We start from the raw sequence: 288,358 nt of genomic DNA on the forward strand, positions 1-288,358 counted from the left end.
GGACTTGCATAGCAGCCAGCTGGACAAAGTTCTGTTGCATGCTTGCTATGGGGGTCTGAGTGTATACACAATCGTCGTTCAGGAGTAGCACAAAACTTTCTAAACAACGGAAAGTGACTCTTTTCACACTGATAAAAACAAACAAACAAACCAGAAGAAAGTGAACCTTCCGGCAGGTGGAGGGGGGGGTCCGACCCTATCGCCCTCCCCCCCCCCCAGCTACTGGCCTGTATAATGATGCAAATATGAGGATTTAAGAACGATGCTATAGCGTTCAACAGAATGTTTGGACGAAATATAGTAAATTATTTGCCAAGAAGGTTTTGAGAATTTTCCAATGTTACTAAGAATAAGGTCCTTGGGTGAAGGAGTAGGTTTGCATTTGTTAAGAAAACGAACTCAATGGCACCTTTATTGTGATGTCGGAGTTTTACCTGACTGTTCCTATTTCCAGATGGTTTTATCTGGCTGAGGGATTTAAAGGAGACTACATTTATCCTCAGGATTTCAAAAAGTCACTCTTAAGCTCAACAATTAAATTAGGAGATATGAAAAAATACATCAGCATGAAGAGGCTAGTTCTTTTAATCCAAGGACGTACTGTACAGACACTTCCATAAGGGGAGCTACACCTTCCATGTCTTGGGACTTGATTCGCTAACTTCATGAGGTGATTGTTGCACTCTGAGCAAAATTTACTGCATCAACAAAGGATGAATTCTCAGCACATACAAAGCAACAATTACATACGTCTGTACATGTGAATTATTAGGGAGACCTTTTTCACCCAAATGACCATCAGTATGAGTAGCCCTGTAACTGCTGTGCAGGTATATTGGACCGATGTTAATGTATCATTTTTTATTCGAAATCCTCTCAAGAATCACTTCCTAAAGTTAACATCTCAAGTCCCAGGACACCCTGAGTCTGCATGCACAGTACTTAGACCTATGTAGGGATGGTATAGGTGCCAAAGACATCACCTACTGTACTGTACATACTGCAAAGCATAGGTGTCCACGGACTAAAATGCTTGTGAAGCCCAATTTAATGGAAATGACATAGAAGACCTTTTATATTTAATCAGGAAGCCACTTCCAACGTCCGACGTTCCTTCTTACAATTATCTTTTTTGTTCATTTTTTTTCTTCATTAGTCATAACTCCAAAAAACAAAAGGCGTGAAGAAGTGAACTGTATTAGGCACCAAATTGCTTCGTTTCATCTGGTAATGTTTTCTACATATTTAGAGCAGCATTCCCACTACAGTAAGGAAGTTAGAACATCAACCATTCTATAGCACTCAGACGTCTTTTTAGATGTGTAAAACTCCACAGAGTCGTGTTATCCCATACCACGCCAGACCAGTTGAGAGAAAACAGATGCACTGTGGGATATTAGTCAATGATTGAAAACAAGCCCATGGGGATAAAAAAGAGGACCATAGGAAATATTGATACATGTAAAAAAACAGACCCTTGGGAAAAATGGGTCCACAGGAGAAAATACGTTTATGAGGGAAGAAGGTATATCTGGGGGGGAGGATGTTTTGTGGGGGTAAAATAGATCCAGGGCGGAAATTATTATGTCTGTGAGGCAAAATATGTTCATGGAGAAAATAGATTCATGGGAAATATAGGTATAAGGGAGAAAATTTGTCAAGGCAGGAATATATCCCTGGGGGTAAACATGTAGGTTGAGGCTGGCACATAGGGTGTGTAGCAGGAGAAGGCTTATGTGCGGTTGGTAAATGTTACGTATTTGGAAATGGAAAACAAAACATTTACATAAAAAAAATTAAAGTGATAACATATTGCGATTAAAAAAGTACAGAAATATAAGATGTAACAAGTAGAGAAACAAAAGATATAAATAGAGGGCCCCCAAGGGGAGAATCACACCAGCCGCGAACAGATACATATCTAGCGCGGCTCAGAGTATGACCTTGACCTACTTTCACCCATTTCGAACACACCTTGTAAAATTTTTTGATGATGTCTACAATAGTTGTGAAGTTATAATGGTGACGCAGTGCCGGATTTGCATGAGGGGGGCCTGGGACCCGTTTTGGTGGGGGGCCCATCGCAAGCATCAAATTAGCTTTGTGCTAAATGAAAATACATTTTTAACCCTTTTACTGTTGCAACGATATGCTTGCTCGCACGATACAATTTGCTCCCGATGACCTATGATAATGTATTAAGAAATTGATGTCATAGAACATCAGTTAAAAGTGATACTTTCTGAAAAATCTCCACATTAATTAGCCCTGAATAAAAAAAAACAAAAAAAAAAACAGAGCAGTCCTGAAATGCACTGAATACTTCCTAGCATATCACACAAAACAGAATAATCATGAAGCGAGAGAAAAAAAAACTCACGTGCACTCACCACTCAACACTTGTATAGACTGTTCATTAAACAAACAGTTTCTAGAAATCATGATTAGTCCAGGTGCTTTCCCCAATTTTCTAATGGAAAAATCTCGTATTAAATCATCAAACTCCAATGAGCGTAAGATGTCTGACTCAGTGCTCATGACTGTTAAATTCACGAGTGACTCCTGTGTCCTGCATGTTCATAGGTGATTCTTAATCAATTTCAGCTTGAAAAAACAAAAAACAAAAAAACACGCTCAGCACTGCAGTTGCTCACCATTACAGTCAGGTACATTCTTAGGGCTACCTCCACATTGGGGACAATATCTAGCATATGCTTTTCGTGGATAAGTTTGTAGAGAAATAGCTCAGCAGTAACGTCGTTTGGCTCTTCGTCAGCATAATATTTGCAAAAGCAGCAAACTGGATGAGCTCTTCAGGAAATGAAGTCTCCAGATCGTTGGGATAGACATCCAGTAATTTCTTAGCTGCTCTAGACAGCTCTTCAGAGGATAGCTTTGTCAGTCGTCCCAAGCAGCCAAAGCGACCTGACATCAGTTCATACGCATGCAGCCGTTGGTTAAGAGAAGGTATGAACTGATCGATGACATAAATGAAACCCTCTGACAGTGACAACAAGTGATCAAATATAAACAATTGTTGGCGGCTGCCACTGGCTCCAGGGCTGCCAGATTTCAACATGGGTGTATAACCAAATTCTTCAATTTTCATTCTCAGATTCAGTTTTTCATTAATAATATTAATAATAATAATAATAATAATAATAATAGCAATAATAATAATAATCTTTTTTTGTGTGTGTTTCTCAAAAGCACCAGTTCTTCCATAGGGAATTCACAAACACTCGACAGACATATAAAAATTTTTTTACACTTACAAGAATTGTGACACCTCTCATATACAATACATACTTCATCAGTAAAAAAAAAAAAAATGAAACTGGCAATAATTAAACCCTATAATCATCCATCATAGTACCTCTCTCCAGGTCATAGCATTTTGAAACAAAGAATGGCTTTCAGCTGTCTCTTAAAGGATTCAACAGTAGAGAGTTGTCTTATGGACAATGGCAATCTGTTATAAAATCTAGGGGCTCTATACACAAAAGAACGATCAGAGAAAGATGACTGGTGAATGGCTCCAGGCTCGTCAAGACGCAAGGAATCATCTTCACTACGTAACATCACACCTAGGCGTGCCGATGGGAGTTTTAGCAATTCAGCAAGATGCTTCAGTTCAAACTTTAGAACCTTGAGTGTAATAAGACAGTTTAAATTCAGTTCTAGCCTTTACTGGTAACCAATGCAGCTCAATTAGGAACGGGGTAGTCGAGGTTCTCGAGGGGAGACCAAAGATAGGCCGTGCTGCCCTGTTCATCACAGACTGAACTTGTTAGTATATTATTTGCAATGCCAATCTACAGTGAATTACAATAATCAACACGAGACAAGACCACTGCATGGACCAATATTACGAGGCAACGTCTGTTCAGGAATTTTCTCACAGAGAACAGATTTCTGATATGCAAGTTGCACCCTCTGACAACTTGATTGATATGTTCCTTGTTTTTTAACTTTGAATTAAAATAAACACCCAGATTTCGAACATAACTGACTGGATGAAGCTGTGACACACCAATGTTCAGAGCTGGGGCATTATCGGGGTCATTAACAAATTTCTTAAAAAAAAGATTATTCATGTATTTACTCCTTGCCAATATAGGTACATGCATAAGGGAAAAAAATATTCATTTGAAATTAATGGCATATGTTCTGTATTTTCATGTTCTAAAAGCTAACAAATTAATTGAGTACATCATCCAATCAAGTTCATTACCATCTCCAAATCCAATACCAAATCATGCTTATTCATTATCTGACGGATATTTCATTACCAATTAGGTCCTGCTTTGTTAATGAAAAATACCAAATGTCAAGTTGCCCAACGTTTGGTGCGAGGCCTCTTCTAGTGGGAGGCCCGGGGCCCAGGTCTCGTGGGCCCACCCCTGAGTCCGGGCCTGGGTGATAGACACACAGACCTTGACCTACTTTCACTAATTTCGAACTCGTAGGAGACTTTCATCCCTGTTACACACCTGTAAAATGTTGTGATGACATCTTACGAGGTTGCGAAGTTATCGTGGTAACAGACAGACAGACACACAGATACACAAACTGAAAATACTTGGAGGAGATCTTCATCCCTACTACACCACTGTAAATTTTTGTGACGATATCTTGAGTTATTATACACACACACACACACACACACACACACACACACACACACACAATCTGAAAACAATACCAGCTTCGCTATCGCGGCTGGTAAAAATAAGAGAAACGTTTGTGACGGGGGAAGATTCATGGTCATACACCCATCACTACATTGCACAAGCTACACACGTTTTGTGTTGAGTGGAATGTAGTGGCTGGTATATATCTCTGAATCTCCTCCCATCCCATATGTTGTTCTGTGTTTTACGTTTCTTGTCTTTACTGTTCTCATCCTTATATATTAACATTATCTATATTATAATGATCTGATTTCTGTATGTTTGTTGGTTTTGTTTGTTACCGTAACACAGGAAAAACGGCGGAAAGTAGCACATTTTTTGTTACAGCAGGGTACCATTAAAATACTCTCACTTGAAGAATGAAATAGTTTCCATTCCAATCGGGCCACCGGTTCCCGAGTTATGACTCATTTCTGGCCTTTTGACATCAAGAAGAGGCCACTGAAGGCGGCCTTTAAGCGAGTATAGATAGACAGATATTTCCATAAGGAAAAGGAAATTATGGGTAACCAAGTGATATATATATATATATATATATATATATATATATATATATATATATATATATATATATATATATATATATATATATTGCCACTAGCATAGTTACCCCAGTAGTGAATGGGTGAAATAGAATATGAGAAGATAATGTAGGGAGATATAGGTAAGCCGATAGTAGCCGTAAAATGGTTGGTGTGGCTTTTTTGCCCTTATTAGTGGTTTGATTGTGCTGCATTTGGGTGAATAACACTGATGGACCCTCTATGTGACTTTTCTGACTTCCTTGTGATCCACCAAGAAGGAAATTATGGGATATTAAGGTGAAGACAGCAAGCTGGTCTGCGAGTGAGCATCGTCTGGATTGCTAGAGGCGTTTCATTTATTTTACACGTGTTGTTTAGCTCCTGATAATTGCATTCTAACTATAATATACAGTGCACAAGACTTGAAAAAAATGGAAGAATGAGGAGTGCGGGAATTGTTCGAAAGAGTAATAAATGGGCTTCAATGTAATGGATGCCAAAAATGGTACCATGCTGGACGCCAGAAAGTAAACAAAGGGCTCTACACCATAACAGAAAAGCGTAAGAAGCAAACCAAAAATAAGAAGTAATATGAAGAAAATATGCGACATGGAGAGGTAGAATGATGAGCTGATGGAGAAATTAAACTAACTGAACATACTTGACCTCTTCCTTACAAATAATCCTTCTCCTTACACTGTTAACCTTTTCTTTCTGTTGGGATCCTCCGATCAAAACCTGCTTACCTTAACCTGTCCTATCCTGCTAGTATGGCCTGTGGACCCTCCAAGGAAATGTCGACTGTGGCACTTTGGAGCTGCAGATTGGGAGGCCCTCAGCCAGTACTTCTTCGATTATCCCTGGAATGATTATTGCTTCCATAGCCAGGGGCCATCTGAGTGTGCCTTGCGCATTACGGAGGTTATTCTCTCAGGAATGGAAGCATACACTCCTTTTTCATATCCATTGACTAATGCAAGAAAGCCTTGGTTTAATCACGCTTGTTCTAATGCTAACAAGTAGGCCTATAAAAGATACCAGAGCCAATCCACCCCTGAATCGCATATTTTTTATGTTTCTGCCCAGAATCGTTCTAAATCTGTTCTTCGCTCTGCTAAAAATAATTTCATCCGTAATAAAAGCTCTCAACTCTCCAACCCGAATTCTTTCTGCTTTTTCTGGCACCTTGCCAAAAACATTTGTAACAACTTTACCTCATCATCCTTCCCTACTCTTTTCTACTCAGATGGCTCTGTAGCTATTTCTTCTACTGATCAAGCAGATCTCTTTGCTCAGACTTTCTCCTCCAATTCCACCTTATACGATTCCGCTGTTGTTCCTCCATCACTTCCCCCCTCTGACTTCCACATGGCTGACATTAAAATCTCTTCAGCTGTTGAATCTTCTGCCATCACTGGCCTCAATACTAATAAGGCATACAGGCCTGATGGCGTCCCACATGTTCTCCTCAAGAACTGTACTTCTGTGCTTACACCCTGACTTAGTAAACCATTTTGCCTTTGTCTTTTATCTTGTACCTTTCCTTCTTGCTGGAAGTTTGCTCTCATTCAGCCAGTCCCAAGGAAGGGTAACCATTCCCAACCCTCTAACTATCGTCCAATTGCTCTAACATCCTGTGTCTCAAAAATTTTTGAGCCTATTCTTAACAGAAAAATTTTAAAGCATCTTTCCTATCACAACCTTCTTTCTTATTGTCAGTATGGGTTCCGTCAGGGACGCTCCACTGGCGATCTCCTCACCTTCCTTTCAGACTCGTGGTCATCCTCCTTTCGGGACTTTGGTGAAAGCTTTGTCGTTGCACTTGACATCTCAAAGGCTTTCGATCGAGTCTGGCATAAATCTTTAATTTCCAAACTATCTTCCTACTGTTTCTATCTTTCTATCTGTGCCTTCATCTATACCTTCCTTTCTGGGCGTTCTATAGCTGCTGTTGTAGACGGCCATCGTTCTTCTAGATCTATCAACAGTGGTGTTTCTCAGGGCTCTATCCTATCACCAACTCTCTTTCTTTTATTCATCGATGATCTCCTAAGATGCACATCTAACCCTATCCACTCATATGCTGATGATTCCACCCTTCACCTTTCCGTTTGGTTTCCACAACGTCCATCTCTGCAGTTGCTTCAACGCACCTAATGTCTGACTTGGCTCGTATCTCTGACTGGGGTAAAAATAATCTAGTTGTTTTTAATGCATCAAAGACTCAGTTTTTACACATATCAACCCGTCAAAATCTTCCACAGGAACACCCACTAAAATTTAATAATAACCAGCTGAATCCTGCATCATCCTTGAACATGCTTGGGGTTTCATTCACTCAGGACTTATCTTGGAAAGATCATATTGCATCTCTTGTAAAATCTGCTTTCAAGAGATTAGGTGTGCTAAGCCGACTCGATACCTTCTTTACCCTTGCACAGTTGTTGATTTCATACACGGGTTTTATTTGCTCCTGTTTAGAGTACAACTCTCATGTGTGGGGAGGCTCCCCACACACATCTCTTCTCAATAGGGTGGTGTGAAAGGCTTTTCATCTCATCAACGCTTCTCCTCTTACTGGCTCCCTTCATCCTCTGTCTCTTAACCGCACTGATGCATCTTTATATCTTTTCTATCGCTATTTCAATGGTCACTGCTCTTCCAAACTGTCTGCTTGCATCCCTCCACCTCTACGACGAGTGTGTAGCACCCGTCTAGCAACAAACTCTCATCCCTTTTCTGTCCAACTCTCTAATCGAAGAGTTAACCGTTACTCCCAGTCCTTCATTCATGCAACAGGTCAACTCTGGAACTGTCTCCCTTTGTCTGTATTTCCTACTTCCATAGCATGATCTCCAGTCTTTCAAACGCAGTGTGTCCAGGCATCTCGAAATGAACGGATCTTGAATTTGGCTCTCTTTTGTATTTTTATTGTTTTTTTCTTGGAAGGAACTGTTTTGCTGGCTCGGCCTTTGGTTCCTTCTTCCTCGTAAAAAAAATGAAGCTGGATAACATCAAGGCAGAAATTACGAGAGAAGTAACTCAATAGTTTAGAAAGAACAAGCCGGTAAGTGAAGATGATATTGCTGAGAAGGTAAGAGAAAGAGTATTAGAACATATGCAAGGAGAAGAAGACAAAGCTAGGAGAAAACAATATAGTGATGTATAACATCCCAGTCAGAAAATGAAAATTATATTGAGCGAGTGAAGACACAGCCATTTGTTGTGATATATTTGACAACTCTCTAGGATTAGATAAGGAAGAGTTTACTATCACTAAGGTCATAAGGCTACAAAAGCCCAGTTCTTGTGCAACTAGCAGATGTGAGTGAGAAATGGGCAATATTAAAGAGGGAAAAAAGCTGAATGATGAAAGTGATTCGGCAAAAGAAAAGAATAGGAATCTCACTTGATGTGACTGAGAAAGAAAGGCAGGTTGAAAAAAGTCTGAGGCAAGAGTTAAATGAAAGAAAAGCTAATGGAGAAACAGGATCATATATAAAAAGGGGAAGACTGTGTAAAGTAAGAGAGGACAGAGGATGAAAAAAAATAGAACCATACATTGAGAGGGTACAGAAGGATGAAATAAGAAAAAAAGAAAAAAAGATATGGAGTAACATTTAAGTTAATTGATATACAAGGGTTAAGTAGACATAAGGTAGTAGAGGTACAGCAACTATTAGCAGAGAGTCAAGATATAGTCTGTCTGACTGAAACACAGCAAAAAATACAACAAAATTGAACTAAATAATAACATAATGAAGCATGAAAGCAAAAGAGATATAAGAGACAAAAAAGGAGGAGGTATAATGGTTCTGTATAAACAAAACAGTGACATTAATAAAAGAAACTTTGAAAAATAAAGATGTTCTTGTACGAAAGGGAAAAATATTAGACCCAAGCATAAGAATAATTATAGTACACTTCTCTGTAACTAGGACTGAAGAAGACAAAATTACAAATTTATCAATTAAACAAAAGATAGAGAAAAATATGGATGAGGTAGAGGATGAGGCTCTAATAATCATGGGAGACTTCAGCAGGCATACAGGTATGTTAGGTCATCAGCAACTTGATATTAGTGGAAAAAAAATCTTGGAATGGATAAATGAGTACAAATTAATCTTGCTAATCTGCAACAATAACTGTACAGGTATTTACACATGGTCTAGAGATAATCAGTGTAGTGTAACTGATTACATACTCGTCAACGAGAAGATGTACAACTACTTCCAGAGCATGAATATAGACAAGAAACTATAGATATCACTGACCATAATATGGTCAATGCAAGATTTACAATATAAAGAGAAAGGCAAAACTTTAATAAACAAGGAAAGTGGGCAAAAGTGGAGTATTATAAGACAGATGAGATATCACTACAACAGTATGCAAAAAGAGTGGAAGAAAAACGTAATGAAGCCAGAGTTACCAATATAACACAGATGAATACACTAATAGAAGAATCTGCCAACGAAACGCTAAAAACAAGCTATAGAAGAAAAGTAATTGAAAGGGAAAATAAAATAAGAGAGCCTGTTTGGATGAACGATGAAATAAGAAAGGAAATAAAAGAGAGAAAAAAAGATTGAATAGGCAAAAAAGAAACACACAAAATCAGGATGAAAGGGACAGAATATATGAGCTCTATAGGGAACAGAAACTGAAGGTGCAAACCCTCATTAAGATGTTGAAGCATGAACAAAAGCTCACAAACGAAATAAATGAAAGCAATGAAATGGGTGAAAAAATTGTGGGAAGCTGTTAATAAAGTAAGAGGTATAGACAAAAAATTTGACAAGTTAGTAATACACAACAAAGAAGGTAAAAAGCTAAATGATATACAGACTGGTGAGGAAATAATAAAATTTCGGGATAAAATCTATAAAAAGCATGAAAACAACATAAATGAAACATGGGATAGTGAGAGAAGGCAATAATATATAAACAATCTGGACTTTGAAAGCAATCTGAATGTCATGAATATAGATATACCAGCAGCACACGATAGAGAGATAACATATAGATAACCTCCAAGTATAAGAAAACATATGGACATGTGCTGCAAAGTACAAAGCAAAATAAAACCAATGGAAGATCTACACATTACACAAGATCAAGTAAAACAGTGCATACACACACACACAAAAAAAAAAAAAAAAAAAAGCCCGAGGACCAGATAACAAGAAGCCCGAACTCTACAAGTTCTGATAAAAAGTGAGCGATGCACAAAAAGTCTTACAAACTGCTTTCAGCATGTAATAGATGATGAGACAGAAATTAGGGAATGGGTATGGTCAAATACGAGAAAACAACTAAACGTACATCTGAGCAACTCAGACCAATAGCGCTGACCAATATTTCATCCAAAATATGTATGTTATTGATAGGAAAATTTGTAGATAACCATATAACCATGAATAACGAGGCTAAAGAAACACAAACAGGCTTCAGAAAGGGAGCTAGAATAGAAGACAACTTATTAACCTTACAGTATTGTACAGAGGATAGCTACCAAAAAGGAAAACCTATCATGATAATATTCATTGATTACTCAAAGGCACTTGACTCTATTAAAAGAGAGAAAATAGTACAGGCACTAATGCGATACAAGGTACACCCAAACATAATAGATACCATGGTTAATATATATAAAGAAGATTAAACAAAAATGAAAGTAGGTGATTCGGAAATAGAAATGGACATAACAAGCGGGATTAGACAAGGCTGCACAGGCTCGACAATACTATTCAAATTAATAACCAACCTAATAATAGAAAAAAATGGAAGGACAAAATATTGGATTCCTTAATGAGAAACTGAAAATAGGAGTATTATTCGTTGCTGATGATGGACTCCTAATGGTACATTCAATGGAGGATGCAAAGGACGGCCTAAAAACAGTAATAGAATTTAATAAAAAATGTGGACTGAGGATTAGTGCCCCTCCCCGTAAAACAATTAACTCTAAGCCCTTGGCCACCCCGTCTGGGATACATGGCGTCTGGCAATGAATGAATGAATGAATGGACTGTGCATAAATAGTACAAAAAAGTAATATCATCATCCATAATATGAAAACTCAACCAGATGAAATAGAAGGGATATAAGTAACTGATATCATAAAATACCTTGGAATACATATAGACAACAAAAGAAACTACTTCAAAACACAGAAAAAAATGATGGTACAGAAAGCACAAAAGATGGCCAATACTACATACTCGGTAATAGCATGGAGCTGTAATTAAAGTCATAATATATGTAGGTAAATCCTACTGGAAAAACGTAGCCGTACCTACGATACTTCATGGATCAAATGTCATAAATTTCACGGAAACAGAAGTTGAAAAGCTACAAAGGACAGAGAACGGGGTATACAGACAAATATTAGGTGTACCCAGGTATGCAGCAAATTGGACACTAAGAGGAGAGATAGGAACATCATTAGTTAAACGAAGAACAATCACAGGTAGATTAGAGTACACCAGAGGTATTTTTCAATGCAAAAATGAATTAGTAAAAACTATACTAGAAATGATGAATATACAAAATATGAACTGGTGAAGGAAACAAACAAGTACAAGGAATAGCTGACAAGTAGGAATAGCTGACAGAGAATTAATGATTATGACAAAGAAACAGCCTAAAAGAGAAGACAATGAATTGTGACACACAGAAATTGTAGGAATTATCTAGGAAAACAAGTCTGATGATATATATAGAATGGAAGGAGAATATCAGAGAAGAACAAGTATATGATAACAGACTAGCATCAATGATCATCTGTAGAGCGAGAACAACTGCCTGCCATTATTCGATAGAAAGAGACATGAAAATGGAATTATAGAGTGCAGATTACAGTATGTGGTGCAGAAAAAGAAGATATGGAGCATTTTATGCTCGAGTGCACAGTGTTCAATGAACAGAGACTGAATGCTGTGGAGCTACAAAAACCCTATATTGAAAATAAAGAATTGGAATTTTTTTTAGTGACGCAAACACTGAGCAGAAAAAAGGTATCCTATATAAACTCTGGGAATTAAGAAAAAAAAAAAAAGGAAGTTAAGCACAACATAGTGAACGCAGGAAAAAGGACTAGAGTTCAGGAGGTGCCATTGAAAAGGCATTACCTCCGACAATCATCTGATCTGATCTGAAGAACGTAACTCTTTTATGCTGATCAATTTTGCTGCCTGTTAAGGGTAGAATTCGAGACTTCACTATCTTCCCTCTGTTTACTCAGAGGTCAGTTTTTCTGCTTTTGGGCGGATAAGAATAATTTTTTTTTTTTCCATAACTACGTAGAGACCTTTGTCCTTGACCATAAGTGACATATAGTGTGGGAGGAACAAAGTAAGAGTGTTTTCCCCAGCAGCAGTCTAAAAATGTTTTCTTGATGGCTCGTTATTGACTATGTATGAGATATGTAAACTCGCAACTGGTAGCAGGTGCCTCCATTGTTTGTGTAGGGCTGTAGATTACACTTAAGACAACCTAGTGGCTAGGTAGCCAGGAGAGGTGGAGGACCTAGCGAGAGAGTAACTTTGTCAAGTCTGTCACACATTTTGTTACATTTTGTTACACATTTTGCTGTATTTTCAACATATTTTCACACATTACTAAACGAGTCATATTGATTTCAAGACACATTTTTTGTGCACAATTTCTCACTTTTGGTTCACATCTCCATATAACACTAATATGTGGATTATATCTGGATTATATCATCGACGAGTTCTCATAGTTCTTCAAGCTCTGCGAGTACGTAGCCACCACTGATTGTAATCTGGTTAAGTAAGAGAAATAACTCGTTTTATATTTGTTTCCCCCCCCCCCCTGTGGCGGGGGGGACTCAACCTGGCCGCACTATGGGGTGGTACTACTACTCTGTGGCCAGGTTGTGTTAGGAAGAATACTGCCACCGTATTCCCTGCGTGTCGTAAAAGGCGACTAAAAGGGGCGGGGTGAGCGGACTAGGGACCCCCTCCTTTGTTTTTTAGTTCCTAAAAAGAGACAGGCCAGAGAAAGGGATGGGGGATGGAGTTATCCCCGTACCCTGAAGATTGGGTCTATGAATGTGCGTGGATGTAGTACGATTGAGGCAAAAAGGGAGGAGATTGGGAGAATGTTTGTGAGAAGAAAGTTGGATGTGTTAGCTTTGAGCGAAACGAAGATGAAAGGGAAGGGGGAATCTATGTTTGGATGTGTGAATGGAAGATTGTCAGGTGTTGATAGAGGAAGGGCAAGAGAAGGTGTGGCCTTGTTAGTGAGTCCGGAAGTACAGCAATGTGTGATTGAATGGAAAGAGGTATCATCGAGACTGATGTGGGTGAAAGCGAAATTTGAACATGAGTTGTGGGTGTTTGTGAGTGCATATGGGACTGGTAGTGAAAGGGATGAACAAGAGAGGGAGTCTTTCTGGAATGATGTTGATGAGTGTCTGCAGAGTTTTGGAGCGAATGTGAATGTGGTAATTATGGGAGATCTGAATGCTAGAGTGGGAAATGTAGCAGTTGAAGGCGTAGTTGGTATGCATGGTGTGCCTGGAAGACATGAAAATGGGGAACGAATGATAGCGATGTGTGTTGAGCGAGAGATAATGATTGGGAATACGCAGTTTGAGAAGAAAGATATTTATAAGTATACATGGGTGAGACAGGAGGGTGGAAGGGTTGTTGATAGAGCTTTGATGGACTATGTGGTTGTCTAGGAATGGAATAGGAAGATTGTTGGATGTGAGAGTTCTGAGAGGGGAGGGTGGAGGTATGTCTGACCACTGCCTGGTGGAGGGAAAGTTAAGAGTAGGTAAGAGATGGGTGAGAGCTAGGAGGGTTAGGTGTGGCAGGGAGGTTTTGAAAGTAAGTGAGTTGGATAAAAGAGAGAAAAAGATAGAGTACCAGGAGAAATTGGATGAGTGGAACGCAGTGAAAGATCGAGAAAATGGCAGCGTGGAGGAGGAATGGCAGTTGTTTAAGAGTGCTGTGGTGGGGCATGCAGAAGAGGTGTGTGGTGTGAGACGTGTGGGTGGTGGTGTAAGAAAAGGAAGTGACTGGTGGTGCGAGGAAGTAAGTATGGCTGTGGCTGAGAAGAGACGTGCATATGAAGTGTGGCTACAGAGGAAGGATGAGATGTCATATGAAAGGTATAAGGAAAAGAGGAATAGAGCGAGAAGGGCTGTGCGTGATGCTAAAGTGGCAGCAGATGAAAGGTGGAGTAGGCGGCTGACAGAGAATTTTCAACAGAATAAGAAAATGTTTTGGAAGGAGGTGAAAAGGGTGCGAAAGGGAGAGTCTGGGAAGGAAGAACGAGTAAAAGCAGAGGATGGAAGGATGTTACTTGAGATGGATGCAGTAAGGAAGAGATGGGCAGAGTATTTTGAAAGATTGTTAAATGTAGAGGAGGAAAGGGTGGCTGAGATTGTGGCGGATGGAAGGGTGCAAGGAATAAATGTGTTGGGAGAGTTGAATGATTCTTTGATCACGAAGGAGGAAGTGGAGAAGGCAGTAAAGGAGATGAAAACAGGGAAAGCTGCAGGTATGGATGGGTGTGCTATGGAATGCCTGAAGGGTGGTGGAGTGACTATTGTTGACTGGTTAGTAAGATTGTTGAATGTGTGCTTTGAGAAAGGTATGGTGCCAATTTACTGGGCAAGTGCTTGTGTGGTCCCGTTGTATAAAGGCAAGGGTGATAAGTATGAATGTACTAGCTTTAGGGGTATGAGTCTGTTGAGTGTTGTAGGTAAGGTGTATGGTACAGTGTTAATTATGAGAGTTAGAGAGGGTCCAGAGGGAGTGATTGGTGATGAGCAGTGTGGCTTTAGGAGAGGGAGGGGATGCGTGGATCAGGTGTTTGCTGTGAGACAAGTGTGTGAAAAGTATTTAGCGAAAGGCAAGGATGTGTTTTGGGCATTTATGGATTTAGAGAAAGCGTATGATAGAATTGATAGGGAGGCTTTGTGGACTGTTTTAAGATTGTATGGACTTGATGGTAGGTTACTAAAAGGGGTGAAAAGTTTTTATGTAAATAGTAGAGCGTGTGTAAGAGTGGGAAATGCTGTGAGTGATTGGTTTCCCGTGAGAGTGGGGCTGTGACAGGGATGTGTGATGTCGCCTTGGTTGTTTAATATTTACATGGATGGTGTTGTAAGGGAGGTGAATGCAAGAGTTTTAGGTGGTCTGAATCTGGTAAATGTTGATGGTGGAGAGTGGAATCTGAAGCAGCTGTTGTTTGCAAATGATACTGCACTGGTGACTGATTCAGAAGAGAGATTGAGACAGTTGGTAGAGGAGTTTGGAAGGGTGTGTGAAAGGAGGAAATTGAAAATAAATGAGAATAAGAGTAAAGTGATGAAGTGCACGAGGTTGATAGATGGTAGGGGGATGAATATAGTTTTGAATGGTGAGTTGCTTGAGGAGGTAGATTGTTTTAATTATCTAGGGTCACATGTTGCTATGGATGGAAGAATAGATGCAGAAGTGAAGTTTAGAATAAATGAAGTAGGAAAGGTGATGGGAGGAATGAAAAAAGTTTTTAAATGTCATTCGCTTAGAATGGATGTAAAGAGAAGGCTGTATGAGGGTGTTGTGGTACCGACTGCATTATATGGGGCTGAAACATGGAATATGGGTGTAGCAGAGAGGAAAAGTTTGAATGTAATGGAGATGAGGTGTCTGAGGAGTATGTGTGGAGTGACGCGTATGGATCGGGTGCGAAATGATGAAGTGCGAAGGAGAACTGGAGTTGTTCGGGAGATGGCTGTTAGAGTTGAGCAGAGGGTGTTGCGATGGTTTGGGCATATGGAGAGAATGGATAATGAGCGATTGGTGAAAAAGATAACTAGATCTGATGTGAGAGATGTAAGGCTGAGAGGAAGACCACGAATAGGATGGATGGACAGTGTGAAGAGAGCGCTGGATGCGAGAGGGATGTCTGTTGAGCAAGGAAGAGTGGCTGTGCGTGACAGAAATAAATGGAGAGAAATTGTGAATGAATAAGTGGTGACGCAGCCCTGAGGGGATATTCTCCCGCATTTGGTCTGATCAAATAGTCAGGTCAGGTGCGGGTAAGGGGATGGGTCTGTTATGATGTGGCAGGGGTAAACCAGTTCTGCTGTCGGGCCCTGCTGCGGATGTCACTGATTGCATTGCACAGTTGACCCTTGTGCGGTGTGGTGCAGTGAGAATCTGTCCGTTCTCCCCTTTGGGGCTAAGATGCGAATGAATGTGTTTGAATGGATGAGTAAATGGGGAGTGTGTCGTCCTGTCTCGGCTACCTCCCTTTCCTTGGGGAAAGCAGTCTAGGTATATAGATGGATAGATATTTGTATTGTGTGGCCTATGTGAATTCCCCTTTGTAAAACGAATCTTAGTTTCTTCTTTGGTGTGGGTTTCCTACAATCCTAGTTTCTTCTTTGGTGTGTGTTTCTTACAGTGTATAGTTAAGTAAGTTATTTTTATGTGATCTTTACCTTACCCCTTTTGGTGATTAAGGGTTAGGAGTAATCCGTAATATATACCCTTATAACTATATATACAGTATATATATAGATACTGTAGATAGATAGATAGATCAATAGATAGATAGATATAGATAGATAAAGATAGATAGATAGATATAGATAGAAGATAGAGACACTGGGTGCTTGGGAACTTTTCTCATGGTTGAATATCATTAACAGAAGGAATGAAGCATAAAAACCTGAACAGACGGTGTCATCAATCGTTCTGGGAAAGAGGTAGATTCCTGTAACAGCAGCAGCAGCAACAACACGGTTGTATGCATGGAATGATAATGTAGGATTGAAGTGCATAGATGGGGCCTTAATTAGCCCCTGTAGAACTAGATGTTTGTCCTAAGTTGTAGAAAATTTGAAAACATTCGTTAAACTTTAATCATGTCACTACCAGACCATTTCAGAGGAAAGCCTGGGGGTCAAGAATGTATTCCAAGGCTGTATTTAATTAAACTTCTCCAGTTCGAAAAGTCTTTCCATGACTGATTCAGATCGTACCGTGGTACCAATAACAGAATATACAGCATATTACATCATTAGAGTGAACTGTTGAAGGACGAAAATTCCCGAAAAACTGTAGCTGACGTGTAGAAAATCAAAGCCTTAACTATGGAACACTCAAGTTTCGAACCTGCTTTGTTTTTACCATGTGTTCTCAAACTGGGGTTCACGAACCCCCATTGGATTCGCAGGAGGGCTTCCCAGGGATACTTAATTGGCTGACTAATGTGTATTCAAATCTACTGAGAGAGAGAGAGAGAGAGAGAGAGAGAGAGAGAGAGAGAGAGAGAGAGAGAGAGAGAGAGAGAACGACGATTTTAAATGCGTACATTCAAAAGAAAAAGTATCGTTACCCCCAGGACTGCTCGATGCTAAACGAACGTTAGCTGGGCTGTTTGGGCGTGTCCTTGCTTTTCGTCCCTCCCCTATCTAGTGTTGTCATATCACAATCCCATGATAAGACTTGGAATAAAGAGCAATAATGAGCCACCTGGCGGGGAAATGTATAGGAAGTGTTTGCGTTACCTTGAGCACCCCGCCGGGGATTACTAATGAAACTCGGCAGGTTTATTATTTTCCTAGTATTCAACACTTACTCTCTATAGAATACAACAGATAAATTATTTTGAATGATAATAAATTTATAGGCATCGACTGTGTGTGTGTGTGTGTGTGTGTGTGTGTTTAATGATAGTCTAGCATGGGTGCACGAGTTCATTTGTTTGCTTTAGATGGGTGGTTAAATACTTCAGATGGATGCTCCAGACGTCTAGAGGCTGTTTTCGAAGCAGGGGGTGGGTATACAAAATATTAAAGCAATGAGACTGAACATGTATTATTATTTTCCTTCTACTCAACATTTATTATATGTAGAAAGCAATACATATCATTATTATACTGAAATGTACTAAGTTGGCTTGTATCGGCTGAATTACTATCATACGTCTGGCATGGATGCACATACTCATTGCCCGTCTACATGTGTGTTGCCGAGTTCTGACCATTCTGTTATATTTTTATTTAATGACTTCGGTGCCGGATAAGAAAAACGTATTGTCTTTATGGACAGAGGCCAAACGATCTATTTAGCTTTTTTTTTTTTTTACCTCTAGCACAAATTCTAATAACTGTGACTCACATATCCGACATTGACGGGTTTGAGGTACAAACTTTCCTGTCCCGTCATTCCACAACACTTCGTCGTTGTGTCATAATGCATGGCTCTGAAGGGTAACGATAGTTTTTCTTATGACTGTCATCAGGTTGGTTCACGTTCAGACAGCAGCCCTAAGTGAGAATGTGGGGTACTGTCTCATTAGAGTCAACTAGCGGTAACTGATGCATGTTCTGGTTGCCGCACTGTCACTAGAAGTTTTTGTTTATCTAAATGAGTTACATTGAGAACATACGATGATATGTATCCTAGTGATTTTACTTACAATGTGTTAACAGTTATCATTACTTCATGATGTTATAGCAATTTGGAAACTCGTGTTTATGACTGTGTTCGTGGGCATGGCAACTTAGTACTGGTATTTATGGAGGTAAGCATTCCGAGTGCTCTCTTCTTATGTTCTGCTCTGTTGAGATTGGTGGTAATAATTATGACAGCCTGAAGTTGTTTCTAACATGTGATCTTACACCGTTGGTGGTAAGACTGCCTGATGGTCTTTTTATTGTTTGATCTTTCGTTGTTCTGACTGCCTAACACTTTCTACAGCGTGATGAATGCCTGAAGTTATTTGTCCTGTGTGAACTCACGGCGGTATTAACACTTTGACTCTGATAATGCTTTCCATGTTTCATCGTTTTGTTATTATGACTGAATGAAGGTTTTTCTACTGTGTAATCGTGCCGACGGTCATGAAAACACAAACGTCTGATGGTGGTTTTGTTGTGTAATCTTATGATCTTGGCAATATTGCAACTGCGTGTCAGTGTCATTGATACAATGTATGACTTTGGCTAAACAGTATATTTTTTTTTTATTACATTTTACGAGAATGTTATGACCTCTTCAACGAAGAAACAACAGTATGATGGAAGCTACATGTAGTATGGATTCACTACTATTGTCAAAAATGGTTGTGAATTTCCTGTTATAAGCCACACTATCACTCGAGTGCACAAAGCCAAATTTTCTCAAGACAAATCTAAACAGTTGTCATCTGATCCTGAAAAATAAAAATTCTGCCTTCTTCAAGCAAAAGTAACCAAAGTGGGTACCATCTGATTGTATGGGAGAGGTCAATCAACAAAATAAATTTGGGTCACATGCAACATATATGGTATAACTGAGAACTGTACAAAAATACCTGACAACATCGCAGAAGTTAATTGTTCTTATGCTGTTAACCCTTCCGTCGCCATAGGTCCGGACTTTTACGTGTGTCCCTGGCCGAGGCGACGCCAAGGCCATTTTCTGAAGCTTCGAAAATTGATTTTTTTTTTTTCATTGCTTCATTGAAGAAGTTCAGACGCAACTAATAGTGCAAATCCCAGCTTCCTAGACCCATTCTGTGGTTTGCAATGGAGCACATAATTTGAAGAAATATCGGCAAGAGATATCTGCCGCAGTTTTGTATTGCCGCGTTGCAACATCGCACATATTATCTTTTTTTCTACTCCCCAAAACAATGTGAATGGTGCTGAAATGTTGTGCATATATTGGATATGATGACATCGAATGATTTCAGTACATAATACGTTATGATTTGCTTGAAAAAAAAAAATGAATATTTGTTCACAATTTTTTTTAAAATATGTTTATGCTGGTTTCGAGTTACTTTGTATGTTAGCAGTATGAGTATGGTTGGAAGAGGTAGCGAAAGGGATGAATATTCCTCCTGTCTTCCCCTTCGTCTCAACCACTTTCTTTGCTTCTCTACCTTGGCCATCATTAAGTGATGGTCCGAGACTCCATTCCCCCACCCTCTCCACACTCTTGCATCAAACACTTGTCTTCTCATTCGCTCATCCACACACACGTAATTTGTCATTGCCTTTCGTTCAACAAGTTCACCATCCATCCTCCTCATTACTCTCCATGTATACCGGTGGATCATCTTATGGCGAAAGTAGGTTCTAGCTACTGCCAACCTCTTACAAGCACAGATGTCCACCAAAGCACTACCATTCCCATCTACTTCAGCTGGCACACCCCACTAACCAACCACTCCATCCACTCGTACATTCCCAACTTTGCCATTCATGTCTCCAATCATTAAAAATATTATTACTATTATTATTAATAATAACAATAATAATAATACTGTTTTTTTTTGTGGATTCTCAATAGCGCCAGTTCTTCCATAGGGAATTCTGAAGCACTCGACAGACATATACATTTTTTTTTACAGTTACAAGAATTGTGACGCCTCTCATATACAATACATACTTCATCAGTAAAAAAAAAAAAAAAAATGAAAGTGGAAATAATTAAACCCTATAATCATCCGTTATAGCACCTCTCTCCAGGTCATAGCATTTTTAAAAAAGAAAGGCTTTCAGCTGTCTCTTAAAGGATTCAGCAGTAGAGAGTTGTCTTATGGACAACGGCGATCTGTTATATAATCTAGGGGCTCTATACACAAAAGAACGATCAGAGAAAGATGACTGGTGAATGGCTCCAGGCTCGTCAAGACGCAAGGAATCATCTTCACTACGTAATATCACACCTGGGCGTGCCGATGGAAGTTTTAGCAATTCAGCAAGATGCTTCGGTTCACCAAACTTAAGAACCTTGAGTGTAATGAGACAGTTTAAATTCAGTTCTAGCCTTTACTGGTAACCAATGCAGCTCAATTAGGAACGGGGTAGTCGAGGTTCTCGAGGGGAGACCAAAGATAGGCCATGCTGCCCTGTTCAACACAGACTGAACTTGTTAGCATATTATTTGCAAGGCCAATCCACAGTGAATTACAATAATCAACACGAGACAAGACCACTGCATGGACCAATATTACGAGGCAACGTCTGTTCAGGAATTTTCTCACAGAGTACAGATGTCTGATATGCAAGTTGCACCCTCTGACAACTTAATATGTTCCTTGTTTTTTAGCTTTGAATTAAAATAAACACCCAGATTTCGAACAGAACAGACTGGATGAAGCTGTGACACACCAATGTTCAGAGCTAGGGCATTATCAGTGTCATTTAACAAATTTTTAAAAGAAAGATTATTCATGTGTTTACCTCTTGCCAATATAGGTACATGTACAGTACAAGGGAAAAAAATATTCATTTGAAAATTAATGGCATATGTTCTGTATTTTCATATTCTAAAAGCTAACAAATTAATTGAGTACATCATCCAATCAAGTTCATTAACATCTCCAAATCCAACAGCAAATCATGCTTATTCATTATCTGACGGATGTTTCATTACGAAATCGGTCCTGCTTTGTTAATGAAAAATACCAAATGTCAAGTTGCCCAACGTTTGGTGGGAGGCCCCTTCCAGTGGGAGGCCCGGGGCCCAGGCCTCGTGGGCCCAGCCTTGAGTCCGGCCCTGGGTGATAGACACACATACCTTGACCTACTTTCACCAATTTTGACTTTCAGCCCTACTACACCTGTAAAATGTTGTGATGACATCTTACGAGGTCGCGAAGATATCGTGGTAACAGACAGACAGATACACAGATACACAAACTGAAAATACTTGGAGGAGATTTTCATCCCTACTACACCCCTGTAAATTTTTGTGACGATATCTTGAGTTGTTAAACACACACACACACACACACACACACACACACACACACACACACACACACACACTCTCTCTCTCTCTGAAAACAATACCAGCTTCGCTACCGCGGCTGGTAAAAATAAGAGAAACGTTTGTGACGGGGGAAGCTTCATAGTCATACACCCATCACTACATTCCACAAGCTACACGAGACATGAGAGGCACCCAGTTTCTTGCTGCAGCCTCCACAAACCCACAACATCCACTACAGTTCATAGCAGCACATCCACCCACACCAAGGAACATCAAAACAACACCCGGCACACGATACCATACACAAATACTGCCATCTCTCCCCCCTCGCCCACCTCAGACCAGCTTCCAGAAGCATATCCACACTCAGATCACTCGCCGCTCCATTCAGTCACTTAAAGACAACACACAGCTGCATGCACGGCCTCCTGACATCCACCCTTCTGAATCCTATCTTCCTCGTGAGGACAGGGTCCACCTGGCAAGGCTGAGATGTGGACACCATCCAGCCCTCTTAAGCTACCAGAAGAGGCTGGATGACTCGATCGCTGATGCCTGTCCAGGATGCAACACAGCACCCCATACTATTAAGCACATTATGGAAGACTGCATTGCACACAATCACCTACGCCAACAACACAACATACACTCTTTGAGAGCTCTGTGGGAAAGCCCGGTCTCAGCCATGGCCTTCCTAAGGGACTCGGGGCTGTTCGGCCAGACTGCCTATGGAACAACTACTACTACTACTACAAGCTACACACGTTTTGTGTTGAGCGGAATGTAGTGGCTGGTATATAACTCTTAATCTCCTCCCATCCCATATGTTGTTCTGAGTTTTACGTTTCTTGTCTGTACTGTTCTCATCCTTATATATTAACATTATCTATATTATAATGATCTGATTTCTGTATGTTTGTTGGTTTTGTTTGTTACCGTAACACAGGAAAAACGGCGGAAAGTAGGAAATTTTTTGTTACAGCAGGATACCATTAAAATACTCTCACTTGAAGAATGAAATAGTTTCCATTCCAATCGGGCCACCGGTTCCCGAGTTATGACTCATTTCTGGCCTTTTGACATCAAGCATAGGCCACTGAAGGCGGCCTTTAACCAATGCGCGGCCATGGATAGCCGACCCCCCCCTCCCGGGTGGCGGCGTTCGATCGCGGTCTGAGTACCTGTAGGAAAATATTAGCCAAAAATCAGAGATTAACCCTAGAACATTATACTTGGTATGGCAGATAGTACTTACATTCTGCTTTCTCCAGAGACAGGTGTTGAGGCTTCATGGGCTACCCAAGGACTTGTGGAGACTTGCAAAGTTGGGTAACAAAATCTTCACTTTCCCACCTCCAGCAACCCGGTTTCCCCTCTACCACAGCCTCATTCTGTCACAGTAAACTTTGTACTATAACGTACAGGTAGTTTGGAATCCGTATTTGTACAATAAGCACTGAAAATAAGGCTAAAATCAATGAAGCGTACGGCCGACATGCAGCGCGGCAGCGGTCTTCCTGTCACCCAACAAACATTTCCATTTTCACAGTTAAAAACACGTATACTACATTATTTTCATTCACATTACTTCCCAAAAGATCACCGCAGCGTGCATTTTGTTCTGCCTTACGCCCGTCACTTTATTCTCGTTCCTGTCGGCCACTCGCACTGACTCGGAAGAGCTAGAACTCGCCATAATGTCACTTTGAAAGCCTGCAGTAAACTGACACTAAACAGGGGCAAACCGTGCGAAAAAAAGCTAGTGTTACAACTGGGGAAACAAGCGTTTCCTATTAGCATAAACTGCTTGTGAGAGGAGAGCGCAGATTTACAGTTCTGAGCAGTCAGAGCGATGCCATGTATCACAGCCAGGCTGGCCAGGCCGTGGTTGGGGGGGAGGGGGGAAAAACGCGATACTTGGCAACAATGGAGGTCAATAGTACAAAGGTAAAGTATGATAATTGTAGCTAAAGGGTGGTGGTACTGATAGACAATACCAGCTGGAACATCCTTGCCCGCGTTTATTCAAAATTAACTTGAATCGCAAACGCGACGGTCCGCTGTTGTCTTTTTCGGCGAGCGTCGCAAACGCGACGCCCTGCGTTTTAGGGATTAAGCAAGTATAGATAGACAGATAGACAGATATTTCCATACGTAAAAGGAAATTATGGATAACCAAGTGATATATATATATTGCCACTGGCATCGTTATTCCAGTAGTGAATGGGTGAAATAGAAAATGAGAAGATAATGTAGGGAGATATTATAGGGGAGCCGTTAGTAGCCGTAAAATGGTTGGTGTGGCTTTTTTGTGCTTATTAGTGGTTTGATTGTGCTGCATTTGGGTGAATAACACTGATGGACCCTCTATGTGACTTTTCTTACTTCCTTGTGATCCACCAAGAAGGAAATTATGGGATATTAAGGTGAAGACAGCAAGCTGGTCTGTGAGTGAGCATCGTCTTGATTGCTAGAGGCGTTTCATTTATTTTACACGTGTTATTTAGCTCCTGATAAATTGCATGCTACCTATAATATATTGTGCACAAGACTTGAAAAAATAGAAGAAAAAACAGAGGAGTGCGGGAATTGATCGAGAAATGGGCTTCAGTGTAATGGACGCCAAAAATGGTACCATGCTGGATGTCAGAAATTAAACAAAGAGCTCTACACCATAACAGAAAAGCATAAGGAGCAAACTAAAAATAAGAAGTAATATGAAGAAAATATGCAACATGGAGAGGTAGAATGATGAACTGATGGAGAAATTAAACTAACTGAACATACTTGACCTCTTCCTTACAACTAATCCTTCTGCTTACACTGTTAGCCTTTTCTCTCTGTTGGGCTCCTCCGATCAAAACCTGCTTACCTTAACCTGTCCTTTCCTTCTGGTATGGCCTGTGGACCCTCCAAGGAAACATCGACTGTGGCACTTTGGAGCTGCGGATTGGGGGGCCCTCAGCCAGTACTTCTTCGATTTTCCCTGGAATGATTATTGCTTCTATAGCCAGGGGCCATCTGAGTGTGCCTTCCGCATTACGGAGGTTATTCTCTCAGGAATGGAAGCATACACTCCTTTTTCATATCCTTTGACTAATGCAAGAAAACCTTGGTTTAATCACGCTTGTTCTAATGCTGTCCGCAACAAGGAGAAGGCCTATAAAATATACCAGAGCCAACCCACCCCTGAATCACATATTTTTCATGTTTCTGCCCAGAATCATCGTGAGTCTGTTCTTCGCTCTGCTAAAAATAATTTCATCCGTACTAAAAGCTCACAACTCTCCAACCCGAATTCTTTCTCCTCTTTCTGGCACCTTGCCAAAAACCTTTGTAACAGCTTTACCTCATCATCCTTCCCTACTATGGCTGAAGAGTCACACTATCGTGACCATGAAATAGGATACAAAAACCCACAGCAGCTTCTCAGCATTTGTATGTACCACTCTTGGTCTGTAGATCCACTGAAGAGGGCGACAGCTGTCGCCGAAACTGTTTGGAATACATCTTTTTTCGTCTGCCAGTGTGGGTTTTTGTATCCTATCCTTCCCTACTCTTTTCTACTCAGATGGCTCTGTAGTTATTTCTTCTACTGATCAAACAGATCTCTTTGCTCAGAGTTTCTCCTCCAATTCCACCTTATACGATTCCGCTGTTGTTCCTCCATCACTTCCCCCCTCTGACTTCCACATGGCTGACATTATAATCTCTTCAGCTGATGAATCTTCTGCCATCACTAGCCTCAATACTAATAAGGCATACAGGCATGATGGCATCCCTCCTGTTGTCCTCAAGAACTGTGCTTCTGTGCTTATACCCTAACTTGGTAAACCATTTTGCCTTTGTCTTTCAACTTGTACCTATCCTTCTTGCTGGAAGTTTACTCTCATTCACCCATTCCCAAGGAAGGGTGACCATTCCCAACCCTCTAACTATCGTCCAATTGCTTTAACATCCTGTGTCTCAAACATTTTTGAGCCTATTCTTAACAGAAAAATTTTAAAGCATCTTTCCTATCACAACCTTCTTTCTTATCGTCAGTATGGGTTCCGTTAGGGACGCTCCACTGGCGATTTCCTCACCTTCCTTTCAGACTCGTGGTCATCCTCCTTTCGGGACTTAGGTGAAAGCTTTGTCATTGCACTTGACATCTCAAAGGCTTTCGATCGAGTCTGGCATAAATCTTTAATTTCCAAACTGTCTTCTTTCTGTTTCTATCTTTCTATTTGCGCCTTCATCTGTACCTTCCTTTCTGGACGTTCTATAGCTGCTGTTGTAGACGACCATCTTTCTTCTACATCTATCAACAGTGGTGTTTCTCAGGGCTCTATCCTATCACCAACTCTCTTTTATTCATCGATGATATCCTAAGCTGCACATCTAACCCTATCCACTCATATGCTGATGATTCCACCCTTCACCTTTCGATTTGGTTTCCACAACGTCCATCTCTGCAGTTGCTTCAACACACCTAATGTCTGACTTAGCTCGTATCTCTGACTGGGGTAAAAATAATCTAGTTCTTTATAATGCATCAAAGACTCAGTTTTACACATAGCAACCCGTCAAAATCTTCCACAGGAACACCCACTAAAGTTTAATAATAACCAGCTTAATCCTGCGTCATCCTTGAACATGCTTTGGGTTTCATTCACTCAGGACTTATCTTGGAAAGATCATATTGCATCTCTTGTAAAATCAGCTTCCAAGAGATTAGCTGTGCTAAGCCGACTCCGTACCTTCTTAACCCCTGCACAGTTGTTGATTTTATACACGGGTTTTATTTTAGAGTACAACTCTCATGTGTGGGGAGGCTTCCCACATACAGCTCTTCTCAATTGGGTGAAGTGATAGGCTTTTCATCTCATCAACGCTTCTCCTCTTACTGGCTCCCTTCAACTTCTGTCTCTTAACCGCACTGTTGCATCTTTATCTCTTTTCTATCGCTACTTCAATGGTCGCTGCTCTTCCGAACTGTCTGCTTGCATCCCTCCACCTCTACGACGAGCGTGTAGCACCCGTCTAGCAACAAACTCTCATATCTTTTCTGTCCAACTCTCTAGTGGAAGAGTTAGCCGTTACTCCCAGTCCTTCATTTATGCAACAGGTCAACTCTGGAACTGTCTCCCTTTGTCTGTATTTCCTACTTCTTATGATCTCCAGTCTTTCAGACGCAGTGTGTCCAGGCATCTCGAAATGAACGGATCTTGAATTTGGTTCTCTTTTTTTTTTTTTTTTTTTTTTTCTTGGAAGGAACTGTTTTGCTGGTTTGGCCTTTGGTTCCTTCTTCCTCATAAAAACAAAACTGAAGCTGGATAACATCAAGGCAGAAATTACGAGAGAAGTAACTCAACAGTTTAGAAACAACATGCCGGTAAGTGAAGATGATATTGCTGAGAAGGTAAGAGAAAGAGTATTAGAACATATGAAAGGATATGAAGACAAAACTACAAGGAGAAAACAACATAGTGATGTATAACATCCCAGAGCCAGAAAATGAAAATTATATTGAGTGAATGAAGACACAACCATTTGTTGTGATATATCTGACAACTCTCTAGGATTAGATAAGGAAAAGTTTACTATCACTAAGGTCATAAGGCTAGGAAAGACCAGTTCTGGTGCAACTAGCAGATATGAGAGAGAAATGGGCAATATTAAAGAGGGAAAAAAGCTGAAAGGTGAAAGTGATCCAACAAAGAAAAGAATAGGAATCTCACTTGATCTGACTGAGAAAGAAAGGCAGGTTGAAAAAAGTCTGAGACAAGAGTTAAATGAAAGGATTATGTATAAAAAGGGGAAGACTGTGTAAAGTAAGAGAGGACAGAGGATGAAAAAAATAAAACCATACATTGAGAGGGTACAGAAGGATGAAATAAGAAAAAAAGGAAAAAAGATATGGAGTAACATTTAAGTTAATTGATATACAAGGGTTAAGTAGACATAAGGTAGTAGAGGTACAGCGACTCTTAGCAGAGAGTCAAGATATAGTCTGTCTGACTGAAACACAGCAAAAAATACAACAAAATTGAACTAGATAATAACATAATGAAGCATGAAAGCAAAAGAGATATAAGAGACAAAAAAGGAGGAGGTATAATGGTTCTGTATAAACAAAACAGTGACATTAATAAAATAAACTTTGAAAAATAAAGATGTCCTTGTACTAAAGGGAAAAATATTAGACCCAAGCATAAGAATAATTATAGTACACTTCTCTGTAACTAGGACAGAAGAAGACAAAATTACAAATTTATCTATCAAACAAGAGATAGAGAAAAATATGGATGAGGTAGAGGATGAGGCTCTAATAGTCATGGGAGACTTCAGTAGGCATTCAGGTATGTTAGGTCATCAGCAACTTGATATGAATGGAAAAATAATCTTCGAATGGATAAATGAGTACAAATTAATCTTGCTAAACTGCAACAATAACTGCACAGGTATTTACACATGGTCTAGAGATAATCAGTGTAGTGTAACTGATTACATACTCGTCAATGAGAAAATGTACAACTACTTCCAGAGCATGAATATAGACAAGAAACTATAGATATCACTGACCATAATATGATCAATGCAAGATTTACAATATAAAGAGAAAGGTATATAAAACTTTAATAAACAAGGAAAGTGGGCAAAAGATGAGTATTATAAGACAGATGAGAAATCACTACAAAAGTATGCAAAAAGAGTGGAAGAAAACGTAATGAAGCCAGAGTTACCAATATAACACAGATGAATTCACTAATAGAAGAAGCTGTCAACGAAAAAGCTAAAAACAAGCTATAGAAAAAAAGTAATTGAAAGGGAAAATAAAATAAGAGAGCCTGTTTGGATGAACGATGAAATAAGAAAGGAAATAAAAGAGAGAAAAAAGACTGAATAGGCAAAAAAGAAACACACAAAATCTGGATGAAAGGAACAGAATATATGAGCTCTGTAGGGAACAGAAACTGAAGGTGCAAACCCTCATTAAGATGTTGAAGCATGAACAAAAGCTCACAAACGAAATAAATGAAAGCAATGAAATGGGTGAAAAAATTGTGGGAAGCTGTTAATAAACTAAGGGGTATAGACAAAAAATTAGACAAGTTAGCAAAATACAACAAAGAAGGTAAGAAGCTAAATAATAGACTGGTGAGGAAATAATAAAATTTTGGGATAAAATCTATAAAAAGCATGAAAACAACATAAATGAAACATGGGATAGTGAGAGAAGGCAAGAATATATAAACAATCTGGACTTTGAAAGCAATCTGAATGTCATGAATATAGATATACCTAGTAGCACACGATAGAGAGAGAACATATGGATAACCTCCAAGTATTAGAAAACATATGGACATGTGCTGCAAAGTACAAAGCAAAATAAAACCCTTGGAAGATCCACACATTACACAAGATCAAGTAAAACAGTGCATACAAAAAAAAAAAAAAAAAAAAAAAGCCCGAGGACCAGATAACAAGAAGCCCGAACTCTACAAATTCCTGATAAAAAGTGAACGATGCACAGAAAGTCTTACAAACTGCTTTCAGCATGTAATAGATGATGGAACAGAAATTAGGGAATGGGTATGGTCAAATACGAGAAAACAACTAAACGTACATCTGAGCAACTCAGACCAATAGCGCTGACCAATATTTCATCCAAAATATGTATGTCATTGATAGGAAAATTTGTTGATAACCATATCACCATGAATAACGAGGCTAAAGAAACACAAGCAGGCTTCACAAAGGGAGCTAGAATAGAAGACAACTTATTAACCTTACAGTATTGTACAGAGGATAGCTACCAGAAAGGAAAACCTATTATAATAATATTCATTGATTACTCAAAGGCACTTGATTCTATTAAAAGAGAGAAAATAGTACAGGCACTAATGCGATACAAGGTACACCCAAACATAATAGATACCATGGTTAATATATATAAAGAAGATTAAACAAAAATAAAAGTAGGTGATTCGGAAATAGAAATGGACATAACAAGCGGGATTAGACAAGGCTACACAGGCTCGACAATATTATTCAAATTAATAACAACCTAATAATAGAAAAAAATGGAAGGACAAAATATTGGATTCCTTAACCCGTCACGTCCCGAGGTTTTCCGCACCTCCGACATCCCCCAGTCCCGAGGTATTTTCGATTTTTTTTTTTTTTGGCTAAAACCTTCGCTTTTGGTGAGAAACATCGAAAATTCATAGAGAAATCGCTCACCTGAGGTTTAAAGTACCCAATCCAGGTAGGAGTTCCTCCTTACCTGACTGGGTTTTCTAACATGCTGGCACCAAAGAAAACGAGTTCTATGGGAGGGTAACTATTTTATCCACCCATAAACGGTATTTATTTATTTCCTTGGTACGAATGTATATGTAGTATGAGAGTATATTGGTTTTCAAGCAGTAAAAAAGGCATTATAAGCATTGTTTCACTCACTAACTAATCACCATACCTGACCTTTTTTTGCCACATTACCTGATCATTATTTCTGGCTGTTTCTTCTTCTAATGCTATGTAAACATTGTCCTCCACATTGTCATCGATTGGGGAATCACTCTGGTCCTGAATATCTTTCCTAGCCAGGTCACTGGTAACAGGTGAATTGCCGAGACAATGGCGTGAGGGGGGGAGGGGGGAGGTTATGCGGTATAAGGCATTGTCCCTGCTTGGCATCTTGTAGAGGAATAAAGGCAGGTGTCCTGTGTATACATACGAAAAATCACGCGCGAAAATTGAAAATTGTGCAAATTAGGGACCTTGCAATTGCACGACGTACTGGTACGTCGCCGGGACTGGCAAAGGCAAATCGTTGCAACGTACCCATACGTCGACGGGACGGGGCGGGTTAATGAGAAACTGAAAATAAGAGTATTATTTGTTGCTGATGATGGACTCCTAATGGTACATTCAATGGAGGATGCAAAGGACAGCCTAAAAACGGTAATAGAATTTAATCAAGAATGTGGACTGTCCATAAATAGTACAGAAAAGTAATATCATCATCCATAATATGAAAACTCAACCAGATGAAATAGAAGGGATATAAGTAACTGATATCATAAAATACCTTGGAATACATATAGACAACAAAAGAAACTACTTCAAAACACAGAAAAAAATGATGGTACAGAAAGCACAAAAGATGGCCAATACTACATACTCGGTAATAGCATGGAGCTGTAATTAAAGTCATAATATATGTAGGTAAATCCTACTGGAAAAACGTAGCCGTACCTACAATACTTCATGGATCAAATGTCATAAATTTCACGGAAACAGAAATTGAATAGGTACAAAGGACAGAAAACGGGGTATACAGACAAATATTAGGTATATCCAGGTATGCAGCAAATTGCACCCTACGAGGAGAGATAGGAACATCATTAGTTAAACGAAGAATAATCACAGGTAGATTAGAGTACACCAGAGGTATTTTTCAATGCAATAATGAATTAGTAAAAACTATACTAGAAATGATGAATATACAAAATATGAACTGGTGAAGGAAACAAACAAGTACAAGGAATAGCTGACAAGTAGGAATAGCTGACAGAGAATTAATGATTATGACAAAGAAACAGTCTAAAAGAGAAGACAATGAATTGTGACACACAGAAATTGTAGGAATTATCTAGGAAAACAAGTCTGAAGATATATATAGAATGGAAGGAGAATATCAGAGAAGAACAAGTATATGATAACAGACTAGCATCAATGATCATCTGTAGAGCAAGAACAACTGCCTGCCATTATTCGATAGAAAGAGACATGAAAATGGAATTATAGAGTGCAGATTACATTATGTGGTGCAGAAAAAGAAGATCTGGAGCATTTTACGCTCGAGTGCACAGTGTTCAATGAACAGAGACTGAATGCTGTGGAGCTACAAAAACCCTATATTGAAAATAAAGAATTGGAATTTTTTTTAGTGACGCAAACATTGAGCAGTAAAAAGGTATCCTATATAAACTCTGGGAATTAAGAAAAAAAAAAAAAAAAAAAAAGGAAGTTAAGCACAAAATAGTGAACGCAGGAAAAAGGACTAGAGTTCAGGAGGTGCCATTGAAAAGGCATTACCTCCGACAATCATCTGATCTGATCTGAAGAACGTAACTCTTTTATGCTGATCAATTTTGCTGCCTGTTAAGGGTAGAATTCGAAACCTCACTATCTTCCCTCTGTTTACTCAGAGGTCAGTTTTTCTGCTTTTGGGCTGATAAGAATTTTTTTTTTTTTTTTTCCAGAACTACGTAGAGACCTTTGTCCTTGACCATAAGTGACATATAGTGTGGGAGGAACAAAGTAAGAGTGTTTTCCCCAGCAGCAGTCTAAAAACGTTTTCTTGATGGCTCGTTATTGACTATGTATGAGATATGTAAACTCGCAACTGGTAGCAGGTGCCTCCATTGTTTGTGTAGGGCTGTAGATTACACTTAAGACAACCTAGTGGCTAGGTAGCCAGGAGAGGTGGAGGACCTAGCGAGAGAGTAACTTTGTCAAGTCTGTCACACATTTTTGTTCCATTTTGTTACACATTTTGCTGTATTTTCAACATATTTTCACACATTACTAAACGAGTCATATTGATTACAAGACACACTTTTTGTGCACCACTTCTCACTTTTGGTTCACATCTCCATATAACACTAATATGTGGATTATATCTGGATTATATCATCGACGAGTTCTCATAGTTCAATAAGCTCTGCGAGTACGTAGCTTCCACTGATTGTAATCTGGTTAAGTAAGGGAAATAACTCGTTTTATATTTGTATTGTGTGGCCTATGTGATTTCCCCTTTGTAAAATGAATCCTAGCTTCTTCTTTGGTGTGTGTTTCTTACAATCCTAGTTTCTTCTTTGGTGTGTGTTTCTTACAATCCTAGTTTCTTCTTTGGTGTGTGTTTCTTACAATCCTAGTTTCTTCTTTGGTGTGTGTTTCTTACAATCCTAGTTTCTTCTTTGGTGTGTGTTTCTTACAATCCTAGTTTCTTCTTTGGTGTGTTTCTTACAGTATATAGCTAATTAAGTTAGTTTTACTGTGATCTTTACCTTACCCCTTTTGGTGATTAATTAAGGGTTAGGAGTAATCCGTAATATATACCCCTATAACTATATATACAATATATATAGATATAGATAGATAGATAGATAGATATAGATAGAAGATAGAGGCACTGGGTGCTTGGGAACTCTTCCCACATACTTTTTGAATATCATTAACAGAAGGAATAAAGCATAAAAACCTGAACAGACGGTGTCATCAATCGTTCTGGGAAAGAGGTAGATTCCTGTAACAGCAGCAGCAGTAGCAGCAGCAGCAGCACGGTTGTATGCATGGAATGATAATGTAGGATTGAAGTGCATAGATGGGGCCTTAATTAGCCCCTGTAGAACTAGATGTTTGCCCTAAGTTGTAGAAAATTTGAAGACATTCGTTAAACTTTAATCATGTCACTACCAGAGCATTTCAGAGGAAAGCCTGGAGGCCAAGAATGTATTCCAAGGCTGCATTTAACTTCTCCAGTCCGAAAAGTCTTTCCATGACTGATTCAGATCGTACCGTGGTACCAATAACAGAATATACAGCATATTACATCATTAGAGTGAACTGTTGAAGGACGAAAATTCCCGAAAAACTGTAGCTGAGGTGTAGAAAATCAAAGCCTTAACTATGGAACACTCAAGTTTCGAACCTGCTTTGTTTTTACCATGTGTTCTCAAACTGGGGTTCACGAACTCCCATTGGGTTCGCAGGAGGGCTTCCCAGGGATACTTAATTGGCTGACTAATGTGTATTCAAATCTACTGAGAGAGAGAGAGAGAGAGAGGGAGAGAGAACGACGATTTTAAATGCGTACATTCAAAAGAAAAAGTATCGTTACCCCCAGGACTTCTCGATGCTAAACGAACGTTAGCTGGGCTGTGTGGGCGTGTCCTTGCTTTTCGTCCCTCCACTATCTAGTGTTGTCATATCACAATCCCATGATAAGACTTGGAATAAAGAGCAATAATGAGCCACCTGGCGGGGAAATATATAGGAAGTGTTTGCGTTACCTTGAGCGCCCCGCCAGGGATTACTAATGAAACTCGGCAGGTTTATTATTTTTCTACTATTCAACACTTACTATCTATAGAATACAACAGGTAAATTATTTTGAATGGTATTAAATTTATAGACATCGACTGTGTGTGTGTGTGTGTGTGTGTGTGTGTGTGTGTGTGTGTGTGTGTTTAATGATAGTCTAGCAGGGGTGCACGAGTTCATTTGTTTGCTTTAGATGGGTGGTTAAATGCTTCAGATGGATGCTTCAGACGTCTAGAGGCTGTTTTCGAAGCAGGGGGTGGGTATACAAAATATTAAAGCAATGAGACTGAACATGTATTATTATTTTCCTTCAACTTAAATAAATAAAAGCTATTGATTATCGAGTAAAGAAGATGTGCTTAAAGCATGTCACGTGTCCCCCTGTACCTAATTAATCTAAGCAGTTCGAACTCCTGTCACTTTCCTTGATTCGTCCACTTCTATACCTCGCTGCCTTGCTCAAATTATGGTGCATTGGTTCTAAGATAATGAGCATCACTAAATCTTCTCAGATCAGGTTATAGCTAAATGTATTCAGACTGGCGAACGAGTTGGCCAGCACCTAATTGATTCAGTTCCTGTATTATCAAAAGTTGCTAATTACATGCAATCACGATTTGGTATTCAGATTGTATGAGTGGCCCAGTTTCGTTAGGTGAAAATAAATTGACTTCAGTATGCCATATCGATTCATAATCTTTTATGTACTATCAGCATATGCTGTGTTTACAGGAGTATGATGCAAGTGTGGAAACTTCCGCTGAGGACATTACCGTCCAGTGCAACGGGCAAGCAGACTCAGTAAACATAGAGAAGGACGAGAGCAAAGATGGTCATGTTAATGGTGAGTTAAGCAAAATGTAAAGGCAAATAAGTACGTTTATTTATCCACAATGTTATATTAATGGTCGAAAAAGGGAGAGTGTGGTGGTAAGTTAGAGCTTTTTAAGCATACTTGGATTAACGAGAGAAAACTGAAGACAGTGTGTAGGAATTGTGCAGCTTTATAATTAAAGGCAGAGGAAAAATATGGAAATGATTGTGTAACAATTAATAGACTTTACAACCACCATACCACACAACCACCAAACCATGCAACCACAGAGATATAGTACCACCAAACCTTACAACCACAAAACCATAAAACCACCAAACATACAACCACCAAACCATAAAAACACCAAACCATACAACCACCAAACCATATACAACCACCATACATAACAGCCACCAAACTTCACAGCAGCCAAATCTTACAATCACCAAACCTTCCAATCACCGTACATTGCAATCACCAGAACATATGACCACGAAACCTTAAAAGTTTGACAACAACTACCAGGACATACAACCACAAGTTCTTACAACCATTCCCATCATAACCACTAGACATTGCAACCACCAGACCTTACAATCACCAAATCTTATAACCACCAGGCATTAAAACCACTAGATCTTACAGCCACTAGACCTTATTACATAGACGACTTGGCAGTCAAGTGTAGGGCCAGAAAAGCGGTAAGAGAATACAGAGAAAAATCTGAGTCTTAGAGACTTTAGCTGCATAACCTAAATAGTACTGAGAGGAAGAATATGGTATTTAACATGGCAAATCGGACGAGGAGAGGAAACCGTTATAGTCTTAGAGACGGTTCCAACCAAGATCTAAAGACTAACAGGTCAACTCAGTTCCTCCCAGTACGCAGGTCAGTGACGTCACGCGGCTGTCCAGAGATGGAAAGGGGGTTACCATACAAGGAAAACAGCAGTAAAAATGAGGAACTATACAAATTACCTCTCTCTCTCTCTCCCTCTCTCTTATATATTTGTACATTTTCATGTTACTAGCTGTCTGTGATTCCACACACACACACACACACACACACACACAGACCAGTATATATATATATATATATATATATATATATATATATATATATATATATATATACATATATATATATTTATATATATATATATATATATATATATATATATATATATATATATATATATATATATATATATATATATATATATATATATATATATATATATATATATATATATATATATATATATATATATATATATATATATAATTTATATATATTTATATATATATATATTACATATATTATATATATATATATATATATATATATATATATATATATATATATTATATATATATATATTATATATATATATATATATATATATATATATATATATATATATATATTATATATATATATATATATATATATATATATATATATATATATATATATATATATATATATATATATATATATATATATTATATATATATATATATATATATATTTATATATATATATATATATATATATTTATATATATATATTTATATATATATATATATATATATATATATATATATATATATTTATATATATATATATATATATATATATATATATATATATATATATATATATATATATATATATATATATATATATATATATATATATATATTTATATATATATATATATTTATATATATATATATATATATATATATATATATATATATATATATATATATATATATATATATATATATATATATATATATATATATATATATATATATATATATATCATTTCCTGTGACACCCTACTGGATGCATAGGGCCTCAATGAACTCTCTCCACCAATATTTGTCTCTTGCCATCTCCTTCAGGTCCCACCAACACTCCTCTCCTGCTTCTTTTTTCACTGTCCTCAACCAGGTTTCCCTCGGCCTACCTCTACCTCTTCTTCCTCTAGCAGTCCACTCTAGCACATCCTGTATTAAACTACCTTCTTTTCTGTATGTGTGTCCCAGCCACTTCCAGCGAGACAGTCTCACATTCATTAACTGTTCCACTCTCGTAATATCCCTTACTCTTGCATTTGTAACTCTGTCTTGCCACTTTACCCCAAGAATCCTTCTCAGTATTTTATTCTCAAATCCTAATACTTTCTGATCTGTTGCAATTGTACTGTACCATGACTCATGCCCGTAAATTAAAATTGGTCTAACCATGGACTTGTAAATTTTCACTTTAGTATGTACCGAAAGCATATTATTATTCCAAACAGATTTCAACATTCCAACGCTCGCCAAGCCTGTCTAATCCTCTCCTGAATTTCATTGTTTAATGATCCATTAGATGATACAATCGTTCCTAGATATTTAAAGTTTTGTACATTCTTCACCACATTATTCCCAATTACACAATCGATTTGGTTCTCCACGTTCATATTAATAATTTCAGTCTTTCCACAATTTATTACCAATCCCACTTTTTCTCCTTCCTCCACCAGACATTCAAGCACCCTCTGCATCTCGTAAATACTTCCGCAAATCAGTACAATATCATCAGCATAGTCCAAATCCATTAGCTTCTTATTTTCTTTCCAGTTAATTCCTGCACCTGTTCTTCTTACAACCTTTTTCATAACATAATCCATAACCAAAACAAACAACAATGGGGAAAGAACTCCTCCTTGAATCACTCCTGATCTAACTTGAAATGGATCACTCGAAGAACCACCCACCATTACCTTACAAAAAGTACCTTCATGCAGGCTTCTAATAATATATACAAACTTTTCTGGTATACCATAGAATCTCATAATTTTCAACATAGCTCCACGTGAAACACTATCAAACGCCTTTTCAAAATCCACAAAACGCATACTAAGTGGCATTTTCATCTCATTAGCTTGCTGCATTAGATGCCTTACAATAAAACTCTGATCATATATATATATATATATATATATATATATATATATATATATATATATATATGTATATATATAATATATAAGGAAAAGGCAGATTGAGTAGTTCATACTTGAAGTGTCTCTTGCATGCAGTAGGTTGAAAATGGAGACTGCAGACCCGCGCATTTTTTACATTAGTAGGGACCGTAAGTTTTCACAGATGGATCCATTTGCATCTTAATTATTCATTTGCAGGCAACCGATGAATTTTATACCATGATCCTTCTTTCTCTGGCTAGAACTGTATCCTCTAACGTCACAAGCAGCCATATTATCTCAGAAAATAAATATAGGTAGAATGACTCCCCCAAAACGGGAGGTAATGTGGAGCTCCTTGCTCCTTGGTTTGTTACTCAGGGAGATCTTGACACGGGGAAGGTCAGGATACGACTGAGTCCGTCTGTCCAGGTGAACCGAGCGGGAAGCAGCCCCTGACGTCATGAGCAAGTTGTCTCGTTTTGAGGCAGAAGTGATCTGACCTGTCAGTCTTTAGATCTTGGTTCCAACATACCTGGCCTTATTCTTACAACCAATCCTTCTGCTTATGCAGTTAATCTTTTCCCTCTGTTTGGCTCCATTTATTGCATCCTTATCACCGTAATCTGTCCTAACGCTCCTTTAAGGCCAGTAGACCCCCCTCAAGAAGTGACAGTTGTGGCACTTTGGAGCTGCTGATTGGGAGGCCCCCAGGCACTACTTCTTTGATTTTCCCTAGGATGATTGTTGCTTCCATGGCCGAGAGCTATCTGAGTGTGACTTGTGAATTATGGAGGTTATTCTTTCGGTCATGGAAGCATACCTTCCTTTCTAACATCCTATGACTAATGCAAAAAAAATGGTTTCATTACGCTTGTTCTGACACTGTCCACATCAGGGAAAATGCCTACAAAAGGTACTAGAGCCAACCCACCCCTGAAAATCATCTCTCTTATATTTCTGCCTGCAACAGTGCTAGGTCTGTTCTTCGGTCTGCTAAAAATAATTTCACTTGTATTAAGTGCTCTGAACTCTGCAACTCAAATTCTTCCTGCTCTTTCTGACACCTTGCCAAAAAAAAATTCTAATCACTTTATCTTATCCTTCCCTACTCTTTTCCACTCTGATGTCTCTGTAGCTATTTCTTCGACTGATAAAGCTGAATTCTTCATTCAGACTTTCTTCTCCAATGTCACATTGGACAATTCCGGTGCTGCTCCTCCAACACTTCCCCTCTCTGACTTCCTCATTGCTGACACTGAAATTTCTTCAATTGATGTTTTTTTCTGCTATCATCGGATTCAGTACTAACAAGGCATATGGGCCTGATGGGTTCCCCTCTGCTGTCCTGAAGAACTGTGTTGCTGTGCTTATGACTTACCTATGTAAATTCTTTCACCTTTGTTTATCAACTTGCACCTTTCTTCCTGCTGGAAGTTTATTCAGCCTGTCCCCGAAAATGGGTGACCATTCCCGCACCTCTAACTATCGCCCAATTGGTTCAGCATCCTGTGTTTCAAAGGTTTTGAAGTATATTAAAAAAAAAATCCTATTACAATTTACTTTCTGATCATCAGTATGAGTTCCGCCCAGGACGCTCCACTGGCGATCTTCTCACCTACCTCCGGGACTTTGCCAAAAGCCTTGCCAGTGCCCTTGAAATCTAAAAGGCTTTCAGTCGAGTGTGGCATAAGTCTTTAATTTCCAAGCTGCCCTCTTATGGTTTCAATCCTTCCATCAGTGCCTTAATTTTTATCTTTCATTCTGGTCATTCTACAGCTGTTATTGTAGATGGCCACCGTTGTTTTCCTAGAGCTATTATTCCTAGTGTTCGTTAGGGCTCTGTCCTATCATCAACTATCTTTCTTTTATTCCTCAGTGACATTCTTTGATGTACATCTAACCCAATCTATTCATACACTGATGACTCCATCCTTCACCTTTACATTCTCTTCTCACAGCATCCATCCCAGCAGGTACATCAACAAACAAGTGATGAGGCTATGCCACACCTAATGTTTGATTTCGATTATATCCCTGATTGGGGTAAAAGTAATCTTGTTCTGTTTAATGAATCAAAAAATCAGTTCATACTGTACATCTATCAACCTGAAAAAATCTTCCGTAAGAGTAGGCTACCCTCTGATCTTTAACAATATCCAATTCAATCCTGCATCATCTTTGAACATTTTGGGGGTTTCATTCTCTCAAGGGTATCTTGAAAAGAGCATATTTGCTCTCTTGTAAAACATTTCTCCAAGAGATTTGATGTGCTCAGCCAACTCCATGCCTTCTTTACCCCTGTACAGTCGTTGCCTTTGTACACGGGTTTTATTCACTCCTGAGAAGAGTAGTATGTTGGGAGGCTCCCCACATACTGCTCATCTTAACCTCTCCATGGCTGCTGGCGTCGAATGACATTTAGCCGATAAATGGCCGCAGGCGTCTTTTGAGTGTGGCCTATAAAAAACGGCGAACATTTTTGGAATGTGAACGAACGTTCTGAACGTCTTGAGACTGAGCTACACTACACTCCCATACACCTTATCATGCAGTTCAGAGCCTGCTGATGTGATGAGTGGATTTTCGATTTTTTTGCTCATGTCCATGCCAAAACAAGCAAAACTACACCCATTATCTCGACCCAGACAGATAATAAAATCTTTGTCCTCTCTTGCAAAATACACACAACCACCCTGTTTACGATTATGAATAAATACAAGCACAGACAAAAAAGACATGATAAGAGAAAAATACATTTTTGTCTTGGCATCTTTACCTATTTGCTCAGGTTTGTTGCACTGGTCTGGATCACTCGATGCAGTGCTACTTGTAGAAAACTCTGAAAACTTTCAGGAAGTGAACGAACATCCGGGACATGAGACATCTTCACTTCACGCTTTCACACCTCATCTGTTAGTTCACCACCTGCAGCCATGACGAGTGGATGTTTGATTTTTTCGCTTGTGGCCATGCCTAAACACACACAGTTACACCCATTATCTCGACCCAGACAGAAAATATCATCTTTCTCCTCCCATGCAAAACACACACTACCACCCTGTTTACCTATTCCTATATACCTAGGCTGCTTCCCCCAAGGAAAGGGAGGTAGCCGAGACAGGACGACACACTCCCCATTTACTCATCCATTCAAACACATTCATTCGCATCTTAGCCCCAAGGGGAGAACAGACAGATCCTCACCGCACCACACCGCACAAGGGTCAACTGCGCAATGCAATCAGTGACATCCACAGCAGGGCCCAACAGCAGAGCTGGTTTACCCTTGCCACATCATAACAGACCCCTCCCCTTACCCGCACCTGACCTGACTAGCTGATCAGACCAAATGCGGGAGAATATCCCCTCAGGGCTGCGTCATCACTTATTCATTCACAATTTCTCTCCATTTATTTCTGTCACGCACAGCCACTCTTCCTTGCTCAACAGACATCCCTCTCGCATCAAGTGCTCTCTTCACACTGTCCATCCATCCTATTCGTGGTCTTCCTTTCAGCCTTACACCTCTCACATCAGATATAGTTATCTTTTTCACCAATCGCTCATTATCCATTCTCTCCATATACCCAAACAATCGCAACACCCTTTGCTCAACTCTACCAACCATCTCCCGAATAACTCCAGTTCTCCTTCGCACTTCATCATTTCCCACTCGATCCATGCGCGTCACTCCACATATACTCCTCAGACACCTCATCTCCATTACATTCAAACTTTTCCTCTCTGCTACACCCATATTCCATGTTTCAGCCCCATATAACACAGTCGGTACCACAACACCCTCATACAATCTTCTCTTTACATCCATTCTAAGCAAATGACATCTAAACACTTTTTTAATTCCTCCCAGCACCTTTCGTACTTCATTTATTCTAAACTTCACTTCTGCATCTATTCTTCCATCATCAGCAACATGTGACCCTAGATATTTAAAACACTCTACCTCCTCAAGCAACTCGCCATTCAAAGCTATATTCATCCCCCTACCATCTACCAACCTCGTACACTTCATCACTTTACTCTTATTCTCATTTACTTTCAATTTCCTCCTTTCACACACCCTTCCAAACTCCTCTACCAACTGTCTCAATCTCTCCTCTGAATCAGCCACCAGTGCAGTATCATCTGCAAACAGCAGCTGCTTAAGATTCCACTCTCCACCATCAACATTCACCAGACTCAGACCTCCACCTAAAACACTTGCATTCACTTCCCTTACAACACCATCCATGTAAATATTAAACAACCAAGGCGACATCACATATCCCTGTTGCAGCCCCACTCTCACAGGAAACCAGTCACTCACAGCATTTCCCACTCTTACACACGCCCTACTATTTACATAAAAACTTTTCACCCCTTTTAGTAACCTACCATCAAGTCCATACAATCCTAAAACAGTCCACAAAGCCTCCCTATCAATTCTATCATACGCTTTCTCTAAATCCATGAATGCCCAAAACACATCCTTGCATTTCGTTAAATACTTTTCACACTCTTATCTCACATCAAACACCTGATCCACGCAACCCCTCCCTCTCCTAAAGCCACACTGCTCTTCACCAATCACTCCCTCTGTACCCTCTCTAACTCTCATAATTAACACTCTACCATACACCTTACCTACAACACTCAACAGACTTATACCCCTAAAGCTAGTACATTCATACTTATCACCCTTGCTTTTATACAATGGGACCACACAAGCACTTGCTCAGTCAATTGGCACCATACCTTTCACAAAGCACACATTCAACAATCTTACTAACCAGTCAACAATGGTCACTCCACCACCTTTCAGGCATTCCACAGCACACCCATCCATACCTGCAGCTTTCCCTGTTTTCATCTCCTTTACTGCCTTCTCCACTTCCTCCTTCGTGATCAAAGATTACGATTATAAGTAAACACAGGCATAAACAAAAAAGACAAAAAAAAAAAAAAAATTGTTCGGTATCCTTACATTGTTGTTGCTATTGATTATATCCACCTGAATATCAGAGTGGAAACGGGCAAGTGAAGCCTGTCATTGTAGCGTATGGGTATCTTTACCTATTTGCTCAGGTTTGTTGCACTGTTTTGAATAATTTTACTTATTCTTTGCCTTTTACAAGGATAACAAGAAAGTTTTCTATGTTCTTGGGATGCTTTCGTGGGTGAAAAAGCCTCCTTTCCCTTCCTGCCAATCATCTTGTGCGAGGTGCGAATGTTAGGTCGTCTCACATTTCAACCCTCACTGTCCAGCCTGTGCACTAAAGGGATGACGTTTATCTTATTTAGGTCTGAAAACAAACACTCTCGTCTCTCTTTTCCAACCAACTCCACCACCCAGACTACAAAATTAGGTTGATACTAACATAAACACAATAAACACCAATGCAAAATAAATTCATAATATAACTTTTTACACTCAAACCTCGTATATTATGTACTAAAAAAAAATTCAAAATACACATATATAGTTATTTCACTCCTTTTCAGCACCACTGACAATATTTTTTTTGGCTGAAATAAGTGCGATGTTGGGTCACTGCAATACCACGTGTGACTACAATCAGCTGCCTAAATTTACGCAACTTCCACGTTCAGTTGCACGCTAATTTGCATTGGCAGGTGGATCGGAAGTTGGTCTTAAATATGGCAAGGAAAAAAATAAATTTTCGAAACTTCAGAAAATGCCATGGCGTGGCGCACATAAAATTCCAGCCCCACGGCCATGGAGGAGTTAACGAGGTGGGTCAGAATCTTTTTCCTCTTATTAATTTTCCTCCTTATATTGGCGCCTTTCAACTTCTGTCTCGTCACTACTTCAATGGGCACTTCTCTCTAACCTGTCTGCTTGCACCCCTCACCCACTGCGGTGGGTGCATAACACCCGTCTGGCAGCAACTCTCATCCGTTTTCTGTCCAGCCCTCTAATGCAAGAGTTAACTGTTACTTCCACCTCATGTATGCAACAGGTTAACTTTGGAACTGTTTTCCTTTGTAGTTTTTACTGACTATCACAACTAGTCTTTTAAATGCAATATATTCAGACTTTTTTAAATGATCGATTCTTTAATTTGGCTCTCTTTCATCTTTCATCTTTTCTTGGAGGGAACAATCTTGTGGGTTTCTGGTCTTTGGTTTCTTCTTCCTCACATAAAAATGACTTAACAGGTTTTAAAACCATACACTACAACCAATCTTAAATAATTTTTTTATGTTGTTGATTTCTAGATGGGCATGGAAAATGTCTGAAACACTCCCTGTAACTCTTCCAAGTCCTACTAACACTCGTCAATGTCCATGAGTCTAGGAAAGAGGAAGCATGTTCATGTCTGCTGGCACCACTACGTCATTATATTGCTTTATACGTTTTGTAGAAGAGAATGACATGTGAGAAATGAGTAAAGCAAACATACTTACAGAGGCATTGACAATATTATGACTGTGTTATGTCCTTTTTAAAGAAGACTAACCATTCAAAGTCTTTGCTGTAATTAGAGAATGCATGACATTTACGTATAATAAAATGGTTTACAGTTTTTACATGTGTCACTATTGGTAAGTGGTGGCCACCATAATCCACATACCTAATATAGTGCTGCATACTTCCTTCCTCTTTCTCCTTTTGTCTTTTTGTCTACCCACATCTCTTCTTAATTCTCCCTTTCCTTCTAGTCACCCTTCATTCCATTTCAGGTCGCTTTACACTAAGTGACAAGGCTACTGGTTTCCTGTAACCCAGGAAATAATTTATATCGCTGGATCTTAACCATATAATTAAAATAGGGATTGAAGTAAGCCTGCTATAGTGCCCCCATAAACTGGGTGGAGAGTTGGAAATGCGTCGTCCATCCAGAAACCAAACCTCTACCCTCTTCCCCATGCCTCACTGTGTCGAGCCACTGTCATTCTCAAGGGAACATCTGCCCACTGCAAGTGACAACCCTGCAGGGGCGCTTGCTTGCCTACGGGTGATGGGTCTGTTCGGCCAAAACAGACTGGGGCTGATCAACAACAATGTGTGTCACATGAATGACGTCCACTTGAAAATAATAAGTTAATGGTGCTTCTGTGATTCTTAGACAAATATTACACAGCAACAACGGTTAAATAATGACATTTCTATAAGTTGCTAACTAAACTTACTCTGAATCTGGTCAGCATGATTCATTTGCCAGGTAAATACCTGTAGAAGGTAAGTAGGTACATGGCCATTATGATGTATTTCACAATCCCAGAGGGTGAAAATTATGGCGTGTAGGCGCTGTTTACTGAATCTTTCCATGCATGTAAAAGTAGGTTAGCCGTGTCCTTCACCATAGTGTAGGAGATAAATCCAGGAGACCATACAATCACCATACTTTACAATCGTCAGACATTTCAGCCAACAGAACTTAAAACTACCATGCTTAAAACCATATCAATAGGTCATTGATGCTTACTTTGCCTTTACACACCAGGAACTGGCCCAATCACTGGATCAGCAGCATCCTCACGTCCTACAGCCCTACAGGTGCGTTGCTTGTTCATACTCTGTTTGCACAGCAGTGTACAGTGAGGATGTTCACATCCCCTCATTGCTCCTAAGCTGAGAGGGTCTTGTTGTGTCTCCCTGCTCATAGATTAAATTATTTTGAAAAACATGCCCTAAATGGGAGGTATATACAGTGGAACAGATGGGGAACGGTTGTTCCTAACTGAGGAGACAAAACGATAGGTAAATGAAAATGATATACCTATAAAAAGATTAGGTGAGTGAAAAATGGTCGCCCTCATAATTTGCCCGTTAGGCCATCAGCCTGTATTTTCATAATGGATGAGAAATTAATCCAACATAATACAACAGTTATCATTATCAGGTACCCTGAGGGTAACCTCCTAACGTTTGGCACACTTTTCCAGGGACATAATGCAAAAGAACAGCACTCACTATTTTCCTTATATTTGTATTTTTTAGAAGGGAAGATTACTTGCTATTTCGCGATCAGTTTAATCTTTTAGCTAAAATGAGCTTTCTGTTAGTTGAATAACTCTCAGTCACAATATTAATAAGTATTGTTTCTATCATTCTCAGCTTCCTATATTTCTCGTGAGCATAGAAAAACCTTCTGACGTTAGCTGGCTTACAGTGCAACGTATATGAGTGAGGGTGGTGTGAGATACATAGAGTGTGACACTGGAGGTGATTCGTTTATGGCCACGTCCTTCGGGAATAAGGAGTCTGGTTATAAAGAAATAGTTATAATGAAGTTCTAGGATAAGAATGAAAGATCACTATGGAGTAAAACCTTCTGACACGATGCAAAGGGCCGTACAGTGAGAATAATCGAAGGTTTCGTAACGTCCTTTTTTCAATATCCTCTTGTATGCCATCGATACAAAGTATTTCGATATAAGAATGATAAATTACAAATAATATAGAGAAAGTCTCCTGTGCCAGTAAGAGTAGGACTGTCTTCAAAGCAGAACATTCCTTACTTGGCCTATGCACTTTGTCTAAAAGCTCTGATAATCATACTGGGGAGTGCAGACCACCTGTCATTTGCCCTGGATCTAACTTGCATCTACTAAACTCTCTCTGGACTTTGTCACTTATTCTTAGTCAAATAAGTAGACAAGATTAGGTTACTACATTTGTCAATACCGTGAGCTGGCTAATGGTGGCAGTATTAATAACCTTAGCAGAATATAATCTCCTGGGGCAATTGCGGAAATGAGTTCCTACACCCCTGTTGTGAGCTATCTCTCAAACTGGCAACGTTGCAGTAGTCCCCTGACTGTCTATGAACGAATGAATGGTGTTGTTGGTGTAAAGAGACGAATGTAATTTGTGAAGACGATTGCTGTAGGTCATAAAAGTTGTGTTCTTTATAGACAAGTGTTCGAACGTTGCATAAGCAATAAATAATAAACTATGATGTCAGTAGAAAAGAATATCTATCTATCTATCGATATACCGAGGCTGCTTCCCCCATGAAAAGGGAGGTAGCAGAGACAGGACGACACACTCCCCATTTACTCATCCATTCAAACACAGTCATTCGCATCTTAGCCCCAAAGGGGAGAAGGGACAGATCCTCACCGCACCACACCACACATGGGTAAACTGCGCAGTGCAATCAGTGACATCCGCAGCAGGGCCCGACAGCAGAGCTGGTTTACCCCTGCCACATCATAATAGACCCATTCCCTTACTCGCACCTGACCTGACTAGCTAATCAGACCCTATGCGGGAGAATATCCTCTCAGGGCTGCATCATCATTTATTCATTCACAATTTCTCTCCATTTATTTCTGTCACGCACAGCCACTCTTCCTTGCTCAACAGACATCCCTCTCGCATCCAGCGCTCTCTTCACACTGTCCATCCATCCTATTCATGGTCTCCCTCTCAGCCTTACACCTCTCACATCAGATCTAGTTATCTTTTTCACCAATCGCTCATTATCCATTCTCTCCATATGCCCAAACCTTCGCAACACCCTCTGCTCAACTCTACCAGCCATCTCCCGAAAAACTGCAGTTCTCCTTCGCACCTCATCATTTCACACTTGATCCATACGCGTCACTCCACACATACTCCTCAGACACCTCATCTCCATTACATTCAAACTTTTCCTCTCTGCTACACCCATATTCCATGTTTCAGCCCCATATAATGCAGTCGGTACCACAACACCCTCATACAGCCTTTTCTTTAGATCCATTCTAAGTGAAAGACATCTAAACACTTTTTTCGTTCCTCCCAGCAACTTTCCTACTTCATTTATTCTAAACTTCACTTCTGCATCTATTCTTCCATCCATAGCAACATGCGACCCTAAATATTCAAAACACCACCTCCTCAAGCAACTCACCATTCAAAACTATATTCATCCCCCTACCATCTACCAACCTTGTACATTTCATCACTTTACTCTTATTCTCATTTACTTTCAATTTCCTCCGTTCAGACACCCTTCCAAACTCCTCTACCAACTGTCTCAATCTCTCCTCTGAATCAACCACCAGTGCAGTATCATCTGCAAACAGCAGCTGCTTAAGATTCCACTCTCCACCATCTACATTCACCAGACTCACACCTCCACCTAAAACACTTGCATTCCCCTCTCTTACAACACCATCCATATAAATATTAAACAACGAAGGCAACATCACACATCCCTGTCGCAGCCCCACTCTCATGGGAAACCAATCACTCACAGCATTTCCCACTCTTACACACGCTCTACTATTTAGATAAAAATTTTCACCCCTTTTAGTAACCTACCATCAAGTCTATACAATCTTAAAACAGTCCACAAAGCCTCCCTAACAGTTCTGTCATACACTTTCTCTAAATCCATGAATGCCCAAAACACATCCTTGCCTTTCGCTAAATACTTTTCACACACTTGTCTCACAGCAAACACCTGATCCACGCATCCCCTCCCTCTCCTAAAGCCACACTGCTCATCACCAATTACTCCCTCTGTACCCTCTCTAACTCTCATAATTAACACTCTACCATACACCTTACCTACAACACTCAACAGACTTATACCCCTAAAGCTAGTACATTCATACTTATCACCCTTCCCTTTATACAACGGGACCACACAAGCACTTGCCCAATCAATTGGCACCATACCTTTCACAAAGCACACATTCAACAATCTTACTAACCAGTCAACAATAGTCTCCACCACCCTTAAGGCATTCAACAGCACACCCATCCATACCTGCAGCTTTCCCTGTTTTCATCTCCTTTACTGCCTTCTCCACTTCCTCCTTCGTGATCAAAGAATCATTCAACTCTCCCAACACATTTATTCCTTGCATCCTTCCATCTGCCACAATCTCAGCTACCCTTTCCTCCTCTTCATTTAACAATCTTTCAAAATACTCTGCCCATCTCTTTCTTACTGCATCAGTCTCATTTAACATCCTTCCATCCTCTGCTTTTATTCGTTCTTCCTTCCCCGACTCTCCCTTTCACACCCTTTTCACCTCCTTCCAAAACATTTTCTTATTCTGTTGAAAATTCTCTGTCAGCCGCCTACCCCACCTCTCATCTGCTGCCACTTTAGCATCACGCACAGCTCTTCTCGCCCTATTCCTCCTTTCCTTATACCTCTCATATGACACCTCATCCTTCCTCTGCAGCCACACTTCATATGCATGTCTCTTCTCTGCCACAGCCATACTTACTTCCTCGCACCACCATTCACTTCCTTTTTTCTTACACCACCACCCACACGTCTCACACCACACACCTCTTCTGCAAGCCCCACCACAGCACTCTTAAACAACTGCCATTTCTCCTCCACACTGCCATTTTCCTGATCTTTCACTGCGTTCCACTCATCTTTCAATTTCTCCTGATACTCTATCATTTTCTCTCTTTTATCCAACTCACTCACTTTCAAAACCTCCCTGCCACACCTAACCCTCCTAGCTCTCACCCATCTCATACCTACACTTAACTTTCCCTCCACCAGGCAGTGGTCAGACATACCTCCACCCTCCCCTCTCAGAACTCTCACATCCAACAATCTTCCTATTACATTCCTAGACACAACCACATAATCCATCAAAGCTCTATCAACAACCCTTCCACCCTCCTGTCTCACCCATGTATACTTATAAATATCTTTCTTCTCAAACAGCTTATTTCCAATCACCATCTCTCGCTCAACACACATCCCTTTCATTCGTTCCCCATTTTCATTTCTTCCAGGCACACCATGCATACCAACTACCTTCAACTTCTACATTTCCCACTCTAGCATTCAGATCTCCCATCATTACCACGTTCACATTCGCTCCAAAACTCTGCAGACACTCATCAACATCATTCCAGAAAGACCCTCACTTCTTCACCCCTTTCACAACACTCATTAAAGGGCATAGATTTATTCTACAACGTCCGTTCCTCCTCTGATTGTCACACATCAGGCATCCACGTGTGCATACTGGCTGTAGACCTGTAGTTGGTTTAATACAAGGGTGGAAGAAAACATGAACTCTTCAAACCATCAACGTGAACGTGATCAAATATTTGCTGTCACTTACCCAAAGCCGCGTCATAAAAAGAAAATGTAGAAAGTCAGAAGTAAGGCATCTATACCTAATACTGCATGGAATATGTAAGATGCAGCTTCACAGGAGTGGTGATTCGACTCTGTATATGAATTTACCAGAACTATGTGAAACCAACGTGGCAGAAGTTGTCAGACACCACTGCAAAGGTAAAGCTGACAATTACAGTACTGTAATGACGAATATCTATTTCATAAAATATACAGATCTATATTTGTATGTATGTTATATATGTACGTTTTCGTTATTTAGTCCAGTCCTCTGATGATGAATCATCTACAGTGTCCAGGGCATATTGAGAGTAATAGTTAACATCAGATTATTCAAACCCGTGAGAAATGCTTAATACATGTGAAAAGAATTCAAACGACTGGTTATGCATTGACAAGTAGACGGTGGGGAGGGAGGCCAAGAGGTGGTGGGTGCTGGTGGGGGAGGGGATGCTTGTATAGGGCTGACAACGGAGGGGTGGAGGGGTGGCAAATTTGTAATTGGTTATTCTGTAGATGATTGTTAAGGTTTGTGGGTATTTGGTGGTGTGTTTTGAAACCTTGGTGATGTCACATCCACCATGACTGAGTGGATCGTTGCCAAGGATGGTGGTGGAAAGGTGAGACAGATATCGCTCTACTCGTAGCGGACATACATTGCCACACCTCTGGGTCAAGCATGAATTCTCAGGAAGACAAAGTTTGCCGACGAGGGATGACAGTGGGTCTGAGACAGGCCGACATATCCACTGCCGGCATGGCAAAAGAGCTAACAACATTAAGAAAACTCTGAGTCTGCTGCCGAAGGTAGGACAAGCCTGAAAATCTGAAGGACAAACCACGTTGTTGCAGACCCAGGAAGACCACTTTGGAGGAGGATAGACGAATTATGGAGGTTAACAGCCAGTCTCCCATGAGAAATGCAGTTGCTATAAGGGAGCAATTGCAACTGCAGGTTTGTGCAAGAACAGTGCGAAACAGGCCGCACAAGTCAGGAATTCATCATAGAACCACAGCAACAAAGGAACAGCTAGAAGATTAACATCGGGAAGCAAGATTGGAATTTGCCCACCACTTCAAGAACAATCTGGACTACTGGGGTCGTGTGATCTTCAGCGAAGGAAAAATCTTCGCATCAAAAACCCATGGTCGACTCCACTGCTGGCTACATGACAACACGAGATACATATCCCGAAACATACGAGGAGGCCAGAAGCAGGCAGGTCACCTGTCTGATGGGGGTGGATCCACCATTATGGAGTGGGTAAGTTGATGGACATACATTGACGTTTCACCGCTGATCAGTATCCTGAGATCTTGGAGGAGGTCATGGTGCCCTTTGTACACGCCTTTGCACACCCCTATCCTGAGCGGAAAAAAAAATTATGCAGGTATGAATATTATGGTATCGCTGTACATCAGGGGTTCCCAACCTTGTTAAGCTGACAAGCACACGGCTGTTTTCGGGATAATAATGAGAGTACCATCATAATTTTGGAAATCATGAAGCAGTCCAATTAGTAATGCCTATTTAAAAGTCAGAAAATCTTTAAATTACTTGCACCTAAGATGCACAAATAAAAATTATATAACTTGGATATTTATTAGGAAGTTATTAACATTTACCAGTCTTGGATATTATACATATAAGTATATAATGGCATACACAACAATAGTTTGCCTCTTAAGATAATATTACCAAACGCATTGAATGTGTTTTAATACTGAATAACAAATTAAAAATAATTAATCCATGTATGGAAACATTTCCAAATAAATTTCAAAATTTTGCAAGAGACCTGTTATACTACCTGTAAGAAAATACTGGAAAGTAAAATACTCTGCAGTTAGTAAGACCTATTATAAAGACAACAAAATCTTTTAATTACTTGCACAGAAGCTTCACAAATCTTGTACAACTCGGATATTTATACGGAAGTTATCAATATTTACCAGACTTGCACATTACACATACTGGTATATAACTGCATACACAGCAATAGTTTCCCTCTTAGGATTACATTACTTAATAAGCTGCAATTGTACATTAATCATCCACAGTCCTGATGATCCAGTGTAAATGAAGACTGCCCTGGGAAATTCATCAATGTTACATATGCTGCACCTTATATAGGTTATGCAATTTACTCACATTACCGTAATTTTAAAATGTAACAGAAAATAATGATTATAACCAACCGCAATGGAACACTGGCATCAGTGTTTGCTTATGCATTTATAATCAGCAGGTTTGCTCGATACCTGATAAGTCTTACATCGTGACCATCAACTCTTTGTCAGACTTTGGTCTACAAAGAGCTGGTGCTCGCGAGCACGATTTTAACCACTGCGAAAGAACACTGCAAGCCATGAGAGAGCACAGCGGTGCTCTGAGTACTAGGTTGGGAATCCCTGCTGTACATCGTTGTTACATCAGAACCATTCATAAGTCATATCCATAATGTAGCTTAATGTATAAATTCACAAACCATGTATTTCCTTCGTTTTGTAACTGTAAATGTGGTGGGCTAGTCTAGCTTATGATATTAATGCAACTGAAGCACTGTCATGCGAAAATTTGTATACATTACAATGGACTTGTGTAGATTATCTATTACTGTAATGGAAGTACTTCACACGAGAAAATGTGTGATATAATCTCTCACTGTGTTCCTGAAGGGGACTTAACTAGTGTGTGTGTGTGTGTGTGTGTGTGTGTGTGTGTGTGTGTGTGTGTGTTCTTACCTTACCCAATTGTTCTTACCTAATTGTATCTTTACAGGAATGAGTCAAGTTCGTACTGTCCCGTGTCTTAAACCATATTTATCGTACATATCCTTAAATTGTGAATTGTTTTGGCATACACTATTTCATTCGGTAGTGCATTCTACTGATCAATTGCTCTGTTTGGGAAACTGAATTTCCTCACGTCTTTATCACCTCTCTCCTTATGCTTTTTTTTTTTTTTTTGCAGTGTCCTCTTGCTGATGCTTCCCCATATGTTAAGTAATCATTTATGTCTATTTTCTCCTTCCAATATGCATTTATATAGCATTATCATGTCACCTATTTTCCTTTTTCCCTGTAGTGTTGGTAGATTCAGTTTATTTAGTCTTTCTTCGTAGCTTAGATCCCTTAAGCTTGGTATCCATCTTGTAGCGGCCCTTTGAACTTTTTCAATCTTGTCTATGTGTTTTTTGAGATGAGGACTCCAGACTACTGATGCATACTCCAGGGTTGGTCTGATGAATGATGTTATTATCCTTCTTAGCATGTCTTCATTTATGTATGTGAATGCTATTCTCATATTTGCAAGCAGTGTATACATGTTCCGTACCTTCTCACTGATGTGGTCAGCCGGAGATAGTCTGCTGCTGATAATCGCACCTAGGTCCTTCTCTCTTTCTGATGTGTGTAGGGTTTTATTTCCTAACGTATAATCCCAATCAGGTCTTTTTCCACTTTTACCAAACTTGATTACATGACACTTGTCCACATTGAATTCCATTTGCCATGTATTACTCCATTCATGAAGTTTATTTAATTCTTAGTCTGTGTTAGTAATTCTCCTTTGTATTTTTGCATCATCTGCAAACATATTTAGATAGCTTTCATTTCCAGTGTTACTGTCTATATCATTTATTTACACTAATAACATGATTGGTGCCAGCATTGAGCCCTGTGGTACTCCACTAGTCACTTCTTTCCATGATGAGTAGTTTCCCCTTAGTACTGTACTCATTTCTCTTTTTATGAGAAAATCTTGCATCTAACAAAACAGTTTGCCTTGAATTCCTCCTTGATGGTACAGTTTCCATAAAAGTCTTTGGTGTGGTACTGTGTCAAATGCTTTCTTGAAATCTAAATAGATACTGTCCACCCATCCTTCTCTTTCCAGTATTGTGTCTGTTACTCTGTCATAGTAGCTCAACAGATTAGTAATACATGATTTTCATTTCTGAAACCAAACTGTCTTCCTGTTATCATATTGTGTTCTTCTAGATGATTTACCCAAGCTTTTCTTATAAGCTTTTCTAATACCTTGTTTACAACACTGGTCAGTGATACTGGTCGGTAGCTGAGTGGATTTTGTCTATTTCCTTTCTTGAATAAGGGGACAAAATTTGCTTTCTTCCAAATATCATGTAGTTTACCTTGAGTCAAGGATTTCTTGAAAATTAAAAATAATGGTTTACTTAACTCCTTTGCACATTCTCGTAGCACCCAACATGAAATTTCATCAGGACCATTTGCTTTTCCTCTGTCTAATTTACTTAACTCCTCCTGTATTACTTTTTCTGCTATTTGTATATCTGATAGTATGTGTGGGCATGCATGTTCCGCATAGTCCCTCTCAAAATTTTTTTCTTCTGTAAAAACTAATTGGAATTTCTTATTTAGTGCTTCACAAATATCTTTCTCTGGTGTATAGGTGATTCCCTCGTCCGTAATGGATTGTATTATATCTTTTACTTTGGTTTTGCTTCTGATGTAGCTGTAAAATAGCTTCGGTTGATCACTACTTTTATTTATGATATCCTCCTCAAACTGTTTTGGAGCTTCCCTCCTTATTCTTGAATAATCGTTTCGTGCCTGTTTGTAATTATTATATGCGCTTTCACTATTGTGTCTTCTGTATCTATTCCATAACAAATCTCTTCCTTCTTTTGATTTTTTTCATTCTGTATTGAACCATTTGTGTATACTTCTTTGTGCTGTGGGATGTATTCATAAAATTCACATAATTTTTTATATACAGCATTTAAATCTTGTCCTCTAAGCTCATTTTTCCAATCAACTTCAAAGAAATACTTCTTTAGGTCATGATAATTTCCCTTTTTATAGTTTAGGCTCTTTTTATAACTTTCATTGCTGTTATCTGTGTCATATGTAATCCTGAAGTTGCAATTTAGTACTGCATGGTCGCTTTTGCCGAGTGGAGGGTGATATATTAAACTGTCAATATCATTTTCTTGCCTAGTAGATATGAGATCTAGTGTCATAAAAAGACTTTGTAGTTACTTGTAGAGAAGTTATATATATATTAGACTTGTGGACGAGCGGTTGTTATACTTGAGTTGTTTGTACGTTGATAATCTTGGTTCCCTTTTGTCATGCAATGACAGGAGAGGTAAAGAATAGTATGGGACTATTTTTATTTGTCTTGGAAATATTAACAAAGTCTCTCACACACGAGTGAAGTTAAGTCGAGTCCCGCCTGCTACCTCTCTGTCTGTCTGTCTGTCTCTGTCTCTGTCTCTCTCTCTGTCTCTCTCTCGCTCTCTCTATCTCTCCATGTTGCTAGGCTCCTTCTCCCTACTACCTGCCTGTTCTATGGCCTGTCTCCTTCTGAGCTCTCTTTCCTAAATTCTGGTGAAACAGGAGTCGTGTCACGTGTGTTCACTGTGGTTGGAAAGTTCTAGAAGCCTGTGTGTGAGTATGTGTGTATGTGTGTGTATGGTCAACTAGGCTTGTTCTCCTGCTGTATCGCTGACAAACTAACTGCATCATCTACTGACTGGCTACTTCGTAATCTGTCGTCAGCTTTTCCTCAGTGTAACTTACAAGATCATTTCCCATTCCCAGGCTCGCATAGAGCTGTCTATCTGTCTATTTATCTATCTATCTATTATGATTTGTAATTATAATATGGAGTCCTAACATATGCTCGGGACACGCAGCTGGAGGTCCTCCGACAGCAATTATCATTGACATATGCTAATCTATTAGTATATAATATTGATTATAATATTGTATACATATAACATTCATAGTAAATTGCAATGATTCAATAATATTACACTTTAAACAAGTTGTATACATATTTGAATAAATGCAATGATTGTTGTATAACATGGTAATACTGCTAGGTTATACATTACATATTGAGTTATCCCTTTAGTAATGTCTAATATCTCACCTAACTTGTATGATGATACTGGTAATACAGAATTGTGGTATAGTTGTATGACTTATAACATTGTAGTAGCATTGTGGTAATACATAATTGTAACATTTTATGAATTGTTACAAAATATTGTGGTAAAGCATAATTGTGTTGGCCTTATAATTGTAGTTACATTTTGTTAATGCAACTGTTACATAAGTGTCTTGGCCTTATAATTGTAGTTAAAGTTACATAAAAGTTACATCTTGTTAATGCAACTGTTACATAATTGGCAAAGTGCAAGGCATGGTGGACTAGTTTGGGAGAGTGTGTAAGAAACGGAATCTAAAGGTGAATGTAGGGAAGAGTAAAGTGATGGTCTTTGAGAGAGGTGAAGTTAGTGAATGTACAGCGAGGTTGGATGGTGAGGAATTGGAAAATGTGAGTACGTTTAAGTACTTGAGTAGTGTGATGAATAAGGATGGAGGTTTGGAGGGTGAAGTGCTTGAAAGGGTACAGCAGGGAAGAAAGGTTGCTGGTTCTTTGAAAGCAGTGATAAGAAACAGGGAAGTGAGCATGGAAGTGAAAAAGTTACTACATGACAGTATTGTGATACCAACTCTAACGTACGGAAGTGAAGCTTGGACATTGTTGGAAGGACACAAGTCAAGATTGAGAGCAGTGGAAATAAATTATTTAAGAGGAGCCTGTGGAGTCACGTGGAGAAACAGGCTGACGAATGAGGATATAAAGGAGCGTTGTGGTGTGGATGTGGATGTGATAGGAAGCGTTATGAGGAACACACTGAGGTGGTTTGGCCATGTGGAGAGGATGGAGGGTGAAAGACTGACGAAGAGAGTGTATGTGAGTGAGGTGGAGGGGGGAAGAGGGAGGGGGAGGCCGTGGATGAGATGGAGGGATGGGGTGGAGAGGTATATGAGAGAGGGGTGTGTGAGTTGGAAGCAGGGCAGTGAAATGGCGGGGGACAGGGCGACTTGGAGGCGATTTGTTTGTGGCCACCCCAAACGGGATTGAGGCGTCTGGCAATAGATAGATAGATAGATAGTAACATAATGCAATCGTTTGTCGTTACATAATTGTTACATATCGCGTGTAGTTACATAATTGTAGTTAAAGTTACATAAAAGTTACATGTTATTAATGCAACTGTTACAAAAATGGTACATATTGTTTGTAGTTACATAATTGTAGCAAGTGTAACATAATGCAATCGTTTGTCGTTACATAATTGTTACATATCATTTGTAGTTACATAATTGTAGCAAGTGTAACATAATGCAATCGTTTGTCGTTACATAATTGTAATAATTGCAGTCCTGACATATGAATCCGGCCATGCTGCGGTCGATGATAGTGATGATGTGCCATGTCACTTGCTTGTGGAGACAACAATTTGCTTTTTTGTATGTAGTTTATGTGGTATTTTGGCATATGTAGTAACACTTACACTTATTTTCATTTGTTTGTTATGTGATCTTACTCTATTTTTCTCTTTTTTCTTTCTTACTTTTTCATTCTTTCTTTCTTTTTTTTTTTTTTTTTTTGTATGTATTGATTTTCTATAGTTTGCTTTTCTTCGCTTGTGTACTCTTTTTCTATGTTGTTCATGGTTGCATAATTACTGGCTAATTTCCTTGGGATACTTTTTTAAAGTTTAGTTTATATTGCACAGGTATTACTGAAAATGATATTATATAGCCCCATATTTTGTTATTATATATAAAAAATATATATACACTATATACAGTATTAACTATATACACTGACTTGTTGTTCACTTGTACCTATCGTGGGCAATATATGTGTCAGCACTGTGTGGAAATCATTGTCTTCACGATTGTGTTGAAGATGTTCACTCTTGCTAACGTCATTTGTGTTGGCCATTTTTTTTTTCTCTAGTTTACCTTGTAACTTAATTCATATGTTTCCACTAGGTAGCTTTAATTAATAAATGTTTAATACAGTTCTTTTAATCGCTCACTGAGTAACTGTGATGGTATATTTTTTTATCACTTTGTAGATATAATAATGTATAGCTGTATGTATGAAACACGTATTTTATGTAGGGATTAACACTCGTTGGTAGTAAATAAATGTTATAATAAATGAATAAATATATACAGTGTAGAATATTTATTGTTGGTGATTATTTAGTGTTTGAGTTATGCAGATAACTGAAGTAAGTATGTGTATTTAAGCTGTAACTATACAGCACGTTTTATATGTTTGTGCAGAAGCTTATTGTCTATCACTGTGTATTGTATAAATGAAGTAACTATGGAACTTACTAATTTTTACCGTGGTGGGAATGGTGTTAGTGATGGTGCAGGTGGTGAGATAACTGACGTGGCGTCTTTTCAGCAAGCACGCATGATGACGTCGACTTCCCACACTGGTAGCTGTGGTGAGTAAATGAGTAGCGATGAGTAACTTGAGTGAAGATGAGTGAGTAAGATGAGTTGTGAATATGGACTTGGTATTTGCTTCATCGTCTTGATCTCTTCACTCCTGCATCAGCGGTGGAGGTTGGGTGGATGTAGCAGAGAGAGGAGGGTGAGGACTGGTGGTTATGAGTTATGAGTCGTGTCTCACTCTTCGTTTGTTTCTTTTGTATTTTCTTACTTGATGTATTCTTGGTCCTTTTTTCTTGTGATTTACTCGTTGTAGGATGAAGACTGCCGCTACTTGTAGGTGCGTGTAGAAGATTATACAGACGACTCGTAGAGTTGTTACTTGTACTTGATTATAGATGGTTGTAGTTCGTTCACTGTAGAACTGAAGTTAATCTTGTAGAGTGTCGCCTGCTTTTGTAGAAATTCACTGTTGATTCAAAGACGAGGTGCGTTCTTTTCGCTGCCACCAAATGTCATAAAAAGACCTTGTAGTTACTTGTAGAGAAGTTATATATATTAGACTTGTGGACGAGCGGTTGTTATACTTGAGTTGTTTGTACGTTGATAATCTTGGTTCCCTTTTGTCATGCAATGACAGGAGAGGTAAAGAATAGTATGGGACTATTTTTATTTGTCTTGGAAATATTAACAAAGTCTCTCACACACGAGTGAAGTTAAGTCGAGTCCCGCCTGCTACCTCTCTGTCTCGCTCTCTCTCTCTCTCTCTCTCTCTCTCTCTCTCTCTCTCTCTCTCTCTCTCCATGTTGCTAGGCTCCTTCTCCCTACTGCCTGCCTGTTCTATGGCCTGTCTCCTTCTGAGCTCTCTTTCCTAAATTCTGGTGAAACAGGAGTCGCGTCACGTGTGTTCACTGTGGTTGGAAAGTTCTAGAAGCCTGTGTGTGAGTATGTGTGTATGTGTGTGTATGGTCAACTAGGCTTGTTCTCCTGCTGTATCGCTGACAAACTAACTGCATCATCTCCTGACTGACTACTTCGTAATCTGTCGTCAGCTTTTCCTCAGTGAACCTTGCAAGATCATTTCCCATTCCCAGGCTCGCATAGAGCTGTCTATCTGTCTATTTATCTATCTATCTATTATGATTTGTAATTATAATATGGAGTCCTAACACTAGCATTGAATGTACATCGAGTCCTATTTTTCTGGTGGTTTCCCTCACATGTTGCATTAGGAAAAACTCTTGCACGAGATCCAGGAGCTTTTGGTCCCAACAGCTTTCTTGGCTTATTATATCTAGAGTATTGCAATTATTATTTGTATTAAAATCTCCAGTTAGTATAATTCTTTCCGATTTCTCTTCCACTTTATGTAGTAATACTCTTAAACTCTGAATTGTACTCTCTGCCAGGTCCTCATATTCGTCTCTTTCCCATGTGTTTGATCTGGGTGGCATGTACAAATTGGCTACAATTACTTTCCCTTCAGATGTGTTGATCTCTACTGCAATCAGTTCTACTTGTGAGGGTAGATCTAGTTTTATTTCATTGACTTTTAGATTTTTCTTAGTTAATATTATAATTCCTCCTCCTTTTTTTAAGTTTCTGTCTCTTCTCCATATATTATATTCCTCTAAGTTTAGTATGTCATTTGATATCCTTGGTGTTAATTTTGTTTCAGTTAGGCATATTATATGTCGTTCATTTTCTCTGAATAATCATTCATCTCTAATAATTTAGATACCATTCCATCCACATTTGAGTACATCAACTTTTATCATCTTGTTTATATACTTGTCATGACTTGGTTCTACTACCTTCCTCCTTTTTATTCCCTCCTGTTTATGTACCACTTTCGTACCTGCAATCCTATTACTTTGTAAAAAAATGTGTTCTTCTCCTCTTCTGATCTTCCCTCATTTTTGGTTTTTGCTTCCTCCCTCTTCTCTTTCAGTAATTCCAGTTCCTCTTGTGTTAGGCATCTTTTTATCCATACTTTTTGAACTCCTCTTTTTCCATAAGATTCTTTGTATCTCCTCCATGGTGTTTACACTCTGGAAAGTTACGTTTAGGGGTCTTGACTTGCTTTTCTCGTATTTCCCTAACCTTTTGTGTTCCTCTATGTCTTCACAACAGATTTCCTCTGATACTTCGTTCATTAAGCTCATTACATTTGCCATCTCCTTTTTGTATATTGAGATCTTGTTTTTTACTTCTTCCTCTTCCATACCAATGATTACTATAGATTTGTTGATATCTACTGAATCTCTGACTAACTTTGGATTGTTTTGGATTATTCTTTGCACTTCCTTTTTAATCCTTTTTTCCCACCCTTGATTCTAAGTCTTTCTTTACTTTCACCATTTCAGCATACGTGGTTTCCACATCATTTTTATAGCTTTGCACAGCTTCATTCACCCGTGTTATCTTCTCCTCAATATCACTGCTCTGGTCTATCAGACTGCTTACTTGCCTAATTGTCTCTGTATCATTTTTGAACACTTCCATAATACTCTCGTGGTTGACTACTGTACTTGTCATTTCACTCATTTTCCTCCTAAGTGTACTCAGTTCCACTGTTAGTTCACATATGGTTGTGTCTTTCTTGTTGACACACAGTGTGTATGTGTGTGTGTGAGCGGAGGGGTGGGTGGGGAGGGGGAAGGGCATGAGGGCATAACACAGCCCTTACCTGTTGTCGTCACACTACATGACCTGTGCTCTCTAGACAGATCCCTGACCCCTCCTTCCCCTGAACATTTCTTCCATACTTTCCTTTCTTATCTCTTCACGACGTAGGTATCCTCCTATATGATTTAGACTACTTAATCCTACTGAAAATATGTTTGCGATCAATATATTGCTGGGTATTCAACTCATTCTGCATTTCTGTCTTTCATTTGTCGCTCCACTACTCATCGGTATTGTGACCCTGTCTGTTCAGTAAGCCTGCAGAAGATGCAGCTCTCAATAACAGTCATTGGAACTGTCATTATTTTAAATTAGTCTCTCTCCCTCCAGTGCCATACTTCACAGTCGTGTGTCAACACAGAAATGTTATATTTGTAATGTTTTGCATGACCTAAAGATAATTACATTTACCCTAAACTACATTTCACAATTTATCAACTGCCATTCTCCCTTCCATTAAATATCACATTCCATTATTTAGCTGGTGCTGCAAGTACTGTCAATAAACTTTCACAGGATAACTGTTCCATCTATACTGCTTGGGGAGTCCGACAATGGTTTTCTGAGCAGCGCAATATTGAACTCCTGCACTGGCCGAGCGAAGGATGCGACCTCAACCCCATTGAAAACACCTGGGGGAATATCCTAAACTCCTGGGAACAGGACCAGGAACGAAGCCGACAATGCCTCCTCCAGCACACCATGGCAGAGTGGAAACTGTTCTATTGCAACCACCATAATGTTTACAACCATGTCTCATCGATGTCCAGCAGATTGCATGATGTAATAGCGAACAGTGGTGGCTGGACAAAGTATTAATTAATGGGCATTAGACCATGACTGCGTTTATATAAAAAAAAAAAAAATGGTCATCATAAATAATAAAATAATACGTCATTGCAACATAATGTTTAATTCTGTGTGTTTCCATACCATATACAACCAAAATATTGACGTAATACCTACTTTTATTGCCATTAATTTCGATGCAGATATTTAGAGACATCTGCAATTATACGTGGAAATATCATTATACACTTCACATGCCAATACACATAAATGCTCACTTGGGCAGGTCAACTACATTGATATCGTTCACACAATGTCAAGGTATTTCTAGAAATTCTTTTATCATACTGATGTCCTGTGCAATGTTATGATGTCAAAGTAACCACTGATATTTGGAAGGAAAAGCGCCGTTAAGCTGCGTTAACCACACGCCAAAACTTAAGCAAAGGTCAAAGGTTCCATATTGAGTTTATAAATTATGCTGCCTCTTTGGTGCATTCTCTGGGCAGTGCATGTTTTCCATTGCTGGTGTATGTTATGTGTGCATACTGTAATATGCCGGGCGCCCAGAGCGAAGTTTTTTGTCAAAGTGTGATTGCTCATTAAATATAGCACAAGTTTTTCAATTGTGATGAGACCAAGTTTTTTCACATCAGCGAATTCTTTGCTATTTTTGTGCCAATTTTGGTACGATTTGAATGTGTAGTTTCGGCTGCCCAAAATACACACACACACACACACACACACACACACACACACACACACACACACACACGGCTAGTGCTATAGTGTATTAGAAGATGGATATATCTGTTCAGTTTGTTTATCTAAGTAAGTATCCCATGTAGTCTCTTGTTATCCAATTCTATCGACACCTGTTGATCAGTATACATTTTTATTTGTATACTTATCATCATAACTGTATCCTACTGTATTCCTTAACTTTACCTATACTTTGGTGGCTGATAACTTGTTCCGCCTTGGCTTCACATCGTTCTGGAAGATTCAAATACGGAGTTCAACTACCACCGCTGCGAAGCAGCACCTTACATATTCCACGCAGTATTAGGAAGATGTTGTACTCCTGATTTTTTTTTTTTTTTTTTTTGACGAGGATTTGGGTAATTAACAGCAAACATTTGATCACGTTCACGTTGAAGGTCTGAAGAGTTCATCCTTTCTTGCATCCTTGTATTAAAGCTACAACGGCCAGTATGCACACGTGGGTGGCTGATGAGTGATAATCAGAAGAGGAACGGACGTTGTAGAATAATTACTATACCATTTGTGGAGTTTTTATTATTCTGTACTGATGTCATAGTTTAATATTTATTGCTGAGTCATGCAACATTCAAACACTTAGATATAACGGATACAACTTGTATGACCTACAGCAAACGTCTCCACCAACTGCTTTCGTCTGTACACCACCACCATTCATTCATTGACATTCAAGATACTACTGAGATGTTGCCAGTTTGAGAGACAACTTACCACAAAAGGTGTAGGAACTCACTTCCGCAACTGTACTTGTTGGAGTTGAGTACAATAGTAGTCTCAGCTATGATGGGGCTTAGGGGAGATTAGTAACTATATAGGACTGTTAGGACTTGCAGTCAGTCAAATCATATTCATTCGTATTAACTGTAGTGGAATACTTCAGTTATAGCGGTCATTTTACATTTTTCATTCTCGTCTTTGTATAAGACCATTTCAGTCAATCCTGGAGACTATGAACTGGAGAGATAAACTTAGCTTTTATCAGCATTTTCACTCATAATATCTCACTTGAAGTTAATAAAATGGAATAGATAGTACATCAGTAGACTAAAGGTGTAAACCCTTTCATTGTCTGGCTGGAACTGAGAATGCATCAAACGAGCCTGCAAAAAGTAATGCTGTCACCATCAACACTTTCATGGAGAGAAAGACTCGATCAGCATATTATTTTCATTGAACATCAGGTGATATATACATGAAAGGGCAACATTGGACCCCCAAGAGAGTATATTTTCTTTTGTTCACTGTCCGCAGGTGCTAATAATCGTTTTGGGAAGTATGGGCCATCTTTCACTAGGCATGGCCCTAACTTGGCCCAACACCCTGGCCTCCCATCTCATGACTGACAACACCACTCTGCTAGGCTCGCACCTTAACGTCTCCAACACTCAGCTCGACTGGATGGGTGAGTGGTGAGGTGAACGTACATACACTCGCCAGCCACAGTTTCTGTTTGCCTTCAGTCCCCACCCCAGGATGAAAGGAAAGCATTACCAGGAGTTTCACGCCAAGAAAATGACCAGTTGTTAGTGGTCAGAATCTTTTCTAGGCTGCACGAGTAAGAGTCACCAGGAACTCTTTCAGCACTGGTTCGAACTACCTCCTTTACATTAGAAATCAGATCTTCATCGGGCCTGAACTGTTGGCTATGAACACCTATGTCAGAAATCTATTGAAAATCTTGGCTGCAGTGATGATTGTGAGAAAGTCAATTTAATATTTTCCACGCAGTCAAGGCACAAAAAAATAAATTCCATCATGCTTTTTTGACAGTTCTTCATGCACGATCCTCTAAGTGTCACTAAATAATAAAACTAGTAATCTCATTGCTCTGATTGCAAAATCGTCTACGCCGTTAAAATGCTAGAATACTTCCGTCAGCTCAGTAAATTTGCCAGACATTAAGTACACTAAAAAAGGGTACTCTGGATAATGATGCTTTCACCCACAGGCAGCGTCTTCTACATCACAATGACGTTCTCCATACTGCTTGCTGGGGTGATGGTGGCTCGAATTGGTCGTCGTCTGTCACTCCTTGGTAGCTGCCTGCCTCTTGGCTTTGGATGGCTGCTCTTTGCATTTGCCTTCAACCCCGAGATGATCCTTGCTGGGAGGTCAGTTCTGTTCACCTGTCTGTCACTTTTCGCCTTAACTATATAGAGGCTGGTCAGAGATGTGTAGCCTCCATACCATCATCTCCTCGACCATCAGCTTGTCCTCCCTCCAATTCGCCACCTTTGTAGTTGTTCCTGATTATTCCAAGAGCTTCAATATTATCCCCGATGTAACACGTAAGAAACTCAAGGTCCCACAAATTTCCAAGAACCTTTGCAGATAGCCTTCTGAGATAAAGCCTATTGTCAGGCAATTTGTTTAAAAATTCTTAGTTCTTTAACATTCCATATAAAATAAACACATCCTTGTATCCATGAAGAAAGATCCAAATGCTGAAAGCTTCCAAAAATTGCTTTCTAAAGGCAAAAATAAATAAAAAGAAGCGATATCAATAAAACTCGGCTCCTTTTAAAATGACTGGCCACGTCATACTAAAAGTCTGCACATACTCATATGCTAGGCTTTAAATGAAGACCGATATTATTGGTAAATTAACCATTGTTCGTCCACAAGCAGTGTTTATGAACATGAGTTTGGTGACTGATAAATCAGAGGTGAGTCTCTTTTTCAGTTATGTGAGTTCAAAGCCAGTACCTTAACTATTTTACTGGCTACAAAAGTCTCCTCGCCTCTCCTGCTTTATTTCTCCATGGCCTTAGAAAATCAAGCTGGCATACCTGCAGTAACTGACATTGATGACTTCATTTGATCAGAGACAGACAGACAGACAGACAGAGCAAGCGACAGTCAGATGAAATGTTATCAATGTGGCTTGTTTCGGATTCAAGAGGTTTACTATAGAGTCACACCAGTGTCTTTATTATCTGTTAAGACTGGTTTCAGTCCATGGGATTATCTTTCAAAATCCAATGGAGATGAAAGCAGAATTGATGAAAGAACTTTTTTTTTTTTTTTTTTTTGGTAATACAAGCTTGAATGTACTTGTGTCCCGCAGGTGTGTGGTGGGAGTAGGAACATCACTGCTTGTGATTGGTGGACGGGCCTACATGTCCGAGATCGCTACCACCAGTATCCGTGGTCTGGCCATCGCCTTTTTGGATTTGATGAAAGGCCTTGGATACATGATGACGGCTGGTCTGGGAGTGGTTCTTCCTTGGTATCACATCAGCTTTGTCAACATCTGCGTCTTGTCCTTGTTCTCCGCCGGACTCCTGTTAATTTTTCCGGAGAGCCCAAACTACCTTGCTCTCCATGGAAAGGAAGCTGAGGCTTTGTCCGTCCTGTGGCGTCTGAGATCTTCCAATGAAGACGTGCAGGAAGAACTGAGGCAGCTGAAACATTTAAATCAGTGCAAGAATGATAGTTCAGGATGGACAGCGCTACTGACGTATGACAACATTAAGAGACAGGCAATCGTTTGTGGGTTACTGTTCATAGCAGCATTTACAGGCTGCGAAGTAATAAAAGTGAATGTGGCAAGGATGATGCAAAGCTCAGGGGTGATGTTGGATGCCAATCTCAGTTCTTTGATTGTGATGTCAGTGGTTCTATGTGCTAGTCTGGCCATGACTGGGCTGGTGGACCGTCTTGGACGCCGGAGGTGCCTCATTATTTCCCTTGCAGTTATGGCAGTGGCTTACTCTGTGCTGGGGGCCATAACATACTTGATTCCACCTCCAGTCCTTACACATCTTGATACTGTTATACCACCAGTTAACATCTCACACACCGTCTATGAAGCCAGCATCAAGTAAGTTGAGTTTTCTCATGTAAACTATCATTATGCAGGCACATTATACCTGTTATTTTTAATAATTCGCCCTGCATCCACTGGTTTTTGCATTAAAAAGAAAAAAAGATGTTGCTGGTCAAAGTATAACGTAACATACTCTAGAATCAGGGATGAAACTTTGCATGTTATCTCTTCTACTTTCACTTTACTTTGCGCTAGGGAGGCTTGAGATGAGTCTCTCCTCATAGATAATTCTTGTGTCGGAGAGAAAAGAGAAGGACATCTCAGTACATCATGTTGTCTTATTAAAACACTAGGCTTACTTCCCTCCCTTACTACACCCATTGTCCATGTCCTGCTGGTTAGGACATGAATTTATGTACAGCTCTTTTTCATAGCCTATATAATGATAACTTATAAGATTTCAGCCCACGGGATATCAATACATAGTTTCCTTATCACTTAGCAATGTACAGTCTGAGTTTTAAGTTCCTGGACTCAGCTTAGTACGATTTTCAGCCACAGGTGACGCCTTAATCGTTTCTTGGGAAGGAGGGTGGAGTCAGTAAGTAGGACACGCGTCAATGAGGAGGTGATGGGAGTTCGTGGGTGAACCTCTAGGTCTCAAGTTCATTGCATCGGGAATGTGTGTGTGCCAACTTCAACGCAACGAATGACGCGAAGACATATGATAGAGAACTAATTAACTGAGATGATGTCACTTAATAATGAACAATCTTTATATTCAGATCTTATGTCAGCACGCATATATGTCTATTATTCTACTTGATAAGAACTTTTAGTTTTTCACTGTGAATCTCTTGTACGATACACACTCTATCTCAACCCAGTCTAGTTAAGCTTGGATCTCTCTATCTCTCTCTCGCTCTCTTTCTCTCTCTCTCTCTCGCTCTCTTTCTCTCTCTCTCTCTCGCTCTCTTTCTCTCTCTCTCTCTCTCTCTCTCTCTCTCTTGGTGGGGAGGAAAGAGCAAAAAAGCAGCCCGCTGTCCGTTTGGCAGTCGGACAGCTTTTTACGCTGAAGTGTGTGTGTGTGAAGTTGGTGGAAGAACTGAAGGTTAAGGACCAAGGAACCGTTAGGTTTTTAAATAATATATCAGAAGTCAGGGTTATACGGCTTGCTCAAACTTCACCTGATAAAACATCGTAAATAGATTTTACGCAATTTGGACAAAATTCAATGCAAATGTTAGGGGTAAGACAAGATTGAAGTGATTCAGTTTTGACAACAGGCAAGGTCACAGGGTAATGTCAGAGTTCGATCCGTTTATGTAAAATAGCTAAAGAAGTTTGAATCGGTTTTAACCAATCATAACAGAAGAATTTAGGACCGCCCAAGGAGTAAACTTATTGCTTTCAGAATAATAGGTCAAAGGACAGCGTCAGAAGGAATGACTAACTGATACTTTTTATCCATTTTAGACAGAACACTGCAGAATGGCTAAGGATCAAGCAAGAATAAAAGGATTCGATTCTAAGAACAATCAGTCAAAGGCTGAGATCACAGGGACAGGCCAAAATCCAAGGTCAAAGGCCAAGGTCAACTGAAAGTTGGTGAAAGTGGTAAGAGTGAGACAAGAAGGAATGGATTCAGTATTAAGAACACTTAGTCACGGGTCAAGGTCATTTGGCAATGTCAAAGGCTAACTCATGTGTCTGTGTGTGAATAACTTACTAAACCAGGTTTATTCTGAGTTGGATCAAACTTAGTGGTTGGGCTGAGACGATTACACAAGAGGTTGATGTATTGTTTTTGAGTGCAGTGGGTCAAACCACTGGAACATGGCAAGGGCAACTTAACTATTTTTTAAAATCAATGTAGACTAAACTTTGTAACAAGGATATAATTACGCAGGTATATATATGGGTAAAGAGATTCGATTTTGAGAAAAAATAGTCGGAGGTTGAGGTCAGAGGGACAGGCCAAACATAAAGGTGGTTTTGGCAACGGCACCTCAAACAGTTTCGATCTTATTTTAACCAAGGAGTTGGCAATGGTTAAGTGTTAGGCAAGACTGAAGTAATCTGATTTTGAAACTAGTCCGTTGAAGGTCAAGGTCACGCAACAAGCCAAATATTCGGACCTTAGACCACTGGTTGGCGCAGGTGTTGCACTGTACAGTATGAGTGTTTCTTCTTTTAGTCACGAAATACCTAATTTATTAAGAGGGTCAATTAAGGATATATTTAACATTTCCACTGCAAAATATTTTTGATAATTTATATAAAATAATATGTTAAGAGAAAGCGGTTGTCGCTTGATAAAAATTCCTTTCTTACTATATTATTTATCTTAAGTTTACCATGTTTCCTTACGTTATTTGTCACGCTGAATCTAAAAGTTAAATTCTTTCAATCTCAGATGTTAAATCACAATTGATATCATTTCACATCTCACTGTATCAAATGTTCCCTAAGAAATATTAACAATGATTTCACTTGTCAATGTTTATATTTGAAATCACTTTATCAAATGAGTTACTTAAGAGGAGCGTGTGGAGTGACATGGAGGGACAGGTTGACAAACGAAGAAGTGAAGGAACGTTGTGGGATGGATGTGGATGTGGTTGAGAAGATTAGGAGAAATACACTGAGGTGGTTTGGACATGTGGAGAGAATGGAGAATGAAAGACTGACTAAGAGGATGTATGTAGGTGAGGTGGAGGGAGGGAGAGGGAGGGGTAGACCGAGGATGAGGTGGAGGGAGGGAGAGGGAGGGGTAGACCGAGGATGAGGTGGAGGGATGGAGTTGAGAGGTATATGAGGGAGGGGGGGTTGAGTTGGGGGGAGGGTAGTCAAATGGTGGGTGACAGAGCGACTTGGAGGCGTTTTGTCTGCGGCCATCCTTTGCGGGAGTAGGGCTTCGGGCTATAGATAGACTTTATCAATGTATTCTGTAACTAGAAAATGAGTACTCTATCATAATTAACATGAGAATTATAGATTTTATAAGTTCATTTATGGCACCAGTTTCATCAGATATAAACTTCAAAGTTTACTTTTTATGTGACCATCTGAAGTGTTTCGCACTGTGATGATTGTAATCTTCACAACCCATACACCAGAAATAGTCATCCATTATGTGCTTCTTTATATTTCTATTGATATTTCTTGTGAAAAATTTCCCCATTGAGAGATCCTGTGTGTAAGCAGCATAATGCGTACCTCTAGGAAGTAAATGCCATAATTTAGAAACAAAGGACAGGACAGAATGTAGGTATTCATAAACCCTGGAAGCCTATTGTTTTTCACCAAAATCAGTCAAAGGCCCTGGGCTCAGTAGGGGGTTGAAACTCCTCAGTGGCCGTCGGTCCGGAAATCGTCAGGACCTAGCTGCTCGCCTATGCACCATTTTTTTTTTTTTTTTTTTTCGAAAATCGATTTTTTCTTACCAAATGGAAGAGAAACGTTTGGCACACTTGGCAATGCAATTTTTAGCGTTCTAAACCCATCCTGTGCATCGCAATGCAGTGTGAAAAATTTCCCTGAATGATTGCCTACACGCCCGTGAAAACTAAGCAGACACAATAGGATCCATCCGGCAAGCATTCTACTGCCCACGCCAGTGAAAACTACGCAGACGAGTTAGAAGAGGGAAGGGGGGGGGAAGAGAAAGAGAGTGGGAAGAGGGGGAGGAGGGGGGATCCATCCAGTAAGAGCTCTCCCTATGGCAGTTTCATCTGTTTGTCTGCTAGCAGGGTTACGGAAAAAGTCATGACCGGATTTTGCTGAAATTGTTTGGAGCAGTTAGGTTATGGTCCAGGGAAACATCCAGTAGATTTTGATGGTGATCTATGATCTATGTCATCATCCGGATTCAGGAATTTTTGTTTTTCCACACTATATCTCCAAAAGTTTTCAATGAATTTCAACAAAATTTTGTGGAAGACTATGCCATGGCCAACAAAAAATTGATTAAATTTTGGCGCGAATCCGAATCCTGCAATGCCATTACCGGAGGTATGTATTCTTTGATGCTTCCTAGTTAAATCTTAAACAACACATATTTTATTATTTTACTGATTCCTTTTAGGAGGTCCATCGACTATGGAGCAAAATGCATAGAGCAAAATGTATACAGTTTTTTTTCCAGATGTAATTTTTTCTCCACCAATCACAGAGATGCTAGTATTCACCTAACAAGTGGGCCAACAGATGTGACACCATTGAGTTTTATATTAGATAGGTTCAGGAATAATCATTTTTGTGTGGTTGAAATCATCACCCTCAGTGATTACATTTCGGACAGTCTGGTTCATTGTTTGATGTTAATCGAGAATGCCAGGGACTAACTCGTTTCAGCAATGCTGTTTTCTTCTTTCATAGAGTTTACCGTCTCATATCCACATGAGGCAAAAATACTTGTAACCATTTTGCAGTCCACGCAGAGATTCGAAGACCTGGAAGTGTCCTCACACATTCCAACTGTGTCATGCATGGTCGGTTGTGTCATAGAAGTACTGCAGCATTTTATTCTTTCCTTCCACTATTTGATCTTTATCACCACTTATTTTTTTAAGTGAATGGAATGTGAATAAAATTAAATGTTGCAAATTAATTAGATATAAAAAAATATGTTGCAAGTATTTTCTGAAAGGTTGACATTAGCAAAAAACAGGACATCATACTCAAATAAATAAGAAACACACAAAAAAGTAAATAGCAAAATTGTTGCACTATGTAATATGAAAAATACCTCCAAGAACTGAAGGAGATAGTGTCCTCTTTTACCTACACACAACTTTGGAAAACATTGTCTCTTAATGACAGCAAGATATGTATCTCAAAGGCTTTGACCAAGCATAATAAGTAATAATTTTTATTTCAGTGGCAAATATAGAAAATTAAGTTACCACTCGAAAGGCCTACTATTTTCATTCATATAACTGCTTCTGGCCCTAATTTTCCGTCATTGGATGGTGTACAGGGGAGAGTGGGAACCATGTGCTTGAATTCATCTGAAATTTCCGACAGATTCACTCGAGGCTTAAAACTCGGTAATGATTCCAAATCAACACCTTCCTCCAAAACTGCATGGGGGCATGGAGAATATCCGTACCTTTTCCGATTACCTAAAATATCTAAAATTTACCAAAATCTATGGTGGATACTTTATAAATAGTTTCATTTATTTTTTTCCTTCTTCGGCACAGTCCCAAAGCTTTATCCTCTTGTCTAGGTGGACGTGGCTTCATCTCTCCGGTTTCACGTGCATGCCGCATCTGAATAAGATAACTCGTTTTAGCCATAACGAATTAGATTAACGTTTTTTCCTTATTCCACGAACTCAGTATCAATTTAATGGCAGTCGGGCAGTCAGTAGCTATTACTATAGTCCTTCCAATCTTTCTAATTTTTTTTCCACACAGTCCCAACTCTCCTTCTTCTGCATGGATGTGGGTTCTGCTGGCCTGTTTTATGATGGTGGCATTCTGTTTAAACTTCGGGCCAGGCACAGTGTCCCTCTTGATTGCAGTAGAGTACTTCCCCACCAGCATCAGGGCACAGGTACGTACTGCCCATCAGAAATGCATTTGGATTTTTCCACTTTGGAGTGATGGGTTTGATGTTGATATGCTGTAAACTGTTAGGAGAGGCAGAGTAACTTACTCCGAGATAGTTTGCTCATGTTGAACGATGGGGAATGAGAGTGACTACGAGGGTGTATCTAAGTGAGGAGGAGAAGGGGAGAGGGATCGACCGACGATAAAGGGCGGAAAAATACGAATACATGAATGAAGGATGCGAAACAAAATGACGTGAATGCGATTTTATTTTTTTTGCACTTATTTCTTTACTTATTTATTCATTTATCATTAGAGAGTGGTGACCATCATCTACTTACATGCTGCCTACTTTCTCCATCATCTTTATCATTCCTCTTTGTCAGTCCCTCCTCTTTTCCAATTTCTTCCATCTTTCCTAAATCTTGTTATTTTTCTTTTTTCCTTTTTCGGTGGTTTTACATTGAGTGGCAAGCCTAATGGTTTGCTGTAAGCCAGGAAACCATTTGCAACACTGGGGGGCATATAACCGACCCACATGAGTTCCCTAAGTGTCAGCAATTGGGTTGGCGGAGGATCAGTGCCCCTCCCTGTAAAACAGCTAAAGACAAACGGGCACCCTTATGAGATTACGTCATCCTGCTATAGGTAGATAGAATAGATTTATTATTATTATTATTATTACTATTATTATTATTATTATTACTATTTTTATTGTTACTACTATTACTACTATTATTAATGTATTCTGGTTGGTGGGGGCACTCACCATCTACCATCCACTTACTCGATGCAGTGCTGCCCTTTCCCTTCTTCCTTCTTTCCATCCTTCCTCATCTGTCTTTCTTTCCTTCATTCTTTCCAGGTCTCTCTGTCTGTGGGTGACTTTAGACAGTGTCAGGTCAAATGATTTCCTATACACCAAAAAACCATTTACCACACGGAGTGGTAGCCATACAACCAAATTATGGCGCCTGGTGGTTTAGTGGGCATTTTAGGCACTCCAGTCCTGTTGAGCCGGCGCAGGATTATATCCAAGGGAAGGCTGGGGTTTATTACTCATGTGATGCCACTAAAGGATGAATGAGGCTGGTCACTCCCACCTTAAATGTCAGGACAAACTTGCTTAGCCCAGGGGTCCTATGCTTCTCATGGGGAAACACTTGATTAGGAGATGAATGAATGAATTATTATTATTATTATTATTGTTATTATTATTATTATTGTTATTATTATTATTATTATTATTATCATCTGAGGGGCCAAAGGTTATGTGTCCTGACATGTGCCATTGCTGACAGGAAGAAAATTTCAAACCCTTTATGTGCACCCAAAGGGCACGGCAGAAAGAGTCACGTCAGTATTATGAGTCAACGAGATAAGTTGGTCGAGTGTGCTGGAGATTTCAGTGCGATCTGACAAGGAATCTACAGGGTGAACTTGGACCAATTTTCACTAAATTACTACAGAATGTATCCTACCATGACCTATGAACGTGACTGATCCTGTTCATGTCCTAGTGACCGTTAGTCACAGACCTCCATCCAGAACAGTAGGTGGAAACTAGTGACTGTGTGCAAGACGGTTTCAGATTTAGTCTGCACCTATTACATAGGTGATGACTATTATTTTCTCTGGTATTATTATTACTCTAGGGTTTGCCATACGTCCGGAAATTCCCGGACATGTCCTGCATTTAGGTGTCACAATCTTCGTCCAGGAGGAATTTTAAAAATTCTGCAAAGGTCGGGAATTTCAGCTTCCATCACTTTTTCTCGAAAAATTTAATATACCATTAAAAAACCCTGAAATGGAGAGAGAGAGAGAGAGAGAGAGAGAGAGAGAGAGAGAGAGAGAGAGAGAGAGAGAGAGAGACAGACAGACAGACAGACAGACAGAGAGTGGGGGGGGGGGTAATTTACTGTAGTCTTACGACAATCTGTTCTCCATATCAGTGGTTTATTTTCAAGCGTAATTTTGCTTCATCCTAGTTTCCGTGTTACTATTGAGTTTAATTTGGCAGTAAGTGATATGTTACATTTATTCATATTGTAAATATAGGAGAAGTGCAATTTCTTCCACTGGGTTCAGAGAAAACATGGGAACTTCATTACCAGTTCTGTGATATGTATACCGATTTCCTTGGAATCTGTGTGCTATCTTTCCATTTTTTAAACGTTAAAATGTCCTGCCTTTTCCCGTAGTTCAGACAACAGTTTTTTTTTTCTTTTTTCATACTTCGTGCTCTTAGAGCGATAAAATAAATGGTAACCTAATTATTGCACACAATTAATGGCTTAGTTTTCATATTTACATTGAAGCATTTGTTATTCTTATGATCTTATCTTGCATCTAAGTGCGCGTCCATATGCGTGCTCGAACAAGTGCTGGCAACATGTAAGCAACACAACAACGAACATGCTGCAAACATGTTGGGAACAGCAGCGTCCAGATCATGTTGGCAACAACATGATGAAGTCTCAGCTGCCTGGTATGGACACACTTATCCCATCGTCTCTGCTGCCAGTGTTCGAAGCTGCACTGAAATATGTTTCCATACATCTGTCCAAATACTGCTGCAAACATGTACCCAAAAATGTTGCCAGCTGTGTTGTCAACATATGTTCGAGGGCACGCGTGGACTCGCCCTAAGACGCTTTAGCATTTTGCTGTCATAAACTAGCCAATTCTCTACTTTGCCTGTTATCCATTACGTTGTAAAAAATTAAAGAGTGTGGTACAGTACAGCAGTACTGGTGTGTGTGTGTGTGTGTGTGTGTGTGTGTGTGTGTGTGTGTGTGTGTGTGTGTGTGTGTGTGTGTGTGTGTGTGTATCACCATCATCATCATCAGCCATAACTAGTCCACTGCTGAACAAAGGCCTCCCCCAACCTTTTCCACGAATTCCTTGACTGAGCCAATCTTTGCCACATTTTCCCTGCAAATTTCTCTGTCTCATCTCTCCATCTCCTGTCTGGCCTTTTTGTGCTACGCTTACATTCTCTTGGTGTCCAGTCAGTAAGCCTCTTGCTCCATCGGTTATCCCTTATTCTTGCTATATGGCCTGCCCACCTCCATTTCTGTTCCTTTATGACCCTCACAATATCCTTGGCTTTAGTCTGCTCTCTCACCTAAGTTGATCTTTTCCTGTCTCTTAAAGATATTCCCAACATTGACCTTTCCATTGCTCTCTGAGAACGGATAAATTTATTTTCCATTGATTTTGTCAGTTTCCAGGTCTCACAACCATACGTCGTACCTGGAATTATGCGTTCGTTATATATTTTTCGTTTCAAACAAACTGGCAAGCTACTTTTCATAATGTCTCTATGTTTACCGAAAGCTTTCCATCCAACTGTAATGCGTCTTTTTATTTCGCTATCATGATTTTTCGTTAATTTTAGTACTTATCCCAAGCTGTTGTACTCAATTTCTTCAAGAATTTCATCGCCTGTTCTGATGACGCTGTTTGGTGCTTGTGGATTAAACATTACTTTAGTTTTACTTCGGTTCATTTACAGTCCTACTTTCAGACTTTCTCTGTTCAGGTCATTTAACATTTCTTGCAATGCCTCCGCTGTTTCTGAGATTAGGACAATGTCAGCTGCAAATATTAAATGGTTTAGCTTTTCTCCATCAATGTTCACTCCTTTTTTTTCCCAGTCTAGATTTCAGAAAATACTTTCTAGAAATGCTGTAAATAACTTTGGTGAAATTGAATCTCCCTGAAGCACGCCCTTCTCAGTCTTAATTTTTTCTGAGTCCTTATGTAATTTTACTGTAGCAGTTCCCTCTTTATATATGTTTTCGAGATGGTTTACAATGTTCTCATTCACTCCTTGTTCTCGCAATGAATTTATAATTGCTATGTTCTCCACTGAGTCGAAAGCCTTTTCGTAATCAACAAAACCTAAGCACAGTGGTTTATTATATTCTATAGTTTTCTCAATTAGCTGATTCATTGTATGTAGATGATCAATGGTCGAATACCCGCTTCGGAATCCTGCCTGTTCACGAGGTTGGTTTTCTTCCAAAGTTGTTGTTACTCTGTTCGTAAGGACTTTAGTGAAGAGTTTGTAAATGACTGATAATAAGCTAATGGGTCGATAGTTAGATCTTTTGAGTCACCTTTTTTTTTTTATAGTAAAATAACTATTGCATTACACCATGTTTTGGGAATTTTCTTCTGTTTTATGCAGTGGGTAAATAAGTGAGCAAGCCTATTTTTGTACTTCTACTACGGCATCCAAAAGTAAATCTGTTACTATTCCATCTTTCCCAGAGCCTTCCCTCTTTTCATATTTTTAAGACAAATATTTACTTCGTCTGGTGTTACCTCAGGTATTTCACTTGTGTCAACTGAAAAGTTAGCTATTGGTACTACTGTCTTTGATGCATACAGTTCTTTGTAAAATTCTTCAACTCTCTTCACCATCTTATCTCTGCATTTAATGATTTCACCGTTTTTTTTCTTTCAGTGATGTCATTTGTTGCTTTCCTAGTGCCATTTTACTTCGGACCTGTTTCAGACTTTTTCCATTTTTGATGGTTTCTTTGATTTGATCCATGTTTCTCTTTCTTTCTTATTTTCTTTGTCTTTTGTTGAAAAGCTTATTTAATTCTTTTTTTTTTTTTTTTTTTTTTTTTATGTGTCCGACTCTGGGCATAGGCTTCACAGCCTGCTATCAAGGCCCAGCAGTCCTCCTACATACCATACACCTCTACTGCTCGTTCTATTTCGTCTTTCTTTGTCATTACATTCATTTCCTTTCGTTTTTCCATAACCTCGAGTGTCTTTTCTGAATACTTCTTGGCTTTGGTTGTATTAGGTTTTCCTACTACCTCCGCTGATTCTCTTAGCACTTTTATTAGTCTGTCATTCAGCTCATCAATGTCACATTCAGCATTACTTAGAGACTGAATTCTGTTCCTTATTTCCAACTGAAAGGCTGTTTTGGTTTCATTGACTTTTACTGGGCATATCTTTTTATCTTTAATCATCTTCTTTCTTTCATTTCTGAAATTGAATCTGGCTGTGCATCCCACCATTCTATGATCACTTCCTATATTTACTTTGTTGATAACTGTGACATTTGTGATCGTGTTATTCTTATCTGCTATAATGAAGTCGATTTCGTTATTTGTTTCTCCATTTGGGCTTCTCCAGGTCCACTTTCTTCCTGTTCTTTTGTGAAAGAATGTGTTCATTATTCTCATGTTAAACATTTCAGCAAAATTTACCACCAATTCTCCTCTTTCATTCCTTTCTCCCCCTCCAAATTTTCCCATACATGCTTCTCCATTTTTCGACTTCCCAACTTTTGCATTGAAGTCCCCCATGAGTATAGTACTGTATATGTTGTCTTTTCTTCTTCCATAATCTGGGAGATGTCATCATAGAATGTTTCTATTTCTTCACCTGGGCTTTGAGAAGTTGGTGCATATACTTGTATAACATTCATGGCATATTTCTTGCATAGTCTAATGACAACAAATGCTGCTCTGTCAGATACACTGCTGAATTTAACAATGTTGTCTGCAAGATTTCTGTTAATTAGAAAACCTACACCACTAACTCTTCCATTTTCCTTTCCTCTGTAGTAAAATAGGTGTTTGCTGTCTTCGAGCTGAATTATTTTTTCTTCTTTTCTCCGGATCTCACTCAAACCTACGATATCCCAACTAATGTTTTCCAGTTCTGTCATCAGGTTATCAAGTTTGTAATCTTCTGTGAGGCTTCTTACATTGTATGCATAGATCTTCATCGATTTCAGTTTGTTTAACATCCAAGAGTTTAATTGTCAAACACAGTGCCTACTCACTTTCGGTGGCACACTGTCTGTAAGCACAGGAGGCAGCACGGTTGGACCATTAGTAGACGATGATCCAACAGGAACGCCCGTGAAATCATTTGCAGTAGAACTCATGTTTAGTTGGGAGGATTGTGGCAAATAATCTCACCTCCCTGCCACATAGTTTCTGGAGATATGTAATTTTTGTGCCAACTTATTCATTATATTTGATGGAGCCCTATATAACTATACGGGGTCCCATGGTCAGCACCTTCTAAGACGGCACCTAGTATATCTACAAGGCCTTCCCCTATACGCCACCTGGGGACGTGCCAGGTAGCAGTGGGATCCTGCTCCTGGTATATATATATATATATATATATATATATATATATATATATATATATATATATATATATATATATATATATATATATATATATATATATATATACACACACACACACACACACACCAAGGTTTCATAATGCCAAAGGCCCAAAGTCTGTGACGAGGGAGGGAGAGGAGGGTGAAAGAGCAGGGGTTTCAGTGGAGGTGTCCTGTATTTTAACTGTTCAGATATGGCAGCCTTAATTACTCCCACTTCAGAGTCTCGTGACATTTCCAGGAGAACTAGAGACTGCACTAGGAGTCTGAATGGGCCCATGTTATGTGTCATGACATATGCCATTGTTGATAGAAAAAAAGTTCCAAATCCTTTATGCACAGTGGAAGGACATGAGAGAAAGAGCCATGTCAGTATTCAATGAGATAAGTTGGTCAAAACTACTAGAGATTCAATGGAACCCACACATGGCAGCTGAACAGCCCAAGCTGTGTCCTGGTACTGGCCACTGCTGATAGAAAAAGAAATTCTAAATCTCCCTAATGGACTAAATGACATGTTAGAAACAATAGTTAAGACTATTGACAGTCCGCAGGACAGTTACAGAGTTCTAGTTATTATTATTACTATTATTATTAAATTTTAGGCAAACGTACTAAATGCATCTGGTGGGATTAACATCTCTTAATCCTTGACTCAGGTGACCAATCGACCTGCCCCTCTCAGCAGGAAATCATTTTCTTAATCACATAAACTATACTGTACTGTATAGAAAAGATTTTTCCATTAAGGAAAAAAGAAATGGCGTAAAGCTATTCATCCTGAAAATTTTCACCTAGAAAAGTGGGGGGAGACAAAAGACACTGTCCCCCAAGCTCCAAAAAATGGGGGGACACGTCCCCCGGTCTCCCACTCAAACGAGGCCCCTGCTCACTGGCAGAGTTAGGGAAATAACAGGGGAATTAGATGGAAAGGAACAGAGAGGTTTAAGGAAGGAAGATTTGTGTAAACCACATATTCATTATAAGGTTTTTTGTAGAAAAGCTTCTACAGAAAGGAAAGAAGTAAGTGGCCTTTATGGATTTTGAGAAGGCATATAAAGGAGTGGATAGACAAGGAATGTGGAAAATATATGGAATATATGGAGTAAATAGGAAGCTGTTGAATGCCATGAAGAATACATGTGAGGGTGCTGGGGTTCCAGTGTGTGTGATGGAGAACTGAGTGAATTTTCCTATCTGAATGTTGGATTGAAACAGGGATATCATGTCTCCATGATTACTCAGTCTGTGTACGTATAGAGTTATAAAAAATGTACAAGGTAGGAGTGTGGATGTTGGAGCGGCCCTAATGAGAGGGGGCAGCATGTGGAAACTACAAGATCAGTTGTTTGTAAATTATAGTGTATTGATAAAAGAAGATGAAGGGGAACTGCAAGGCTTGGTGAATGAGTCTTAGAGAGTGTGTAAGGAATGGAATCTAAATGTGAATGTTGGAATGAGTAAAGACGTTGTCTTCGAGAGCAATGAAGTCACTGAATGCATAGTAAGGCTAGATGGTGAGGAAATGGAAAATGTGAGTCCATTTAACCCTCCGCATGCCAGTGCCATTTTAAAACGGTCTGACATAACTGCGCGGCCAGTGCCAGTGCTGTTTTAAAAAGGTCTAAAATAAAAAACTTCACTGTGACTATATTTTTCAAGATTCGCAGGTAAAAATTGGCAGGCATGTAAGGTAACTGCTCCTCTACCATCCCCCAGGCTGTCAAGGCCATACACTCACTTGCTCCCTCTCTCATGCTCGCTCTGCCTCACTCTGCTTGTGTGCCTCACCCAGTGCTGTACATAGTGAAGGCATTTTGTAAATATTTTCATGTAAGTGTAAGTTGTAAATATTTTCTTGTAAGTGTAAGGACTATCTAGTGAAGTCAAGTTGTAAATACCTTCTTGTAATGGCCAGGACTGTACATAATGAAGTCAGGATGTACCTATCTTCAAGTAAGTGTAAGATAATGTATTCACAGTGAGAAAGACATGCAAATTGTGATAGACGCTGAAGTAATAAGTAATCAGAAAAGTGTACTGAACATTGCTATACCTTCGCACCATAAATACCTGAGAATACCTTACATAGAAAACGGCTTTCTCTCACGTACGTAGTGAGTGTGAGAGAGTGACTATACCTGCACACGAGTATACCGGACTGAATAAAACCCATTGCCGAGCCTCGATCAGGATTTTAAAGGCGAAATTCGTTGTTTCCACATCATAATCTATCATTTTAGCCTCCAAAAAAAGGTCAAAAATGGCCGGCACTAGGGTGACCCACAGGGCTAAAAATAGCCGGCACGTGGCGGGTTAAGTACTTGGATTGTACAGTGACTGAGGGTATAGTCGAGAGGAAGCAGTACTTGAAAGAGTACAACAGGAGAGAAACGTTGCTGTTTTTTTGAAAGCAGTAAAACAGGGAAGTGAACATGGAAGTAAAAAAGTTGCTGCATGATTGTCTTCTGATACCAACTCTAACGTATGGAAGTGAAGCTTGGACCTTGTTGGATGGACACAAGACAATTGTGAGAGCCGTGGAAATGAGTCATCTGAGAGGAGCATGAGGAGTTACATGGAGAGACAGACTGGCAAATAAGGAAGTGAAGGAAGGTTGTGGAAGAGATGTGGATATGATAGAATGGGTTGGGTGAAATACGCTAAGGTGGTCTGGTCATGTGGATAGGATAGAGAGTGAGAACCTAACAGGAAGAGTGTATATGAATGAAGTGAGGGAGGGGGTAAAGGGAGGAGGAGACCTAGGATGAGGTGAAGGGTTTGAGTGAACAGGTATATGGAAAAGGGGTGTGTAACTTGAGTTTAGGGTACCGTAATGGCTGGGACAGTGATATGGAGGCGTCTTGTTTGTGGTCACTCCTTGATGAATTAAGGTGTCTGGCTCTATATATATAGACAGAAAGATAAACAGAGATATAATTGATGCAAAAGTATCAAGAGAAAATTTGGAACAGTTGATGACGAGTTTGAATATAAATCTACACTAAATTTCACAAGTAGTTATTAATGATGTTTTTATCGATGCCAGTAGATTACTAGTGGAGAAAGGAGAAAAAGTGAGCAGATGAAGAGAACACTTTAAGGAACTGCTGAACATAGAGAATGAAAGTAATTCTAGTATCAGTGGCTGGGGAATGGCTGGGAGAAGGAGGGATGTGAGAAGAGAGGAAGAAATCAGTAGGATGAAGCTGTGGAAGCAATGAAGAAAGTCAAAATGGGGAAAGCCCCAGGAATTGATGGACTGTGTGGTGAAATGCTGAAGCATGGGGGAGAGATAGTATGGTAGTAGAAATTATGTGGAAGATGTGCAGATTGGCCTGGGAGGAAGGTAGAGTCCCGGAGGATTGAAAGTTAGGTATAATTATGCTCCTGTACAAAGAAAGAGAAAGAAGTGTGTGGTAATCATAGGGGCATTTGTCTTCTTAGTGAAAATAAGAAAAAATATATGGTAGGATACTTATTGACAGAGCTGGAGAAATAATAGAGGAATTAGCTGGAGAACAGGGGGGTCTTTGGAAGAGAAGGGGTTGTGTTGATCAGATATTCATTCTCAGATCTTTAATGGAAAAATTTCTAGAGAAGGGAAAGAAGTCGAGTACGGCCATCATGGATTTGGAGAAAGCATATGACAGGGTGGATAGACAAGGATTGTGGAAAGTATTAAGACTATATGGAGTAGATGGGAAGCTGTTGAAGGCCGTGAAGAGTATGTATGAGGGTGGTAAGGCTGCAGTGTGCGTGGATAGTGAACTGAGTAAATTTTTTCTATTTGAAGGTTGAACTGAAACAAGTCTCCATGGTTGTTCAGTCTGTATAAGGATGGGGTTATACAAGAGATTCAAGCTAGGGCAATGGATGTTGGAGTGGCCCTAGTGAGAGAGGGTAGTGTTTGGAAACTCCCTGTACTGTTGTTTGCAGATGATACTATGTTGTTAAGTGAAGACGAAGGGGAGCTTCAAGGCTTGGTGTATGAGTTTGGGAGAGCGTGTAAAAAACAGAATCTAAAAGTGAATGTAGGGAAGAGTAAAGTTATGGTCTTCGAGAGAAGTGAAGTCAGTAAATGTAGAGTGAGGTTGGACGAAGAGGAAATGGAAAATGTGAATGTGTTTGAGTACTTGAGTAGTGTGATGAGTAAGGATGGAAGTTTAGAGGGTAAAAAGCTTGAAAGGGTACAACAGTGAAGAAAGGTTGCTGGTTCCTTGAAAGCATTAATAAGAAGGGAAGTGAGCATGGAAGTGAAAAAGCTACTACATGACAGTATTGTAATACCAACTCTAATGTATGGAAGTGAAGCTTGGACCTTGGAGGGACAGAAGTCAAGAGTGAGAGCAGTGGAAATGAGTTATATAAAAGGAGCATGTGGAGTCACATGGAGAGACAGACTGACAAATGAGGAAATGAAGAAGCATTGTGGTGTGGATGTGGATGTGATAGGAAGCATTGGGAGAAACACACTCAGGTGGTTTGGTCATGTGGAGAGGATGAAGAGTGAGAGACTGACGAGGAGAGTGTATGTGAGTGAGGTGAAGGGGGGGACAGGGAGAGGGAGGCCAAAGATGAGAATGAGGGATGGAGTGGAGAGGTATAAGAGAGAGGGGTGTGTGAGCTGGAAGCAGGGCAATAAAATGGCAGGGAACAGGACGACATGAAGGCGATCTGTATGTGGCCATCTCTTATGGGATTGGGGAGTCTGGCAATAGATAGACAGATAGATAGATAGAATGAGGGAATTCTATACACTATATAAATATGCTATCTTTTGCAAAATATTTACTTTAGGACAAAACATGATTTCAGAAAACATCGATCACCTATTAGTTGAAATGTATTTATATGCAACCCGATTTCTCTACTGGTACAAAGATTAGCAGGGATTTTCAAAGAGTGTTGCACTGAACCCCTTGCGCAAGGATAAGTTTTATGTTTTGCGACACATGATTTTATTCCACCCCACTCCCCGCCAGCCCTCCCTCATCCCACTTAAAACACGTATTCTCACCTTCTTTTTGCCACCCAAACTTCTTTATATTGCTATGAAACCTACATCATCTTATTTGCCGATGTTTTTTCTAGCCAATAAGAGAAAAAAAAAAACAGAAAAATATGAATAAAAGTACATTAGGCCGGCATGAATAAACATTTTGGAACGTCACTCTCTTTCCCCAACATCCTAGTTCGAATGTTTTCCATCATGCAGAAAAATGTTATTAGAAGTTTTGATAGAGAATTTCATTAGCTTTCTATTGAGAAAGTCTGATTCTGATACAATCTGTAGTTTTCGAGAAAACAGCAAATAACTGAAAACCATTTTCTGAAAAAAAAAAAAATGATTTTTGTTCAGGGAGCTCTACCGCAGAAATTTTCCCTCACACGTTCTGTTTTTATTTCATAATCTTGTGTAAAATTTCATGAGCTTTCTCATGGTACCCGCCGATTTTTGATACACCTCATAGTTTCCGAGTAAATCGCAAAAAAACTACTGGGTACTCATGGCTGTGCTGCACTTTCATCATCCTTGCACAATAACTGCTATATTCCCGCCTTCGTAACAACGACTTTTCATCAGAGATATTAAATTGTTATGTCCTATGCATACGTAGAATTCACTGATCTTTATCATGGTTCTTACAAGAAATCGATACGTCCAATAGTTTTCGAGTAAATGGACGACAAACATACAATACTCCTCCTCGCCCACAAGCAGATAATAACACTCTTTCCTTGCCGCACCCACATCTACATATTTTCGCTCGTTAGGCTTTATTGTTTTCTTTTTTTAATCAAAGTATATACGTAAAATATTATAAGCTTTTTGATAGTGCTCTCAGAAACTCGACATGACCACTAGTCTTTTTGCCAGGTATTGATACAGAAGCTGAACTTTCTTCCATCTCATATGTGTATATGTAAGAAAACAATACTTATTTGTGTAATAAATATAGAACTATTGAAGTAGGTCAATATACAAATCAACAAAATTTGGATAACTCACTTCCTCCAGAGATGTTGAGATGCTGGGAGGACCTTGAAGGGTATGAAGATGAGGAGTTATGAAGTGTGTGTGTGTGTGTGTGTGTGTGTGGCATATTTTGTTCTCTCCACCTTGCACTACATTTGCCTAACACAAGCAATGCACACAATAGATTTTTCCACGAACATTCGCTGCACGACATACATATACATATATGGCTGTGGCGTATTTCTTGTCTCTGATCCTTGCGCTAGGTTTTTGTCAAGTCAGTCAATTCACGCAATACTTCTTGATGAACATTTGCTGCACTACTTTATACATATGTTTCACACTAAACTATACACAATATAGCACTGTCTGAGATTGGTACAATACCTTTTCACTGAAGTCCATGACTGTGTGGGTTATTTTGTTGTCTCTGATACTTGTGCCAGGTTTGCACTAAGTCAGTCAATGCATGTAATATTTCTCGATGAACACTCGCTGCACTATTTTATACATATATTTCACACTTAACCATATGCAAAATAAAACACTATCACATGACTCCATCCCAACCTCCACTATTATTCCCTTCCTGACTCTATGGCGCATGTGACCGCCTGTTCCCTTAGTGACTATGGCATAGCTCTGTGGCGTACATAATGCCTGCTATGGTATGTCAGTTATTTCACTAATGCAGGCACTATACAGTTCACAAATATAAGTATTGGCTTCACTATAAAGGTAAAATACTCACATCATTTACAGGCAGGGTGAAGCAGAGTGGAAGCCCAGCTGTAAGAAACCAGACTCCTGCTTCTAGGCCTAACAGCTGATAATGGGGCGCAATGCTTTACAAACAATATATCTATGTTCCATAGACACAATCACTTCACATTATAGTAAAAAACACTGTACAATCACAATATTTCAATAATGGCTTCTGCCTCGGGAGGAAGGGGGAAAATGGTGGATTGAAAGGGATGACTGACAGCAGCACTACCCTTCAGCCCGGTTGGTTGTGAGATACTGAGGTTTTTCTGCTGCACATTGTCTCATCAGAGAAGTCACAGTGTTGCCAAGTGTTTACCTCGGAAGAGAGATGCACCCACTAGAATGCATCAAATTTTTACGCAAATCAGCTGAAAACTTTATTTTTGGCAAATTTTTTTTCTGCTTAACATGACTTTATGTGCCAGACCACAAAGAACGCGATTCGTGTCAATGTGTGCAAGAGGGTTAAATTGCGAGGATCTTGTAGCCCGTATGCTTAAAGCTGGGCTTCGTGTACATCTTGGTGCACGTTCCTATGCCTTATGTATGGGATGCTATTTTGAAACTACAGGAGGCGCTGAGTGGAATAACCTCTCATGCACCAAAAAAAAAAAAAAAAAAAAAAAATCTGTTAAAGTTTGTTTACTTTCAAAATGCCATATCTTTTCAACTGATAAAGATATTCTGGTGATTATTATTTTTTTTTCAAATGTAGCTGAAAACCTCTGCTTGAATGTTTGAGTGCGTAAATCATGGCATTTTGAAAGAGCACTACATTAATACCATCTTTCTCCTCTTGCTTGACAACAGTGAACTACATTTTCCCAAAAATGTGTTATTGGAAGCCATCCTTACGATGTATGCATGTAATTTCACAATATCCATTAATTTATCACAAAACCAGCAAAAAAATAAAATAAAATATAGCTAAGAAAATCTGCCCGTACCATACTGCTGCCCATACCATACTGTTAACCTTGAACACTCATAGTTATGTTTTTCTCCCACAATATTGTTATTCTAAAACCATAATAAAAATTAATGAACAATGTTATAAGAGTAATATCACTTTCGTCCTCAAAAATTGTACTCAAGAAGATCGTTGTGTGATTGGCCAGCAACTCAGTGCTTGGTGGCCTGTGGCGCTCGAGTGGTTATTAATAGCATTCTGGGACTTCCCCCTCATGGAGCTGACAATAGATGCGTGTCTTAACGTGAATACATAGGAAAAATCGACCTTAGTACCAGTGGAATAACTGAGCCTGATGTTGGTTTCCAAGGTTCAGGACCTGAGGAAGACAATGCTAAGCCACAACGATTTTCTGACTGGATTATTCAGGCAAAAATGGACCTATTGTCCACCTAGCAGAGTATAAACACCTTTTTTGTGCAGCTTGGTCAGTCAGTACCCTCTATATGATAGGATTTTCACCCTTATCGGGGATATTTTTTCACGTGATTTGTTATTGTACTAGTAGAAGAGGATTTGGGGATTACGTTGGTGTACTTAACTCCAAAATGGCTGCTGTGGTGGACAAGAGGTTAATCCACTCAGTGCCTCTATGTGACAAAACTTTGTTGTATATTTTCTGTGCATACATTATTTTACACTTTTTAATCAAGGAAGGAAAAAACAATGTCCAGAAGTCTGCAACATTGATTCCTCCAAGAAAAGATAAAAACAAGATAACAGGCAGCCAAAATCATGATCTGTTCATTCCGAGATACCTGGATGCACTGCGTTGATAAGACTGAAGGTCATAGGTAGTAGAAAATACAGACAGAAGAAGACTGTTCCAGAGATGACCCGTTGCATAAGTGAAGGGCTGTGACTTACAGCTAACTCTTGAATTAGAGAGTTGGAGAGAAAAGGGATTAGAGTTTGCTGCTAGAAGAGTACTACGCTCCTGCCGTGTTGGTGGAGGGATGCAAGCAGACAGTTCAGAGGACCAGTGACCATTTAAGTAACGATAGAAAAAAGATAAAGAGGCAACAGTGCGGTGAAGAGACAGAGGTTGGAGTGAGCCACTAATAGGAGGGGAGATAACTCCTAAAGTACGCAATCTGCTCAGCAGGTTTGTCCCTCCAGCCGCAAAACAGGGTTGATTTTTCTGCTTTCACCAAGGTAAAAAATTTTCTTCCACATTTCAAGAAACTGAATATACACACCTGATAATGTATGTTTCAGCCAGATTGATCAAATAGTTATCACATAATCGCCCATCACAGATGCAAAAAAAGTTACCAATCCCCCATGGGCAAAAATAGAAAATGCACTAAAAATGCATTTTTAACAGTAAATAATTATATATACATAACTGATGTCAATGTGAAGTGTTCCCTAGGCATGAAATGTCAGTGTGGCATACGCCCATAGCAACAAAACAAGCCAGGCAAAAAGTGGAAGTGGTGTGTGTATGGCTGGAGTGGGGAGGAGGAGGGAAGTATAGGGGAGGAGGGAGAGGGGAGAAGGGTTGCTCTGCACACACACCACTGTAGGGGTTATGTTGGGGTATGATTGGTTGGGAGGGGACAATGTGGAGATGATGCAAAGGGGCTGAGGAAGGTAAAGTGACGGTGGTGGTGGGAGGGTTCCTTCTCACCCACCCTAGGGGGCTAATCACGCCATACCACCCCAGACACTCTAGCTCTTATTGAACTGATCCCATATACATCACCAAAGGAGTGGAGCTACCCTTCCCCAGTTTTTTGTGTCTCTTTAGTGATCATACAGGATAGGCTGCCGTGTCAAATTTCACAAAAGCACGATTGTACGGCATCGATCTTGAGGGGATAATTAGATGAAAAGTCTTTCACTCCACACTGTTTAGAAGATTTGTATGTGTGGAGCCTCCCCTCACATGAGAACTGTAGTCTGACAGGGTCAAATAAAACCCGTGTATAAAGTCAACAGTTGCGAAGAGCTAAACCATGCCCGCAGTGGGCGTAGCACAAATAATCTCTCGGAAACAGATTTTACAAGAGGAATCCCGAGAGAATGAAACCCAAGTAGGCTCATATATGATGCATATTTGAGTTGGATATTGTATTAAAGGATACTCTCCTGCAGTGGATTATGATGGGTTGAAAGATGAAATATCTGAGTTTTTGATGCATTAAAATCAATATTATTTTTATGCCAGTCAGAAATATGAATCAAATCTGACATTAAGTTTGCCACACAGTGTGAGCCAAGTCAGACATTAAGTGTGCCATAGCCTCATCCTTTGTTTGTTGAAGTAACTGCTGATATGGATGCTGAGACAAGTGGATGGAAAAGTGAAGAATGGAGTTTATCAACCTATGAATGGATAGGGTTAGAGGGGGAGGCGGTGGCTGAATCGGTAGAGAGGCTGCCTGCAGTCCTAATGGATCTAGGATCGAATCCCTGCCGGGGCAGGGAACAGTTTAAGAATTTGAATTTCCTAGAAGCAGACTTTCCTGATCTACCAGACGACCCGCCGACATGTCATAAAAATACCCTTGCTAATACCAATACAACACTCCTGTATAAGACAGCCCTAGCATGTATTAAATATGGATGGTGGGTGTTAGTGCTGAAGTGGTGACATGTGGAGGTGCTGGAGGACTTCTGGGCCTTGGGATAGGTCACTGCCCCCGAGAAATAGGCCCTGAATCCTTTGCCCAGAGTCGGACACGTAAAAAAAAAAAAAAAAAAAAGCTTAGGTCATTGATTGATAAATAGAAAGAAGAGAGTTGGTGATATGACAGAGCCCTGAGGAACACCACTATTGATGGCTCTAGTAGAAAAATGGAGGCAGTCTACGATAGCAGTTATACAGAACGAACAGAATGTACGCTAGAAATGAAGGAAGAGTTAGTAGGACAGAAATCATAGGGGGACAGTTTAGAAATAAACGATTTTTTGCCAAACTCGATCGAAAGCCTGAGTGATGTTAAGTCCATTGGTAAAAGCTTTCATTGAAGTCCCAAAAGGAGGATGACCTTGAGTCTTAAAGGTAGGTGAGAAAATCACCGGTGAAGCATCCGTGGTGGAACCCATACTGACGACTGAAAAGAGGGGTGTGATATGAAAGGTCCTTTGTTTTGTTTTCTTGTTAAGAATAGATTCATAGACTCTTGATATAACAGTATTTTATATGCTGCAGTGGCTGAGCAGTTACCTTCTCTGACATGGAAGCTGACGCCTGATAGTACCAGGGCTCGATTCCTGGTGCATTCAATTGGTGTCACTTGACTCAAGTATGGTAGCTAGGGCAACTCCTACTGGACGTAACTGTGGTAACTTGGATGGCCCTCTGTCCTTAAATTCCAGGACTTTGAGTGTAGCACTAGTCGAGCAGGGCAGTACTCCCAAGGTGGATGGAAAGCTGATGACAAGGAGACCTACAGCTCCCATTTCATCAGCCCTTGGGAATAGTTCCTGACCATCCCCCTTTGCTGAACTTTTTCAGTGTTTCTGTAACATAGAGAGTAGGCCAGCATGCACTCCAGTACAAGTTTCTCTAACTGTCAACACCAAACTACATACATACCACACAATACACTTCCTTTTCAAAATTTTAGAAAAATGGCATCGAATAACGTAGTCTCAGAGTTCCCCGGGGGGGGGGGACCACAAATGCCCCCAACATCCACCCCTCTCCCTGTGACGACTCAACGAGTTGCCTGGAACCACAGTATGAGTCACTTCTTCATTTCTGCAACATTCGTGGTCTTTTCTCTAATTTCTCTCTGTTGAGCACCACCTCTCCTCCTCTAAACATCACTTTCTCTTCTTAACTGAGACTCAGCTATCTTTGGCAACTGATAGCAAACCCGTTTCTATATCACACTACTTTCTCTATACTCATTTACAGGCCAAAGATGGCTGTTGTGTATATGTAGGGAATGACTTATCTTTCTCTCGTATTCCTGGACTTAAGTCTTCTGAAATCTCTACTCTCTGGCTTCGGCTTTCCAATCATTCTCTGACTAAATATATCTGTGCTGTTTACTTATCCCCTAATTCTACTGACTGTGTAAAATTCTTCGACTGTCTTACTTCTATGACTGAATACATTAAATCTATTCTTCTTTTCTCTAAAATCTCTATTCCAGGAGATTTCAGTGTTTACCACCACCTTTGGCTCTCCTCTCCTTTCATTGATCCACCATGTGAACAAATCCACATTTTTTCTATCGTTAATGACCAAGAGCAGCTTGTACAGCATTCAACCCATATCCTTGACAACCTTGAAGAGGGTTCCAACATACTTGACCTCATCCATACAATTAATCCTTCTGCTTTCACTGTTAATCTTTCCACTTGTTGGGTTCCTCCGATCATAACCTTATTACCTTAATCTGTTTTATCACTCCAGTACAGCCTGTGGACCCTCCAAAGAAACGTCGGTTATGGCACTTTGGAGCTGCTGATTCGGAGGCACTCAGGCTGTACTTCTCTACTTTTCCCTGGAATGATCATTGTGTCCATAGCCGGCACCCATCTGAGTGTGCCTCACTCATTAAGGAGCTTATTCTCCCGGGCATGGAAGCTTACATTCCTTTCTCATATCCTTTGACTACTGCATGAAAACCTTGGCTTAATCACACTTGTTCTAATGCTGTCCACAACAAGAAGAGGACCTATAAAAGATACCGGAGAATACCCACCCAAGAATCACATTTTTTTTATGTTTCAGCCCAGAATCATGCTAGGTCTGTTCTTTGCTCTGCCAAAAAATAATTACATCCATGCTAAATGCCTCAACTCTCCAAATGGGATTCTTTTCACTCCTTCTGGCACCTTGCCAAAAACCTTTCTAACAACTTTACTTCATTATCCTTCAATCCTCTTTTCTACTCTGATGGTTTTATAGCTATTTCTTCTGCTGATAAAGCAGATCTCTTCACTCAGAATTTCTCCTCCAATTCCACCTTAGACGATTCCGATGTTGTTCCTCCATCACTTCCCCCTCTGACTTCCTCATGAGTGACATCAAAATTTCTTCAGCTGATGTATTTTCTGCCATCACTGGCCACAATACTAACAAGGCATATGGACCTGATGGGGTCTCTCCCGTTGTCCTCAAGAACTGTGCATTTGTGCATACACCCTGCCTAGGTAAACTCTTTTGCCTTTGTCTGTCAACTTGTACCTTTCCTTCTTGCTGGAAGTTTGCTCTCATTCAGCCGGTCCCAAAGAATAGTGACCATTCCCAACCCTTTAGCTACTGCCCAGTTACTTTAACAGCCTTTGTCTGAAAAGTTTTTGAGGTTATTCTTAACAGAAATATTTTATGGCATCTTTCCTATCGCAACCCTCTTTCTGATCATCAGTATGGGTTCCGTCAGGGATGCTCCAATGGCGATCTTCTCATCTACTATTCAGACTCGAGGTCATCATCCTTTCTAGACTCTGGCGAAATCTTTGCCGTTGCACTTGACATCTCAAAGGCTTTCGATCGAGTCTGGCATTAATCTTTATTTTCCAAACTGCTCTCTTACAATTTCTATCCTTCTATCTGTGCCTTCATTTATAGCTTACTTTCTGGTCGTTCTATAGTCGCTGTTTTAGACGACCATCGTTCTTCTCCTAGATCTATCAACAGTGGTGTTCCTCAGGACTCTGTCCTATCACCAACTCTCTTCCTTTTATTCATCAATTACCTTCTAAGCTGCACATGCAACCTTATCCACGCATATCCTGATGATTCTGCCCTTCACCTTTCTATTCGGTTCCCTCACCGTCCATCGCAGCAGTAACTTCAACAATCAAGGGATGAGGCTATGGCACATCTAATGTCTGACTTGGCTCATATATCTGACTGGGGTAAAAATAATCTTGTTTTTAATGCATCAAAGACTCAGTTTTTACACCTATCTGCTTGATAAAATCTTCCATCGGAGTACAGACTAATGTTTAATAATATCCAGCTCAATCCTGCATCACCCCTGAACATGCTTAGGGTTTCATTCTATCGAGACTTATCTTGGAAAGATCATATTGCATCTCTTGTAAAATCTGCTTCCAAGAGTTTAGATGTGCTAAGCAAACTCCGTACCTTATTTTGCCCATTCACAGTTGCTGACTTTATACATGGGTATTATCCTTCCCTATGTAGAGTACAACTCTCATGTGTGGGGAGGCTTCCCACATACAGATCTTCTCAATAGGGTGGAGTCAAAGCCTTTTCGTCTCATTAACTCTCCTTCTCTTACCATCTCTCTTCAACCTCTGTATCTTCTCTGCACTGCTGCATCATTGTCTCTTTTCTGTCATTACTTCAATGGTCTCTGCTCCTCTGAACTGTCTGCTTGGATCCCTTCACCTCTATAACTGGCGTGTATCACCTATCTTGCAACAAACTCTCATCCCTTTTCTGCCAAAGTCTCTAATGCAAGAATTGACCATTACTGCCAGTCCTTCATTTATGGAACATGTCAACTCTGGGACTGTTCCCCTCTGTTTGTATTTCTTACTTCCTATGATCTCCAATCTTTCAAATGGAGTGTGTCCAGGCATTTCAAAATGAACGGATCTTGAATTTGGTTCGCTTTTGTGTTGTTTTTCTTTTTTTTTATGGAACGGTTTGTGGGCCTTAGCCATTGGTTCCTTCGTTCTTGCATAAAAAAAAAAAAATGTCGACACACTACCTTAAGCTAGAAATAGGATAGCCGTGGCTGAGAGCCACGTAATGTTTGTCCCGAGCTTTACCTTAGCGTTATGCTATGCTGTACGTACATAGTAAACATTCTGAGGGCAATATTAAGAGAAGTGTGCGTGGAAAGGGTTAAGAGGTTTTCATGACAATTTCTGAAGTATGTGATGGTGATAGAGCATGACTGGTCTTTGTGTATTGTTGATAAGCACACTTCGTAATACTGTATTTGATCCTGGCTGATCACATGGAGTATTTATGGGTGTTAAGTAAATGTCATGATAATAGATCATATGTGGTCTTTCTATCATACTATCAAGAATCAGGGTCTTGCTTACAACATTGCACCCTATTTTGATTAATACTGACAAATGCCTCTTTCTCCTTCAAATAGATAGTTGTAGTTTCAGTTAAAGAAAAATTTATCAGACTGAAGTACCGTAGTTACTTTAAGACTCTTAAGGAAGATGGTATATGAAACTACATAGCACCTTTTCTCTTGCAATTAAATTTCAGAATTGCATATCAGTAATTTCATTTATGATCAGTGTTCTCATTTAAGTCATTTTTTAAGTTTTACTGTTGACAGAATGTACAAGAGAATAAAGATCTTTAATGTGCAGGTTAAATCACTAATGAAGAGGTGCTATAAAATCTCCCTAGCCCGTTAGACTACGGTGATTAAGTCATGTTTTTCTTCTTGTAACAGGCCACGAGTGTATGCTTCATGGCGTCCACTGCCATGCAGTTCCTGAGCATACAGTTGTACTCAGCGATGGTGGAGGGGCTGACGCTGGCCGGATTATACTGGTGCTTCGCTGCCGTCAGTGTCATAGGAATGGTGTACGTCTGGTGCATCCTTCACGAAACCAGCTGCCAGTATGTGGGATGACGGGACTTCATACTCGTATTACCCCTGCTGCACCCACACCATTTTAATTTCCTGACGAAGGTTCTCTAGTCGTCAATGCAGTAATGAAGGCAATATCTTACCTGTGCCATCCAAAACGCCTGTCCTAATTATAATAAAATCCTCAATAATAGTCGAAAATACATATAGAACTCTGGTTACTCTGAGATACCATCTTCTTGTACTGTGGTGCCGTCAGTGCCTCAGAGTCCCTGGGAAATCATTCAGGACACCAGACAGCAGTCCACGGGATGAGGAGCACCATCATCAGTGTATGGCAATGACTGAATTTATCTCCTTCCCCCATTATCTTCCGCCAGGGTGGCACGGTCGACTTTATCTGTAAATGCAAAAGTCATATTCACAGCAGGCCAGACTGTATTAAGTTGCCGAAAATTGAGTGAATGCAAGCGTTGATGGCGTCTGTTGATATTTATTGTCATACATGATACTAAATTACCATCGTGTAAAAATTTAATACTTTTCTGGTACTTCCAGCACCACATTAAGCTGACCGACTACTGCATTGCAAAACAACCTCCTTGCTTATTATGGAGTGGCATGTTAAAGGAGCCTGATTCATATATACCGGTAAATATACCAGAAATATGTTAACCTTCCCAAAAATTTAATTCACTGGCTCCTAAGAGCCTCAGTTTTATAAATGTACCAAAACATAATAGTGGGATGGAATGTGAATGTATCCACATTAAAAGTGAGGAACGGAGGGGGAATTAATACAGTACTGAATAAGGTCATACAAAAATACATAAATAATCTTAGCAAGTATATTATCTTTTCTGGTTGTCAGCTAGAAGGAAAACTTCAAACATGGTGCAATAATCATCAGCATCAATGAGCATCAGAACAGGCATTGGAAATCACAAAACCTCCACATAAAAAATGGCAGATTGTTTTGGTAACGAATTAAGAATGATAAAAATAATAATGAACTCAGTAAATACAGGGTACATTTACCTGTAAGATTCGGTGACACTGGTCCGGCAAGGTTGAAAACATTGTCTGAGGTAGTTTGGCCATAAAACTAAATTTTCATAGCTCTCAAATGGCCAGGTTGATCTAGAAAAAAAAAAAAATCCAAACTTGATTACCGTGGTCTCTCACCGTCACTGTACTCAGTTCAAATCACCTTGGCCTAAATTTTCCATCTCTCCATCTTAATTAAATGCTGAATTTCAGCCAGATATTAACACAAGAACATGGCCCTGCTCACGAAGGAATGTCATGAAAGGATGTGGGGACGTACTATTGTCTTATTCTACCATCGAGCTACGGGAAATAGGCGGCACAAAGACGAAAATATAGATCAGGTTAAGCTGAAAGATTTATAACCCTCCACTCCTTACAACCTCTCCTTCACCCCATACAAATATATTACCTAATTCTCTACAGATAGAACAACCAGGGAGTACATAAAGGACTCTTGTAACACTGATAATGATGTAAAAATGTTCTACTGTACAGTACTAATAAAAACTGGCATGTGTACTTTTTAAAAAAATCTTTTAAAGACTATGAGCTAGAAATCCAGAAGAAATGGACAGATAAACAGACAGATGGAGAGAGAGAGAGAGAGAGAGAGAGAGAGAGAGAGAGAGAGAGAGTGAAAGTAAGGTTTAGGGCAGTGGTTTTCAAACCCAGTGCTGTGACCCAAATTAGGATTCCACAAATGTTTATGAGTATGGCTGGAAGGTGTTTGGAATATATCAAAGATTCTTCCAAGAATATTACAGGAATAAATGAACCAGAATAAAAAATCGACAGATTTTTACCGATTAAATATCAAGAGCAACTGACGGATCTTCGGAAAAGTCAGGTTCATAAAACTGTCTTGAAAGTGTGCCATACTTCCGTAAACAAAGAATTTCAGGTTTCATGAACATCGAGGTTATAGCAGTGAACAGCTGGATTCTCATTATGACCTATGTTGTGCCGTCTGTCGAAAAACCAACACCGAAAGAGTTCACCCACTGACTAAATATTTTGTGTGTGTGTGTGTGTGTGTGTGTGTGTGTGTGTGTGTGTGTGTGTGTGTGTGTGTGTGTGTGTGTGTGTGTGTGTGTGTGTTTATACAAGAAAGAAGGAACCAAAGGTCAAGAGTTTCCAAACCGTTCCTACCAAGAAAAAAACAAACAAACACAATACAAAAAAGAGCCAAATTCAAGATCCGTTCATTTCGAGATGCCTGGACACACTGCTTTTGAAAGACTAGAGATCATAGGAAGTAGCAAATACAAACAGAGGGAGATAGTTCCAGAGTTGACCTGTTGCATAAATGAAGGACTGGGAGTAACAGTTAAAGCTTGCATTAGATAGTTGGACAGAAAAGGGACGAGAGTTTATTGCTAGACTGGTGCTACTCACCCGTCGTAGAGGTGGAGGGATGCAAGCAGACAGTTCAGAGGAGCAGTGACCATTGAAGTAGCGATAGAAAAGAGAAAAAGATGCAATAGTGTGGCAAAGAGACAAAGGATGAAGAAAGCCAGTAAAAGGAGAAGAGTTAATGAGACGAAAAGCCTTTGACTCCACCCTATTGAGAAGAGCTGTATGTGGGGAGAGTCCCCACACATGAGAGTTGTACTCCACACAGGAGCGAATAAAACCGGTGCATAAAGTCTACAACTGTAAAAAAGGTATATAGTCGGCTTAGCACGCCCAATCTCTTTCTAGCAGATTTTACGAGATGCAATATGATCTTTCCAAAATAAGTCCCGGGTGAATGAAACTCAAAGCATGTTCAAGGATGATGCAGGATTGAGCTGGATATTATTAAACATTAGTGGGTATTCCTGTGGAAGATTGTGTCAGGATGATAGGTGTAAAAACGGAGTCCTTGATGCATTAAAAACAAGATTATTTTTATCCATTCAGAGATATCAGCCAAGTCAGACATTAGGTGTACCATAGGCCCATCCCTTGTTTTTTGAAGTAACTGCTGAGGTGGACGTTGCGACAACCGAATGGAAAGGTGAAAGATGGAATCATCAGCGTACTAGTCTATCTATCTATCTATTACCAGACGCCTCAATCCCGTTTGGGGTGGCCACAAACAAATCGCCTCCAAGTCGCCCTCTCCCCTGCCATTTCACTGCCCTGCTCCCAACTCACCCCCCCCTCTCTTATATACCTCTCCACCCCATCCCTCCATCTCATCCTCGGCCTCCCCCTCCCTCTTCCCCCCTCCAACTCACTCACATACACTCTCTTCGTCAGTCTTTCACCCACCATCCTCTCCACATGGCCAAACCACCTCAGTGTGTTCCTCATAACGCTTCCTATCAGATCCACATTGATGAATAAGGAGAAGAGAGTTGGTGATAGGACAGAGCCCTGAGGAACACCACTGTTGATTGATCTAGGAGAAGAATGATGGCCGTCTACAACAGCGGCTGTAGAACGACCTGAAAGGAAGCTAGAGATGAAGGCACAGATAGAAGGATAGAAACCGTAAGAGGGCAGTTTGGAAATTAATGATTTATGCCAGACTCGATCGAAAGCCTTTGAGATGTCAAGTGCAATGGCAAACCTTTCGCCAAAGTCCCGATAGGAGGATGACCAGGAGTCTGAAAGGTATGATTGCCAGTGGAGCATTCCTGACGGAACCCATACTGACGATCAGAAAGACGGTTGTGAGAGGAAAGATGCTTAAAAATTTTTCTGTTAAGAAATGACTCAAATACTTTTGAGACAGGATGTTAAAGCAATTGGACGATACCTAGAGGATTGAGAATGGTCACCCTTCTTTGGGACGGCTGAATGAGAGCAAACTTCCAACAAGAAGGAAAGGTACAAGCTGAAAGACAAAGACGAATGAGTTTACCTAGGCAGGGTGTAAGCACTGAATCACAGTTCTTGAAGACAACAGGAGAGACTCCATCAGGCCCAAATGCCTTGTTAGTATTAAGGCCAGTGATGACAGAAAATACATCAGTGGAAGAAATTTTAATGTCAGCCATGAGGAAGTCAGAATGGGGAAGTGATGGAGGAACAGCACCGGAATCATCTAAGGTGGAATTGGAGGAGAAAGTCTGAACAAAGAGATTTGCTTTATCAATAGAAGAAATAGCTACAGAGCATTCAGAGTAGGAAAGAGGAGGGAAGGATGATGAGGTAAAGTTGTTAAAAAGGTTTTTGGCAAGGTGCCAGAAGGAGCGGGAAGAATTCGAGTTGGAGAGTTGAGAGCATTCAGTACAGATGAAATTATTTTTAGCAGAGTGAAGAACAGACTTAACACGATTCTGGGCAGAAACATAAACAAGATGTGATAAAAGGGGAGGTTGGCTCTGATACCTTTATAGGCCCTCTTCTTGTTGCAGACAACAATAGAAGAAACGTGATTAAAATTAAACCAAGGTTTTCTTGCAATAGTCAAAGGATATGAGAAGGGAATGTACCCTTCCATGCATGAAAGAATAACCTCCGTAATGCGGAAAGCACACTCAGATGGCTCCCGGCCATGGAAGCATTAATCACTCATGGGAAAATCAAAGAAGTAGTGCCTGATAGCCTTCCAATCTGCAGCTCCAAAGTGTCACAGTCGACGTTTCTTTGGTGGGTCCACAGGTCATACCGGAGTGATAGGACAGGTCAAGGTAATAAGGTTGTGATCAGAGGAGCTCAACGAAGAGGAAAGATTAACAGCATGAGCAGAAGGATTAGTTGTAAGGAAGAGGTCAAGTATGTATAGGGGTACGGGTAGGGTGCTGTACAAGCTGCTCTAGGTCATTAAGGATAGAAAAGATGTAGGCTTGTTCACCAGGTGGATCAGTGAAAGGTGAAGAATCCAAAGGTGGTGGTGAACATTGAAATCTCCTAGAATGGAGATTTCAGAGAAAGGAGAAGTGGATAGAATGTGTTCCATTGTAGAAGTAAGATCGTTGAAAAATATTTCATAGTCAGTAGAATTAGGAGATTAGTAAACAGCACAGATATATTTAGTCAGAGAATGACAGGAAAGCCGAGGCCAGAGAGTAGAGAATTCAGAAGAACTAAGTTCAGGAACACGAGAGCAAGATTTGTCGTTGCGTACATTCGTTGTGTACATGGGAAGGCAGCGGCTCAATTGGTAGAGAGGTGGCCTGTGGTCCTACTGGACCCAGGTTCAAATCCCCACTGGGGCAGGGAATAGTATAAGGATTTGAATTTCATGTAAGGCAGACTTTGCCGATCTACCAGAAGACCCGTTGACATGTCGTAAAACTATCCCCTCTAATACCAATACACCAGTCCTGTATGAGACAGCCCTATTCAATGTGGACGGTGGATTTTAGTGCGGAAGTGGTGACATATAGATGTGAATATGTAGGAGGACTACTGGGCCTTGGAAGCAGGCTGTGAACGCCTATGCCCAGAGTCGAGCACATAAAAAATAATATATATATATATATATAAGAGTTACCTTTTGCTTTGAAATGAGTATAGAGAAAGTAGGAGGAAACAGAGAAGGGTTTGCTGTCAATTGCCTCAGACAGCTGAATCTCTGTCAGGGAGAGAAGGTGAGGTTTAGAGGAGGAGAGGTAGTGTTCGATAGAGAGAAAGTTAGAAGAAAGGTTGCGAATGTTGCAGAAATGAAGAAGAAGTGAGTCAGACAGTGGTTCTAGGCATCTCGCTGAGTCGTCACTGGGAAAGGGGCGGATGGGGGCATTTATGATCCCCCCCCAGGGGACTCCGAGGCCTGGTTATTGTGTGCCATTTTTTTTTTCTAATTTTGAAAAGGAATTGTAGTGTGTACTGTGCATGTAGATCGGTGTTGACAGAGAAACTTGTATTGGACAGCATGCTGGCCTACTTTCTGTGTTACTGAATCACTGAAAAAGTTCATTGTGTGTATGTGTGTGCACCTTCGAAGTATGTAATGAACATTGTCATAATAAAGAAGACGGTCCACTCGGAGTATGCAACACCCTCACCCATCAATTGGTCTAAGGGCCGAATTTACTGACCTTGACCTTCTACATATTACTCTCAGAATCTTATTACCTCATTCCCATCATCCCGTAAAGAACTGCAACAAACAAATTGCCCCACGTCTTGTCCTAAGTCATTTGCTGCCCTCCTTCTACATTACAACCCCCTTTCCTCTCATATACCTCTCCACTTCATCCCTTCACCTCATCCTTGATCTGCCTCTCCCCCCTCTCCTGCTCCACCTCATTCATATACACTCTGCTAGTCAGGCTCATCTTCAGCTCCCTCCACGTGGCCAAACCATCTCAGAGTATTTCTCTTATATTCTGTCACATCAGAAGTAATACCACAATGGTCCTTTTCTTCTTCATTTATCTGTCTGTTCATGTAACTGGACATGTTCTTTTCAAATAACTCATTTCCACTGCTCTCTCATCCTTGATTTATGTTGTTCCATCAGGGTACAAATTTCTCTTCCAAAAGTTAGAATGGGACTCAAATTGCTGTCATGATCAGTTTCCCATTCCGTGTCACTGCTTTCAGTGAATTAACAATTTTTCTTTCCTGTTGCACCCTCTCGAACCCTTAATCTTCTACACTTCTATCCTTACTCATCATATTATCCAAGCACTTGAATGTACTCACAGTCCCCATTCTCTTAGTCTCTGGCGACATTGTGAATTTTATGACCATTTCTAACACTATAACTTTAACCTTCCGTTGCCTACTGATACTTCCAGAGTCTTTCACTAATCTTGTCTTTGCAACACAGTACCGTCAGCAAACAACAGTACAAAAAGTTCCCAAACCCTATGCTCTCTCATTAGACATTCCAACACAAACTGCTATACCTTGAATCTCTTAAAACTCCAGCCGTATATAAACTGAACAATCATCAGGACATGACACATCCCTTTATAAGTTTAATATTTTTGTCGAACAACTCACTTAGTTCACTGTCTACATGCACTGCAGCCCTAGCATCCTTTTCCATACTCTTCACAGGATTCAACAACTTCCTATCTACTCCATTTAATAGCTTGATCATTCATTGCTTATTAGATCTGTCATATGCTTTCCCCAGACCGATGAAAATAACATGCAACTTCCTTCCCCTCTCTAGATACTTTGCCAACAAAAAAAAAATCTTAAAACCAGCATCTGGTCTACGGAGCCTCCTTTGTTTATTTCCAACAAATCCTCGGTTGTTTTCCTCTCCTGATCAGTATCCAAATGTAGGCTATATTTTTCTTATTACACTGAGTAGACAAATACCTCTATGACTATCACAGGCTTCACTTTCCCAATTTTTTTAAAAATACACACCTCCTCCCCTGCCGAACCAACCACCCCGCCACCCCCCACCCCACTCCCGAGCCGCAGCCCCACCACCACCCCAGGAGGACACCACGGTGGGCCAGGTCAGTGTGAGACTGACCCAGAGCAAGAAGGGCACCGGGGCGCCCCTACCTTGAGTCCCTCGTCCTCTCAACCGACCCAACAACAACAACGCAGAAATGAGAGACGACCTTATGAACGGAGCAGCCCTCACCAGGTTCGGGGTGGGACTGCTCCAGGTACAGTCCCAAGCAACACCGCGGTAACAGTCACTGTACGTACTGGGGAGGGAGTGGCCACCATACGCCCCTCAGTTGTTTCCTCCTGTAGCACCGCCACAACGGCCATCGTCAATGTGGGGGAGGGAGCGGCCACTGTAAGCCCCTCAGCTACAGCCACATCTGGAGATAGCCTCGGCGTTCTAGCTATTGAGCACACACCGACAGGCAAAGGCAGGAGGAATGGAACCGCGACAATGGCTACCATACGTGTCGGGGAGGGAACAGCCACCATATGTCCCTCATCCACCTCTTCTGCCTTCGAGAGCAGCACTGCCACAACGGCCACCGTCCATGTGGGGGATGAAACGGCCACCGTATGTCCTTCTGCTGCTACCCTCAGAGACTGTGGAACTGCCACAACGGCCACCGTACGTGTGGGGGAAGGAACTGCCACCGTACGCCTTTCATCTGCAGTCTCTAGGGTTCTCCCGGAGGAGAAGGTCCCTTGCACGGCTGGCTCACTACCACTCGACTGCATGGGACGCCCTTTACTCTCTCCCTCCAGATGTGGTTCCCTGGAGGTGCTGCCATTACCGGAGTTGTGGTGAGGTCCTATCCCTCCCCTGCAGCTGACCCCTGGATGACGCCGGCCCTTATGGACGCCCAAGAGGAGAGGTGCCACAGTCTACTCCTGACTGCGGCCCACTCTGTAGGCAACCGCAGCATCCGGCCTCCCAGGGCCAGCCAGCAGGCCCCAAAACGGGACTGCTCAGGCCACACTCCCCACAGGCCCTCTGCCCAGAGTAAAAGGCAGCAGGTCTGCCTCCTGAAGTTGTTTGGCCCCAGCCCCGATGGCCACCTACCAGGTCGAGGCCCCCAGACGGTAGGGCCTCCCTGCACCCCAGCTACGAAGCAGGCCCGGACAGTGACGCCCCCGAGAGCCGTATATTGTCTCCTGCAGGAGAGCTCTCCAGAGAGGCCCCCTCCCATGCCCGGGCACCACCTCCACTGATCCCAGTGACAAGTGGTGTAGTGCTGACGGCCCTACTCCTCCAGTCATATCAGAGACTAAGTGAATGGACAGAAGTGAAAGTGATTAGAGAACAGTGACAATGTAATATAAAGTGACAATCAGTGAGTACAAGCACAAAGGGGAAGCTCTAGTAGAACAGTGACAATATAGTATAAAGTGACCATCCATGAATATAAACAACAGGGGAGAGAACAAGGGTCAGTAAACACGAATACCAAGGGGACTGTGATATACCATGTGTGAACCCGTGGCGCCCTGATATAAACTGAGACCAGCCAGTAAAGACAGAACTAGTAAAACCGTGTCACCGCGGCTAAGTGGCATTCCTGAGTACCGCGGCCCTTGCCCTGCAATGTGTATAGTAGTGTCAGTCAATCTAACTCTTCATTCCACCCACATATAGTATATCCAGTCGAGCATATTAAAAGACAACTGTGCCTTAGTTCTAGCCACTGCACTGAGCCCTGTGTGACTTGTAATATCCATGTATGTTGTAATAATTGCATTTGCCCTTAACTACTTTACTGTGTTGTGTACACTTTATAGTAACTCTGTCACCCTGCCCATTCTGTATCCAGTGTCCCTTTGTTCTGTATTGTAAGGAGTTAGAACTAAGACAATAAATGTGCTAAGATATACTGATGAGTATTTATGCCCTGTTCCTTTGTGAGTGCTTACTTCCAGTCCGGAAAGAGGACCCTGCTCACTCGCGTGCGTTTTTAGGACGAGAGGTCGGACTAAAAACACCCCGCATAAAAATTTTAAAGGGATGAACACCTATACCAAACTTACAATCCTCTGGGACTCTGCCTTCCTCCCAGACCAATCTACACGTCTTTCCTGTCCTTTTTATCACTACTTTACCCCATATTTCAGCATTTCACCACACACCCCATGAAATCCCTGTGTGTTTTTTTTTCCCTTTTCTCTTTCTTCATTGTTTAAGATACTTTCATGTTACTGATATTCCTCCTCAGTATTTGCCTGTTTTTTCCTGGCCATTCTCTAACCATTTCTACTTGCACTCATGTTATTCTTTCTATTCAACAGTCCCTTAAAGTGTTCTCTCCAGATGCTTAACTCCTCTCCCTTATTCACCATCATTCTGCCATTCTTATCTTTCACTGGTATATTGCTTCCTTTCTCAGCCAGTTAGCCTGTTTTACTTTCTTGACTTCTCTCTAAAACAGTTTCTTACATTCTCCCTACTTTTTATTCACATTTCTTTCAATCTCTTCATCCGCTCATCTTTTATTCTCCCCCTCCCTTTCCCTGCCACCATACTGTATATCTAATTTCTGACATGTTTTTGGGCAAATAGTCACTTGGGAGTATGGGCTGACCCATTCTCAAGACAGAAAGGTACAAAACCAGGATGAGTGAAACACCTTTTGGACGAGTGTAGAGGTATAACTAGTAATGAGCTTCTTAGTATTTTATGTATCTTCATGATAACCACGATCATGTTTGTCTTACATGTGTCCTCACCAGATAGGGGACGGTGGTCCGTCTGTCTTGTGTTTGTATCAGACAGCCTCAGACATCACTACACTAGAGACCGATGTTTCCCTAAGTGTACACGTGGTTATAACCTGTCTCTTACCCCTCACCAGTGATGTAAGTTAAAGCAATGTTAACACATGCAAAGCCGATAAAGAAACTGAGTAAAGGTAATTTAGTGGCTTGAAGACTATCAGTCCTTTCTGTATTCTATCATCGTCATCATCATTAACATCATCGTAATCATCTTTGTAACTGAAGGCTCCCCAAGATGGGAATCACACCAGCCGGGAACAGAAGCATATCGATCGCGGCGCGGAATATGACCTTGACCTTGACCTAATTTCACCAATTTCGAACTCGTAGGCTTTCATCCCTACTATACAACTGTAAAACATTGTGATGATGTCTTGAATGGTTGCGAAGTTATCGTGGTAACAGACATACAGACCTTGACCTAGTTTCACCAATTTCGAACTTGTTATCGATTTTTTCACTATTATAGACTTCAAAAATTTTGTGATGGTACTTTGAGCGGTTGCGAAGTTATCGTGCAAAAATAAACATAGACAGACAGAAGGACAAACAGACAGATAGACAAACTGAAATTAATACCAACTTCGCTATCGCGGCTGGTAAATATCATCTAATTCCTTCTGAATGTATGAGGCAATGGATTACCTTTCAAAATATTTATGTTTATGGTAGCTGGTGTCAGTTTAAGTTTATGAAAGGAATTGGTTGGAACTGCTCGGCCACTCAGCTCCAAGAATGTGCTTCATCACGTCCTGACGATCCTGAGGCACAGTAATGTCTTTTTCTGAATAACCTCTTTTGTGTCTCTCTTGAGTCCACTTTATCAACTAAAACTTAAGGTCTTCGAAACGATATTATGCCAGAAACTATTTCCGTGTGACTGATGCTGTGATTAAGAAAATGAAAGTGGAATATATGAGTGACTGAGTGAGTGGCGATAGTGATGCAGAATTTCAGTTAATTAAAATGATAATGAATGTGAAATCAGTAGGTGATTAAGTGGTATGATAGTTCTGGAGTGATTTCATGAGTCGTAGTGACAGTGGAATAAAAGAGTGACTGAGCGATTGTTATGAGAGTGATGGAGTGATTCAATGAGATGTTGTATAACCCAAATTTGTTTGATCAAGAAGAGATTCTCTGATTCAGTAATTACAAGTGACGAAGAAATCCGCCACTCAACTCTGGCTCTCATTCGTGGGTTAGTGCGCAGCATGAGTACTTAGCGTAGCACTCAGCAGAGGTAATTGTGGTAACCAGACTGAAGCAGTGGCTTCTTATTGCAGGACAATATGTGGATTGCCCAATTGAGTCTCAAGCCTAAATTAGGAAGAGAGGCGCAGACAATAAGTAACTCATGGCGTCTGTCCCTGTACACACACGGCAGTAAATTTCTGATGTGGGGTGTGTCAGTTTTTTCGCCTGACAGAGGGGAGCACAATTGAACATCTTTGAGCCTCAGTAAGGACGAGTCTTGTGAAGCAGTTGAGTGGTTGTAACTAGAGTTCACCTCATCACTGGCTCACACAGTTGCCTACACTAATTTTATCCAATGATTTCCTCCATCCAAGGGTGAGGAAAGAGGCATAAATGATGATGATGATGATGATCATGATGAAGATCGTGTATATACTGCATAAATTTTGTGTTTTGTGTGTGCGTTGATAGACGTAGCCGAGTTGTTAATTAGATTGAGGGATGTTATAGGTATATCGCAGATGTATCGAAGGTCGCAACAGTCACCAGTATTGATAGTGCTCCACTTGTAGATAATCGTAGCTCAGGAAGTGGAGATTTATGTGGGCAGCTATTGATAAAATCGTGAGGCGTTGGAAAGTTCGTTGGGGGGTAGGTGACACTCTGTCTTACTGGCCTCTCTGTCTACCTTGAAAAGTTGGTGTGATGAGTTACAGGCATTCTAGGGTTACGGAGTTTATTGTATACAGTTATATCGAAATGTGATTGACAGCGTAACTTAACGTGACGGCAAACCTTCTACCCGACCCTGTCTCCTGCCTTCTGCCCTCACTCGCCTCTCAGGCTCTTTGACTATGCCCTCCGAAATCTGAGAATATATACGGCCCAGTGGTAATGTAGTCTGATAGGTTTCCATGGGTAGTTTCCATGATGTCTGATAGCAGGCTCAAGCTGGTTAACTTGTTCGTATCATGAAATTTTGTATCGTCTGAACAAAAAAGAGATTGTTTGAGATAAATTATGTGTTAAGACATTTTTGATGGTCTGGGGCAACAGGATTGTTAATATACATCATGTGGACTGACATTCCTAGTGAGAAGCTGTGTATGCCTCGAGCAGACACTACATACTGCACATGGTGATATGAGATATTTATTGGTGCCAATAATCACTACATATCTATAACTATTACATAAGTATTGCTTGGTCACACCAAATTGTCGTACCTACGACCTATTTGTTATTACATTTTATACAGTATATAGAAATATGTTACACAGCTGTTTCTACTCTGGATAAACAATTCATCTTTAAGTAAATACATGGTATTTGTTATATTATGAAATTGAATATAACACAATTGTGGAAATATAGTAACAAAACTGTAACATAAAATAAATGTACTTGTATAATGGATAAAATAATGCAAATATTTATAGAGTAGCGATATAACAGTGGTACAATGACTGCAGATTAGGAGGGCCTCAGGCAATACTTCTTTGATTTTCCCGGGGTTATTGCTTCCTTGACCGAGAGCCATCAGAGTGTGCTTTGCACATTATGGAGGTCATTTTCTCGAGCCGGGAAGCATACATTCCATTCTCATATCATGTAAGAGACCCTTGGTTTAATCATGCTTGTTCTAATGCTGTCCGCAACAAGGAGAGGGCCAGTAAAGTTACCAGAGCCAACCCACCCCTGAATTACATCTTGTTTACGTTTCTGCTCGGAATCGTGCTAGGTCTGCTCTTCGCTCTCCTAAAAATAATTTCATCCGTACTAAATACTCTGAACTCTCCAACTCGAATTCTTCCCGCTCCTTCTGGCACCTTGCCAAAAACCTTTCTTACAACTGTACCTCATCATCCTTCCCTCCTTTTTTCTACTCTGATGGCTCTGTAGCTATTTCTTCTACTGATACAGCAAATCTATTCGCTGAAACTTTCTCCTCCAATTCCACCTCAGACGATTTCGGTGCTGTTCCTCCATCACTTCCCCCTCTGACTTCCTCATGGCTGACATTAAAATTTCTTCAGCTGATGTATTTTCTGCTATCACTGGCCTTAATACTAACAAGGCATATGGGTCTGATAGAGTCCCTTCTGTTGTCCTCAGGAACTGTGATTCTGTGCTTAGGCTACACCGTACTTAGGTAAACTTTTCTGCCATTGTCTTTCAACTTGTTCCTTTCCTTCTTGTTGGAAGTTTGCTCTCATTCAGCCAGTCCCAAAGAAGGGTGACCATTCCCAACCCTCTAACTATCGTCCAATTGCTTTAACATCCTGTGTCTCAACAGCTTTTGAGTCACTTCTTAAACTTCTCATATGTTGTTGCTCGCAAGAGTTTGTCAGTTCTGAGCACACTGCCAGCTGGGCAACGCTCCGGATTTATTGTGGCTGAGAAAACAGCTATCTTTTCCTTCTCATCTGCGATGTTTCTCCAAACGAAACATTGTTGACATTCATCTATCACTGTCTGAATATCGATTCTGAAATCTTTCTCAGTACCTGAAAATTTTGTGGGATATTTATCTTAATGTTGCACATATACTGGCACTGGATTAGTACAGACATTTTGTGGAGAGGGTACTACACTGCTGCATGTTCCATACTGTATTTTGTTAGCCATCTTTACTGGATTTTCATTGCAATTGTCATTATTAGGTACTTTACATGTTTTTCCTGACCTGAGTACTCTATAATTTATGTTCTCAAAATTATAATAAGTGTGTGGTAAATTTCTATAAATTTCATTGTCTACATCTGAAAACAATGACCATTAATCGTCATTACTGACTTAAGTGTAAATTACATCTGTTTGCTGTTCTTTATCTTCACTATCTGTTTTTTTTTTTCGAGTTTGGTTTTCTGCTTGTCCTTGTGTCTTTGATTGTGTTTGGGTATTTGTGTTTTGGCAATCGTTTTTTAGTACTTATGTAAGGCTATTTGGCACTGCTAATGCTGTTTCTTCTCTTTAATTTTGTTGGGCTTGAAAACATAACTTATTCTACTCACAATATCAACTGTATATCTATCTATCTATCTATCTATCAATCTATCTTTCTGTCTATCTATCTATCTATCTATCTATCTATCTATCTATCTATATATATATATATATATATATATATTTATATATACATACATATATATATAGAATAGATAGATAGATATAGATATAAATATATATATACATATATATATATATATATATATATATATATATATATATATATATATATATATATATATATATATATATATATATATATATATATATATATATATATATATACAGTGTATATATGTTACAGTCAATATCTTAATCCAGACAATTTGTAAAGTGAGTTAATTTTTCAGGCAATATGTGAATTGCCTGGTTCACCCAGTCAGTTTAGAAATCAGCTAAAAATTGCAGACAATTTACAAAGTGACTAAAATTCTGATAGATTTTCTTGGCATATTGACTAATATGGGGTAATATACTGACATAGACAAACAAACAGTATTCTTGAGTAAAATTTTATTTTCTAAAACCTACGTGACGATAGAATGTGATAATAAAACCTGCGTGACAGTATAATGTCATAATAAAACAATGAAAGAATAAAATAGGACAATAAATTAAGACATTAAATCAGTTTTTATCTTACAGGTCAGACTAGAGTGGCACCGACTATTGCACTTGTGACCTTCTTTATAACATTTACAGCGATTTGTTTGACATTGTTTCTTACTCACAGTACAATTGCACTTAGCATAACCTTAACCACCAAACCCAGATGACTGCTGTACTGCCTGACGAAGTCCTATTCCTTGTCTGCACTCACGTCACCAAGGCTATATAGTTGCTGGGTACAAATATCAAACTGACTTCTACTGTAGCGTCCCTTAAGTATTCCTTCTCTCACGGCTATTCGATACATGTCATTTTCATTAATCTCTAAGATAACACCTATAACATTTCGGGGATCATCTTTACCTCGATCAACCAACAGGATGGGAATTGTCACATTATCTCCGGGATTACCAGGGGCATGATCTAAACGACTACGTTTCACCATGCGTTCAGCTTGGGCTAACTGACCAGCAGCTGCTCTTGACCGTTGAGGTGCTGTTTTCTTGGGGCACATGAAGTCTTCCTGTAGGATACTGGTCACAGGGTGAATTGTCTGGATAGGCAGAACCCTCGGATAAACCATCTCAATGAACAAAAAAAGAATAAAAGCAATGGATTTTTAGCTTTATAACAGAGATAAGTATTTAATTAATGGTGATAGACTTTACATGTGGTTATGAGCTTAATGAGATCAGTTATCAGTTACATTTTTTTAATATTTTTTTTTTCTGTGTGTGAGCGTCACTACCTGGATGAGCGAAGTCCTCACGGTGAGTAGAACCCTCAGGTGAATCATCTTGATAAGTAGAGCCCTTCGATGAATCAACTGGATGAGTAGAGCACTCGGGTGAATCATTTGGATGAGCAGAGCACTCAAGTGGATCATCTGGATGAGCAGAGCACTCAGGTGAAACATCTGGATGAGCAGAGCACTCAGGTGGATCAACTGGACGAGCAGAGCACTCAGGTGAATCATCTGGATGAGCAGAGTCCGAGGGGAAAGTGTAAGCTCCAAGTAAATCATCTTCAGTAACCATTGTCTTCAAAACTTCCTCTGGAAGTGCAGTTGAGCGTAGACCTACTCTGGCCTCAACACCGAAGAGTGCTTTGTATGGGGATTGTTTGATCCCAGAATGGTAACTGGTGTTCTTTTGAAACTGCACAAACTTGAGTCCCATGGGCCAGTCACTTGTATCATTATCACCTAACCATGAAACTAGCATGTCTTTTATATCACAGTTAAGGCGTTCAACTGATCCCTGACTCTGCAGATGCCTTGGTTTACCATGAACCATTAACAAGTCTGGCCAAAGAAGTTTGAGTTCCGAAATGACTAATGCTGTAAATTCACTACCATTATCGCTTTGAAGAATTTGAGGTGCTCCAAACATTAAAAATATGTCCATTAGTTGGAATGCAACCTCAGCGGCCCTTTTTGAAGTTAAGGGACGCAATATGCAATACTTTGTTAGGTGATCTTGATACACCATTATCCACTTATACTTTCCTTTGCCACAAGACTACATGTCAACAAGATCCACCTGAGCTCGTGAGCCAAAATCCTTTGACAAAATCGGTTTAACAGTAACACCCTTGGTTGTACATCTTTTCCGTTTCTTTTGACACTGAACACACAAAGATTTGAACAGTTCTACAGTATCTCTAGTAACGTTTGCATAGCTTGACAAAGCTTTGACCATTTTGACTCTGCAGCCATGTCCCTTAGTAATGTGAGCACGTTTTATTGTGTCAAACATATCCTCAATGTGCACAAAATGAACAGGTTCTTGAGTTCTATCATTCCGTTTTTTGATCAACTTTTCAACGTCACCACACTGAAGAACTTCGTAACGTCCAAGGATGTAATACTGCCGATTTGATTTATTTTTTGCAGATGCTGCTACTCTGAGTTCCTCTATCAGATTGTAGTACTCAATTTTAGTCAGTAGTAATGACTTTGAATCCGATTTTTTCTTCAACATCACTTTCTCGTAAAAAAGTGCTTCCTTAGAACACGCCATATGTTCTACAAACGAACTACACCTCACGGAAGGACACAAGAGTAAATGCCAGGGACAAGACCAACACACAACTGCACTGGCTAGCTACCCAGACGTCTGTACCGGTCACACCCACCCACCCACCCACCCACACACACACACAAACACACACACACACACACTGATAAATTACCCAGACATCATCACACAAACTGCCAATAGGCAAACTGACCGATTACCCATACCAGGATTCAAACTCTAGTTTGACCTGTAAGAATAAAAACTGATTTAATGTCTTACTTTATTGCCATATTTTATTCTTTCATTGTTTTATTATCACATTCTATCGTCACGTAGGTTTTAGAAAATAAAATTTTACTCAAGAATACTGTTTCTTTATCTATGTCAATATATTACCCCGTATATGTCAATATGCCAAGAAAATCTATCAGAATTTTAGTCACTTTGTAAATTGTCTACAATTTTTTGCTGATTTCTAAATTGACTGGGTGAACCAGGCAATACACATATTGCCTGAAAAGTTCAGTCACTTTACAAATTGTCTGGATTTAGATATTGACTGTAACATATATACACTGTATATATATATATATATATATATATATATATATATATATATATATATATATATATATATATATATATATATATATATATATATATATATATATATATATATATATATATATATATATATATAAAATCTTTGCAGCGTCCTCTTGCTGATGCTTCCCCATACTTTAAGTAATCATTTATGTCTATTTTCTCCTTCCCTGATATGCATTTACAGTATATAGCATAATCATGTCACCTATTTTCCTTCTCTCCTCTAGTGTTGGTACATTCAGTTTATTTAGTCTTTCTTCGTAGCTTAGATCCCTTAAGCTTGGTACCCATCTTGTAGCGGCCCTTTGAACTTTTTCAATCTTGTCTATGTGATTTTTGAGATGAGGACTCCAGACTACTGATGCATACTCCAGGGTTGGTCTGATGAATGATGTTATTATCTTTCTTAACATGTCTTCATTTATGTATGTAAGGGCTATTCTCATATTGGCAAGCAGTGTATACATGTTCCGTACCTTCTCACTGATGTGGTCAGCCGGAGATAGTCTGTTATTGACATTCACACTTAGGTCCTTCTCTCTTTCTGATGTGTGTAGGGTTTTATTTCCTAACGTATAATCCCAATCAGGTCTTTTTCCACTTTTACCAAACTTGATTACATGACACTTGTCCACATTGACTTCCATTTGCTATGTATTACTCCATTCATGAAGTTTATTTAATTCTTCTTGTAGCTCTTTTTAAGAGTCTGTGTTAGTAATTCTCCGTAGCCTTCATTGCTGTTATATATGTCATATGCGATCCTGAAATTGCAATTTAGTACTGCATGGTCGCTTTTGCCGAATGGAGGGTGTTATATTAAATTGTCAACATTGTTTTCTTGCCTAGTAAAGATGAGATCTAGCATTGAGGGCACATCGAGTCCTCTGTTTCTGGTGCTTTCCCTTACATGTTGCGTTAGCAAAGACTCTTGCACAAGATCCAGGAGCTTTTGGTCCCATCAGCTTTCTTGGCTTATGATATCTAGAGTATTCCAATTTATACTTGTATTAAAATCTCCAGTTAGCATAATTCTTTTCGATTTCTCTTCCACTTTATGTAGTAATGCTCTAAACTATGAATTGTACTCTCCGCCAGGTCCTCATATTCGTCTCTTTCCCATGTGTGTGATCTGGGTGGCATGTACAAATTGGCTACAATTACTTTCCCTTCAGATGTATTTATCTCTACTGCAATCAGTTCTACTTGTGAGGGTATATCTAATTCTATTTCTTTGACTTTTAAATTTTTCTTAGTTAATATTATAATTCCTCCTCCTTTTTTAAGTTCCTATCTCTTCTCCATATATTATATTCCTCTAAGTTTAGGATGTCATTCGATATCCTTGGTGTTAATTTTGTTTCAGTTAGGCATATTATATGTGGTTCATTTTCTCTGACATAATCATTCGTCTCTAATAATTTAGATACCATTACATCCACATTTGAGTACATCAACTTAATCATCTTGTTTATATACTTATCATGATTTTGTTCTACTATCTTCCTTCTTTTTATTCCCTCCTGTTTATGTACCACATCCGTACCTGCAATGAAAATGTATTCTTCTCCTCCCATGATCTTCCCTCATTTTTTGTTTTTGCTTCCTCCTTCTTTTCTTTCAGTAATTCTAGTTCCTCTTGTGTTAGGCATCTTTTTTATCCATACATTTTTTAACTCCTCTTTTTCCATAAGATTCTTTGCATTTTTTAGTATCTCCTCCACGGTGTTTACACTCTGGAAGGTTACTTTTAGGGGTCTTGACTTGCTTTTCTCGTATTTCCCTAACTTTTTTTGTTCCTCTATGTCTTTACTACAGATTTCCTCTGATACTTCTTTCAATATGCCCATTACATTTGCCGTCTCCTTTTTTGTCTCTTGAGATCTTGTTTTTTACTTCTTCCTCTTCTATACCAGTGATTACTATAGATTTGTTGATATCTACTGAATCTCTGACCAACTTAGGATTGTTTTGGATTATTCTTTTCACTTCCTTTTTAATGCTTTTTTTTTTTCCACCCTTGTTTCCAAGTCTTTCTTTACTTTCACCATTTCAGCATAAGTGGTTTCCACATCCTTTTTGTAGCTTTGCACAGCTTCATTCACCTGTGTTATCTTCTCTTCAATATCACTGCTCTGGTCTATCAGACTGCTTACTTGCCTAATTGTCTCTGTATCATTTTCGAACTCTTCCATAATACTCTCGTGGTTGACTACTGTACTTGCCATTTCACTAATTTTCATCATAAGTGTACCCACTTCAACTGTTAGCTCATTTATGGTTGTGTCTTTCTTGTTGATTTCCTTTCCTAATTTTTCTGTTTCTTCCATTTGCAAGTTCATCTGTTTCTTAATTTCATCAATCTCATTTTGAAAAGCTGTCTCTAACCTATGTACTCGTTCAACCAGTTTGTTGTGAGTCTCCATTTCAAGCAGTTTTTGGTAGAAGTCATCATCCTGCTTTCCACCTTTATCCCTCTTCTTTTCCAAATTTGCTTTACTAAAGTATGTGGTCATTTTGCAGTACTAAAAGCGCATATAGTACTTACATTCCCTTGGGCAGATTGTAGACTAAACAACGATCAGCTGATTGTGTGCATTCTTGCGCTGCTTGTTTACTTTTCTGTTTGACCAAGTCTTACTTAAAACTTCTTCTTTTTTTTTTCTTATATTAGAACACCATTTAGTCTAACCTTGTACAGAGCTTGACTCATATAAAGATGTTTATTTAGGTAATGCCGCTGGCCAAGTTGGCCAGGTATAGAGCGGTGTCGACGTGTGTCTGTTCTCTCTCGGTGCCTCAGTGTGTGTGTGTGTGTGTGTGTGTGTGTGTGTGTGTGTGTGTGTGTGTGTGTGTGTGTTTAAACAAAATAACTAAAACTGTCTTCAGCTAATTATACCCACACTGAGGGTAAGAGTTGAGGTTCGACGAATGTGTTGAGCTATTAAATCCGAGACCAATATGCCAATGGCCAAGATCACAGGGCTTCAAAGTCTGACCCACCAAAAGCAACCTAAGCAGTTTTCATTCAGTTCAAACCAAACTTACTGGAATTTGATTAAAGGAAAAACCACGAGATTTGAGGCTGATATCAATTAGTAAAAGGTCAAGGGTCCAAGCCAAGACCAAAATACGACACATGTGATTCTGTGTGAGAACAAAACAGCTAAAGCAGTTTTGATATGATGTGGAGCAAGCTTGATGGAAGGGTTGACGAAAAGGAAAAGGACCTGATCTATATATATTTTTTGTTATAATAGGCCAAATGTCAAGTTACATGACAAGGTCATTTTAATGTTCGTATCCTCTAGTTGCTGAATGTCTTCAGGGTTAGGAATGTGTAAAAGGGTCCGATTTTCATCAGTCAAAGGTCGAGGTCACAGTCCTAGATGAAAGGTTATGATCACATGGCAGGGACAATGTGAACGGATTAGATCCTATATGAACGAAAATTAGTAGAAGATAAGAATGAAATTCTGTTTCGAAATAAATTGGAAATAGGCTAAGGTCATAGGACAAAGATGTTCTGCACTGCCACCAGTTACAGGCTGTTGGTGTTCGAACGTACGGTAGAAGCGATGTGTGTTGAAGGAAGCTCATATATCTACCTGCCTGTTTGCTCCATTTCCTTAAAGGAGTGACTTGTTTTTGCCTAAACTGCATAGACTGACAATAACAGGTGTAAAAATATCAGTGTAAATCGATAACTGAGAGAATGTATGTTTGTACGTCTGTCTGTTCCTCGCGTGAGGGGCCTGTTCACATTTCACTTTCACTAAACCAACTGGTGGTTGAAAAAAAAAAATCACAGTGCACATCTCTCCTGCCTTTCCGTCTAACTGCTTATCTGTCTTGTAAATCTTTCTTATGGGGATGATGTATATTTACTGAAGCAGAAAATGGTGCTGCGGTAGCAGAAATAAATACAAATCATTCTTTTTATTGTAACAAGAGTTTTCTCACATTGGCTGATTAGTATCATCTTGTAATAGCAGCAATAAAATAGCAGTCACTCTGAACTGATTATGTAGATACTGTTTGTCTGTCGTCCTGTCCATCTGTCTGTGACTGTGTTTGTCTCCTCTTTACTGGTCGTGATTTCAACTCATGAAGAGAATTATATGATGGTAACAAAAATAAAACAAGCCACATTAGTGGATAAATAACAGTATTTTTTTTTTCTGTTATTACCTGTTTGCCTTTGTGTGTGTGTGTGTGTGTGTGTGTGTGTGTGTGTGTGTGTAAACGAGCGTTCGTTTCTCGCTAAAGCAGAATAGTATCATTTATAGCTAAACAAATAAATTCACTTATTTTAGGGTTTCTTTCACCGGTAGCCATGAGTCATAACGCAATAGGAAGAGCAAAATCCTTAACTACTTAATTTGTAACTGTTGAGCAGGTCATTTGGTTCCAGTGTTAGGCATCAATGGTTACCTTCTCTTCCAAGCGCACGTCCCTGTAGCTGGAAGGTAAGCACAGACGATGAAGACTGTCACACATGTAGAACAGAATGAAAGTGTAGACGTTGGAAGGCTGGGCACGCAGGTTACAGTTACAGGAAGGAGTTACATATACCCATGTAAGAACAGTAGTCAAACCCACCACAAGTGCTATGTATACAATTCACATGTTCTGTTCTTTTATTTTATGAGATTTGTTTATTTATTATTTGTGTGTGCGAAAACTAGATAACGATGCTTTCCTTCTTTTTCTAAGCAAACGTCTGTACTATGTGGAAAATTATCAGTAGCAACCAGACAAATCTGTAGGAGGCAAAGGCAGAATCGGTACAAGTGGCCTGCAGTCGTAATGGACACAGTTTCGGATCACGGCTGGGGCTGGGAGCAATTAAAGGATTTGATTTTTATATTTGAAGACCAGCCGAGATTTCGTAAAAATACCCACGCTAATACCAATACATCAGTCCTGCATGAGACAGCCCTAGCATGTATTCAGTATGGACGGTGGGTGTCAGCGCCGAACTGGTGGCATGAGGAGGTGAGTGTTACGTAGGAGGACTGGCTCTGAAGTCTAAGTAAAGAGATGGACACATAATAAAAGTACCTGAACCATCATATTACGATATGGTGTGATGGTGAACTATGTTGCTTGATCGTATATGGTGACGGAGGATTGCTGATGCTGTATTTTGTTATTGTCCTAAGAGTGACTTCAGTCCGACTATATTATTATACTTTACTGAAGTTTTAATGAGTTTGACCATTGATAAACTGGTACTACAACTTTAACAATTGGCATTAATATATAGGTAACTTCGTTTTGTATAATCACTCTTGTCATGTCACTATACATTCAGACTGGTTTGAATTTGTTACGTAAGAAGGACGAGAAGAGGAAACCAGAGGAAAGTGACAAGAAGAAAAGGTGAAAAATTGGTGGCCTTTTGTTTAGGACTGTTGTTACTGGCCTCTGCCTGGCCACTAATCTGAGGTAACCATGAGAAGTTGTGTTCTGGGTAACCACCTTGTGAATGTTAATCTTAGCGGCAACTTATCTCGCCTGACCCCTGTATTGACCCAGAATGGAGCGTGACACAATTACCAGTGATGATAAGGGCCAACGCACATTGAGTTATACGGGGAGGAAGGAGGTGGTATCGAACTCATGTGATGAGAACCATCCCCACAGAATGCAGCAGTCAACCCCAGCTGCATAATCTGGCGTGGCCACTCTCTCGAGGAGATTAGATGGTGGAAAGCGATGTTATCCTGCTGTTAGACATGGTCAGTGGAAGAAGAAGAGACATGGCTACTGGGATATCAAGAGGGGGTAGAGTTGGAAGAGGCTATTTTCTCTCACCTCTAGCCCCCTCCTAACCCCTCTCTAGTTTAGTAATATAGTGTAAAATATACCCCAGGACATCGAGTGGTATGTTAAGAATCTAAATTCCTCTTAACTTAAAGCAGCCTTGTAGTGTAACTGTTCCCATTTAGTACTCTGTTAACTGACGTGTCTGATGTATCTTGGTTGACTAAGTTTGTAAATAAATCTTATTATCTTATAAATATCTAGCAGCACAACCGTGTATCATATAAAATAGTGTGGAGAAATTTCACTGAACCTCATTCCGAGACATATACAAAGTTTTATTGCATTTTTGATACATTGGACCCTACTAATGAAAATAAAAAAAATGGACCCAGTTGGCACACTTGAGCATTTTGTTATATGGGCCGAAATCCAAAATGGCCGCTCTAAAAAATGAAAAATTACAATATTTGATTACTTTTGTCACTAGTTTTAATATTACATCACATTTAATTGTAGAATTATTTCAAGAAATTCTAGGCATAACGAAGCATATTATATATTTATAAATTGTGAAAATAAAATTTACTTGGTTACTTATACTTGCTTAAAAAAAACACTAAATGTGATTACCGTACCCTATCAGACTATCACCAGGTATTAGCACTATATTTCATTTTCTTAACAAACTATACAAGGAAAGGATGGACAATTAGGTCTTTCCGTCAGTAAACATTTTTAAATATTAAACATGTCTATTCCAACAAACATATTTCAATTATAATCTTTTTCACAACTAAAATGTTCATATCCCTTATATCAGAATGTTAGACCAATTACGCCCTTTAAAATTGATCAAAATGCTTTAAATAAAAAATATATGTTGTTTATAAATATAAAAACACTGATAAACTAAAGACATTTACAATTAATATATTAAGTGTCTGTCATTTCCATGACCATACTTTCCTCCATACTTTCCTCATCTCCAACTGATAATCTTGATCACAACTGCAACAGGCAGTTGAACATGGGGTGCGGGATTGACAACCACACTTGATTAGTTTTAGAATATTAAGTGGTGCAGGAGAAGCATCAGGTGGCAAGCCAATTGGAACCAACATGTTTGAATCAGGATTCTTGGTCCACCCATAATGAAGAGGGTTCATTTCTGGTGGCTCTGGATCAAGGAAGCTTCTCCAAATTGTTGCCTGTAAATGGGCTCTGTAAACATGTTCTTCAAATGCTTCAGTTGTTGGTGGCAAAGCTTTTGGCTCTGATGTTGTGGTGAGCCGAAGATTGCCCATCTTTGATTGCCACACAATATATCTTAAAGATGTCATTTTGTTTTCATTTGGGAAGCCATAACATGTTGCAATGAATTTTGTGGCTTCAGCAGTAACATCAGTCGGCTCTTCTTGTTGCCACCCTAATCTAGTAAGTGTCTTCCCACTCTTTATTGCCTTTAACATTGCTCCTTTACCAATACCCCTTAAATATGAAACACTGTCAAATCCTGTAAGAACATGAACAGGTAACAGACTATTGAGAACATCTTGATTTTGCTAAACTGTTGCTTTAATATCAGCACTTGATCGTGAAGGGCTTGTTCCAACCATTACCATATTGCAAGCAAGATTTTCTTGCTTGTAGAAGTGGCATAGCAGGACAAATATGGCTGTGTCATCAACAACAATTCTAATGTTGTGTCTTGCTGACCTTGCCAAATGAACAGCTTGCTGCACTACAGTAACATCAGCTTCCTCATGTGTAGTGCGCAAGTCAGGCCTGCTACTTCTGATTCCATTACAAAGCTATACTGGTACTGGTTCCTTACCTGTAATCACAAGGTGTTTGTCATTGTGTGGCAGTAGATCAGTGTGCTCATACAGATGCTCACAAATGAGATTAATCACAGGGGATTTATTGTGTGTAAGTGATAAGCAGACCTTTTGTGGTGGCAGAGGTGTTGTCAATGACAGTCTGTGGCATCTACTTGCTTCCTTCCCAGCTCTAACTGCTCATGTTGCCTCTTTTATGCTTCCACTGTGATATCTGTCAAAGACCAGATGTGTGTTTGCTGCCAAAAGACAATGACGTATGTACTGCACAAACTTCAGTATATAATCTTCTGTGACACCTTTGCTTGGCAATTTGACAACCCAGAGCGTTGCACATCCATCAAGTATTATAGCATCAGCTGGGACCCTTCTGCGATCAGATACTTCCATTTGGATTCTGGCTTTCAGGGTGGCTTTAGAAGGTGACAGCCTCATATCACGTGTCTTTTCCTGGAATATTGAGGGTGGAAATGCAACCAACTCATAACATCTCTCACGTTGATGTTCCTAGAGGTTTGAAGACAAAGCACTCTTGACTAGATCAAAGTGGTATCATACACAGATATATTGTCCACTGTAGTTTTTTTTTCTTGAAGTTAACATGAGCACAACTGGTCTTGTGAGTGGCTTGTGAAAACTCTGTGGCCACCCTTCCTCACATGTTTTCATCATAGCTGCTCCCAATTCAACAGCCCTGTCAACATTGACATGCTCTGCATATACCTACCTGTAACCACGTTAATAAGTCCAGGTGGATGGCACTCTCCATTCAGTGGATCTATGCAGCTTTGAAGCTTCTCCCGAATTTTTTCTCTGTCTGCTTCATCACTTTGTATCCTTGGAGGACCTTCTTCCTTATGGGCCATGACTGGATTATGCATTTCCATCAAGCATGAATACAACATCTTTTTTCAGTTTAGCGCAGATATGTAATCCAAAAGCCCACCTTTTCATTGACGCTAGATAAATGGCGCTTTATGTGATACTTGGATGTATAAAAGGAAGAACATTTGATATGACAAATATCTAGTTTCACTGTCATGACTAAGTTTTTCATGCAGACTGTCACCTCTCTGCATGCTAGCTACTCGAAGTCCTTCTACTCCTACATTAAGAAAAACACCACCACCACTATCGCTACAGTTCATAAGTCTTTAAGAAAGCAGGTGTCTTCCATCATGACCTCTTTTCATAAAAACCTGAAACAAAAGAGCTTCTGTTAGATAAAATCTACTCAACATTACTCTGTAATAGAACCTTGGGTAAAGGAAAACGCAAGCTTCTCTGAAATTTAAATAAAGCAATATGTGTAATTTGATACAGAAGTTTGCTCACTCAAACTGTAATTAAGATATGTCCATAAAATATAAGCAGCATTAAATAAGGAAATAGCACTCAAATGATAACTTTATTGTTTTATTGACTTTGATGATAGCAATTTATTAACATTCAAAATTTTTTCTATCGGCACCTGAAAATGATCATAACAACTTAAAAATCGTTTAAATATAATGTTACAATCTGTAGTTTACAGGTGATCATTTTGTTTAGTGCATGTACTGATAGGAAAAGTTAATATTATTATTGTATGAAGAAAATTAAAAACTAAAAAAGATAGCTAAACATGTTTTATTAGCATCATCATTCATGCAGGCGACCATATTGGATTTCGGCCCCCATTTTGGAACTCTCAAGTGTGCCAACTGGGTGCACGTTTTTATTTTGATGGTTACATCCCGAAGTATCAGAAAATGTATATGTCTCGGGACGAGGTTCACCCGAGAATAACCATTCTGCCACCAGACTAAAAGAACATAATTCTGCAATGTGGTGTGTAGAGATGTAAGTAATGTAGACTTTATTTAAGTGTCATTGCTTTTCATTTAAACCCTCAGAGACACATCTCTGCTACGGTCCAAACACTGTACATAACTAATTCCTCTAATATCACTGTGATATGTTTTGTTAGCTGAATGTATAGAGCGAATGTTCCTGATTGTACTTAATTAATTACTCTGATATCAACATGGCATGTTTAGAAGCTGGAATTATGAAGATCAAGTATAATGATCTTAAACACTCAAAGTGCTGTGTGGTTCAGTGGTAGAGCGCTTGACTTGAGACTGAGGGGTCTAGAGTTTGCGCAACGCCCTGGTACCGTGCCTTGCTGGGAGGGATAGCGCTCTCCCGTGACCCTAGCAGGGCTGTATGATCTAACTAGGTCTACTCCTGGGGATTAATCGCTATTTAGTTCGTTTTTAACGCTCAGTATGTTCGTAAGAGTAAAAAACCAGGCACTATAATATTCCCTCCAATGTCTTTGTGCTGCGTTCGGCAGCTGTATGAATTAAGAACAAAAACAACCAACCACCATACATAAAACTTTACGTAAATTGGAGTCGTAAATATGACACCAGATACTTTAACCCTCACTTTAGTTTACTTGTGAAATTCCGTAGTTGTTTGATTGAAGGCAAAAAAACAAACAAACTGCGGTATACATAAATTAAGCACAGTAAAGGTAGTACATACCTAAGTTTTAATGTTTACATATTTACTCTCAGTAAATCCCCTCACTCACAGAGGGTCATAGAAATTTCTAGCTGATATTGGACGGTTTCATATAGTTTAATGAGTCCCTTCTCAGTAAAAAGGTTGATAAGAGATTTGTTTGACTCCCCCACTTCTAAATCTCTCTCATAAGGTGAATAAAAGATTATTTATGTGTTTTTTTTCTTCAGTAACACAGTTACCAAACACACCTCAGTTAAAAAGGGATGCACATACAGAACCTAGTTATTTATCAGAATCTGCGGTTCACAGCTTCTTCGGGAACACCAACCCAATTGAATACAGGCTGAATAATCCCTTCTCCTGCTATCTACTACCTCATTTCTATGAGATGGGGAGGGGGAGGGGAGTTGAGAGAGGGACGTTACATAACCAGGCACTGGAGCCGCTAGAGTTGATGACATCACGTGACGGCGTCCCTCTCCAGCACCTGCCTCGTTCTAAATGGAGAAATGAGAATCTACTTTGATTTTAAATAATTTCGTAACAAAACCAAGTACTGTCATCTACATAATAAGCATCTCGGGAGTCCTTAGCACATACACTAATTTCATTATGATTCTTTATGATTCTCAATGAGAGGCCACGTGTCAGACAGGGCAATGCAGATCACCATACTATCCACCCTTTATTTCTGTATTATGTTTTGAGAACGAGCAACACGGAAAAAAAAAGTCATGACAAACAATCTAATGGACATCGTTGGATCATTAAAAACGTCACACTAACACAACACCAACACAAGAAATTCGTGAACACGACCTATGTTCAGAAACACCACATGTTTAAAAATACCGACGAATAGTCGTAAACAACACCACAGTGTCATTAACCCCCACCACATGGCGATAATCCTACAAACCATCACATGTTTCCACAACAACAGGATCATGGCCATAGACACAACAACAGGATCATGGCCATAGACACAACATCAGGATCACGGCCATAGACACAACAACAGAATCATGGCCATAGACACAACAACAGGATCATGGCCATAGACACAACAACAGAATCATGGCCATAGACACAACAACAGGATCATGGCCATACACACAACAACAGGATCATGGCCATACACACAACAACAGGATCATGGCCATACACACAACAACAGGATCATGGCCATACACACAACAACAGGATCATGGCCATACACACAACAACAGGATCATGGCCATACACACAACAACAGGATCATGGCCATACACACAACAACAGGATCATGGCCATAGATACAACAACAGGATCATGGCCAGAACCACAACAACAGGATCATGGCCATAGACACAACAACAGGATCATTGTCACAAGCACCATCACACGGTCATAACCGCCACCTCACAATAATAAAGCATCACATGATGGTCATAAGCATCATCATATGGTCGTAAAACACCGCAAAATCTAATTTCCATCACAAAGTGGACATGGTGATGAACACCACCATTTGGTCATTTTCACACAGAGTATCATTTAGTAATAGACGTCACATACTATTCATATACATTATCCTTTGATGAAAGACTCCAACACATGGTTGTAAAGATACTCGCATGCTCATAGCCATAATTACCACCTCGTGGACATGAGCAGCATCACATGCCCATAAAGACCACCAAGTTGTTATAAACACAATAAAATGATCGTGGTCATAAGCATCACCTCATGGTCATGAACACCTAGAAATGGTCATAAACATCACCTCATAGCAATTAATCACATGGTTATTAACATCACCACACAGTCACAAGCACCACCACACGGTCATGGTCTTAAGCATGATAACATAAACACATCATACGGTCACGATGCATCACCACTTGGTCATAAACACCTACATACTATCATAAAAGAGCACCTCACTCATGACATCAAACAAACACATGTGTGTGTTCATTATCATAAACCCCACAACCTGGCCGTAAATAACACCTCTCATTCACAAGGATCAAAACAAAACGAGCATGTCCGTAACTCCTTTTTAAAGTCAAAATTCCTTCTTGTTAAGAATCACGAACCAATATGCATTCCTTCAGTTTACAGACGTTCCGATAGTTATTATTGTTTCGGGCACATAATTTACCATCAGTCACATGAAGAAACAAATATATGAGTGAAAGGAACAAGACACTGTCACGTATGGACGTGGCGAGTAACTGGTACGTGAAGTTTGTGAAATTTAAATCAAGAAAATGTTAAGCAAGACTTATGTAGCTTAGAAACGTTAAAATTGGGTACGATCTAACTTGGAATATAAAACGTCTTTGTGTCTTTACTTTTCCTCGAAACGGGCAGATCTGAGAGGGGAGGGGCTGAAGGAACGTTACCAGGTGACCGGCAGAGAAGGAAAGAAATCAACATATTACGCGAGAACTATCTATCTATCTATCTATATTCCTAGGCTGCTTCACCCAAGGAAAGGGAGGTAGCCGAGACAGGACGACACACTCCCCATTTACTCATCCATTCAAACACATTCATTCGCATCTTAGCCCCAAAGGAGAGAACGGAAAGATCCTCACCGCAGCACACCGCACAAGGGTCAACTGCGCAATGCAATCAGTGACATCCGCAGCAGGGCCCGACAGCAGAACTGGTTTACTCCTGCCACATCAAAACAGACGCATCTCCTTACCCGCACCTGATCACTGAAAAAAAAAAAATGTGCTTTGAAGGCTGGATCTGAGACGGTATTGAATACAGAATATAAATCAGTGATTCGTCGGGAAACACACACACACACACACACACACACACACACACACACACACACACACACACACACACACACACACACACACACACACACACACGACCCTCTTAGAAAGTCCCTTTCCCCCAGGTTGAGAACAGCTGATCACAATACAGTTCTATTATTCTATCCCATCTAAAATCTGACGATTTGTTCCCAGCCAAACCAGACTGAACAACTAAATGAAAATACGTCAAGGAGAAAACTGGTTTCCCTTCCCTAATTGGCAGACAAGGGCATTGCTGAGGGTCTACATCCCTTTCACTGATTATAGTGCAGTTTATCAAATCTGACGAAGATCTTTAACAAATCTTAACCCATTTCACGGTCATATGTATTATGACTGGAGGGATAATTTAACTAGAGTCACTTTTCCCTACATTAGCCCAGCTTTTCGTCCTTTGACAGCTTATTTGACGCAGGTCAGTGGCAAAAAAAGACACTGTTATAGCTGTACATGTTTTCAATGGTACTTCTTTGCGACTAGCATCATATTCTAGCGTCAATGTATTGTTACGAAGGAAATTCATGATGAAGAGATATTAGTTTAAGTTAAGGTAAAATGAGTAAGGAGGCTAGTGCGCAAATTCTGGGGAGGAATAAACCACCTTCTTCCCTACAGCTGGTTTATATGTACTTTATGTAACGTGACCTTTCCCACATATTGAATATTAAGTCGCTGATACTGGAAATTCGATGAACTTTAGATATGAGGTAGGAAAAGGTCGCCTTGTTACTACTGTAGAGTCAGTTTGTGTTTATCTCAGGGAACTGGGCCACTTCCAAGCTTAAATGCCACGTCGTGCTTGCATGAAATTCAATGAGCCATGTTGTAGATAAATGTTGGAAATGGGCCTCCCTGTTACTATAGTTGCTTTGGTTTGACCTGACAAATCTTTGCCACGCCAGCAACGTCACTACTACGTCCTGGTACCATGACATTCGATGAGCCATAGCTATGAGGCAGGAATAAGTCTCCTTGGTTACTAGTCAAATTGACTGTCCAGTCTGACTGCACTTGGCCGTCAACAGGGCTGAAACAGGTTACTGGTCTTGGTCGGGTTAGGATAGGAGGCTTCATAGAATCTTTGCCTCATCACAAATTTTTCACATTACACCTTCTTATTCTATGTTGTGTTATTTATAATTTATTCGTTTCAAATTCATCATACACTCCATCAGTCACTAAGCTCGTACAAGATGATATCGAGGTGTACTGGCCAGATAAACCGCCAGGAAAATCATGTTACGAAATTCTTTTTGACTTGGAGGCAAAACCAAAATCTCCTTCATAAGCTTTAGAGTTAATTTTGAGTGAGGAAGTTCCTGACTGTACATACGTAGTGGCAGGGATCATATTTATGAAGCAACTTAACACTCAGTCTCATTCCACTGAATCTCCTCTGAATAAATACGTTGTCTTCACCTAGAAGAGAATTCTAGAGTTGTCTCAACAACAGAAGGGCAGCCCCATCAATTCAGCGATCTATTTTACATTCTATTGTTACCCTTTTCCATTGTTACCCTATCTAAGCGAGAGTTAATGAAGGCTATATTTAACCCATATTGTTCAAGTATTAATAATAATAATAATGATGATGATGATGATATGATAACAACAAAAATAATAATAATAATAATAATAATAATAATAATAATAATTGAGGTCCCCCAATGGGGGAATCACACCAGGTGCGAGCCGATACATATCTAGTGCGGCTCGGAATATGACCTTGACCTTGACCTACTTTCACCAATTTCGAACTCGACCGAGATTTTAGTCCCTACTACAGACCTGTAAAAGTTCTTGAGGGGTTGCGAAGGTATCATGCTAACAGACACACAAACACACACACAGCAACAAACACACAAACTGAGAATAATACCAGCTTCACTATCGCGGCTAATAAGAATAATAAGAATAATTACGATAATAAAGCCAAATAATATATCAGTAGCCAGAAGAACATATGGCATCTGCCACTTGAGTGAAGCAAATAACCTTTTCAATATCATGACGGAATGTTCATTTTATTATTGCTATTTCCAGACGATAACATTGATGGATGGACATTTCAGTTTGGAAGGGTAAAATGTCTCCTTCACTGACCCCTTCATAATAAGAGACCTTTCGAAAACTGGACAAGGAGGAGAAGTCAAAGAGTGCAACACCTGCGTCCCACAAGTGACCTAAGGGCCGAACATTATGACTTTGCCTTGCGACCATGACTTTTCATCAGACGTGTTCAGAGTCAAATGACATTACTTGCATGAACCACAACCCTTCTGCTAACTTTGACCCATGCTGGATCAAGACAGTTTTCGTTGATCCTAGCCTGTGACCTTGACCTTTGACCTATTAATTCCAAAACCAAGACGCTAATCCATTCATTTACCCCCAACTCCTGACACAAAGTTGGGCAGTATCCGACTATGCCTGTAATTTAATTTGTTCACACCAACAAACATGGTTCAAAATTTGACCTTGTCTTGTGACCTTGATCTTTGCCTGATTATTCTCAAAACTTCATCCCTCTGCTCTTTCAGTCTAACTGGGTTTAAATCAGATATAAAAAGCTTAAGTTGATATTTCATGTGACCTTGAACTTTGGCCTAATCTTAAGACCTCACACAATGTTTGGTTTAAAACAGACCTAAACTGTTTTATTAAACCTTGTCCTGTGGCCTTGGCCAATGACGGATTGGTCTCAAAATTGTATCTCTTCGGTACTGTCGTACCTTCAATCCTTTCCCATACTTTGGATTTAATTGGACAAAAACTGCTGAGGTTTGCATTGCCATGTGTCCCTAACCTCCGACCTAATGGGAATATTCTGAATCCTTCCACCAAGTCTGGGCCAAATTGGATAAAAAACTGTTCGAGTTATTTTGCTAACTTACACACGCGTGCGCACTTGTAGTGTAAAACGTTTCCACACTCTTCCTATTCTAGCGCGAGGATAGTAAAATAATGTAGAGGTTGGGAGAATAAACCAGAATCAAGTCACGGGCTTGAAGGTGGTATTGTGAGTGGCCCAGGAGGTTTTGTAGTGCCTGCTTCTTTGTGTTTATTGATCTCCCCGTCGAGTAAAATCGTCCGGCATAAGCTGCCCATTACAACACCCAGGAAATAAAAACAAGAAGAAACGAAAACATACTACTCATCACCACTGGCTGCACCAAAACCACTCCTAACCCTCACTACATTCTGAAACTAAAGTCGTTCCTGTCAAACACTATCTTGTTATGAGGGGCACACAGTTCTGCACCACAGCCTGTGCCAATACACAACACCCCTGTCATTAAATGATAGACACACGGACCACACTTAGGCATGGAAAACAATCACTACACAAATACTGTCAAACACTCTACAACATTATCCCACCACCAGAAATTCCAACACTAGCAGTGAAGAATCATCTACATACATCACACACACGACAATAAAACACCATCCAACAAGGTGCCCCCAAAACACCCCTCCAGACATCCACCCACCAGAAATGTCCTTAAATAGATGTTTGAGTTCATGTAGCTTGGCTTAGAACAGATCATCACCCAGCCCTCCTCAAGTACCAACTTAGATATGGGTTGGGTGGAATCACTGATGACACGTGCCCAGTTTGTTAAGTAGGCCTACAAAATACAACATACATAACGGATGACTGTACAGCACGTGCCATACTAAGACACAGGCTCATCAGTGGTGTAGGAAGCCTTTGCGACAACCTTTTAGGGGTTGTAGCTTACCTGCTATCGACGGGACTGCTCGGTCAGACAGGCTGAGGTTGAGCAGCAGCAGCAGCTAGCGCACTTGTTCTGGAGCTAGTGAGGCAGCCCCTTCTGTCTCAAAAAGTTTTATTTTTTGTTCTTTCCATCTCCATACTGTTTTAGTCGACTGAGAAGAACCCTACTGCAATTGAAAGGGTCAACAAAGAGTGTATCCAATCACTCCTGTTCCATAAGCCTTCCCGAAATAAAATGAAATAATCTGATTGTTGCAACCCTAAGCCATAAGTTACATCATCGGACAGAAATGCTGAATTTAAAAAAAAAAAAAAAAAAACTAAAACTTATCAACATGGAAACAGGAGGCTTATCTACGGACATTCCTAGGCTGAGTCGTGCATATGAATGCCTGTTTATACGTTTACCTTCGAACGTAGAACTACCAAATAACTGACAATCAAATCAGAGTGAATATTCAAGTAGAAAATAATAGCTACCAAACACTTCACAATTAAAGTAATGGAGAATCGCTCATCCATTAAATTGTTTAGGATCCTTTATAATTATGGGAACCTAACTTCAGGGGCACAGAGTAAAGCTGATGCGTTTAGTATTGCAGTGACTCTTATACAGGAAGGAACCGCACAGCGTCATCATCATCACTACTACTGAGACTACGACAACTACAGGTGATACCCCCAACCTCCTCCTTCTCATCATCATCATAATCTTCATCACCACCATCATCATCATCACCATCAGAATATAATGACACAGAAATATAAGAGAAGATAATTGCAGTAGGCTGTTTGGCCAATGCTAGGCAGCTCCTGTAAATCTAATTAATAGTTAGAATTTGACAAGCCTAGAAAGGAAGAAGGCTCTCCCCTACCCAAAAACCCATCCTACTGAAACCAGAAAGAGAGAGAGAGAGAGAGAGAGAGAGAGAGAGAGAGAGAGAGAGAGAGAGAGAGAGAGAGAGAGAGAGAGCGAGAGAGAGAGAGAGAGAGCAGGTCGCACTGAAATCTCATAGTATATTGTTTACATTTTCACTCTTTAAACAACAAAAACACACAGACTTGAGACACAGCATTCTACCTGTTAAAAGGCACCAGTTTACTAAAATACATAAGTATGTGAAATTTCATGACTCAGCTGTGAATACCGTATTTTTGGCTTGAGATTACTTGCTCTGGTCGTGTTGAAATCGGATTTGTAAAAAAAAAAAAAAAAAAAAAAAATGCATTCTATCCAAAAGAAACGGCATTCTATCAAGAAGCAGCAGGACACTATAAGACACATAACTATTTGAAATTTCATGACTATAATTAATACTTTCTGAGAATTGCTCCCAAAGGTAAAATATCAAACCCAAGACTTCTGACTCTACAGACAGACACCAATAATAACAACATCCTCCTCCGTCACGTGGAGTGTAAAAAAGGCGTATACGAGTGAACATGGATTAAGAAGTGGTTTATGGGACTCGATGAAAGGAGAGAGAGAGAGAGAGAGAGAGAGAGAGAGAGAGAGAGAGAGAGAGAGAGAGAGAGAGAGAGAGAGAGAGAGAGAGAAAGAGAGAGAGAGAGAGAAACAGGTGTGACAAGAAGACAAAGATGAAAGAAAGGGAGGGACTGTAGGGGAAAGGAAGGGCTGAGGAGAGGGAGAAGATGTGGGGGAGGGTAAGGGAGGTGTTTAAGAGGGTACATGATAATGGAAGGGGAGAATGAAGAAGAACTGCATTCATTTTACGGGGAAGAGTGCCGGGTGGTCGTGTGGGGATGTATTTATTATATACATGATTTATTATATACATTACTGAACTGACAACTGAAAGAGAATGCTGGCCTTAGACACAGTAATGAGGAGTAACATTGTGCCTTCCCCTGATGATGACTGTTATCGAAAGTGGTATTCCTTGTGATTAATGATTTGATTCCAGCGATTTATATACTTTTGTGAACCAGAGACAATTTTGTTAATTAGGGAGGGGCAATTTGAAGCTACGGAGCTTAAATAATACTCCATTAATCCTTTCGCAACCTGACTTATATTCTTACCGTATAATCATATGACGCGAAGAGATTACATTGTGGCGTCTATCTGAAACACTAATTTTACACAAAGATCACTGGTAATGTTTTCAATTTGGGTTTCTCTGTATGATTCATGTCTGTTTAGGAGCGATTTTCTGAACTTGACTGTATAGACAGATCATTTATCAAGTCTTCCACTACTCGCGGTCTCTCATTAGTTGTATGTACTGGACGTTGCAAGAATAAGATGCACCGAACAGTGATATTCCAGGCTTGACTTCCATGATCCCTGAGGGTAGCAGTCTGTGGTTTCCACATCTCAGTAACCATCTGTCTTCGCTAAAGTAAGCTTGTTCAATCACGAGAATTATAATAAGGGCCTAGCCTACTGACCCTTAAGGTTCTGGGTTCTGTCTTTCAATTTCACCTTTTCACAGATCACAACTTTGGATTATTTTATATCGCTCACCGTCCGCTCACTGTGATTCTCTCTCTCTCTCTCTCTCTCTCTCTCTCTCTCTCTCTCTCTCTCTCTCACACACACACACACACACACACACACACACACACACACACACACACACACACACACACACACACACACACACGGAAAATCGGTATGTCTTGAAAAAGTTAAGACAACATATAAGAGAAAGGATATAAGTCAACTGCCTCTTCAGCCCTTCCTGCCCAGGTGTTCAGACGACACTCACTGCTCCCTATGGGGGATTTCCATGATTTTGGAAAAAAATACCCTTTCTTCAAACCCTAATATCTGCCAAAATATAAAAGCTAGAGAAAAAATGAAAGATAGGAAAGACTCACCAACTCTTAATCTTTCGAATGAAAGTATCCCCACATTTCCAGCTGGTCCCATCGATGAGTAAGGATAAATTAAAGATGGCTGGTTTTCCATGTTTTGTCAGGCTTATCAAGGTGCGCGCCACTGCCAGTGACCTTGGACTCTGTGGCTAGAGTTAGCAGCGCTGACCGGAGTGGTGACTGTAACACTGCCCAGCCTCCTGGAATTTTCCACTCACTCTTCGGCTTTTCCTTACTCACAGTCATAAGGATGAGTCATCACCCTCTTCATGTGGCTCCCCATAAGGATTTCCGCCTGTTTCATAGCGCCACTATGGCCCGTAGGTGAGTGGGAACATAATAGCAAAGGAGGATAGTAATATGGAGGGTGAACTCACTTAAAAAACAATGCATTTTTGTGTGCCGCCGTACGCGGTCCCATTCTCTTGACTCCCAAAGCGAGAATAGAAAATGGAGTAATGGTAATGTTCGTCTGGGATAACTGCACTAAAGCTACATCTATGGCCATTACGGTAATCATAATGTACACACTAATATTCCTCACGACCATACTTGTAGACCAGCATGTGTATCCATGCTGTATGTATGGGAAAGTTAATTATAATACACGGGTGTTATAAGTATAATATGTCGTAAAAGTTCATGTAGTGCACGTGTATGACTGTGGACAAGAAACATATACTTAATCATATATTGGCGTGCAGTGGCAGATTATATGATGAGACTTCAAAGGTGGAGTTCCAATAGGCCCCATGCATCCGCACTGTGAATGTCGGTTCATGTTAAATACCCAGTGCACAAATGTACTGTAGAGAGTTCTATATAACTCACCAGAGGTTCGAGTCACATGTTAATTATCTAACCAAGCACATTTAACGAACGTGTCAAATAAGATTCTGAACACAAAACAATCAGCCTAATATATCAGTATGAGTATGATACATACATAATATACATTATACGGAACAGGTTGCTGGTGAACTGTATAAATGTCCTCTTAACCCGTCACGTCCCGTGGTTTTTCACACCTCCGACACCCCCCAATCCCGAGCTATTTTGGAAAAAAAATTTTTTGGCTAAAACTTCTGCTTTTGTTGAGAAACAAAGGAAAATCACCAAGAAAGGGCTTACCGTGGTCCATAAGTGGTCAGAACAGGTGAGGTCCCCCGCGCCAGGTATCATATTCTAACATTGATGTGTGAGTCGCTCACGTTTTCTATGGTAGGAAATTTTGGGAGAAACAACAAACAACACCTCTACATTTATTGAATTTGAACTAATAAACAATAAGAGTAACAATAAAATGAATTTCAACAACATATATATGAAAAATAAGCATTGTACCTTCGGGCGAGCATAGCTATTTGGGTCCGAGTGGTAACATGCTATGTGCTAAGTTTCTTGTTTCAGTCAATATATCATTTTTTCTACTTGTATACTTCTGTTTCAATGACATTTTACCATTTTTTACTGTCTGTAAATGTTTTCAGTTGTTTTCATTCATCACGATGACATGTAGCATAAGTATAGCTCACATCTGCTACTAATCACACTCGCTATGACTCGTATTTCAACATACCCAATTATTTTATCACTTTCCTGTTATTGTTTTCTTTACGTAGAACCTTTCCTCCACCACTGTAAATGTTTTCAATTATTTACATTCATTATGAGGGCATTTAGCAAAATGCTAGCGAATATTCGCATTGCAAGCACAATCTCAAACACTCGTGTTTCATCTTCTACTTTATTTTTTCACTCCAAATATACTTTCCCATTTACATTACACACGTTTACACCCCTATACTGCACTGTACATAGTTACTGGCATTATTTATTCTAGTGAACGTCAGAATATCGCACAAAAATGCCCTCGCAATGAATGTTTCGACAAAGATAATACTCAAACACTTACATACTAATTTTTCACTTATATTACACCCGTCTCCACTTGTAGACTCCTATTTACATATTTACGGGCCTTATTCATTCCACTGAGCATCAGGAAATCGCATCTCTATACACTTGCTAGGAATATTTTGACTTAGAATATATTTCAGCACTTACAAAACTTTGAACTTATATTACACCTGTTTGCATTTTCCATAATAATATTTACATATTTACGGGCCTTAGTTATTCCACTGAGCATCAAAATATCGCATCAAAATGCCCTCGCTAGGTATGTTTCCACTTAGATCATATTTATACACTTACATACTATTTTTGCACTTATGTTAGACCCGTATCCACTTTATACAACTATTTACAGATCAACAGGACTTATAATTACACTGAGCGTCTGTTTGTCGCATTTACTTCGGAGTAACAGCGTCCTATCACATTCACACCATATTAGAACTGCATCAAGGTGTGATACTCGCTGAAACATGGGTGAATACAGAGACCCACGTCACACTCGATGCACTCATAGCGGGTGTCTTTCCTCTGAGTGGTGAGTCTCACCCGGGAATTGCTACACACGTGACACCTGCGTTGGGGCGTAGGTCTATTTGGCTGGGGAGGGATAGGAGTGGGGAAATGGTGGCCAGATATTCCCAGGGGAGTTTGGGCAATAGGGGCAGTTTGGGTGCGATGTTGGGGCCTTTCAACAGCATACCGTGCAAACATCTCTCTTGTGAGCTCCCTCACAAACCCTTCAAAGGTTTCCTGAACTCCTGTTGTCATGGCGTGAAGGTGGTGGCAATTCAGATCAGTGATATCTAGCAAGTGAAAGAACAGTTTCTTATACCACTTCATCGTGGTCCTGGCACACTCGACCGTCTGACTGGTCCACCAGGTGCATGATTATGTTATAATATAGGACACACTCAGGTTTCCATATGTGCCGCGTGTTCTCTATCCGGTAATCCACGGAATTTGTACCGTGCATCAAGGGGCGGTGAACCGTGGACAAGAAGCTTACTTCTCTATTATGGTTCCACACAGTTGCAAGTATTTTTGTTGACCTTGAAGAAGACATCCTCACTCCTGTCAAGTTTCCGCCCTACCTTGACCATGTGACGTTGGTTCACCTTCACGGTTCCACAGATTCCCGTTTCATGCATGTGTAGATAACGAGAGAGAAGAGGGCTAGTGTGCCAATTGTTCAGGTAGAGGACGTGACCACGATGAAGGTAGTCTTCTATCATTGTCTTTACCACTGCTCCCGACAGTCCAATACTCCGATCTTCTATTATGTCTGTCTGTGCACTGGTGTACAAGACTATGTCTTGCACAGAGCCAGTCCTACAGTCACACATAACAAAGATCTTCAACCCAAAACGGTGCCTTTTGCTGGGTATATACTGCCTAAACGAAATATTGCCTCTCCACAACACCAGACTCTCGTCTATGACGAGGTCTGTATAGGGATAAAATGACGAACGAAATGTTTGCCTCAGGTGATCAAAGACCAACCTAAGTTGCCTCATCTTATCTGTGTCGTTTGCATTTGCAAGATCATCAGGATCATAAAAGTGGAGGTGACTTAGAATTTGTGGTAAGCAATTATGGCTCATGACTTGGCCAAATATTGGTGTCAGCATAACAGCGTCCCTTGTCCAGTAGGCCGGAATTCTGTTCTTTCGTATAATACCCATCAAAAGGACCAGGGCAAAAAATAACATTTCTGAAAAGGAGGCAGGGTAATCATATATGATTGAATGCCTGCTCCTTGTTCCCAATCTTTCACTCTCACGGAGCTGGCTGCTTGAAAAACGGTTGGTTTGGTCAACTATCTGCTCCATGAAAGCCTCCTGAAAAACAGGTGGGAAAAATCCAGCCTAGTGGAATTAGGGTAAATTCCGGGAGCAATGCAGCCAGCGCACCCCTGCTCAGTGAAGGGGTGAATGAGGGGAGAAAAATAACTCCCATCCTCCCAATTCCATCCCACAAATCCCTCGTCCCTATCGTCCCCTCAGCACCTTCATCTGGGTGGGGAGGAGATGCTGGTGGGGGAGATTGGGGAGAAGGAGTGCGGAGGGCTCCCCCATTCGCACTCCTCTTCCCTCGGCCTTTACCTTTTCCCTTTCCCTTACCCTTACGGCCTTGAGGAACATTAGGGGGCTGAGGAGATGAAGTTCAGGGATATTGAGGAGCATAAGATGTGCTGGGGAGAGGTTCCTCCCCACCTTCCCCCTCCATCACAACAGCATGTGATTTTTAACGCACCCTCACTCTCCCACGTGTTTGGGAATATTGGGAAGCATAAGACGTGCTGGGGAGTGGTTCCTCCCCACCTTCCCCCTCCATCACAACCCCACGTGATTCAGGACGCACCCTCACTCACTCACGAGATACACCTCGCCGCCTCACACCACCACGGGAGAGCGATGACTCACTCCTGCCACTCTTACTTTCCATACTCTTCCCTGCACTTTCCCTTTCACTCCTCACTCCCTCCATGGCACTTCCTACCTCCCCAAACAAAAGACTAGCCCCATACCTGCTCGTCTGACGTGGTGTGCGATTGGGGCCACTATGAGTTATCACCTTACGTCCGTTCCACGTGGCAGCACATCGCGCGGCTCCATCCTGATCCTCGTCCTCGTCATCAAATTCAGGCTCCACATCATATTGGGGTTGGGCAGAGGATGATCCACGTTGTTTTTTGGCCGGCTGCCCCTCTCTAGCAGCATGGTAAGTCACGTACTGCCGCTTCCTGGGGGACGGGACTTCATAATCACTGCTAGTGGTTTTGTCCTCCTATGGCTGCACATAATCTTTGTCTACAACCTCGTCGTCCAGTGGGGAATCAATGTCGCCTGTAAAGGCATCCAGGGTGGCTTGATTTTGCTCCTCTGAGAGACCTCTCTTCATCATGTCTGAGCAGGACCGTTGCTAACAGGCGAGTGACTGAGCCACGGGTGAGCGTGGGTCACGCAGGGTTGCCGAGTGCCTCCGCCTGGTTGCAGGTAGGGGAAGGTCGAGCGCCCGTACGTACCAAAAATCAAGCGCAAAATTTGAAAATTGTGCAAATATGCACCTTGCAATTGCGCGACATACCGGTATGTCTCTGGGACTGGCAAATGCAAAATGTTGCAACGTACCCATACATCGACAGGACGCTGTGGGTTAAATACACTATACTATATTTGACATGTGTAATTACCTCTGGTATGTATTACAGAAACAGTTACCAAAGATATGCATTACCACAAAATATAATGTATATGAGTGGACCATTCAGCATTATCACAAATTTACAATATATTTTAGTCAAACCACTGATACAGCATAATAGGGCAGAAGTCATATAACAAATAGCTTATGTGTCAGCATTTCATTATAAGCATATAAAGAGATCATATTTTACAATACCATAATATATAAAATACACTAATAATCGTCACCGACTTTAATTAACCATAAAAAGGCAAACAACGTTTTATACATTACATAAAATGGTAATGTCGTTGCATAGTATGGCATATGGAACTAGAAATGTTTGCAATTACACATGCACATTTTGAACAAATGTACATTACACGTTATATAGTATGTCCTGTGACATACATGTGTGGTCTTCGTCGTTACTAATTTTAGGTGTGGGGGAACAGAGGTCCCTAAAGGTAATTACATAAATACTTGTAGACATGTGCATTGCAACTTCTGCAATAGTAAGACAATAAGGTACAGTATCTACATATAATATAGCAACATCGTACCATAATATATATGTTTACCTGTATTTACTACGATAAATATACATATAGCCTGCTGTATGCGTGTACTCCCACGTTTTTGTTGTTGTTGTTGATATATACCCCATAACGTGGTGGCACATGGGCAAACAGAGAGCCCATCAGAGAAAAGCAGAGCTAAAAAGAGAACAGGCAAAAAAACAAAAAAAAAACAGGAGGTGGCAAGACAGAGAAGGACGAGCATAAAAGAGGCAGAGCGCAAGGTCACAAGCCGCAACAACTAGAGCACAATGGAAGCCGCTCAAGTCCCATCATCCGAATCATCAAGATCGGTATAGTCAGAGTCCTGATCTAGATCCTTGTAGATTTATAAATCCCCAGAGTCACATAGGTGAGATGGACAGCCGAGATCAGTGGCCTCCTTCATCTGATCTACGACCTTGAACAAGCCACATTCGAGTTTGGCAACAAGGAACTCACGAGCAGCTACAAGCTCAGGGAGCAGAGGTGAAGGATCAGGGACAGCCTCAGGAGTAGGGGGAGAGGTAGAGGGCACGGCAGCAGGCATGAGGCCCACACTTTCAGCAGCAGATGGAGAAACCGGGGAGGAAGGGCCCTGAACGTCCAAAAGATCAGATGCAACGGGTGAGGCAGCCCTTTCCCCCTCGGCTGGGGGTGGCAGGGGGTCGACCTCAGCAGCGGTGGTGATAATTTCCAATTCCATATCCGTGGTCGGAGCCGGGTTGGTGATCGTGGAGTCAGTCGAGCCAGTTACCCTGTTGAGGGGACCATCCAGTCGCAGCCTTTTCCGCGATGTGCTGCAAAGCCAAGGTGGACGTGGCCGTGGCTGTGGCTGTGGCTGCCGGGAACGATGCTCCTGACGAAAGGCTAAACGTGCATCACCAGCAAAGCTCCGGGGGATGGCAAGGCTAAGTAGCCCATTCTTCTCGAAAGTCTGAGGAAGGAGACGGCGCAAAACAGCTGTGTCACCCCCACTCAAAGCCTGTGCAGTTACGACACACATCGAAACAAGGAGATTCGTGTCCCCAGAACACCCAGGACCGCGAGGCCGGCGTCTCTGGGACGTAGGGCAGTGCTGTGTATGGGCAGAGCCTTGCACAGCAATACCCCCTGGCCCAGTGACATCCCTAGCCTCAGGTCCCTTAGGAGACTGATGGAGACGAAACTCCTCTGTCTCACCTTTGCTAGAGAGTGCCGAAAGTGCCTGGGATTTGGTGCAATGATCCCGAGTCTATGTACAAAAACATCAGCATCGGTGTCACGGCGCTCGATGAACCCGTACCCAGACTTCACGTTGAACCAAACCACCGCACCCGTGATCTTCGTGGCTTCCGGCGGCTTAGAACTACTGCTGGATGCCCCTCTCAATGGGTCGTTGGCGTGAGCAGTAGTGGAAACAGTAGCTCATTCGTTGGGCATGGAGACGTCTGCCTGGGGCAAGAGCTGGACTGGGAATGACTCTCGTGACCATTGTGAAACATTGTATAAGGCGCCATATGACGTGGGAGTCTGCTTCACTGCAGTCGACACACGTGACGGTGGGACCATCTAGCACTGCCCGTCCTAACTAAACAGTTGTCTGTTAGAAACTTTATGGCAGCACACTGTGTGGATCAAAACTCACCCTCCATATTACTATCCTCCTTGATAATAGCTCTTTGATTTTCTGTACTTGCTTCTTACACCAATTATAATAATTTTCCACTACTGATTACGGGTAACTGCACTTTGAGAAGTAAATGCTGTGGCTGGTTCATGCAGTATTGTTGAGTCTGAGATAATTACATGTACAGAAATTGTTACTAATTTGTACTAGTCAGAGACATCATAAAATTATTACTAATATTATAAACAACATACATTTTTTGTACTTAACATCACAAGCATGCTTATGTTCATATATTCACCATTATTTTCTGAGTAACAAGGGAAAAAATGTAGGTATAGTCAACCAGGTAATTTTCTTTCACTCCTGTGCACACGTGGTTTTCTTTCATTGTACCAGGTAGGGTTACTCAAGGTATTACCAATCATTGTTACACAGATAAGCATAAAGAGTATCACTTATTGCAATGCACTTGTAAAACTTATTATAAAACATTTATTTCAAAATACTTACTAGATATAACTTATATCTTAAATTTCACCTACGTATATATATATATATATATATATATATATATATATATATATATATATATATATATATATATATATATATATATATATATATATATATATATATATATTTTAAATAACAGAACGGAGGAAGGAAAAACAAATGGAGAAAAAAATAATCCATACACCAGATTACTGGTGTCCTCTGTTCATAAAATGTCTGTAACAGTTAGACTTGAACAGTTGTAGGTTGAAATTTGGAGGAAAACAACTCTGGGGAAGCGAGTTCCAGAGAGATGCAGTTCGGGGAATGAAAGAATTCTGATAGGCAGAAGTTCTGCAATATGGTTGAGTGACATTCCAGTCATGAGCGCTACCAGATGCCCGTGTAGCACGAGGGAAGGCATGGAGAGGTGGCACCATGGACGCAACTTCATCTGAGCATTTGCCAAAAAAAATATCTGTAAAATAATGCAAGGGAGGCAACATTCCTTCTTACTTGCAGGGGAGGTAGTTTATATGTAATGGCAGGGTTGTTAATGATTCTAACAGCTTTATTCTGAATTTTGTCTAGTTGTCTTAATGCAACCTCTCCACAACCATTCCACAAGGGTGAGCCTTGTTATATATATATATATATATATATATATATATATATATATATATATATATATATATATATATATATATATATATATATAACTTTTGCATATTCAATTTCCCACACACCTGCTTAGTCACTGGGGCAGAACGTTCATGCTGGTCGATGATGCAATCGGCCCCGTTCACAGGGGAGCAGAATCGGATGAGGAGGATGAGGAAGACATCACTCTACACTAGGGGTGGGGAACCTTCTCCTATTAAGGGGCATTAGGATATTTTTAACATTATTCGCAAGTCATACAAGATTATCAACTTAAAATCAACTGTAGCCTAGTACATATTATATATATATATATATATATATATATATATATATATATATATATATATATATATATATATATATATATATATATATATATATATATATATATATATATATATATATATATATATATATATATATATATATATATATATATATATATATATATATATATATATATATATATATATATATATATATATATATAGTTTATGAAATTTAATTTATATATTGCCTCGTGGGCCTGATCAAATGGTCTTGCAAAGGCCCAGAGGCTGGACGTTCCCCACCCCTGCTCTACACTCTACCAGTACCATGTACAGATTGAGCTGTGCATCAGTGGAATACCTTTGGTACCTACATACCGTATGGTTGTCACAGAAAATGTTCACGGGTTCAAACGGTGATGGGAAGATGCTTGCGACTATACAAGTCAACTAGCATTGCTCTGCGCCCCAAATCATGACAGTACAACATGCCAACTGGTGCATTGGTGTTAAATAACCATAGTCCAGAGCCAGTGTTTGTCAGTTCCATTAATCAGAACTCCCTCAGCATTCGTTACTACATTCATCATTCGTTTTCTTTATAAAGGTCAGGGAACATGAACACGCTAGGGATACTAATTTCTGTGCATGTCACTCATCCCATAACCCAAGTCATATGCATCCACAGAGCCTAACTTAAGTACAAGATAGCCTTGACCTGTACTCACTCCCTAACACCTCTTCCTAAGTGATTTATTTTGCTTTATCTTCCCTATTATCTTATTCCGTGTCATTTAACTCCTACACCGCAGAATTGTTTTTGCGCTCCTTGCTTGTTCTGAGAGGATATTTGCGCTCCGACAGACTTTGTAAAAATATTTGCCAAAAATCAGTTATTAGTCCTAGAATATTATAATTACATATGCCTATGGCACATACCTTCAGCTTTTTCCTGGGATGTTTGTTGAGCCTTCGTCGAGTACCGTAGGACTTGTGGAGACTTCTGAAGTTGGGTAACGAAGTCTCCACATTACACTTCCTGACACCCTGTAATATGATTACCACAGCCTGATATTATCACAAGAAACACTATTCTCTGATTTCCAAATAGTTTGGAATCCATACTCCAAAAAAAAAAAAACACTGTGAAAGCAATGAAAATTACGAGTACGTACGAGCTGCCCACTTGCGCTCGTTCCCCGATGGTATTCTGTCATTTATTATTAATTAAAAAACCCATACTTTATATTCTTATCACTATATAATATATATATATATATATATATATATATATATATATATATATATATATATATATATATATATATATATATATCTGCAGTCTTTATCCATAAGTTTCCTTCAGTAATAGTAGTTTATTGTCACTGTAGGCGTTCAATTTCTCTTTCAGTAAAATAAGTAGAAAGCCAAGGTTTCACTTTCACTGTCATAACTTCAAGTATTTGTACTCATATTTTTATATTACTAACTATAAACATTTCTATTTACAAGGTGAGGATGTGTTTTGGGCATTCATGGATTTAGAGAAAGCGTATGATAGAATTGATAGGGAGGCTTTGTGGACTGTTTTAAGATTGTATGGACTTGATGGTAGGTTACTAAAAGGGGTGAAAAGTTTTTATGTCAATAGTAGAGCGTGTGTAAGAGTGGGATATGCTGTGAGTGATTGGTTTCCCGTGAGAGTGGGGCTGCGACAGGGATGTGATGTCGCCATGGTTGTTTAATATTTACATGGACGGTGTTGTAAGGGAGGTGACTGCAAGAGTTTTAGGTGGAGGTCTGAGTCTGGTGAATGTTGATGGTGGAGAGTGGAATCTGAAGCAGCTGCTGTTTGCAGATGATACTGCACTGGTGGCTGATTCAGAGGAGAGATTGAGACAATTGGTAGAGGAGTTTGGAAGGGTGTGTGAAAGGAGGAAATTGAAAGTAAACGAGAACAAGAGTAAAGTGATGAAGTGTACTAGGTTGGTAGATGATAGGGGGATGAATATAGTTTTGAATGGTGAGTTGCTTGAGGAGGTAGAGTGTTTTAAATATCTAGGGTCACATGTTACTGTGGATGGAAGAATAGATGCAGAAGTGAAGTTTAGAGTAAATGAAGTAGGAAAGGTGCTGGGAGGAATGAAAAAAGTATTTAGATGTTGTTCGCTTAGAATGGCTGTAAAAAGAAGGCTGTATGAGGGTGTTGTGGTACCGACTGCATTATATGGGGCTGAGACATGGAATATGGGTGTATCAGAGAGGAAGAGTTTGAATGTAATGGAGATGAGGTGTCTGAGGAGTATGTGTGGAGTGACGCATATGGATCGAGTGCGAAATGATGAAGTGCGAAGGAGAACTGGAGTTGTTCGGGAGATGGCTGGTAGAGTTGAGCAGAGGGTGTTGCGATGGTTTGGGCATATGGAGAGAATGGATAATGAGCGATTCGTGATAAAGATAACTAGATCTGATGTGAGAAGTGTAAGGCTGAGAGGAAGACCACGAATAGAATGGATGGACAGTGTGAAGAGAGTGCTGGATGTGAGAGGGATGTCTATTGAGCAAGGAAGAGTGGCTGTGCATGATAGAAATAAATGGAGAGAAATTGTGAATGAATAAGTGATGACGCAGCCCTGAGGGGATATTCTCCCGCATTTGGTCTGATCAGCTTTCAGGTCAGGTGCGGGTAAGGGGATGGGTCTGTTATGATGTGGCAGGGGTAAACCAGCTCTGCTGTCGGGCCCTGCTGTGGATGTCACTGACTGCATTGCGCAGTTGACTCTTGTGCGGTGTAGTGCGGTGAGGATCTTTCCGTTCTCCCCTTTGGGGCTAAGATGCGAATGAATGTGTTTGAATGGATGAGTAAATGGGGAGTGTGTCGTCCTGTCTCGGCTACCTCCCTTTCCTTGGGGGAAGCAGCCTAGGTATATAGATAGATAGATTGTATTTTCAATATTTACACTTCTAATTTACCTATACTATGTTATGCCCTGTCACTTGCAGTAACTTATAAAACTATATTACACTGTTCCATCATATTTACATACATTGCTTCCACTTACTATTTACACATTTTTTACACATTACTTACACATTATAGTATTTACATTTTCCACTTGCGCTTTTAGAACTGCTTCAGGCTGTGGTAATAAAAAAAAAGCAGGTAATGCAGAGGGGAATCTGGCACTCAGTGCACTGCCAAGTGGTGTGTTGTGCTCAGGTGTGCGTCGGGTGGTATGTGCACACACCTGGCACCTGTGGATCGCAGCCTTCCTCTTGGTTGTGGCAGGCATTTGCACCAGTTTGTGCCGATCCATGTACACCCTCTGCTCAAGTGTGTCGGGAAGTCTTACAGGATGGTGCCTTGGAGCTGCAGCTGTCACCCTACCATATCTCTCAAGCAGCTGCTGAACACAAGTCCTGGCAAACAACCTTAGGGAGAAGGACTTTTTTTTTTTTTTTTTTTATGCGAGGAAGAAGGAACCAAAGGCCAAGAGCCCGCAGTAACAGTTCCCTCCAAGAGAAAAACAAAATACAATAGAGAGCCAAATTCAAGATCCGATCATTTTGAGATGCCTGGACACACTACGTTTGAAAGACTGGAGATCATAGGCAGGAGGAAATACAGACAGAGGGAGACAGTTCCAGAGCTGACCTGTTGCATAAATGAAAGACTGGGAGTAACGGTTAACTCTTGCATTAGAGAGTTGGACAGAAAAGGGATGAGAGTTTGCTGCCAGACGGGTGTTACGCGCCCGTCGTAGAGGTGGAGGAATGCAAGCAGACAGTTCAGAGGAGCAGTGACCATTAAAGTAGCGATAGAAAAGAGATAAAGATGCAACAGTGCGGCGAAGAGACAGAGGTTGAAGGGAGTCAGTAAGAGGAGGAGAGTTAATGAGACGAAAAGCCTTTGACTCCACCCTATTGAGAAGAGCAGTATGTGGGGAGCCTCCCCACACATGAGAGTTGTACTCCACACAGGGGCGGATAAAACCCCTGTATAGAGTCAACAATTGTGCAGGGGTAAAGAAAGAGCGGAGTCGGCTTAGCACACCCAATCTCTTGGAAGCAGATTTTACAAGAGATGTAATGTGATCTTTCCAAGATAAGTCCCGAGTAAATGAAACCCCAAGCATGTTCAAGGATGATGCAGGATTAAGCTGAATATTATTAAACATTAGTGGGTATACCTGTGGAAGATTTTGTCGGGTTGATAGGTGTAAGAACTGAGTCTTAGATGCATTAAAGACAACCATATTATTTTTACCCCAGTCAGAGATATGAGCCAAGTCAGACATTAGGTGTGCCATAGCCTCATCCCTTGTTTCTTGAAGTAACTGTTGAGATGGGCGTTGCGGGAACCGAATGGAAAGGTGAAGGGTGGAGTCATCAGCGTATGAGTGGATAGGGTTAGATGTACAGCTTAGAAGATCATTGATGAATAAGAGGAAGAGAGTTGGTGATAGGACAGAGCCCTGAGGAACACCACTGTTGATAGATCTTGGAGAAGAACGATGGCCGTCTACGACAGCGGCTATAGAACGACCAGAAAGGAAGCTAGCGATGAAGGCACAGATAGAAGGATAGAAACCGTAGGAGGGCAGTTTGGAAATTAAAGATTTATGCCAGACTCGATCGAAAGCCTTTGAGATGTCAAGTGCAATGGCATAGCTTTCGCCAAAGTCCCGAAAGGAGGATGACCAGGAGTCTGAAAGGTAGGTGAGAAGATCGCCAGTGGAGCGTCCCTGACGGAACCCATACTGACGATCGGAAAGAAGGTTGTGATAGGAAAGATGCCTTAAAATTTTTTTATTAAGAATTGACTCGAAAACTTTTGAAATACAGGACGTTAAAGCAATTGGACGATAGTTGGAGGGTTGGGAGTGGTCACCCTTCTTTGGGACTGGCTGAATGAGAGCAAACTTCCAGCAAGAAGGAAAGGTACAAGTTGACAGACAAAGGCGAAATAGTTTGCCTAGGCAGGGTGTAAGCACAGAAGCACAGTTTTTGAGAACAACAGGAGGGACCCCATCAGGCCCATATGCCTTGTTAGTACTGAGGCCAGTAATGGCAGAAAATACATCAACTGAAGAAATTTTAATGTCAGCCATGAGGAAGTCAGAGGGGGGAAGTGATGAAGGCTTTACCTTCATCTTGTACAGGATGAAGGCGTTCAGCATCGTTATGTCAATGAGATGCAGAAAAACTTTCCTGTAGCACCTAGTATTCTTCCTGAGGCAGTCAATCTCTCCAATCATCATGTCAGACTTGTCCACCAGCCGCATGTTGATATTATAGTCTATGACAGCATCAGGTTTCCTCACAGGTTCGCCTGTCCTACGGTCGACCTTCCCATTGTCTTTCAATTCCCCCTTGTGTACGGTGGTGAGCATGTGCACGACCTTCTTGTCATGCCACCGTATTGCCAGCATCTTCTCAGACTTGCGTAGGTGCACGTCTCCTCGCTGCGAGTTTCCTACCTCCGGGAATTTGAGGAAGTTGGCACGATTGCTCTTCACAGTGTCGTAGAAGCCGATGCCGTGCTCTGAAAGGTATTAAGCAAATTTCGGTGCTGTATAGTTGTTGTCAGTAAACAGCACATGATTCCCACCAAAATACCTTTCAAGTAGCACTTTCACTACACAGCCTGAGAAGCCAAAGAGGTGTGTTCTGTCCAGATCGACAGTGCTGGCTGATTAGATGACAAAGTCAAGGATGTACCCCGTCTTACAGTCCCACAGTACAAAGAACTTGATTCCAAAGCGATGGCGTTTGTTTGGAATGTACTGTACAAACCTAAGACGTCGTCTGAACAAAACCAAGGATACATCTATGACAACCTTCTGAAAGGGGTGGGAGCATGACACAGACTTATCCTTCGTTCTGCTCAGAATCTCCCGGATCTTCCAGAGTGGGTCGGTCTGGCAAGGTACATCGTTGTTGGTGAAGTGCAGGTTTCCCATGATGTTCCGGAAGTGATCTCTGGCCATGTACTTATTGAAGGTGGGTGAGGGTAGTAAGTGGTCCATGGACCAGTATTCTTCCAACTCATGCTTCTTTGAATGTGGCATGAGAAGCATGAGGGTGAAGAACACATAGAGCTCCTGCACTCCCAGCATGGTCCACTGTTGCATCTTCGCTGCACCTGCACCACTTGCTGCAAGTTGTGATTCGTACCTGTTTGTCTCATCTTATATGTGCTGCATGACTTCGTCATCGAGGAAGGCCAAAAGGAAGTCCACACACTCAGCATCCTCGTCAAGAGTGAAGGCAGGCTGTATCCCTGAGGAACTCTCGTCGAAATGAAGATGTTCAGAGACAAAATCGGAACCTCCCGTCCACACGAAGGCGTCCAGGATTCTCTGTCGTGGCGATGTAGGGTGGGTGAGGGTGGAGTGTGGCTGTGAGGCAGACTGGGCTGTTTCAAGGTCACTCTCACTGACCCTAGGTTGCCTTGTAGCACTAGCAGCCCTTACTCTACTTGCCATTCTACTTTTATGTGTCAGGGATTTACCTCTTCCCTTACGGCCTGCCTTCACTGTAGGTGCTGGTGGAGACTCCTACGATGATGACTCAGGAGAAAATTCTGCTGAAGATGAGGAAGAAATTAGTGAAGTGGTGCTGGGGGGTGGGTGGGGAGATGATTCACCTCAGGACCCATGGCAGGCTGGGTCACGTTGGGCCATTGTTGCGGGGCTAACCCGCCGCCTTTTCACTCCTTTCCCAAATTCCTTCCCTTGCAGCACTAAGGGCTCCTTTCGCTTGGAGCTAGGGATAACTTGGGACACTAAAGCACTCGCACTTGGAGTTTCTGTCACGATTTCCTCCCCAGGCTCATCACACGATTCACCCAAAGGATCAGTCACTATCCATCATTATCATTGATAATTCTGCCAGTTTACATTCCCTGCTGAGTCAGTCCTTTACTGCTACCCACACGAGTTTGTCTAGGGGTGAAGGTCACAGGGCCCTTTGCAATGGGAGGAGAAGAGGCGGAAAAGGCAGGACGCGAGTGCGACATAGTTTCACCTCAGAGGACGACAAGGAACTGAATGATGCAGCGTATATGGGCAGGCAAGGGTTGGCAATGTCAATTGGGTGACAGCTGCTAATTTACATGCTATGAAATGATTGGCAGGAAATCTTGACATAACAAGAAAAAAATAGGTAGTTCCAGGTGAATGTAAATATCACTTAGGCTTCTCCCATCGTTTCTTATATATATATTTTTATTACGAGAATAGATTATACGGCATATTTCAAGTGGATAATACCGGGGGAAATTAGTGGACGAGTGCATGTGAGGTGTTGTCAGGTGATAATTAGCCAATTCCATGTGCATGGCACTATCACTTACCTTATTTCTTTTTTGTATATATTATTTTGTATAAGAATAGGGCATAGGGCTTATTTCAATGGATGAAATTAGTGGAAAATTCCGGGGAAGATTTGCTTAAAGCAGAGTGGCTGGGCAGGCGAGAGGAGAGGGTAATGGAGGGGAGGTAGGGAGGGAAGTCAAGAACGGGGAAAAATGGCTAAATTGTCAACAATCGATGGGAGTACAGATGACATTAGGAGTACTGACTATTATTGGACATTGGCAGTACTGATGGATGATACAAGCCACCACTTGTAAGCCCGGGAGAATTCAAAACAACACAGAATCACAAAAGTGACACCCGCAGTATGATCCATTGCACCCGAGCGTCACGAAAATGACGCCCTGCTGTTAAGGGGTTAAATCGTTCCAGTGTTGGCATACTCGTACATTCAGTTCCTTCTCCTTCCCATCTGTAACTCAACATTCTATTGGTCATCAGAGAAATTACCAATATGCCGGGAATCGAACCCAGGACTCTCAGGTGAGAGCCAGGCAGCATACCACTACACCACGACCAGGTAAAAGTTAACTCACGTTGTCACAATCTTGTAACCAACGTCCCTCCGCCCCCACTGTGGGCTTGAAGAGGATGAGTTAACCCCCTGGCACTCGGGCAAGTAGATGCTTTTAATCTATCCCAAACACTTACAGCAAGTCAGAATGAAGAGAGAACCTGTATTTTTTACACAGGAAAAATCATCAGAGAAATTACCAATATGCCGGGAATCGAACCCGGGACTCTCAGGTGAGAGCCAGGCAGCATACCACTACACCACGACCAGTTATTGGTAATTTCTCTGATGATTTTTCCTGTGTAAAAAATACAGGTTCTCTCTTCATTCTGACTTGCCGTAAGTGTTTGGGATAGATTAAAAGCATCTACTTGCCCGAGTGCCAGGGGGTTAACTCATCCTCTTCATGCCCACAGTGGGGGCGGAGGGACGTTCGTTACAAGATTGTGACAACGTGAGTTAACTTTTACCTGGTCGTGGTGTAGTGGTATGCTGCCTGGCTCTCACCTGAGAGTCCCGGGTTCAATTCCCGGCATATTGGTAATTTCTCTGATGATTTTTCCTGTGTAAAAAATACAGGTTTTCTCTTCATTCAATTGGTCAGTGTAATTAAATCTAACAGTAAGCCAAAAATAACTATTTAACTAACCATGGAGTGTGTATTTATAACAATTTGGTATTGTATGACCATGTAGTGGTGTTTATGACCACTAGTTGATGTTTATGGCCATGAGGTGATGGCTATGATGGTGTGTTGGTGTATATGGGTACACTGTGAGGTCTTATAACCATATAGTTGTACTGATGACCATGACCCAGTTGTCTTATGACCATAGAATCGTACTTATGACCATGACCCAGTTGTCTTACGATCAGGTAGTCGTACTTTGGACCATGACCCAGCTGTGTTTATAAGCTTGACAATTTTGAGAAGGTTTAATACATTGAGGTGTTGTTTATGACCATGATGTGTCCGTGAAGACAGCAGAAGTGGCTGTATATGATTATGAAATACTCATTTGTGTTTTAGTTTACTTAATTTTATTAATGCAAATAATAACTGAATGTTTGAATTATATTCTTTCCAATTGAATAATGTCAAAGAATTATTATTTAAACTCAGCAAACTTTCCTGACTATCCTTGAGGTATAGTTTGGAATAGTTCTGTCCCTAACTACTTGCTGCCTAGACAACTGAAAATGCACACTTATTTTGCTATGTAATAGTTGTTTTTTATTGAAATGTCACAGAATGGTTTTCATATTGTCAAGATACAATAAAGAGTATGCGCTGTATCACTGATCGAAAACTTGTGGATATTCTTCCATCACCTATTGGGGCAACTGCACGTGCCAAGGATAGGGTAGTTCACTCGGCTGAGGAATCACAGTGACGAGAAGAGAGGGGAGAAGAACAAGAAGACGTGAGAATTAATATAATTCTCATGTTGAAGGTCATGTAACACTGTTCACTAATCAACAATTTCTACTCTCTCTCTCTCTCTCTCTCTCTCTCTCTCTCTCTCTCTCTCTCTCTCTCTCTCTCTCATAGGCTGTTTGTCTACCCATGGCTCTATCACTCTTCTTATGTACAGTAACTAAATAACTAATGTCTGACTTTGCTCGTATCTCTGACTGGGGTAAAAATTATCTTGTTTTTAATGCATGAAAGACTCAGTTCTTACACCTATGAACCCGACAAAATCATCCACAGGTGTACCCACTAATGTTTAATAATATTCAGCTTAATCCTGCATCATCCTTGAACATGCTTGGTTTTTCATTTACTCGGGACTTGTCTTGGAAAGATCATATCACATCTCTTGTTAAATCTGCTTCTAAGAGATCAGGGTGTGGTAAGCCGACTCCGTTCCTTCATTACCCCTGCACAGTTGTTAACTCTATACACGGGTTTTATCGCCCCTGTGTGGAGTACAACCCTTACGTGTGGGGAGGTTCTCCACATACAGCTCTTCTCAATAGGGTGGAGTCAAAGGCTTTTCGTCTCATTAAGTCTCCTCCTCTTACTGACTCCCGCAACCTCTGTCTCTTCGCCGCACTGTTGCATCTTTATTTCTTTTCTATCGCTTCTTCAATGGTCACTACTCCTCTGAACTGTCTGCATGTATTCCTCCACCTCTACGACGCACGTACCACCCTTCTAGCAGCAAACTCTCATTCCTTTTCTGTCTAACTCTCTAATCCAAGAGTTAACCGTTACTCCCAGTCCTTCATTTATGCTACAGGTCAACTCTGGAACTGTCTCCCTCTGTCTGTTTTTCCTGCTTCCTATGATCATCAGTCTTTCAAACGCAGTGTGTCCAGGCATCTCGAAATGAATGGATCATGAATTTGGCTCTCTCTTGTATTTTGTTTTTCTCTTGGAGGGAACAGTTATTACGAGCCCGTGGCCTTTGATTCCTTCTTCCTCGCATTAAAACAAAAATAACACCATGTCTCTGTCAGTGTGTATGTGTCCACGTATCTAATTATTCTCTGTCTATCTGTTGTCTGTCTATCTACATAATTTTTCTTCATCAGTATCTGTCTGTCTGTCGGTTTGTCTGCCAGTCTATCTATCTATCTATCTATCTATCTATCTATCTGTAATTATGCCTACCGGCTATTATGCAAAGTTGATAATATTTAACCATAAGGCACTGATTTTATAAAACCAAGGTTTGTTTATTTCAAAATTCGTGAGCCTACCACACATTAAGGAATATGCTGTAACAAATGATGAAATGCCAAACAATAACTTGGCTGGAAATACGTAAAATGGCGCTTACAAAGCATGTTGTTACACCTGCACAAGAGGAAAGTGACTTGATTTGAGAACATTAATTGGTCAATTGTTAAGATCCCAGGGCAAGGTTAAAGTTCGACCTTTATGTCTTTGTAAAAGAAATACCTGGGACAGTTTTTATGTGATATGAATCAAACCTACAGTATGGATTGAACATTGCCCCAAGGGGCTTATGTATTTTTTTTGAGAATATGTCAAAAGTCAAGGTCACATGACAAGCCGAACATACAGTGTTTATTCGATTTAGACTAATCTTTGTGGGTCAATTAAGAAGACTGCAATAATAAAGGGGTTCGGTTTTGAGATCAGTCAAATTCCAAGGTCACTGTCAAAGGATCATGTGCCAAGGTCAAAAGGAACAATTTTGAAAATAATGCTTAGATTATATGACAATTTCAGAATTGGAACTGAGTGAGCCTCTGGCTGATCAATTTAACCAAAACAATATTGATTTAATTTTGGGTATTTGCAAGCCTGACTTTTTTGTTTTTGAGAACAACAGATCAAAAGTCAAGGTCACATGAGAAAGAGAACTTAAACAGTTTTTATTCGATTCATACTAAACATTGTGGAAGAGCTTGGGGTAAATAGTTAATTTTGAGATCAATGAATGTCAAGGTCACAGGGAAAGGTCACTGGTAAAGTCAACTCAGTTTTTTTTTTTTTACCCGAATTAAACCAGATATGAGAAAAAATATTAAGGTTTATCAATAAGGAGGTAATTAAATTTTGAGAGAATTCAGTCGCAGGGAAGTCTCATACTGCAAAATTCAATATTTTTTCCATTTACCCGATGGTGGTTGTGGGTGTTGCTCATTGTGAGCGCTCCTTCTTATTGCCCATCCGTCAGTTATGCAGTCCTAGCTTGACCTATCAGGAGAGTAGGGGCCTGGGACAAGGCTACTCTTTCTTGATACTGAAGGAAAGGGTGACCCGTCTCACCTGCCTCTGAATGACATTATGTTAGCAAGCAACTCCAACCCTACCTCTAGTGATGAAAACTCTTGGCAACTTTATACAGCTGGTGTGTTTTTGTCGACTACATCAGTGGTTCTCATCCTTTCTACCTCCACACACATACTGTGATAAAGAAAAATTTTCAGCGACCCCCTTGGAGTCAAACAGTAACAGCAATATAATAGCAATAAATTTGAAGTGATTACTGAGAAAGACTGCCTGCCTGCCTGCCACATCTGTTATTACAGCTTCCCTCTGTGAGGGACATATATTCAAATGAGATGAAAACAGTTGATTCCAATAATAAAGCAGCAATCAGTGATTTTTCCCTGAAGTGTAGTTTTATCTGTTTGTTTGTCTGTGTTATAGGAAAGATGTGTCTTTAACTAAGCAAAATAACGATACTGACTAGCAATAACAAATAAATGTAGCAAACATTGCAAAAAGGCACTTGAGGAAATACCTCTGTCTGTTAGTATGTTTCCATCTGTCATATCTTTCATAAATAAAAAGCGTCTTGCCACTTAAGCTTAACAAAAACACCTGGCGGTACCACCACTACAATGGCAAACAATCCAAATCGATAACTCAGTCAATGCCGGCCTCACTGTTTATCTCTAGCTGTCTAACCTCCTTAGGAGAGTGGTGTCTTCTCATTTAAGATACTGTAATTAAAATATTATGGTGTCTAAAAAACTAAAGTAAGAATTAATGTAAATTGAAAATTTATTATCTAAGTGTCTGGTTGTCTAACTGTCTGTCTGTCACTGCTTCCTTATGGGTGAGGCGTTTACTGAGCTGAGGCTAATCAGATCACCTGCCAGTACCAAGAGTAATACATCAAAGTATATCGATAATTTTGAGAAGGTCTCTCTGTTTGTCTGTTGGTTTGTTTGTCTGTCTGTCTGTATGTCTTCCTCTATAGATGGGTAGTATTGTCTCCTAAGCTGAATAAAATTGCCTGGCAGCAGTAAGAATATTTTACAGTCAGTGTGAATCGATAGTTAAGATATTTGTTTCCCTGTTTTCCTCTCATGTCTTACGAATAGGAGGGACCTGTACCTATTTTATAAATGTGACGAATCGAGTAGTTAGCAAGGCTAAAACATTATAAGAAGGATGTCACAGAAAGTGCATCAACATCATGCTACAGTTTGGGTAAAGTCTTACATTTGACCCTAATATATGCCTTTGACCTTCAATTAATTGTTCTCAGAATTAAAAATATATATATAAATCGTTGCGTAACTCTAAACCTCTCTAAGTAAAATGATTTAAGCTTGCGTTGCTCTATGGCCGTAACCTTTTGACCTATTGGTCTGGCAATAGAATTATTAATTTCTTCTCAGGCTGTTTCTATATCCTTCAACTAATTTTCGTGGAGGTGGAATCAATGGTTTTGAGTTATGATAATGAAGCTTTGAACCTTCCCTGTGACCCTTACTTCAGGCCAATCATTCTCTACATTTAATCACTTCATCGTATCCTGTGTCTAAAACCTTCCGTCAAGTTTGGTCAGAGTAGGATCAAAATTGAATCTACCTTGCTTTTAAGATAAGACTTTTTTTTCTTTTGTTTTTTTACCAAAAATTAATTACTTTTTCCTCTGATGATCCTCAGTGATTCTGCCAAATTTGATAAAAATCCATGTCAGAGTTTTACTATAATCTGGCTAATAGATAAAATAATAAAAACAAACTGAGCTAAAACACATAACTTCTTGCACCCCCCTGTACGGTGGTAATCACTGTGAATTAATAGTTGTCGGAATGTCTCTGTTGTCTGTCTCTCTGGCTGTCTATCTATCACGCTTTCCTTACAGGTAAGCCATGTTCTTAAATGACCCGATTAAACTGTCTGGTGTCGGTATGAATAAAGCAGTAATAATCTTAAATAATTCCATAACAAAGATCATGTTTTGCTTTCATTTGTCGCCACTGTCGTGCCATCCTTACCAGGGAGGCGGTGTTTATTATTACACCCACCCAAAGAATAAACTTGCTTTTACTAATAATAAAAGAGCATCCATTGTGAATCGTTAACTACATTCACATGCACTGTTAATGCTGTGTGTGTGTGTGTGTGTGTGTGTGTGTGTGTGTGTGTGTGTGTGTTCTTACCTAATTGTATCTTTACAGGAATGAGTCAAGCTCGTACTGTCCCGTGTCTTAAACCATATTTATCGTACACATCCTTAAATTTGTGAATTGTTTTGGCACACACTGTTTCATTCGGTAGTGCATTCCACTGATCAATTATCTGTTTGGGAAACCAAATTTCCTTAAGTCTTTATCACCTCTCTTCTTATGCAGTTTTTTTGCATTATCCTCTTGCTGATGCTTTCCCATATGTTAAGTAATCATTTATGTCTATTTTCTCTTTCCCTGATATGCACTTATATAGCATAATCATGTCACCTCTTCTCCTTCTCTCCTGCAGTGTTGGTAGATTCAGTTTCTTTAGTCTTTCTTCGCAGCTTAGATCCCTTAGGCTTGGTACCCATCTTGTAGCGGCCCTTTGTACTTTTTCAATCTTGTCTTCAACGTGTGTGTGTGTGTGTGTGTGTGTGTGTGTGTGTGTGTGTGTGTGTGTGTGTGTGTGTGTGTGTGTGTGTGTGTGTGTCTGTGCGTGTGTGTGTGTGTATGTGTGTGTTTTTGTTTGTGTGTGTGGGTGTTTGTTTGTTTGTTTGTGTGTTTGTGTGTGTGTTTGTGTGTGTGTGTGTGTGTGTGTGTGTGTGTGTGTGTGTGTGTGTGTGTGTGTGTGTGTGTGTGTGTGTTTGTGTGTGTGTGTGTATGTCTGTGTTTAAACAAAACAACTAAAACTGTTCTCAGCTAATTATACCCACACTGAGGGTAAGAGTTGAGGTTCAACGAATGTGTTGAGCTATTAAATCCGAGAACAATATGGCAAAGGCCAAGGTCACAGGGCTTCAAAGTCTAACCCACCAAAAGCAACCTAAGCAGTTTTCATTCAGTTCAAACCAAACTTAGTGGAAGGATTGAGATTAAAGGAAGAACCACGAGATTTGAGTCTGACATCAATTAGTAAAAGGTCAAGGGTCCAAGCCAAGACCAAAGTTAGACACATGTGATTGTGTGTGAGAACAAAACAGCTCAAGCAGTTTTGATATGATGTGGAGCAAGCTTGATGGAAGGGTTGACGAGAAGGAAAAGGACTTGATCTCTCTCTCTCTCTCTCTCTCTCTCTCTCTCTCTCTCTCTCTCTCTCTCTCTCTCTCTCTCTCTCTCTCTCTCTATTAATAATAGGCCAAATGCCAAGTCACATGACAAGGTCATTTTAATGTTCGTATCCTCTAGTTGCTGAATGTCTTCAAGGTTAGGAATGTGTAAAAGGGTCCGATTTTCATAAGTCAAAGGTCGAGGTCACAGTCCTAGATGAAAAGGTTATGATCACATGGCAGGGACAATGTGAACAGATTAGATCCTATATGAACGAAAATTAGTGGAAGATAAGAATGAAATTCTGTTTCGAATATAAATTGGAAATAGGCTAAGGTCATAGGACAAAGATGTTCTGCACTGCCACCAGTTGCAGGCTGTTGGTGTTCGAACGTACGGTAGAAGTGATGCGTGTTGAAGGAAGCTCATATATCTACCTGCCTGTTTGCTTCATTTCCTTAAAGGAGTGACTTGTTTTTGCCTAAACTGCATAGACTGACAATAACAGGTGTAATAATATCAGTGTAAATCGATAACTGAGAGAATGTATGTTTGTACGTCTGTCTGTTCCTCGCGTGAGGGGCCTGTTCACATTTCACTTTCACTAAACCAACTGGTGGTTAATATATATATATATATATATATATATATATATATATATATATATATATATATATATATATATATATATATATATATATATATATATATATATATATATATATATATATATATCACCGTGCACATCCCTTCTGCCTTTCCGTCTAACTCCTTATCTGTCCGCTAAATCTTTCTTATGAGAGTTATGTACAGTATATTCATTGATGCAGAAAAAAAAAATACCTATCACTCTTTTCATAGGTAACAAGAGCTTTTTCTTGCCTTGGCTGATTAGTATCATCTGGTAGTAGCAGCAATAAAATAGCAGTCACTCTGAATTGATTATGTAGGTACTGTCTGTCTGTCGTTTTGTCCATCTGTCTGTGACTGTGTTTGTCTCCTCTCTACTGGTCGTGGTTTCCTCGTCTAAAGCGAATTATATGATGGTAACAAAAATAAAGCAACCCACATTAGTGGATAAGTAACAGAGCATGTTCTTTTTATTGTTTATATCTGTTTGTGTGTGTGTGTGTGTGTGTGAGTGTGTGTGTGTGTGTGTGTGTGTGTGTGTGTGTGTGTGTGTGTGTGTGTGTGTGTGTGTGTGTGTGTGTGTGTGTGTGTGTGTGTGTGTGTGTGTGTGTGTGTGTGTGTGTGAGTGTGTGTTTGTAAATGAGCGTTCGTTTCTCGCTAAAGCAGAATAGTATCGTTTATAGGTAAACAAATAAATTCGCTTATTTTAGGTTTTCTTTCACCGGTAGCCATGAGTCATAAGGCAATAGAAAGAGCAAAATCCTTCACTTCTTAATTTGTAACTGTTGAGCATGTAATTTTGTTACAGTTTTAGGTATCAGTGGTTATCTTCTCTTCCAAGCACACGTCCTTGTAGCTGGAAGGTAAGCACAGACGATGAAGACTGTCACACAAAATGACAGTGTAGACGGTGGAAAATTGGGCAGGCAGGTTACAGTTACAGGAAGGAGTTACAGATACCCATGTAACAACAGTAGTCAAAGCCAAGAAAAGAGTTACATATACAGTTCAAATGGTCTGTTCACTTATTTTATGACATTTATTTTTGTGTGTGAAAATTTGATAACGATGTTTCCCTTCTTTTTCTAAGGAGACGTCGGTACTATGTGGAAAAGTATCAGTAGCAACCAGATAAATCTGAAGGAGGTGAAGGCAGAATCGGTACAAGTGGCCTGCAGTCGTAATGGACACAGTTTCAAATCACGGCTGAGGCAGGGAACAAGTTAAGGATTTGATATTTTATTTGAAGACCCGCCGAGAGGTCATAAATATGCCACCGCTAATACCAATACGTCAGTCCTGTACGACACTGCCCTAACATATATTCAAAATGGACGGTGGGTGTCAGCGCCGAACTGGTGGCATGTGGAGGTGTTTGGTACGTAGGAGGACGGCTGAGCCTGAACGAACGGGCTCTGAAGTCTAAGTAAAGAGATGGATACATAATAAAAGCACCTGAACTATGATATTAAGGTATGGCTTGATGGTGAAATATGTTGCTTGACCGTATATGGTGTCACAGGATTGCTGATGCTGTATTGTGTTATTGTCCTGAGATAGGACACAACAACAGGATCATGGCCAGAACCACAACAACAGGATCATGGCCATAGACACAACAACAGGATCATGGCCATAGATACAACAGCAGGATCATGGCCATAGATACAACAGCAGGATCATGGCCATAGACACAACAACAGGATCATGGCCATAGACACAACAACAGGATCATGGCCATAGACACAACAACAGGATCATGGCCATAGACACAACAACAGGATCATGGCCATAGACACAACAACAGGATCATGGCCATAGACACAACAACAGGATCATGGTCACAAGCACCACCACACGGTCATAACCGCCACCTCACAATAATAAAGCATCACATGATGGTCATAAGCATCATCATATGGTCGTAAAACACCGCAAAAACTAATTTCCATCACAAAGTGGACATGGTGATGAACACCACCATTTGGTCATTTTCACACAGAGTATCATTTAGTAATAAACATCACATACTATTCATATACATTATCCTTTGATGAAAGACTCCAACACATGGTTGTAAAGATACTCGCATGCTCATAGCCATAATTACCACCTCGTGGACATGAGCAGCACCACATGCTCATAAAGACCACCAAGTTGTTATAAACACAATAAAATGATCGTGGTCATAAGCATCACCTCATGGTCATGAACACCTCGAAATGGTCATAAACATCACCTCATAGCAATTAACCACATGGTTATTAACATCACCACACTGTCACAAACACCACCACACGGTCATGGTCTTAAGCATGATAACACAAACACTACAGATAGTTATGATGCATCACCACTTGGTCATAAACACCTCCATATTTTCATAAAACAGCGCCTCACTTATAGCATCAAATCAACACATGCGTGTTCATTATCATAAACATCACAACTTGGCCGTAAAACAACGCCTTTCATTTACAAGCATCAAAACAAAACATGCATGTATTTAATTCCTTCTTAATGTCAAATTTCCTTCTTCTTAAGAAACATGAACCAATCTGCATTCTTTCAGTTTACAGATGTACCGATTTTGTTTGGGTCACATAATCAACCATCAGTCAGGTGAAGAAACAAATATATGAGTGCGAGAGACAAGACACTGTCACGTATCGACGTGGAGAGCGACTGGTACTTGAAGCTTGTAAAATTTTAAATAAAGAAAAAGTTAAGCAAGATTTATGTGGCGTGGTAACAAAACCGTACATTTTGGTGTTGAAACATTGAAAATGGGGTGAAACGGGCAGATTAGAGAGGGGTGGGGGGATGAAGGAATGTTAGCACGCTACCAGCAGAGAAAGAAAGACTCAATATTTAACAGGAGAACTATCTATCTATCTATCTATATACCTAGGCTGCTTCACCCAAGGAAAGGGAGGTAGCCGAGACAGGACGACACACTCCCCATTTACTCATCCATTCAAACACATTCATTCGCATCTTAGCCCCAAAGGGGAGAACGGAAAGATCCTCACCGCAGCACACCGCACAAGGGTCAACTGCGCAATGCAATCAGTGACATCCGCAGCAGGGCCCGACAGCAGAACTGGTTTACTCCTGCCACATCAAAACAGACGCATCTCCTTACCCGCACCTGAACACTGAAAAAAAAAAAAATGTACTTTGATGGGAGGATCAGAGACAGTTTTGAATACAGAATATAAACCAGTGGTTCGTTGGGAAACACACACACACACACACACACACACACACACACACACACACACACACACACACACACACACACACACACACACGACCCTCTTAGAAATTCCTCCCCCAGGATGAAAACCACTGATCAAAATACACTTCTTTTATTCCTTCCCATCTAAAGTCAGACGATTTATTCACAGCCAAACCAGACTGAACAACTAAATGAAAATACGTCAAGGAGAAAACTGGCTTCCCTTCTCTAATTGGTAGAAAAGGATATTGCTGAGGGTTTACATCCCTTTCACTGATTATAGTGCAGTTTATCAAACCTGACGAAGATCTTTAACCCATTTCACGGCCATGTGTAGTATTACTGGAGGAATGGTTTAACTAAGTCCTTTTTCCTTACGTTGGTCCAGGTTTTCGTCCTTTTATAGCTTATTTCACGCAGCACAGTGGCAAAAAAAGACTATGTTATGGCTATACATGTTTTCCATGCCACTTCTTTGTGGCCAGCATCCTATTCTAGTCTTAATGTATTGTTACGAAGGAGATTCATGATGGAAAGATGTCAGTTTTAAGCCAAGTTAGAGTAAAATGAGTAAGGCGGCTAGGATGCACATTCTGGTGAGGAATAAACCACCTTCTTCCCTACAGCTGGTTTATATGTACTTTATGTAACGTGACCTTTCCCACATATTGAATATTAAGTCGCTGATACTGGAAATTCGGTGAACTTTAGATATGAGGTAGGAAAAGGTCGCCTTGTTACTATTGTAGAGTCAGTTTGTGTTTATCTGAGGGAACTGGGCCACTTCTAAGCTTAAATGCCACGTCGTGCTTGCATGAAATTCAATGAGCCTTGTTGTAGATAAATGTTGGAAATGGGCCTCCCTGTTTCTATAGTTGCTTTGGTTTGACCTGACAAATCTTTGCCACGCCAGCAACGTCACTACTACGTCCTGGTGCCATGACATTCGATGAGCCATAGCTATAAGGCAGGAATAAGTCTCCTTGGTTACTAGTCAAATTGACTCTCCAGTCTGACTGCACTTGGCCGTCAACAGGGCTGAAACAGGTTACTGGTCTTGGTCGGGTTAGGATAGGAGGCTTCATAGAATCTTTGTCTCATCACAAATTTTGCACATTACACCTTCTTATTCTTTGTTGTGTTATTTATAATTTATTCGTTTTAAATTCAACATACACTCCATCAGACACTAAGCTCGTACCAGATGATATCGAGGTGTACTGGCCAGATAAACCGCCAGGAAAATCATGTTACGAAATTCATTTTGACTTGGAGACCAAACCAAAATCGCCTTCGTAATCTTTAGAGTTAATTTTGAGTGAGGAAGTTCCTGACTGTACATACGTAGTGGCAGGGATCATATTTATGAAGCAACTTAACACTCAGGCTCATACGACTAAATCTCCTCTGAATAAATACGTTGTCTTCACCTAGAAGAGAATTCTTGAGTTGTCTCAACAACAGAAGGGCAGCCCCATCAATTCAGGGATTTATTTTACATTCTATTGTTACCCTTTTCCATTGTTACCCTGTCTAAGCGAGAGTTAATGAAGGCTATATTTAACCCATATTGTTCAAGTATTTATAATAATAATGATGATGATGATGATGATATGATAACAACAAAAATAATAATAATAATAATAATTGTGGTCCCCCAATGGGGGAATCACACCAGGTGCGAGCCGATACATATCTAGTGCGGCTCGGAATATGACCTTGACCTTGACCTACTTTCACCAATTTCGAACTCGACCGAGATTTTAGTCCCTACTACAGACCTGTAAAAGTTCTTGAGGGGTTGCGAAGGTATCATGCTAACAGACACACAAACACACACACAGCGACAGACACACAAACTGAGAATAATACCAGCTTCACTATCGCGGCTAATAAGAATAATAAGAATAATAATGATAATAAAGCCAAATAATATATCAGTAGCCAGAAGAACATATGGCATCTGCCACTTGAGTGAAGCAAATAACCTTTTCAATACCATGACGGAATGTTCATTTTATTATTGCTATTTCCAGGCGATAACATTGATGGATGGACATTTCAGTTTGGAAGGGTAAAATGTCTCCTTCACTGACCCCTTCATAATAAGAGACCTTTCGAAAACTGGACAAGGAGGAGAAGTCAAAGAGTGCAACACCTGCGTCCCACAAGTGACCTAAGGGCCGAACATTATGACTTTGTCTTGGCAGCATGACTTTTCATCAGACGTGTTCAGAGTCAAATGACATTACTTGCATGAACCACAACCCTTCTGCTAACTTTGACCCATGCTGGATCAAGACAGTTTTCGTTGATCCGAGCCTGTGACCTTGACCTTTGACCTATTAATCCCAAAACCAAGACGCTAATCCATTCATTTACCCCCAACTCTTGACACAAGGTTGGGCAGTATCCGACTATGCCTGTAATTTAATTTGTTCACACCAACAAACATGGTTCAAAATTTGACCTTGTCTTGTGACCTTAATCTTTGCCTGATTATTCTCAAAACTTCATCCCTTTGCTCTTTCAGTCTAACTGGGTTTAAATCAGATATAAAAAGGTTAAGTTGATATTTCATGTGACCTTGAACTTTGGCCTAATCTTAAGACCTCACACAATGTTTGGTTTAAAACAGACCTAAACTGTTTTATTAAACCTTGTCCTGTGGCCTTGGCCAATGACGGATTGGTCTCAAAATTGTATCTCTTCGTTACTGTCGTACCTTCAACCCTTTCCCATACTTTGGATTTAATTGGACAAAAACTGCTGAGGTTTGGATTGCCATGTGTCCCTAACCTCCGACCTAATGGGAATAATCTGAATCCTTCCACCAAGTCTGGGCCAAATTGGATAAAAAACTGTTCGAGTTATTTTGCTAACTTACACACGCGTGCGCACATGTAGTGTAAAACGTTTCCACACTCTTCCTATTCTAGCGCAAGGATAGTAAAATAATGTAGAGGTTGGGAGAATAAACCAGAATCAAGTCACGGGCTTGAAGGTGGTATTGTGAGTGGCCCAGGAGGTTTTGTAGTGCCTGCTTCTTTTTGTTTATTGATCTCCCCGTCGAGTAAAATCGTCCGGCATAAGCTGCCCATTACAACACCCTGGAAATAAAAACAAGAAGAAACGAAAACATACTACTCATCACCACTGGCTCCACCAAAACCACTCCTAACCCTCACTACATTCTGAAACTAAAGTCGTTCCTGTCACACACTACCTTGTTATGAGGGGCACACAGTTTTGCACCACAGCCTGTGCCAATACACAACACCCCTGTCATTACATGATAGACACACGGAACACACTTAGGCATGGAAAACAGTCACTACACCACCAGACATTCCAACACTAGCAGTGAAGAATCATCTACATACATCACACACACGACAATAGAACACCATCCAACAAGGTGCCCCCAAAACACCCCTCCAGACATCCACCCACCAGAAATGTCCTTAAATAGATGTTTGATTTCACGTAGCTTGGCTTAGAACAGATCATCACCCAGCCCTCCTCAAGTACCAACTTAGATATGGGTTGGGTGGAATCACTGATGACACGTGCCCAGTTTGTTAAGTAGGCCTACAAAATACAACATACATAACGGATGACTGTACAGCACGTGCCATACTAAGACACAGGCTCATCAGTGGTGTAGGAAGCCTTTGCGACAACCTTTTAGGGGTTGTAGCTTACCTGCTATCGACGGGACTGCTCGATCAGACAGGCTGGGGTTGAGCAGCAGCAACAACTAGCGCAGTTGTTCCGGGACGGGAAAGGCAGCCCCTTCTGTCTCAAAAAGTTTTATTTTTTCTTTCCATCTCCATTCTGTTTTAGTCGACTGAGAAGAACCCTACTGCATTGAAAGGGTCAACAAAGAGTGTATCCAATCACTCCTGTTCCATAAGCCTTCCCGAAATAAAATGAAATAATCTGATTGTTGCAACCCTAAGCCATAAGTTACATCATCGGACAGAAATGCTGAATTAAAAAAAAAAAAAAAAACTAAAACTTATCAACATGGAAACAGGAGGCTTATCTACGGACATTCCTAGGCTGAGTCGTGCATATGAATGCCTGTTTATACGTTTACCTTCGAACGTAGAACTACCAAATAACTGACAATCAAATCAGAGTGAATATTCAAGTAGAAAATAATAGCTACCAAACACTTCACAATTAAAGTAATGGAGAATCGCTCATCCATTAAATTGTTTAGGATCCTTTATAATTATGGGAACCTAACTTCAGGGGCACAGAGTAAAGCTGATGCGTTTAGTATTGCAGTGACTCTTATACAGGAAGGAACCGCACAGCGTCATCATCATCACTACTACTGAGACTACGACAACTACAGGTGATACCCCCAACCTCCTCCTTCTCATCATCATCATAATCATCACCACCATCATCATCATCACCATCAGAATATAATGACACAGAAATATAAGAGAAGATAATTGCAGTAGGCTGTTTGGCCAATGCTAGGCAGCTCCTGTAAATCTAATTAATAGTTAGAATTTGACAAGCCTAGAAAGGAAGAAGGCTCTCCCCTACCCAAAAACCCATCCTACTGAAACCAGAAAGAGAGAGAGAGAGAGAGAGAGAGAGAGAGAGAGAGAGAGAGAGAGAGAGAGAGGGAGAGAGAGAGAGAGCGAGAGAGAGAGAGAGAGAGCAGGTCGCACTGAAATCTCATAGTATATTGTTTACATTTTCACTCTTTAAACAACAAAAACACACAGACTTGAGACACAGCATTCTACCTGTTAAAAGGCACCAGTTTACTAAAATACATAAGTATGTGAAATTTCATGACTCAGCTGTGAATACCGTATTTTTGGCTTGAGATTACTTGCTCTGGTCGTGTTGAAATCGGATTTGTAAAAAAAAAAAAAAAAAAAAAAAAATGCATTCTATCCAAAAGAAACGGCATTCTATCAAGAAGCAGCAGGACACTATAAGACACATAACTATTTGAAATTTCATGACTATAATTAATACTTTCTGAGAATTGCTCCCAAAGGTAAAATATCAAACCCAAGCCTTCTGACTCTACAGACAGTCAACAATAATAACAACATCCCCCTCTGTCACGTGGAGGGTAAAAAAGGCGTATACGAGTGAACATGGATTAAGAAGTGGTTTATGGGACTTGATGAAAGGAGAGAGAGAGAGAGAGAGAGAGAGAGAGAGAGAGAGAGAGAGAGAGAAAGGTGTGACAAGAAGACAGAGATGAAAGAAAGGGAGGGACTGTAGGGGAAAGGAAGGGCTGAGGAGAGGGAGAAGATGTGGGGGAGGGTAAGGGAGGTGTTTAAGAGGGTACATGATAATGGAAGGGGAGAATGAAGAAGAACTACATTCATTTTACGGAGAAGAGTGCCGGGTGGTCGTGTGGGGATGTATTTATTATATACATGATTTATTACATACATTACTGAACTGACAGCTGAAAGACAATGCTGGCCTTAGACACAGTAATGAGGAGTAACATTGTGCCTTCCCCTGATGATGACTGTTATCGAAAGTGGTATTCCTTGTGATTAATGATTTGATTCCAGCGATTTATATACTTTTGTGAACCAGAGACAATTTTGTTAATTAGGGAGGGGCAATTTGAAGTTACGGAGCTTAAAGAATACTCCATTAATCCTTTCGCAACCTTATTTATATTCGTACTGTATAATCATATGACGCGAAGAGATTACATTGTGGCGTCTATCTGAAACACTAATTTTACACAAAGATCACTGGTAATGTGTTCAATTTGGGTTTCTCTGTATGATTCATGTCTGTTTAGGAGCGATTTTCTGAACTTGACTGTATAGACAGATCATTTATCGAGTCTTCCACTACTCACGGTCTCTCATCAGTTGTATTTACTGGACGTTGCAAGAATAAGATGCACCGAACAGTGATATTCCAGGCTTGACGTCCATGATCCCTGAGGGTAGCAGTCTGTGGTTTCCACATCTCAGTAACCATCTGTCTTCGCTAAAGTAAGCTTGTTCAATCACGAGAATTATAATAAGGGCCTAGCCTACTGACCCTTAAGGTTCTGGGTTCTGTCTTTCAATTTCACCTTTTCACAGATCACAACTTTGGATTATTTTATATCGCTCACCGTCCGCTCACTGTGATTCTCCCCACCCTTCTCTCTCTCTCTCTCTCTCTCTCTCTCTCTCTCTCTCTCTCTCTCTCTCTCTCTCTCACACACACACACACACACACACACACGGAAAATCGGTATATCTTGAAAAAGTTAAGACAACATAAAAGAGAAAGGATATAAGTCAACTTCCTCTTCAGCCCTTCCTGCCCAGGTGTTCAGACGACACTCACTGCTCCCTCTGGGGGATTTCCATGATTTTGGAAAAAAATACCCTTTCTTCAAACCCTAATATCTGCCAAAATATAAAAGATAGAGAAAAAATTTAAGATAGAAAGACTCACCAACTCTTCCTCTTTCGAATGAAAGTATCTCCACATTTCCAGCTGGTCCCATCAATGAGTAAGGATAAATTAAAGATGGCTGGTTTTCCATGTTTTGTCAGGCTTATCAAGGTGCGCGCCACTGCCAGTGACCTTGGACTCTGTGGCTAGAGTTAGCAGCGCTGACCGGAGTGGTGACTGTAACACTGCCCAGCCTCCTGGAATTTTCCACTCACTCTTCGGCTTTTCCTTACTCACAGTCATAAGGATGAGTCATCACCCTCTTCATGTGGTTCCCCATAAAGTTTTCCGCCTGTTTCATAGCGCCACTATGGCCCGTAGGTGGGTGGGAACATAATAGCCAAGGAGGAGGATAGTAATATGGAGGGTGAACTCACTTAAAAAACAATGCATTTTTTCGTGCCACCGTACGCGGTCCCATTCTCTTGACACCCTCAGCGAGAATAGAAAATGGAGTAATGGTTATGTTCGTCTGGGATAACTGCACTAAAGCTACATCTATGGCTATTACGGTAATCATAATGTACACACTAATATTCCTCACGACCATACTTGTAGACCAGCATGTGTATCCATGCTGTATGTATGGAAAAGTGAATTATAATATACGGGTGTTATAAGTATAATATGTCGTAAAAGTTCATGTAGTGCACGTGTATGACTGTGGACAAGAAACATATACTTAATCATATATTGGCGTGCAGTGGCAGATTATATGATGAGACTTCAAATGTAGAGTTCCAATAGGCCCCATGCATCCGCACTGCGAATGTCGGCTCATTTTAAATACCCAGTGCACAAATGTACTGTAGACAGTTGTATATAACTCACTAGAGGTTCGAGTCACACGATAATTATCTAACCATACACATTTAATGAATGTGTGAAATAAGATTCTGAACAAAAAACAATATATATTATACTGAACAGGTTGCTGGTGAACTGTATGAATGTCCTCTTAACCCGTCACGTCCCGAGGTTTATCGCACTTCCGACACCCCCCAATCCCGAGCTATTTTGGAAAAAAAATTTTTTGGCTAAAACTTCCGCTTTTGTTGAGAAACAAAGGAAAATCACCAAGAAAGGGCTTACTGTGGTCCATAAGTGGCGGGAACAGGTGAGGTCCCCCGCACCAGGTATCGTATTCTATCATTGATGTGTGAGTCGCTCACGTTTTCTATGCTAGGAAATTTTGGGAGAAACAACAAACAACACCTCTTCATTTATTGAATTTGAACTAATAAACAATAAGAATAAAATGAATTTCAATGACATATATATGAAAAATAAGCATTGTACCTTCTGGCGAGCATAGCTATTTGGGTCCGAGTGGTAACATGCAATGTGCTAAGTTTCTTGTTTCAGTCAATATATCATTTTTTCTACTTGTATACTTCTGTTTCAACGACATTTTACCATTTTTTACTGTTTCTAAATATTTTCCGTTGTTTTCATTCATTACGATGACATGTAGCATAAGTATAGCGCACATCTGCTTACTAAGCACACTTGCTAAAACTCGTATTTCAACAAACCCAATTGTTTTATCACTTTCCTATTTTTGTTTTCTTTACATAGAACCTTTCCTCCACCACTGTAAATGTTTTCAACTATTTACATTCATTATGAGGGCATTTAGCGAAATGCTAGCTCATATTCGCGTAGCAAGCACAATCTCAAACACTCGTATTTCATCTTCTACTTTATTTTTTCACTCCAAATATACTTTCCCACTTATATTACACACGTTTACACCCCTATACTGCATTATACATAGTTACTGGCATTATTTATTCTAGTGAACGTCAGAATATCGCACAAAAATACCCTCGCAATGAATGTTTCGACAAAGATATTACTCAAACACTTACATACTAATTTTTCACTTATATTACACCCGTTTCAACTTGTAGACTCCTATTTACATATTTACGGGTCTTATTCATTCCACTGAGCATCAGGAAATCGCATCTATATACAGTTGCTAGGAATATTTTGACTTAGAATATATTTCAGCACTTACAAAACTTTGAACTTATATTACACCCGGTTGCATTTTCCATAATAATATTTATACATTTATGGGCCTTATTTAATCCACTGAGCATCAGAATATCACATCAAAATGCCTTCACTAGGTATGTTTCCACTTAGATCATATTTATACACTTACATACTATTTTTGCACTTATGTTAGACCCGTATCAACTTTATACAACTATTTACAGATCAACAGGACTTATAATTACACTGAGTGTCTGTTTGTCGCATTTACTTCAGAGTAACAGCGTCCTATCACATTCACACCATTTTAGAACTGCATCAAGGTGTGATACTCGCTGAAACATGGGTGAATACAGAGACCCACGTCACACTCGACGCACTCATAGCGGGTGTCTTTCCTCTGAGTGGTGAGTCTCATCCGGGAATTGCTACACACGTGACACCTGCGTTGAGGCCTAGATCTATTTGGCTGGGGAGGGATAGGAGTGGGGAAATAGCAGCCAGATATTCTCAGGGGAGTTTGGGCAATAGGGGCAGTTCGGGTGCGATGCTGGGGCCTTTCAACAGCATACCGTGCAAGCATCTCTCTTGTGAGCTCCCTCACAAACCCTTCAAAGGTTTCCTGAACTCCTGTTGTCATGGCGTGCAGGTGGTGGCAATTCAGATCAGTGATATCTAGCAAGTGAAAGAACAGTTTTTTTTACCACTTTATCATGGTCCTGGCACACTCGACCGTCGATATCATGGAGTCTGACTGGTCCACCAGGCGCATGTTTATGTTAATAAAGGACACACTCAGGTTTCCATATATGCCTCCTGTTCTCGATCTGGTAATCCACGGAATCTATACGGTGTATCAAGGGGCGGTGAACCATGGAGAAGAGGCTTACTTCTCTATTATGGTTCCACACAGTTGCAAGTATTTTTGTTGACCTTGAAGAAGACAACCTCATTCCTGTCAAGTTTCCACCCTACCTTGACCATGTGATGCCAGTTCACCTTCACGGTACCACAGATTCCCATTTCATGCATGTGTAGATAACGAGCTAGAAGAGGGCTAGTGTACCAATTGTCCAGGTAGAGGACGTGACCACGATGAAGGTAGTCTTCTATCATTGTCTTTACCACTGCTCCCGACAGTCCAATACTCTGATCTTCTATTATATCTGTCTGTGCACCGGTGTACAAGACTATGTCTTGCACATAACCAGTCCTACAGTCACACATAACAAAGATCTTCAACCCAAAACAGTGCCTTTTGCTGGATATATACTTCCTAATTGAAATATTGCCTCTCCACAGCACCAGACTCTCGTCTATGAGGAGGTCTCTATAGGGATAAAATGACGAACGAAATGTTTCCCTCAGGTGATCAAAGACCAACCTAATTCGCCTCATCTTATCTGTATCGTTCGCATTTGCAAGATCATCAGCATCATAAAAGTGGAGGCGACTTAGAATTTGTTGTAAGCAATTATGGCTCATGACTTGGCCAAATATTGGTGTCAGCATAACAGCGTCCCTTGTCCAGTAGGCCGAAATTCTGTTCTTTCGTATAATACCCATCAAAAGGACCAGGGCAAAAAATAACATTTCTGAAAGGGAGACAAGGTAATCATATACGATTGAATGCCTGCTCCTTTTTCCCAATCTTTCACTCTCAAGGCGCTGGCTGCTTGCAAAATGGTTGGTTTGGTCAACAATCTGCTCGACGAAAGCCTCACTGAAAAGCAGGTGGGAAAAATCCAGCCTGGTGGAATTAGGGTGAATTCCGGGAACAATGCAGCTAGCGCGCCCCTTCTCAGTGAAGGTGTGAATGAGGGGAGAAAAATCACTCCCATCCTCCCAACTCCATCCCACAAATCCCTCGTCCCCATCGTCCCCATCAGCGCCTTCGTCTGGGTGGGGAGGAGATGCTGGTGGGGGAGGTTGGGGAGAAGGAGTGCGGAGGGCTCCCCCACTCGCACTCCTCTTCCCTCGGCCTTTACCTTTTCCCTTTCCCTTACCCTTACGGCCTTGAGGAACATTACGGGGCTGTGGGGATGAAGTTCAGGAATACTGGGGAGCATAAGATGTGCTGGGGAGTGGTTCCTCCCCACCTTCCCCCTCCATCACAACACCATGTGATTTTTAATGCACCCTCACTCTCCCACGTGTTTGGGAATATTGGGGAGCATTAGACGTGCTGGGGAGTGGTTCCTCCCCACCTTCCCCCTCCATCACAACCCCACGTGATTCAGGACGCACCCTCACTCGCCCACGTGATACACCCCGCCACCTCACATCACCACAGGAGAGCGATGATTCACTTCCGCCACTCTCACTTTCCATACTCTTCCCTGCACTTTCCCTTTCACTCCTCACTCCCTCCATGGCACTTCCTACCTCCCCAAACAAAAGACTAGGCCCATACCTGCTCATCTGACGTGGTGTGCGCTCGGGGCCACGATGAGTTATTGCCTCATGTCCATACCACGTGGCAGCACATACCACGGCTCAGTCCTCGTCCTCATCCTCGTCATCAAATTCGGACTCCACATCACACTGGGGCTGGGCAGAAGATGTTCCACGTTGTTCTTTGGCCGGCTGCCCCTCTCTAGCAGCACGGTAAGTCACGTACTGCCGCTTCCTGGGGGACGGGACTTCCTCATCACTGCTGGTGGTTTCCTCCTCCTCTGGCTGCACATAATCTTTGTCTACAACCTCATCGTCCAGTGGCGAATCATTGTCGCCTGTAAAGGCGTCCAGGGAGGCTTGAATTTCATCCTCTAAGAAACCTCTCTTCGTCGTGTCTGAGCAGGACCGTTGCTAACAGGTGAGTGACTGAGCCGCGGGTGAGCGCGGGTCGCACAGGGTTGCCGAGTGCCCCCGTTTGGTTGCAGGTAGGGGAAGGTCGAGCGACCCTACGTACCAAAAATCATGCACAAAATTTGAAAATTGTGCGAATTATGCACCTTGCAATTGCACGATGTACCGTAACGTCGCCGGGACTGGCAAACGCAAAATGTTGCAACGTACCCATACGTCGACGGAATGCCATGGGTTAAACACAGTATACTATATTTGACATGTGTAATTACCTATGGTATGCATTACAGAAACAGTTACCAAAGGAATGCACTACCACAAAATATAATGTATATGAGTGGACCATACAGCATTATCACAAATTTACAATATGTTTTAGTCAAACCACTGATGCAGCATAATAGGGCAGAAGTCATATAACAAATAGCTTATGTGTCAGCATTTCATTATAAGCATATAAAGAGATCATATTTTACAATACCATAATATATAAAATACATTAACAATCGTCACCGACTTTAATTAACCATAAAAAGGCAAACAACGTTTTATACATTACATAAAATGGTAATGTCGTTGCATAGTATGGCATATGGAACTAGAAATGTTTGCAATTACACATGCACATTTTGAACAAATGATGTACATTACACGTTATATAGTATGTCCTGTGACATACGTGTGTGGTCTTCATCGTTACTATTTTTACGTGTGGGGGAACAAAGGTCCCCAAAGGTAATTACATAAATACTTGTAGACATGTGCATTGCAACTTCTGCAGTGGTAAGACAGTAAGGTACAGTATCTACATATAACATACCAACGTCGTACCATAATATGTATGTTTACCTGTATTTACTAAGATAAATATGCATATAGTCTGCTGTATGCGTGTAGTCCCACGTTTTTGTTGTTGTTGTTGATATTTACCCCATGACATGGTGGGGCACGGGCAAACAGAAAGCCCATCAGAGAAAAGCAGAGCTAAAAAGACAACAGGCAAAAAAAAAAAAAAAACAGGAAGTGGCAAGACAGAGAAGGACGAGCATAAAAGAGGCAGAGGGCAAGGTTACAAGCTGCAACAACTAGAGCACAATGGAAGCCGCTCAAGTCCCGTCATCCGAATCGTCAAGATAGGTATAGGCAGAGTCCTGATCTACATCCTTGTAGATTTATAAATCCCCCGAGTCACGTAGGTGAGATGGACAGCCGAGATCAGTGGCCTCCTTCATCTGATCTACGACCTTGAACAAGCCACGTTCGAGTTGGCAACGAGGAACTCACGAGCAGCTGCAAGCTCAGGGAGCAGAGGCGAAGGATCAGGGACAGCCTCGGGTGTAGGGGGAGAGGTAGAGGGCACGGCAGCAGGCATGAGGCCCACACCCTCAGCAGCAGATGGAGAAACCGGGGAGGAAGGGCCCTGAACGTCCAAAAGATCGGATGCAACGGGAGAGGCAGCCCTTTTCCCCTCAGCTGGGGGCGGCAGGGGGTGGACCTCAGCAGCGGTGGTGATAATTTCCAATTCCATATCCGTGGTCGCAGCCGGGTCGGTGATCATGGAGTCAGTCGAGCCAGTTACCCTGTTGAGGGAACCATCCAGTCACAGCCTTTTCCGCGGTGTACTGCGAGGCCAAGGTGGACGTGGCCGTGGCTGCGGCTGTGGCTGCCGGGAACGATGCTTCTGAAGAAAGGCTAAACATGCATCACCAGCAAAGCTTCGGGGGATGGCAAGGCTAGGTAGCCCATTCTCCTCGAAAATCTGAGGAAGGAGAACGCGCAAAACAGCTGTGTCACCCCCACTCAAAGACTGTGCTGTAGCGACACACATCGAAACAAGGAGATTCATCTCCCCAGAACACCCAGGACCGTGAGGCCGGCGTCTCTGCGCCGTAGGGCAGCGCTGTGTATGGGCAGAGCCTTGCACAGCAACACCCCCTGGCCCAGTGACATCCCTAGCCTCAGGTCCCTTCGGAGACTGATGGAGACTAAACTCCTCTGTCTCACCTTTGCGAGAGAGCGCCGAAAGTGCCTGGAATTTGGTGCAATGATCCCGAGTCTATGTACAAAACATCAGCACTGGTGTCACGGCGCTTGATCAACCCGTACCCAGACTTCACGTTGAACTAAACCACCGCATCCGTGATCTTCGTGGCTTCCGGTGGCTTAGAACTACTGCTGGATGCCCCCCTCATTGGGTCGTTGGCGTGAGCAGTAGTAGAAACAGTAGCTCGTTCCTTAGGCATGGAGACGTCTGCCTGGGGCAAGAGCTGGACTGGGAATGACTCTCGTGACCATTGTGAAACATTGTATGAGGCGCCATATGATGTGGGAGTCTGCTTCACTGCAGTCGACACACGTGACAGTGGGACCATCTAGCACTGCCCGTCCTAACTAAACAGTGGTCTGTTAGGACTTTATGGCTGCACACTGTGTGGACGGAAGTTCATCCTCCATATTACTATCCTCCTTGATAATAGCTCTTTGATTTTCTGTACTTGCTTCTTACACCAATTATAATAATTTTCCACTACTGATTACGGGTAACTGCACTTTGAGAAGTAAATGCTGTGGCTGGTTCATGCAGTATTGTTGAATCTGAGATAATTACATGTACAGAAATTGTTACTAATTTGTACTAGTCAGGGACATCATAAAAATATTACTAAAGTTATAAACAACTTATATTTTTTGTACTTAACATCACAAACATGCTTATGTTCATATATTCACCATTATTTTCTGAGTAACGAGGGGAAAAATGTAGGTATAGTCAACCAGGTAATTTTCTTTCACTCATGTGCACACGTGGTTTTCTTTCATTATACCAGGTAGGGTTACTCAAGGTATTACCAATCACTGTTTCACAGCTAAGCATAAAGAGTAACATTTATTGCAATGCACTTGTAATACTTATTATAAAACACTTATTTAAAAATACTTACTAGATATAACTTATATCTTAAATTTCACCTATGTATATATATATATATATATATATATATATATATATATATATATATATATATATATATATATATATATATATAAACTTTTGCATATCTGTTCATTACTTACAATTTCCCACACACCTGCTCAGTCTTTGGGGAAGAACATTCATGCGGGTCGATGATGCAATCGGCCCCGTTCACAGGGGGGCAGAATCGGATGAGGAGGATGAGGAGGACATCACTCTACACTAGGGGTGGGGAACCTTCTCCTATTAAGGGCCATTAGGATATTTTTAACATTATTCACAAGCCACGCAAAATTATCAACTTAAAATCAACTGTAGCCCAATACATATTATATATATGTGATTCGTACCTGTTTGTCTCATCACATATGTGCTGCATGACTTCGTCATCGAGGAAGACCAAAAGGATGTCCACACACTCAGCATCCTCGTCAAGAGTGAAGGCAGGCTGTATCCCTGAGGAACTCTCGTCGAAATGAAGATGTTCAGAGACAAAATCGGAACCTCCCGTCCACACGAAGGCGTCCAGGATTCTCTGTCGTGGCGATGTAGGGTGGGTGAGGGTGGAGTGTGGCTGTGAGTCAGACTGGGCTGTTTCAAGATCACTCTCACTGACCCTAGGTTGCCTTGTAGCACTAGCAGCCCTTACTCTACTTGCCATTCTACTTTTATGTGTCAGGGATTTACCTCTTCCCTTACGGCCTGCCTTCACTGTAGGTGCTGGTGGAGACTCCTACGATGATAACTCAGGATGAAATTCTGCTGAAGATGAGGAGGAAATTAGTGAAGTGGGGTTGGGGGGGAGGGGAGGTGATTCACCTCAGGACTCATGGCAGGCTGGGTCATGCTGGGCCATTGTTGCGGGGCTAACCCGCTGCCTTTTCACTCCCTTCCCAAATTCCTTCCCTTGCAGCACTAAGGGCTCCTTTCCCTTGGAGCTAGGGATAACTTGGGACACTGAAGCACTCGTACTTGGAGTTTCTGTCACGATTTCCTCCCCAGGCTCATCACATGATTCACCCGAAGGATCAGTCACTATCCATCATTATCATTGATAATTCTGCCAGTTTATGTTCCACTGCTAAGTCAGTCCTTTACTGCTTCCCACACGAGTTTTTCTAGGGGTAGAGGTCACAGGGCCCTTTGCAATGGGCGCAGAAGCGGCGGAAATGGCAGGGCGAGTGCGACATAGTTTCACCTCAGAGGACGACAAGGAACTGAATGATGCAGCGTATATGGGCAGGCAAGGGTTGACAATGTCAATAGGGTGACAGCTCCTAATTTACATGCTATGAAATGATTGGTAGGAAATCTTGACAATACACACAAAAAAAAGGTAGTTCCAGGTGAATGTAATATCACTTAGGCTTCTCCCATCCTTTTCTATATATATTTTTATTACGAGAATAGATTATACGGCATATTTCAAGTGGATATTACCGGGGGAAATTAGTGAACGAGTGCATGTGAGGTGTTGTCAGGTGATAATTAGCCAATTCTATGTGTATTGCACTATCACTTACCTTATTTCATTTTTGTATATATTATTTTGTATAAGAATAGGGCATAGGGCTTATTTCAATGGATGAAATTAGTGGAAAATTCTGGGGAAGATTTGCTTAAAGCAGCACGGCTGGGCAGGCGAGAGGAGAAGGTAATGGAGGGGAGGTAGGGAGGGAAGTCAAGAACGGGGAAAAATGGCTAAATTGTCAACAATGGATGGGAGTACAGATGACATTAGGTGTGTTGACTATTGTTGGACATTGGCAGTACTGATGGATGATACAAGCCACCACTTGTAAGCCCGGGAGAATTCAAAATAACACAGAATCACAAAAGTGACGCCCCACAGTATGAACCATTGCACCCGAGCGTCACAAAACTGATGCTCTGCTGTTAAGGGGTTAAATCATTCCAGAGTGGGCATACACGTACATTCAGTTCCTTCTCCTTCCCACCTGTAACTCAACATTGTATTGGTCATTGTAAATTAAATCTAACAGTAAGCCAAAAATAACTATTTAACAAACCATGCAGGCTGTATTTATAACATATTTGGTATTTTATGACCATGTAGTGGTGTTTATGACCACTAGTTGATGTTTATGGCCATGAGGTGATGGCTATGATGATGTGGTGTTGTATATGAGTACGCTGTGGGGTCTTACAACCATATAGTCGTACTGATGACCATGACCCAGTTGTCTTACGATCAGGTAGTCGTACTTTGGACCATGACCCAGCTGTGTTTATAAGCTTGACAATTTTGTGAAGGTTTAATACAATTAGGTGTTGTTTATGACCATGACGTGTCCATGAAGACAGCAGAAGTGGCAGTCTGTGATTATGAAATACTCATTTGTGTTTTAGTTTACTTAATTTTATTAATGTCAATAATAACTGAATGTTTGAATTATATTCTTTCCAATGGAATAATGGCAAAGAATTATTATTTAAACTCAGCAAACTTTCCTGACTATCCTTGAGGTATAGTTTGGAATAGTTCTGTCCCTAACTACTTGCTGCCTAGACAACTGAAAATGCACACTTATTTTGCTATGTAATAGTTGTTTTTTAATGAAATGTCACAGAATGGTTTTCATATTGTCAAGATACAATAAAGAGTATGCGCTGTATCACTGATCGAAAACTTGTGGATATTCTTCCATCACCTATTGGGGCAACTGCACGTGCCAAGGATAGGGTAGTTCACTCGGCTGAGGAATCACAGTGACGAGGAGAGAGGGGAGAAGAACAAGAAGACGTGAGAATGAATATAATTCTCATGTTGAAGGTCATGTAACACTGTTCACTAATCAACAATTTCTACTCTCTCTCTCTCTCGCTCTCTCTCTCTCTCCCATAGGCTGTTTGTCTACCCATTGCTCTATCACTCTTCTTATGTACAGTAACTAAATACCTAATGTCTGACTTTGCTCGTATCTCTGACTGGGGTAAAAATAATCTTGTTTTTAATGCATCAAAGACTCAGTTCTTACACCTATGAACCCGACAAAATCATCCACAGGTGTACCCACTTATGTTTAATAATATTCAGCTTAATCCTGCATCATCCTTGAACATGCTTGGTTTTTCATTTACTCGGGACTTGTCTTGGAAAGATCATATTACATCTCTTGTTAAATCTGCTTCTAAGAGATCAGGTGTACTAAGCCGACTCCGTTCCTTCTTTACCCCTGCACAGTTGTTAACTCTATACACAGGTTTTTTCCGCCCCTTTGTGGAGTACAACTCTTATATGTGGGGAGGTTCTCCACATACAGCTCTTCTCAATAGGATGGAGTCAAAGGCTTTTCGTCTCATTAAGTCTCCTCCTCTTACTGACTCCCGCAACCTCTGTCTCTTCGCCGCACTGTTGCATCTTTATTTCTTTTCTATCGCTACTTCAATGGTCACTGCTCCTCTGAAATGTCTGCATGTATTCCTCCACCTCTACGACGCACGTACCACCCTTCTAGCAGCAAACTCTCATCCCTTTTCTGTCTAACTCTCTAATCCAAGAGTTAACCGTTACTCCCAATCCTTCATTTATGCTACAGGTCAACTCTGGAACTGTCTCCCTCTGTCTGTTTTTCCTGCTTCCTATGATCATCAGTCTTTCAAACGCAGTCTGTCCAGGCATCTCGAAATGAATGGATCTTGAATTTGGCTCTCTCTTGTATTTTGTTTTTCTCTTGGAGGGAACAGTTATTACGAGCCCGTGGCCTTTGATTCCTTCTTCCTCGCATTAAAACAAAAATAACACCATGTCTCTGTCAGTGTGTATGTGTCCACGTATCTAATTATTCTCTGTCTATCTGTTGTCTGTCTATCTACATAATTTTTCTTCATCAGTATCTGTCTGTCTGTCGGTTTGTCTGCCAGTCTATCTATCTATCTATCTATCTATCTATCTGTAATTATGCCTACCGGCTATTATGCAAAGTTGATAATATTTAACCATAAGGCACTGATTTTATAAAACCAAGGTTTGTTTATTTCAAAATTCGTGAGCCTACCACACATTAAGGAATATGCTGTAACAAATGATGAAATGCCAAACAATAACTTGGCTGGAAATACGTAAAATGGCGCTTACAAAGCATGTTGTTACACCTGCACAAGAGGAAAGTGACTTGATTTGAGAACATTAATTGGTCAATTGTTATGATCTCAGGGCAAGGTTAAAGTTCGACCTTTATGTCTTTGTAAAAGAAATACCTGGGACAGTTTTTATGTGATATGAATCAAACCTACAGTATGGATTGAACATTGCCCCAAGGGGCTTATGTATTTTTTTTGAGAATATGTCAAAGGTCAAGGTCATATGACAAGCCGAACATACAGTGTTTATTCGATTTAGACTAATCTTTGTGGGTCAATTAAGAAGACTGCAATAATAAAGGGGTTCGGTTTTGAGATCAGTCAAATTCCAAGGTCACTGTCAAAGGATCATGTGCCAAGGTCAAAAGGAACAATTTTGAAAATAATGCTTAGATTATATGGCAATTTCAGAATTGGAACTGAGTGAGCCTCTGGCTGATCAATTTAACCAAAACAATATTGATTTAATTTTGGGTATTTGCAAGCCTGACTTTTTTGTTTTTGAGAACAACAGATCAAAAGTCAAGGTCACATGAGAAAGAGAACTTAAACAGTTTTTATTCGATTCATACTAAACATTGTGGAAGAGCTTGGGGTAAATAGTTAATTTTGAGATCAATGAATGTCAAGGTCACAGGGAAAGGTCACTGGTAAAGTCAACTCAGTTTTTTTTTTTTTTACCCGAATTAAACCAGATTTGAGAAAAAATATTAAGGTTTTAACAATAAGGAGGTAATTAAATTTTGAGAGAATTCAGTCGCAGGGAAGTCTCATACTGCAAAATTCAATATTTTTTCCATTTACCCGATGGTGGTTGTGGGTGTTGCTCATTGTGAGCGCTCCTTCTTATTGCCCATCCGTCAGTTATGCAGTCCTAGCTTGACCTATCAGGAGAGTAGGGGCCTGGGACAAGGCTACTCTTTCTTGATACTGAAGGAAAGGGTGACCCGTCTCACCTGCCTCTGAATGACATTATGTTAGCAAGCAACTCCAACCCTACCTCTAGTGATGAAAACTCTTGGCAACTTTATACAGCTGGTGTGTTTTTGTCGACTACATCAGTGGTTCTCATCCTTTCTACCTCCACACACATACTGTGATAAAGAAAAATTTTCAGCGACCCCCTTGGAGTCAAACAGTAACAGCAATATAATAGCAATAAATTTGAAGTGATTACTGAGAAAGACTGCCTGCCTGCCTGCCACATCTGTTATTACAGCTTCCCTCTGTGAGGGACATATATTCAAATGAGATGAAAACAGTTGATTCCAATAATAAAGCAGCAATCAGTGATTTTTCCCTGAAGTGTAGTTTTATCTGTTTGTTTGTCTGTGTTATAGGAAAGATGTGTCTTTAACTAAGCAAAATAACGATACTGACTAGCAATAACAAATAAATGTAGCAAACATTGCAAAAAGGCACTTGAGGAAATACCTCTGTCTGTCAGTTTGTTTCTATCTGTCATCTATCTATGTATATACCTAGGCTGCTTCCCCCAAGGAATGGGAGGTAGCCGAGACCGGACGACACACTCCCCATTTACTCATCCATTCGCATCTTAGCCCCAAGGGGAGAATGGACAGATCCTCACCTCACCACACCACACAAGGGTCAACTGCGCAATGCAGTCAGTGACATCCGCAGCAGGGCCCGACAGCAGAGCTGGTTTACCCCTGCCACATCATAACAGACCCATCCCCTTACCCGCACCTGACCTGACTAGCTGATCAGACCAAATGCGGGAAAATATCCCCTCAGGGCTGCGTCATCACTTATTCATTCACAATTTCTCTCCATTTATTTCTGTCATGCACAGCCACTCTTCCTTGCTCAACAGATATCCCTCTCGCATCCAGTGCTCTCCTTACACTGTCCATCCATCCTATTCGTGGTCTTCATCTCAGCCATACACCTCTCACATCAGATCTAGTTATCTTTTTCACCAATCGCTCATTATCCATTCTCTCCATATGCCCAAACCATCGCAACACCCTCTGCTCAACTCTACCAGCCATCTCCCGAACAACTCCAGTTCTCCTTCGCACTTCATCATTTCGTACTCGATCCATACGCGTCACTCCACACATACTCCTCAGACACCTCATCTCCATTACATTCAAACTTTTCCTCTCTGCTACACCCATATTCCATGTTTCAGCCCCATATAACGCGTTCGGTACCACAACACCCTCATACAACCTTCTCTTTACATCCATTCTAAGCGAACGACATCTAAACACTTTTTTCATTCCTCCCAGCACCTCTCCTACTTCATTTATTCTAAACTTCACTTCTGCATCTATTCTTCCATCCACAGCAACATGTGACCCTAGATATTTAAAACACTCTACCTCTTCAAGCAAATCGCCATTCAGAGCTATATTCATCCCCCTACCATCTACCAATCTCGTACACTTCATCACTTTACTCTTATTCTCATTTACTTTCAATTTCCTCCTTTCACACACCCTTCCAAACTTCTCTACCAACTGTCTCAATCTCTTCTCTGAATCAGCCACCAATGCAGTATCATCTGCAAACAGCAGCTACTTCAGATTCCACTCTCCACCATCAACCTTCACCAGACTCTGACCTCCAACTAAAACTCTTGCATTCACCTCCCTTACAACACCATCCATGTAAATATTAAACAACCAAGGAGACATCACACATCCCTGTCGCAGCCCCACTCTCACAGGAAACCAGTCACTCACAGCATTTCCCACTCTTACACACGCTGTACTATTTACATAAAAACTTTTCACCCCTTTTAGTAACCTATCATCAAATCCATACAATCTTAAAACAGTCCACAAAGCCTCTCTATCAATTCTATCATACGCTTTTTCTAAATCCACGAATGCCCAAAACACATCCTTGCCTTTCACTAAATGCTTTTCACACACTTGTCTCACAGCAAACACCTGATCCACGCATCCCCTCCCTCTCCTAAAGCCACACTGCTCTTCACCAATCACCCCTCTGTATCCTCTCTAACTCTCATAATTAACACTCTACCATAAACCTTACCTACAACACTCAACAGACTTATACCCCTAAAGCTAGTACATTCATACTTATCACCCTCGCCTTTATGCAACAGGACCACACAAGCACTTGCCCAGTCAATTGGCACCATACCTTTCACAAAGCACACATTCAACAATCTTACTAACCAGTCAACAATGGTCACTCCACCACCTTTCAGGCATTCCACAGCACACCCATCCATACCTGCAGCTTTCCCTGTTTTCATCTCCTTTACTGCCTTCTTCACTTCCTCCTTCGTGATCAAAGAATCATTCAACCCTCCCAACACATTTATTCCTTGCACCCTTCCATCTGCCACAGTCTCAGCCACCCTTTCCTCCTCTACATTTAACAATCTTTCAAAATACTCTGCCCATCTCTTCCTTACTGCATCCATCTCAGTTAACATCCTTCCATCCTCTGCTTTTACTCGTTCTTCCTTACCAGACTATCCCTTTCGCACCCTTTTCACCTCCTTCCAAAACATTTTCTTATTCTGTTGAAAATTCTCTGTAAGCCGCCTACCCCACCTCTCATCTGCTGCCACTTTAGCATCACGCACAGCCCTTCTCGCCCTATTCCTCTTTTCCTTATACCTTTCATATGACATCTCATCCTTCCTCTGCAGCCACACTTCATATGCACGTCTCTTCTCAGCCACAGCCATACTGACTTCCTCGCACCACCATTCACTTCCTTTTCTTACACCACCACCCACACGTCTCACACCACACACCTCTTCTGCATGCCCCACCACAGCACTCTTAAACAACTGCCATTCCTCCTTCACACTGCCATTTTCCTGATCTTTCAGTGCGTTCCACTCATCTTTCAATTTCTCATGATACTCTATCTTTTTCTCTCTTTTATCCAACTCACTCACTTTCAAAACCTCCCTACCACACCTAACCCTCCTAGCTCTCACCCATCTCTTACCTACTCTTAACTTTCCCTCCACTTAAGCTTAACAAAAACACCTGGCGGTACCACCACTACAATGGCAAACAATCCAAATCGATAACTCAGTCAATGCCGGCCTCACTATTTATCTCTAGCTGTCTAACCTCCTTAGGAGAGTGGTGTCTTCTCATTTAAGATACTGTAATTAAAATATTATGGTGTCTAAAAAACTAAAGTAAGAATTAATGTAAATCGAAAATTTATTATCTAAGTGTCTGGTTGTCTGACTGTCTGTCTGTCACTGCTTCCTTATGGGTGAGGCGTTTACTGAGCTGAGGCTAATCAGATCACCTGCCAGTACCAAGAGTAATACATCAAAGTATATCGATAATTTTGAGAAGGTCTCTCTGTTTGTCTGTTGGTTTGTTTGTCTGTCTGTCTGTATGTCTTCCTCTATAGATGGGTAGTATTGTCTCCTAAGCTGAATAAAATTGCCTGGCGACAGTAAGAATATTTTACAGTCAGTGTGAATCGATAGTTAAGATATTTGTTTCCCTGTTTTCCTCTCATGTCTTACGAATAGGAGGGACCTGTACCTATTTTATAAATGTGACGAATCGAGTAGTTAGCAAGGCTAAAACATTATAAGAAGGATGTCACAGAAAGTGCATCAACATCATGCTACAGTTTGGGTAAAGTCTTACATTTGACCCTAATATATGCCTTTGACCTTCAATTAATTGTTCTTAGAATTAAAAATATATATATAAATCGTTGCGTAACTCTAAACCTCTCTAAGTAAAATGATTTAAGCTTGCGTTGCTCTATGGCCGTAACCTTTTGACCTATTGGTCTGGCAATAGAATTATTAATTTCTTCTCAGGCTGTTTCTATATCCTTCAACTAATTTTCGTGGAGGTGGAATCAATGGTTTTGAGTTATGATAATGAAGCTTTGAACCTTCCCTGTGACCCTTACTTCAGACCAATCATTCTCTACATTTAATCACTTCATCGTATCCTGTGTCTAAAACCTTCCGTCAAGTTTGGTCAGAGTAGCATCAAAATTGAATCTACCTTGCTTTTAAGATAAGACTTTTTTTTTTTTTTTTTTTACCAAAAATTAATTACTTTTTCCTCTGATGATCCTCAGTGATTCTGCCAAATTTGATAAAAATCCATGTGAGAGTTTTACTATAATCTGGCTAATAGATAAAATAATAAAAACAAACTGAGCTAAAACACATAACTTCTTGCACCCCCCTGTACGGTGGTAATCACTGTGAATTAATAGTTGTCGGAATGTCTCTGTTGTCTGTCTCTCTGGCTGTCTATCTATCACGCCTTCCTTACAGGTAAGCCATGTTCTTAAATGACCCGATTAAACTGTCTGGTGTCGGTATGAATAAAGCAGTAATAATCTTAAATAATTCCATAACCAAGAGCATATTTTGCTTTCATTTGTCGCCACTGTCGTGCCATCCTTACCAGGGAGGCGGTGTTTATTATTACACCCACCCAAAGAATAAACTTGCTTTTACTAATAATAAAAGAGCATCCATTGTGAATCGTTAACTACATTCACATGCACTGAAAATGCTGTGTGTGTGTGTGTGTGTGTGTGTGTGTGTGTGTGTGTGTGTGTGTGTGTGTGTGTGTGTGTGTGTTCTTACCTAATTGTTCTTACCTAATTGTATCTTTACAGGAATGAGTCAAGCTCGTACTGTCCCGTGTCTTAAACCATATTTATCGTACACATCCTTAAATTTGTGAATTGTTTTGGCACACACTGTTTCATTCGGTAGTGCATTCCACTGATCAATTATCTGTTTGGGAAACTAAATTTCCTTAAGTCTTTATCACCTCTCTTCTTATGCAGTTTTTTGCATTATCCTCTTGCTGATGCTTTCCCATATGTTAAGTAATCATTTATGTCTATTTTCTCTTTCCCTGATATGCACTTATATAGCATAATCATGTCACCTCTTCTCCTTCTCTCCTGCAGTGTTGGTAGATTCAGTTTCTTTAGTCTTTCTTCGTAGCTTAGATCCCTTAGGCTTGGTACCCATCTTGTAGCGGCCCTTTGTACTTTTTCAATCTTGTCTTCAACTTGTGTGTGTGTGTGTGTGTGTGTGTGTGTGTGTGTGTGTGTGTGTGTGTGTGTGTGTGTGTGTGTGTGTGTGTGTGTGTGTGTGTGTGTGTGTGTGTGTGTGTGCGTGCGTGTGTGTCTGTGCGTGTGTGTGTGTATGTGTGTGTTTTTGTTTGTGTGTGTGGTTGTTTGTTTGTTTGTTTGTTTGTGTGTGTGTTTGTGTGTGTGTTTGTGTGTGTGTGTGTGTGTGTTTGTGTGTGTGTGTGTTTGTGTGTGTGTGTGTATGTCTGTGTTTAAACAAAACAACTAAAACTGTTCTCAGCTAATTATACCCACACTGAGGGTAAGAGTTGAGGTTCAACGAATGTGTTGAGCTATTAAATCCGAGAACAATATGGCAAAGGCCAAGGTCACAGGGCTTCAAAGTCTAACCCACCAAAAGCAACCTAAGCAGTTTTCATTCAGTTCAAACCAAACTTAGTGGAAGGATTGAGATTAAAGGAAGAACCACGAGATTTGAGTCTGACATCAATTAGTAAAAGGTCAAGGGTCCAAGCCAAGACCAAAGTTAGACACATGTGATTGTGTGTGAGAACAAAACAGCTCAAGCAGTTTTGATATGATGTGGAGCAAGCTTGATGGAAGGGTTGACGAGAAGGAAAAGGACTTGATCTCTCTCTCTCTCTCTCTCTCTCTCTCTCTCTCTCTCTCTCTCTCTATATATATATATATATATATATATATATATATATATATATATATATATATATATTAATAATAGGCCAAATGTCAAGTCACATGACAAGGTCATTTTAATGTTCGTATCCTCTAGTAGTTGAATGTCTTCAAGGTTAGGAATGTGTAAAAGGGTCCGATTTTCATCAGTCAAAGGTCGAGGTCACAGTCCTAGATGAAAAGGTTATGATCACATGGCAGGGACAATGTGAACAGATTAGATCCTATATGAACCAAAATTAGTGGAAGATAAGAATGAAATTCTGTTTCGAAATAAATTGGAAATAGGCTAAGGTCATAGGACAAAGATGTTCTGCACTGCCACCAGTTACAGGCTGTTGGTGTTCGAACGTACGGTAGAAGCGATGCGTGTTGAAGGAAGCTCATATATCTACCTGCCTGTTTGCTTCATTTCCTTAAAGCAGTGACTTGTTTTTGCCTAAACTGCATAGACTGACAATAACAGGTGTAATAATATCAGTGTAAATCGATAACTGAGAGAATGAATGTTTGTACGTCTGTCTGTTCCTCGCGTGAGGGGCCTGTTCACATTTCACTTTCACTAAACCAACTGGTGGTTAATATATATATATATATATATATATATATATATATATATATATATATATATATATATATATATATATATATATATATATATATATATATATATATATATCACCGTGCACATACCTTCTGCCTTTCCGTCTAACTCCTTATCTGTCCGCTAAATCTTTCTTATGAGAGTTATGTATATTCATTGATGCAGAAAAAAAAAATACCTATCACTCTTTTCATAGGTAACAAGAGCTTTTTCTTGCCTTGGCTGATTAGTATCATCTGGTAGTAGCAGCAATAAAATAGCAGTCACTCTGAATTGATTATGTAGGTACTGTCTGTCTGTCGTTTTGTCCATCTGTCTGTGACTGTGTTTGTCTCCTCTCTACTGGTCGTGGTTTCCTCGTCTAAAGCGAATTATATGATGGTAACAAAAATAAAGCAACCCACATTAGTGGATAAGTAACAGAGCATGTTCTTTTTATTGTTTATATCTGTTTGTGTGTGTGTGTGTGTGTGTGTGTGTGTGTGTGTGTGTGTGTGTGTGTGTGTGTGTGTGTGTGTGTGTTTGTAAATGAGCGTTCGTTTCTCGCTAAAGCAGAATAATATCATTTGTAGGTAAACAAATAAATTCACTTAATTTAGGGCTTCTTTCACCGGTAGCCATGAGTCATAAGGCAATAGGAAGAGCAAAATCCTTCACTTCTTAATTTGTAACTGTTGAGCATGTAATTTTGTTACAGTTTTAGGTATCAGTGGTTATCTTCTCTTCCAAGCACACGTCCTTATAGCTGGAAGGTAAGCACAGACGATGAAGACTGTCACACAAAATGAAAGTGTAGACGGTGGAAAGTTGGGCAGGCAGGTTACAGTTACAGGAAGGAGTTACAGATACCCATGTAACAACAGTAGTCAAAGCCAAGAAAAGAGTTACATATACAGTTCAAATGGTCTGTTCACTTATTTTATGACATTTATTTTTGTGTGTGAAAAATTAATAAAGATGTTTCCCTTCTTTTTCTAAGGAGACGTCGGTACTATGTGGAAAATTATCAGTAGCAACCAGATAAATCTGAAGGAGGCGAAGGCAGAATCGGTACAAGTGGCCTGCAGTCGTAATGGACACAGTTTCAAATCACGGCTGAGGCAGGGAACAAGTTAAGGATTTGATATTTTATTTGAAGACCCGCCGAGAGGTCATAAATATGCCACCGCTAATACCAATACGTCAGTCCTGTATGACAGAGCCCTAACATATATTCAAAATGCACGGTGGGTGTCAGCGCCGAACTGGTGGCGTGTGGAGGTGTTTGGTACGTAGGAGGACGGCTGAGCCTGAACGAACGGGCTCTGAAGTCTAAGTAAAGAGATGGACACATAATAAAAGCACCTGAACTATGATATTAAGGTATGGCTTGATGGTGAAATATGTTGCTTGACCGTATATGGTGTCACAGGATTGCTGATGCTGTATTGTGTTATTGTCCTGAGATAGGACACAACAACAGGATCATGGCCAGAACCACAACAACAGGATCATGGCCATAGACACAACAACAGGATCATGGCCATAGACACAACAACAGGATCATGGCCATAGATACAACAGCAGGATCATGGCCATAGACACAACAACAGGATCATGACCATAGACACAACAACAGGATCATGGCCATTAACACAACTACAGGATCATGGCCATAGACACAACAACAGGATCATGGGGATCATGGCCATTGACACAACAACAGGATCATGGGGATCATGGCCATAGATGCAACAATAGGATCATGGCCATAGACACAACAACAGGATCATGATGATAGACACAACAACAATATCATGGCCATAGACACAAGAACAGGATCATGGCCATAGATACAACAGCAGGATCATGGCCAAAGACATAACAACAGGATCATGGCCATAGACACAACAACAGGATCATGGCCATAGACACAACAACAGGATCATGGCCATAGACACAACAACAGGATCATGGCCATAGACACAACAACAGGATCATGGCCATAGACACAACAACAGGATCATGGCCATAGACACAACAACAGGATCATGGCCATACACACAACAACAGGATCATGGCCATACACACAACAACAGGATCATGGCCATACACACAACAACAGGATCATGGCCATACACACAACAACAGGATCATGGCCACAAGCACCACCACACGGTCATAACCGCCACCTCACAATAATAAAGCATCAGATGATAGTCATGAGCATTACCATATGGTCGTAAAAACACCGCAAAAGGTAATTTCCATCACAACGTGGACATGGTGATGAACACCACCATTTGGTAATTTTCACACAGATTATCATTTAGTAATAAACATCACATACTATTCATATACATTATCCTTTGATAGAAGACTCCAACACATGGTTGTAAATATTTTCTCATGTTCACAGCCATAATCGCCACCTCCTGGACACGAACAGCACCACATGCCCATTAAGACCACTAAGTTGTTATAAACTCAATAAAATATTCATGGTCATAAGCATCACCTCATGGTCATGAACACCCCGAAATGGTCATAAACACCACTTCATGGCAATTAACCACATCGTTATTAACATCACCACACAGTCACAAACACCACCATACGGTCATGGTCTTAAGCATGATAACACAAACACTACACATAGTCATGATGCATCACCACTTGGTCATAAACACCTCCATATTTTCATAAAACAGCGCCTCACTTATAGCATCAAATCAACACATGTGTGTTCATTATCATAAACATCACAACCTGGCCGTAAAACAACGCCTTTCATTCACAAGCATCAAAACAAAACATGCATGTATTTAATTCCTCGTTAATGTCAAATTTCCTTCTTCTTAAGAAACATGAACCAATCTGCATTCTTTCAGTTTACAGACGTACCGATTTTGTTTGGGTCACATAATCAACCATCAGTCAGGTGAAGAAACAAATATATGAGTGCGAGAGACAAGACACTGTCACGTATCGACGTGGAGAGCGACTGGTACTTGAAGCTTGTAAAATTTTAAATAAAGAAAAAGTTAAGCAAGATTTATGTAGCGTGGTAACAAAAACTTACATTTTGGTGTTGAAACGTTAAAAATGGGGTGAAACGGGCAGATTAGAGAGGGGTGGGGTGATGAAGGAATGTTAGCACACTACCAGCAGAGAGAGAAAGACTCAATATTTAACAGGAGAACACTGAAAAAAAAAAAAATGTAAATTGATGGGGGGATCAGAGACAGTTTTGAATACAGAATATAAACCAGTGGTTCGTTGGGAAACACACACACACACACACACACACACACACACACACACACACACACACACACACACACACACACACGACCCTCTTAGAAATTCCTCCCCCAGGTTGAGAACCACTGATCAAAATACACTTCTTTTATTCCTTCCCATCTAAAGTCAGACGATTTATTCACAGCCAAACCAGACTGAACAACTAAATGAAAATACGTCAAGGAGAAAACTGGCTTCCCTTCTCTAATTGGCAGAAAAGAATATTGCTGAGGGTTTACATCCCTTTCACTGATTATAGTGCAGTTTATCAAACCTGACGAAGATCTTTAACCCATTTCACGGCCATGTGTAGTATTACTGGAGGAATGGTTTAACTAAAGTCCTTTTTCCTTACATTGGCCCAGGTTTTCGTCCTTTTATAGCTTATTTCACGCAGCACAGTGGCAAAAAAAGACTATGTTATAGCTATACATGTTTTCCATGGCACTTCTTTGTGACCAGCATCCTATTCTAGTCTTAATGTATTGTTACGAAGGAGATTCATGATGGAAAGATGTCAGTTTTAAGCCAAGTTAGAGTAAAATGAGTAAGGCGGCTAGGATGCACATTCTGGTGAGGAATAAACCACCTTCTTCCCTACAGCTGGTTTATATGTACTTTATGTAACGTGACCTTTCCCACATATTGAATATTAAGTCGCTGATACTGGAAATTCGGTGAACTTTAGATATGAGGTAAGAAAAGGTCGCCTTGATACTACTACTGAGTCAGTTTGTGTTTATCTGAGGGAACTGGGCCACTTCCAAGCTTAAATGCCACGTTGTTCTTGCATGAAATTCAATGAGCCATGTTGTAGATAAATGTTGGAAATGGGTCTCCCTTATTACTATAATTGCTTTGGTTTGACCTGACAAATCTTTGCCACGCCAGCAACGTCACTACTACGTCCTGGTGCCATGACATTCGATGAGCCATAGCTATAAGGCAGGAATAAGTCTCTTTGGTTACTAGTCAAATTGACTCTCCAGTCTGACTGCGCTTGGCCGTCAACAGGGCTGAAACAGGTTACTGGTCTTGGTCGGGTTAGGATAGGAGGCTTCATAGAATCTTTGTCTCATCACAAATTTTGCACATTACACCTTCTTATTCTTTGTTGTGTTATTTATAATTTATTCGTTTTAAATTCAACATACACTCCATCAGACACTAAGCTCGTACAAGATGATATCGAGGTGTACTGGCCAGATAAACCGCCAGGAAAATCATGTTACGAAATTCTTTTTGACTTGGAGGCAAAACCAAAATCTCCTTCATAAACTTTAGAGTTAATTTTGAGTGAGGAAGTTCCTGACTGTACATACGTAGTGGCAGGGATCATATTTATTAAGCAACTTAACACTCAGTCTCATACCACTGAATCTCCTCTGAATAAATACGTTGTCTTCACCGAGAAGAGAATTCTAGAGTTGTCTCAACAACAGAAGGGCAGCCCCATCAATTCAGGGATTTATTTTACATTCTATTGTTACCCTTTTCCATTGTTACCCTATCTAAGCGAGAGTTAATGAAGACTATATTTAACCCATATTGTTCAAGTATTAATAATAATAATGATGATGATGATGATGACGATGATAGTAATAATAATAATAATAATAATAATAATGATAATAATTGAGGTTCCCCAATGGGGGAATCACACCAGGTGCGAGCCGATACATATCTAGTGCGGCTCGGAATATGACCTTGACCTTGACCTACTTTCACCAATTTCGAACTCGACCGAGATTTTAGTCCCTACTACAGACCTGTAAAAGTTCTTGAGGGGTTGCGAAGGTATCATGCTAACAGACACACAAACACACACACAGCAACAGACACACAAACTGAGAATAATACCAGCTTCACTATCGCGGCTAATAAGAATAATAATGATAATAAATCCAAATAATATATCAGTAGCCAGAAGAACATATGGCATCTGCCACTTGAGTGAAGCAAATAACCTTTTCAATACCATGACGGAATGTTCATTTTATTTTTGCTATTTCCAGGCGATAACATTGATGGATGGACATTTCAGTTTGGAAGGGTAAAATGTCTCCTTCACTGACCCCTTCATAATAAGAGACCTTTCGAAAACTGGACAAGGAGGAGAAGTCAAAGAGTGCAACACCTGCGTCCCACAAGTGACCTAAGGGCTGAACATTATGACTTTGCCTTGCGACCATGACTTTTCACCAGACGTGTTCAGAGTCAAATGACATTACTTGTATGACCTGCAACCCTTCTGCTAACTTTGACCCATGCTGGATCAAGACAGTTTTCGTTGATCTTAGCCTGTGACCTTGACCTTTGACCTATTAATCCCAAAACCAAGACGCTAATCCATTCATTTACCCTCAACTCATGAAACAAAGTTGGGCAGTATCCGACTATGCCTGTAATTTAATTTGTTCACACCGACAAACACGGGTCGAAATTTCACCTTGTCTTGTGACCTTGATCTTTGCCTGATTATTCTCAAAACTTCACCCCTTTCCTCTTCTCTTTCCTTCAACCCTTCAGTCTAACTGGGTTTAAATCTGATTTAAAAAGCTTAAGTTGATATTTCATGTGACCTTGAACTTTGGCCTAATCTTAAGACCTCTCACATGTTTGGTTTAAAACAGACCTAAACTGTTTTATTAAACCTTGTCCTGTGGCCTTGGCCAATGATAGATTGGTCTCAAAATTGTATCTCTTCGGTACTGTCGTACCTTCAACCCTTTCCCATACTTTGGATTTAATTGGACAAAAACTGCTGAGGTTTGCTTTGCCATGTGTCCCTTACCTCCGACCTAATGGGAATATTCTCAATCCTTCCACCAAGTCTGGGGCAAATTGGATAAAAAACTGTTCGAAATATTTTGCTAATTTACACACGCGTGCACACATGTAGTGTAAAACGTTTCCACACTCTTCCTATTCTAGCGCGAGGATAGTAAAATAATGTAGAGGTTGGGAGAATAAACCAGAATCAAGTCACGGGCTTGAAGGTGGTATTGCGAGTGGCCCAGGAGGTTTTGTAGTGCCTGCTTCTTTGTGTTTATTGATCTCCCCGTCGAGTAAAATCGTCCGGCATAAGCTGCCCATTACAACACCCTGGAAATAAAAACAAGAAGAAACGAAAACATACTACTCATCACCACTGGCTGCACCAAAACCACTCCTAACTCTCACTACATTCTGAAACTAAAGTTGTTCCTGTCAAACACTATCTTGTTATGAGGGGCACACAGTTTTGCACCACAGCCTGTGCCAATACACAACACCCCTGTCATTACATGATAGACACACGGAACACACTTAGGCATGGAAAACAGTCACTACCAAATACTGTCAAACACTCTACAACATTATCCCACCACCAGACATTCCAACACTAGCAGTGAAGAATCACCTACATATATCACACACACGACAATACAACACCATCCAACAAGGTGCCCCCAAAACACCCCTCCAGACATCCACCCATCGGATATGTCCTTAAATAGATGTTTGAGTTCATGTAGCTTGGCTTAGAACAGATCATCACCCAGCCCTCCTCAAGTACCAACTTAGATATGGGTTGGGTGGAATCACTGATGACACGTGCCCAGTTTGTACAGTAGGCCTACAGAACATAACATACATAACGGAGGACTGTACAGCACGTGCCATACTAAGACACAGACACATCAATGGTGTAGGAAACCTATGGGACAACCCTTTAGGGGCAGTAGCTTACCTGCTATCGACGGGACTGCTCGGTCAGACAGGCTGAGGTTGAGCAGCAGCAGCAGCTAGCGCACTTGTTCTGGAGCTAGTGAGGCAGCCCCTTCTGTCTCAAAAAGTTTTATTTTTTGTTCTTTCCATCTCCATACTGTTTTAGTCAACTGAGAAGAACCCTACTGCAATTGAAAGGGTCAACAAAGAGTGTATCTCATCACTCCTGTTCCATAAGCCTTTCCGAAATAAAATGAAATAATCTGATTGTTGCAACCCTAAGCCATAAGTTACATCATCGGACAGAAATGCTGAATTAAAAAAAAAAAAAAAAAACTATCAACATGGAAACAGGAGGCTTATCTACGGACATTCCTAGGCTGAGTCGTGCATATGAATGCCTGTTATACATTTACCTTTGAACATAGAACTACAAATACTTGACTATCAAATCGGAGTGAATATTCAAGTAGAAAATAATAGCTACCAAACACTTCACATACAAAGTAATGGAGAATCGTTCATCCATTAAATTTGTTGAGGATCCTTTATAATTATGGGAACCTGACTTCAGGGGCACAGAGTAAAGCTGATGCGTTTAGTATTGCAGTGACTTATACAGCAAGGAACCGCACAGCGTCATCATCATAATCACTACTATTGCGACCACGACAACTGCAGCTGATTCCCCCCCAACCGCTTCCTTCTCCTCATCATCATCAAATTCATCACCATCATTATCATCATCATCAGAATATAATGACAGAGGAACGTATCAGAGGATAATTGCAGTAGGCCTTTTGGGCAATGCTAGGCAACTCCTAAAAGTCTAATTAACAGTCAGAAATTCGACAAGGCTAGCAAGGAAGAAGAATCTCCCCAGCCCATGAACCCACCCTACTGAAACCAAAATAAATAAATAAATAAATAAGAAATGGACAAGAGAGAGAGAGAGAGAGAGAGAGAGAGAGAGAGAGAGAGAGAGAGAGAGAGAGAGAGAGAGAAGGACGAGAACAGAGTAAAGAAAATTATATTAAAAATTTTATTAGATATTATGTCAAGGATAATCAGTGTCGTAATAAATCTACTCTACATCAAAAAAAAAAAAAAAAAAAGGAAATATGTTGAAATAGTAATTAAAGCTCTTCTTACTCAACGCCTTTCTGGTGAGAGCAGATTTAGTCTTTTCAGCCTCTTTTCATATGAAATGTTCCAAATATCATGTATCACTTTTGTCATGTAATATTTTCTAAGGAAATTATTTTTGTTTTATGGCACCGTCATCAAAATTGCATAGCAAAATCTGAATATAACTTAATTAAAGACAGATAAATCTGCAGTATTATTTTAGGTGTTTTGTTGGGCACACTTCTAGATATTGGTCCAAGAACTCTTTATGCTTTATTTCATGCAATAATTCAGTGTTTTTTCTGTGTAAAGTCTTTGCTAGCCTCTCTCTCTCTTTCTCTTTCTCTCTCTCTCTCTCTCTCTCTCTCTCTCTCTCTGTATATATATATATATATATATATATATATATATATATATATATATATATATATATATATATATATATATATATATATATGAGAGACGTGGAAGCTGTGTGTAAGATATTTACAGAAGAAATAATGTGCAGCAAGTGATGTGGTGTGTGGAAGGAAGAGAAGACGGAGGGGGGTGCAAGGAACAGCTTGGTGGACTGAAGAGGTGAACAGGCTGTGGCACAAAAGAAGAAAGCATACAATGAATGGATGAGAAATAGGGGCGTGGAAGAAGTTGAGAGACGGAAGAGAGAGTTATATGTGGAAAGAAAGAGAGAGGTGAAAAGATTAGTAAGATAGAGTAAGAAGAGAGTGGATGAGGAATTTGGAAGGAATTTGAGTGTAAAGTGGAGGGACTGTAAGAAAATGTTCTGGAGAGAAGTGAAAAGAGTAAGACAGGGTGGAAGTGAAGTTAGCAAGGGAGTGAAAGATAAAAATGGTAGATTACTAGTGGAGAAAGGAGAAAAAGTGAGCAGATGGAGAGAACACTTTAAGGAATTGTTGAACGTAGAGGATGGAAGTAATGCAAGTATAAGTGGCTGGGGAATGGCTGGGAGAAGGAGGGAGGTGAGAAGACAGGAAGAAATCAGTAGGATAGAAGTTGTGGAAGCAATGAAGAAAGTTAAATCGGGGAAAGCCCCAGGAATTGATGGAGTGTGTGGTGAAATGCTGAAGCATGGGGGAGAGATAGTAGAAGAATGGATGTGGAAGATGTGCAGATTGGCCTGGGAGGAAGGTAGAGTCCCGGAGGATTGGAAGTCAGGTATAATTATTCCCTTGTACAAAGGAAAAGGGGAAAAAGAAGTGTGTGGTAATCATAGGGGCATTTGTCTTCTTAGTATAAGAGGAAAAGTGTATGGTAGGATACCCATAGACAGAGTTAGAGAAAGAACAGAGAAATTAGTTGGAGAAGAACAGGGAGGCTTTAGGAAGGGAAGAGGTTGTGTAGATCAGATATTCATTCTTAGATCTTTAGTGGAAAAGTTTCTAGAGAAGGGAAAGAAGTTGTATGCGGCTTTCATGGATTTGGAGAAAGCATATGACAGGGTGGATAGACAAGGATTGTGGACAGTGTTAAGAATATATGGAGTAGATGGGAAGTTGTTGAATGCTATGAAGAGTATGTATGATGGTGCGAAGGCTGCAGTGCGTGTGGATGGTGAACTAAGTGAATTTTTCTCTTTGAAAGTTGGTTTGAAACAGGGATGTGTCATGTCTCCATGGTTGTTCAATCTGTACATGGATGGGGTAATAAAAGAGGTACAAGGTAGGGTAGTGGATGTTGGAGTGGCCCTGGTGAGAGAGGATAGTGTTTGGAAACTCCCTGTACTGTTGTTTGCAGATGATACTGTGTTGTTGAGTGAAGACGAAGGGGAGCTGCAAGGCTTGGTGGATGAGTTTGAGAGAGTTTGTAAGAAACGGAATCTAAAGGTGAATGTAGGGAAGAGTAAAGTGATGGTCTTTGAGAAAGGTGAAGTTAGTGAATGTACAGCGAGGTTGGATGGTGAGGAATTGGAAAATGTGAGTACGTTTAAGTACTTGGGTAGTGTGATGAGTAAGGATGGAGGTTTGGAGGGTGAAGTGCTTGAAAGGGTACAGCAGGGAAGAAAGGTTGCTGGTTCTTTGAAAGCAGTGACAAGAAACAGGGAGGTGAGCATGGAAGTGAAAAAGTTACTGCATGACAGTATTGTGATACCAGCTCTAACGTACGGAAGTGAAGCTTGGACATTGTTGGAAGGACACAAGACAAGAGTGAGAGCAGTGGAAATGAGTTATTTAAGAGGAGCCTGTGGAGTCACGTGGAGAGACAGGCTGACGAATAAGGATATAAATGAGCTTTGTGGTGTGGATGTGGATGTGATAGGAAGCGTTATGAGGAACACACTGAGGTGGTTTGGCTATGTGGAGAGGATGGAGGGTGAAAGACTGACGAAGAGAGTGTATGTGAGTGACGTGGAGGGGGGAAGAGGGAGGGGGAGGCCGAGGATGAGATGGAGGGATGGGGTGGAAAGGTATATGAGAGAGGGGTGTGTGAGTTGGGAGCAGGGCAGTGAAATGGCTGGGGACAGGGCGACTTGGAGGCGATTTGTTTGTGGCCACCCCAAACGGGATTGAGGGGTCTGGCAATATATATATATATATATATATATATATATATATATATATATATATATATATATATATATATATATATATATATATATATATATATATATATATATATATATATATATATATATATATATATATATATATATATATATATATATATATATATATATATATATATCATCATGATCATCATCATTATCATCAGCCATTACAAGTCCACTGCTGAACAAAGGCCTCCCCCAACCTTTTCCACGAATTCCTTGACTGAGGCAATCTTTGCCATGTTTTCTTTGCAAATTTCTCTATCTCATCTCTTCACCTCCTGTCTGGCCTTTTTCTGCTACGCTTACATTCTCTTGGTGTCCATTCAGTCAGCCTCTTGCTCCATTGGTTATCATTTATTTTTTCCATATGGCCTGCCCACCTCCATTTCTGTTCTTTCATAACTTCTATAATATCTTTGACTTTAGTCTACTCTCTCACCCAAGTTGATCTTCTGTCTCTTAAAGGTATTCCCAACACTGCCCTTTCATTGCTCTCTGAGAACGGATTAGTTTGTTTTCCATCGATTTTGTCAGTTTCCAGGTCTCACAGCCGTACGTCATAGCTGGAAGTATACATTTGTTATACACTTTTCGTTTCATACAAACTGGCAAGCTACTTTTCATAATGTCTCTATGTTTACCGAGAGCTTTCCATCCAATCGTAATGCGTCTTTTTATTTCGCTATCATGATGTTTCGTTGATATTATTATCTGCCCCAAGTAAATATACTCCTCAACTGCTTCAAGAATTTCATCGTTTATTCTGACGACGGTCTTTGGTGTTTGTGGATTAAACATTAGTTTTACTCCTGGTTCATCTTTAGCCTTACTTTCAAAATTTCTCTGTTCAGGTCATTTAACATTTCTTCCAATCCCTCCGCTGTTTCTGAGATTAGGACAATGTCATCTGCAAATCTTAAATGGTTTAGCTTTTCTCCATCTATGTTCACTCCTTTGTTTTCCCAGTCTAGCTTTCTGAAAATACTTTCTAGGCATGCTGTAAATAGTTTTGATGAAATTGTATCTCCCTGAAGCACGCCCTTCTCAATCTTAATTTTCTCTGAGTCCTTATGTAATTTAACTGTAGCAGTTCCCTCTTTATATTTGATTTCGAGCAGTTTTATAATGTTCTCATTCACTCCTTGTTCTCGCAGTGAATTTATAATTGCTGTGTGTTCCACTGAATCGAAAGCCTTTTCGTAATCTACAAAGTATAAGCACAATGGTTAATTATATTCTGTAGTTTTCTCAGTTAGCTGATTCATTGTGTGTAGGTGATCAGTGATTGAATACCAGCTTCGGAATCCTGTCTGTTCACGAGGTTGGTTTTCCTCCAAATTCGTCGTTATTCTTTTCGTATGGACTTTAGTGAAGAGTTTGTAAATGACTGATAATAAGCTAATGGTTCGATAGTTACTAAGATCTTTAGAGTCACCTTTTTTTGTAGAGTAAAATAACTATTGCATTACACCATTTTTGGGGAATTTTCTTCCGTTTTATACATTGGGTAAAAAAGTGACGAAGCCTATTTTGTACTTCTCCTCCTGCATCCAACAGTAAATATGTTACTGTTCCATCTTCTCCCGAGTTTTCCTTTTTTTTTTTTTTTTTTCCCTCACGTTTATAAGAGAAATGCTTACCTCGTCTGGTGTTACATCAGGTATTTCACTAGTGTCTACTGAAAAGTTAGCTATTGGTACTATTGTCTTTGATGCATACAGTTCTTTGTAAAATTCTTCAACTCTCTTCACCATGTTATCTCTGCATTTAATTCTTTCAGTGATATCATTTGTTGCTTTCCCAGTGCCATTTTACTTCGGACCTGTTTCAGACTTTTTCCATTTTTGATGGTTTCTTTGATCTGATACATGTTTCTCTTTCTTTTATCTTCTCTTTGTCTCTTATTGATAAGCTTATTCAATTCCGCTCGTTTTATTTCATCTTTGTTTTTACATTCATTTCCTTTCGTTTTTCTATAACCTCGAGTGTCTTTCCTGAATATTTCTTGGCTTTGGTTGTATTAGGTTTTCCTACTACCTCTGCTGGTTCTCTTAGCACTTTTGTTAGTCTGTCATTCAGCTCATCAGTGTCACATTCAGCATTACTTAGAGCCTGAAATCTGTTCTTTTTTTCCAACTGAAAGTCTGCTTTGTTTTCGTTTACATTTATTGGGCATATCTTTTTATCTTTAATCATCTTTCTTTCACTTCTGAAATTGAATCTGGCTGTGCAACCCACCATTCTATGACCGCTACCTATATTTACTTTGTTGATAACTGTGACATTTGTGACTGTGTTATTCTTATCTGCTATAATGTAGTCGATTTCATTCTTGGTTTCTCCATTTGGGCTTCTCCAGGTCCACTTTCTCCCTGTCCTTTTGTGAAAGAATGTGTTCATTATTCTCATGTTAAACATTTCAGCAAAATTTATCAGCATTTCTCCTCTTTCATTCCTTTCTTCCACTCCAAATCTTCCCATACATGCTTCCCCATTTTTCGACTTCCCGACTTTTGCCTTGACGTCTCCCATCATTAAAGTATATATGTTTTTTTTGTTTTTTTTTCCATAATCTGGGAGATGTCATAGAATGTTTCTGTTTCTTCATCTGAGCTTTCAGAAGTTGGTGCATATATATAGTACCTGTATTACTTTCAGGGTATATTTTTTGCACAGTCTAATAAGAACCATTGCTGCTTTGTCAGATACACTACTGAAGCTAACAATGTCGTCTGAGTAGACTGTAGCACCAGTCGAGCAGGACAGTATTCCCAAGGTGAATGGAAAGCTGATGACAGGAAGAGCTAGAGCTACCATTTCATCAGCCCTCGGGACTAGTTCCCGACCATCTCCCTTTGCTGAACTTTTTCAGTGTCTCAGTAACACAGAGAGTAGACCAGCATGCTCTCCAATACAATTTTCTCTATCTGTCCTAACTAAACTACATGCACAGTTGGAAGGACACAAGTCAAGAGTGAGAGCAGTGGAAATGAGTTATTTAAGAGGAGCCTGTGGAGTCACGTGGAGAGACAGGCTGACGAATGAGGATATAAAGGAGCGTTGTGGTGTGGATGTGGATGTGATAGGAAGTGTTATGAGGAACACACTGAGGTGGTTTGGCCATGTGGAGAGGATGGAGGGTGAAAGACTGACGAAGAGAGTGTATGTGAGTGAGGTGGAGGGGTAAGAGGGAGGGGGAGGCCGAAGATGAGATAGAGGGATGGGGTGGAGAGGTATATGAGAGAGGGGTGTGTGAGTTGGGAGCAGGGCAGTGAAATGGCTGGGGACAGGGCGACTTGGAGGCGATTTGTTTGTGGCCACCCCAAACGGGATTGAGGCGTCTGGCAATAGATAGATAGATAGATATAATCATGGCTTCGAAACACATAGCCTCGGAGTCCCCGGGGGGGGGGGACCATAAATGCCCCCACCTTCTGCCCCACTCCCAATGACGACTCGAGCTGCCTGGAACCAATGTCAGACTCACTTCTTCATTGTGGCCTTTCCTCCAACTTTCGCTCTGTTGAGCACCACCTCTCCTCCTCTAAACCTCACCTTCTTATCGTAATAGAGACTCAGCTGTCTGATGCAACTGACAGCCAACACTTTTCTGTATCCTCCTACTTTTTCTATATTCATTTCAAAGCCAAAGGTGGCTGTTGTGTATATATGCGCAACGACTCATCTTGCTCTCGTGTTCCTGAACTCCATTCCTCTGAATTATCTATACTCTGGCTTCGGCTTTCCTGTCATTCTCTGACTAAATATATCTGTGCTGTTTACTTATCCCCCAATTCTACTGACTATCAAAAATTCTTCGACTGTCTTACTTCTACGATGGAACTCATTCTATCCATTTCTCCTTTCCTTGAAATCTCCATTCTAGGAGATTTAAATGTTCACCATCACCTTTGGCTCTCATCTCCTTTCACTGATCCACCTGGTGAACAAGCCTACACCTTTTCTATCCTTAACGACCTAGAGCAGCTTGTACAGCACCCTACCTGTATTCCTGCCCGCCTGGGAGAGAGCTCCAACATATTTGACCCCTTCCTTACAACTAATCCTTCTACTTACACTGTTAGTCTTTTCTTTCCGTTGGGCTCCTCCGATCACAACCTTATCACTTTAACCTGTCCTATCGCTCTGGTAGGGCCTGTGGACCCTCCAATGAAACCTCGTCTGTGGCACTTTGGAGTTGCGGATTGGGAGGCCCTCAGCCAGTACTTCTTTGATTTTCCCTGGAATGATTATTGCTTCCATGGCCGGGAGCCATCTGAGTGCCTTGTGCATTACAGAGGTCATTCTCTCGGGAATGGAAGCATACATTCCTTTCTCATATCCTTTGACTAAAGCCAGAAAGCCTTGGTTTAATCACGCTTGTTCTAATGCTGTCCACAACAAGGAGAAGGCCTAAAAAAGGTACCGAAGCCAACCCACCCCTGAATCACATCTTTTATAATTTTCTGCCCGGAATCATGCTAAGTCTGTTCTTCGCACTGCTAAAAATAATTTCATCCATACTAAATGCTCTCAACTCTCCAACCCGAATTCTTCCCGCTCCTTCTGGCACCTTGCCAAAAACCTTTCTAACAACTTTACCTCTTCATCCTTCTCTATTCTTTTCTACTCTGATGGCTCTTGAGCTATTTCTTCTACTGATAAAGCAGATCTCTTTGCTCAGATTTTTTCTTCCACTCCCACCTTAGACGATTCTGGTGCTGTTCCTCCATCACTTCCCCCCTCTGACTTCTTCATGGCTGATATTTAAATTTCTTCAGCTGATGTATTTTCTGCCATCACTGGCCTCAATACTAACAAGGCATATGGGCCTGATGGAGTCCCTCCTGTTGTTCTCAAGAACTGTGCTTCTGTGCTTACATCCTGCCTAGACAAACTCTTTTGCCTTTGTCTATCAACTTGTACCTTTCCTTCTTTCTGGAAGTTTGCTCTCATTCAGCCAGTCCCAAAGAAGGGTGACCATTCTTAACCCTCTAACTATCGTCCAATTGCTTTAACATCGTGTATCTCAAAAGTTATCGTGCTAATTCTTAACAGAAAAATTTTAAAGCATCTTTCCTATCACAACCTTCTTTCCAATAGTCAGTATGGGTTCCTTCAGGGATGCTTCACTGGTGATCTTCTACCTACCTTTCAGACTCCTGGTCATCCTCCTTTCGGGACTTTGGCGAATGCTTTGCCATTGCACTTGACATCTCAAAGGCTTTCAATCGAGTCTAGCATAAATTTACAAACTGCCCTCTTACGGTTTCTATCGTTCTATCTGTGCCTTCATCTCTAGCTTCCTTTCTGGTCGTTCTATAGCTGCTGTTGTTGACGGCCATCGTTCTTCTCCTAGATGTATCAACAGTGGTGCTCCTCAGGGCTCTATCTTATCACCAGCTCTCTTCATTTTATTCATTAATGACCTTCTAAGCTGTACAACTAACCTTATCCACTCATATGCCGATGACTTAATCCTTCACCTTTCCATTCGGTTCCCGCAAATCCCATCTCAGCAGTTACAACAACAAACAAGGGACGAGGCTATGGCACACCTAATGTCTTACTTGGCTCTTATCTCTGAGTGGGGTAAAAATAATCTTGTTGTTTTTAATGCATCAAAGACTCAGTTCTTACACCTATCAACCGGATAAAATCTTCCACAGGCGTACTCCACTAATGTTTAATAATATTTAGCTTAATCCTGCATCATCCTTGAACATGCTTGGGGTATAATTTACTCGGGACTTGACTTGGAAAGATCATATTACATCTCTTGTAAAATCTGCTTCCAAGAGATTGGGTGTGCTAAGCTGACTCCATTCCTTCTTTACCCCTGCACAATTGTTGACTCTATATGCGGATTTTATCCGCCCATGTGTGGAGTACGACTCTCATGTGTGGGGAGGTTCCCCACATACAGCTCTTCTCAATAGGGTGGAGTCAAAGGCTTTTTGTCTCATTAACTCTCCTCCTCACACTGACTCCCTTCAACCTCTGTCTCTTCGCCGCATTGTTGCATCTTTATCTCTTTTCTATCGCTACTTTAATGGTCACTGCTCCTCTGAACTGTCTGCATGCATTCCTCCATATCTACGACAGGCGCGTAGCACCTGTCTAGCAGCAAACCCTCATCCTTTTTTTGTCCAACTCTCTAATGCAAGAGTTAACCGTTACTCCCAGTCCTTCATTTATGCAACAGGTCAACTCTGGAACTGTCTCCCTCTGTCTGTATTTTCTGCTTCCTATGATCTCCAGTCTTTCAAAAGCAGTGTGTTCAGGCATGTCGAAATGATCTGATCTTGAATTTGGCTCTCTCTTGTATTTTGTTATTCTCTTGGAGGGAACAGTTATTGCGAGTTCGTGGCCTTTGGTTCCTTCTTCCTCACATAAAAAAATTTCTGTTAATTAGAAATCCTACACCACTAACTCTTTTATTTTGCCTTCCTCTGCAGTAAAATAGGTGGCTGCTGTCTTCGAGCTGAATTACTTTTTCTTCTTTTCTGTGGATCTCACTCAAATCTACAATATCTCAAGTAATGCTTTCCAGTTCAGTCATTAAGTTATCAAGTTTTTAATCTTCTGCGAGGCTTCTTACATTGTATTTATAGATCTTCATGCCTTTCAGTTTGTTTAATTTCCCAGAGTCTAACTTGCCAACACATTGCCTACTGACTTTCGGTGGCACACTATCCGTAAGCACAGGAGGCAGTGCAGTTGAACCATTAGTAGACGATGATCCAACAGGAACGCCCATCATTTGTAATAGCACTCATGCTTTTGGTCAGGAGGATTGTGGCAAATAATCTCACCTCCCTGCGACATAGTTTCTGGTGAGATGTAATTTTTTTTGCCACCTCATTCGTTATATTCGGTGGAACCTTATATACCTATACGGGGTTCCATGGTCCGTGCCATCTAACACGGTACCTCGTATATCTACAAGGCCTTCCCCTATCCACCACCCGGGGACGCGCCAGGTAGCGGTGGGATCGTGCCTCGATATATATATATATATATATATATATATATATATATATATATATATATATATATATATATATATATATATATATATATATATATATATATATATATATATATATATATATATATATATATATATATATATATATATATATATATATATATATATATATATATATATATATACATCCATCCATCATCCAATCCTACATTGCCCAATGAGGAGCGTAGCAGCCCGGGGCTGGACAGTTGGTCCCAACATTTAAGATGAGTGTGACCAGCCTCACTCATTGCTAAGTGGCATTACGTGAGCAATCAACCCCAACCACCCCTTGGATATAAACCTTCACCGGCTCAATCCGATTGGAGTGCAATAATTACCCACTAGATCACCAGGTGCCAAAATTTTTTTATATGGTTACTACCCAGCGTAGTAAATGGTTTCGTGGTGTACAGGAAACCACTCAGCTTGTCACTCAGTGTAGAGTCACCCACATGCAGAAGGAAGAGGAAAGAATGAAGGAAAGAAAGACAGAAGAATCGAGTGTAAAGTCACCCATAGGCAGAAGGACAAGGAAAAAATGAAGGAAAGACAGAAGAGGATGGAAGGAAAGAAGGATGGAGGAGAGGAAAGGGCAGACACCCGACAGTAGCAGTACATCGAGTGAGTGGATGATGAGCGCTCCCACCTACCAGGAAAATATATATATATATATATATATATATATATATATATATATATATATATATATATATATATATATATATATATATATATATATATATATATTGTTACGGAACAGCGAAAGATGAAGTACACATTAAGTGAGAATACTAAGAGTCACTACTGTCCCGTAAAGTTCCAGGTTCAAAACAAGAGTTAGGTAAAATTACAAGTTAAAGTTTAATGCTCAAACTAACAACAAAACATTCAGAACTCATAAGGATAATGTAATGGCAAAAAACAGGTTAAATATATGGTTAACTGCAATAGCCTCTATTAACACAAAATTAGCAAGAGTAAATTACCTAAGTCAGCCCTGATAAAATGAAAATACACCTGGTAATGCTCAGTTCATGCAAGATAAATTATTACAGATACAAACTATTATCAAAAATGACTGACATAAAACCCAACATTAATCAAAAACCTCACTAGGCCTAAGAATTAACATTATGCTACACAGTACAAGAAAAAATACAACAGTTATACTCAAATTACACACAGCTGCTAAATGTTTGGAGATCTCTTGAGCACTCACAATATTAATAACTGTACAGGGGAGGACAGAGATGTGAACAAAATGAGGAGCAGATCTAAGTGGCAATGATGCAGAGACTGAGCTCATTATATAGGGGCCGGCAGAGCTTGATACAAATAGTAAGAAGGACGCGCAAATGAAGCCATGGGGACAAAGAGCTGAAAATCCCGCACTGAACTCCAGAAATGACGACTTACTCTACTATAACGGTAGAAGGGGGGGACTGAGGCAGAACACGCTCGTGATCAAACATGCAGCATACTGTGCGTTAAAATTACACAAAGGATGATGAAATCATAGGCTATGTAACACCTCCCCACAAAGAAAAAAGAAATTTACAAAGGAAATTTCTTATTACTCAAAAACAATCTGTATATGGCATTACAGAACATGCAAAAGCCTTTCCTAATGTTACAAAACATGAGATCTCCCTAGCACGTTCAGTCATAGGTACTTGCCAGTATCCCTTTAACAAATCAAACTTACTTATGTACCTAGCCTTTCCGATCTTGTCTATGCAATCTTCCACACGAGGGAGAGGGTAAGTGTCTGTTCTGGTTATCTGATTAACACGTCTGTAGTCGATGCAAAGCCGCTGTGACCCACCTGGCTTAGGGACCAGAGTGACAGGAGAACTCCACTCGCTCTGACAGGGCTCAATCATCTTGTGGTCCAACAGGTAGCCAAACTCCTTCTGGATAAGAGGAACTTTCACTGGGTTCACACGGTAAGGAGGCAATTTAATTGGCTTTGCGTCTCCAACATCGACATCATGCATCAACACAGTGGCCCTTCCCGGAGTGGCACGGAACACTTGCGGGCAATCCTGCAGTAATGCCGAAAACTCCCGCCCCTCCCCGGGAGGTAGATGAGAAAGCTTAGTCTGGAGATCATTCATGATATCAGGACTCCTCCCCAAACTATCACCCAGGCTCATACTGCATGGGAGAGCTTCACTTGCAGACTCGGGTGGAACAGCTACAGTGCAGACTGGATTATTTTCGTCCCGCCTGTGATCTAACTTTAGCATGTTGATGTGACATAGTTGCTTGCTCTTTCTACGATCTGGTGTGGCGATGACATAGTTGACATCACTGAGTTTCTTCTCCACGAAATAAGGGCCACTAAACTTGGGTTGAAGAGGTTGCCCATGAACTGGTAGCAGAATCAAAACCCGATCTCCTGGCTGAAAGTGGCATAACCTGGACTTCTTATCATACAAAGTCTTCATCTTCTCCTGAGCAGCTCCTAAATTCTCTCTCGCCAGCTGTAAAGCAGTGGACAGCTGTTCTTTGAACCTCATCACATACTCCAGCAGGTTGACGTCATCTTCCTCCGACAGCCAGCATTCCTTGAGTAACTTAAGGGGTCCTCTTACTTCATGGCCAAACAGTAGTTCAAAGGGTGAGAAGCCCAGTGATTCATTTGGAGATTCTCTTGCGGCAAATACAACGAATGGAAGACCTTTATCCCAGTCTTTCTGATGTTCCAAACAGTATTTCTTGAGCATCGATTTGAGTGTTTGATGATATCTCTCCAACGCTCCTTGGGTCTGGGGATGGTAAGCTGAAGAGGTGATCTGGGTGATGCCCAACTCTTTCAGAGACTGCTTGAAAACATTTGACATGAAATTACTTCCTCGGTCTGACTGTACCTCCTTGGGCAGACCAAACTTTGTGAAGAACCCTAGCATTTCCTTAACCACGTTCTTTGCTGAGATATTTCTAAGTGGAATGGCTTCAGGATAACGAGTAGCCATATCAATCAGGGTCAACACATAAGAAAATCCTGAAGAAGTCTTAGGAAGAGGGCCCACAATATCCACCAACACACGGGTGAAAGGCGCCTCAAAAGGAGGAATGGGAACTAGAGGTGCAACCTTTTCAGTCTGATTACACTTCCCCACAACTTGACAGGTGTGACAAGACTTACAATACCAGGAAACATCCCTGAAGATACCTGGCCAGAAGAAGTGTTTCAAAATGCGTGCCACAGTCTTCCTCACTCCAAGGTGTCCTGCCAAACTGGTATCATGAGCCACTCGAATGATATCCTGCCTACAAACACGAGGGATGACAACTTGATATACAACCTCCCATTCACAGTCGGCTGATGCTGCTGGGGGTCTCCACTTCCTCATAAGTACTCCTGACTATACATAATAACAAGTAGAAGCACCGGCTGACTCTTCTTCACTGTAAGCAGAGTTAGCTAGACCTTTCAACTCAGGGTCAGCAACCTGCAACTCAACCAACTCTTGACGAGACAAATTATCAACACTACGGGGTACTGCCTCATCTGGTGAGTGGTCCAAATTAGCAAGAAAAGTGTCAGCTAGGATAACATCATCATCATCATTATCCTCTAAATCACCAGTAACTTTAGACTTAGCCCTAGTGACAGCACATGCAGGGAACACATCAGGGACATCACAATCCTGGGTCGCAGCCACTGGCTCACTAGACAACTGAGGAGCTGGACACACTTGACTTCCACCAATATCATTTCCAAGTAAGAAGTTACACCTGACATTGGGAGTGTCTCAACCAACCCAACCATAACGGAACCATTAACAAAACCAGACTCTAAATTCACTCTGCACAGAGGGACAGAGAAGTAATTATTCCCTACACCTTGTAAGATTACAGTTTCATCAGATGAATTAACATTAGAGCCTAGAACACTGGTCAGCATAAGGGATTGGCAAGCACCTGTATCACGATATATTTTAACTGATTTCCTGTCATTACTGTCCAGACGACTGACAAAACCATCAGACAGGAAATTAGCACATGAACTCTTGAGAGTGTCACCCACGTTACTGCTCAAAAGAGGAGCTCCATCATGAGAATTTAAGTTACCCCCCCAAAGCAGGTTCAGTTAACTCAGTTAAAGAATTCTGGGAACTCTCAAGAGTGGACACTAGACCAATTGACTGAATATTTAAAGACTTCTTTTTGTTCACATCACGCTGTCTCCTGAAACATCTCTCCTTAGTATGACCAAGCTTACTACAATAAGTACATTTACTTTTCTGAAATCTAGAGGTGAAGCTGGTATTTACTTCATGAGAAACATCATCCTTATTCTCTTTCCTTTTACCTGTACTCTGAGTAGAGGCAACGTACTTACTCTCAGCTTTCCCTTTTTCTTTAGAATATCTCTTGTGAGTGAGAACATATTCATCAGCTAAAACTGCAGCATCAGACAAATTATCTATTCTTTTGTCATCAAGATATAGGCTTACATCTTTATAAATACACCTCTTGAAGTCCTCCAGCAAAATCATCTGCTTAAATTTACCAAAATCAGAATCCACATTCTTAGAATTTAACCACTGCTCTAACAGATCTTCTTTGATTTTTGCATACTCAACATGGGATTGCTTATCTTGCTTGTAAGTTGTCCTAAATTTTACTCTATAGGCTTCAGGAACAAGCTCATAGGCCTTAAGAATCAAGCTCTTAACTACATCATAATTATCAGATTGATCCTGAGGCAAAGATGCATAAGTTACTTGAGCTTTACCGGTGAGAACAGTTTGAAGGAGTACTGCCCAATACTTTTTAGGCCAATTTAAATCTGTAGCTACCCTCTCAAACAACTGAAAATACTTTGTTAAATCAGATTCATTAAAAGAAGGGACAAGTTTAACATTTTTAGCCACATCAAAATCATCAGAGCTAGATGATCCAGTTCCACCTTGTTTCATGCGATACTCATGGTCTGCCTGAATCCTAGCAATTTCAACTTGTGCCTCAGCCTCCTTAGAACGGGCCTGAAATTCCGCCTCCTTAGCCTGAGACTCAGCCTCCTTAGCACGTGCTTGAAATTCAGCCTCCTTAACACGAGACTCCGCCTCCTTAGCCTGAGCCTTCTGCAGGGCTAGCCGTAACTTAGCTAATTCAATCTGCGTTTACTCATTTGGAGGAGTTACATTAAACAAGCTTTCATTAATCATGTCAACAATTTGATCTTTAGAATGATGAGAGCGAACAGCAATTCCCAATTGTTGAGCAACAAGCTTAAGTTCATTCTTTGTTCTGTTTTCTACATCACACACTGTTTGCACATTTGACAAAAAATCTTTGGCTTCATCAAGTGTAGTAATAGTAGACATCATGAATAAGTAACAGTCACAAAATATCAAGCAATATCCTTATGATAATATCCTGAATATCCTGATGAGAGGTCGCCAAATTTATGTTACGGAACAGAGAAGATAATGTACACTTTAAGTGAGAATGCTAAAAATCACTACTGTCCCGTAAAGTTCCAGGTTCAAAACAAAAGAGTTAGGTAAAATTACAAGTTAAAGTTTAATGCTCAAACTAACAACAAAACATTCAGAACTCATAAGGATAATGTAATGGCAAAAAACAGGTTAAATATATGGTTAACTGCAATAGCCTCTATTAACACAAAATTAGCAAGAGTAAATTTACCTAAGTCAGCCCTGATAAAATGAAAATACACCTGGTAATGCTCAGTTCATGCAAGATAAATTATTACAGATACAAACTATTATCAAAAATGACTGACATAAAACCCAACATTAATAAAAAACCTCACTAGGCCTAAGAATTAACCTTATGCTACACAGTACAAGAAAAATACAACAGTTATACTCAAATTACACACAGCTGCTAAATGTTTGGAGATTTCTTGAGCACTCACAATAATAATAACTGTACAGGGGAGGACAGAGATGTGAACAAAATGAGGAGCAGATCTAAGTGGCAATGATGCAGAGACTGAGCTCATTATATAAGGGCCGGCAGAGCTTGATACAACTTGTAAGAAGGACGCGCAAATGAAGCCATGGGGACAAAGAGCTGAAAATCCCGCACTGAACTCCAGAAATGACGACTTACTCTACTATAACGGTAGAAGGGGGGGACTGAGGCAGAACACGCTCGTGATCAAACATGCAGCATACTGTGCGTTAAAATTACACAAAGGATGATGAAATCATAGGCTATGTAACAATATATATATATATATATATATATATATATATATATATATATATATATATATATAGACTTCACCATGTGATTTTTTTCCGAAGACCTATTTATCAGAACACTGTTGCAATTATTTTTTATGATAATATTGTAGATGACGTCGGTAAATGGGTAGTGAGCTGAATAAGGTTGAGAACTTCTGCTTTAGACCTTACCTTGCCTCTTCCTAGGGTGAGAAATGAATGATGTTGATTTCAAAATATCTCTCACTTTAATTGATTATTCTCTCTATTGTTTAATTTTCGTGTAGTCCCTCCGGTGGCTTATCCCACATGAAACACTTTATAATTCTCCACGTTTCGTATCATTTTCTGAGCCTCAGACCATTAACTCTGTACAGTACATCGGGAAATACACCGAGGTGTTTGGCCATGTGGAGATGATGGAGAGCGAGAGACTGACGAGTGAGGTGGAGGGGAGAGAGGGAAGGGGAGGCCGAGAATGAGATGGAGGGTTGGAATGGAGAGGTACGTGAGAGAGGGGGTTGTGAGCTTGGGGGAGGGTACTGTAATTGTGGGGGACACAGTGACATGGAGGAGATTTGTTTGTGGCCACCCCTTACGGGATTGAGGCGTCTGGCAATAGATAGACAGATATCGAGGTCCTTTTCATAGCTAACCCAGTCGTCAGTTGAGTTAATGATTCGTCCTAGTTTAGTGTCATCGGTAAATTTTCTGACATTGTTACTCAGTGTAGATATATTTTATAGCTGATAAAATAATAAAAGTCCAAGTTCTGATCCCTGGGGTACTCCACAAGGTACAAATGCCCAATCTGATTTTGCGCCATTAATTAAAACCACCTGCCTTCGTCCCCTTAGCCAGGATTATGTACATAATCATCATCTTCCTTCTCTTTTTCCTCCTTCCCCTCCTCCTCCTCCTCAACCTCATCCTTATCCTCATCATCGTCATCCTTATCATCTTCGCCATCGTCCTCTTCCACCACCACCACCACCTCCTCCTCCTCCTCCTAATCATCATTTTCGTCATATCATCATCGTTGTCACCATCACAACCACCATCATCATAATCATGACTACCACTACCAACATAACAACGTACCAGGCACTTTATACAAGTGTTTATCCCAGCTGACTTCAGACGATTGTATTCAGATTACCAGAAACGTTTCCAAATGCAACGGTTAGATATATTCTTCAATAATCCTTCAAGTTCTAATCTGAAGAAGATAATATGTTGGTAGCAAAATTAAAATGTACTAAAACATCACTAAATTGATTATTCATATTCATATTATTATTATTATTATTATTATTATTATCATTATCGTTATTATAATTTTATTATTATTATTATTATTATTATTATTACTATTATTACAAACAGTTAGGCAACGATGGCCAGCTCTAAGCGAACCAAGCTTTGTCAGCGACGGCAAGTTAGCTTCGGTATGAAGTCACTCTTGTATTGCTGTACCAAAGGACAACATCCCACTCAAGAAGCATGGTTTTGGGTCAAAACCTTTTTGGATCCTTAGCATTTCACGCGAGCCTAGTTGATTCCAGCGATTTTCAGCTGAAGTGCATTTGATGAGATTTGACTCCTGACCTGGCGGATATAGGTTAAGCATGTACACAGCAGACTTGTAGTACTCATTATCGTCTATAAGCATGCAGTTTCAATCGATTCTATTCACCCACTGTGGAGCTAAGGAACTTGAAATTCATGGAATGGACCACTAGAGGTACAACTTCTAGGTGGCGTTGCCAGCGACTGTAAGTGAGTTCCAACACTATATATATATATATATATATATATATATATATATATATATATATATATATATATATATATATATATATATATATATATATATATATATCTTTTAATGGAGATACTCCAGTGCAACATTCCACCCAAGAACCATGGTCCTGGCTTAAAAGTCTTCGGAACCTTAGCATTTCGTGCTAGCATAGTTGTGGTTGTACTGTAGCTATTTTCACCATTTTTTGCATTTGATGACCTTTGACCCATGACTTGGCCAATGTAACACATAGTTGTACGTAGAAAGTTGGAGTACTAGTCAGTGCCTATAGGCATGCAAAGTTTCATTCAGTTCCATTGAACAGCCGGGGAACTAGGGTAGCATTTTTGAAAACCGGTATTGGTTGTTAGGGACACTGAGGCCAATCTCTGCGGGGTTGCCAGTCGTAAACTAGAGGAGAGAAAGAAAAATGGATGACACACTTCCAATAGGGAATGACCTCAAGATTACGCCTAAAGAAGTCAGGGCTTTCTACGTCCATTAGTAATGCTTCTACAGCTCAAAACGTGAAAAGTACGAGAAAGGCGGTTTTTCAGCAGTTGCTAGGCAACTAGTAGTTGCCTAGTAACCCAAATCTTGTGGATTCAAGTTTGCCTCAGGCTGGTCATTGTGTCCAAGTTTGGTCAGAATCGGTTAATTCTGAAGGGTAAAAGTGCCTGCCAGAGTTAACCCGCCCCGTCCCGTCGACGTATGGGTACGTTGCAACGATTTGCAATTGCCAGTCCCGGCGACGTACCAGTACGTCGTGCAATTGCAAGGTCCCCAATTTGCACAATTTTCAATTTTCGCGTGATTTTTCGTATGTATACACGGGACACCTGCCTCTATTCCTCTACAAGATGCCAAGCAGGGACAATGCCTTACACTGCATAACCTCCCCCCTCCCCCCCTCACGCCATTGTCTTGGCAAAGGACCTGTTACCAGTGACCTGGCTAGTAAAGATATTCAGGGCCAGAGTGATTCCCCAATCGATGACAATGTGGAGGACAATGTTTACATAGCATTAGAAGAAGAAACAGCCAGAAATAATGATCAGGTAATGTGGCCAAAAAAGATCAGGTATGGTGATTAGTTAGTGAGTGAAACAATGCTTATAATGCCTTTATTACTGCTTGAAAACCAATATACTCTCATACCACATACACATTCGTACCAAGTAAATAAATAAATACCGTTTATGAGTGGATAAAATAGTTACCCTCCCATAGAACTCGTTTTCTTTGGTGCCAGCATGTTAGAAAACCCAGTCAGGTAAGGAGGAACTCCTACCTGGATTAGGTATTTTAAACCTCAGGTGAGCGATTTCTCTATGAATTTTCGATGTTTCTCACCAAAAGTGAAGGTTTTAGCCAATTTTTTTTTTTTCGAAAATACCTCGGGACTGGGGGATGTTGGAGGTGCAGAAAACCTCGGGACGTGACGAGGTTAAACAAGAACGAAAGACCAAAAGGGCAGCATGAGCTGGTCAAGTATTATTATTATTATTATCATTATTATTATTATTATTATTATTATTATTATTATTATTATTATTATGTGTTTTAAAGGTAGAGACCTCTCTTAGTCGTTACATTTTGTCTGCTCTAGGGCTGTCCTAAAATGTATTCATTCATTTGTACATAGCAAGAATAAATTAACGTAATACAATAGTCTAGTCAGTCGACAACTACTATCATGAGTATTGTCATACCATCATAATTACTGCTCGTCCACCACATATATATCCATATATACCACACACATATATATAGCCACAGACGTGTTCTTGGGTAAATCGGTCACTCTATATCCAGACCATTGTATACAAAGAGGGAATATCTACCTAGCCATAACTAACTTAACTTACACTGACCTAACTTACATTGCCTGATTTTACCATCCCAGGCTAACTTTACCATAGCTAAACTAACCAGTCCTACCCTATAGGTACCAAACCAAATGTAAATCAACCCTTTACCTTGAAAATAGTGAAACTAGTATTAGTGTGGGCGCTGGGTGGGCATATATCTTCACCTAAACTGACTTAGCCTATCTTAACATGCCCTATTCTATCCTGATTTTACCTAACCTAACCAGACCTAGCCTAGCATGCTCAATTCCAGCTAGTCTAATCAAGCCAAATCTAGCCTATCCAAACATAACTTAAACTAAACTGGTCTAATGTTACTTTAACTAACTTAAACTGACATGGTCGATTCTAACTAACTTAACCAAGCCTTACTTCGTCTATCCTAACATAACCAAACCAAATTTTACCTTACCTAACCTATCCTGACCTAATCTAGCTTAACCACACCCCATCTAACCTTGCTTAAACTGACATACCTTAACTAATCAAACAAAACCTAACCTAAGCTAATGTCATCTAACTTAATATGCCCTATTCTAACCGACCCTAACTTAACCTAACCTGATCTGTGCTGACCTAATCTATGATGCCCTATTCTAACCAATCCTGTCCTAACCTACCTAACCCCAAATCAAAAGAATATAATCATCCCATGTCAACAAACCAAACATAATGTTATCAACCCTTGTATTTTATTCCCAGGATGACAGTAACGGTGTTATCCTTCAAGGCGCTGAGTGAGGATGGCGTAGGAAGGGCCTCTGCCATCACAGCACCACGGTATAAGGATCAACTGGACACAGCAGATGGCGCTTACGTGAGTCTTGTCACCGCACTCTCCTGAACTACCAGGCTTGATTTACATGCTACACCTCAGTATTCTTTTGTGTGTTACTTATTTCAATCTTCCATCCACATATTTTGCCATGAAAACCAGTTGTTTAGCCACTGGGACCTGAGGAAGCCCCGGTCCCCCCCCCCATTGAAGTTTCAAAGTATTTGATGAGTGCACACCGTGCAACACTAGACCCCCCAAGCATAAGGCCTGCCCCACCTCGGTGCCTTCATTTGTTGAGGCCTGGGATCGCTTCTGATGATAATATACAGGAGAATTTTAATACACTCAGTGCAAAAACAAACTAGTAAGAATATGATGCAACACAGCTACTTTAACTGACGAGCCCCATTCCTTGTGATTTCGGCGATCTCGTAACACCTCGTCCCCAGCGATATTTTAACACATTACATCTCGAAATCCAGCCTTTGAGAACTGGGGTTCTCTTTCTGCTGAATCTGGACTTGCACAGTAGCCATTTGGACAAAGGTCTGCTGCATACTTGCTATGGGAGTCTGGGTGTATACATAATCGAAATTCAGGAGTAGAACAAAGCTTCTGAACAACAAAGAGTTACTCGTTTTGCACTGATAAAAAAAAATCAAACAAATGATAAGAAAGTGAATCTTCAGAGAGGTGGGGGGGGGCTCGTCCTACCCTATCGACCCCCTCCCGCCAGCTACGGGCCTGCATAATGATGCAAACTGTGAGGATTTCAGAATGATGTAATAGCACTGAACAGAATGTTTGAAGGGAATATACTAAATTACTTGCCAAGAAGGTGCTGAGATTTCTCCAATGTGATTTTGAATAAGGTTCTTGGCCGAAGGAGTAGGTCTGTATTTATCAAGAAAACTAACCCAATGGCACCTTAACCCGTGCTGTCCTGGCGACGTGAATTAACGTGCACATGATGTGCACTCATGTCCCGGCGACGTGAATTAACGCGGCAACATTGCAAGGTCCCTAATTTGCACAATTTTCAATTTTCGCTAGTGATTTCGCCAGTGATTTTTGGCACGTATACACTGGACACCTTCCTCTATGCCTCTACAAGATGCCAAGCGGGGACAATGCCTTACACCGCATAACCTCTCCCCCCCCTGCGCGCCATTGTCTCGGCAATTCACCTGGTACCAGTGACCTGGCCAATAAAGACATTCAGGGCCAGAGTGATTCCCCAATCGATGACAATGTGGAGGACAAAGTTTACATAGCATTAAGAGGAAGAAACAGTCAGAAATGATGATCAGGTAATGTGGGAAAAAAAAGGTCATGAATGGTGATGAGTTAGTGAGTGAAACAATGCTTATAATGCCTATATTACTGTTTGAAAACCAATATACTCTTGTACTACGTATAAATTCGTACCAAGTAAATAAATAAATACTGTTTATGAGTGGATAAAATAGTTACCCTCCCATAGAACTCGTTTTCTTTGGTGCCAGCCTGTTAGAAAACCCAGTCAGGTAAGGAAGTACTTGTACCTAGATCGAGTATTTTAAACCTCAAGTGAGCGATTTCTCTATGAATTTTCGATGTTTCTCACCAAAAGCGGATGTTTGAGCCAAAAAAAAAAAAGGTCCGAAAATGTCGGGACTGGGGCATACCACTGCCCATAAAACGTCGGGATGGGGCGGGTTAAAAACGATGACGAAGTTTACCTGACTCTTCCTATTTCCAAATGGTTTTATCTGGTTGAGGGATTAAATGGAGACTACATTTATCCTTGGATTTCAAAAAGTCACTCTTAAACTGAACAATTCAATTAGGAGATATGAAAAAACACGTCATCAGCATGAGGGGGACAGTTCTCTTAATCCAAGGACGCACTGTACAAACGCGTCCAGAAGGGGAGCTACACCTCCCATGTCTTGGGACTTGACGCGCTAACTTTGTGAGGTAATTCTTGTACTCACTGTCAACAAAATTTACTGTATCAACAAAGGATGAAATCTCAGCACATACGAAGCAACAATTACATACGTCCGTATATGTGAATTATTAGGGATACCATTTTCACCCAAATGGCCATCAGTAAGAGTAGCCCTGTAACAGTTGTACAAGTATATTGGACCCAAAGTGACATATTTTTTATCCGAAATACGCCCAAGAAAAACCTAAAGTTAGCAGGTCAAGTCCCGGGACACCCTGTGTCAGTATGCATTGTACTATGGAGGCGCTGTACAGGTTCCAGTGATGCCACATACTGTAATCTACATAAAGCATAGGTGCCCACGGACTAAAATGCTTGTGAAGACCAGTTTTATGCATATGAACTAGAAGACCTTTATTATTTAATCATAAAGCCACTTCCAAAGTCCTATTGACCTTACAATTATCTCTTTTTTTTGTTTTTTTCTTTTTTTTCTTCGTCAGTCATAACTCTAAAAACCAAAAGTAAAGATTTTTTTTATTTTTTTTTATGTGTACGACACTGGGCATAGGCTTTATAGCCTGCTACCAAGACCCAGTAGTCCCCTTGCACACCATAAACCTCTACATGTCACCACTTTGGAGCTAACACCCACCGTCCATTTTGAATACATGCTAGGATTGTCTCATAAGGAGTGGTATTTTGGTATTAGCGGGGGTATTTTTACGACAATGTAGGCGGGTCTTCTGGTAGATCAGTAAAGTCTGATTTTATGAAATTCAAATCCTTTAACTGTTCCCTGCCCCAGCGGGGATTTGAACTTGGGTCCGGTAGGACTGCAGGCCACTCTCTACTGACTGAGCCACAGTGTATTGTATTAGGCATCAAATTGCTTCGTTACAACTGGAGATGTTTTCTACATAGACAAGCATTCTAGCTACAGTATGGAAGTTAGAACATCAACCATTCTAAAGCACCCAGACGTCTTTTTAGATGTGAAAAACTCCACAGACTCGTGTTATCCCATACCACATCAGACCAGTTGAGGGAAAATAGATGCACTGTGGGACATTAGCCAAGGGTTGAAAACAAGTCCATGGGAAGAGAAAAAGGTCCATGGGAAATATAGGTACAAGCGAAAAAACAGGCCCATCGATGGGAAAAAACAGTCCACCCAAGGAAACACGTCTATGAGGGGAACATGGTCCGAGGGAGAAGGTATATGAAGCGGGAAAAATATTTGTTTAGGGAAAATAGATCCATGGTGGAAAATATGTTTGTGAGGCAAACTATGCTCACGAAGAATATAGGTTCATGGGAAATACAGATGTAAGAGGCAAAATTTGTCAAGGCAGGAATATATTCCTGGGTGGAAACATGTAGGTTGGGATTGGCACCAAGGGTGTGTAGCAGGGGATGGGATTATGTGCTGATGATATATATATTTTTTTTACTAGGAAGAAGGAACCAAAGGCCATGAGCCCGCAATAACCGTTTCTTCCAAGAGAAAAACAAAATACAAGAGAGAGCCAATTTCAAGATCCGATCATTTCGAAATGCCTGGACACACTGCATTTGAAAAACTGGAGATCACAGGAAGCAAGAAATACAGACAGAGGGAGACAGTTCCAGAGTTGACCTGTTAACGGTTAACTTTTGCATGAGAAAGTTGGACAGAAAAGGGATGAGAGTTTGCTGCTAGATGGGTGCTATGCACACGTCTTAGAAGTGGAGGAATGCAAGGACACAGTTCAGAGGAGCAGTGACCATTGAAGTAGCGATAGAAAAGACATAAAGATGCAACAGTGAGGTGAAGAGACAGAGATTAAAGGGAGCCCAGTAAGAGGAGGAGAGTTAATGAGACAAAAAGCCTTTGACTCCACCCTATTGAGAAGAGCTGTATGTGTGGAACCTCCCCACACATGCGAGTTGTACTCCACACAGGGGTTGATAAAAACCCTATATAGAGTCAATAATTGTGCAGGGGTAAAGAAGGAACAGAGTCGGCTTAGCACACCTAATCTCTTGGAAGCAGATTTTACAAGAGGTGTTATATGATCTTTCCAAGATAAGTCCCAAGTGAATGAAACCCCATGCATGTTCAAGGATGATGCAGAATTAAGCTGAATATTATTAAACATTAGTGGGTACACCTGAGGAAGATTTTGTCAGGTCAATAGGTGTAAGAACTGAGTCTTTGATGCATTAAAAACAAGATTATTTTTACCCCAGTCAGAGATACGAGCCAAGTCAGACATTAGGTGTGCCATAACCTCATCCCTTGTTTCTTGAAGTAACTGTCGAGACGGACGTTGCGGGAACCAAATGGAAAGGTGAAGAATGGAGTCATCAGCATACGAGTGGATAGGGTTAGATGTAGAGCTTAGAAGGTCATTGATGAATAAAAGGAAGAGAGTTGGTGATAAGACAGAGCCCTGAGGAACACCACTGTTGATAGATCTAGGAAAAGAACAATGGCCGTCTACTGTACAACAGCGGCTATAGAACGACCATAAAGGAAGCTAGAGACGAAGGCACAGATAGGATAGAAACCGTAAGAGGGCAGTATGGAAATTAAAGACTTATGCCAGACTCGATCGAAAGCCTTTGAGATGTCAAGTGCAATGGCAAAGCTTTCTCCAAAGTCCCGAAAGGAGGATGACCAGGTGTCTGAAAGGTAGGTGAGAAGATCACCAGTGGTGCGTCCCTGACGAAACCCATACTGACGATCAGAAAGAAGGTTGTGATAGAAAAGATGCTTTAAAATTTTTCTATTAAGAATTGACTCGAAAACTTTTGAGATACAGGATGTCAAAGCGATTGGACGATACTTAGAGGGTTGGGAATGGTCGCCCTTCTTGGGGACTGGCTGAATGAGAGCTGAATGTTATGTATTTGGAGCAAGGGAAACAAAAATTATGTAAAAAAAATATAATATGTTAACATGTTGCAATTCAAAAAGTACAGAAACAAAAGATGTAACTAGAGACCCCCCCCTCGACGAGAGATCCACACCAGCCGAGAGCAAATACATATCTAGCGCGGCTCGGAATACGACCTTGACCTTGACCTACTTTCACCAATTTCGAACTCGCAAGAAATTTTCATCCCTACTACGTGCCTGTAAATTTTATAATATCTTGAGCAGTTGCGAAATTATCATGGTAAGAGACACACAGACCTCGACCAACTTTCATCAATTTCGAACTTGTAGGTTTTCATCCCTACTACACACCTGTAAAATTGTGTGATGATATCTTGAGCAACTGCGAAGTTATCGTGCTAACAGACATACAGACAAACTGAAACCATTACCTGGAGATTTTCATCCCTACTACACACCATTAAAATTTCTGGGATGATAACTTGAGCGGTTGCGAAGTTATCGTGCTAACACACACACACACACACACACACACACACACACACACACACACACAAATTGAAAAATATAACAGCTTCGCTATCGCGGCTGGTAAAAATCATAGAAACGTGAACTTTTGTGACGGGGGAAGATTCGTAGTCTTAGACCCATCACTACATTCCTCAAGCTACACGTGCTTTGTGTATGGCGTGGAATTTTAGTGGCTGGTATGTACAGTAACTCTGAGCCTCCTCCCACCCCATATGTTGTTTGTGTATTTTACATTTCTTGTCTGTATTATTTTCATCCTTATATGTTAACATTATCTGTATCATAATGATCCGTTTTCTGTATGTTTCTTGGTTTGTTTGTTACCGTAACACAGGAAAAACGGCACAACGTAGAACAATTTTCATCAGAGCAAGGTACCATTAAAATGTTATAACTTGAACAATGAAATAGTTTCCAGTCCAATCAGGTCACCGGTTCCCGAGTTATGACTCGTTTCTGGCCTTTTCACATCGAGCGGAGGCCACTGAAGGCGGCCTTTGAGTATAGATAGAGAGATAGAGAGATATTTCAACTAGGAGAAGGAAATTACTGATAACCAAGTGACTTATATATATATATATATATATATATATATATATATATATATATATATATATAAATATATATATATATATATATATATATACACACACACACACACACACACACACACACACACACAAAAGTGGGCGAAGTGAGCGCAAGATTTTTCGTGGCATAAGTTTATTGAGTGTCGTAGGGAAGGTATATAGAAGAATTTTAGAGAATGGAAGAGAGATGCCAGAAGTCCTAGTGAGTGATGAACACGGTGACTTTAGGAGTGGTAGAGGATGTGTGGATGTGTGCTTTAGTGGACATTAGTGCCGGGAGGGGGTTGTTGATGGCTAATACCTTTTTCAGGCACAAAATGATCAATAGGTATACGTGGCGAGTGATGAGAAGGGTGGATGGTGAACTGAATGAACGGAAGGCAATGATTGATCATGTGTGTATGGATGAAAGGATGAGAAGGCGTATAATGGATGCAAGAGTATATAGAGGTTGAGGGGGTGGACTTTCGAACCACCACTTGGTGATGGTCAGAATCAAAGTCCAAACAAAATGGAAGAAATAGAACGGAAGGACAGGAAGAAGTAGTTCTTACAAAGAGGGTACAAAAGTTACTAGAGGATGGAAAAAAGGCAGATATAAGAGGGAAGTGGAGATGCGATTGGGTAAATATACTGTAGATTGAAGCAGATGGGGGACGTGGAAAGTGCATACAAGATATTCACAAAAGAAATCTGTGCAGCTGTAAGGTGGTGTGTGGTGCAAAGAGAATACAAAAGGGGATGCAGGGAACAGCTTGGTGGACTGAAGAGGTGCGAGAGGCTGTGGCACAAAAGAAGAAAACATATAGTGAGTGGATGAGAAACAGAGGCATCGAAGAAGTTGAGACAGAAGAAAGAGTTATATGCAGAGAGGAAGAGAGAGGTGAAAATTTTAGTAAGAGAGAGTAAGAAGAGAGTGGATGAGGAATTTGTAAGGAATTAGAGTGTAAAGTAGAGGGAATGTAAGTAAATGTTCTGGAAGGAGGTAAAGAAAGTTAGATAGGGTGCCAAAGAAGTTAGCTGGGGAGTAAAAGATAAAAATGGTAGATTACTAGTGGAGAATACAGAAAAAGTGAGCAGATGGAGAGAACACTTTAAGGTATTGTTGAACATAGAGAATGAAAGTACTATGAGTATAAGTGGCTGGGGAATGGCTGGGAGAAGGAGGGAAGTGGGAAGAGAGGAAGAAGTCAGTAGGATGGAAGTTGTGGAAGCAATAAAGAAAGTTAAAATGGGGAAAGCCCCAGAAATTGTTGGAGTGTGTGGTGAAATGCTGAAGCATGGGGAAGAAACAGTAATTGATTGGATGTGGAAGATGTGTAGATTGGCCTGGGAGGAAGGTAGAGTCACGGAGGATTGGAAGTCAGGTATACTTATTCCCCTGTACAAAGGAAAAGAGGAAAAAGACATGTGTGGTAATCATAGGGGCATTTGCCTTCTTAGTGTAATAGGAAAAGTATATGGTAGGATACTTATTGACAGAGTTTGGGAAATAACAGAGGAATTAGTTGGAGAAAAACAGGGAGATTTTAGGAAGGGAAGAGGTTGTGTAGATCAGATATTCATTCTTAGATCTTTAGTGGAAAAGTTTCTAGAGAAGGGAAAGAGGTTGTATGTAGCCTTCATGGATTTGGAGAAAGCATAAGACAGGGTGGATAGACAAGGATTGTGGAAATTATTAAGACTATATGGAGTAGATGGGAAGTTGTTGATGGCTGTGAAGAATTTATATGAAGGTGCTAAGGCTGCAATGCGTGTGGATGGTGAACTGAGTGAATTATTATATTTGAAGTTTGGATTGAAACAAGGATGTGTCATGTCTCCATGGCTGTTCATTCTGTACATGGATAGAGATACACGGTAGGGCAGTGAACGTTGGAGTGGCCCTAGTTAGAGATGGCAATGTTTGGAAACTCCCTGTACTCTTGTTTGCAGATGATGCTTTGCTGTTAAGTGAAGACGAAGGGGAGCTGCAAGGCTTGGTGAATGAGTTTGGGAGAGCGTGTAAGAAACGAAATCTGAAGGTGATGGTAGGGAAGAGTAAGGTGATGGTCTTCGAGAGAAATGAAGTCAGTAAATATACAGTGAGATCGGATGGGAAGGAGATGGAGAATGCGAGTGTGTTTAAGTACTTGGGTAGTGTGATGAGTAAGGATTGAAGTTTAGAGGGTGCAATGCTTGAAAGGATGCAGCAGGGAAGAAAGGTTGCTGGTTCCTTGAAAGCAATGATAAGAAACAGTGTAGTGAGCATGGATGTGAAAAAGCTACTACATGACAGTATTGTGATACCAACTCTAATATATGGAAGTGAAGCTTGGACCTTGTTGGAGGGACAGAAGTCAAGAGTGAGAGCAGTGGAAATGAGTTATTTGAGAGGAGCATGTGGTGTCACATGGAGAGGCAGACTGACAAATGAGGAAGCGAAGGAGTGTTGCCGTGTGGATGTGGATGTGATAGGAAGCGTTTGGAGAAAGACATTAAGATGGTTTGGCCATGTGGAGAGGATGGAGAGTGAGAGACTGACTAGGAAAGTGCATGTGAAGTGGTGGGGTGGAAAGGGAGGGGGGGCAAGGATGAAATGGAGGGATGGAGTGGAGAGGTATATGAGGGAGGGGGGTGTGAGGTGGGAGCAGGGCAGTGAAATGCCGGGGGACAAGGCGACATGAAGACGATTTGTTTATGGCCACCCCTTACGGGATTAAGGCGTCTGGCAATAGATTGATGTGAGGTGCAAGAGGAGAGGGGGCAGACAGGGAGAACGAGGATAATGTGGGGGAATGCAGTGGAGAGGTATATGATTGAGCATGGTGTGAGCTATAGATAGGTTAGTCTGATGGAGAAGATTTGGGTGGCATCAGGGCGATTCATATCTGGCACTCCTTCTGAGTTTATAGTGTGTGGCTAGAAGTTAATTAGTGATAGACAATACGGTTTTCGCCACGAAAGATCCACCATTGACATACTCAATCTCTTAACTCATACCATCCATCAATCAATTGATCTTTTTGGAGAAACTCATGCAGTAGCTCTTGATATGTCCAAAGCTTTCGATAGAGTATGGCACCATTCCCTGCTGTCCAAACTCCCTTGCTATGGACTAACGTCTTTTATTCCTTTGATTTCTTCTTATCTTAGTGACAGGAAAATAAGAGTAAAAGTAGATGATGTATATTCGAATTTCCACTCAATTAACGCCGGCGTGCCGCAGAGATCAGTTCTGGCGCCAACCCTATTTCTGGTTCATATTAATGATCTCTTATCTGTCACTCACAATCCCATTCACTCATATGCAGATGACTCAACACTACATAGTTCATTCACACTCAGACATCCATTTACAAAGTCTAATATCTCTACCTCTCAACTCAGTACAGCCATCTCTATAAATCAAGATCTATCTACAATCAGTGAATGGGGACAAAACAACCTTGTCTCTTTTAATGCTAGTAAAACTAAATATATACAGTTTACTAATAGACAGATATTGCCAGATTCGTACATTACCTTCAGTGCTACTAATATTCCCATCTCCAAAAGTATTGAAATTCTTGGTGTCTCACTTAACAGTGCCCTCAGCTGGACCTCTCATGTCAGATCACTTGCTAAAATCGCCTCAAAGAAACTTGGATTATTGTACAGAGTCCGTAACTTCTTCGACGATGAGCAGTTAGCTATAATTTATAAGAGTCATGTGCGCTCTCAGCTTGAATATTGCTCACCCTTGTGGGATGGTTGTGGAGAGGTTGCATTAAGACAACTAGACAAAATTCAGAATAAAGCTGTTAGAATCATTAACAACCCTGCCATTACATATAAACTACCTCCCCTGCAAGTAAGAAGGAATGTTGCCTCCCTTGCATTATTTTACAGATATTTTTTTGGCAAATGCTCAGACGAAGTTGCGTCTATGGTGCCACCTCTCCATGCCTTCCCTCGTGCTACACGGGCATCTGGTAGCACTCATGACTGGAATGTCACTCAACCATATTGCAGAACTTCTGCCTATCAGAATTCTTTCATTCTCCGAACTGCATCTCTCTGGAACTCGCTTCCCCAGAGTTGTTTTCCTCCAAATTTCAACCCACAACTGTTCAAGTCTAACTGTTACAGATATTTTATGAACAGAGGACACCAGTAATCTGGTGTATGGATTTTTTTTTTTTTTACCCATTTGTTTTTCCTTCCTCCGTTCTGTTATTTATAAAAAAAAAAGTAGATAAATAAATGTTTCTGGTGCAAACTATCTCCACATGAAAACACTAGAAATAAAGTATATGAGAATATTGAGAGAATGCAGGCCTAAGACTGAAGGCGTATCTCAGTTGATATTGCTCATCCCTTTTCTGTCTGATCGAACAGACATGTCAACCGCAGGTAAAGAACTGACCCCAGTGGGGTTATCACTTTGATTTCCAGCACCACTGATGTGTCTGCGTCATAGTGCGGCATATGCTGTGCTGTCCTCCATTATGTGTGTTATATTGTGTGGGTCTATTCTACAGGCAGGGCATATATCATCTGTGATTCCAACACCCCCAAATGTTGTATGCAGGTATATAATTGAGGAGAGCCGGGTGGTGTCTAAGCCAGTCCAGATGAACTCGATCATGCCTATTGAAGGGCACTTCCCATGATAGGATGTCAGGATGGGGGAGGGATTGATGAATGTGTTGCATTGCACACCGTAAAAAGTGAGTATATGTTTCACTATTACTAGTATTGGAATGTTTAGAGATGGGATATTGTTCTTGAGGGTTTTCTAATGTTTTCGTGGTGATTGTATTGTGTCTTGGTGTGCTGTTTCTCACTTATGTAATGAATGGGTGCTATGTATTGGCACAGACTGTAGCGTAGCATTGTTTGCCTCTCATATCAAGGTGGTCTCTGATAGGGAGGAGTTCAGTTTCTGAGTGTGAGGTGTGATTCTCCCGCAGCCGTAAATATGATGCATTGGGGGCTCTTCTGGGTGGCTTTCAAGGTGTTTTAGTGAGTAGTAGATAGGATGAGGACCCATGCCAAGGAGGCACTGGACACCACTACTTGGTGTATTCCCTGCAAAAGTATATAGTACCGTAAGTGTTTCTTTTTGTTGCCAGAAGTCTGGCCCTTTGGTTGACCTGAGCGCACCGAGTCTGGGAAGCAAGCCCTCTTATCGTCTTGTGCGTGGTCCTTCAAGGTAGATGCAATGTCACCTGCAACTCCAAGGATCTTAATGGAGGGCACAGGTCTATCTATTCTATCTATATACCTAGGCTGCTTCCCCCAAGGAAAGCAAGGAAAGGGAGGGCACAGGTAGACAGATAAATTTTTATTGACCACAATATTCATTGTTACATCATCTGCACAGTACAAAATAACTTGACAATTTTCGCGTTAATGGGCACATGAAGCTGTGATCTAATATAGTCCATAGGAAAAGGTACTCTCAAACACGTCACGCACGGAAAATGAAATATGAAATCGAAATATTTACAAGTTGCCAACAGCAAGAAGTTTTCTTTTCAAAAATATAAATCAGTGGACACTAAAAATAAAACAGACATAAGAACAGACAATTGTATGCAATGCAAAACAAAGTAGGTAAATACCCTAGTAAAATAAGGAACTCACAGGGTGGAATACGTAAAATACCATGACAAGCACAGTACAATACTAGGCAGGTATACACTCCCATAAACGCACTACAAAATTGGATAAGTAAATGCTATCACGAACACCGTGCAACATTATATAAATAAATGGTATCACATACTCCGTACAAATCTAGACTGTTAATACTCGTACTATCACAGACGCCTCTCAAAACAGTCTGAGGAAATAAATTCATATGCAGCGTACATAAATAGATAAATAATTAGTCACATTCACTGCACAGAATTAGAGAAAACAAGAAGGATCTCTTGCACTGTTCCAAGCTGAACATGCAATTACTATCACACAAACCATAGTTGACTACGCAGTCATGTAGTATCACATTCACCATACAGAGTTAGACAAATATTACTATGAAATGGATGTATAAAACTAGATAAATAAATCGACTCACCATACAAAATTAGGCAAATAGTATCGCACTCACATTATAAAGCATGATAAACAATAATCATCACCCTCACCATTCAAAACTAGAGAGATAAAAGCTATCACAAACACCGTGCAATGCTAAACAGGGAAGTACTATCATAAAATCCACAAACAGCAACAGTAAAAAAAAAAAAAAAAATGTCATTCTACTTGCATTACCACAGAGGCATTTTGACCCTAACACACATCTGATAAAGGTAAAGCAACTGTAATATTTAAGATACGTGAGTGCCAGCAAAGTTTATAGAACAGGTAAGTATATCACAGAATTACAAGAACTGATATTTACCTGCGATTTTAAATCAAAATTCACCATTTCACCAAGGCTCTCGTAAAAAAAACAAAGGAATTTACAATACATAGGAAATAGTGTCAACTAGAATTCTTATTTATATTAGTGTTTCATTAATTGTTTCACACTGTACTGAAGTCGTAAACCTGTCTGAGAAGATAATCGGGAATGTGTTGAATTGATGCTAATCTATAATAGGCTGAAAGAGTGGGAGGTTTTGCATCATATGACGTTCAGTTTGTAACCATCCACACCCACATAACGTTCTTCAGGTGGGAGATGCCCTCGCCTGCGTCTGTTCCATATCCCTGTCTCGATATATAAACTGTGGCCAGATATTCTAAACTGAGTGAAGGCATTTCGATGATATTCATTGACTGTGTGTCTGATTCAAAACTTCGTTTACTGTGAAATTAGAATTTAAATCTCCGTATGTACAGTATTTTAATGAGTAGGCCTGCGTGATCTGATGTATTAGTCATTATTCTGATCCAATGAGGCACTAGACTCAATATCATTTAATTAACAGCTCTACCACTTACAGAACTAGAATCTGTGGTAGTAAGAATGCATGCTGCAATGGGCCATCACTTATTTTTCTATGCTTTTCCCACGACTTATTTAAAAAAAAAAAAAAATCTTTACGAGCGACCGATGTTTGCTCTCTGCTAAGTTTGGTTATGGGGGGTCAGGCTCCACCCAGCCTGACCCAGTGATCATGTTTTGGCAGTAGCTAATAACTTATTATGTGAAATAGAGCTGAAATTCTTTCTGGACGTGGTGCATTGATTCAGTAAGTTTTGTTATCAATTAAAAATTCACCCATAAAGGGGTATGAACACCATGGAATCTAGAGTTTGTCAAGAGAGTGTTTGGCTCCAATCGGTGAATGCCTTAATTTTGAAATGAAAAAAAAAAAAACATTTTCTGTCATATCACTGTGTTTTTTTGGCATCAACTTTATTAATAAAATATAGGAGATTCCTCCTACAATTTTATATCAGTGGGAAACCTTTGTAACATGGCGTGCCATCATGTGCTCATAAAGTGCACTTTACTGGTTATACCTATTCAACTCCGGGAGTGATGGGTATCCGGATTAGGCATACCATCTATCATTGGCAATGTTCTCTTGGACAACTAACATTTGTATAACCCCCAAACACAGGACAATATTTAATGCAGTCGTTACCTCATTACGAGCAATTTCTCAGAAACTGCTGAAAATTGCTTGTTTTCAAACCTTAATACCTCGGAAAGTGAAGCACTTAGAGAAACTAATTCATGACCATTTTACTTACCAACTCTTCCTCATGCGATTGAAAGTGTCCCCAGGTCCGTAGGTCCTTGCACTGGTGAGTAATGATGTGAGGAGGAAAACTAATTTGCGGAGCAATAGAGGTGTTTGTGCGTCTACCCGCGTTGGTGACTGTGGCTTTGCTCTCAATGTGATACCTTACGTCACTACTAGATAAACTAGACACTGTTGCATCCAAGGCATGCCTTATGGCACTATCACTGGGCCCTTTTCTAGAATTCTTGGAGAGAGGCTTGGCAGGGGTGAATGATGCAAAGGTCCACGCAAGGCAGGAGCAGAATCAGATGAACGAGAGACATAAGAAAACATCGTCCTACACCTGGCAAAGTCACAGAAACTACTGAGGTATGATTGCCTCGGGAGCTGGAAGCCTATCCCCACCCTTTGGTGACGATCAAGTGGCAGCCACTTTAAACCATGGCGAGAAAACACCTGCGGTTATAGCCGCCACCCAGCAGCCCCAATCCACCAATTTTGCATTAGATATAACCGTCACCAGGTGCTTAGGGGTTAAGAGCCCACTTATACAATTTACTTATCGATTTAAAGGTCTGCCTAGAGTAAGGGGAGTACCTTTACTAATTTTTACTGCTGCTGATAAGTGTCCTGATGAATTTAGCTGAGGTGATCATCAGATTGTTCTTGACTCATGTCCACGGTGTGTTGAGGGAGTCCTGCTGCAGTGTGCAGGCTGTCTGCGGTGTGGTACATGGTTCTTATGGTCAGTTGTGGGCAGCGCAAGTGAAGAAGGACCTTGCACAAGTGCAATGTGCAATCCATAGTTCACTACTTTGTTCAAGCACAAGTGCACAATCTGACAAATATTTAGCTTGCACAATGGCGCAAAGTGCATGCCAAACCATTTGCATATATTTGTGGGAATTACTGAAAAATATTGAGATATTTAAATAAAATGGCATACTTACTTTTATTTATTATTATTATTATCTAATATGTGTAATTTGTGCTCGTGCGCAATCTAATATTTAGCTTGTGTAATGTCGCTATGCACTAGTGCAAACCATTTGCATATATTTGTGGGAATTACTGTAAAATATCGAGATTTTTAAATAAATTAGCATACTTTTATTTATTATCATTCTATCTATCTATTGCCAGATGCCTTAATCCCGTAATTGGTGGCCACTGGCCACAAGCAAACAACAAATTGTCTCCATGTCGCCCGCCATATCACTGCCCTGCTCCCAGCTCACACCCCCTTCTCTCATATACTTCTCCACTCCATCCTTCCATCTCATCCTTGGCCTCCTCCTCCCTCTCCTTCCTCCACCTCACTCACATACACTCTCCTCGTTAGTCTCTCACTGTCCATCGCCTCCATATGACCAAACCACCTCAATGTGTTTCTCCTAGCGCTTCCTATCACATCCACATCCACACCACAACGATCCTTCACTTCCTCATTAAATTTGTCAGCCTGTCTCTCCATGTAACTCCACACGCTCCTCTCAGATAACTCATTTATTTACACAGCTCTCACTCTCGACTTCTGTCCCTCCAACAAAGTCCAAACTTCACTTCCATACATTAGAGATGGTATCACAGTAATGTCATGTAGTAACTTTTTCACTCGTGGAAGTTCAAATAGAGGAGTCAGCGGGCTGTGGAGCGGAGGGACAGGGAAACAAACGCTGTGATGTTGCCAGTTTTACTTTCATCTGCATTTTCGCAAGACGTTTTATTTCATAATTCAATATAGATATACAATAGCATGTGTAATTCCTTACAAAAATCATTATAACATTTTTTATATCAAATATCCACAGCTTAATGAGTTATTAGGCTGTGGATATTTAATTTAAATAATATGTGTAATGATTTTTGTAAGGAATTGTATATGTTACTCTTAATAAATGTATTTTTAATTTATTATTACTTACTAATAATAATAAAAAAATAGTAAAATACATTATATCTGTTGAAGCATTTTAAGCAATGCTACTACACTCCGTCTCTCCCACCTCCCCCTAGCAATCCAGAACCGTCGCGACCTGCCAGAGCCTCTCCCATCCCTCGTCCAGACATATGGGAAGCCCCCCAAACCACGTGTCCCTTGGACTGTACAGTGCACAATCCACAGGACAGATGCGCAAGGCAGGTGTGCAAAAGTGCAATATTGCGCATGGTCTCGTGCGGTGCACAATGTGCAAGCGATATGCACCGAAGTGCAATGGTGCGCAATTGCGCTTTGCACAAGTGTTTGCGCATCTGCCCAGCACTGCTTATGGTGATGTTATCTTCACATGAGGAAATCTTTGTAGGCAGGTGGGGTGTGGGAAATTATGTAGAGGACGAAGAGTGTAGGTGAGAAAATGGAATCTGGTGGAAATCCATTAAGGAAATTTCGTGATTGTGATGACATGCCCTGGAATACAGCATATGCTTGCCCTGGAATACAGCATATGCTTGTTTACCATACAAAGAGTTGACAAACCAGAGTTTGGTGCTTTTCTCCTTGTTTGTATTGTATATCTGCAATCAATTTGCATACCTTGATTGCATCAATGACTTTAATAACATTTATGGCTGTCAAAAGTGTATGGTGTGCGATTGTCGTGATGATGCCGATAGAGGCTTGTTGTGTGGGGCTAGTAATGTTTTCATATAGAATAGTGTTCTAAATCCACGTTGTGAAGGAGCAAGAGAGGCATGGAGTGTGGCTGTTGAGGATTTCAGTTGTTCTGGATGGTTTGTAGTGTGTTAAGTAGTGTCGGGTCTGCAAGGAAAGGTTTGTAGGGTCCTTGAGTATTATGAGCATAGTAATAATTGCCACATTTTTCCAAATGCTGGGAATGTTGCACTGTGCACATGAGTAGGTGCTTGTGTTTGTATGGGTCTGGATGGTCGTAATTGTTTAAGGTGTAGGCTGCCGATAACATTTGTCCTTGTGCTTGTGGAGCTCTATGGTTTCTTGTTAATGTTTCTTTCTGTCCTGGAGCGAAGAGGGTTGCACTGTGGTCGAGGGAAAAGGATTGTGTGTTTAGAGTAGTTTTTTCCAGACTCATTGAGTGTTGGTGTTAAGTGACTTATGCTGTGTAGTGGTTCACAATAATGTTTGCTGGTTACTTGTTGGAGGGGATGTGTTGGGTGGTGGACGTGGTGGCGGTGTAGGTTGTGGAGGTGTTTGTTTGTAGTTATTTTGATAAGTTAAATATTTTGTACAGTCAAGAGGGGTTTGAAAGTGACTAAGTGTTGTTACAAAGGCCTTCCCGGTTTTCCATTTTTATTTGTGCTAATTTTGTTGTTGGTCACATTCCATTGTTCTTGGAGCCTTGTGATTGTGTCGTGTGCATGAGGGAGAGGGGTGTTGTGTTTACGTGGGTTGCGTTGTCTTAGGAGTTGGGCAATCTTCCGTGTAAAGTTTATGTTGTAATGTCGTCTGTTTCCTCGTGGAATGTGCTGTTTGTCTGCCATGAACATACAATAATGAGTACCCAGGTGACTGAGGAAAATCATACAGTATGATATTTTTCATTAATCATGACATGTGAGCAATCATGCTAGACAAAAAATGTATATAAGGTGGTATGAAAGCATTCGTAGCACATCTTCATTTGCGATTTACTTAGCATACTGATCATTAATATCCTCTTGTGATATTTATTATATACTTCATAATAGATATAGTTTTCATTCGTATTGTACAAGAGGTTATCGAGGTGTACTGTACAGATTATTGGACAATGGAGAGGTGTTACGAAATCACCAACGTCAATTTGAAAATGATATACTGATTGGCAATAATTACACAAAGACACTCACTTCATGACTCGCTCTCAGCTGATTATGAGTCTCTGGCGTTAGGTGTAATAAAATAATAGACTCATCATGACCGCAAGTTAATGCCACCAGTTTTAACATACAACCTCCGATATTCACTTAGATGAATAAAAGCTACTGACTAAACAAGTAAAGAAAATGTGCTTAACGCTTGTCACATGTCCCTCTATACCTAACTAATCTAAGCATTTCAATCCCTTGCCACTTTCCTTGATTAATCCATTTCTATACCTTGCTATCTTGTTCAAATTATGGTGCATTGGTTCTAAAATAATGAATATCACTAAACCTTCTCAGATCAAGTTATAGCCAAACGTAGGTAGACTGGCGAACGAGCTGGCCAACACAAAAATGATTCATTCATTTATCATAAAAAGTTGCGAAATACATGCACTCGTGATTTGGTATCCAGAATGTATGAATGGCCAAGTTTCGTTAAATGAAAAGAAATTGACTTCAGTATACCATATCCATTCATTATATTATCTTTTAAAAACTATCAACATATCCTTTATTTCCAGGAGTATGATGCAAATGTGGAGTCTTCGGCTGAGGGCATTACCGTCCAGTGCAAAGGACAACCAGACTCAGTAAACATCGACAAGGACGAGAGCCAAGATGGTCATGTTAATGGTGAGTTAAGCAAAGTGTAAAGACAAACACATATGTTTGTTTATCCATAATGTTATATTTATGGTCGGAAAGCGGAGATCGTTGTGGTAAGGTAGAACTTTCTATGCGTGCTTGGATCACGGTGAGAAAACTGAAGGCAGTGTGTAGGAACTGTGTTGCTTTATAAATAAAGGCAGGGGGAAAACAAGGAAATGTTTAAGTATAACAATTAACAGACTTTACAACTACCATACCATAAACCACCAAACCATATAACCACCGAACCATACAACCACAAAACTATACAACCACAGAACTAACGAACAACCAAACCATACAACCACCATACCATACAACCACCAAACCATGCAACCATCAAACCATACAACCACCATACCATACAACCACCAAACCATGCAACCATCAAACCATACAACCACCAAACAATACAACCACCAAATCATATAAACACCAAGCCATAAAACCACCAGACTTACAACCACCAAACCATACAACCACCAAACCTTAGAACCATCAAACCATACAACCACCAACCCATACAACCACCAAATCATACAAATACCAAACCATACAAACACCAAACCATACAACCACCAAACGACATAACCATCAAACCTTACAACCATCAAACCATACAGCCACCAAACAATACAACCACCAAATCATACAAACACCAAACATACAACCACCAAACCATACAACCAATGAACCTTACAAATACCAGGCCATACAATCAACAGATCTTACAACCACCATACCTTACAACCACCAAACATTTCAACCACTAAACTTTCCAATCATCATACATTGCAATCACCAGAGCATACAACCACCAAACCTTAAAAGTCTAACATAACAAATACCAGGTCATACACCAGATATTACAACCACTCATTCTCACAACCACAAGCCCTTCCAATCACTGACTCTTAAAACCACCAGACATTAAAATCATTAGAGCTTACAGCCACAAGACCTTATAACACAGACGACTTGGCAATCAAGCGTAGGGCCAGAAAGGAGGGAAGAGTAAACAGAGCAAAATCTGAGTCTCAGAGACTTTTACTGGATAACCTAAATAGTACCGGATGGAAGAATATGGTATTTAAGATGGCAAATCAGATGAAGAGAGTGAACCGTTATAGCCTCGGAGAGAGTTCCAACATACTTGACTCATTCTTACAACCAGTCCTTCTGCTTATGTGGTTAATCTTTCCTCTCCACTGGGCTCCCCATATCACCTTAACCTATCACCTTAACCTATCCAAACGCTCCAGTAATGCCTGTGGACCCTCCCATGAAGTGACGGTTGTGTCACTTTGAAGCTGCTGTTTGGGAGGCCCTCAGCTAGTACTTCTTTGATTTTCCATGGAATGATTATTGCTTCCATGGCCGAGAGCCAACTGAGTGTGTCTTGTGAATTATGGAGATTACTCTTTTGGGCATGGAAGCATACCGTCCTTTCTCATATCCTATAACTAATAAAAAAAAAAAATGTTTCATCAAACTTGTTTTGATGCTGTCCACAACAACTAGAAGACCTACAAATGGCATTGGAGCCAACCCACCCCTGAATCTCATCTTCTATGTTTCTTCCTGCAGTCGTGCTAAGTCTGTTCTTCGGTCTGCTAAAAATAATTTCTATCTATCAATATATCTATTGCCACACGCCTCAATCCCGTTTGGGGTGGCCACAAACAAATCGCCTTCATGTCACCCTGTCCCCAGCCATTTCACTGCCCTGCTCCCAACTTACCCCCCTCTCTCATATACCTCTCCACTCCATCTCATCCTCGGCCTCCCCCTCCCTCTTCCCCCCTCCACCTCACTCACATACACTCTCTTCGTCAGTCTTTCACCCTCCATCCTCTCCACATGGCCAAACCACCTCAGTGTGTTCCTCATAACGCTTCCTATCACATCCACATCCACAACACAACGCTCCTTTATATCCTCATTCGTCAGCCTGTCTCTCCATGTGACTCCTCAGGCTCCTCTTAAATAACTCATTCCCACTGCTCTCACTCTTGACTTCTGTCCTTCCAACAACGTCCAAGCTTCACTTCCATACGTTAGAGTTGCTATCACAATACTGTCATGTAGTAACTTTTTCACTTCCATGCTCACTTCCCTGTTTTTTATCACTGCTTTCAAAGAACCAGCAACCTTTCTTCCCTGCTGTACCCTTTCAAGCACTTCACCCTCCAAACCTCCATCCTTACTCATCACACTACCCAAGTACTTAAACGTACTCACATTTTCCACTTCCTCACCATCCAACCCCATCCATGTACAGATTGAGCAACCATGGAGACATGACACATCCCTGTTTCAACCCAACTTCCAAAGAGAAAAATTCACTTAGTTCACCATCCACACGCACTGGAGCCTTCGCATCATCGTACATACTCTTCACAGCATTCAAAAACTTCTCGTCTACTCCATATATTCTTAACACTTTCCACAATCTTTGTCTATCCACCCTGTCATATGCTTTCTCCAAATCCATGAAAGCCGCATACAACTTCTTTCCCTTCTCTAGAAACTTTTCCACTAAAGATCTAAGAATGAATATCTGATCTACACAACCTCTTCCCTTCCTAAAGCCTCCCTGTTCTTCTTCAACTAATTTCTCTGTTCTTTCTCTAACTCTGTCAATAAGTATCCTACCATACACTTTTCCTGTTATACTAAGAAGACAAATGCCCCTATGATTACCACACACTTCTTTTTCCCCTTTTCCTTTGTACAAGGGAATAATTATACCTGATTTCCAATCTTCCGGGACTCTACCTTCCTCCCAGGCCAATCTGCACATCTTCCACATCCATTCTACTACTAACTCTCCCCCATGCTTCAGCATTCTTAAGAGGGAGGCGGTGGCTCAATCGGTAGAGAGGTGGCTTGCGGTCCTACCAGACCCAGGTTCAAATCCCCGCTGGTGCAGGGAACAGTTTAAGGATTTGAATTTCATTACGGCAGAGTTTATCGATCTACCAGAAGACCCGCCGACATGTCGTAAAAATACCCCCGCTAATACCAATACACCAGTCCTGTATGAGACAGCCCTAGCATGTATTCAATATGGACGGTGGGTGTTAGCGGCGAAGTGGTGACATGTAGAGGTGTACGATATGTAGGAGGACTACTGGGCCTTGGGAGCAGGCTGAGAAGCCTATGCCCAGAGTCGAGCACATAAAAAAAAAAAAAAAAAATCACCACACACACTGTCAATTCCTGGGGCTTTCCCCGATTTAACTTTCTTCATTGCTTCCACAACTTCTGTCCTACTGATTTCTTCCTGTCTTCTCACCTCCCTCCTTCTCCCAGCCATTCCCCAGCCACTTATACTCGCATTACTTCCATCCTCTACATTCAACAATTCCTTAAAGTGTTCTCTCCATCTGCTCACTTTTTCTCCCTTCTCCACTAGTAATCTACCATTTTTATCTTTCACTCCCCTGCTAACTTCACTTCCACCCTGTCTTACTCTTTTCACCTCTTTCCAGAACATTTTCTTACAGCCCTTCCACTTTACACTCAAATTCCTTCCAAGTTCCTCATCCACTCTCTTCATACTCTCTCTTACTAATCGTTTCACCTCTCTCTTTCTTTCTACATATAACTCTCTTCCGCCTCTCAACTTCTTCCACGCCCCTATTTCTCATCCATTCATTGTATGCTTTCTTCTTTTGTGCCACAGCCTGTCTCACCTCTTCAGTCCACCACGCTATTCCTTGCACCCCCCTCCGTCTTCTCTTCCTTCCACACACCATATCACATGCTGCACATATTTCTTCTGTAAATATCCTACACACACCTTCCACGTCTCCCATCTGCTCCAATTCATATTTGCCCAATCGTTCCTCCATTTCTCTCTTATACTCTGCCTTTTTCTCATCCTCTTGTAACCTTTCCAATCTCCTTGCAGCTACTCCTTCCTCTCGTCTTTCCCTTCTTTTATTCCTCCATCTTACTTGAATCCTAATTCTGGCCACCACCAAGTAGTGGTCAGAAAGTCCACTCCCCCAACCTCTATAAGCTCTTGCATCCATTACACATCTTCGCATCCTTTTCATCCACACACACATAATCAATCATTGCCTTCCTTTCATTCAGTTCACCACCCACCCTTCTCATCACTCGCCATGTATACCTGTGGATCATTTTATGCCTGAAGAGGGTATTGGCTATCACCAACCCCCTCCCAGCACAAATGTCCACTAACGCACTCCTATTCTCATCTATCTCAGCAGGCACACCCCACTCACCAACTATTCCATCCACCTTCACATTCCCAACTTTACCATTCATATCACCGATCAAAAACACTCTGTCATTCCTTCTAAACTTTTCCATGCACACTTCTACATTTGTCCAGAACTCTTCTCTCACTCTTCTAGCACGATCTTGCGTTGGCGCATACACAAACACAATCGCCCACATTTGTATTCCAACTTTCAATTTTACCTGTTAGGACTCCATATTATAATTACAAATCATAATAGATAGATAGATAAATAGATAGATAGATAGAGAGACAGATAGAAGCAGGGAGTCGGATGATGAGAAGGTACTGTGTCTGCAAGAATCGAGCAATGCTAAACATGCTTACACACTCTTAACTCAAGGAATGCTTTATAGGCACACGACAGCGCCTAGTGACCATACATACACATACACATATACTCACACACAGGCTTCTAGAACTTTCCAATCACAAGGGACACACGTGATACGTCTCCTGTTTCACCAGAATTTAGGAAAGAGAGGGCAGAAAGAAGCTAGCCATAGAACAGACAGGTCGCAGGGAGAAGGGCTTAGCAACTTGAGAGAGAGGCAGAGAGAGCGAGACAGAGAGATAGCTAGTGGGACTCTACTTTATACTTCGCTCTGTGTGAGAGACTTGTTAATATTTCCAAGACAAATAAAAATAGTCCCATACTATTCTTTACCTCTCCTGTCACTACATGACAAATGGGAAAGAAGATTATCTACTCACGAAGCTACTCAAGTATAACAACCCCTCGTCCACAAGTCTAATATATATATAACTCCACTACAAGTAATTACAAAGTCTTTATGACATACCCACACAATCCTTGACCCAACTGATCCATACTGTCTTATGCTCTTCTTCCATCTTTTACTCACAACTATACATACTCCTTCCTTTGCCCTCTCATTCTCACCTACTCCTGCACATATACCCCATCCATACTCCCATTCTTTCACACTTTCGCCTCTCCATTTTGTTTCAGTTATTCCACATACATCCACTTTCGCACCTTCAAGGACCTGGACAATCTCTCTCTCTTTCACCTCATCATTCGCTCCTCTTGCACTCCATGTACCCATTACCAATTTCTTTGTCCGGTCCTGGGTCGTCATCGTTTGGTCAGTCCTTGTCCGAGGCTTCTTGGTTGTTTTTTTTTAGTTAGTTGTTTTCAGGGGAGGGGCACTAACCCTTTTACGACAAGCAGGGATACTGGGGGAGTATTGCCAAAATCCTTTCTAACCACTTTGCCTCATCAACCTTTCCTCCTCTTTTGCACTCTGATATCTCCTTAGCTATTTCCCAGACTGATAAAGCAGAACCCTTCGTTCAGACTTTCTCCTCTAATACCACATTTGATGATTCCAGTGCTTTTCCTCCATCACTTCCCCCCCGTCTGATTTTCCCATTCCTAACATTATAATTTCTTCAACTGATATATTTTCTACCATCACTGGCCTCAGTACTAACAAGGCATGTGGGTCTGACGGGGCTCCCCCTTGTTGTTCTGAACAACTGTGCTGCTGTGCTTACACTCTTTCACCTTTGTTTATCAACTTGTATTTTTCCTTCATGCTGGAAATTTGCTCTAATTCAGCCTGTCCCCCAAAAGGGTGACCATTCCCATCCCTCTAACTACCGCCCAATTGGTTTTAACATCCTGTGTTTCAAAAGTTTCCGAGACTATTCTTAACAAAAAATAATATTAACACATCTTTCCCATTACAACTTCCTTTGTGATCGTCAGTATGGGTTCCGCCAGGGACGCTCCACTGGCGATCTTCTCACCTACCTTTCAGACTCCTGGTCATCCTCCCTCTGAGACTTTACCAAAAGCCTTGCCAGTGCACTTGAAATCTGAAAGGCTTTCGATCGAGTATGACAGAAATCTTTAATTTCCAAACTGCCCTCTTACGGTTCCTATCCTTTTATCTGTGCCTTCAACTCTAGCTTCCATTCTGGTCGTTCTATGGCTCCTGTTGTAGACGGCCACCGTTCTTCTCCTAGGGCTATCATTGCTAGTGTTCTTTAGGGCTCTCTTCTATCACCAAATAACTTCCTTTTATTTATCAGTGACCTTCTATGCTGTACATCTAACCCCATTCACTCATAAGCTGATGACCCCGTCGTTCACCATTGCATTCGCTTCCCACAGCATCCATCTCAGTAGGTACTTCAACAAATAAGGGATGAGGCTATGGCACACCTAATGTCTGACTTGGCTTATATCCCTGACTGAGTTAATAGCAATCTTGTTATTTTCAGTGCATTAGAAAACCAGTCCTTACATCTATCTATCTATCTATCTATCTATAGCCTGACGCCCTAATCCCGCAAAGGGTGGCCGCAGACAAAACGCCTCCAAGTCGCTCTGTCACCCACCATTTGACTACCCTCCCCCCAACTCACCCCCCCTCCCTCATATACCTCTCAACTCCATCCCTCCACCTCATCCTCGGTCTACCTCTCCCTCTCCCTCCCTCCACCTCCCTTACATACACCCTCTTAGTCAGTCTTTCATTCTCCATTCTCTTCACAAGTCCAAACCACCTCAGTGTATTTCTCCTAATCTTCTCAACCAGATCCACATCCACCCCACAGCGTTCCTTCACTTCTTCATTCGTCAACCTGTCCCTCTACGTCACTCCACATGCTCCTCTCAAGTAACTCATTTCCACTGCTCTCACTCTTGACTTGTTCCTCTCTTGCAAAGTCCATGCCTCGCTTCCATACGTCAGGGTAGGGATCACAATACTATCATGCAGTGACTTCTTAACTTCCATACTCACCTCCCTATTTCTCATCACTGCTTTCAGTGTACCAACAACCTTCCTTCCGTGCTGTACCCTTTCAAGAACTTCATCCCCCAAAGTTCCATCCTTACTCATCACACTACCCAAGTATTTGAATGCACTCACATTCTCCATATCCTCACCATCCAACCTCACTGCACACTCTATGACTTCATTCCTCTCAAACACCATAACTTTACTTTTGTTTACATTAACGTTCAGATTCCTCCTCCTACACACTGTCCCAAATTCATTCACCAAACCTTGCAACTCCCATTCATCTTCACTCAACAGTACTGTATCATCAGCAAACAGCAACACCGGAAGCTTTCAAATCTCACCCTCATTCATTAGAGCCACCCCCACATCCACTGCCCTACCCTGCACCTCCTTTACAACCCCATCCATATATATATTAAACAGCCATGGAGACATCACACAACCCTGTTTCAGTCCCACATTGAGATCAAAGAACTCACTCAGCTCACCATCCACTCGCAACGTAACCCTAACTCCCTCGTACATACTCTTCACAGCACTCAACAATTTCCCCTCCACTCCATATATTCTTAATACCTTCCACATACCTTGCCTATCTATTCTGTCATAAGCTTTCTCCAAGTCCATGAAGGCAGCATACACTTTCCTTCCCTTCTCTAGATACTTCTCCACTAAACATCTTAGAACAAATATCTGATCTACACCCATTTCCCTTCCTAAATCCCCCTTTTCTTCTCCAACTAGCTCCTCTGTCATATGCCTAACCCTATCAATGAGTATTCTACCATATATTTTACCAGTCACACTAAGTAGGCAAATACCCCTATCGTTACCACATACTTCTCTCTCTCCTTTTCCTTTGTATAAAGGAACAATTATACCTGATTTCCAGTCCTCTGGAACCCTTCCCTCATCCCAAGCCAATCTACACAACTTCCATATCCTCTCCAAAACAATCTCACCCCCATACCTAAGCATTTCACCACACACTCCATCAACTCCTGGGGCCTTTCCCAACTTAATATTCTTCATCGCTTCCACTACTTCCGCCCTACTGATCTCTTCCTCCCTCCTCTCATCTCTTCTTCTCCCAGCCATTCTCCAACCACTTATACTCACACTGCTCTCACCCTCCACATTCAACAAATCCTCAAAGTGCTCCTTCCATCTCCTCAGTTCCTCTCTCTTCTCCACCAACAACCTATTATTCCTATCTTTCACTCCCCTACTATTTCCCCTTTCACACTCCCTTACTTTCTTTACCTCCTTCCAAAACAATTTCTTACTCTCCCTCCATTTCACACTCAGATTCCTCCCAAACTCCTCATCCACTTTCTTTTTACTCTCCTTCACCAGTCTCTTAACCTCCCTTCTCCTGCTCACATATACCTCTATCAACCTGGCAAAATCTTTCGCAGGAATACCCTCTAATTTTTAACAATATCCAACTCAACCATGCATCATTTTAAAGCATACTTGGGGTCTCATTCTCTCGGGATTTACCTCTTGTAAAATTTGCTTCCAAGAGGGTAGGTGTGCTAAGCTGACTCCATGCCTTCTTACCCCTGCACAGTTATTGACTTTATACACAGGTTTTACTCGCCCCTGTGTAGAGTGCAACTCTCACGTGTGGGGAGACTCTTCTCAACAAAGTGGAGTCAAAGGCTTTACGTCTCATTAAGTTGCCTCCTCTTACTGCCTGCTTTCAACCTCTGTTTCCTCGCCACATTGTTGCACCTTTATCTCTTTTCTATCGTTACTTCCATGGTCACGGCTTCTCTGAACTATCAGCTTGCATTCCTCCACCACTATGGTGGGAGCATAGCACTCGTCTAGCAACAAGCTCTCATCTTTTTCCTTTCCAATTCTTTAATGCAAAAGTTAACTGTTATTCCTAGTCTTTCATGTATGCAATAGGTCAGCTCTGGAACTGTCTTCTTCTGTCTGTATTCTTACTGCCTATGATCTACAGTCTTTCAAACGCAGTGTATCCAGGAATCTTGAAATGAATGGATCTTGATTTTGGCTGTCTGTTATTTTTTTTTTTTTTTTTTTTTTTCATGGAGGGAGCAATTTACAGGCTCCTGGCCTTTGACTCCGACCTTACATGAAGATAAATCATAAACAAGCAGTGTCTGAAGAATGATGAAGGAATATTAGTAGTGGAGAGTGAGAATGTTAAAGATGTCTGGATACAGCATTAAAACTGGCTGCTGAATGAGGACTTTGGAAAAGGGAAGGTTTTGGGTCAGGGAATCCAGTGTTTGGCCTTTGACCTTCAATTGATGTTGCTACTGCAAGCAGGGTAATAGACAAGATGCAGTTGCGTGAGGCAGCATGTGTGTCTGGGTTGACTTTTGAAATGGGGAAAGCCTCATGAGATAAAGGAGTAGGGTTAGTTAGATTGAATAAATTAGATTATATTTGTGTTGTCCCAGAAGACTGGCTGACGAAAGTGACTTAAAGTGTGTTTAAAGGGAAGGATGATGCCCAGGAAATATCGATGAACATAGTTGTAAATAGACGTAGGGAGATAGGGAGGTTGCCTGTAGATCATCGAAGCAACACCTGTATAAAGTCGTCAGGCGTTGTAAGGCTCGGACTTGTCACTGCTTAGTAAAATGGTGCGTCGTCAGCTACAGTGAATAGGTAGGTCTCTCTCTGTCTTTTTCTCACCTTCTCCCTTTGTGTATCATAAGAGAGGTAAGTTACAGAGCACTCTTGGGTTACAGAGTTAATTGTACACAGTTATATCAATGTGTGATTTACAGCGTAATGTAGCATGACAGCAAAACCTCCTATCTGACCCTACCTCCTGCCTTCCGCCCTCGGTCGTATTCTCGAGCACTCTGTAACCCCTTTTATCTGGCTCTTTCTCTGGTTCTCTCTCCATCTCTAACCTACCTACATGTTATATTGGACTTACCCTGTATATCCACCTCGGGCCTCTGGCTAAAGCGTGTGGGCAAACATATGTGCGTGAGTATGTATGTGTGTGTGTGTGTGTGTGTGTGTGTGTGTGTGTGTGTGTGTGTGTGTGTGTGTGTGTGTGTGTGTGTGTGTGTGTGTGTGTGTGTGTGTGTGTGTGTGTGTGTGTGTGTGTGTGTGTGTGTGTGTGTGTGTGTGTGTGTGTGTGTGTGTGTGTGTGTAGGTCATGTTTCCGGCACATGATCAGAGGTGTTTGGCATGCTTGGATTAGTCTAGGCTAGGGGATGTGTAGTTGTCTCTTCATGGAGAACTTCAGACATAACTACCTGTTTTATATATTGTTACCTCTACCTATATAGCTACATACCGTAGTTACATACAGCACTGTGTCATAATGTTTTGCCCACAGGAGGAGGAAAATATAGGAACATGAAACGTTTGGACCAGATAATGAAGGTAATGGATTGAGAATCCTAGAAGGTAAGATATGGGAAAGAGTGATGATTGATGAGATAAAACTTGGGTTTATGTGAAGTAAAGGGGCCACTGATTCCATATTCCTAGTTCGACAGCTTCAGGAAATATATATGAGAAAGGAAAGGGAGCTGGACTTGTTTTTTGTTGATTTCGAGAAGGCCTTTAACACAGTCCTTAGGAAGGTATTGCAGTGGACAATGAGAATGTTTGGGATCGAAAAGTAGTTGGTTTGAGTGGTTATGGCTTTGTATGTGGGTTCTTGCACCCAGGTGAGAGTGAATGGGGATTTGAGTGATGAGTATTCAGTGAATGTTGGCGTGCGTCAAGGGTCAATCTTGAGCCTCTTATTGTTTGTCTTGGTGCTTGAATCTCTGTCACATGACTTCAGAAATGGACTCCCATAGTAGATGTTGCACTCGTATGCTGATGAAGTGGTCCTACCTGCACAGAATGAAAGGGTGGCAGCAAAAGGGTTTTGGAAGTGGAGAAACGGATTGGGGCACAAGGATTTGAGAGGAAATACGAATAAAATAAAAGTGATATTATCCAGATCTGGTGGTGGTACTGTCAGAGCAGAAGGAATGTTGCCACGTGCAGTTTGCCAGAAAGGTGTGGGAAGTAACGCCAAGTTCTGTAGTGTTTGTGATTAGTGGGTGCATAAGAGATATATTGGTATTAGATTAAGGTTATGAAACCAGTTTGATTTCATGTGTGCAGTGTGTTGGGGATGGCCTGTAGAGATTAACACGCGAGAAGAGATTGATCTTACCGGAAAGAGTCTTAAGTGTGTGGATAATATTTGTTCCTTGGAGGACTTGTGTGCTGGTGGTGGGGCTCGAGCTTGCTCTTTGGCTACGGTAAGGAGTAGTTGGCGGAAGTCCAGGGAGCTGTTGTCTCTCATAACTTCTAACACTGACATAGCTCTTTATTTGTGCTAAGGTGCTAAGGTATCGTTGTATGCGGCATGTGTTTTGAGTGTGATGGTGTATGGTAGTTAGACTTGGGAAGTAAAGTAAGAGGATATTCGTTGGCTCAAACATTAAGAAATGGCTGTGATTATTTGGATGTGTAGTGCTTCCCTGAATGTGAGGCCTGGGACGGCTAGGATTGTGTTTGAAGAGTTGAGAGGAAGAATGAGACTTGAATGAATTGGTGTTGGTATGAGCAGATGTAGACTGACACCTTCTGGACATGATAAGGAGATAGATGATGGCAATTAGATGTGGAAAGTAAGTAAGAAGTGAGAATGTCAATGGTAGGGTTGCAACAGTCAGACCAAAAAAGACCTGGGACTTCCCACACTCCCTCCACCTCCCTATCCCCCCTTACTTCTGAAGGACGTCCCATTCTCGCTCATGGTGAGGATTGACTTTTTTAAAAATATTGTTGACGGTCGATTGTCCAGTAACCATTGGGCATATGAGAGTGAAATACACATTTTCTGGTGTGAAAATTCAAGCTCTTCAATGCATTTCTTCTCTCTCTCTACACACGAGGGGTAACAATGTTTACTTTTGACGTTCTTTGACGTTGATGTAGCAGTAACCCTAAGTCATATGAGAGTGTAACATACTTTTTCTGGTGTGTAAATTCAAGGTCTTGAAACTTGTAAAAATTTTTACCTTGGTGAAAGTTGAAAAATAGGACGTTTTCGCGTTTCTGGAGATAGGGGGGCTGGGAGATTTGTGGTCTTTAGGAGTTAATTTCCGAACTACCTTTTTATGGTTTCCATCCTATCTGTGCCTTCATCTCTAGCTACCTTTCCAGTCGCTCTGTAGCTTCTGTTGTAAACGGCCACCATTTTCCTCCTAGAGCTATCAATAGTGGTGTTCCTCAGTGTTCTGTCCTATCACCAGCTCTCTTCCTTTTATTCATCTAACCCTGTCCCCTCATACACTGATGACTCCACTCTTTATCCTTTTATTTGATTCTCACAGCGTCCATCTTAGCAGTTACTTCTCAAACAAGGGATGAGGCTATGTCATACTTGATGTCTGACTTGGAACATACTGTCTCTGATCGGGGTAAACGTAATCTTGTTGTTAATATTGTATCAAAAACTCAGTTCTTACATCTTTCAACTCATCGAATTCTTCCAAAGGAGTATCTTCTAATTTTCTGCAATACCCAGCTCAATCTTGCATCATCACTGAACATTTCTGGGGTTCCATTCTCTCAGGGGTGTCTTGGAAAGATTGTATTAACTCTGATAAAACATGCCTCCATGAGATTTGGTGTGCTCAGCTGACTGCATACCTTCTTTACCTCCGCACAGTTGTTGACTTCATAGACGGGTTTTATTTGCTCCTGTAAAGAGTACAACTCCCATTTGTGGGGAGGCTCCCTCCACATTGCTCATTTTTACAAGGTGGGTTAGAATTTTTTCTTATTAATTTTCCTCCTCTTACTGGCTCCCATGAACTTCTGTCCCCTCACTGGGCTGAAGCACCTTTATCTTTCTTCTATCACTACTTCACTGATCACTGCTCCTCTGAACTGTCTGCTTGCATCTCTCCACCACTACGGTGGGTGCGAAGCACCCGTCTTGCAGCCAACTTTCATCCATTTTCTGTGCAGCTCTCTGAGTTAAGAGTTTACCGTTACTTCATGTCCTTCTTGTATGCAACAGGTCAACTCTAGAACTGCCATCCTCCGTATTTCCTACTGCTTATGACCTCTAGTCTTTTAAACGCAATGTGTCCAGACGTCTTGAAATGACCGATTCTTGAATTTGGCTCTCTGTGGTTTTGTTTATTTTTTTCTTGGAGGGAACAATCTTGTGGGTTTCTGTTCTTTGGTTCCCTCTTCCTTGCATAAAAATGACTTCCCAGGTTTGACAACCATACACTACAACGAATCTTAATCATCATTCTTCGTGCCATACATATACAGCAGTAACTGGAAAGAGAAATGTTTCAGGTACCGTATATGTAAGGCATGATGTTCTGTGCCAGACTTTTATGTTGCTTAGTTGTAGATGGGCAAAAGAAAATGTCTCAAACACTCCCTCTAACTCATCCAAGTGCCTTTATCACTCGTCAGTGACCCTGAGCCAACGAAAGAGGAAGCATGTGTGTGTCTGCTTGCATCATTATGCTATTATAGTGCTTAATGAGTTTATTAGAAGAGAATATATGAGAAATGAGTATAGCATGCATTTTTTCATAGATTTGTGACAGTATTATGACTGTGTTATGTCCTTTTCAAAGAAGACTAACCATTCAAAGTATTTGCTCTACTGTAATTTAAGAATGCATGACATTTAGGTAAAATAGAATGGTATACAGTGTTTACCTGTGTCACTATTGGCAAGTGGTGGCACCCATAATCCACATACCTAATACAGTGCTGCATATTCGCTTCCTCTTTCTTTTTCTGGCTCGGTGTCTACTCTTATCTCTTAATTCTCCCATTCTAGTCACCCTTCTTTCCACTTCAGGTGGTTTTACACTGAGTTACAAGTGTAATGGTTTCCTCTAACCCAGGAAATCATTTACAACACTGGGTCTTAAACGCATAATTAACTTATGGGGTGAAGTGAAGCCTGCAATGGTGTCCCTGTAAACTGGGTGAAGAGGTGCAAATGCGTCATCTATCCAGGAACCAAACCTCTACCCTCTTCCCCACACCTCGCTGTGCTGAGGCATTGTCATTCTCAAGGGAACATCTGTCCACTGCACGTGACAACCCTGCAGAAGCGGTTACTTGCCTGCGGTTGATGGTTCTGCCCGGCCAAAACAGACTGGGGCTGATCAACAACAATATGTGTCACTTAAACGACTTCCACTCAAAAATAAGTTAAATTACGTGTGGTGCTTCTGTGATTCTTAGACAAATATATCACAGCAATAACGGTTAAATAATGAAATAAGTTGATAACTAAACTAACTTTGGTCCTGGTCAGAATGGTGCAATTGCCAGGTAGTCACCTGTAAAAGGTATATAAGTACCTGGCTATTTTCAGATTTTCAGAAGGTGAATATTATAGTGTGTACTAGCTGTTTACTGAATTTTTCCTTGCATGTGAAAGTAGGTTAGCCGTGACCTTTGCCGTAGTGTAAGAGTTGCATCCAGCAAACCATACAATCACCAGACCTTACAATAGTCAGACATGTCAGTTAACAGAATTTAAAACTGCCATGCTTAAAACCATATCAAGAGGTCATTGATGCTAACTTTGCCTTTACACACCAGGAGCTGCCCCAGTCACTGGAACAACAGCATCCTCACGTCCTACAGCCCTACAGGTGCGTTTCTTGTTCATACTTTGTTTTCACAACAGCGAACAGTGAGGATTAAACGTTGCCTTCTATTCACATCCCTCATTGCTCTTAAGCTAAGAAGGGCTTGGTATGTCTCCCTGCCCATAGGTTAAATTGTTATGATGCATGGAGGATGAACTGAAAAACATGTCCCATATGTGAGGTGTTTTGTAGTGGAACAGACGAGGAACAGTTGTTCCTAACTGAAGAGACATAAAAATTGGTGAGTGAAAATGATCTACCTCTGAAGAGATGGAAAGATTATTTGCCCACTAGGTCATCAGCCTGTATTTTCATTATGAATGAGAATCGAATTCAACACTAACTCAGTTATCCTGAGGGTAACCTCTAACGATTGGCTCACTTTTACTGGAACATAATGCAAAGAATGGCACTCACTATATCATTTATTTTCGTAATTTTAAGTAGGGAAAATTACTTGTACAAGTGCGATCAGTTTAATCTTTTAGCTACAGTGAGCTTTCTATTAGCTGAATAAAATCTCATCCACAATATTACTACGTTTTGTTTTTACCATTCTCAATTTCCTATGCTTCTCCTGAGGATAGAAAAACCTTCTGACATTATCTGGAATACAATGCAAAGCACTTCTTCGCTGCGCAGGGTTTAGGAGAACTGCTCTTGAAAGGAATAATTTCCTACTCTGCCCCTATGACTGTTGTTGTTTCTAACTTTTTTGTGGTAAAAGAAATGACTCGATTTTTTACGCAGATCCTAATTTATCCATTCACTACGATGACATATGTTTTACATTGCGTTCCAGCCGATGATTTCGTTAAACTTCGTAATGATTTTTAGTCGGGAAGAGGTTAATGAAGGCTGCATCTAATTCTTTCATTGGATTTTTTTTTTTTTAGCTGTAAATAAATCGTCTAGAGGTTGCAGCCAAAGTACGTATGTAGAAAAGAATGTCATTCCAGTGAAGAGGTCATCCCCTTAAATGAACGAACCCGGTTTAGCTCTTTGGCTGCCAGTAACCTATTAATCTCTATCTATCTATAACCAGACGCCCTAATCCCGCAAAGGGTGGCCACAGACAAAACGCCTCCAAGTCGCTCTGTCACCCACCATTTGACTGCCCTCCCCCTAACTCACTCCCCCCCTCCCTCATATACCTCTTAACTCCATCCCTCCACCTCATCCTCGGTCTCCCCCTCCCTCCCTCCACTTCACCCTCATACACCTTCTTAGTCAGTCTTTCATTCTCCATTCTCTCCACATGTCCAAACCACCTTAGTGTATTTCTCCTAATTTTCTGAACCACATCCACCCCACCGCGTTCCTTCAATTCTTCATTCGCCAACCTGTCCCTCCATGTCACTCCACATGCTTCTCTCAAGTAACTCATTTCCACTGCTCTCACTCTTGACTTCTTCCCCTTTAGCAATGTCCATGCCTCGCTTCCATACGTCAGGGTAGGGATCACAATACTATCATGCAGTGACTTCTTAGTTTCCATACTCACCTCCCTGATTCTCATCACTACTTTTAGTGAACCAACAACCTTCTTTCCCTGCTATACCCTTTCAAGCACTTCGTCCCTCAAACTTCCATCCTCACTCATCACACTACAACAGTACTTGAATGCACTCACATTCTCCATATGCTCACCATCCAACCTCACTGTGCATTCTGTGTGTTCATTCCTCTCAAACACCATAACTTTACTCATGTTCACATTAACTTTCAGATTCCTCTTCCTACACACTCTCCCAAATTCATTCATCAAGCCTTGCAACTCCCATTCATTTTCACTCAACAATATGTATCATCAGCAAACAGCAACACTGGAATCTTCCACACCTCACCCTCATTCATTAGAGCAACCCCCACATTCACTGCCCTACCTTGCACCTCCTTTACAACCCCATCCATGTATATATTAAACAGGCATAGAGACATCACACATCCCTGCTTCAGTCCCATATTTAGATAAAAGAACTCACTCTGCTCACCATCCACTCGCACCGTAGCCCTAGCTCCTTCGTACATACTCTTCACAGCACCCAGCAATTTCCCCACCACTCCATGTATTCTTAATACCTTCCACATACCTTGACTATCTACTCTGTCATATGCTTTCTCCATGTCCATGAAGGCATCATACACTTTCTTTTCCTTCTCTTGATACTTCTTCACTAAAAATCTTAGAACAAATATCTGATCCACACACCATTTTCCCTTCCTAAATCCCCCTTGTTCTTCTCCAACTAGTTCCTCTATTATATGCCTAACCCTATCAATGAGTATTCTACCATATTACAGTCACGCTAAGAAGGCAAATACCCCCATGGTTACCACATACTTCTCTCTCCCCTTTTCCTTTGTATAAAGGGATAATTATACCAGATTTCCAGTCCTCTGGAACCTTTCTCTTTTCCCATGCCAATCTACACAACTTCCATATCCACTCCTCAACAATCTCACCCCCATACTTCAGCATTTCACTACACACTCCATCAGTTCCTGGGGCCTTTCCCATCTTGATCTTCTTCATTGCTTCCACGACTTCCGCCCTACTGATCTCTTCCTCCCTCCTCTCATCTTTTCTTCTCCCAGCCATTCTCCAACCACTTATACTCGCACTGTTTTCACAATCTACATTTAACAAATCCTCAAAGTGCTTCTTCCATCTCCTCAATATCTCTCTCTGCTCCACCAACAATCTGATATTCCCATCTTTCACTCCCCTACTATATCCCCTTTCACACTGTCTTACTTTCTTTACCTCCTTCCAAAACAATTTCTTCCATCCATCCATCATCCAATCCTACATTGCCCCATGAGGAGCGTAGGAGTCCGGGGCTAAGCAGTTGGTCCCGACATTTAAGATGAGAATGAACAATTTCTTACTCTCCCTCCATTTTACACTCAGATTCCTCCCAAACTCTTCATCCATTTTCTTCTTACTCTCCTTCATCTAATCTCTTCACCTCCCTTCTCCTGCTTACTAATACTTCTCTCTTCTCACTCTCATTTTCTCCCCTACCTGTACTCGCTAGCCATTCACATATATGCGTACTTCTTTTGTTCCACCGTTCGTTTCACCTCATCAGTCCACCATGTTGCCCTTGCATCTCCTCCTCACACCACAAACCAACTCGCATGGTGCGCCTATATCTTCCGTGAATATCTTGCATACATCTTGCACCCCTTCCATCTGCTCTAACTCATACCTTCCCAATCTTTCTTCCACTATGCTATTATACTCTGCCATTTTCTCACTGACTTGCAACTTCTCCACTCTTCTCACAGGAGCTGTTTCCTCCTGTCTTCCTCTTCGTGTCTTCGCCCATTTTCTTTCTAGCCTTACCTTGGTTGGCCTCGATGATGGTCCGAGATTCCATTCCTCCATCATCTCCACACTCTTGCATCCAACACTTGTCTTCTCATTCGCTCATCCACACTCACGTAATCTATCACTGCCTTTCGTTCAACAAGTTCACCGTCCATCCTCCTCATGACTGTGGATCATCTTATGCCGAAAGATGTTGGCTAGTTTCAACCCGTTATTACCACAGTAGCCTAATTTGTGTTTTATTCCGGCTAAGGTCAGACGTTTTCCCTTCGTCCATAACAGATCTATGGCATCCAGAATGTTAAAAACAACCAGGAATGACGCTTTGCTCAGGAATACAATAACTTTGTATAATATGTTAGTTAACCATGGACGATTTTATTCAAGTAATGTAAACTCATTGTAGCCATAGACTTAATATCCTGGTATCCTCATGCACTGAACTTTCACAATTCACAACACTCCTAAATGCTTAGGTCAAGGCTCCGTCACAATGAGGCCCAAATTTGACTGCAATCTAAACAGATCTTCATAATGGCTCGCCCTAACTATCAGCGTCACTGAGTTCACCATTTTGGAATTTTTTTTAACTGAAATAATTCTAGTTGTGTTAGCACACCCGGGTCCCGCAGACGAAGCCTCGAATGATCCTTGCCATGTGCAGAGAATGTTATGTGTTATTTCATGTTTGGCATCCACTCTGTCATACTCTGTGATCCTTTAATTGGGATGTATCAGGGTGCAAATTAATTCGGCAACAACCTCAGACACACAGAGACCCACACTTACAGTACATTCAAACCTTCACACCCCCGCACCCTCAATAATACTCACACCCACACTCAGCCACACGCACATCAACATACACATTCGCACTCACATTCTCACCTTCACTTATAACCAAACTCTCACACACAGTTACACCCACACCCTCAGCCATATCCACACCTGCACCCAAACAACCAAACCTACACCCACATCCACAGCCATACTCAGTTACACCCTCATCTTCAGTCAAACCCCGCACATCTCTCTCATCATTACCCACACCCACAATCACACCTACCTGTATACCTACACCCACACCCACATCCTCACCAACACCCACATCCACATCCTCACCAACACCAACACTCACTCCCACACCCACACCCTTCTCTTTGTCAAAGCACCTAATGATGTGCCAACACAGGCATGTGCAATTCAATATTCAGTTTCAAGTGGGCTGTGTCCAAATTGTGACAGTGTCTTGAAATACTACATTCTGAACACAGTTTCCAAATACACCGATTTTATGTATGATGTATGACCTTGACGTCTTTTGGTCACTATGATCAGGGGTTGGCGTTAATGTATCGACCACTAATGAGTGGAGGTACTGTCAGCTTGAGAGGTACCATTGGAGACCCCAATCGAAAAAATCGGTCCATATTTACAGTCAGTACATCGCCAACGAATAATCATAGAGGTAGACAGTAAACTATCATCCTTACTCAGCTGCCCAAGTCCCTCGAGTTATTCCTTGGGAATACACATCTCTTTTACTTTGTGTGACGTTGCATTCACAATACTGCATCAATATGTGTTGGAATGTCGGTAGACACACAACAATTCAGTACTGGTGGGTAGGTGTTTTGTGATCCCCACTCTTCTCATTAAATAAAAAGTGAAGCTTGAACTCTGATCAGGACGCAAGTGTAGAGTGAGAGGACTGGAAACGTCTTATTTGAGAGCAGCATGTGGAGCTACGTGGACAGACAGACATGTCAGAAAGTGAAATGTGTTAATATGAATGTGCTGAAAAGTGTTTAATAAATTGAAATGACTGTACCATGGGGAGAGAATGGAGAACTGGTGATGAACTGGGAGTGTGTATCGAGGGAGTGAGGGTGAGGTGAAGACCAAAGATGGGATGGAGAGATGGGGTGGAGAGGGATATGAGTGAGGATAGTGTAAGATGGACAGATGGGGTGGGGTACATACAGTAAGTGAGGATGGTGTGAGATGGAGAGAGGGTGACACTGGGTGCGATTCGTTTATTGCCACGTCTTTCAGGATTAAGGCGTCTTGCGATAAAGAAATCGTTCTAATGATGAAGTTTTAGGATAAGAATGAAAGGCCATTATGGAGTAAAACCTGCTGACAATATGCAAAGGGCTGTACAGTGAGATCAATTGAAGGTTTCGTAATGCATTTTTTTCAATATCCTCTTCTATGCCATCGATACAAAGTATTTCAGTATAAGAATGATTAATTATAAGCATCATAAAGGCAAGAAAATATTTACAGAATATGTAGCTTAGGGAAAAGTGCTATGAAGTCTCCTGTGCCAATAAGGTTAGGACTGTCTTCAAAGCAGAACACTCCTTACTTGTCCTATACGCTTTCTCTAAAAGCTCCGATAATCAGACTGGGGAGTGCAGACCACCTGTCGTTTGCCAGAGATTTAACTTGCATCTGCTAAACTATCCCCGGACTCTGTCACTGACTCTTAGCTAAGTAAAATGGCATGAAGTGGACCTAACAGTGAGCTGGCTGACGGTGACAGTATTAATACTGTACTCTTAACTGAATATAATCTCCTGGTACAGTTCGCGGAAATGAGTTCCTACATCACCAGTGGTAAGTTCTCTTTCAAACTTGCAACATCTCAGTAGTACTCTGACTGTCTATGAATGAATGGTGTTGGTGGTGTAAAGTTACGAATGTGACTGGTGGAGACGTTTGTTGTATGTCATAAAAGTCGTGTTCGTTATCAGTAGGTATTTGGATGTTGCATGATTCTAAGCGATAAATAATAAACTACGATGTCAGTACAGAATAATAAAAGCTGAATAAAGGGTATAATATTTATTCTACTGCGTCCGTTCTTCCTCTGATTGTCACACATCAGCCGTCCACGTGTGCATACTGGCGGTGGTAGTTTTACTACAAGGGTGCAAGAAAAGATGAACTCTTCAAACCTTCAACGTGAACATGATCAAATGTTTGCTGTCACTTTACCCAAAGCCGTGTCATAAAAATAAAATAAAATATAGTCAGGAGTAAGGCATCTGTACCTAATAGTGCATGGAATATGTACAGCGCTGCTTCACAACAGTCGTGGTTCGACTCTGTATTTGAATCTACCAGAACGATGTGAAGCCAAGATGGCAGAAGCTGTCAGACACCACTGGAAAGGTAAAGTTAAGGAATGCAATACTGTAACGAGAAATATATATTTCGAGAAGTATGCAGATTTATATCTATATGTATTTTATATATATGTATTTTACCGTTTTTGGTCCATTCCTCAGATGATGAATCATCTACAGTGTCCAGAGCATATTGACAGTAAAAGTTAACATCAGCTGGTTCAAACCCGTGAGAATTACTAAATGCATGTGAAAAGAATTCAAACGACTGGTTATGTATAAAGTAAGTTTGGGACAATTTCAGTATATACACTTACTGTAGTCAGTTCATCCCGTTCAACACTTGTGAACTTAGAGTCCATCAAGGCACCCCAAAGCACTGACAAGTAGGCAGTGGGGAGGGAGACCGAGTGGTGGTGGGTGCTGGTGGGGGAGGGGATGATTGTATAGGGCTGGCAACAGTAGTGGGGTGGCAAATTTGCAATTGGTTATTTTGTGGATGAGGGTTGTTAAGGTTTGTAGGTATTTGGTGGTGTGTTTCGAAACCTTAGTGATGTCACATCCTCCATGCCTGACCGAATCGTTGTCAGGGATGGTTGGTGGAGAGGTTAGTCAGACATCGCACTACTCACAGTGGACATACATTACCACACCTCAGGGTCAAGCATGAACTCTGAGGAAGACAAACTTTGCCAACGAGGGATGACTGGGTCTGAGACGAGTCCGCATGTCCATTGCTGGAATGGCAAGACAGCTGGACATAACAGAGAGACTCTGGTGCCGAAGGTGGGACGAGTCTGAACATATGAAGAAAAATCCACGTTGTGGCGGGTACGTGGCCCAGGAAGACAACTCCAATGGAGGATGGATAAATCATGGAAAATAACATCCTGTCTCCCCCAAGAAATGCAGTTACTATACGGAGCAATTGCAACTGCAGGTTTATGCAAGAACAGTGCAAAGCAGGCTGCACAATTCAGGAATTCATCACAGAACCCCAACATTAAAGGAAGAGCTAGATCATCATCAACGGGAAGCAAGACTGGAGTTTGCCCAACAACACTTCAATAAAAATCTTGACTACTTGGGTCATGTGATCTTCAGTGACGAAAAAAACCTTCACATCAAAACCCAAGGTCGTCTGCACTGCCGGCGACATGACTCCATGAGATACAAGGCCCGAAACATATACGAGGAGGCTAGAAGCGGGCAGGTCACCTGTAATGCATGGGGATGAATCCACCTTTATGAAGTGGGTGAGTTGACGGAGATACATGGATGTGTCACTACTGACCAATATCCTGAGATCTTTGAGGAGGTGATGGTGTCCTCTGTATACGCCTATGCACTCCCCGATCTCGAACGGATAATAATTATGCAGGTATGTATATTATGGTATTGCATTACGTCATTGTTACATCATAACCATTCATGTCATATCCACAATGTAGCTTAATATATTAATTCACAAACCATGTATTTCCTTCGTTTTGTAACTGTAAATGTGGTGGGTTAGCCTACCTTGTAATTAAAGCACTGTAATGAGAAAACATGTATACATTATAATGGATAAGTGCAGATTATCTATTACTGTAATGGATGCACTTCACACACAAAAGAAAAGATGTGTGATATAATCTGTCACTGTGTTCCATAATGGGACATAACTAATGTGTGTGTGTGTGTGTGTGTGTGTGTGTGTGTGTGTGTGTGTGTGTGTGTGTGTGTGTGTGTGTGTGTGTGTGTGTGTGTGTGTGTGTGTGTGCATGTCTGTGTGCATGTCTGTATGTCTGTGTATGTATATGTATGTGTGTATGTGCGTGTGTGTATGTGCATGTGTGTGTGTGTGTGTATGTGTGTATGTGTGTATGTGTGTGTGTGTGTGTGTGTGTGTGTGTGTGTGTGTGTGTGTGTGTGTGTGTGTGTCTGTCTGTCTGTCTGTCTGTATGTGTGTGTCTCTCTGTATGTGTGTGTGTGTCTGTATGTGTGTGTCTCTCTGTATGTGTGTGTGTGTCTGTATGTGTGTGTGTGTCTGTATGTGTGTGTGTGTCTGTGTGTGTGTGTGTGTGTGTGTGTGTGTGTGTGTGTGTGTGTGTGTGTGTGTGTGTGTGTGTGTGTGTGTGTGTGTGTGTGTGTGTTTCAGATTTTGTGTGGAGTGAGTGAAGGGTTGGGGGATGGGGGGGCAGGTTGGGGGATGAGGGGACGGGTTGGGTGTTAGAGGGGCAGGCTTGATGTTGGGGCGGGGGGGGGGGGCATGAGGGCATAACGCAGTCCTTCCCCGTTGTCATCACACTACATGACCTGTGCTTTCTAGACAGACTCCTAACCCCTCCTTCCCCTCAACATCTCTATACTTTCCCTTCTTTTCTCTGCACGACATAGGTATCCTCCTGCATCATTTAGACTAATTAAACCTACAAATAATGTTTGTGATCAATGTATTGCTGGGTATTGAACTCTTTCTGTATTTTTGTTTTTCATCATTTGGTCCACGACACGACTCAACGATATTATGACCGTGTCTGGTTCCCCATTTCAGTTTCGATACACCAGTTTTCATACCTTGTTCAATAAGTCTGTAACAGAGGTAGCTGTCAAATAACAGTCATTGCAACTATTATCATTTTAAATTAGTCTGTTTCACTCCACTGCCACACTTCACAGTCTTGTGTCTACACACAGAAATGTAATATTGGTAGTGTTTGTCATTACTTAAAGACAATTACATTTACCCTAAACTACATGTCACGGTTCAACTGCTGTTCTCCCTGCCATTACACATCACATTCCATTATTTAGCTGGTACTGTAAGTACTGTCAATACACTTTCGCAGAATAACAGCGCAATGTTGAACTCTTGCATCGGCCGAGCAAAGGATGCGACCTTAACCCTATTGAAAACACAAGGGGGAATATCGTAAACTCCTGGGAGCAGGACCAGGAACGAAGTCGACAATGCCTCCTCCAGCACACCATGGCAGAGTGGGAACTGTTTTTCGCAACCAGCATCTTGTTTACAGCCATGTCTCATCGATGCCCAGCAGATTATATGACGTAATAAAGAACAATGGTGGCTGGACAAAGTATTGATTAATGGGCATGAGACTATGACTACGTTAATATGAAAGTAATAAAATGTTCATAATAAATAAATATAAGTTATTGCATCATAATAATGTTTAATTCTTTGTGTTACCTTACGACATACGACCAAAATATAGACGTATTACGTTCTATTGCTGCCATTAATTTTGATTCAAATCTTTAAAGACATCAGCAAATACACATGGCAATATCATTAAACACTTCATATGTCAGTACACATAAATGCCCACTTGGGTAGGTCAACTAAATTGATATTGTTCATACAATTTTTAGGCATTTCTAGAAATACTGTTATCATACAGATGTCCTGTGCAATGTTATGATGGTGTTAAAGTAACTACTGACATTTGGAAGGAAAAGCGCCGCTAAGCTGCGTTAACCACACGCCAAAAGGCAAAGGTCAAAGGTTCCATATAGAGATTATAAATTATGCTGCCTCGTTGCTGCATTCTCTGGGCAATTCATGTTTTCTATCGCTGATGTATGTGTCCATGCTCTGATTAATCGGTGCCAAAGATCACCTGGTGTAGTATTTTAATACATTACTGTGGATATTCATAACCAAGTTATAGTAGACACCTGGCAGCATCTGTGGCCTGTCAGTCAACACCACGGTCGTGTGATAACGATATATTTATGCAAGTGATATACGACTCTTCTAACTGAACCATTATGACTATTTTGACAGCCCAAGGAACGTATAAAACTGCATAGCCATTATGACTGCAAACAACGGTGAATACGAGTACTAATCTTATATTCTGTGATTACCTCTCACATCACCCCTATACCCTGCCAAACCTATCCCATCATCATCTCTTCCCCTACCAAGCCTGACCTCCATTCTGCATCATCCACCCCGTCTCCCACTACAACTAGTGGATGATGTTTTCGACAGTCGAGGTGGATTCGGAGTTCACAAGTGCCGGAGAGGATCAAATGGAACCATTCTTCCCAGATCATATCATAAAGATGTGCTTAGTGTAATGTTGTCAAATATATAATATGTTGTTTAAATTGCTGTTACATGTATTCAGTAATTCTCGGGCCTATTAGTCTTCTAAATACTGTTGTCAGTATGCTCCATACAATCAAAATGATCCATTTGTTGTGAAACACTGAACCGAGTCTTTCGCTGCCATACTATTTTATATAATAATATAGATTAATAACCAGGGGCTTCGTCCCCATTGGTCGATAGGGCATTAAAAGAAAATACCACGGGATATAAAGATGGATATATCTGTTCATTTTGTTTTTTTATCTTCGTACGTTTCCTATGCAGACTCTTGTTATCCGATTCTTTTAACATATCTGTTGATCTGTATACATTTTTATTTGTATACTTTTCGTCATAACAGTACCGTATTCCTTAATTTTATTTTAGCCTTGGTGTCTGACAACTTGTTCCACCTTGGCTTCACATCGTTCTGGAAGATTCATATACAGGGTACAACCACCACTGCTTTGAAGCAGCACCTTAAATATTCCACGCAGTAGTAAGAAAACGTCATACTCATGATTTTATTTCTATTTTTTTTTTTTTTTAACTTACGGCGAGTTTTTGGGTAAGTAACAGAAAACATTTGATCACGCTCACGTTGGTGGTTTGAAGAGCTCACCTTTTCTTGCATCCTTGTATTAAAACTACTATTGCCAGTATGCACACGTGGGTGGCTGATGAGTAGTAATCAGAGGAAGAAAGGACGGTGTAGAATAAATATAGTACCCTTTCTGCAGTTTTTATAATTTTCTACTGACATCACAATTTAATATTAATTACTGAATCATCCAACATTCGAACACCTACTTATAACGAACACAACTTTTATGACCTACAGCAAACGTCTCCACTAATCACTTTCGTCTCTTTACAACTCCAACACCATTCATTCATAGCAATCAGGGTACTACTGAGATGTTGCCAGCTTGAGAGACGTCTTACCACTGGGGATGTAGGAACTCATTTCCTCAACTGTACTAGCTGGAACACGGTACGATAGTTGTCCCAGCTATGAACAGGCTTGGGGGAGACTTGTAATTATTTAGGGCTTTAGGACTCGCAGTCAGATGAATGTTGTGGAATACTTCAGTTATCGCGGTCAATTTAAATTTTTCATATTCGTCGTTGTGCAACACCATTTCAGTCAACCCAGGACACCACCAACTGGATTGGTCAGCAATAACTTTTATCAGCATTTTCACTTAGATCTCACTTGAACTGAATAGAATGTAATAGAAAATACGTCAACAGACTAAAGAAGGAACTGAATAGAATGTAATAGAAAATACGTCAACAGACTAAAGGAGTTAACCTTCTCATAGTCTGGCTGGAACTGAGAGTAAGTTAAAGGAGCCTGCAAAAGCTAATACTGTCACCATCAATACTTTCATGGGGAGAGAAACTCAACATATTATTTTCGTTGAACATCAGAGGAAATGTACATGAAATAGCTTCATAGGAACCCCAAGAGAGTAAATTTTCTTTTGCTCACTGTCCACAGGTGCTAATAATCGTTTTGGGAAGTATGGGTCATCTTTCACTTGGCATGGCCCTAAGTTGGCCCAACACCCTGGCCTCCCATCTCATGACCAACACCACCACTTTGCTCGGCTCACACCTTAAGGTCTCCAACACTCAGCTTGATTGGATGGGTGAGTGGTGAGGTGAACGTTTATACACTCGCAAGCTACAGTTTCTGCTCGCCCTAAGTCTCCATCCCAGGCTGAAAGGAAGGCATTATCAGGATTTCCACACCGAAACATGAATAGTTGTTCATAGTCAGAACCTCTTATACAGTAGATTGCATGAGTAAGAATCAGCAGGAGCTCTTCTAGCACTGATTCGAACTACCTCCTTTACACTGGAAAGGAGATCTTCAGGCATGAACTAATGGGTATGAACACTTATGTTGGAAACCTAAAGAGAATCTTGGCTTCAGTGATGATTGTGAGAAATTAAAATTGATATTTTTCTTACAGTTAAAGCACAAAAATATTTTCCATAATGATTCCTTGACAGTTCTTCATTTATGTTTCTCTAAGTGTCAATGAATAATAAAATCATAAAATTCATATTAATATTTTTCATACAGTTAAGGTACAAAAAAAATTATTTCCACTGATTCTTTGACAGTTCTTCATGCACGATTCTCTAAGTGTCACTAAACAATAAAACTAGTAATCTCGTTGCTATGATTGCAGAATCATCTATGCCGTTCATGCCAGAATGCTTCTGTCAGCTGAATAAAATTATCTTACATTAACTAGACAAAAAAAAAAAGTACTCTGGATAATGATGCTTTCACCCACAGCCAGCGTCTTCTACGTCACAGCGACTTCCTTCATACTGCTTGCTGGGGTGATGGTGGCTCGAATTGGTCGTCGTCTGTCACTCCTCGGTAGCTGCCTGCCTCTTGCCCTTGGATGGCTGCTTTTTGCATTTGCCTTCAACCCCGAGATGATCCTTGCTGGCAGGTCAGTTCTGTTCACTTGTCTGGCATTTGGCGTCTAAAGTACATCGAGGCTGGCCACAGACGCGTAGCCTCCATACCATCATCTCTTTGGCCATCAGCCTACCCTTCCTCCAACTCACCACCTTTGCAGTTGGTCCTGAATATTCCAAGAACTTCTCTATTATCCCCAATGTAACATATAAGAAACTCACGTTTCCACAATTTTCCAAGAATCTTTGCAGATAATCTTCAAAGATAATGGCTGCTAACAGGCAATTTGTTACTAGTTCTTCGACATCCCATATAAACACATTATTATATGCATGAAGAAAAATCCAAAGGCTGAAAGCTTGCAAAAATTTCACTCTGAAGGCAAAAGTAAATAATAAAAATCAGTATCAACAAAACTCGGTTCCTTTTGAGATGACTGGCCACGTTACATTTAAAAGTCTGCACATACTTATATGCTTGGCTTTAAATGAAGATCGAGATTAATGGTAAATTTACCACTGCTCTTCCACCAGCAGTGCTTTTGAGTATCAGTTTGGTGACTGGTGAATCTGAGGTGAGTGTCATTTCAGTTATGATTTCAAAGCCAGTAACTTAACTGTCTCAGAAAGGTTTAATGGCAAATTCTCGTCACCTCTCCTGCTTCTTTATCCATGGCCTAAGAAAATCAAGTTGGCATACATGCAGTAACTGCCATTGATGACTTTACTTGGTCAGAGAGAGAGAGAGAGAGAGAGAGAGAGAGAGAGAGACAGACAGACAGAGACAGAGAGAGAGAGTGAGAGAGAAGGGAGGGGCAGTCAGATGAAATGTCATTAATGGGGCTTGCTTCATTTTCAAGAGGTTTACCATGAAGTCACTTCAGTGTCTTTATTATTGGTTGGGCTCAGGTCACGACTGGTTTCAGTTCTTGAAATTACCTTTCAGAATCGAATGGAGAGAAAAGGAGAATTGATGAGAAGACCCTCTATTGTTCGTAATAGCGGCTTGAACCTACTTGTGTCCCGCAGGTGTGTGGTGGGAGTAGGAACATCACTGCTTGTGCTTGGTGGACGGGCCTACATGTCCGAGATCGCTACCATCAGTATCCGTGGGTTGGCCATCACCTTTTTGGATCTGATGGAAGGCCTGGGAAACATGATGGTGGCCGGTCTGGGAGTGGTTCTTCCTTGGTATCACATCAGCTTTGTCAACATCGGCGTCATATCCATCTTCTCTGCTGGACTCTTCTTAATTTTTCCAGAGAGCCCAAACTACCTTGCTGTCCATGGAAAGGAAACTGAGGCTTTGTCAGTCTTGCTGCGTCTGAGATCTTCCAGTGAAGATGTGCAAGAAGAACTGAGGCAGCTGAAACACTTAAATCAGTGCAGGAATGGTAATTCAGGATGGGCAGCACTAAGGACGTATGACAACATTAAGAGACTAGCAGTCGTTTGTGGGTTACTGTTCATAGGACCATTTACAGGCACCGAAGTAATAAAAGTGAACGTGGCAAGGATGATGCAAAGCTCAGGGGTGCTGCTGGATGCCAACCTCAGTTCGTTCATTGTAATGTCAGTGGTTTTCTGCGGTATTTTGGCCATGACTGGGCTGGTGGACCGACTTGGACGCCGGAGGTGCCTCATTATTTCCCTAGCAGTTATGGCAGTGGCTTACTCTGCGCTGGGGGCCATAACATACTTGATTCCACCTCCAGTTCTTACACATCTTGAAACTGTTATACCACCAGTTAACATCTCACACACTGTCTATGAAGCCAGCATCAAGTAAGTTGAGTTTTTTCATCCAAACTTGCATTTATCCATCCACATAATGTCTGATATTTTTAGTAATTCACCCTGACACCCACTGTTTATTGCAATAAAAGAATATGTTGCAGGCCAAGGAAAAAGGTAACATACTGTAGAGTCAGGGACAAAACTTTGCTTGTTATTTCACCTCTTCTACATGTCACTTTACTTTGCACTGAGGGAGGCTTGGAACGAATCTCTCATAAATAATTCTTGTATTGGAGGGAAAAGAGAAGGACATCCCAAGATATTAAGTGTTCATATTAGAACACTAGGCTAACTTCCATTCCTTACTATCCTCATAGTCCATATCCTGCTGGTTGGGACATGGATTGATGTACAACACTTTTTCACAGCCTATATAATGAAAACTTATAAGATTTCAACCCACTGGGCACCAATACATAGTTTCCTTATCACTTAGCTATGTACAGTCATAGATTTAAGTTCTAGGACTCAACTTAGTACTGTTTTCAGTCACACATGAAGCTTTCATCGTTTCTTGGGGAGGAAGGTGGGGTAAGTAGGTGACGCTTGAATGACGAGGTGAGGGGAGGTTAGTGGGTGAAGCACTAGCTCTCAGGTTCATTGCTTTGGGAATATGTGTCAACTGCAACGCAACGAATAATGCGAAGACATATGATAGGGAAATAATTAAGTGAGGTAGTGTCACTTAGTAATGAACAATTATTAATACTCAAATCATTTTTCACCACGCATATATATCTAATATTCTGCTTATAAAGAACTTTTAGTTTTCACTGTGAATCTCTTGTGTGATAAACTCTCGATCTGAACCCAGTCTAGTTCATCTTGGATCTCTCTCTCTCTCTCTCTCTCTCTCTCTCTCCGCATCCATTCCCACTGCCGTGTGAGGCGAATGCAGCAACCATCTGCTGTCTATCTAACAGTCCGTCAATCAATCTATCTATCAATCTATCTATCTGTCTACCTGTCAGTCTATCTATTTATCAATTTATCTATCTGTATATAGACAGAAGCTTCAGTTCCATACGGTGGCCAAAAGCAAATTGCATCCATGTCGCTCTATCCACAGCCATTTGGCCACTCTCCAACACACACCTACCTCTTTCATGTATCTCCACTCAGTCCTTCCATTCTGTCTCCCACAGTGACATACCCTTCTAGTCAGTCTTTCATTCTGCATCCTCTCTACATAACCAGGGCATTCCTGACTATTTACCTTACCGCTTTAAGCGACACCAACTTCAACATCTTAAAGTTCCTTCACTTCCTCATTACTTTTGTCTTTTTGTCTGTCTCCACGTAACTCCACAGGCTCCTCTCAACTCATCTGCCACGCAAGCGTTAAACCAACTAATTCAAACCAATGGTAACTACAGTATGAATCCCCTACATTGTTAGGATCATTACAGATCTAGTGTAATGAATGAGGTCTAAAGACCTGTTTACCCTACCGACCTTTACATGGGAGAAAACAGTGTATTGGCATTTAAAATATAAATAAATAAATACAAACTTTGATACTGATTGTGGTAAAGGTGAGTCATAAAAATTAATTGCTGTCTGATCTCCCAGCAAACCACAACAGTCAAAAATTATTTCTGGTCTCTTCTTACAGTGGGTTGCAACGAGTCGGCTATTATTCCAATCCTATATATCTATTTTATAATGATTCGATTTCTGTATGTTTGTTTGTTATCGTAATGTAGCAAAAGCAGCACAATGTAGGCAATTTTTGCTAGAGCTCTAACTTGAAGAATAAAACAATTTCCAGTACAGTTGGGCCACCAGTTCCCTAGTTATGACACACTTCTGGCCTCTTGCTGCAAATTTTGTGTTTGCGTTTAGTGGAAGGAATGGATTCGTTCTTGGTCAGGCACTCAAATTACCAGCAAGACAGAAAAGAGTGATGTGTTCACTGAATTATCACCCTCTTGCTGCTCCTTCCTCCCTCCTTATACTCCTAAAATTCTGTACTAAAGTGCTATAGTACAGTTTAGTATAATAGCAAACATTATTATCCTCTCTCTCTCTCTCTCTCTCTCTCTCTCTCTCTCTCTTCACAACGAGTGTCCCACCAAGATAAAAATAAGGGAAAATTCCTCACTCCATCTCTCTCACGGCGTGAGTTATTCAAAGTTCTGTTACCTCCTCAACTGAAAATAGGAATTAACTTGACACTAAGCGGAGGCCACTGAAGGCAGCCATTAAGCGGGTTCTTATAATAGTTAAACAAATCATGGACCGTGTTAATAACGAATTCCATTAGGTAATATATGAACTCCTATTGGGAAACTTTATAGCATTTCATTTCCCCTAAGTCATTCCGATTATAACTCGTCCACCAAGAATTATTGTAGATTTTCGTACTTTGTCACTGGGTATCAGGTAGCTCAATGGCAGAATATGAATCAGTGATGATACGCACAATATAGATATAACGCCGACACGCCCATAAGTCAAAAGATATACAATGCTTTGTAACCTATAAGCACAAAGGTATATATTTTTAAATATCTAGTATTAATTTTCATGTTTGTCTATAACTGAAACATCTAAAGTAACTAAAATATAAAGCTAATGCACTATGACAATGGACATAATACATGTCACTCTGTTTTTTCTTCATGGGTTAAGTTTTTACTACAACTCAACATTCAACACTAATAGGTGGTCTATAAGTTGTAACCCGCTGCATGCCAGCTATTTTTAGCCCTCTGGATCATTTTTCGACCTTTTTTTTTTTTTTTTTGCTAAAATGATAGATTTTGATGTGGGAACAACAAATTTCGCCATTAAAATGCTCACCGAGGCTCGGAAATAAGTTTTGTTGAGTCCTGCATATTCGTGTACAGGTATAGCCACTCTTTCACGCTCACCACGTACGTGAGAGAAAGCCGTTTTCTATGTAAGGTACACTCAGGTATTTATGTTGGGAAGGTATAGCAATGTTCAGTGCACTTTTCTGATCACTTATTACTTCAGCATCTATCACAATTTGCGAGTTTTTCTCACTGAATGCATTATCTTACACTTACTTGAAGATAGGTACAATTTGACTTCATTACTTACAGTCCTGACACTTACAAGAAGGTATTTACAACTTGACTATATAGTCATTACGCTTACAAGAAAATATTTACAACTTACATTTACATGAAAATATTTACAAAATGCCTTCACTATGTACAGCACTACATAAGGTACACAGGCAGAGTGAGTCAGAGTGAGCGTGAGGGGGGAAGTGAGTGAGTGTATGGCCTTGACAGCCTGGGGGATGGTAGAGGAACAGTTACCTTACATGACTGCCAATTTTTACCTGTGAATCTTGAAAAATGCGGTCAGAGTTAATTTTTTTTATTTTAGACCGTTTTAAAACAGCACTGGCACTGGCAGCGGAATTATGTCAAACTTTTTTAAAACGGCACTGGCACGCAGTGGATTAAACCAGTACAGTTGGGCACTTCACCATTTATTATTTTTCTTTTTTTTTACCCCGGCACTCGCAATCTAAAGCAGGTGTTACACTTTTGCCACGTGTTCTTACCTAATTGTATCTTTACAGGAATGAGTCAAGCTCGTACTGTCCCGTGTCTTAAACCATATTTATCGTACATATCCTTAAATTTGTGAATTGTTTTGGCACACAATATTTCATTCGGGAGTGCATTCCATTGATCGATTGCTCTGTTTGGGAAACTGAATTTCCTTACGTCTTTATCACCTCTCTTCTTATGCAGTTTTTTGCAGTGTCCTGTTGCTGATGCTTCTCCATATGTTAACCCTTTAACCACGGGCATTGTTTTGGCCTGACTGTCCTCTCCCGCGGGGGTTTCAGCCAAATGTAAACAAACCTTTAAACCTTAATAACTCTGCACAGAATAAAGCTAGAGAAAAAAATAAGGTACCATTAGAAAGTACTAACCTTCAGCTTTCCATTGATGTAGGTTTCATGACTTTGTTGACTTTCACAGGACGGACAGTGCCGTTAGAAGTGAGGGGTGTAAAATCACTATTTTTCGCTCACACACCATTACCTTCGCTCATACACCATTACCAAATGCCAACCTCATTCTGATAATAATACTATAAACATAAATGAACACTGCACATACGATAAACACCCACTCTGTGTTCACTGAGGCAGGTAAAAGGCACTGTAATTACCCGCACTTCACTGCCACATCAGCGGTGTTGTAATCACTATTTTTCGCTCACACACCACCACCAAATGCCAACCTCATTCTGATAATAATACTATAAACATATATGAACACTGCACATACGATAAACACCCACTCTGTGTTCACTGAGGCAGGTAAAAGGCACTGTAATTGCCCGCACTTCACTGCCATATCAGTGGTGTTGTAATCACTATTTTTCGCTCACACACCATTACCAAATGCCAACCTCATTCTGATAATAATACTATAAACATATATGAACACTGCACATATGATAAACACCCACTCTGTGTTCATTACGGCAGGTAAAAGGCACTGTAATTGCCTGCACTTCACTATCACATCAGCAGTGTTGTCACTCACACAGCTGGACAGATACTGACGCGTGTTTGGTCCGGGGTGGGGTGGGGGGCCCAGGGGGTGGGAGGTGGGGCCCCAGGGGGGGGAAGAGGGAGGTGGGGGTCGGCTGGAGTGAAAGAACTTAATAGCTACTCTCCCTTGAAACAATTGGCGCACGGAAAGAACGCAGGGTATTCAAAATATTCACAAACATTCGAGAATGACACCCGCGGTTTGGTCCAGTTTTTGCAACGTCATTCTGGAATGACACCCGCGGTTAAAGGGTTAAGTAATCATTTATGTCTATTTTCTCCTTTCCTGATATGCATTTATATAGCATTATCATGTCACCTCTTTTCCTTCTCTCCTGTAGTGTTGGTAGATTCAGTTTATTTAGTCTTTCTTCGTAGCTTAGGTCCATTAAGCTTGGTATCCATCTTGTAGCGGCCCTTTGAACTTTTTCAATCTTGTCTATGTCCTTTTTGAGATGAGGACTCCAGACTACTGATGCATATTCCAGGGTTGGTCTAATGAATGATGTTATTATCCTTCTTAGCATGTCTTCATTTATGTATATGAATGCTATTCTCATATTTGCAAGCAGTGTATACATGTTCCGTACCTTCTCGCTGATGTGGTCAGCCGGAGATAGTCTGTTATAGATAATCACACCTAGGTCTTTCTCTCTTTCTGATGTGTATAGGATTTTATTTCCTAACTTATAATCCCAATCAGGTCTTTTTCCACTTTTACCAAACTTGATTACATGACACTTGTCCACATTGAATTCCATTTGCCATGTACTACTTCATTCATGAAGTTTATTTAATTCTTCTTGTAGCTCTTTACAAGAGTCTGTGTTAGTAATTCTCCTTTGTATTTTTCCATCATCTGCAAACATATTCAGATAGCTCTCATTTCCAGTGTTACTGTTTATATCATTTATATAAACTAAAAACATGATTGGTGCCAGCACTGAACCCTGTGGTACTCCACTAGTCACTTCTTTCCATGATGAGTAGTTTCCTCTTACTACTGTCCTCATTTCTCTTTTTATGAGAAAGTTTTGCATCCAACAAAACAGTTTGCCTCGAATTCCTCCTTGATGGTACAGTTTCCATAAAAGTCTTTGGTGTGGTACTGTGTCAAAAGCTTTCTTGAAATCTTAATAGATACTGTCCACCCATCCTTCCCTTTCCTGTATTGTGTTTGTTACTCTGTCATAGTAGCTCAACAGATTAGTAACACATGATTTTCATTTTCTGAAACCAAACTGTCTTTCTGTTATCATACTGTGTTCTTCTAGATGATTTACCCAAGCTTTTCTTATAAGTTTTTCTAATACCTTGCTTACAACACTGGCCAGTGATACTGGTCGGTAGTTGAGTGGATTTTGTCTATTTCCTTTCTTGAATAAGGGGACAATATCTGTTTTTTTTCCAAATATCAGGTAGTTTACCTTGACTCAAGGATTTCTTGAAAATTAAAAATAATGGTTTACATAACTCCTTTGCACATTCTCGTAATACCCAACATGAAATTTCATCAGGACCACTTGCTTTTCCTCTGTCTAATCTACTTAACTCCTCCTGTATTACTTTTTCTGCTATTTGTATATCTGGTAGTATGTGTGGACATGCATGTTCCACATAGTCCCTCTCAAAATTTTTTTCTTCTGTAAAAACTAATTGGAAATTCTTATTTAGTGCTTCACAAATATCTTTCTCTTGTGTATAAGCGATTCCCTCGTCCGTAATGGATTGTATTATATCTTTTACTTTAGTTTTGCTTCTGATATAGCTGTAAAACAGCTTTGGTTGATCACTACTTTTATTTATTATATCCTCCTCAAACTGTTTTTGGGCTTCCCCCCTTATTCTTGTATAATCGTTTCTTGCCTGTTTGTAATTACTGTATGCCCTTTCACTATTGTGTCTTCTATATCTATTCCACAACAAATCTCTTCTTTCTTTTGATTTTTTACATTCTGTATTGAACCATTTCTGTATTTTCTTATCTGCTTCTTTGTGCTGTGGGATGTACTTCTGGACTCCTATTTCATAAAATTCACAAAATTTTTTATATACAGCATTTAAATCTTGTCCTCTAAGCTCATTTTCCCAATCAACTTCTAAGAAATACTTCTTCAGGTCTTGATAATTTCCCTTTTTATAGTTTAGGCTCTTTTTGTAGCTATCATTGCTGTTTAGTATGTCATATGCTATCCTGAAGTTATAATTTAGTACTGCATGATTGCTTTTGCCGAGTGGAGGGTGATATATTAAACTGTCAATATCATTTTCTTGCCTTGTAAATATTAGATCTAGCACTGAAGGTACATCAAGTCCTCTTTTTCTGGTGGTTTCCCTCACATGTTGCGTTAAGAAAAACTCTTGTACGAGATCCAGGAGCTTTTGGTCCCAACAGCTTTCTTGGCTATTTATATCTAGAGTATTCCAATTTATATTTGTATTGAAGTCTTTCCGATTTCTCTTCCATTTTATGTAGCAATGATCTTACACTCTGAATTGTACTCTCTTCCAGGTCCTCATATTCGTCTGTTTCCCATGTGTTTGATCTGGGTGGCATGTACAAATTGGCTACAATTACTTTACCTTCAGATGTGTCGATCTCTACTGCAATCAGTTCTACTTGTGATGGTATATCTAGTTTTATTTCCTTGACTTTTAGATTTTTCTTAGTTAATATTATAATTCCTCCTCCTTTTTTTAAATATCTGTCTCTTCTCCATATATTGTGTTCCTCTAAGTTTAGTATGTCATTTGATATCCTTGGTATTAATTTTGTTTCAGTTAGGCATATTATTTGTGGTTCATTTTCTCTGACATAATCATTCATCTCTAGTAATTTAGATACCATTCCATCCACATTTGAGTACATCAACTTTATCATCTTGTTTATATACTTGTCATGACATGGTTCTACTACCTTCCTCCTTTTTCTTCCATCCTCTTTGTGTACCACTTTCGTACCTGCAATCCTATTACTTTGTAAAAAAAAATTTTCTTGTCCTCTTCTGATCTTCCCTCATTTTTTGTTTTTGCTTCCTCCCTTTTCTCTTTCAGTAATTCCAGTTCCTCTTGTGTTAGGCATCTTTTTATCTATACATTTTTGAACTCCTCTTTTTCCTCAAGATTCTTTACATTTTTTAGTATCTCTTCCACAGTGTTTACACTCTGGAAAGTCACCTTTAGAGGTCTTGTCTTGCTTTTCTCGTATTTCCCTAACCTTTTGTGTTCCTCTATGTCTTTACTACAGATTTCCTCTGATACTTCTTTCAGTAAGCTCATTACATTTGCCATCTCCTTTTTGTCTCTTGTGATCTTGTTTTTAACTTCATCCTCTTCTATACCAGTGATTACTATTGATTTGTTTATCTCTACTGAATCTCTGACTAACTTTGGATTGCTTTGGATTATTCTTTTCAACTCCTTTTTAATGCTTTTTTTCTCCACCCTTGTTTCTAAGTCTTTCTTTACTTTCACCATTTCAACATACGTGGTTTCTACATCATTTTTGTAGCTTTGCACAGCCTCATTTACTTGTGTTATCTTCTCAATATCACTGCTCTGGTCAATAAGACTGCTAACTTGCCTAATTGTCTCTGTGTCATTTTTGAACTCTTCCATAACACTCTCGTGATTGACTACTGTACTTGCCATTTCATTCATTTTCTTGCTAAGTGTACTCAATTCCACGGTTAGTTCACTGATGGTTGTGTCTTTCTTATTGGCCTCCCTTCCTAGTTTTTCTATTTCTTCCTTTTGCAAGTGCATCTGCTTCTTTATTTCATCAATTTCATTTTGAAAGCCATTTCTTGTTTGTTTACACGTTCAACCAGTCTATTGTGGGTCTCTACTTCAACCAGTTCTTGGTAGAAATCATCATTTTGCTTTTTACCTTTATCTCTTTTCTTTTCCAAATTTGTTTTACTGAAGTATGTATCCATTTTGCAATACTTAAAATGCAAAGCATATACTTACAATCTCCGTCTTGTTGTAGTCTAAACAAACCTCAGGGATGACTCAGCGTATTCTTTCGTCTTGGTTCTATTTCCTGTTTTTACAAGTCTTGTTGAAACTTATTATTTTTTTCCTTTTTATAATGAACAATCACTTAGTCTAACCTGGTACTGAGCTTGACTCATACAAAGATACTATTTAGGTAATGCCACTGGCCGTGATGATTTGGAACGGAGCGCCGGTGTCACACGTCCACCTAGATTGAATCCCTGTGTGTGTGTGTGTGTGTGTGTGTGTGTGTGTGTGTGTGTGTGTGTGTGTGTGTGTGTGTGTGTGCTTATCTGTACATTTGTGTATGAGATGTCTGATTGTGTGCATATGCCTCTGAGTGGATTTTTGCCTTTCTGTGTGTTTCTGTTCGTGTATATGACAACCCACCATGTGCCGGCCGACTTGGGACCTTCATGGCACCCCAGTGCTGGCCAATTTTCTGCTTTTGCTTTTGTTTTTTGGCTAAATAGGTTAGGAATGATGAGAAAACATGGAGAATAACCATAAATGCTCTCACATAAGCCTAAAAGGTCGGTTTTGAGGTCAATTCTCTTTCGGAGGGTGGATGAAGTGTTTGGAGTAAAGCCTGTAGACTTCATTGCCCGCCCCTGACACCCAGGGAGCTGAGATAGGAGATCTTCGTTTTCTTCATGGGTAAGTAACCCAAATTACACAGGGACACACTAGGAAGTTATATAGATGATGTGGAAATTGTCCCCATGCATAATTATGTGCAGGGGCGAATTACAACATTCGGATGAGTAAGTGGCATTTTTCAGATTTTATTGGATTTTCTAGTTTTCACATGAGTGTTTGCCCACACTTATATATTTTACATTTGCATCTTTTTTCACACAACGAATTATTCGTGCACATTATACTCAATATGTGTGTCTTTTCTCAAACACATGACACATTACACAAGTTATATATGAAGTATTTACAATGCACTTATTGTTATGAAATCACTTACACTAATTTATATGTCCATTACAGTTAGTTATGAAATAACATACACTAATTTATATAACATTCATAGGCATCTCTTTTCGCACATAATGCAGGTTTCTAACACTTAGCAGTGGAGGATGGTGTAATATTCATCAAAGCATGGGATTAGGCACAACCCCATGTCACACTCCACACATTGGTACCTGGTGTCCTTCCATTGGGTCCGTGGCCGTGCTGTGCTATGCTGGCAGACGTGACACCTGTGATGGGGACTCCTTTTTGTGCCTTGTGCTGTAATAAATTTAGGGAAGTGGCATTCAGTGAGGCACAGGGTTTTTTTGCTGCCGCTTGGATGTTGGCAAGGCCCGCAATCACGTCCATGGGTGCCAATCAGCTCCCTACACAGCTCTCTGTTGAACCTCTCGAGGTCTCGCTGGTTCCCGTGGTGCTGGCGTGAAGGAGGTGGGGGTTTAGCACTGTTATATCTAGAAGATGGAAGAAAACTTTCTCGTACCACTTCATCATGGGCCTGGTACAGTCCACACTTGAAATCATGGCGTCAGACTGATCCACTTGCCACATGTTTATAATCAAATACTGGCTCTGGCTTCGATATGTGAACCCGCTTCTCACTGCAGTAGTCCAAGGTATTGGTGAGGTGCATCAGGGGATGGTGAACCGTTAATAAGAGGCTCACTTCTCGGTTGTGGTGCCAGGCTGTGGCGAGGATATTGTTTGCCTGATAAAACACCCCCTCCTTCTTTTGCAACTTCCAGCCCACCTGTACCATGTGCCGCAGGGTTTTCTTTACACTCCCGCAGATACCTGTTTCCCGTTGGTACAAGTACGGAGAAAGAATTGGGCTAATGTACCAGTTGTCCAGGTACAGGACGTGGCTACAATGAAGGTATTTCTCCATCATCATTTTCATCACAGCCCCTGACAGTCCAACTGTTCTATCTTCCATAGTGTCCATCTTTGCACCTGCGTACAGGACTATGTCTTGCACATGCCCGGTCTTCCAGTCACACAAGACGGAACTCTTGAACCTGAAGTAGTGTCTCTTGCTCTTTTTATATTCATGAAAGAAGGAACCAAAGGCTAAGAGCCCACAAACCTTTCTTTCCAAGAAAAATAAAATACAAAACCGAGCCAAATTCAAGATCTGTTCATTTTGATATGCCTGGACATATTCTGTTAGAAAGACTGGAGGTCATGAGAAGTAAGAAATGCAGACATACAGAGACAGTTTCACAATTTACCTGTTGCATATATGAATAACTGAGAGTAACGGTGAAATCTTGCATTAAAGAGTTGGACAGAAAATGGATGAGATTTGTTGCTAGACTGGTGCTTCGCACCCATTGTAGAGGTTGAGGGATACAAACAGGCAGTTCAGAGTAGCAGTGACCATTGAAGTAGCAACAGAAAAGAGATAATGATGCAACAGAGTGGCAAAGAGACAGAGGTTGAAGGGAGCCAGTAAGAGGTGGAGAGTTATTGAGATGAAAAGCCTTTGACCCCACCCTATTGAGAAGAGCTCTATGTGGGGAGCCGATCCACACATGAGAGTTGCACTCTATACAGGGGTGAATAAAACCCCTGTATAAAGTCAATAACTGTGAAGGGATAAAGAAGGTATGGGGTCTGTTTAGCACACCTAATCGCTTGGAAGCAGATTTTTCAGACGTAATATAATCTTTCCAAGATAAGTTCCATGAGAATGAAACCCTAAGCATGTTGAAGGATGATGCAGGATTGAGCTGGATCTTATTAACCCACCACGTCCTGGTAGATTTTTCACCAATGACCTCCCCCAATCCGGCACATTTTCAAGAAAAAAATTTGCTAGAACCTCCACTTTTTATGATAAAAATAAAAAATTCAGAGAGAAATTGCTCACCTGAGCTCAGAAATGCCAGTACAAATAACCCTACCCTTACCTCATACCGTGTTCTATCGAGCCCAGTTCCAGAGAAGACGTTTTCTATGGGAGGGGTATCTATTCCAAACAACTCAGAATAGGTAGATATTTATTTATTTGGCACGAATTTATATGTAGTACAGGAGTATATTGGTTTTCACACAGTAATATAGGTGATAAAATTGCTGTTTCTCTCACCAAACACATCAACATACCACACTTTTTATTTGCAACGTTATCTGCTCATCACTTTTGATTGTTTCTTCCTCTAACACTACATAAACTCTGTCCTCCACATTGTCATTGATTAGGGAATCACTCTCGCCTTGAATTTCGTACCGTGACGCGAAATGTCTTTACTGGCCAGGTCACTGGTAACAGGTGAGTTGTGATGACAATGGAGTGCAGGGGGGGGGTCACACAGGGTGGCACTGTCCCTGCCTGGCCTCAGTAGAGGAAGGTGTCCTTCGTATACGTACCAAAAATCATGCTCAGAATTTGAAAAATGTGCAAATGACAAACCTTGCAATTGCAGCACGTTTACAAATGTCAACGGGAGCCACAGTGACAAACATACGGGTGCCTATGTACGTCAATGAGATGCGGCGGATTAAACATTAATGGGTACTCCTGTGGAAGATTTTATTGGGCTGATCGGTGTAAGAACTGAGTCTTTGATGCATTAAAAACAAGATTATTTTTGCCCCAGTCAGGAAGAAACGAGCCAAGTCACACATTAAGTGTGCCATAGTCTCATCCCTTGTTTGTACAAGTAACCACTGAGATGGACGTTCTGGGAACCGAATGGAAAGGTGAAGGGTGGAATCATCAATGAATGAGTAGATAGGGTTATATGTACAGCTTAGAAGGTCACTGATGAATAAAAGGAAAAGAGTTGATAGACCAGAGGAGGAGAAGAACGGTGGCCATCTACAACAGCAGGTATAGAAGTACCAGAAATGGAGCTATAGATAAAGGCACAAACAGAAGGATAGAAACTATAAAGGGACAGTTCAGAAATTAAACATTTATGCCAGACTCGATCGAAAGCCTTTGAGATGTCAAGTGCAATGGCAACGCTTTCTCCAAAGTTCCGAACGGAGGATGACCAGGAGTCTGAAAGGCAGGTGAGAAGATTGCCAGTGGTGCGTCCCTGATGGAACCCATACTGACGATCAGAAAGAAGGTTGTGATAGGAAAGATGCTTTAAAAAAATTTCCGTTAAGAATTGACTCAAAGAGTTTTTAGACACAGGATGTTAAAGCAATTGGGTGATCGTTAGGGGGTTGGGAATGGTCACCTTTCTTTGGAACTGGCTGAATGAGAGCAAACTTCCACCAAGAAGGAAAGGAGCAAGATGTCAGAAAAAGGTTAAAGAGTTTACCTAGGCAGTGCAAAAGCACAGAAGCACAGTTCTTGAGGACAACAGAAGGGACCCCATCATCCAATATGCCTTGTTAGTGTTCAGGCCAGTGATGGCAGATAATACATCAGCTGAAGACATTTTAATGTCAGCAATGAGGGAGTCAGATGGGAGAAGTGGTGGAGGAACAGCACCAGAATCATCTAAGATGGAAATGGAGGAGAAAGTCTGAGTGAAGAGATCTGCTTTATCAGTAGAAGAAATGCAGTAGCTGGAGGGTCATGAGGGTTGAAAAGAGGAGGGAAGGATGATGAGGTAAAGTTGTCAGAAAGATTTTTGGGAAGGTGCCAAAAGGTGCAGGAAGAATTTGAGTCGGAGAGTTAAGAGCATTTAGCACGGATGAAATTATTTTTAGCAGAGTGGAGAACAGACTTTGTATGATTCTGGGCAGAAAGGTAGGGGTGGGTTGGTTCTGGTACCTTTCATAGGCCCTCTCCATGTTGTGGACAAGAGTGATTAAACCAAGGCTTTCTTGCATTGGTCAGAGGATATGAGAAAGGAATGCATGCGTCCATGCCTCCGTAATTCGCGTGGCACACTCAGATGGTTCCCAGCCATGGAAGCAATAATCATTCCAGGGAAAATCTAAGCAGTACTTTCTGAGGGCCTCCCAATCAGCAGCTCCAGACTGCCACAACTGACGAATCTTTGGAGGGTCCATAGGCCGTACTCCAGCAATAGGACAGGTTGAGGTAATAAGGCTGTGATAGGAGTAGCCCAACAGAGAGGAAAGATCAACAGTGTAAGCAGAAGGATTAGTTGTAAGGAAGAGGTCAAGTATGTTGGAACAATCTCTAAGGAGGTCAGGGATGTAGAAGCTGCTCTAGGTCATTAAGGATAGAAAAGATGTAGGCTTGTTCACCAGGTGGATCAGTGAAATAAGAGGAGAGCCAAAGGTGGTGATGAACACTGAAATATCCTAGAATGGAGATTTCAAAGAAAGGAGAAAGGGATTGGATGTGTTCCATCGTAGAAGTAAGATAATTGAAGAATTTTTCAGCCATTAGAATTAGTGGATTAGTGAACAGCATTGATATATTTAGTCAGTGAATGACAGGAAAGCCGAAGCCAGAGGTTAGAGAATTCAGAAGAATCAAGTTCGGGAACATGAGAGCAAGATAAATCGTTGCATACATATTGACAACAGCCACCTTAGGCTTTGAAATGAGTATAGAGAAAGTAGGAAGATACAGAAAAGGGGTTTGCTATCAGTTGCCTCAGAGAGTTGAGTCTCAGTCAAGAAGAGAACGTGAGGTTTAGAGGAGGAGAGATGGTGTTCAACAGAGAGAAAGTTAAAGGAAAGGCTGTGAATGTTGCAGAAATGAAGAACTGAGTCAGATAGTGGTTCCCAGCAGCTCATTGAGTCATCACTGAGAGAAGGGAGGAAGGTGGGGGCATTTATGGTCTCCCCCCAGGGAACTCCAAGGTTATATTATTAGATGCCATTTTTTTTTCTAAAATTTTGAGAAGAAAGTGTAGTGTGTAGTATCATGTAGTTTGGTGTTGACAGTTAGAGAAACTTGGAGAGTATGCTGGCCTACTCTCTGTGTTACTGAAACACTGAAAAGTTCAGCAAAGGGGGATGGATGGGAACTAGTCCTGAGGACTGTTGAAACGGGAGCTCCAGCTCTCCCTGTCGTCAGCTTTCCATTCACCTTGAGAGTACTGCCCTGCTCGACTGGTGCTACAGTCTACTCCTATCTATCTATCTATATACCTAGGCTGCTTCCCCCAAGGAAAGGGAGGTAGCCGAGACAGGACGACACACTCCCCATTTACTCATCCATTCAAACACATTCATTCGTATCTTAGCCCCAAAGGGGAGAACGGACAGATCTTCACCGTACCACACCGCACAAGGGTCAACTGCGCAATGCAATCAGTGACATCCGCAGCAGGGCCCGACAGCAGAACTGGTTTACCCCTGCCACATCATAACAGACCCATCCCCTTACCCGCACCTGACCTGACTAGCTGATCAGACCAAATGCGGGAGAATATCCCCTCAGGGCTGCGTCATCACTTATTCATTCACAATTTCTCTCCATTTATTTCTGTCACGCACAGCCACTCTTCCTTGCTCAACAGACATCCCTCTCGCATCCAGTGCTCTCTTCACACTGTCCATCCATCCTATTCGTGGTCTTCCTCTCAGCCTTACACCTCTCACATCAGATCTAGTTATCTTTTTCACCAATCGCTCATTATCCATTCTCTCCATATGCCCAAACCATCGCAACACCCTCTGCTCAACTCTACCAACCATCTCCCGAACAACTCCAGTTCTCCTTCGCACTTCATCATTTCGCACCCGATCCATACGCGTCACTCCACACATACTCCTCAGACACCTCATCTCCATTACATTCAAACTTTTCCTCTCTGTTACACCCATATTCCATGTTTCAGCCCCATATAACGCAGTCGGTACCACAACACCCTCATACAGCCTTCTCTTTACATCCATTCTAAGAGAACGACATTTAAACACTTTTTTCATTCTTCCCAGCACCTTTCCTACTTCATTTATTCTAAACTTCACTTCTGCATCTATTCTTCCATCCACAGCAACATGTGACCCTAGATATTTAAAACAATCTACCTCCTCAAGCAACTCACCATTCAAAACTATATTCATCCCCCTACCATCTATCAACCTCGTACACTTCATCACTTTACTCTTATTTTCATTTACTTTCAATTTCCTCCTTTCACACACCCTTCCAAACTCCTCTACCAACTGTCTCAATCTCTTCTCTGAATCAGTCACCAGTGCAGTATCATCTGCAAACAGCAGCTGCTTCAGATTCCACTCTACTCCTGCAAATGATATACTGCTCCTGCATGGGATATTGTGCCTGAAGGCGGTGTTTCCCCTCCATAACACGGACTCTCGTCTATGGCCAGGTCTTTGTAGGGAGAGAAAGAGGCAGAGGACAGCACCCTCAGGCAATCAAACACAAGCATCAGGTCAATGTTGCCGATGTAGCTGTGGTCCTCATTGTCAAAAAAATGAAGGCGGCTTAGAATGTGCTGAAACCAATTCTGTCTCATAACTCTTCCGAGGAAGGAAGTCGACATAAGGGGATCGACAGTCCAGTACGAAGGCAATTGATTTTTCTTTATTAGTCCCATACGGAGAACCGAGGCCAGGAAGAGGTACAACTCGTCACTCATTTTGTCTGCATCGAAGAGTCAGCTGTGGGGTGTCTGTGGGGCTGTGCCATGGCAGAAGCCGGCACATGTATAGCAGAGGAGAAGGATCCTCAATCTTAGTGCTCTTGTGACAAAATTCTTGAAGAAATCTATTTTCCTTGAGGTGGGAGTCAGCTTCTGCACAGTTCAACCTGCCATATCACCGTCCGTGAAAAGATGAATGATGGGTACAAAATTGCCCCCATCTTCCTACTCCCACATGTCTTCTTCCCTTCCTTTGATTTTGCTCTCGTCACCAATGGTGCCATCTCCATCGCCGTCGTCAGGATGGGGAGGAAATTCGGTAGTAGGTTGGGGAGGAGGCTCGGGAATAGAGCTTGCCTTCTCACTTTCCCACATGACTTGTACTTTCCTTCCCCCTGCATTTTCCCTTCCATTTTACTTCCATTTTACTTTTGCTTAATTCCCCACCTTTTGAGGCTGTGGGGAGGAAGTGCAGGGAGGGTGTGGGGAGGAAGCATGGGGAGGTTCAGGTGCAGTGGAGGTGCTGGGGAGGGGAGAGGCAGCGTGGTGTGGGGCTGGAGGTGGAACATCATGTGCATAGAGAAAAACGCTGCTCACTTGATACTTAATAGTTCTTCCTCACTCCTCTGGGTTTTCCTGGGCGATCCTACCCACAGTACCAGCTGATGTTCACCTGAGGGATCGGCCTCGTAATCCTCATCATTAGAGGAATCGTCCATGGAGTGAGAGCGGCGTGGTGAGGTTGGAAGTAGTGGTGGTGGTGGTGGTGGTGGTGGTGCAGGGTGAGATACAGTGATGCAGGCAGCCATATACCTCACCTTTCTTGGGGATGGAATTTCGTCCTCGGCTGCTTTATTCTGACCCAGGTTGGACGTAGTCTTGATCAGCAACATCATCATCACTGGGATATTCATTTTCTCCATCATGGTGGATGTTCAGGAGCTCGTCAATCTCATGTTGGGAAATACAGAGATGTGCCATAGTGCTTACTTACTCAAAAAGTGGGACTGAGTTGGCGGGGCCCCCGCAGAGGAAGAAGGATGCGTAGATGACTCATAGTGCGGGTATCAGGCGGAGACAGGCATGGGAGGATCCCAAGCAAACATCTCGTGCCAAAATTGAATTTTTGAATTTTTTGATGACGTGTATATATGTCGCTGGCAATTTGTGTACATGCAGGGCCCAATGAACATTCATGTCGCTGGCAAGGGGAAGGTTAAGGTGTTTTTCTTTCTCTTTGCATCTTTTTTTGTCTAGTATGGTATGTGTTTCATTGTCTGCACTTGTGTGTGTGTGTGTGTGTGTGTGTGTGTGTGTGTGTGTGTGTGTGTTCATCTGTATTTGCGTGTGTGTGTGTGAGTTCATTTGTATTATTGTGTGTGTGTGCATGTGTTTGCATGTTTTTCTGTATATTTGTGAGTGTGTGTGTGTGTGTGTGTGTGTGTGTGTGTGTGTGTGTGTGTGTGTGTGTGAGAGAGTGAGTGTGTGTGTATGTGTGTGTCCATGCTCATCTGTATATTTGTGTACATGATGTCCAACTCTGTGCTTTAGTGTCTCTGAGTGGGTTTCTGCTTAACTGTGTTTCCATTTGTGTATATGACTAGTGTTAATGTATTTTTTGTCTTCCTGCATCTGTGTTTGTCTGGTATGTGTATCACTGTCTGTCTGCAATTTAGCCCAGGAACTTTAGGGTTTTGAGTGGAAGTAATTAGATAAAAGCTGAAACTTGGCGCAAATGCAGAGATGTGTGGCCTGAACATCATATCAAAAGTCCCACAGCCTTGCACGCTTGTGTTAGTCGCCATATTGAAAAATGGCCGCCATTTTGCAATTCTTTTAAAATTTATATACCGCATAAATAACAGTGTTATCAAAAAACACCACTCAATAAAAGTTGCTCAAAACTGATTGTAGTATAGCACTGTCCAGGGTATTTTACAAATAGAAGTAAATTTATAAAGGAAAATATATAAAACATTGAAATTGAAGCAGTAAGAATACTTTCAAAGGCAATTTTTACAAAACTGGTGGCCTGTATGACAAAAGTTTCAGAGCAAACTTTCCTCTTTCCATATACATACATATATATATATATATATATATATATATATATATATGAAAAATAAACAAAAAACCAACATGGCAAATAGTCATACAAAATCAAGCAGTCCTTTTTTTTTTTCACAGAATACAATAATACCCTGAACTAGCGAACATTCTGCTGATAACTGAACGATATTGTCTTAATAAACAAACATCTTGTTAGGCTTATAATTATAACTGTCAATTACAGTGAAAGGAACTCTTGCAAATGACCAGATTTGTTTGTTTTTTATTTTCAGAATCAAACAGGGTTCCTGCAGAAGAATGAGCTACATATTAATGAAGTATGTAAGACAAATATCTTGTGTACAAATATACATTACATATACCGTTATACTTACATTTACAACAATAGAAACTACAAAGGAAAAATCTTTCACCTGACAAAATATTATTTGTTCATTAACCCTTTAACCGCGGGTGTCATTCCAGAATGACATCGACAAAACTGGACCAAACCGTGGGTGTCATTCTGGAATGTTCATGAATATTTTGAACACCGCGCGTTTTTCCTGTGCGCAAATTGTCCCACGCAAGAGTAGCTGTCGAGTTCTTTCACGCCAGCCATCCCACACCTCCCTCCTCCCACCCCAAGGGGGCCCCCCCCACCCCTGCCCTGACACACATCAGTCAGTATCTGTCCAGCTCTGTGCGTGATAATGGCGCTCCGTCCCGACTCATTGTCGCTCGCTTCCTCCTCACAAATGATCAGTGCTAGTGTGCCTTCGACCTCTACACCGATGAAGGAACTGCCAACGGCGAGGCAGAAGGGGTTGAGCACTCCAGAAATTAGAACAGAGCTGGACAAAACTGTAAGTACAACTCTGGATTGTGGCAGTGAGAGTGATACACTTACAGCAAGTAGTGACGATTTTGCAGTGATTGGTGGTGAACCCTTTACCATTGACAGTGACAGTGATGAAAGTGAGCGCGTAGTTTCCCCCCCACCACCCCCAACTTACTCTGGGAAAGGGAAGGCGCCTATGGGGAAAATTGGTGTTGCACGTGGGAAGGGAGTGAAGCGCAGACTTACGTCTCCTACACCAGGCCCTAGCAAGCATTTCCCACCACTTTCCCGTTCCCCTAGCCCTATTGCCCTCACATCATCTTCATCTTCTGCCGTGCCCTCTCCTTAGTCTACATCATCTGAGGAATATGAAATCCCAGAGCCTGCACAGCGAGGGAAGGCAGGCCGTGCAGGCCGTGCAGGCAGGGTAAGCAGGGCAGGCCAGCCTAGAACAAATGGGATGGGTGGCAGTTGGAGGGCAAAGCTGGGCGATAAGCGAGGTGATAAGCGGGAAAGAAAGGGTCAAATTTCACCACGCATCAGGTCAGTAACCCCCCCGCCTGCCCCCCGCTCAGCTCCCTCACCCTCGCCACCCCCCCACTCACCGCCCCCGCACTCACCCCCCTCCCACTCGCCTCCTGCCTCACCTCCTGCCTCACCCATTGCCTCACCCATTGCCTCCACCTCAGCTCCTTCTCACGGGGAAACGAGTGCAATGCGACCTGCCACTTCCACTGAACCACGCACAGGGAAAGTTGATGCATTTGTTTGGTCTGACGGTGCAGATTTTCAGCCACACAATCCGCCATTTGATATGACAAATGCTGGAATACAGCCTGCCTTTCCATGCAACGCAGGAGACGATTTTGTTGACTACTTCCTGGCCTTCATGGATGACGAAATTGTGCAGCATGTCAGCGATGAGACCAATAGGTATGCAGCTCAGTGTGCAGCAGAAGGGCTGGGACCTATTGGCTCACCAAAGCAAGTGTCGTGGTTGCCTGTCGGGATCAGAGAGCTGTATGTGTTCTTTGCACTGATGTTCTTGATGCCCCATATCAAGAGACATGAGTTGGAGGAGTACTGGCTCGTGGATGACATTACTTCTATCCCAACATTCGGGAAGTATATGTCACGGGATCGGTTCCGACAGCTGCTAGGATACCTGCACTTCACTGACAATGGAAACCCGTCCCAAACTGACCCTTTGTGGAAAGTGAGGGATTTTCTCAACAGGATTAGGGATCGATTTATGCGATTTTCCGTCCTATGCAGAAAGTCGTCATAGACGAATCCCTGGTATTGTTCAGAGGACGTCTCAAATTCATGCAGTACATCCCCAGCAAACGCCACCACTTTGGGATAAAGTTCTTTGTGCTGTGTGACTGTGAGACGGGGTATATCCTTGATTTCGTCATCTACTCTGCAAGCACAATGGACGTGAACAGGAAAGACCCACTTGGCTTCTCTGGCTCCGTTGTAAAAGTGCTGATGGAGAGGTATTTTGGTGGGAATCATGTGCTGTACACAGACAATTATTACACAGCACCGAAACTCTCCAAATACCTGGCTGAACACGGCATTGGCACTGTTGGCACTGTACGGAGCTATAGGAAAGAGTGGCCAGTTTCCCAGAAGCATCATCCTCATCCAAGGGAGATGTGCACCTGAAGAAGTCAGACAAGCTTCTGGCGATCAAGTGGCATGACAAGAAGGTCGTGAATATGATCAGCACCATCCACAAGGGGGAATTGCAGAGAACTGGGAAGGTCAGCTACAGGACGGGAGAGCCAATCATGAAGCCTGATGCCGTCATTGATTACAATGTGAACATGAGACTTGTTGATAAGTCTGATATGATGATTGGCGAAATAGACTGTCTCAGGAGAAACACCCGATGGTAGAAGAAGGCTTATCTGCACATGCTCGATATGTGCATGCTCAATGCCTTCATCCTCTACAAGACACAAGTCGGGGGCATAAGGCAACCATCCCTGAGACAGTTCTCCAAGACTGTCGTGCAGCAGCTGCTTGCATGATTTGATCAGGTGACGGCATTGATCCCGAGGCGACACTCTGACACACAACCTGACCGTCTTGAGTGCCGCAATTACATGAGCTGGCACCAGCTTGTGAAATTGCCTCTTACCGCAGGCAGCAGGTTGTCACAGGGCCGCTGCAGAGTATGTCATAACACCACATGGAGGCCTCGGACGAGAAAAATGAGCACACACCAGTGCCAGGAATGCCAAGTCGCTCTCTGTGTGACTCCGTGCTTTGCTGAGTACCACTCTCTGAGTAAATACTGAAAGTGACAGTGATATACAGTGATGCGACAGTGACGTGCTTTACCAATAATTGTATAATGGATAATGTAGTAATAAGGGATATTTTGCCTAGAAAAAAATGTAAATATTGGCCAGTATAATATCTATACTGGCCAATATTTACATTTATATAATATCTATCCCCCCTGTGGCGGGGGGGACACAACCTGGCCGCACTATGGGGTGGTGCTACTACTCTGCGGCCGGGTTGTGTTAGGAAGAATACTGCCACCGTATTCCCTGCGTGTCGTAAAAGGCGACTAAAAGGGGCGGGGTGAGGGGACTAGGGACCCCCTCCTCTGTTTTTTTAGTTCCTAAAAAGAGACAGGCCAGAGAAAGGGACGGGGGATGGAGTTATCCCCGTACCCTGAAGACTGGGTCTATGAATGTGCGTGGATGTAGTACAATTGAGGCTAAAAGGGAGGAGATTGGGAGAATGTTTGTGAGAAGAAAGTTGGATGTGTTAGCTTTGAGTGAAACGAAGATGAAAGGGAAGGGGGAATATATGTTTGGAAGTGTGAATGGAAGATTGTCAGGTGTTGATAGAGGAAGGGCAAGAGAAGGTGTGGCCTTGTTAGTGAGTCCGGAAGTGCAGCAGTGTGTGATTGAATGGAAGGAGGTGTCATCGAGACTGATGTGGGTGAAAGCGAAATTTGAACGTGAGTTGTGGGTGTTTGTGAGTGCATATGGGCCTGGTAGTGAAAGGGATGAACAAGAGAGGGAGTCTTTCTGGAATGATGTTGATGAGTGTCTGCAGAGTTTTGGAGCGAATGTGAATGTGGTAATGATGGGAGATCTGAATGCTAGAGTGGGAAATGTAGCAGTTGAAGGCATAGTTGGTATGCATGGTGTGCCTGGAAGAAATGAAAATGGGGAACGAATGATAGCGATGTGTGTTGAGCGAGAGATGGTGATTGGGAATACGCTGTTTGAGAAGAAAGATATTTATAAGTATACATGGGTGAGACAGGAGGGTGGAAGGGTTGTTGATAGAGCCTTGATGGACTATGTGGTTGTGTCTAGGAATGTAATAGGAAGATTGTTGGATGTGAGAGTTCTGAGAGGGGAGGGTGGAGGTATGTCTGACCACTACCTGGTGGAGGGAAAGTTAAGAGTAGGTAAGAGATGGGTGAGAGCTAGGAGGGTTAGGTGTGGCAGGGAGGTTTTGAAAGTGAGTGAGTTGGATAAAAGAGAGAAAAAGATAGAGTATCAGGAGAAATTGAAAGATGAGTGGAACGCAGTGAAAGATCGGGAAAATGGCAGCGTGGAGGAGGAATGGCAGTTGTTTAAGAGTGCTGTGGTGGAGCATGCAGAAGAGGTGTGTGGTGTGAGACGTGTGGGTGGTGGTGTAAGAAAAGGAAGTGAATGGTGGTGCGAGGAAGTAAGTATGGCTGTGGCTGAGAAGAGACGTGCATATGAAGTGTGGCTGCAGAGGAAGGATGAGATGTCATATGAAAGGTATAAGGAAAAGAGGAATAGAGCGAGAAGGGCTGTGCGTGATGCTAAAGTGGCAGCAGATGAGAGGTGGGGTAGGCGGCTGACAGAGAATTTTCAACAGAATAAGAAAATGTTTTGGAAGGAGGTGAAAAGGGTGCGAAAGGGAGAGTCTGGGAAGGAAGAACGAGTAAAAGCAGAGGATGGAAGGATGTTAATTGAGATGGATGCAGTAAGGAAGAGATGGGCAGAGTATTTTGAAAGATTGTTAAATGTAGAGGAGGAAAACGTGGCTGAGATTGTGGCAGATAGAAGGGTGCAAGGAATAAATGTGTTGGGAGAGTTGAATGATTCTTTGATCACGAAGGAGGAAGTGGAAAAGGCAGTAAAGGAGATGAAAACAGGGAAAGCTGCAGGTATGGATGGGTGTGCTGTGGAATGCCTGAAGGGTGGTGGAGTGACTATTGTTGACTGGTTAGTAAGATTATTGAATGTGTGCTTTGAGAAAGGTATGGTGCCAATTGACTGGGCAAGTGCTTGTGTGGTCCCGTTGTATAAAGGCAAGGGTGATAAGTATGAATGTACTAGCTTTAGGGGTATAAGTCTGTTGAGTGTTGTAGGTAAAGTGTATGGTAGAGTGTTAATTATGAGAGTTAGAGAGGGTACAGAGGGAGTGATTAGTGATGAGCAGTGTGGCTTTAGGAGAGGGAGGGGATGCGTTGATCAGGTGTTTGCTGTGAGACAAGTGTGTGAAAAGTATTTAGCGAAAGGCAAGGATGTGTTTTGGGCATTTATGGATTTAGAGAAAGCGTATGATAGAATTGATAGGGAGGCTTTGTGGACTGTTTTAAGATTGTATGGACTTGATGGTAGGTTACTAAAAGGGGTGAAAAGTTTTTATGTAAATAGTAGAGCGTGTGTAAGAGTGGGAAATGCTGTGAGTGATTGGTTTCCTGTGAGAGTGGGGCTGCGACAGGGATGTGTGATGTCGCCTTGGTTGTTTAATATTTACATGGATGGTGTTGTAAGGGAGGTGAATGCAAGAGTTTTAGGTGGTCTGAGTCTGGTAAATGTTGATGGAGGAGAGTGGAATCTGAAGCAACTGCTGTTTGCAGATGATACTGCATTGGTGACTGATTCAGAGGAGAAATTGAGACAGTTGGTAGAGGAGTTTGGAAGGGTGTGTGAAAGGAGGAAATTGAAAGTAAATGAGAATAAGAGTAAAGTGATGAAGTGTAAGAGGTTGATAGATGGTAGGGGGATGAATATAGTTTTGAATGGTGAGTTGCTTGAGGAGGTAGATTGTTTTAAATATCTAGGGTCACATGTTGCTGTGGATGGAAGAATAGATGCAGAAGTGAAGTTTAGAATTAATGAAGTAGGAAAGGTGCTGGGAGGAATGAAAAAAGTGTTTAAATGTCGTTCGCTTAGAATGGATGTAAAGAGAAGGCTGTATGAGGGTGTTGTGGTACCGACTGCATTATATGGGGCTGAAACATGGAATATGGGTGTAGCAGAGAGGAAAAGTTTGAATGTAATGGAGATGAGATGTCTGAGGAGTATGTGTGAGTGACGCGTATGGATCGAGTGCGAAATGATGAAGTGCGAAGGAGAACTGGAGTTGTTCGGGAGATGGCTGGTAGAGTTGAGCAGAGGGTGTTGCAATGGTTTGGGCATATGGAGAGAATGGATAATGAGCGATTGGTGAAAAAGATAACTAGATCTGATGTGAGAGGTGTAAGACTGAGAGGAAGACCACGAATAGGATGGATGGACAGTGTGAAGAGAGCGCTGGATGCGAGATGGATGTCTGTTGAGCAAGGAAGAGTGGCTGTGCGTGACAGAAATAAATGGAGAGAAATTGTGAATGAATAAGTGATGACGCAGCCCTGAGGGGATATTCTCCCGCATTTGGTCTGATCAGCTAGTCAGGTCAGGTGCGGGTAAGGGGATGGGTCTGTTATGATGTGGCAGGGGTAAACCAGTTCTGCTGTCGGGCCCTGCTGTGGATGTCACTGCTTGCATTGCGCAGTTGACCCTTGTGCGGTGTGATGCGGTGAGGATCTGTCCGTTCTCCCCTTTGGGGCTCAGATGCGAATGAATGTGTTTGAATGGATGAGTAAATGGAGAGTGAGTCGTCCTGTCTCGGCTACCTCCCTTTCCTTGGGGGAAGCAGCCTAGGTATATAGATAGATAGATAGATAATATCTATCTATCTATCTATCTATCTAGAGAGCAGAAAACTATATTCTCTTATATGCACAGATGCAGTCCTAACTACTGAGGTAACGTAGCATAGAGTCTCTTTATACGATGCTGATACTCCTAGCTTCGCCAGAATATCAATTAGCGGGCGAGAGGCAAAGCACCTATGTAGGAAAACAGATAAAGAAATCTTGAGTGAAGACAGGAATGACCTCGGTCGTGGTGTGGATATGACTGCATGATGTATGCTCAAGCACTTTTGCTCATTTGCCTTATGATCATAACTATTCTTCAGTTTTGTTACTTCGTCAACAAAGTCACGGAGAGAGTCTGGCACCTGTTTTATTGAGGAAGTAGTAATGTCTTCACATACTGGATACACTGAATTGTCATACACACGTGCACGTATATCTTCACGTATGATGGCGGCAGCAGTCTATACCATTCGAAGCCTCTCATCTTCAATATTGCTTTCTCTGTTGGTCTACCATGAGGTTGCTAAGGAATTACTGACTGCTTCAGTGAATGAAACAATATCATTGCCTGAACATTTACTTAAGGTGATGTTTACTCCATATTTGCCCAACAGTTTTTATTTCAGTGTCCTAACTGTATACAGTCTCTGCCTCTGCAGCCTCCATCATCATCCTGTGCAATTCCCGCAGTGAGTACCGGCATTCATTGTTGTCATCAAAAATGTCACACAGTCTATTGAAGGCTTCTGTTGCACCTGCCTGGCATGGTCGTCGAAATGTTTGATGAGAACAAAGTGCAACAATTTCACACTTAGTTTTGCTGAAATCATTGTAACACTTCCGATGGTACTTAGCCTCGGCAGCTACTACGTCGATAACACTGTCAGTTCTGCTTAGTACCAAACACCCAAGATCATCATTGCGTTCCTTTGCTCTTGCCCGCACCTTCATGTACTGACCTACGATACTTCTCTGGCATTTTAAGCTCTGCAATTTCACCAGCTCTTTCGCCACAGAATAAACCATGCAGTTTGATGTCAAAATCAGTCAATAGTGATCGTAGACAAACTGCTTTCTTGCGTGGCTCTATGTCATTATTTGGAGCAGGTCTTCGGATGTACGATTTACGGCATTTGATATGCACTTTTAAAGAAGTTGTGTTCTTGAACTGTTCATGCAGCCCATCCTCTCGAGCCAGACTGACGGTTATTAAGGTCTGTAGTCCTCGAGTCACCTCCATACTTGGAGATGCTTCTAAGGGAAGCCCACATATCAGGCAATCCATGACGACCGATACCTGGAAGAAGACCGTACCAATCCATGCCGTGAGTTTTTTTTTTTTTTTTTCTCTCATTTATGCCTCCTACCTTTCTTATTTTTAAAGAAATATATCGACTTGCATATATATTTGGAAAGAGGAAAGTTTGCTCTAAACCTTTTGTTTAGGACTATTTTGTCATACAGGCCACCAGTTCTGTAGAAATTGACTTTGAAAATGTATTTATCGCTTCAAAATCAATGTTTTATATTATTCCCTTGTAAATTTACTTCTGTTTGTAAAATAACCTGGTCAGCGCTATACTGCAATAGGTTCTGAGCAACTTTCATTGAGTGGTATTTTTTGATAACACTATTAGTTTACGAGATATATAAATTTTAAAAGAATTGCCATATGGTGGCCATTATTCAATATGGCGGCTAACGCAAACGTGGGAGGCTATGCGACTTTTGATAAGTTGTTCAGGTTAGGGTTGCCATACGTCCGGATTTTCCCGGACATGTCCTGCATTTAGGTGTCAAAATTTTCGTCCAGGACGAATTTTAAAAATTCTCCAAAAGTCCGGAATTTCAGCTTCCATCTATTTTTCTCGAAAACTTTAACATACCATTACACTCTAATGACGAGAGAGAGAGAGAGAGAGAGAGAGAGAGAGAGAGGCCTTCGTTGTTTTCGTCATGTGTGAAGTGTTGCCAACTTGGCTGGTTTAGTGCTAGCAGCTAGCTCAATTTGCCTGTTTTTTCCTGTTGTTCAGCCACGAGCTTTTATTTATTCCTTCCATAATGCTGATATAGCCATAAAATACGTGGTAACTGCACACAATTATTGGGTTAGTTTTCATTTTTACACTGTAGCATTTGTTATTTTTATAACCTTATCCTCCATCTCAGGCGCTTTAGCATTTTTCGGTCATAATCTAGCCAAATCTGTACTTTGCCTGTTTTTCATTGTATTTAAAAAAAAAAAAAAAAAAATACTGTGATACAATACAGGAGTACTGGTGTATATATATATATATATATATATATATATATATATATATATATATATATATATATATATATATATATATATATATATATATATATATATATATATATATATATGTGTGTGTGTGTGTGTGTATACTGCTGCTTAACATAAGACCAAGAGGATTAACGTTAGGTGTGTCCCACAGAGGTGTGACAACACTACCAGATGACAGGGAAGAATCACTTGTTAGTCTGGGGGATACTGCTTTAAAATTAATTCAGTTAATTTATCACACTTAAAATGACCATACCTCATGTTTACATTCTTTTCATATGTGCCAGAAATTAGGCAAGATTCTATTACATTTCTTTCATCCAAGCTTTTAGATCTTGCTAGAATCTTAGAGCCTGCCCAGTCAATATGGAGATCACTGGATGCTTTGTGCTGAAATAAACCACTACACTGTTGAGCTGTTCTTACACCTCCCCCTTCCCCCTCCCTCCCCCTCCTCTTTCCTCCCCTCCTACTCCCCCCTCCTTTGTCACGTGCATCCCTAAGGTCATCCTTTGTTGTGTGCCACTCCCTGCTGCAGGTGACCATAAGTTAAGCCGCAGGTAAAAATTCAGGTCATCCTTTGTTCTGTGTGCTGCTGCGGGTGTGCATAAAAGACCTCTATCCTTTACGTTTCTGTCTCACTCTGTCTGAAGCTGTAATGTACGAAAGTACTCACTGTCGCTCCTTCCATTTATCCTGTGGTTATTTTGCATACATATCTTCACGGTAAAGTGAAGTCGCTGCAAATATATATAGGCAGCTTCCCCCAATGAAGGGAGGTACCCAAGATAGGACGACAGACTCCCAATTTACTCATCCACTCAAACACATTCATTCGTATCTTGGCCCCAAGGGGAAAAGGGACAGATCCTTACCGCACCACAGAGCACAAGGGTCAACTGTGCAGTGCAATCAGTGACATCCCCAGCAGGACCCGACAGCAGACCTGGTTTACCCCTTGTCACATCATAATGGATCAATCCCTTTACCCAACTGAAATTAAGGAGTTTGTCCTCTCTCAGTTTAATTACGATCAAGAATGTGAGAAAGATGCTCGTGAAAAGCGTAGAATCCAAAGTGAACATGAGCGAGAACAGCACGAACACGAACAAAAACAATGCGAACTCGAGCTAGAACAACACAAGAGAGAACGTCAACACGAGTTAGAGCAACGCGAGAGAGAACGTTAACACGAGTTAGAACAACGTGAGAGAGAATGTCAACACGAGTTAGAACAACGTGAGAGAGAATGTGAAAACGAGCGTGAACAACGAGAACATGAATGAGAACAGCATAAGGAATGAGAGAGAGAACGAGAATATGAACGTGCCGAGCGAGAAGCACGCAAAAAACATGAATATGAAATGTTGAAGCTCAAGCGAGATTCCTTGGCTTCAGACACATCTGGTGCAGCTGGTCCAAGCTCCACGAGCGTTCTTCCTGCACATGTTATGGCGACCCCACACATCAAGCTTCCCCCATTCAAAGATGGCGAGCGAATCGAGCCATACATAGCTCGTTTTGAAGACATGGCTCAACTGTACCAGCTGGATGATGCAGCTAAGCGGCTTCAGTTTCTTAACCTGTTTGAGGGCCCTGCCCTCGATATTCTCCACAGAATTCGTGGAGACAATCTCACGTATGAGATGATGAAGGCCGCACTCGTCAAAGCGTACAGTCTCACAGTTGACAACGTCAAGAGTCAGTTCATGAGGGTGCGTTTACAGGATAAAGAGACTGCTGTTCAGTTTCTTGACGTGCTTACTGCTTACTTAGATGACTGGATGGAGAAAGATGAAACTCCTTCCACGCGTGAGGG

Source organism: Coenobita brevimanus, chromosome 31 (genome assembly GCF_032717465.1).
Source record: "Coenobita brevimanus isolate Jiangsu-jjx chromosome 31, ASM3271746v2, whole genome shotgun sequence".
NCBI lineage: Eukaryota > Metazoa > Arthropoda > Malacostraca > Decapoda > Coenobitidae > Coenobita > Coenobita brevimanus.